This window comes from Macrosteles quadrilineatus, unplaced genomic scaffold (assembly GCF_028750875.1).
Source record: "Macrosteles quadrilineatus isolate MER2022 unplaced genomic scaffold, UCM_ALF_1.0 Scaffold_4__1_contigs__length_99947679, whole genome shotgun sequence".
Lineage (NCBI taxonomy): Eukaryota > Metazoa > Arthropoda > Insecta > Hemiptera > Cicadellidae > Macrosteles > Macrosteles quadrilineatus.
In genome coordinates this window covers 53,407,692-53,681,711 of record NW_026542597.1, presented here as the reverse complement: position 1 = coordinate 53,681,711, position 274,020 = coordinate 53,407,692, and the positions used below count along the sequence as shown (strand labels likewise).

At 34.3% G+C, this 274,020-nt stretch overlaps 3 protein-coding genes across 4 annotated transcripts; all 3 read left to right on the top strand.

Annotated features, from left to right (window-relative positions):
- The first annotated feature begins 1,451 nt into the window (after window positions 1-1,451).
- On the top strand, window positions 1,452-19,255 carry LOC128992602 (uncharacterized). Of its 2 annotated transcripts, none has more exons than XM_054416260.1 (10): window positions 1,452-1,551; window positions 5,162-5,276; window positions 5,989-6,067; window positions 7,832-7,951; window positions 8,260-8,395; window positions 12,361-12,452; window positions 13,124-13,221; window positions 14,204-14,288; window positions 14,953-15,095; window positions 16,359-19,255. In XM_054416260.1, the coding sequence occupies exons 2-10, from the start codon at window positions 5,272-5,274 to the stop codon at window positions 18,616-18,618; spliced, it is 3,018 nt and encodes a 1,005-aa protein (XP_054272235.1). In that variant the 5' UTR covers window positions 1,452-1,551; window positions 5,162-5,271; the 3' UTR covers window positions 18,619-19,255. The 2 variants fall into 2 exon arrangements, with proteins under 2 accessions (XP_054272235.1, XP_054272236.1); XM_054416261.1 differs by lacking the exon at window positions 1,452-1,551 and adding an exon at window positions 3,543-3,609.
- Window positions 19,256-22,170: 2,915 nt separating this feature from the next.
- On the top strand, window positions 22,171-50,830 carry LOC128992411 (ran-specific GTPase-activating protein-like). Its single transcript, XM_054415977.1, has 6 exons — window positions 22,171-22,345; window positions 38,512-38,648; window positions 39,252-39,409; window positions 39,871-39,999; window positions 47,027-47,125; window positions 48,243-50,830. The coding sequence occupies exons 1-6, from the start codon at window positions 22,319-22,321 to the stop codon at window positions 48,365-48,367; spliced, it is 675 nt and encodes a 224-aa protein (XP_054271952.1). The 5' UTR covers window positions 22,171-22,318; the 3' UTR covers window positions 48,368-50,830.
- A 47,408-nt stretch (window positions 50,831-98,238) lies between these two features.
- On the top strand, window positions 98,239-262,263 carry LOC128991743 (division abnormally delayed protein). Its single transcript, XM_054414900.1, has 7 exons — window positions 98,239-98,474; window positions 169,760-169,918; window positions 207,017-207,786; window positions 251,874-252,163; window positions 257,481-257,607; window positions 258,443-258,614; window positions 259,212-262,263. Exons 1-7 carry the CDS (start codon window positions 98,312-98,314, stop codon window positions 259,349-259,351), a joined length of 1,821 nt encoding a protein of 606 aa, XP_054270875.1. The 5' UTR covers window positions 98,239-98,311; the 3' UTR covers window positions 259,352-262,263.
- The last annotated feature ends 11,757 nt before the right edge of the window (window positions 262,264-274,020 follow it).

Here is a 274,020-nt window from a genome sequence, read left to right as displayed (position 1 = left end):
AATCTCCAAGAAGTGGTAATAAAGGCAGAAACCAATACATACAATGGATATAAGTTACCTCCATAAGAAATAATTTCAAGAGTTACTTTTATATTAGGATTTTCCACTGATTTGGTAATAGAACATTATATTTCAAAACATGACACGATGCAGAAGAAAATCAATTTTAAAATCAGAAAAACCCATTGCAAATACTGTACTTCATTTTGACAAATTCAATAAATCACAATTTAAATACACAAACAGCTTTAATTTAATTTAATTTAATTTTAAGCTTTAATTTATTTAAACAGCTGTTTCATTAAAAAGTAGTGTAGAACTATGCATATGGTCGTAATGTACGGTAAACACATCTGAAGAGGCAACTTTAAAGGCTTCTGGGGCAGAACCCCAAGGCAATTTACCTCGTTCCTCTTTTGATGGCTCATCTACAGACCAAGACCTTTCTTTAGAGACCCCTACCAAGTTTTTACGCCCAGTCGTTCTCTCAAATTAGTTGTGACAAAACCCCCGTTTTCCTCCATAAGAATAACATGGGTCGGGAATTTAAAGGCCACTGGGGCAGAGCCCCAAGGGAATTCACCATGTTTCTCTTTTGATGGCTCATCTACAGACCAAGACCTTTCTTTAGACACCTCTACCGAGTGTCTACGCCCAGCCGTTCTCTCAAATTAGCTGTGACAAAGAAAAACAGTTTCAAATTAATATATAGATGCATCATAACAATTGATTTTTAAACCTGTTGGTTTGGCTATAATATGTAGGTAATAAACGTTTTTTGCCAAATTTTGAAGTTTATTTTCATGTTTTTAGTTAAATTTCCATTGTTATGCTAACTTTTTGTTTATCCTAAAATTACCCTAAATCCACCATTACCCTAAGACTAGTAAATTACCCTCAAAAAGGGTAACTACCCCAAAAGTGGCAACACTGGGAGACAGTGCTTTTACGCAAAAATAAAGAAAGCTTAAAAAAAAAGAAAATTGGAAATGACTACCAACTGTCCAAAAGCTTTAAATGGAAACTAATTTCAAGCTATGGCCACCATTACTAAAATGTTTAAAAGAAACGTGAATCCAACTTTGAGATATTATGAAACTTGAACTTTAAATAATTAAACAAGACATTTAAATTGAAAAACATTTAATACCAACTTAAAGCTATATTGGAATTGGAAAAACAAAAATCATTTCCTAACTAACATCATGGTATTATTTCGAAAAAGCCCGGGAAAATTGTATTGATGAAATAGTGTGGCTACATGGTAGCTAAACCAAGTCAGCTTTATTAAAGCAAACTGTAGAAGAAGAAGTTATTCAACTCCAAAATCTGCTGTCAGTGCTGTCAGTCAAATCAAATTGTTTAATCTGTCCTGTCTGCGTCAGCTGATTTGATTTGAATTGAAATTGAATTAATATTATTTGTTTGATAGCTTTGTTAAAGAAAGGATAGTGATAATGTCTAACATAGCCATTTAGTCTGGTAATAGGCCTATATCTTTTGGAACCGACGTGACATCATTAGCCTATGTTAGCAATGCTTTTCGTACCGGTAAGTAGCCTATTTTTTGAACAAACTTTTCTAGCATTAACTCATAGCCACATTAGCCTTCATGATTTTGCTGCTCATAGGTATGACTTGGTGTTTATATAGGCTAAGTACTTAGTTGTTTTTATCGTCATGTTAGTATGAATCAATTTTGAAAGAGAGTAGGCCTAATGCTAACTTATAAACAAATGCATTTGTGGATATGTTGGGAACTAAGTGAACCTGTAAGCCTAAACTTACTTCTTGCACTATAACTTAGGCCTAGTCTGAATTTGGTAACACACCTATTTCCATTAGAACCCCCAGGAGTTTCTATGGGTAGACTTCCGTATCTGTTGTCAAAAACCAACCTAATGAAAATAGCGATAGATAACTTATATCAATTATTTCATTCGATATATCGTTTGGTTAGTTAGGTTAACGATATATCGAATTAAATAATTGATAGGCTGTATCGAATAATTTTTCATTCGGTTGTTTTTGACAACAGATACGGAAGTGTAAGTTACCTACCCGTTTCTATTGGAGTTGTACAAAAAAAGTATATAAAACTTAGGACCGCAAGGCTTTATACCTTATAGCCTACGCCTTGGAACTACTGTACTGTCAGTGGAGTAGGCATGTGGCCTATATTTTATGCCACAATGACTCGTGAGTAGGCTATGGTAAGCCTAGGCCCATTAACTTATGCTTGGTACATAGGCCTACCATATCAAGCGGCCAAATCCATATCCATGGCGGGTCAATCCATATAAAGTGGTCCAGAAATAAATTAATTGGTTGCTTCAAGATTTTTAATTTTTTTCATATTTTTATAAGTAACATTTCATTAGAAGTACAAAAATACAATTATTTTATTTTCTACTTAATGGCGGCCATTTGTTTGTTAGTCGAATGCCCGTTTTCAGGGATTTCAGTGCTCTTAAGTTAAATTAAATATCTAATTCTACTAATCCTAGAACATTAAAATAAAAACCAATCTTTTCAAAAAGGTCTAAACCTTAATATGGTAGCTATTCACTTAAAACTAAATATATAGGTCTCACATTTGTACCTGTGGCAGACAACAAAGTAGAGTGTTTTAAAACATCAAAATGCTTAAAATCTATTATTAAAACATAACATTATTATAAAATACATTGGTAGTGTATTAGGCTATATAATAAAATATTATGCTTCCTAAGCTATTATACGTATAATGCTTAAATTTGAGTACTTTTCAATGTTTCATAAACTTTAAAACCAGTTGAGTCTACAAAATAAAATTATTACAGTTGATAATACTCTTTTTTTTTGTCCTAGAGAGGACGCTAGGCACGATCCCGGTCGGATTGTTTTTCACATTACTTCAGAATAGACCTAGGGGTTGCGGCATTATCACTTAGATAAATCCATTGGTGATTTGGCAGGATTTGAACCCGGGACCTCAGGCACCGAAGTCCCGCGCTCTAACCACTACACCAGCTTGCTCCCCCGCCCAACAGAGATATTAAGCATAAAACTTTTAAAATTTTGAAAATTTGTATTTAAAACCCTATGCAAGTCCACAACTTAAAACTTTGAGAATTTGGAGTACATAACTATAACTACCGTATCAGATAAAAAATAACAAACACATAGTCAATTGCCTTGTAAAAAGAAATTGTTAAAATCAGTTTTCGTAACATCGTTGCGTTAAATTTTAAACAGGTAATTATACCTATATATTTAGTTTAAGTGTATAACTGTATTACCATATTAATAAAGTTTAGATCTTTCTGAAGGGATCTAGGTTTTTATTTTAATGTTCGAGAACTTTAATTTAACGCAGAGCTCTGAAATCGCTGAAAACGAGCATTCGACTAACAAAAAAATAACTTACATAAGAAAAACTTTCAGTTGGTCATAACTTATCAAATTGTTTATTTGGCAATTATTCTGTATAAAATAGCTAATTTACAATGGTTGTAATTTTGATATGTCTACTTAACTTACAGTTTTTTGCACGCTGAATCCGAAAATACCAATAAGTTTTTGTCGGAAAGACTCAGAGACTAAGTGGATGTAAAACGAAGATAAAAAGTTCGTATCTAAAGTTCATTGAGTGGTACGAATGGTAATATGGTAACTTAGTCTGAAAGGGACCGTATGTGAACTGTGGATAGGTAAAACTAACAGCTGTTTAAGTTAATACTTGACTTCATCCGCAATGGAATCGATTCGTTTTCAGACCAAGGTAATCAGCTCTTAAGTTATTTGGGCATGTCGGGAAGGTAGGTCGGGTTTTATGCAGATTTTAACTGTATACAGTGTTGAATTTCGGTTAGATTAGGAAGGTAGGTAAAGTTTTTATTTTAGGATATTGAACTTACTTATTAATCATTACGTTACCTCCAGACTGTTTTTGCACAATTGAAATAGTGGGTGAAACACAATAAATAATAATTTCAAAAATGCTTGCTGAAAACAATCGATGTTGGCAAGTGTAAAGTTATGCCCAAGACTTTACTTTTCAGTAAGTTAGGCTACCTACTTAACTTAGAATGGAATGATCTTCATTTGTATAACCTAAAACTAACTTAGGCATAACTTAACTAGGTCGCCGGTTCGATCCTGAGAAAAGTCAGTAGCTTTTTGATGGGTCGAAACTGGACCCAGCTGTTCCTGATCATTGGGCTTTAAATAAATGATCCTGGCTAATGAAACAGCTGATCTTAGTCAGTAACAAAGCTACACAGATCATCTCTCACCATTCTACACTCATCCTTCACTCATATTTGGGTTAAAATACGCACATTAGTGGCGTCCCCATCTTAATCCTACTAATATTATAAATGAGAAAGTTTGGATGTATGGATGTATGGATATATGGATGTATGTTTGTGACAAGTGAACGCGAAAAATACTGGTCGGATTGGGCTGAAATTTGGCATGATGATAGCTCACATTCCCGATTAACATATAGGCATATTCTTATTTCAAAAATCCTTTCGGGCTCCGTCCCAGTGGCTCTGGAGTTTCCTATGTTAACCTTATGAGAAATGGAATTATTGAATCTTAACAGCTGTTTCAATTAAACAAGTTGGTTCTGTTCTATGATGTTCAATAGCATTAAAGTTACAAGGATTACCAACAGGGTGCAGCACTATTATTTCTTTTACATTTATGACAACAGCTAATTTGCAACCAAAAGGTGAGTGAGCGTAGCGAACGAACTTCAACCTGGAGGCGAGTTAGCGTAGCGAACGAGCTAACCTGAAGGCAAGTGAGCGCAGCGAACGAGCTCCAACCTAAAGGTGAGTGAACGTAGCGAACGAGCTCCAACCTAAAGGCGAGTGAGCGTAGCGAACAAACTTCAACCAGGACGTGATTGAGCCATGCGAACGAGATAATCTTGAAAATTAAGAATTTAAACGGGGCAAAGCCCGCGGGTTACAGCTAGTGATTGATAATTGATTGATTGATTGATAAAACTTAACCAATCCTAACCCCATACCTTTCAGATTCCATCAAAATATACAAACTTGTAAAATCAAAACCTTATAGCCTATCTAATTATTATTAAACTATTATAACTTAGCCCTAAGAAAAAAAAATACTATCAGCTTAAGTTATGCTAAAAAATGTATTTCAGGTAACTTACTGGATCCATATGAAGCCCTAAGTCCATATGTACGTCTAACTGTGGTTTTATGACAAGATATATATTATTGCAGATGGATATTAATACATAAACATCAGAATATGGGGTAAGTGTTTAACATAGGCCTAACTTACCGTATATGATTTTTAATATTTTGCTGCACTACACAGTTTTTAAGTCTAAGCAGCAAGATTCTGGTCCATTTGTAGACAAGAAAGTCGTTGTTTACAAAAAGGGCTCAGTAAAATCAGCTGGAACTACTCAGTAAATTGACCTCACAGTGGAGTTTCATAACTTTGGAGTTTCTTACGATTATCAACAATGCTACCATGAAGCCCTTGGGTAAACATAACTTAACCCCATATCTGGCGGTCATTTTATTCACCAGTGGCGGGTATATTTTATGGCCCTTTTGTAGTTGTACCATATATTTAGCCACAGAACATTTATTTGTGAATATACACAAACACAGTACTGTAGGGTGAAGTGGGGCAAGTGTGACCTAAACATCATAAAGTTCATCTTTACAAATTTTTTTCTCGGTTATTTCTAAAGCTAGAAACTTGAAAATTTTAACACTTAAACTTTGGAAATATCTTTATTGGTAAAAAAAAAAACAATGTGATAAACTTATGCTTTCACTATTTTTTTTTACTTACAAAAAATGCCTGCCAGCTGTCACACTTGCCCCATAGGGTCGGGGCAAGTGTGATAGCGGCCTCTATAAAATCCTTAATTACCACTAGAAACCACTTTAGGAATTATAATATTTATTTAGGTATAGATATTTTTCATAACAATTTAATATATTTTGACAGGAACCTTAAAGATAGTAACGGACACATTATAAGTGGGACATCAATTTGTGTTGACTACTGGGTGTCGTCACCAGAAAAGGTAAGCCTAAGTTGGTTTTCAATTTAGTGAAAGTAAGTAAAAGAAACATAAGATGTTAAAATAAGTGTCTTAAAACACTTTTAAGTGGTATAAGACGTTTCTTTGGGGTATCGGATTTTTATCCCCCTGGAATTTTACCCCCTGGGCAAACGTGACGAACTTTTGAGTTTTGCGACATCAGCTCGATGGATTAAACGCGGAATTAAACATATATTTTCACGGTTGTGAATTTAATCAGAACACATCAAATTATAAAAACCTAGAGTGTACGGCCCGGATTCTTACCCTCGGAATTTTACCCCTAGGATTTTTACCCCCGGATTTTTACCACCGGAATTTTACCCCCTAGCCAGAGATATAAATTAGTGAGAATGATTACCCTATCTTCATTCTGTTTTAATTTAATAGTAAACATTTTATTATTAAGTAGCCTATATTAATTTATTTGTAACATTAACTAATCGAACAGGTTTTTAATTTTGAGATTCTAGATAAAGATAGGCTACTAAATAATAAAATGTTTACAATTAATTAAAAACAGAAATAAGAAAATCAATCATTCAATTTCTAAAATCAGCCGGGGGTAAAAATCCGTGGGTAAAAATCCGGCCCGTACATCTTCAGTTGATCACGCTCTGGCTATTTTCATTAGACTTCCAAATCCGCGGGGGTAAAATTCCGGCCGCGAACAAACTTTTGGCCACTCAGGTTACTACGTCATAGTGACGACAGCTTTGCCCAGGGGGTAAAATTCCAGGGGGATAAAATTCCGGCGACCCGTTTCTTTTATTTACTTTCCGTAAATTTAATAACACGTGTACAATGCTGATCAGGAAGTTATTAATTGTAGTGTGGGGTTTCAGGCATGGATCTAATGACATGCAATAGAATAACGATAATGAATGTACTGTAGTATTGTGGAAGGAACCTAACCTCAAAATTGTGCTCGACTGCTTTTTGCGTTTTTTTTTTGTGTATCCGGTTACTTTACCCCTGCTTTTTGTCTCTATTTGGCGATACTGAGGGCCAGTTGGCAGTATTGTTTAGTGTTGCTATCTGTTGGGTTCTTGTAAAATTATGTCCACAACGACTGGGATAAAGTATATGCCAATATGCCTCTCATTTGAATTAAACTAAATTTAAACATTTTCGCACACTCATCTACGCAGCGCATTAGCTGTTCGCACCACTGGGCGTAGCTGGACTTCGCGCAAATGCATGGAACGTGTTAATTAACGGTAGGCTTTCTTTTGATGTTATCACTCCTGTAATTTATTAATCTTATAACTGTGCATAAGCTATGCATGTTTAGCTTTTTAATTTTTAATGGTTTAAGAGCCATTTTTTATTTAAAGCTTTGCAATCAAACTTTGTTTGATGAAGTTTTTATGATTCCATTGAAAAATTCCATGCGTTGTTACAATAATTTTCTCAGTGTTTCTGTTAGTTTGAATAAACTGACACACTTAGGCCTAGGGTAGGTAAGTAGTTTTAGCTCAACTTTTTCATACAGTATTTTAAATCTGTTTACTAATTTCAAAATTCCAGTCTTTGTAGAGTAAACGATGTTTACATTTTGATTATGAAAATGATATAATCATAGATCTGAGTTTAGATAAAAAAATAAGATCTCTGAAATAAAAATAGCTCCTAGCTCATCAATGTTGAAGGATTTAATGTTTCTATATTGTAGAAAATAACTTCAAAATTATTCTAAAACTACTGTTGTTAGGCTATTTATATACCAAATGCTATTATTTCTAGAAATTTGACCACTTCTTGACTCATCTACACGCTGATCACACGGTCGGATTGAATTCATCATTTGAAGGAACCATCTACACCTCCCCCTTTAATTGTTGGCTTCTGCAAAGATGGTTTAAAGTAAGTATTGAATATCCCACATTAAATCAATTCTTATATTAAATAAATTTCTTAACTGTCTTTCTTCATTCTAACAGGCATTGTTTTAGAATACAGTTGACTCTCCATAATAATCCAATACTTATGAGACAAAGAAGGTCTTGTCAGAAACTCCGTTATCATCACTAATCACATTTTAGTATTGTACATACTACATTTACTGCGTCTCATTCATGAAAGGGTCAGATTGCACAAAATGCACTTAAATAGCTTTATTCGCCGAACATGTTAACTGAATAGAGTGTGTATTTAGTATTGGATGTTTCCAGATCAAGCCAGAACAGATCGTGGTACTGACTGTCGGAGACACACACATTGTGAGTGATAGAGAAAGCAACACTTTCTACAGTGTCACTCCGTTTGATGCCAACCACTGCCCAGGCTCCGTCATGTTCCTGTTCCAAGGTAAAAGTGTAGGTTTAGTTTAGGAATGAGTCGCTTCTCAATACCACTGATTTTTGTGTCTACACACCTGTCTATTAGGGAAAATCAGTGTTGGGTAAGCTACTTTTAAAATGTAGCTTGCTACTGCTACAACTACAACTATTTAAATGTAGCTTGCTTTTGTTACTTCTACAATTTTACAAAATGTAGCTTGCTACAACTCTACAACTACAATTAAAATGTAGCAAACTATTTTTTTGCTACATTTCTTTTTTTATAATAAATATTACTATTAAGAATAAGAGAATATACAGTATGATAGTAGGCCTACTTAAATAATAATTTAAATTATTTATTTAAATTTGTAATTCTAATGGGTTATGAAATGAAATGGATTTGATTTGCTCTAACCATCTATTTCTAATCAGTTGAGTTAGCTGTGATCCTTAACATCCTATAAACAACATAAACAAATCTTACACTCTCTAATTCTAATTAAAAAAAAAAAAAAATATATATATAAATATTTAATATTGATCACACTATAACTATCAATCTCAACTCAACTCTCCTGTAAAATGGCGTTTGCCGTGTATGTAATAAATAAAATAAAAATAAATAAATAAATAAATTACTATGGGAGGTTTACTTATATTGACAAAAGTGTCAAGTGTCACTTAAATGTTGTATAACTTAAAATATAAAAACCTAACTTTACATGCAAATATATTCAGTAAGCTTGTCCATTGAGAGACAAGAGCTGGTTGTTAAAAACACAAAAAAACTAGACAACTATGACAACCCCCATCTTGTGACCCCTCATTTTAAAGGTGTTTTGAAGACAAATTTAACGATGTGTCTGAAAATTTTTTAATATGTTTCAGACTTAATTCACCCGTTCAACCCTAAGTACATTTTAAGCCGCCATATTAGACAGGATGCAAAAAAAACATTTCCAGACACGTCGTTAAATTTGTCTTCCAAATACCTTTAAAATGAGGGGTCACAAGATGGGGGTTGTCATTTGAAAATCTTTAGTTACCCCCCACCCCCACCTTACCCTTAAGGGGAATTTTTTTTCAAAATTATGAAAAAATTCCAAACATTTGTTCTTACTCAGTCCCGCAAATTAATTCCTTCTATCTACAAAGACTAACAAAGATAAGAAATGTGTGCCATACCTAATTTACCGGTTTAACCCTAAGTACATTTTAAACCGCCATCTTGGATAGGGTGCAAAAATTTTTTTTTCAGGCACATCTTTGGATTTGTCTTCCAATGACCTTTAAAATGAGGGGTCACAAGATGGGGGTTGTCATTTGAAAATCTTTAGTTACCCCCCACCCCCCCTTGCCCTTAAGGGAATTTTTATTTTCAAAATTTGTAAAAAGTGCCTAACATTTGTTATTAATCAGTCCCGCAAATTGATTTCTTCTATCTACTATAGAAAAAAAGATAAAAAATGTGTGCCAGACTTAATTTACACACTGTATACAAATTTATAAATGCACCTTGTAGTTCATGCGGTCATGTGGCTGAAACAAATCAAGGGCAGCACTACTGCACTAGGCTTATTGCAGCAATCTGAAGATCATAATGAATCTATCTAGACAAATAAAAGGAAACAATATAGTTAAGTCACAACGGCTTCCTATCAAGTAATAAGACAATAGCTACCTTTTATGAATTTTTTTAACTACACAGAAATACCTGTGAAAACAAAGGATTATCAATGGCATATGTTTATGGTGCATAGATATATTTTAATTACCTTGGGTGAAGACATGCTGCCACAACAAGATCTTTGGCCCAAAGATCATTCCCAAATCTTCTTTCGATTCCGACTTTGACCGCCATTGCCAGGGATTTGCAGTGTTTCAAGGGACTTTCTAATTTCATTTCAACAAAATGCAGCAGTCGGTGAAGTGTTGGCAGTAAGTAGCCAATCGACACATTTTTATCACCTTGCAAGAAATCAAGGGCTTTTGGCAACGGGTCCATGACATCAGTGTACTTAAGATTGATTTTCTCACCTTCTGCCGTTAAGGCATAATGCCAGAGAGAGGGTAAAAACGTCAATATTTGTGATAGATTGAAAACAAAACTAACTCACCCACAAGAATTTAATCTCAGGGCCTTCGAGACTGGGAAGTCCAAGTTTGTCACAGACTTGATGGATCCTATCATGGTTCTCCCCAAGGAACTTGCAAAGCCCAGAAACTGAAGAATGAGTAGAATTCCACCTCGTTGCATTTGGAGTCACCAAGCCACATCCAAGGTGCTTGCGGATTATATCTGCCGCCTTCGAGCTTTGCCTAGACTTGTTCCATAGACTTTGGCATTTCATGAAGACTGATCGTGACATCTTTTTTGTATATCGGATCCGTTTTTAGAGCTTCCTCTGTGTCTTTCGTCGCTACTAAGTTCAAAGTGTGACAAGCACATCTTCTGTGTGGAGGCAAAGAAGAAGTGTCACCTACAAAATCACAATGTTCGTGGGATTCGAGAATGTCTTCAAGGGACACGATTTCAAGATCATCGTCAACTTCTTCTTCAGCTTCTCTCTCATTTCCAAACACTCTGAATACCTTCAAGAAATTAGATCTGCTGTCAGTGATTGTTAAAACTACTTTGTTTTGAAATCTATATTTAATTAAAACATCTGAGACTCCTTTTGCCAGAACATCGTATGTATGTTTGCCTTTAATCCTCATGCAGGCCTAAGTGACATTTTCCTTTCAAGGTTTCCATCAATTCAATTGCAAGTTATGCCTAAATACGATCTGTTATGACTGAAATATATCATTTTTCCCATGATACAAACATGATTTATGGATTCAAATTGGCTCGCCATTCACCTGTCATTTGATGGAAACTGTCATCAATTCTTTTCATAAGGGTAGTGCGACACATTAGTTTTTGACGTGTTAGAGATGACCAAAGTTTAATAAATTATGGCCTCTCTATTTCCGAGAAAGGCTGCATTCCATTGACAATCCATTTTACAAGGCAATCTTCTACAACACTTTTTGATGTTAATGTATTGCTATTAACAATTATGGCTGAAATGTGTCATAAACTGTTGTTTCGTTGGAGGGAAATCCCTTTATTTTTAGATGGATGCTTGCGCTGAAAATAAACCGTTGCCTTAGTATATTATTATTAAAATAGAAAGAAACTGCACAAAACATTTGTTTTATTGAAATCTATTTCTCATATTATATTAACCCATTCATTGTGATAAACACATTGAAACGTGTAAATAACATTTGTTTCATGTTGCGGTATAGCACAATCTATGAGCCATGCATTCCCTCCTCAGATAAAAATATAAAATTCACAATCTTATTAAAACGGTCAGAGACTGTTCAATGATAGCAGGAGAAAACAATGAATATTTGAAGGAGAATAAGATTTTATTTAAAATACTGTATCAATACCCTAGCTTAACCAAACCTTAAATAATATTCGCTAAAAAACAAACAAAAATAAAACTTATTTTATGTCATTTTCAACTGAGCAATGTATAAACAAAATATAACTGTTGATTTGTTTAGATTCTGATAAAATAATGTACAAATATGAATATTAACATTCATGCTTTAATGGTAAATAAGTTTTTACTGGGACACAAACACACATAGGCCTACAACATTAAGGATGAGTTAAAGGTAGTAGAATGATTGACTAGAGATGCTACTTGCAAGAACAATCTGTCTAGTCAACTTTTGTCCAAGTTGTCCACCCCTTAATTTAAATCCACTTAAGTAATTTTTTGTATGTATCGCCATAAGCCTAGTTAAAATTTCCCGGTCCCCTACAATTTGTAAATACAGTTCTCAGACTTTTCACCGTGATCAAAATTCAAATAGGCTACACTTCGAGCTTTTCCCGGTTGGCTGGATTCCAGGGTTTTAGATGTATTTGTTGGAATTAGACCTTAAAATAATGTTTAATAAACACCTAACTTGGAGAACTGTTTCTAGGTGTCTTTGGAAACATTTTATACACCGGAGACTTTCGTTACAGTCCTACAATGCTTGATCATCCGATGCTGAAATCGCTAATTGAAAATGAAGTGAGTAATCTGTTAGTTTTCTAGTTTAAGTTTTAAATTTGAACTCTAAGAATTTTACTTTTTATGAGGCATACATTTAACTAATCAGTGTTATTTGTTGTTCTTACTGGCAACAGTGGCAACAAATCTTTATGATGCAAATTTGTTTAGGTGATTTTAAAAGGTTAAAAAGAGAACCTAAATTTCAGTCTCCAATTTGTCTGTCTTATAATATCTGAAAAATAAATTTATTTCCTTAGCTTCACTCATAATTTGCCTTCCTTTCATATTTAAGTTACCAAAAACTAAACGTTTAAAATATATTTAACAAGTTCAATAACTTAACTGCTAACTTAGCTGGGTGTTTAGTGCCCCTTCAACAATTAGAACCTTTTTGAACTTGACAAAAGTCTATAGTTTGAAACTGTACCCACCTGTCGTTGGTTATTTAGCCTAAATGGTCCTGACAAAAAAAAACCCGCTGATCCTGGTCAGTAAAAAAACTATATAAGGCATCCCACTCGTCCCACTATCATCTTATATCTTATATTCAAGTTTTGGTTAAAATAAGCCAATTGGCATCCTCCATAATAGTCAAATACTATTTGAATATCTAAGAGACAGTAAAATCGTTACCTTATTTTTCCGTGTGAAAGCTTAATAATATGTTTTCCATTTACTCTTTTTAACAGGCAGTGGACACACTTTACTTAGACAACACGTTTGCAGCTGAAAACTGTGAGTTTCCACCACGCCAAGAAGCATTGAAGGATTTAATCAAGCTCGTAAAGTAAATTTTTATTTATGTTAGCTGTTACCCACGGGCTTCACCCCGTTTGACTTCATAAGTATTAATAAAACTATTGATTGGTTAAGTTAAGCTGAAATAAACAAAACAGAATACAGTAATAAAACAAATAATCACACTTAATTTTAAAAAGGTATTAAATTGTAAGAATAACAAACAAATAAGTACAGCTGAGGTATTTTTTACATTAGGTATATGGAATGTTCCCTTTAGAAAGGAATTACGACCTTAAAGTGCAATTTATGAAATAATGGATTGTTATAAATGGATAGCAAGGTTTCTCTTCATGACGAACATTTTAAGTACATATATGGTTTATGGGGGGGTGACTTTTAGTTTTCTCTAAAGTTCATGGGTACTCTGGGATTTATATATTATGGATCACCAATTATAGTGCTCTCTTAGTAATCAGTAAATTAGACTATAATTTATGACAACTACCTAAATGTGATGATTGTACATAAATAAATACAATATGGGGCTGGTTTAGGCATGAGAAAATTTGGAGGCTTTTTTTTGTCAGTAAGAAACAGAACCTGTTCTAGATCTTTGGAATTTTTTAAAAATAATGGTCATGAGTAAAGGCAAAACTATACAATGTATTGCAATCCATTATACACACGTACTTCAACGATTTAGGCTATTCATTAAGTGGAGTTAGTGTAATAAAATCTTAAATACTATCTCCGTATCTAAATAGTATAAACAATTAAATATAAGAAGAAGAAAATGAAGAAATGGCAATTGTGTTCATTAAACAACTAAAACCAGGTACTGCAGAAATCCAACTATAGAAATCGCAGTAATGTGTATCGTTATTAAATAAATAAATAATCATCACCTACGCTAGGCTAAGTGAGTCTGGTTTGAAAGTTGACTTAGGACTGTTTTGGTAGCATCCATGTTATTTGTTGATTTTTTAAGATAACAGCTTATCTCTTCTTTTATAACTCCTACTTTCCAGGGAACATCCGGATCACAGTATTCTGCTGGGTTTAAGAAAACTAGGAAAGGAAGAGGTGCTTCGAGCTTTAGCATTGGAGTTTAAGGTATCTATAAATATTTTTCTAACAGGGAACTGTTTGTCCTATTATGATTTTCAAAGGAACAGGCTTTTTGTAAAACAAAAAAAAATGTGTATATTCAAAAAGAGAATTTTAGTAATCATAATATATTATTTACTTGTCTCCAAATAGTGTCCTATATTTCCCCCACCTACTGTATTCAGGTTGTCTTCTAGTTTAAAACCCTGACATGACAATGTTGGTTGGGTGGCAGACCATTAGTTCTGGATTGTGGTTAAAGGCCATGCAGCCAAAGGTATTTTTCTCTCCAGCAACAGACAACCCCAAAGATTGAGGTGACCAAACCCATAAGGAGTTCCTGTTTGGGACAGAAGTTGGCAGGAGAGGACCACGTAAAAGAATTTAGGTTTAGAAACAGGGTTTTGTTTCTATTTAGTTATCCTTACTATGTGTGGGTGTGTGTGTGTGTGTGTGTGTCTACCTAACACTTGAATTATAATTATTAGATTTTTTGGATTTTTAAGGTAAAGAAATAATAGTTACAAATAATTAAATTCGAGAAAAATCTATCAAGCTCAAATGGTTATGTAACATAGTATACAGTTTTTAAATAGTCACATAATATATTAGTTTATCTGTGAATATCATACAATTGTTTAATTTTAATCTATAAATCCTCTCTTTTCAGGAAAAAATCTGTGTTACATCAGATAAACTTGCTATTCTCAAATATCTTGGCTACGAGGATCGTTTGTTCACTACTCAGCATTCTGAAGCCCGTATACTGGTAGCTCAGATCAATGATGTAAATGAACGATTCATTAACAAAATGTGAGTTTTTACACAGTGTTGTTCAATTTCCTGTGACATGTTTATTGTGTGTTTTTTGATGTTTCATTTGTAGACCCCATGTAAATTGTATATTGATGTTATCTGTATGCTTTTGTGAAACAATCAGTTTTCTATCTACTTATAGTTTTTTATGGACTTTCCCTACTTTAAACCAGCCAAACCCTTGATATAGTAAATTAGGAAATAGCATGTTTAGTCTCTACTACCATCAAAGGTATGCAAATTGTGAGATTTTAGATTGCTTTGGATTCTGATAATACAGGGTGTCCACAAAAGAATGCCGGGATTGTAAATGGTAATTGCTTGGGTACTATTCAAGGTAACTAAACATTTTAGAAGGTTATTTTAGAAGTTATAACAACTAAGTTTTGTTTCCCGTGTAACAAGGGATGAAATGTTAACCATGGCATGCACAAAAGAGTGCCCGGTGGTAGTGGCACAGTTAGTGTTTTGAAAGGGCATTCACTTGGCCGACAAAAAACTGAATGTTATGACAAAGTCAAAGAAATCCGACAATCCTGCATTAGGACCCCGAAAAAATTGATTGCCCAACAAAATCTTCAGTTAAAACATAACCTAAATCGATACTACATGATGTTATCCGTGAAAGATTGAGACTTTGTGCCTAAAATATTCAGTTAATACATTAAATTAAAACTGCCATTAACTGGATTTTGCAAAATTATTGTGAGAAAAAAATCATTATGGTCAAATAACAAGAATCAAGTACAAGACATACATAAATAAACGGTATCAGCAAACTGACTGATACTTTTTTCCATTAGCTTTACAGTAAAATTTATCATCCTATTATTATCATTATGAGATACTACTTTTATGAGAAAAACATTTAAAACAATTATATTGGGTAACCGGGTGGAGTAACTGAGGGTTTTTATGAGGAAACTTACAAAAATTGCAATAACTTTCAAACCGTAATCTTAACGTTTGGGGTTGTAAAATAAAATTCAAAAAATGTGTAAAAACCCTGGATTGGATAACAGGAGTAGCAAGCAGCTCTCTACTCATCCACGCACACACACTTACAAACACAACCAGCCATCACTTGGAAAACCAAAATAAAAACCGCTACCCAAAATGGATATTTCCATCCAAAAATCTAACTTGAAAATGTTGACAAAACAATACTTTCTCTATATACTTTGTAGGGGCCTATATAGAAAGATAGTAAAAACAACCATTGTGTTTAGTGTAAAAAACTCTTTTTATTATCTGTTTCAGACGAGCCAGCAAAGGTCCTGTGATATCCATTCTATTAACTGCTTTCTATACTACAAGACCTCCATGCACCAAACTCCAAGATACAGATACTGACATGGATAACGGCATTTACAAAATCCCCTACAGTGACCATAGTTGCCACTCGGAGATTGTAAAATTTGTTTCTGAAATTAAACCTAAACAATTGTTTCCCGTAGTAAAAATCAATAAAAAATCAAAACTGTACCATTGTAATGTTATACCGGAAAGCATTTTAAAATTTTGCATAAATTCTGAGACTGTTGAAGAAATCGGCCAAACATCATTCAAACCCGGTATTAGTGTTGGGGCTGCAAGTGGTCTAAAGAACAATGTCATTAGTTATACAACAAAAGGTCATTCAGTGGCTAGTTTGAAAACTGTGGAAATTAAGGCTAAAACTGCTCCAGCTTTAAAAGGAAAGGAATGTATGAGTCAAAACTCAAGTGTTGATAAAAAAGATGAATCTGAAATAGCAAACGAAGATCCAGATTTGATCGTGAGGAGTTATTGTTCTCCTAGAGTGTCTTTGGAAGAACTTAATCAAGATGTCCAAGTTTCTCAAAAGGTAATACAATCACCCTTTGAGACAGCTTTGTCTAATCAGCTTTCAAGTCAAGAGTACTTTACTTTGTCTGATGAAGAATTGTCACAGAAACATGTTCTTGAACAACAGGTTGTCCCAAACAAATCAAGTGAACAAGCTTCAAGTACCAGTGATGTAGATGTGAATACAGTTCAAAAAGGTTTGATCAATAAATGCTTAAAGAGTAATGTAATTAATACGTTAGGTGATTGTGATTCCTCTCCAAACAACCAGACTGTCATTCCAAATAAGGTTCCGATTGCATCATGTGTATCGCTGTTAACTGATACAAGCCAGTTTATTTCAAAACATTCTTTAAAACCAATTTTGAAACCCAATGCTACTACATCCATGGAGGAAGTAGATCAAGAATATGACAAATGTGTTAGTTCAGAACCAAGTGTTATGCCGGTGATGAGGAAAGAGATGTTGATAGAAAAGACTGTCCATGGGGTTAACAAGAACTTAACAGACCAAAGGATGTTTCAGACTAATGAAAAGGTGTCTAAGAAAGAGAGAGATAATAGAACTAATGACCAACAAAATGTTCTTGGTAACATAGTCTTTGCAAGTCGTGTAATATCACCAGAAAAATATCCTGTAATGAGTTTCAGTGAAGCATTAACATATTCCAGAAGACGTGGTTTTCAGAGTTCCTCATCCTTCCCAAAAATGGTGGAACATGCTGATAACAAGAAAATGTTAAAACAAGCTAAAAACCGGATAGTGGTAGAACAAACAGAAAGCCAGGAAATAGTAGAACAAACTGAAAACCGGAAAATTGTTGAACCTGAAAACCAGGAAATAGTAGAACAAGCTGAAAACCAGAAAATGGTTGAACGAGCAGAGAATCGTTGCCATGACTATGAGAAAATTAGAAATTTAGTTTTGAGAAGCAAGTTTCATTCAAAAATGTATAAAGCACGTGAGGATTTACCTTTTCAAAAAATACATTTAAATCATGACCAGAAGAAAATGAAGGACCTAATTTTAAACAAAATTTTTCATTCTAAACAGACGACTTGTACCCCTGCTCAAGTTACTAAACAAAACGAAGAAAAAGAAGAGGATGAAAGTGACAAAACAGTATCTGACCTTGAAGAAAATTGTGTGACTCTAGAAATGTTCGAGAAAATGGACAAGAAAAATGACCAAATTCAAAAAGTTAGTAGAGCTTGTGGTTCAACATCAGTTTCAAAGAAATTTCATCATCTTTTGGTTAACGGGACTCGAAAAGAGTCTTTTGGTTCAGGCTTTTTCCCACCAGCCATTAAGAAAAACTCCAAAAAAACCAAAAGTAAAATGTCTGTACAAACTAAAAATGAAAAGATGGTGCTAACAAACGACAAAACTTGTTATAACAAGAGAAACAGAAGTGAAACAAAAGCAAAATATCCGAAGGATCAACATTGCAACCCTCCCGAAAAGAGTTCCCAAAGCTATGAGTCAAATTATATCAAGCAGAATATTCATAGTAGTTCAAAATCAAATGTAGAAGTAGGCAATAAGTTAGTGAAACTTAATTGTAGCACAAGTAAAAAACATGATGGTCAAAATTACACATCTAGAGAGGAAAAAGATTTGGTATTCTATAAGAATTTAGTTCCCATCTATAAAAGATGGAAGCAGCAAACAATGAAAAACCAAAGGAAGTAGAAAATGTTCTAATGAAGTATGAAAAAAAAACAGTTGACAAACTGGATTACAAGGGTTACAAAGGTTAGAAAATCAGACCGAGATTTAAAGCTGAGGAAGTAAAACATAATGTAATTGAGAATGAAAAAACCTTGACCCTGGCATTATTAATACCATTGCACTTGTAAATAAATGTAGTTAAGCTTTTCAAGCATGAATTATTGTTTTGTGCTATAGTAAAATGCACTGGTTAAACATTTGTGTACAGTACTACATATTGTGACATATGGGAGACGAGTATGGTTCTAAAGCAGTCAGCTACCTACTAATAGCTTTTTTGCATCGTACAATAATTATTTTCTAATAAAATATAATTTGCCAATAGCCTCTGGACGGTTGATTCTTTTCAACTAGTTAAAAAGTAACTTGTAATGTCTAATGAATACATAATACATGGGTTTTACTTTTCAACAAATACAAGTCCAATTGGTGATATGTTTGAAAGCATAATTAGGTTATTTTACCAACATTGTAACTTTTAAGTATCCCCCCACAATAGTTTGGGTACAGTAAGTATTGTTATTATACTGTTGATCTAATATAAATATCTAAGGATTTTCTAAATTGTAAGTTTTTGTTATGTATTTGATAAAATAAAGCAGCCAAAGACTTGATCATTGCTTGACAATCCTTGTAAAAACCGGTCTTATAAATTTTTTATGTTTATGAAAAAGTGTCAACTCTCTTATTAGATTTTACTAATATCCTGTGACAACCAACCTGATTATTCACAGAGCATGGTCAAATTTTCAATATAATGTAATGTCAAACAAGATATTTTTTTACTTTATTTTATTTTACAATCTCTTTAGAGTTATGAACAATTGGTAAAAGGCATAATATAAATAAATGGCATGAGCAATAATCTCTCCAGTAATAGATCTTGCAAAAATAATCATGTCAGGTAACAAAAACTAAACAAATCTGTATGCCAGTTCAAGCACTTTCACAGTTTTCAGTCTATTGATAAATTCACAGTTGTCCAGCAAGTTAACAATAGTGGCATGTAATAGGGACACAATTCCCTAAAGAGCTTAAATGAAAAACTAATTATTGTTATATTTAAACAAACTAAGAATCAAATGATCTTTCACACAGCGGCTTCGAAAATTGTAAGTGAATAATTTTTAGATCACGTTAGTAAAAGACAAATTCATCGAAATTGTTTGCTGATTAGAAAACAAACTACACGCACTCTATCATTAGAATTAAAAGTAGATAATAAAAATTGATACTTGTAATCACAACAAGACCTTCTCTAGAGGACCAAAACCCCCCACCACCTATCTTTTAGCGAATTTCCCATATATTGAATAAGCTATTACCGTAGGTCTCATGGTAAGACATAGACCCGGGACCGATTTACTTTTTCGTTTTAAAGTCCCCAGAGGCCAAAAACACCATCCGTTCAAATTCTTATATATATGTGTGTGTTAGCGCTATAACTCGAACAAAAATGATCCGATTTTGATGAAATTTGGTACAAACGTGTAAACCTACGTTTATTCAAACGAGTTTGCGAACCAGCATGATCGGACTATAAGAACGGGGTTTTATGACAAAATAAAAAATTTCTGAATTTCTCTCCAAACCATTTTGTAGAGCTTAAAAAAAATAATTTTGTATATTGAAATGTTGTATGCCAGTATGCCCAACGGTTACTGAGATTATTTAAAAAATTGTAAATTTAAAATTCCCATTTTATTCTTATGGAGAATAATAAACTGTTGTAGTTTGCTTGTTAATGGATACATTTTAATCGAATTTGGAAATACGGTTTATTTAATACCAAGCTAATACCAAGCTAACATCAGTTTATGACAAAAAAAATATTAATTTTTAAAATTAATCATTATTAATTTTGTGGTGAGCCTTATCGCATCGACAGCCGGGAGTCATAGCTCCAGGTTATACCTAGTCTCGAGCAGAATGTGTTAGTCAAAGCCGTATCAGCTTAACTTATATCAAAACATTGCAATAAAAAAACATACCTCAATATCTTCCCTGTAGCAGCAAACCTAAGCACTTCCTCAAATTAATTTGATTTAAATAGGAAATAAATCTGACAATTTTTGGGGAATATTTTAGTAGAAATCGAGCCAAGTAAATGGAAATTCGCTTAGTCCGCAGGTTTGCTGCGGGCTGCGGTATTTTATATTACTGTATCAGCAAGTTTGGTTCGGCGAGGTGGTGGGGGAGTTTTGTTCCTCCAGAGAAAGGCTGTGTGTAATCACATGTTAAATGTAAACAAAGTAGATTTTTTTCAATTCCTCATTTTCCATGGAAAATATTTTTGGCTATTTCTCATTTTCTGGTAGATTTGGACATAATGTGCTATTTTCTATAACGGACACGAGTTCTGGATGGATCACTCTCAAGCAATTGGGTGGCAAGGTGGGAGGCCACTTTGACTAACACTCCCATACCAGTGAAGGAGGAACTATGGCTCCTGGTGTAGACCTACATTACACGGTGTGGAAGACCCTAAATCGAAAATCAGGGTCGAGGTACCAAAATACAAGACACACATGCAGAAATGGGGTCTCTTACTTGACGGATAAAACATCTTGTGTGCGTGTGGTGCTGTTTAGGATCCTGGCCATCTGCTGATCTGTCCACGCCTAGACCAGTCTTGCACATTAGATATACCATGGATTAGTATCCACATACCAAATTTAATCAAAATCAAACCTCTGGTGAGGGTAAATAACAAGCGTCTACAGCCTTTAACTGGCTTTAACTTTTAACTGGCCAGTTTTTTTCTTTTTTTTCTTTGCAATAAGTGATCAGTCAGGTTAAACCAAAGCAAGTAGACCTATTAGGTCTGCTCCATTTTACAACAAAAAATCGGAATATTTCAGCTATTAAAAATGTTAAATAAAAGTGTTCTTGACATTTTTTCATAAAATCAGCCAGCTTTGAGTAGTTTACAAATTTAAATGGACGCCATTTTGAAATTTAAAGGCGAATCAAGATGATTTTTTTCTAACATTGATCTGTTGAAAATTCAAAGATAAAAATGTTAATGTAAAAAATACTAAATGGTGGATACCTGGAAAAGATTTTGTGTTTGAAAAAAATGTTTTTCTTGATTTTCTCTATATTTTGACCCAAGGAATCACTACGTAAATTATGTCCCCACCACCCCACCTTTTTTGAACACCTCTGTATATCCACGGCCACCTTTAACTCCATACTACCCACATAAAACATACTCCATTATTTATCTATGATACTATACTACTCTATTTACGGAAATAAAGTAAAAAGCAGGTTTCAGTAAATGAGGAATGAGGAATACAAAATTTTAAAATTCAGAGAACGATAGAACTACATGGTTTTATCTGTGGTTATAACTATGATGAAACACATACCTAAGCCGCTAAATGGAAACGGGAAAAAAACTTATTATGGCAACACTGGCTTTAGTTTTGCCGCCTGTTCTCTTCTCGGACCAAGATTGAAGAGAAGAAGAAGCAGAAGGGAAGAGGAAGAGAAGAGCAAGAGTGTTGTCGTCGTTTCGTTGTGTTGTGTGTGTTGTTTGTCTGTTGAGGTTGCTGGTTGTTTCAGTGGAAAACAATAATTATTTAAGTCTTTTCTTTTGCTTACGGCTTACGGACACGTATTTAAACGAGAACTGGTAGTAAGCCTACTGCTAACCATGGCGACAGAATCCGAATCCAATTTGGTAAGCAACTTATTAGTTATGGATTTTGCATTTTTAAACTTAATTTTGTGGTGAGCCTTATCGCATCGACAGCCGGGAGTCATAGCTCCAGGTTATACCTAGTCTCGAGCAGAATGTGTTAGTCAAAGCCGTATCAGCTTAACTTATATCAAACTGTTTTATTTCTAAGCTTTCTGTAGCCCTAGGATTAGGCCTACATTCAAATAAATTGGCCTAACTTAGGCTATGTCAGTTTTGGTCTAGCATAACACTTGACACCCACATTAACTGTCAACGGGCAGCTAACTTAACCTTTTCCGGACGGGTGACGGATATATCCGCCTAAGTCTTTGGCAATAAAGGACGGGTGGTGGATATATCCGCTTATGGTTTTTGATGTTCTGGACGGGAAGCGGATAACCGCCTTCTCTTCAGACAGACTGGCAGGTGATTGAGCAGAAACCAGATGTCTCGCGGTACCAAGGCGCCACTTTCCTGCTCACTTCATGGCTACACTCTCTCCCGCGCCTACCCCTCCTAGCCATCCCCTCTCCTGCGCACCCCTTACCTCTCCTACGCTCCCCTCTCGACGTTTTGCGCTCAACACTACGTTGTCATTATTCATTGTTTACACATTGTTCTTTATTTATAGCTTAACGTTGTCATGGTCTATATATTCAAAGACGGGTGGCGGATATATACGCATAGTTAAAAAAGAGTAAAAAATTATTTTCACAAGTGTGAAGTGTTCCATTGTGTTTATTTTATGGTTACTTTCCTGTTAAGGGGAACATTCATTATTATCGATGATTTCTTTTCGATATATCGATATTTTTGTTTTCCTTTACGATCCATATTCCATCTGTTGTAATAACTTCAAACGCATTTAGGCCTAAATTACAGACAGACAAACATTCATAGCATATATGTTTAAGTTATACTTGGTTCAATAACCTAGTTATTGAGTTATAGCCATCGATGTAGCCTATAATAACTCGAATGTATAATGAATTATAAATACCCCCGCCGCAGCAAACCTGCCGACTAAGCGAATTTCCATTTGTCTGAATTGATTTTCAGTTAAATATATTTTAATAACATTAGGTTTAACGAGTACCTAGGTTTGCTGCTACAAGGAAACTAATAAAGTGTGTTTTTGAGTAAAATATTGATAGCTTAGTAGAAAATAAATAAATTTGCCAAGTTTGATCAAAATATATTCATAAACAAGCAAACTACAACATTTGACAATATTCTCCATAAAAATAACATGGGAATTTTAAATTTACAATTTTTTTAATTTTCTCCGTTACTAATAATCGAACAAAAATACTTTCATATACTAAATTATTTGTTTTTTTAAGCTCTTTAAAAAGGTCTAAAGAGAAATTGGGAAATTTTGTGTTTTGAGGGTCAAAAGTGAGAAAAACCAATTTTTACCCCATAAAACCCCCCGTAAAGCCCCGTTCCCATGGTCCGATCATGCTGGTTCGCGAACTCATTCAAGTTTATCCCGCTTTACACCTTTAAACCAAATTTCATCAAAATCGGACAAAAATTACTCAAGTTATCGCGTTCACGGACGTATATATATATATAAGAAACATTTCTTGTCACAAAACTGACATATGAACTGAGGATCTTTGCCGCATACCTGCTTCTGGTGCCTGATCAGGTCGCATTTGTGAGTGTAAGAGCGTTTGCACATGGCACAGCTGAATGCTTATTAAAAAATTATATGTAAAAATTAAGGGTTCCTCTACTAACTTTGCCTTATTTTTACACAAAAAACGTTATATTTCAGTTATCTTTTGTCCGATCTTTTTGATCTTGGTATCGTTTGATAGGAAATTAAAAATGCTAAAAAAAAGTATTCTTGACATTTCTTCATAGAATTAGCCGTTTTTGAGTTATTTAAGTTAGAAAAATTCAAACGGCCGCCATTTTGAAATTTACAATCGGAACAACTTTATTATTTTTTCTATTATAGGTCTTGTGTATATTAACATGTATACTAAATTTCATAATCGTCGAATAAAAAACTTCACAGATAAAAAAATTTTTGTATAAAAAACAAAATGGCGGATATCTGGGTTAATATGCATTTTCGGACATACCTTCCCATAAACTTTTTTCTTCCTTTTAGTATGGGGATTCATTTCCCAAAGTCCTGAAACGTTTTTTATGGACACCCTGTATATATATATATATGTCTATATATATATATATATACATATATAAAAATTTGAACGAATAGTGTTTTTGGCCTCTGGGGACATCAAAATGAAAAATTAAATCGGTCCCAGGTCTAGGTCTTACCGTGCCACCTACGGTAATAGCTACTTCCCTATAGGGAAATTCGCTAAAAATATGTTAAGGTAAAAACTAACTACATAGTAATAAGCACTGGTTTTCTAGAAAAATAAAACGGTATAGGCCTATCAATTTGAAATTTTTATGTTAACAAATAAATATAGCAGAGCAGGTTGAGTGAATGTATGTTTGTGTAAAACAGAGAGGTTCATTCAGCCCGTCCGCCTCGGTATCCCGCCAATTCGATTGGCGGGCACAGACCGTTTTTCCACCACATAGCGGGCTATCCAGTAGAGTTATTATACATCGATGGTTATAGCTCACAGAGTATTAGAGAATAGGATTGATAATTAATCTTGTTTAGGCAAAAATATTAGCCTATTAGATTAAGAAATGAAACTATTCTAAACTAACCTAACGTAACTAACCAAACTTGCTGTAGGCTAAGTTACCATTTCAAAATTCCGTTTGATAATAGAAAAGGCATGGGGAATAGGCTATCAAACTGTGGGTATTTTGAAATGTTACAGCAAGTTTGGTTAGTTAAGAACAGTTTCATTTCAAACATTTTTTGTTTGTTTGTTGATACTGAACAATATTTATTTATCGTAGTTGTCAGCTGATAAGTTTCAATTTGTTGATATCAATAAGTAGGCCTATATCAAATAAAAAAATATCGATATATTGAAAAGAAATCATCGATAATAAAGAATGTTCCCTTTAACAGGAAAGTACCTATTATTTTATGTATACTTGTCTTGTATAACAAAACACAAACAAGGAAAATTAATTTTTATTTTTTCTTATAATTTTTTCCCGTTCTATGTCACGATTTCGCCCGTCCGGGAAAGGTTAAGTTTACACCCTGATATCCTACTATGAAAAACTATATAGGCCTAATAGGTTAAGTTGAAGATTGGGGTATTAATTACAATGCCCAACTCACGTAAAACGTTATACAAGACGTTTTTAAACTGAAGAGTAAGTTAATTCTGTTTTTAAAAAGTGGCCACTAGGCCTAGCCTAACTTATAATATTCTTCTTTCACATCAAATTCAAGATATTAACATCTTCTTGCCTATCGCACACTTCAGATAGGAGTGTGTTAACCCTAGCAGTGGGGAATGGCCAACCCATTTTGGCGATTTTGCAGACCTTTTTTTGAAAATTCGTAAAAATTCAACCGTAGGCCTACAGGTAAACCTAGCCAACCATAGCCTATATTCATTTTGTTCGGAAAGAACAGGAGAATCTAGAAATATAGTAAAATAGGTAATAATGATTTAGACATTGAATTTTTTCGGTAAAGTGAAAAAAATAAAAAAATAAGTACATATTTTTTCTTTTGAAATTTCAAAAGCAGCCTCGGTAAAATTTTTCTACAGATTTTTTATGGAAAAGTTTTTGGGGCGAAATATAATAACAAACGGAGAACCGAAAAAAATTGAAAACTGTAGGCTAAATACAGTGTTAGTTTGTGTTGTAAAAAGTTATATTTTATATGTGTAGGTATAGGCTACTATACAGTATACATGTTTGTAAAGCTAATAAAGTAAGGAATCCAAAAAAAGTCATAATGTTTTTGTGTTCTAGCGATTTTGTGAAAAAAAAATTCACAGTATTTAGTATAAAACTTTTGTACCAAATGTTTTTACTTCAAACCAACATAATCATCTTGTAGTGTATTCAATTGCCTACATAAAATTTTATAACACGTTGGGTAGGTAACAATTTTTTTTACGTGTAAGGGGCATTATAATCTAAATGACTGTAATATAGTAATGTTTTAACTGTTTCTCATTGCTAATTTGAGTACCGTAGTAAGTAGCCTAACAATAGACACTATTCATGTATGAAAATTTGTACTGTGTAAATAAAGACAACTTGAAAAAACGGAAAACCGCAAAATACAACCACAAGAAAAATACAAACTTTTATAAATACAATTTCACACTATTCAATAAATATTCATGCATAATAAAATGCATGAAGATTACTGTTATATATACACACACATTTCTCTAACAATACGAAATAATAACAAATTTAGTAATAAATCGCAGATAAAACGAGAGCGAAAACTCACCGGCAACTACACGCAATGGCGAATACAAGGCACTTTGTGTATGAGACCTTGAAAGTAGTGACGCATTTTCGTCATCTTAGTGAGAGAAAACGGAAATAACCCTGAAGGCTGCCACTATCACAAGCTACATTTCTTCCTCTTCAAAATGACACATTACATGACTAGTAATAATAACTTGTAACACTGTATGTAATTCGCATTTTCCGTACTTGGGTCATTCTCAAATATCGGGCACATTTCAACAAAATAAAAAAAAATAAAATTTTTTCTTAAAAATATATGTTTTATATATTTTTGTACTGTTAAGTTAAAGAACATAACTGTCATAGGTATGGTCAACAAAGATCATAAACAGTTTTTAGCGAAATTAAAAAAAATTGATCGGCCTTTTCACGGAGGTGAGGTTATAGTAACGGAGGTGAGATTTTATTGTTTGGGTCGTTCTACAAAAATGGTACACTTTGATTAATTTTTTTTTAAGAAAGAAATTTTGTCAAAACTTACCTGAATATCTTCGTTATATCACTAGAAAACAAAATATCATAGTAGCTGAGCTTAGAAAAAATTATTTAGCGCAAGAAAGTAATTTTTTTCTAAACCTTGTCCACGGAAGTGATGGTCATGACCACAGAAGTGATGAAACGCTATATTATGAGTTTTAAGCACAATAAACATTGATAAAACTTACTTTCAATTTTGTTTATAATATTATATAACTAAACAAGATATTTGCCCAAGGTTTGTAACAATTATATAGGTTAAACCTTAGAAAAAGGTTGTCCACAGAAGTGACGCTAATGGAAATTAATATGACAATTTAATAACAACTGCAAAAGATTAACAAACTTTATTTTTTCTTGACAATGAATTAAAGATTACAAATGATATTATTCATTGTACCTTATGTGTTAAAAACAATAAACAACAATTTGTAATTTTCTCAAATCTTAAAAAACAAGTATTGCGAGTACACGTGTAACATTTTTTTTCATTTTTATCTTTCTGTTTCTAGTATATTTTAATTGAACTATATTTGCCAATATTTTCAAATGAATATCTTTCCCTGTTGTCCACACGAGGCTGTCCCAGAACACCGACAACATCTTCAATATTAATGAAAGAACAATCTTCAACAGGTGGGAAAACAAAAATGTTGAATCCATTGTTTTTCATGAATTTCACTTCTAACTCATCACTTAACTTTGCTGTTACTACAGCAACATAATGCTTAACACTTTTCTTGCCACTCAGCTTCACTAGTACATAGTCATTACGTCCGACATTGAAATCAGCATCGTCCTCACTGTCGGAGTAAACATCTTTGTATTTGATTCGTTTACGTTGAGTAGTACCACCTAGTAAATAGTCAAGGAATATACTCAAAATATTGCAAATTCATTAATGTGTAGATTTAAGATACAATGATAATTGGCACAATGATAATTGGTAGGTACCTAAAATCAAGGATAGACAATCAATAAATATGACTGGAAAAAAAACTTGTTTAGAAGGATACTTTTTGGTAAGTCCCAGGCGTCACTTGAATCCTCAAGTTGTGCATCCAAGCTGTCAACTGTCTGAAGTTCTTTGTTGTTATCTGCTGAAAATTGGTTAAGGAAAATAGGGTTTGAAACAGATTATAGAAAAAAGTAGCAAAGTTACACATTTAACAAATACCATAGAGGAAAATGGCAAGAAATGGAACAAATACCATACTTATTGATTAAATTTCACATTTTGTGTCAGTTTCATAAAATTACATAATTATGTGTAACAAGTACTTGAAATTTTAAATACATAAATTAAATTATGTTTATAATCAATAATTATTATTAATACATATTATCATCCTCATCTTCACTGTCTGTGTAAACAGTTTTGTACACCTGTTTTCTTGAAGTTGTTCCACATGCTGAAAAGAGCTAGTTAAGAAAAACAAAATTTTAAAGAAGATCTGTAACACAATAAAAAAAATAGGTAATTTATGAAAATAATTATTGTTATGGGTTTGTAACAGTTTGTGTTTATGTTGCGTACAGTATGTGTTATATGTACATTGTTTGCCTAATCAATGTAAAAATAGAATCTTCCAGAAAATTAATTTTAATAAATAACCTTAAACTAAAGAGTGAAAGGATACATTCTGTTGAAGGTAGATAGATCTTGCCAAGATCGTAATGTGTACAGGTAATGTCTGGTCTGCATTTCAAACATGTCAAAGACCTTGCCTGTAAGTATTCATGAGGCTCAGACCATATTATATGGTGAACTTTCAATGTTCCTTTAAAAGCATCTAGTGTTGGAATCTTTTCATAAAGGGTGATGGAATCAATCAATTGGAATGATCTGGATTCCAGGACAAACTTCCTTAACCTCAAGGACAAAACTATCAAAATTTGATATGTCCTTCCCCTGAGCGACAAGTGAGTCGGCAGATCGTTTGATGCAGCCTCCAATTCCATCAGGGGCTCCTTTACCGTGACCTGCCTCTGAGTAATGCCAATGTATAGTGTTGGCTCCAAACATTTGAGAAAGTTTGGTTTTTATCAAAAAGAACATTTTTTTATTTCGATATTGATTTGTTACACTATCACTTAAAAAATTTACTTCTTTCAGATCAGGCACAGTTTCTTTTGTAATTTGTGAAATCGGTTTCAAATGAGCGCAAATAGCAGAGGAGTCATGTCTAAGACAGGCAGAAACTGTACAAAAGCACTTGGACTTTACAAGATTTGTTTCTTTGCACCTGTAATATAGAACCAGGGTGTGAAGAGAAATTTGAGGTTTTGACCCCCCAAAATGGGCGGATTGAATCTCTTTACCGTATTTGCACCCGTAGTTCTCGGAAAAATCCATGTGTATTAGGACTTGGTTGAACGTAAGTTGTTCTTTCAAATTTGTTATCATAACATGCTGGTGTTTAATGTTGTTAACATGTACCATGTACTTAAAAATTGATTTTTCCAGTCTTGAAAATGCTTCTTCTTTGGTTGATTTTATGACTTCTTTAACAGTTTTTCTGCATAATTTGTCCTTTCCTTTCACTATGATTTTAGTTTTTTTTTGAAAACCATTGTTCAAAATGAATTTCTTGTTTTAAATCACAATCTAACATTTCAATTTTGTTTGTTTTGCATTGCTTACATGTTCTCGTCAAACATTCCTCTTTTAAGTGTTCATTTTTGCAGCATAGAGTCTTACAAACTTCTTTAGCAGAATTCTCTTTTATTATTTTGTTGTGAAACAATTTACTCACTAACAAGTTCATGTTTTCATGGACAGTGCATCCCGATCAGGGTTCATGGGGTATCCCGATCAGTAACTTTTGGCATAACAATCCAAAAGGGCCGCAGTTTACAAAATGAAGCATAACTTAGTTTAAGATGTGAATGTTCAGTTGAAAATATTTTATACAGATTCAACATTGTATCATTGAGATACCTCTTTTGCCGCTTATCTTTCTTTCGTGTGATGGTGTCTTTAGCCCCAGGGCACATTCTACTATGCTCATCTTTTTCCAAAAAAGTCTTAACACAGTTTGAAATGACTTGAGAACGCTTTATTTTGTTTAAGCTTTCATTTCTGGTAGACGGTACCATTGCATGTCTTACCATTTTAAATGATAATGTTTTACTCAGTTCAGTCATGAATCGGTATCTTTTTACCACTTTACCAGCTACACTTGTGACAACCTTTCTGTATTTATCCTTGTCTTTAAAATTTTCTCTGATTTGCTTTGTTAATACCTCTCCAAACAATAACTTTTTTTTAATTCCTGGTGAAACAGTTAGACCCTTGGTAAGCTCTTCCACGTTCTTTATTGGAGTATCTTTTTTAATTTTTTGAAGCCGATGTGCCCTTTTCTTGTACTTTTCAGCAGTTTGTTTGGCCTTTTTTAAACTTTCTTCCAGTTCCTTAATTTTGGTTTTCAATTTTCTTGTATTCCTTCTCCTCCTGTGTCTGTTCATTCTTTCCCTATCATTATTTACTTCAGGAAGGTTTTCCAATGGAGAAGGAGGAGGAGAGTTTTCGTCTAAAAGTTTTGTTAATTCTGAATTTTTTTTCTTCTGGTCATAGGTCTTTTTACTGCTTGTTCTCCACATTTTTCTTTTCTTCCTCTGGTCACGGTTATTCATTTCCTTAATGGATTTTATCTGTCCAGCTTTTTTTCTAGCATGGTAGCGTTCCCTTTCCTTCCTTTTAGCTTCTTCATACAAAACGGGGTCATTTTTTATACATTGTCGTAGTCTTTGCATGCTTTCCCTCTTCTTTTTGTTCGTGTCATCTTTCCTAGGCCGCTTGGCATTTCCATTATTGTTATTTTTTGCCATTACAATAGGCCTACCTGGAAAACATGTAATGACTTAGTGCTTAATTAAAATACCCCTGTCGCAACAGAACTCATTATCATCGAATTTTCAATGGAATTCAAGGTGATTCTATATTTTTCCTATAAATACCATATATGGGGCTGGGTATGTAGGTTTGCTGCTATGGGGGTGTTGTAAGTAAATATAAAAGTAAACCCATACCTAGTGAATGTGCATACCAAATCTTATCAAATTATGTTAGTAAATAAGCGAGATATAAAGTTTCTTTGATTCCCCTATAATGATAACATGGGACACATCTTTTTGGATTCTCTCTGTAGCCAGTAATTCAGAAAGTAAATTAGGCCTACTTGCTTAAAAAACTACTGTCAAACAATATGCCTATAAAATATTCCAATAATTTGTAAGTGAAATTCATTCAGTTTTTAACTAACAAGACCTACACCTAAATCATTATAAATACTACTATTAAGTTTTACTAAAACAACTTACAGCATGGATAATTTAGAATTCACAATAATCAATAAAGATTAAAATTTTGAAAGAAAACTTTTATCAATATTGGTTTATTTACTGTGCTTCCATTTAACATTCTCAACTCCGTTACAATTTCTCAACTCCGTTACCCGGGTGAGTAACGGAGTTGAGGGTAACGGAGTTGAGGGATTTGTCTTGAATGATGCAGAAAATGGAGGATTCTTAGGTTAGCTGACTATTCCACACCAGAGAAGGTTTGAGTTCAAACTATTATTCACTTGTAAAACTAATTTATAAATTATTATAGTTACTTACCTCATAAATTAGGTAACGGAGTTGATGTGTCAATATTGCCATCCAAACTTTGATTACCAAATTCAACTAAACAACACTGTAAAATTATCAGTACAACATGTTCTTCTCACACAACAACCAAAATGGCTGCCTACACACTGGTGAGTGAAGAAGAAGAACAGTGCTGCTGCCTGTAGGAGATTTTTAGTACTTTTATCAATGGTAACGGAGTTGAGATCATGCTTCGGGACAATCTTAAAAAGCTTTTAACTGCTTTTTTTATTTTTTTTTCCTAGCTTGATATATACTAAGTAATAAAGCTAATATGTTATATTATTTGTTGATTTAATTGATATTATAAATCATGTATTAGTTAATTTTAAATTAATGGCAGATGTTTGAAATACTGAGGATGGGACATGTCACGGAGTTGAGGTTTTCATGTTACAGACGGTTACCATGGCATTAAGAAATTTTTAAATGACAAATTATGATTGTAATTAGTTTTTAGTATACTTTAAGAAACTATTAAAAAAATTTAAAAAATAATTGGATGAGCCAAATTAATAAAAATTGCTAGGGACTGAAATCTGCCCTTTCACGGAGAATCACCCACTTAGCGTATTACGCTGGTTGGCCATTTGTTATAAATTTCGAAAACAGGAGTTTTCATAAAATCAGACCTGTTGTGCAATCAATATTTCGTTCTAAATTTCAATACCATAATGAAGATAAAATCAATGGCAGTGGTACCACCCGCAATATTCCAAGACGAAAAATACCCGAGCAGGATAATGCCAAACAAGTTGTGTTTTGACAGTTCCCAAGTGTCAGCTGGTAAAGTCGTGCCACGCCAAAAATTCATTTGATTTCTAATCGTCGTGACATTGTTATATAGGCTGCTACAGGGTTTGTTTATATATAATAAAATTATAGTTCAGAATGTGATCTTTCGAATGGTATACATATTGTTAATATCAGAGTTGATTATAAGCGGTTTTTTCACCGTTAACAAAATTTTGGCCCATATTAGCGTATTACGCTGGTGGCCATTCTAGGCGTCACGGCGAACGAGCGTATTATTTTGGGTCTACACTGCTAGGGTTAAGAGCTTGTTGCAGGGCCGGATTTAGCATTTTTGCGCCCCTAGGCCCAAAACAATATTCCGCCCCCTAGTCTGGTCACAGTTACTTTCTTTCAAACCTTTATTAAAAACTATATCACGACCATAGGCTTAAGTTAATTGCTTCAGTATAACTCTTCGTCGGAATCGTTGCATAGCAAGTTTTTTTTTAAGAATTTACTTGTTTAGCATTAACAAAATGCCGTCTTAAACACTTTTAGCAAATTTATGCCTTTACTAAAATGCTCACGTTTGTGGCCGTGGCCGCCGTGGGACTGAACTGAAACAAAACAACTCAACTCACCGAGCATTCATGCAAAAAAAAAAACATTGCCATTGATTCCAATTCAGGGTCAAAAACATGAACTCCATACAGTACGTGATACCATGGATTAAACATACTCCTTTAGTAGATTTGTCATCGTTTTGGATTAGCCTAGCTGAAAACAATTCTTTTTATTTAAGGAGTATGTTTTATCTATATTTAAACCTAGTTTATAAAAAAAACAACAATCTAATCATTAAAAATTGGTCGTCTCCTGTTTATATTTAAAAAAATTAAAACCCACATCATAGAACTAAACCAAAAATAATAGAAACAAAATTACGTGATAACTAACATCAAGTGTCACCAACATAAACTAGACATTGACAAATTTTGAATTAACAATGTCATAAGAAGTCGACTTGAGTGAGTTACATTTAACCTATGGTTGTACCATAGATAAAACATACTCCCTTAGTTGTACTGCATCTAGGCTTTGACTATTCAATGATCCCTGTGTAAAAAACAGTTTGTTGTTTGTCTTTGTGCCTTTGTTAATGTTATTTTCAATATATCATTCGAATCATTACATAGGGTTAACTCTGCTAAAGGCAGCAAACAACTGTTTGTGAATAAATACTGGTTTACTAGGGTAGCTTTGGTCTTGTGGTTAATGGTGATAAAAAAGGCTTCCCTTTTTAATGGGTTACACCAAGAAAACAAAACTCTGTACACGTCTCTATGGCACGCAAGTGAACTTTTTGTTGTATTCAAATCTTGTTCTTAAACCCAAAATGGGTTATTTTGGTGGCCCCATCGAGTGACACCTTATATTAATAGGCCATTAGTCGAAGAAATATATATCGAAGAAAGAATATCGACAAAAGCTAGAGGTCTCTATCTAAACTCAACCCACTACAGTGACTGCAGATTGGTACGCGTTAAAATCGTTTCAGTTACTGTTACTCGTTGTTATATATAATCTGTGAAGCATTTTGCTCGACATCCTCCCCGATTTTTTCTCTAGTAAAACCACTTATTAGTTATTAACACCACACTTTGCATAACAAAACGGTAGCCGTCTACTAACAACGCCGCGCCCCTTCTCTTCGTTTCACATATCTTATCCTCCATCGAAAGACTATCAACTAAGTATAACTAACACACCAACACCCTTACTACTAACTCTCTGAAGGATGGCACAAAATTGTTGAGAAATACCGAATTTGAAAAATATTACATGAGTCAAGCTAATAGGAGGGCATTCCACTGAGATTCCACGTGAACGCCCCTCTGCAGACCATGGAGGTTGGGTACAGTATTTGTAGTTCTGCAACCTAGCGTCTTGGGCGAATAAAACTATTTTTGAATATTACAGTTTTACAGTATTATATTAGTATTTGATCACTAATATTAAAAATCTAGTGTAATTAAAAGCGTCGAACAGATCATATAAAATGCAGTGTTATATAAGCGGTAAATGAACATAAAACTTGTTTCTTAGTGGTAAATAATTATTCCCTCCAAAGGTCCATAGTTTAGGCCTTAATGTCCACCTATTTTTGGCGCATTTGCAAGGTTTTATTAAAACGGATCTGAGAAGCTTAAAACAATGTTAATTCTAATGTTCTATATACCATTTTGTTTGGAAAATCATGGGCTTCAATATTATATATAAAACATAAGGAACATTTTTCAAAAAAAAAATTTTTAGGTAAAAAAAATATAATTTCGAAAATTTTCAAAAAAAAAAATAAGTTCGCGCTCAATGAAATTGTATAAATTATAGGCCTATAAATATTTGAAAATAGCCACTTTGTTCTAAATTTAATGAGGATTACAAATATATAATCATATAGCGAGGTAAGTTATCAAATAAATAAGTTATGAGCGAAAAACGGATTTCAGTACATAGCGTTTAGCTAAGAATGCATAGCCTAACCATAGCTAGGAATCTGGCTGATAATTTACATCAATATCACTACCTACTTCTTCAGGATCATCAACCAGCACTTCAAAACCACTTAAATCTTCTTATAATGCACCACGTATATCACTACTTTTGATTTTTAACACTAAAACAATGATAAACATAATAAAACACATCAGTCATCGGTCCGAGTTTACCTGTTTACTGTTTACTAATATGCACGTCAGCTGTCTGCTACAATTACGATCGGCTCAGAGAACAAACAGCGCTTAGAGACAGACCTAAAAGGTTAAGACAGAAATGGGAATTTTAGTCTCCCGTTTCTCCCCGTCTATCTGGGGAATCTGCCGTGGCAGTTTCAGTGTTTCTAGCCCTCTCAAAAACACCCTTATAATCCTCACTAATTGCCGTGGCAGTTTCAGTATGGAGCATGATCGTAAAACGTCGTGGCAGTTTCGGTGTCCCCAGTGCAGTTCGTTGTCAGCCGTGGCAATACGATGCGTACCGCTAGGGCGCTCGTCAACGTCAACATCCCTACAGCCTACTCCCGTATAACCGGTGTTCGCTACCAATTTTGTAACGAAATTGATGCGTAGTTCCGAAAAATAGTTTAAGTTTCCTAACAATTATTTCTTCTTATGAACCTCAGAATCATAACGCTTAACACGTTCGCTGCTGACCGCTAGATGCCGGGACGGCGCCAGGAGCTGAACTAACGCTTGTCGCTGCATAAACATTGCTGCCGACACACTGAATTACAGTAAAAACAACAGTAGTTATACTGGATGGCAATGTTCTGCAATATAACTGGATTTGGACATAGTACCAAGCGATTCTGATAGATAGTAGCATTACCCAGGTTGCAGTCGGTAAAGTAGTGTCGCTATCTAGCAGAAAAGAGGTGGGGACAAAGCCCTGTTCTAAACGACCCTGGTGGGGATTTTGGGAAACTATATTTTTTATTGTCACAAAAGTACGTCCCCACAAACTGCAAAGAAATATAGGACGCTCGTGACGAGCTGGCTGATCCATGGAAACGTTAAACAACAATGACACAGCGTTGTATATGTACAACGCTAGCTCCTGGCGCCGGGTAGGCACGTTGTAAAAATACAACGCCAGCAGCGAACGTGCAGTTTTTTTTATCAACTAAGACTATTTATTTTCATTTTTAGATATAAAAAAAATCCTCTCGGTCGTGCGCCCTCTGGGACCTTGCGCCCATAGGCCCGGGCCTACCGGGCCTATTGGGAAATCCGGCCCTGGCTTGTTGGTATAGTAAGGGTAGCCCTTTTCAGTCCAGGGAAGACATAAGACGGTATCTAGGCAGGTCAAGGAGATGAGCAGTCGTTTTTGGGTATGATTTGATATGCTTGGTCCTCACGTCGAGCAAGTTTCCCTGAGTTTTCCTTGAGTAATTTTACCGTGCTATTGAGGATGTACTGACTGTAGATGGTCAGAATCTTTAGATCCCTAAAGATAGGCCTACAGTGGTCAAAGTTCCCGGCGGACGTAATCATCCTCAAAGCCATCTTCTGAAGGAGCAAGATGTCATGTGCTGCAGCTGTATGGCCCCAAAGTGCAATGCCATAGCTTGGAAACATGACTTTGAAAAGAGCATGGTATACAGTCACTAAATATGGTTTAGAGATTACCAATACCAGTTTCCTCAGGAGATAGACTACTCTAGCAAGCTTGACACATTCCTGGCTAATGTGTTGTTTCCAACTTAACCTGAAGTCAATCCAGAAGCCCAGGAGTTTGACTGCTTCTTCACCCAAGTGGTTTGTCTTAAGTGTGCACAGCCGTGTTTGTGTCTTGTCGTAGTTTATTTTGAGTAGATTCTGATTGAACCACTCCTTTGCATAGACCGTAAGGCATTCTGCATTGGTGCGTATCTGGTTTAGATCCCTGCCTCTGGTGACCATTGTGGTGTCGTCTGCGAACAGCAATGTTTAATGTTTAAAGCCAGATCATTTATGACAATAGTAAAGAGGAGGGGACCAAGAACCGAGCCTTGGGGAACTCCATGTCTCAAAAGTTTTACTCCAGAAGTCGCACCGCCGAGAGAGACAACTTGCTTTCTACCTTCTAGATAGTAGATAATAGTTTGCAGGACCACGCCAGTTACCCCGTACCTCCTGAGCTTGGATAGCCTATACAATAATTTTATGTGATACCACGTCAAACGCTTTTCTTAGGTCATAAATGTTCAGCTGGACTAAGTCCTCGTCTTCAAAAGCGTCTGCAATTTGGTTAACCAGGCATTATGTCCCTGCAAGCCACTATTAAGTATAAAATGCTTATCGCTGTTATACTTGTGCTTTGTGTTTGCAATGAGAGAACACGGTTTGAAAAAAAATGGTTCTTTAAATTTACGGTACTATTCGTATGTATGCTGTAGGTAGGCCTATAATGTTCTACCACTGCTATACCTAAACCTATACCTATTACCTAAACAATAGAAAAAGTAAATAGGGCCTAAACAATCCTACTTTGACAGAGGTCTCATTGTGTATCACAGCGTTGCTGCTTAGTTAAAATTAGCTGTTGTCATAATTACAAAAAAATTATTAGTGACACACCATGTCGGTAAACCTTATAACTATTTAATGCTGTTGAATATCATAGAATCAAACAGCTGACAACATTCTTTAATTTCTTTAAAATATGAATACTCATAAGTTTATCATAACTAAACTACAGGGAGATTTTTGAGATAAAAATAAGAATAAGAATAAGAATATGTTTATTGTCTTTCAGGCTACATAAGCATTAACAAAGTCAAGTTTACAGCAGAAATGCCAAGTCTCTATACTAATATAGGGCCTAAGGGTACTACTACTAGGCCTACTAGGCCTTACTAGGCCTAAGGGTAATATCACATATCATAGAAATATACAATTCATAGGAACTATACAAGAATCAAAAATTATACATAACAGATTTCAAACATTAAAATTCTATCTGTTTTAATAAGAAAAATTCACTGAGTGAATAGAAAGGATTTTTAGATAACCACTCATAAAATTTGTTCTTAAAAACTTTAACAGTATATTTCTTACTAAGATTAATTACTTTATTATATACCTTAAGGGATAGTACTACAGTACATGACTAGACAGTGATTTGCTGAGTCTATTGTACTCAATTACTGCTTTATCCCTATTACGAGTGTTGTAACTGTGCATATCCCCAGTGAATGTAACAAGATCCTGATTTTTTAGTATATAAGATACAAGTTCAAAAATATAAAGGTTGATAATGGTTTGTATTTCCAACTGAATAAAGGCCTATATGTTAGGTAATTGGTAATGTGAGCTATTATTATGCCTGTTTATTAACATTGTTAAATTGTTTGTTTTTAGAAAGTAAACATTGAAACGAATGCGGAAGAAGATGGAGAACCCGACACAGATCATGACCCTCATTACGAACCTATTATCTCTCTTCCTGAAGTACAAGTCTCAACTAATGAAGAAGACGAGATAGAATTGATCAAGATGTAAGTCAGAATCCAAACTAACAGATCATGTTTCGTTTAATTCATTCTTGGGGACTTGCTACAAACTCTCACATCCTCTCAAATATAATTTTAGGAACGGATAAGCTATTTCTCTCTTTTATTTCATTACTCACCAACTCCTATACTTACTAGGCTACTTTTGTCTCTTTACACCGATTCTCTTGGAGAAAAGGACTTTTTGGGGATTGAAATAACTGCTTTACAGCCAGTGAACTTCAAACCAACAATTTGATCATTTGAAAAAGGAAAGTTAGGTTTTGGATTATGTCACTGAGGCTGCATAAATATCATCATTTTTATATACAAATATTTTCAATTCTTCTCTTAGTTAAGCAAACCATTTTTTTTAATGAGACTATATTTCAACTATGTGGGCAAAGACAAGCATATAAAGAGTAAGCTACCATCTACTCAGTATAAGAATGACCAATTCTGCTGTAATGTGGGCCTAGTTGATTGGACCACTGGAAGTTGATCCCATAACATCAAAAGAAACTACCTACTCACACTGAATGTTTTTTTTATTTTCTATTAAATTGAAAAATTAATTAATTAAGAATAATTTTAGCTTTTTTATTTCAGACGAGCCAAACTTTACCGTTATGACACCTCCACTGACCCCCCAGAATGGAAGGAGAGGGGAACTGGAGACGTTAAACTTCTACAACACCAGACAAAGAACACAGTACGAGTCGTGATGAGGAGAGACAAGACACTCAAGATCTGTGCTAACCACTTTGGTAAAATATTGTCTCAACCTTTACAAAACCTTATTAAATATAAATAAGATATACTTTTTCAAGTTATAAGTGAGATGTTGTGTTATCAATTTAACTGTATGAAAAAAACTGGGAGGTTTTCACAGATATTTAGCATGCCTCTTTGAGATTTTGTTCCAGTGGATGATAGAATGTTGATTGAACTGATATGTCTGATCAATATTTATAACACAATAATTTAGATCTATTCTTTTTGTAGTATTTGGCAAGTGAAAACCTAATTGCATGCGGTTCTGTACCGTTGTGACGTTACAGTCACTAATGGAGTCACTTTCGACTCCATGTGACACAGTACATCTCTCTATAGCTCTAGGCCATAACTATTACCACAAAGTTATTATTCCTATTGAATCTGGACCCATTACAATGGAATGGTCCAGTAAGTGTCTTTAGTATTGTATATTTTGTTTTTTTGTTTGTAGTGACACCATACATGGAGCTGAAGCCTAACTGTGGATCAGACAAGGCCTGGGTCTGGTCTACACTGGCAGACTTTGTTGACGAGGTTGCTCAGAGTGAGATGCTGGCCATACGGTTCGCCAACGCTGAAAGTAAGCTTAAATCCTTTTACTTAAATCTCTTGCCAATTTACCTCTTAAAGCTATTTTTCCTTAGTCGTTGTTCTTCGTTCTCGCAAGAACAGCACATCTGTGACCGTTCAAACTCAAGCCATTCATGTCAGAAACTGTAAACTCATGACACATCAAAGGCCTCTGGATTGCCAGACTGCCAGATTTGTTTGGCTCAACACACTGTTCTAAGGCCTGTTCAGTCCTTGAGGGTGTTTGGTATGTTTTGTTGTTGAGTGTGGGGGTGTTAAAGTGTACGGGCTTAAAAATGGGGTGCAATAATGAAGCTACTGTGTTGTTGGAGTTTTTTTACTTATTTGAACAGACACAATAAACAGTCTCACAAGTATACTCGTAGAAAGTTCATTACCTAAGGCCACTAATTCATCATCTTCATCTTCATCGCACAAGTTAAACTAGAAAGCTTAAACTCAAAGCGCCAGCTTTGTTGCTGTCGAGCACCAGGCCCTCATTGGCTTGGTCTTTTTCTACTAGCCCGTCGGTAGACTTTCAAATCCAAAAATCCAGTGGTTGTTTGACTGGCTGTCAAACACCATGAAAACAGTTAGGCTTGAAATCCTCAGTCGACTCAACATTCGTTGACAGGTCAAGGTCATCAGTGCATCGTCAAGCCACGGGGGGTGAGAACGTCGCTTTATAGGCCTACTGTGTTGTCAGACTTTTATCAGTTCTTTATTCCAATATCTGCAAATACAATCATTCATGGGGTAATTAGTTATCTTCATTATAGCCAGTGATTATATACCTACAGTTTTCTCCTTTTAACACGTTCAATGCTGAATATGTAAATTATTGCGTACCCAAATGGCTGAAATATAATAATTGATTACTCACCAAGTAAATGAGGCAAATGCATCCAAAATGTCATTGGGAGATCACCAGAATATACATCTGTTCATGTGAAAAAGCATGCATTTTCTAAATTTAATCCGGCGATAGTCAGGGATGCCCTTGGGACTCCACTACGCAAAATATGCTGTCTTAGCTGCTAGCATGCCTGCAGTCCATTTCACCCTTTTCACCACATGGATCCCAGATAAAAGCTTCTTTGTTAAGTTGTTTGTATGATCTGTACAGGAGAGATCAGCATTAATAGTAACACCCAGGAGTTTGAACTTTTTTTAACTGAAATATGAAGCGTTTCAGATATGTGCTCCAGTATTCTGGTAAAATTAATCTGTATCGGCTTAGAGGGGTTAGGCAATATTGTAGAGCTTTGTCTGTTGATAATGTTTTTGCTGTGTCATTTCTAAACAATTTAGTGTTTTAAATTGTCATCTGCGTGCATAATGGTTTTGATGTTGTTTATTTATAAAACCAGCAATGTCAATTGTGAAAAGGATAAAAAGAAAAGGGCCCAGGACAGAGCCCTGTGGCACTCCTCTAATCACTGTCAATTGTCTGGATCTGCGCACTTTTTGAACTCCATGTACTATTTGTTGAATTTCAACAATTTTTCCAAGTCCTTTTAAATAGCTAGCCACCCATTCTTTTGTCATACCATCAATTCCCAGGGCTGATATTTTTCAGCAGTATATGCCAAATGCTTTACTATAGTCAAGCATGATGCCGATACATGTGTGCGGTCCTCCAGGTACTGGATAATGTTTTTGATCAAGTCTGTTAGAGCTGTAGTCGTGGATTTCCCTTTGAGGAAGCTATGCTGATTTTTTATATTAGGTCATGTCTTTCTAAATGACTTAGCATTCTTGACAGGGCTACCTTTTCTAATATTTTGAAGATATCAGTGAAATCGGGTGATAGTTCTCCGGTTTTGTGGATGACCCTTTGTTGTGCTTTGGGTAAATCTTAGCTATTTTTAAAGAAGATGGAAATTGGTCTAAGCTAAAAGATTTATTGATTATGCTTGCTTGTGGAGTTGCCAGCTGTTTTGCACAATGTTCTACCACTTTTGAAGGGACTTCATCTACTCCGCATGGTAGCTGAGATTTCAGGCAGGCTGTTACTTTTTTAGGACTTCTTATCAGTTGTTGGTGTTAGAGTCAGTGGCTGTAAACCTTTTTGTGGGAGAGGTACATGATGGTTAATAGCTGTGTTTTGGAATTAATCTCTGTTTTTTTTAGGTCTGCTACTTCTGAGAAATATTGGTCAAGATAATTAGCAATTTGAACAGGATTATCGATTATTTCCCCTTTGATGTCTAATAGTAAATTAGGGTATTTTTTCTGTTTTGATTGTTTTCCATGTTGATTATGTGCCATAGTGCTTTAGATTTATTTTCTGCCATTATATTATATTCATTGGTTATACCAGGGGCGGACTGGGTACTCTATTAGGGCGTAAACCTTGACCAGCCCGAAGGCGCCAACCGGGGGGTTCGGGGGGGGGGGGGGGGTATGGACCCATTTTTTAAAATTATACCTGTAATCTCGCATTTTTAGGCAATCTAGAGGCATTAACAGTGGAAAATCAGAAATCTGATAACTGACACTATTGGTTAATGTTTGGTTTACAAAATTTAGACTATTTACCCACACGACTTGGTGCTATTCTGACAGTAAATATCCTAACAAAAATAAAAATACAAATGATTTTCTTAGGTTCTTTCGTATTATATTTGTGTATTTTCTTTGTTTTCCCTTGCATGGCTTGGCTGCATGCATACAATATAAATCATTTGCTTCCTGTTTACAGCATGAACTTGCAACTGTTGCATTTTTTGGCACTGTAAATAACAGAAGTTATATATTTTAGATTTCTATGAAATTATTTTAACACAAACAATATGCTTTCACTGTGAACAAAACCAATTTATTGACTTAAACTTTTTAGCATTACATTAAGTCAAAACTGTAACCCTAAAGTTACCTAACCTACCTAACCTAAGCTACCTAACCTATTTCTACAAACGAAATAGCCAAGAGAAAACTAAGAAGGTATTTTAGGCTGGCTATCTGTAAGTAAAATAGGAAAGTTGACAGAATTAGTGCCATAGTGCATATTGAAATAGTTAATTAATAGGCTGTAGCCACATATTAAAATACTGTTTACTGTTTAACCTTTAATGGTTAAGTTAACAAATAAATACACTGTCACTAAATCTATTTAAATTTTGTAAAAGTAGTGATTCAACAATACTGCTTTCGTTCATGTTTCCTGTGTAGGTAAAGAATATAAAAATAAATTGAAGCTTTCGACACAGAGACACAAATCAAACACTCACTAAAGAGAGTCACATTTTAATTGGCACTGGCAACTCACACTCTTTATTTATTTATTACATGCACGGCAAACGCCATTTTACAAGAGAGTTGAGTTGATATTGATAAAATTAAATGTGACTTAAAGTGAAATAGTTATAGTGTGAGCAATAATTAAATATTATAACAAACTAGCTGACCCGGCGAACTTCGTATCGCCTAAGTTATAGGTTTCCCCTAAGACAGACCGATGGAAAGAAAGTACCGTTACGTTTAATTTTCAAGATGATCTCGTTCGCATCGCTCAATCACGTCCTGGTTGAAGTTCGTTCGCTACGCTCACTCACCTTTGGGTTGGAGCTCGTTCGCTGCGCTCACTTGCCTTCAGGTTAGCTCGTTCGCTACGCTAACTCACCTCCAGGTTGAAGTTCGTTCGCTACGCTCACTCACCTTTGGGTTGGAGCTCGTTCGCTACGCTCACTCACCTTTAGGTTGGAGCTCGTTCGCTGCGCTCACTTGCCTTCAGGTTAGCTCGTTCGCTACGCTAACTCGCCTCCAGGTTGAAGTTCGTTCGCTACGCTCACTCACCTTTTGGTTGGAAATTAGCTGTTGTCATAAATGTAAAAGAAATAATAGTGCTGCACCCTGTTGGTAATCCTTGTAACTTTAATGCTATTGAACATCATAGAACAGAACCAACTTGTTTAATTGAAACAGCTGTTAAGATTCATTAATTCCATTTCTCATAAGGTTAACATTGGAAACTCAAGAGCCACTGGGGCGGAGCCCTTTTAAGAATTTCGAAACGGGAAATAGTTTACGTCCGATTCGCATACCTACAGAATTTACACACCAAATTTCATAACGATCGGTGAAGTCGTTCCGGAGGAGTTTGCAGACAAACACTGTGACACGAGAATTTTATATATTAGATATGAATAATATTAAATTATCTTCACTAGTTGTTTACCACAGACGACATCGTGACACCGACCGATGTCGGATGTAGGCGCAGTCACGAATACTAGAAAAATACCGGTATGGATCACAAACATAAACAAATGACGTTGTTGGCCCGAATCCTATACTGAGCATTGAACATATCATTTGGCAGTTCCATTTAAGCAATGTTAAACAATGGTTATTTTCGGGCCAAAAACGTAATTTGTTTATGTTTATGATCCATACCGGCATTTTTCTAGTACTCGTGGTCGCAGTGAAGTTTTTTTCGGGATCGGCGTAAAATGACGCGGGAAGAGGACAGCTGTTTTTAAGTAGCTCAGACCACAGAGTAAAGTAAGTGCCTTCCACTCGGAGTAGGCCTACACGTACGAGAGAGAAGAGCTGCTTTGCTCTCGCTTGTCGACAGTGTCTATTCAGGTCTCACACCCGACTTTATGTTTTGCTATTCACTGCTGAAACTTTTACTCTAAGTTTTTCCTCTTGATTTCTAAAAAATACATCTCGTCTCATTTTTTAAAGAATTTTATGAATTTTTCCTTTAACGAGGGCGCAAATATTGGAATGTTGAGAAGGCGCATCGACCCTCCGGCCGGTGGGCCGGCGGGCCAGTCCGCCCCTGGGTTATACTATATTTCTTTTAAGATATCTAAGCTTAATGTCATATGTATTCTTTTTAGTCACCATTAATTTACTGTCATTTTTATTTCCTGTTCGTTCAAATCTGCACATTGCAGCTAGAAATTCTTCTTTTAAGAGTTGTACCTTATAATTATACTGAGCTTTTAGTTTACCTTTTTGCGTCATTAATACTATTTTTGTAGGGCAAACATAATCCAGTAGTTGCCGAACAGTTGTTAGAAATTATTTGATCGCTTTCTCTGCACCTAGAGCATTTTTCACTCTTTCCCAGTTTTCTTTAGCAAACTCATCTCTCAGGCTGTCAAGATTTTTCTTAAAAGAAATTCTTTTTTGGGTAATTGTCGAGGGTGATCGATTATTTCCCCTTTGATGTCTAATAGTAAATTAGGGTATTTTTTCTGTTTTGATTGTTTTCCATGTTGATTATGTGCCATAGTGCTTTAGATTTATTTTCTGCCATTATATTATATTCATTGGTTATACTATATTTCTTTTAAGATATCTAAGCTTAATGTCACATGTATTCTTTTTAGTCACCATTAATTTACTGTCATTTTTACTTCCTGTTCGTTCAAATCTGCACATTGCAGCTAGAAATTCTTCTTTTAAGAGTTGTACCTTATAATTATACTGAGCTTTTAGTTTACCTTTTTGCGTCATTAATACTATTTTTGTAGGGCAAACATAATCCAGTAGTTGCCGAACAGTTGTTAGAAATTATTTGATCGCTTTCTCTGCACCTAGAGCATTTTTCACTCTTTCCCAGTTTTCTTTAGCAAACTCATCTCTCAGGCTGTCAAGATTTTTCTTAAAAGAAATTCTTTTTTGGGTAATTGTCGAGGGTGAGCAGTACCTCCCAAGCGGAGAAAATTTAAAACAAAATTACAATGCTAAATATTATGAAGAGAAACAGGGGGCCAATATGGTATGCACAGCCGAACTAAACAGGAGTCGCGTAGAGGGCCACTACGCGTGGCTGGCCTGAGCTGCGAGGCTACCTTGAGCACCGACATCGACAATGATACGTCACTAAACAAAATGAGAGGGCCACCAAGTGTGGCCTATGAAAAAGGGAACAATAAATACGAGCGCATAGGGTTAATGGTTTTGTGAAATTTGGCCTCAATAAATTTAAATAGCCGCCATTTTGAAACGGTTTAGAGGCTTTATTCTAATTTTACTTTAAGGTAGCGATCAATAACATTTTTGCAGAATCTCAATGATGTATCTCAAACCCTTAAGGAGCTATGAATGATTTTGTGAAAAACTCATAAAGACAGGCTAAAATAAGTGAGATAGGACATTGCAAACCTTTTTGCTTATTTTGACTTGCGGAATCACTACACAATTTACTTCCCCACTTTTTTTAACACTGTATTACAGAGAAAAACAAAATAAAAACACAATGAAACCAAAACCTAACACAATTATACTTGTCTGTCCAAAGCCTCCTAGCTGGTCTGAAATAAAAAACAACAAACTCACGTACACTACCACTCGAGGTTGCCTGGTGGTGGTGATCCATGAGGCGGGGGGCCTTCTCTAGATTAGGGGTTCATGTCGGCTGCTGGTTCCACGTCCATGGTGACTGACCGGAATAAGGCTACGTCTTGAATTTACATGTAACCTCCTAGTACAAACATGTTACGATGTCTATGGGGTACCTGACAATGTAAATCTTTGCTGTAATTCCTCCAAGGAGCAACAAAACCACAACACACTTGGTAACACCACCACTTGAACTCGCTGCACGAACAAAACTAATTAATAACAGAGGTTGCTGGGTGGCAGCTAGTCAGAAGGGGGGACCATTGAAAATTTTTTAAGTCCATAGAAAGTGTTGATTAGATAGTTTGTTTTAATTTAGTGCTTTTGATTAGATAGTTTGTTTTAATTTAGTGCTTTTTATTATTGAATAGGCCTAATAGAATAATCAATTAGATGTCTTTTTAATATCACAAAACAGGAAATGATTAGCCTAATTTATAAGAAAAAAGACTAAAGAACATTTCTTTAAATTAGATTATTGTTTGTTATTAAATGTGGCCTGAAATCCTAGTTTGGTCAAACAACTGTAAACAGGGATAGGGTTATTTGGTTGTGATTTTAAAAAAGTATCGCACTAGAGCTTAAAATAAATCTTTCGGGAACTAAATTATGAATTTAATACTGTTAAGTTAATATTTTCCGCCAACTTTGTGTATAATTCTGGTTTTAAATTTCAGATGCAAAAAAATGGAAGGATATGTTTGAAGAAGCGAAGAATATAGTTGCCACAAAATGTGACCTATACAAAGATTCACCACACAACTCCAGCGCAGATGGTGAGTTTTTAACTTTCATCAGATAAAACTACAGCTTTTATGTTTTGGATAAGACATAATTTATCAGGGGTCTGCAAGCAGTACATTTTTTTAACCAAGTCGAGTTTTTTTTAGTCTAGTATTTTTATATTGAAGTGAATTGCATGATAGCTTTAAAATATCACAATAAAACTTTTAACAGTAAAAAATATTTATTTGAAGGTTATTTACAAAATAAATTTAATTTAAAGCTTAAAGTTTTTAGATTGTTTTAATTACAATCTTTACATTGTGCTCTTCAGTGCAAGAACCGTTCTTTAAACCACTGGCATCAAATAAGTACCTCAACTGACTGATGTGGTTTTTATTCACAGTCATATGCAACACTCCCAACAGAACATTAATAAGTAGTATAGGGGGAGTGTTGCACGACGTCCAAAGATATAAAGTCAGTGTCATGACGTCCAATATTAAATATTTGACTGTTGGTAGCGCAGATAATAATGGTTAAAGTTTTGAAATTTCTGCAAGAGAAAGAGTTTCGATAAAAGCCTAAGCAAGCATGCCAGCTGTTTTATTCGAAAACCATTCAAAATTTCACAATTTAAACCATTATTATCTTTGAAACGGTTAGGTTCATGAAAAAAATCACAAGAATAAAATCGTCTTAAAATTAAATTTTCTATCAGAATACATCATAAAATACAGGGTGTTCCATAAGAAAAATCAAAGTTGGCGGCCATATTGGAAAAATGGCGGCTAAAATAATTTTTTTGACTTGACTACAATTTTTTAAATAAAAAGTCCAAGGCACTTACCATTTAACTTTTTTTGATATCTCTTATAGTTTTCGAATAAAACGGCTGGCACACTTATATCAATCACCCTGTATATTATAGTTTCATAATTTGTTTACAGCTTTTAAACTAGGCCTAATTAAAAAAAAAGTAAAGGTTAAAACTTAACCGTTCTACTTCAGTTGCGGTTCTATCTGATTTTAGGTATATTCATTGAAAAACGTGTACCGCCAGTATATAAACAGTAGTATAAACAAACAGCCTAGCATATATTTAGCAGCTAGCCAAATAACCACTTTTACTACAGTAATGCTAGTTTCTTAATTATATTTTGACTTCAGATTCGCAAGAGGAAAAAGCTGACTCCAGTGATGAAAAGGAATTAGGCAAAGAGTTAGAAAAGCTCAAATTGGGTGAAAAGGCTCAAAAAGAAAACACATCGCATGAAGAGACGCCAGAGAAATGAGCTGTGATAAGTTTAAAAATTTCAAAATTTGCCTTAAGTTAGATGTTTTAACTTTGTACGTAGAAAAAGGCAAACATTCCTATTTTAAGACCAAAGTCTTTTTTTAATTAAACTTTGACATACTCTATGTTATGCAATATGGACAAGTTCTAAATTTCTTATTCTTAGCCACATATAAAAATAATATTTTATAAGATCATTAAAAAGTAAAGCTTGTGTTTGTTTTGATTAGTATATGAAAATTAACATAAAGCCTAGTTTTGTACATGACACAATAGAAAAAATGTCTTAATACCACGTTGATTTTCTTATAAAATCCCCACAAAGAAAGGCAGCTGGAAAATTGTAGTTGCATCGTTATAGAATATTTAAAGAATGATTGATCATATGGTAGACAATAGTAAAATCAGTAAAACAAAATTAGTAAATTTCATCACTAGATCCCAAAGTGACTCTTATCGACCTGAACTAAAGTTTTACAACGATTCCATATACTATATTTAACACGGTTATGTTTGAAATGTGCCATAATATTTTTTGGAATAGCATAAAGGGTTTAATGAAATCAAAATAGATTGAAATCAATCTCTTTTCAATGCCCTTCTATAGTTCGGCCGCTTAGAAAACGACCTGCGCGCTAATGCTAAACCAATGCTGGAGGAGGTCGTTTTCTAAGCGGCCGACCTTTAGTTGGATTTGTTATAACTTACTTTCAAAAACCAATTTGCTCCAATAAGTTTCACAATTAATAAGAGCTCAAAGCATAGGTATATACGGGTACCAAAAATGTATCTAGACTCAGCAAATGCAATATCTTATATTGGGACCTAAAGAAATTATCTATTAAATCTATGCCTATTAATGTTATAATAATGCTGTACATCTAAAATAATAGTTCTTTGAGTTTACTCATACTAACTCATACTAAAGTCTCAAAACATATCTTTATGTTTAAATTATATATGGTTGACATTATACTCTGTAGGTCCTTAGATACAAAAAGTCTATTTTATTATGTAGTTTGATTAGATATTTTGTTAAAATAAACACAAAGGACTTTGAGGTACTGGATTGTTAAGATATCTGAACTAGTAGATAATTCATCACTTATCTTAACGGCCTAATATGTTGGAAGAATAACAAATCAGAAGTCATTACAATACTTAAATGTTCAATTTGCTAATATTACATCATTCATTGATAATATTAAAATGTTTCAATATTTCTATATATTTCATATTTGTAGCAAATCTGGACCAATAGTGTTAATTATTTTTACATTTGTACTTAGTTATTTTTATTTATGAAAAATCAATTTAATTACAGTCTGTTCCATTGTTTTTATACTTCTATACTTTTCATTTTGTTGCTGAGTGCTATCTAATAATCAATATACATGTAGACTGTTTAGTTTCGAGCACAATTGTCTTATAAATCGAACATCAAATAAATTAAATAATGTAAAAATATTTTACATACAAGTCTCTGAACTGTAATGAAATGTCATATTTTGATTTTTTTCTTGTTCAAACCTAACTCCTTGAATATAGTCATAGAGGAAATTGCTTTAAAGGAATCAAGCCTGTTCTTAGTTTAAAAAATGTGTTGTCAAGTGAGTTATTTTTTAATTACAAATTAGACTTGTAACAAGGATGAAAATGTGTGTTAGTTTAAACGTAAAAGTTAATTTTCATAAATAAATTTATGATGATAAAAATGATTAATCACAACAATTTTAAAACGTGATCTTTTGACAATTTGAAGTATTATATCACACAGTTTATTGTTTTGATAGAAATATTTTGTAATTAAGCTCAATTTGTGTCAAAGTCAGCATCCAATGGATTATTCACTGATATACAGCATAACTTGCCTAATATGATGAGTAACAAATGGAAAAAACCTCTTTTATCCTTTTTACAAGTCTAAATGTGTCCCATAATTATTTATTCGCATAATTAACAATGTCTGGAATGTCTTTACGCCCTTAAGTTCAACCACTGTTTGTATTTTATCCAAAGTATTGCCTGACTATTTGTAATGGAATTGTACAAACTCTGATAAGGAATCATCCTCTATCCCAAAATATATTTTATGCACTTATATCACATGGCTTTCAGCTTTTAACATCCTTTGGTTCATATCTACCCCACTGTACTGTTGAATTTTCAGCTTCCGCTCTCTGACTAAAACAATGACTTAAGATAAATTGTCATCGTGGATTCAGCATTTATACTTTTTTGAACATATTTTTCATAATTGCTGCAGGCCAATTTTATTTTTTTAAAGATCTTAAAAAAAGCAATATTTTATACAATATAATTTTGGTACTTGTGGTTAGAATGTTATTCTCAGTGTTCTTTTGTATGTTTGATGTTGAAAAATGAACATATTTTTATAAAATATGTAAAATAAGTAAGGGTGGATCATAAATAAAGTGTTGAGCGTTTATAGGATTTTATGCATTTTGTGTTTTTATTTTATCCTAAGAAATTATCTCCACTCTGATTATACCTTTATATTTGCACAATTCAACACTCGTAAGACAAAGGGATGTAAGTACATGATAAGGTATGTGTACTGAGTATGTCTCTTTGTATGGACAGCTTCAAGTCTGTTTATTTAACATGATTTTACATATTTTTTCCTACAGTAACCCGACAAAGTGGGCTTCCTTGCACTGATAACAGCACGCCAAGTAGCTGATTGCGGCATTTATCCTCTTTTGCCGCACTCCAGTATTTCAACAAAACAAAACAGTATGATTTTAATAGGCACATAATACGAGAACGCTTGAAAATAAGTTGGCAACACTTAAAGATACTACGACTACGGTGCACTGTTTCCCACATTTCGTTCAACACTTGGATTTAACATAACCTAAAAACGTGTTGTTTAGTGTTTGTCTTTGAAAGACTAATTATTTATATGCTTTGTAGTAACTGTAGGAAAAATATAATGTGTACCTAACACGAGTGCAAAGTGCCTTTGCTGCACTCAAAAACTTTCCACACTCAACTCACCTGCGGCTTGTGCGTAAACATTTCTCTCACGTGCAGCAAAGTGCCACTTCGAACACTAGTTACACAAATAACTTTTCCTACAGTTACCTAACAATGTACATGTTCTCTCACTGATTTGAGAAAGCAAAGTGACCAATTCGCTCATCAGTGAGACAATGTTAACATTGTCTCACTCTAATTACTTTGTCTCACTCCAGATTTGCAACGTGAAGGCACGAAATAGTGGGCGCGTAACATGCAGGCAACGTCGTATGCGCGCGAAATACGTTGGCAGCACTGGTTGTAAATCAGCTGGTCAACTGTTGTACTGTTGTATTTGTCACTTCACATTAAATGTTATATTAAAAGTTCACTTCTGTGTAAAAATAGGTTATGTTTCTTCACCAATTTATTTGTTTCATGGTAACTGTACTAACTGTAGGAAAAGTATAATGTGCAACTCGAGCTCAAAGTACAATTGCCTCACTCAAGAAACCATTCCTCACTCGCCTACGGCTCGTGAGTAAGGATTTCTCTCGAGTGAGTCAATTGCTCACTTTTCTCACTAGTTGCACAAATAACTAATTTCGCCAAACTACACTGTTCCACACACAAAATTAGTCTGGAAAACAGCTGTTTGCCACCTGCTCAATCAAATGGGATTTCATTACTTACTACTGAAGGGTGATGCATTTTACAGGACAGCTGACTATAATTACCATATTTTAGATAAGAAACACATCAGGTATTTCATGAACACAACTACGGTAATTATCAGAAGAGCAAATTTTACTGGCTAAATTCAATTAACTTTATTTGTGCACATAATAATAATAATAATAAAATCACTTTATTGTCATAAAGTCTGTGTAATAGAGTAAACATTCTTATCAAGAAACAGCAAAGCTTATTATGTAAATAAACATTATGTAAGTTTTACTTTCTTCTCCTATACCATAGTATATGGAGAAAGTATTTTGTTGTCAAAATTACGAGTTTGAGTTTAAAGTGAATCCGTTTTAGGTCCTCCAGAACCCAAAAAAGTGGTTTTCGAAGTGATGTCTGTCCATGTATGTGTCTATCCGTATGTGTGGATGTGTACAGAGCTATAGACCACACCTGCTGTCAGATTTTGATGAAATTTTGTATGTACTAATCCATGGTATCTCCAGGCATTTTTTTATTTTGAATGTTAATAGTGATTTTCCCATAAAAGTCTTTAAAATAAGGGAAAAATCGGGTTTTCTCAAAAATGACCTGGACGATTTTGATGAAAATTTAGTTTGTTAAATAAATGGTGCAAATTTCCCATTTCCATAAAAATTATAGTTCAAAAGTTATTGCAACTTATGTTTCGGTATTTTTCCATTTAAAACGCCATAAAATAGACAAAATTCAGATTTTAGAAAAAGCCGGTTTTGATTAAAATTAAACGTGTTGTATGTTCCTTATAATTTTAAACAAAATAGTGCAATCCCCCACCCCCATTGCTGAAACAAATATGGTTCAAAAGTTATTGCAATTTTGTGATTTTCCCTATAAAATAAGTCACTCCCAACGCTTACCCATGATAAAGGTTGTTGCAAGCTAATGTGAAAAAGTATGTGTCAGATTGCTGATTCCATTTATTTACATGAATGTTAAACTGTAGGTCCCTTAGTTGTCATTGTTGTAGCTGTATGGGCTATTAATTAACAGCTGTGTCTAAGGAATATGTTGGCCTCAGTCACTAACAAGACTAAGACTTCAAGATTGCGCCACTCATTCTACATTCATCTCCATTCATACTTGGCTTAAAATACCTACTTTGTATGGTCGCCATTTCAATGAAAAGTATTAAATATAAGTAAAGTATAGTGATTGTTAAGTCGGTGAGAAAGGAATATAACTACAATTATTTATTTATCGTTAGGTTAGTTTAAGGTAGTAATGGCATAGAAATGGTGACAAATACTGTACTTCACTCGTCCAAAGAGTTTTTACTGCACTTGTATGGGAACAACCACTCATCCGGTAAACACCTATTTCCGAACAAGTGACGTAATACTCGTATACTATAACATAACATTTCACATGATTAGTGTGAAGATTTAAGTCATCTGGATGGAAAACATGAACATATAAGTTAAGTATTATATTTATTTTGAAAATATATTTTGCTTTATGTCTCCATAAGACATCATTATTATAATTTGATATTTAAATATCTTTGCCTTTGGTCTGGCTCTAACACATGTTTTGGGATTTGAGAATATTAAAATGTACCTTTTGATTATTGTTTTTGTTTATGTATGGTTGAACTCAATTAATTTGCTCTTATTTTTTGTGGTGTTTTCTCTCAAAGTTTTCCTCTCTTTTCACTCTAACTGTTCTTAATAACCCTAAATTTCAAACCTCAAGATTTATACAAAGAAGAAAATATTTAAAGGTAAAATCTTTTCCTATACACATCATTTTGTACTACTCAAGCCTGATGCTAAATTCTTTTCTCACGGCTCCTATTCTCTCCTCTTTAATCATTTCAATATACAGTTTGTGAAAACTAGACATTACTAAATGCACAAAGACATTAAACTTAACTTAACACAGGCCCTTTTTTAATTGTAATTGGTAGGAGAACACATATATAAATAAATTGAAGTGTTTAGTAGCTCAGCTTAATGAAGTTGGAGCTTATGTATTAAACAGAAGCCTCTATTTCATTTCTCATACAAAACAACATCTAACAATCTGTTGGTGTAAAAAACAGCATGTATAAACATTAAACATTGAAGTAATGTGGCTGCTCCATAAGCACCGATGATGAGATTGAATGCTAGCAAAGTATGGTGGAAGTGGAACAGATAATGATTTCTTTAAAAAAGGGTACTGTATTCACTTTTATAAATGTCTATAATTTTTGTTTTTTGTAGTTGTAAACAATGAAAGAGATTGTTAAAACTAAGCCATTGTCTCATTCATTGGTATTGTAGTGATTGGTCCTAGCTAAAGAAACATATGCTCTTTGTGTTTTGATCTGTTCCAAACCCATTATTCATATTCAGGATAAAACATCATACAGTCACGCAATAGATCATGTCAATAATTTGTATAGCAAGTTAAGAAATCAAAAAGTGTATGTGTATGAATATGGCTTGTGTGTATGTGTTGTGTTTGCATGAAATGGCAGATGATATATATAATATGTAATTCGGACACCGTTTGACTCCTTAGATATCTAGCTGAGATAGACCAAGCTTGTGTTACTAAGACAGGTCTTTTACTGTTTCCATGTAGTTGTGAAAACACTAGAGCTCTGTGTTTGTCATACAAGAGTAGAGTACGGTAGCGGCTCTTGTGCTAATAACCCTATACAATCCACCTGTTGACATGCTGCCTACTGTTTACATAGTTATGTAGCTTAAAAATCAGACACTAATCATTACCTACTCCACAAAATGTATGTTATTGAAATTTACCACACTAAGAATCAAATATAGCAGAGCAGCAAATTGAATTACAACCTTTAAAACTACAAACAAACCTTTAAAAGAAATAAATATTACTCATATATGATGTTTGTTTTTCCATTTTTCCCCGCTTTGGTTTTACAGGATTAAAAAATGAAATAACAGGATATATCCTTGTTAATATACAAAGCTGGCATAGCAACAGCAGGTTTGAGTCAAAATTATTTGTACCATTTGTGAGAAATCATTTTTGTTAGCAATCGCTCTAGCTTATTTAGCATTACCACACAATATTCATGGCATGAATTCAAATTCAAGAAATGATTAAAAAACAAAAGTCTCCTACACTCAGGTAAACAGTAAGCTCAGTTCATTTTTAATCTCACTTAAAAAAATAATTGACAAAGTTGTCAAACATATTCAAATTCATTTTTGTTTCAGAACAAAAATTCTCAATATAATGAAGAATTCATTTTGAATTCAAACTGTGTCATCCTATTTAAACTGTTGTTTTGTAACTACCATCTAGGCCTACTTCTGAAGAAGCCTCTGAAAGAGGCGAAATATTAAGTATATTATGTGTGTGTGATTTTATGTGTTCTTTGACTCATCTGCAACCTTTCATCAGGTGAGTTAGCTGTGTCCTCTCCATCCTATATTTATTTATTCAATCCAAGCTAAATGCTTTTTCCTAAAAACATATCAATATAATGAAGGTAACTGTTAGTGTTATTTGATGTGTGTGTTGTGTTATTTTTTAAGGAAACAGTCCAAACACTCTTGTGCTATCTAACAGCTGTGTTTGCATGCTATATATATATGTGTGTGTAAATATATATAATTCATCTTCTGTTAGACGGTGTCATTAGTTTATATATACTAAAGCCAAATGGCATCTAGGTACAGAAGCTACTTCAACCATACCTGGGGGTATGATTGAAAACTGATCTGTTCATCTGATAAATCAAATACTAAAAAATAAACAGCCCTTATCACAAACACAACAACTTCGATTAGGTTAACATTTTTAGTTGGTGAAACTTGCACAAGTAATCCGAAACTTAAGTTTGTAATCTAGTTTGGACCAGATTTGTAATTAATCTAAGTTACAAAACCACTATCTGTAAACGATCGACCACAGCGATCTATTCCCGAACAGCCACCCGGGGAATGAGTTGAGTTTACATTGTGTGACCACTCCATAGAACTTTGGTTAACTACTATATCCCACAGAAGTACTACTTGGTCACTTTAAAAACTACCCGGTAGATTTGTATATTTTTGTTATTTATCAAAATTACAATGAAATAAACTTTATAAAAAAAACCATTAATTTCCAGTACGCATGTATATCCCTTCTCTACAGTTCTAAGAGTTTTAGTTTCCAAACTTATGTGAGTATTTTGCAGGTTTGGATTACAATTTTTCATTGATATAAAGAATCTTTTTTAATTGACTTTTGAGACAAAGTTACTTGAACTTTAAATTTCTTACAAAAACTTACAAGGGACAATTTGTTTACAGAACAACATTTATTAAATCCTAATAATAAAACAAAGATCGTAGACACATTTCTAAATCATATCTCAGTTTAAATATTATGGAGATCATGTGAACATGTCCAAGAGCCCAAAATGCTAAGTTTTTATAACAAGACATCTTATATAGCCTATTAAAATGTGACATGGTTTTTTTATTTCACGATTCTGAATCAACCACTTGACGGATTTTCATGAATTTTGTGTTGAAAGGAACATTATTTTGAGAACTAGGGAATGTCGAAGCCATAATTTTAGTATAGGGTTTCAGTTTTTTAGAAAATAAGTTTTAAATTTTAAAAAATCTAGCAGCCGACGCTAACATTCTACTCTAGCTTTTGGTTGATACAATTCGCTTAATAATAACTTTACAGCTGTAAACATTCAGTGTATTCGACACAAATTCAGCATTTGGATGAAAATGAAATGACATACGTAGGGTCTACTTATTTATACTATGTGTAGAGGTCCGTGAAGTTGGCGTACCCATATTAGCGTATCCACTTTTGATCATTCCAATCGTTAGTTCATCGTTAGTTCTCGATAGTTCCCAAATTTTGTCGTTAGTTCTCAAAAAATAAAAAAGTTATAGCCGATAATAAGTGGGTACGCTAACTTCACACTTCCGGGTTCTAGCGCACGCCGTTTCCTGATGAGAAATGTTTACATCTATATATCAATCGTTAGTTCTTCGTTAGTTCTCGATAGTTCTCCAATATTAACGTTAGTTCTCAAAAAATAAAAAAGTTACGAGGCATACAAAGTGGGTACGCCAACTTCACAATTATAGAATTTCCAGCGGGCACACTTTTTTGAATAAAAATGCTTACATCTATATACCAATCGTTAGTTCTTCGTTAGTTCTCGATAGTTCTCCAATATTAACGTTAGTTCTCAAAAAATAAAAAAGTTACGAGGCATACAAAGTGGATACGCGAACTTCACAATTATAGAATTTCCAGCGGGCACACTTTTTTGAATAAAAATGCTTACATCTATATACCAATCGTTAGTTCTTCGTTAGTTCTCGATAGTTCTCCATTATTAACGTTAATTCTCAAAAAATATAAAAGTTACGAGGCATACAAAGTGGGTACGCCAACTTCACAATTATAGAATTTCCAGCGGGCACACTTTTTTTAATAAAAATGCTTATATCTATATACCAATCGTTAGTTCTTCGTTAGTTCTCGATAGTTCTCCAATATTAACGTTCGTTCTAAAAAAATAAAAAAGTTACGAGGCATACAAAGTGGGTACGCAAACTTTACAGTTATACAATTTCCAGCGGGCACAGTTTTCTGACTATAAATGCTTATATCTATATCTACATGTGTCTACACACATGTGTTGTTTTCCCACCAACTGTTCGTTTCGAGAATGGCAAAAATATTCCTTCACTTTGATGTGTGCAAAAATACCGTCAATGAACGGAAAACACGAGCACGAGCATTTGCTGTCATACTACTCGCGATTCGGTGAGTTGCTGTTCTGTACTTGGCGTGTGTACAGTCTGGAGCCGGCTAAAGGCATGGAACTTGAATAAAATCCCCTTTTTTCAAATCATTAAACAAAATTTCAATTAATATTTTATTACTGTATAACTAATTTATCATAAGATAACAATATTTATTCTCGGTATATATTAATAACCTAACACTTTTAATTTTGAACGTAGTTTGAAACTGTTTAAGAACGATGCTGTGAATGTTTGAAAGAATAGTTGAGGGTACGTTTTTGAGAAAAATCGAGAACTAACGAAGAACTAGGTATATAGATATAAGCATTTATAGTCAGAAAACTGTGCCCGCTAGAAATTGTATGATTGTGAAGTTTGCGTACCCACTTTGTATGACTCGTAACTTTTTTTTATTTTTGAGAATTAACGTAAATATTGAAAAACTATCGAGAACTAACAAAGAACTAACGATTGGTATATAGATATAAGCATTTTTATTCAAAAAAAACTGTGCCCGCTGGAAATTGTATAACTGTAAAGTTGGCGTACCCACTTTGTATGCCTCGTAACTTTTTTATTTTTTGAGAACTAACGATAATATTGGAGAACTATCGAGAACTAACGAAGAACTAACGATTGGTATATAGATGTAAGCATTTTTATTCAAAAAAGTGTGCCCGCTGGAAATTCTATAATTGTGAAATTGGCGTACCCACTTTGTGTGCCTCGTAACTTTTTTATTTTTTTAGAACTAACGTTAATATTGGAGAACTATCGAGAACTAACGAAGAACTAACGATTGGTATATAGATGTAAGCATTTTTATTCAAAAAAGTGTGCCCGCTGGAAATTCTATAATTGTGAAGTTGGCGTACCCACTTTGTATGCCTCGTAACTTATTTATTTTTTGAGAACCAACGTTAATATTGGAGAACTATCGAGAACTAACGAAGAACTAACGACTGGTATATAGATGTAAGCATTTTTATTCAAAAAAGTGTGCCCGCTGGAAATTCTATAATTGTGAAGTTGGCGTACCCACTTTGTGTGCCTCGTAACTTTTTTATTTTTTGAGAACTAACGTTATTATTGGAGAACTATCGAGAACTAACGAAGAACTAACGATTGGTATATAGATGTAAGCATTTTTATTCAAAAAAGTGTGCCCGCTGGAAATTCTATAATTGTGAAGTTGGCGTACCCACTTTGTATGCCTCGTAACTTTTTTATTTTTTGAGAACTAACGTTAATATTGGAGAACTATTGAGAACTAACGAAGAACTATCGATTGATATATAGATGTAAACATTTCTCATCAGGAAACGGCGTGTGCTAGAACCCGGAAGTGTGAAGTTAGCGTACCCACTTATTATCGGCTATAACTTTTTAATTTTTTGAGAACTAACGACAAAATTTGGGAACTATCAAGAACTAACGATGAACTAACGATTGGTATGATCAATAGTGGATACGCTAATATGGGTACGCCAACTTCACGGACCTTATGTGTAGTGCTATAATCATTGATACGTTAATTTTTTTCGGCAAGACGACAAGAGATTGTTAAAATATAGGCCTACATAGTAAAATCCTAGATGTTCTAAGTTTTTTAGCAGTCTTTAAAATCTTTAGTTTGTTTTAGTGCAATATAAATTGATATATCTAACAGCTGGTTGAATATAAAAATATTCTATAGAACTATGAGGTTAGTTTCTTTACTCTGTGATTTGTCATTGATTATAGGAAATAAGTAATTTGATTATATAACCATTGTTGTATACGAATCGAAGCTCAAGAGTCTTCAAAGAAAAGCTATCAAAATTATTTTACTACCAGACTTTTTAAGGAAAGGTTGGGAAACAACAATGATCACATGTTTTAATTCATCTTGGTAACTTTTTCTTTGCAATAAATTTTGAACTGCTTAAACTATGCTTGAAGGAATAGACATATTGACATAACTACGCACTGTAATACATTTTTAAAGGACTATACCCAATTCTCGTACGTAGGACGGGCCAACAGCTTGTTATAATAAAGGGGGTTTCTGGCTGTAAATGTTATATCAATTTACCATTTAATGCAAGAAAATAATTTTGTTGACTCAGAGGTTTGGAAGGTCTAAGTGAAGATTGCTAAATTCAACTAGCAACACAAATAAAACAGGGGAACTACTCAACTAACTCGCTTCTAATTCTGTTGGGTTAGGAGCGCTAAAGTAAAGGCTTACTTAGGTACTTTTAGCCTTGGTTAGGCTTCAATAAATTAGGTAGAATAAATAGCAAGCAGTAGACTATTCAAGTTATAAAATCATTTATTTCATTCAACCATTTTATTAACAGTGAGTGACCTTGTGTACTGTGTAGACATAGGTATTTCAGATGAGTGTTGAATAAATTGAGATGCATTGTGAAGCTTTGTTGCAGACTAAGATCAGCTGTTTCTACAGTGGTAGACTATCCAGGACTATTTTCTGTTTCTGAAGTGTCAATGACAGTAGGTAGTATAATTTTGTTGGATTATTATTGGTAGAGAATGTAGACCTGGTGGATTATTTATCAAATTACCCTATTAGAAAGTAGATTACAGTTGTCTTTGTGAACCTTGATTCTGAAACACCTTACTTTGTAACTAAAAAACAATTTCTGTGGAAACAAGCTCCCATTTACAAAAAGCCAACTGTATTCAAATCGACAGTATATCTGAGAAAGCTTTAAAAAGCATGGTGACTGGTGTAACACAAAGTCGGTAATCCAATTATTTAATGATGACTCCGTGTTAAACAAAGGAGTTGGACAACAAGGACGGGAACAAGTTTTAATGTCTATAGATGGTTTGTTGTAGTTTGTTGTAAGGGTATTGTGTCCAGCCCGGTACAAGTTACTTGGCACTCGCTATATAGGAGTAGGAGTGATTTGGGTACACAATACTCCCGGGAGCAACCTCTCCTTGCTTGATAATTGGAACAAATCCTTGGAGTAATCAAAAAGTTCATTTTGCTGTAAGTTTGACCATTTATTTACATTTGTGTCATTTGTTTGCCGGTCTCAAAGCCATTTCTGGGCTTTGTAAATTCAATTAGCAAAAATGTAGTGTAGGCTAAACATCATAACTCATTTCTGTGAATTTTATAATATCTACGGAAATATCTATTAAGTACCTATAGGTAATTAATAAGCTAAATTCGTCTAATCAGTGGAGTACAAATAATTTTTGACAGTGTAGCTGAATTGTTTGCAAGATATTTGCCATTTAGTTTTTTGTGTTTTAAATAGATCTCTTAAAAACTATGTAAGATATCATTATGACATTTTGTAAGCAATTTGACAACATTATGAGCTACCAATTTAGGAGACAAAATTAATTAGCTATTTGTATCAAAATGGTGGTGCGGCTTGGTTGTTTTAATTTATTAATCATAACTAAAATTTATTATAAAAATTCTTGATTAAAGGTTTGTTTTATAATATAAATTCTTCTATAAAATAAACCCAAGTTTAAAAATATCAATTAATGAATAGCTGAGAAACTACGATTTTTAAGCTCATAATGCGATGCATCCTGACAGTTTGGCCTTATTTTACCTGGCCTGTACAACAACTAACAATCTTTAAGACTAGAATCGTGCATCTAATTGTTCAATGCTGTATAAAATCAATTACCTTTCCTAGTAGAAAACACTGATATCAGTGGGTGCTTTAGAGACAATTTTCTCTGTTTAAAACATTGATTTTTCTAATAAATAATAGAGTTTGTTTTACAGTCGTTACACTAATTGTTTTATCCCAAAAAAAGAAAAAAAAGTTAGACTTTAGGCCAGGTTTATTATATAAATCGAATAATGGACATGTGTGTTTGCTTAAATACAGCACAACGTTGTTTGACAGTTAACTTGTATGGTTAAGACAATTTAACTTTGGAATCCATTGTGGTCAATTTGGACAAACCAAAGCTTAACTTAGGTTGGTCAGAGGTTGCATGTGCATGACCAGCACAAATAAATATTCTGTATTGTTTCAGTGAAAACTAATGGAGATAATTAAAACATCTTTGAAATGATTTAACTTATTATTTTGTATTAATAATTCCACCCGAAACCGGTATTATATTCCTGACAAGAATTTAATGAAGGTTATTCAGACAACATAACTAAGGTAACTAACTTATCCTGCTTAACTTACTTACCGTACTTTATCGCTTCCGTAAGATCCCGTCAAAATAATACCGCATTAATGATTAAAGTTAAAGCTTAAAGCCTACTTAAATATCATGACACTTAAAATAACCAACTTAACAAACAACTACATAAACAATGTTAAACAAAAATACTGTACATCTATTTTCTACATTAAAAATTGAATAAAAATGTCTATCACACAGAAAGTAGGAATACCGTACAGAAAATGTTTGAGTGACACAGTTTAAAATTACAGCCAATAATAATTCACTGTTTCGTTATTTTCCCGCCAATTAGCATGCCACCGGTGTTTTGGAGGGAGAACAGTAAGCTGTTACGTTTCAACCCTAACTCCCAAACGGCCGATATAACCGGCTCAGGTTAACTTGGGTAATTGCCGCCTAGATTGGCTAACTCACCCTTGTACAATATGGCAACAATGGGAACAACTTAACTCTTGTCAAGTGCAGGTGGAGCAGGTTGAACAGTTTGTTGTGGCCGAATACTTTGAACGAATTATATACCTGCTACCAAATATTTTCGTGAAATATTTTTTGAAGTTAATCTGTGCATAATTGGCAAATCATGTAAGTTGATGATTTATAAATACCGTAGCCTACACATGAATCGTTTACCATTTACGTTTACTAATTGTTTCTCTCTTTTTTTAGGATATAATCTACAGTTGTACTTTACTTAAATTGAAATACCAAAGGACTAATATTGCCAACATATTATTACTTGCTGAGGGTTTATTATTGAAAATTTCCATCGTGGTAAGTACAAACCTTAGACATGAAAGTTCAGATAAAATTACTCTATTAAGTTGTAAAACTTAGTGAGATCAGTTCACAACCTATACAACTAGTCTATATACAATATAGTTAGTTAGAAGTTGAGTAATTTTCTTTCAGAATGTTTTTTTTAATCTTTTGGAGACATTTTGTTGCCTGGCTATAGAATAAGATTCAAGATACCGAAAGTCACGAACATGATTTACTAATCGAGATCGGAAATTACAGTAATCTCTCGAATAACATAAACTTATTATTTATGCTGCAGTACATCTAATAGTAAAATCTGAAATAAAAATTATTACCCAGTTTTGAAGTTTGTTAAATAAGTATTAAGTTGCCCTCTACATCAACCTGGCATACACTACATTCAAATCGTCATCGACTGTATCACTGTATCCACAAGAACGACACATCTGTGGTAGGCTATGTTAAGTACCTTGGGTAAATATTCGCCAGTTGTCATGTTGCCAACCTCGTCAGAAATACCCGCGTGTTGTGCTAATGGCGGCGGATGTCCGGCCCGACACGTCTGATTGTGTTTTCATGTTCCTCACGTACCGAGTTATGTTGGTAGCCCTGCGTACAGCTGATTGAATTTCCATGTTTGTCACGTATCTAGACTTTATGTATATGCTGGTAGCAGAGTCCTTTGGCTGTTTGATTTCTAGCGATTTTTAAAGTCTTCAAACGATTCCCAAATGTTTTAAAAAGTTTTAAGAAAACTTTTAATTGTTTTAAGGGTGTCGAGCGGTTTTAGTATTAGCCTGAGTGAGTCCTTTGTTCTGTGTAATAGTTACCAGCATTTACTATTTATTTGATAGAAATTTACTTGTAATTTTTCTCTAATATTACCCTTTTTAAACTACTATAATTCAATTTCGTCAACAGTTTACATAAAAGTATGGTTTAATTCTAAATGTAAATTCGGTATTTTGTATATAAATTTGTATATTGTAAATTCAGTTGATTTTTTATGATTTTACTTTGTTTGAAAAATATTATTTTTTAATTTTATTCTATTTAAGTGCTCGTCCAAACCGTATTTGTAGAAATATTACTTGAGGCCTGTAGCATTATTTTTAGGATTTCATATTAGATACGAAACTTATTATGATTTATAAAAAAATAATAACGCCATTTGAGTTTTTGTTTTGTTTTACGCAAAATAAAAACATTTCAACACTCATGCAACATAAATCTTAATGTGAAAAGTAACATTGAAAAACGTGTTATGAGTTCAAGTGGGTTTTAAAGTTAAATAAGGTTCAAATTTACGTAGCCAACTCATTTTGTCAATAATTGTCTTTTTTGTTTGAATAAAAAATCAAGAAAATCATTTGCTGAATTTTCTCAAATAGATTTGCATTATTACCAAACTGTTACAACTATATTGCAGTATTACAATTGTAACAAAAATCAGACACTAAAGGCCAAAAGATATGACAATCACTCAGCTTCGTTTTATAATCCTCTGCCGTTAGTAAAGCACATGCATTTCCAACATCTGAATTGATTAGTGATAAGGTTATATCAGAATTGACATCCAAAATAATCTCCTTTCGTTCCAACAAATGAACATTACAGTTGCAACCCGTGCTGTGTTACACAAATGTGAGACTGAGATAACTGCATTTGCCGCAACAAAAGCGTTTCCTAAAATTAGTTTTTATCTTCATTGCGCATCTGATGAAATTAATACACAGTGTGATTAAATAAATAAATAATTTTTTAGCGACATACAAGCTTTAAAGATGAAGTGTAGGTTGATTGAATGAAGTTATTACCTAAAACGAATAACGCCTACCAAAGTGATTCGGAGCTATAGGAAGGATTCAGTGTTATTGAGTTTCAATATATTTTAGGAACAATAATTCGTATTTTAGGAGTAATTCGTAGGATTATATACTACGAGCCCGGGTAATTTGATCACGGAAATTAAAAAAAAAATTGTTCAACTTCGCATATAATTGAACAAATATTTTAATTTTTTTTAAATTTGAAGTCTTTTATCCTTTACGCATGGATATAAGAATCACTGTTTACGTTGAAAGGTAGGTTTGTTACACCTAATAAGGCTATAAACACGGCCAATTCTGGTGGCCCTCTTTTACGTTACGCTATGCCGTTATACTGCATCACTCTCATTGTAACATTCAAATTGTAATTTAACTAATATAAATGTAGATATCCATTGATACTGTAGTGAATTGACTGTTCATATCAGTGTTTGGAGTATATTCCAAGCAAGTCCTTGTAGTTAGATACATGAAGTCACTTCATAATAATTTTCTTCAAGTGCTAAACATGTTTATGTTCAAAACGTGATCCAAAAATGTGATTGTTGTTTGTAAAATCTGAAATACTTAATTTACCAAAACTATGTGGCTGTCATGTTTCATCGACTTTGGTCTGTGGTTTAACTGTGTTGTTTATTATATAATGGTATATTATGGTCCATCAGGGTAGCCGAGTAAATAATAGTGGTTACCTAAAACCAGTAGGCTAGGTCGCCGGTTCAAGCCTGAGATTGGTTAGACGTTTCTAGGGTTTGAAACTGGAAATGGTTGTCCTTGATTGGCTTTTAGTAAATAACTCTGACTAAATAGTCTATTTGAGAAATAAAATTTAGATAGAACCTCAATCTATAACTGTCGAATTTTAACTATGTTCTATTTATTGAATGAAAAAATGGCAGCATCTGGTCCACTTCAATACCCAAAAGTAAATAGAAAAAGCTTGTGAAACGACCATATTCGTTGACACCAGCTGTAATTGAATTCTATAGGAAGTGGTACGAATGTTAGTTTTGTACTCGACCTTTTATCAGCTGATAAAAATGTGAGTTTTTAAATGTACGGCTGCTGAATAAACCAGTGGGTTGAGAGGCGGCGCTCGTCACAGGATCAAGGTTTATTGCAAGTTTACGAGCGAGTCCGAGCTGTCGTCTTAACGTCTTCGCAGTTATCATTTGACGACGATGAAACGGGGTTGTTACTTATAGTATTGAAACGAAGCATAGCAAATACAGTCAAACCTTTGAAGGATTTTGTTAGAATATTCTGCAGTTAATTTTTATCAAACATTCTTTCTCGGCTTCTTTAAAAAGAAATTCCTAACAATATCTTCACTAAGTATTTGTTACGAGATAATGAATAGTTATTTATTATAAATTAATTTCACACAATTTAGTAGGTCACTAAAAGCGACTGAGATTACGCCCAAACCTTTTGTCCATGTAGACTTATTTCCTGATAGTCATAAGTGTAGATTGGTTCAACATTATGTGCTTTAAAACATCTAATTACATACTTTTCACTCATTAATGTTTCTTTTGTTCAATGTCCACAGTTAAGATGGTTCTTGTTTGACTGAACCATCAATCTTAAGTTTATTTATATTATCTTTGTAAGCTATACAGAAATGTTATTTTGATTACAATTTGATATTTTGTTATTTCTCTTTACCAGTATATTTAAATCCACATTTGAAATATTGTTATATTGTGTATTTAGTTGATAAATAATATCAACTACTGATTACTGATTTTATAACACACTAAAACAAAAATAATTAGCTCATTTTTATTTTAAAGCCACACAGTACAACGTACGTTTGCGGGTCAGCTGTTTAAACTATGACGGCGTTGGGTAGGCAATCGCGATACAGGGAGTTGTGCACAGATTGCCTATCTGCGCCTTGCAATGCAACATACACCATACAATACTTCTGCCTACGGTAGTGTCTATGTTATGTCATCATTAGTTGACTTATTAGACACGATAAACGTGTAAAAAATAAAAGCAGTATTTAGTAAGATCAAAAACTGCGCAGTGACTGTAGCTACTAAATTATAGACAACTTAATTATGCAAAACCAATTTGTAAAATTTAGTATTAACAAATTGAAAATCATATTCGTTAAAGTTTTTTGTTAACTGCTTGGATTAACTTTTAATCTCACAACTTGATAGTGATAACAGCTTGCATACATCACATGAACTAACTGCTGTCGTCACTGTTTACCTATTATAAAAGGATTTCCGGTTGTACAGGTACCTATTTAAGAAAACCAAAAATAATTTTTTTCATAATCTTTGATTATACATTCTCAGTGGAAAAGCTGAGACTGTCACTATGAGGATGTCTTATCATAGACTGGACGAAACGTTTGGTTTTGTAAAATAGAGTAAATCAGTATTTACTTGACACACGCTTCTCACCGGAAGACCGAGAGTTCAGTGATAACACAGGCCGCCGAATGAAGATTGTTCAAGCATTTTTTTTTTCTCAAAAAGGTTAAGAAATATAGTATTTTCCTCACGACTAATTTATAAAAATTACAAATATTGCTTTTTATATTCGAACACATCACTTGCTGTAATATACTCGAGAAAGTTTGCTCTTTAAGTATTTATAAGTTTACCATTGACGGATATTAGAGTAGGAAAGTTTTCGCTACATGAGGGGAAGTAAACTTTTAACAGCTTCTCAAACTACTTTCGTGAAAAAGGAATTCTTAGACATTTAATTAATTTATCAATTTTATACCACTTAGCTACTCTGGTATAAAAAGATTGGTTTTTCACATGGCCGTATAAAACTGACTATTCAAACGTAGTGTACGTCTACATTTTATAAAATATCTGATTAATATTACAAGGTTGAGTTGAATTGTAAATAATATATATATTTATGGAGTAATTAGAATAATACTTAAATATACCGTACATAAGATATGCACTAACTTGCTTTGATTTTATAAAAATTATATCAATTGCCTTCGGTGTTGAAGAAAACATAGAATGAAATACAATATTTTTAAATGGATAAATGTATTGTAAGACATAGAAAGCAAAGAGAATGAATGCATTTAGCTAATTATTGAGGAGATTAGGATATGAAGGGACAGGAAGGGTAAGGTGAAATGAACTCTAGGGTAATAATACACTATTTTTCGCTCTCTGTCGCGGAATATATACTGCCTGACCCGCCTTTGGCTTGCCCCTTGGGTGGCTTATTAGCAGAAGGATTGGAAGGTATAAGTCTCGGGGGAGAGTTGTTTCTGGATAATTTTTATTTGCGCAACACATTAATTACTGGTATGTATTTTTAATAGGCCAAGTGGTTGCTGAACACCATTACTTAAAAATAATTAATTAAGTAATTTCTTTATCTGAAATTAAGCGCTTTCATTTTCATTGGAGTGAGGTCAATGATTGTTGGTTGACAATTACTAAATGCTAAATAATTAAAATAATGCAACAATGGTTTGCAATACAACCACACAATTTCCTATTTGCATTAATTTAAGTACAATATTCACAAGACGTATAAGAGAAGATTAATTTTTGTTTCATTTATTAAATCTAATTAATTATTACGGTAAATGTACATAATACATAATGACATTTCGAATGTTTTCTGCAGTTATTCAAACCAATTTAGCCAATTACAGTCTTATTTTTTCTTTATTTTGAGGATTATAGTATATTTTTTTAATTCAACCTCCACAACGATGTTATCACTTAAATTAATATCCGTATCTTGATATCAGCAATTTTGAATCAACTCAATTAAAGTCAAAAATCTGAAATATATACATGACTAGTTAATACTCATAATAAACATCTATTGACACTTGATAAGTAGTGATTGAAATTTCCAGGAGATATAAAATGCAAATAGTGTTTAAGAGTCCCTTTTTATAGATTAATAAATATCGAAACGGAATATCTCGGAATGTAAAATGATGAACCTTAAAATTTGCCATGTAAACTTAAAATATTATCGCACAGAGTGTCCTAAATTTCACTATTCTAATAGTCAATGGTCCTACACATGGTTTAGCTGCTCCATCTGAACTGGAGTAAGATACTCTCTAATTAGTTTCAGTATGTCATGTTGCCATCAAGCTGTTGACATTAGGCTATCTCACATTAATTTTGGAACAGAAAATTTGGAAAATGTGAGAGATTTGAAATAACTGGGCTAACTGTAATTGCTAACAAATAAGGTTTATTTCAAACAACATCAACGAACTAGTGAATATAACAGGAAATAAAAACACGAGAGTTTCAACAGAAGAGGGAAATACAAAGTGTAAACACTCCAACGTTTAACACCAGACAAGCGATGAGGGAATTCGAGCGGTATTAGAGATCCACAGATATTGAGTTGAGAAGCAATGTTGAGCTACGAACAATCCTGAGCCCTTGAGATGTTTGAGTAAGCGGGGTGGAGAGAGGGTAAGTATACAGATTACACCGAGGCAACATCCGGAGGACTTGTGAACCGTGGTAGCGTGATTGGGAGGGACCGATCAACAGTATTGGCGGGAGTAATTTATACTCAGATTGTGAATTGAGGACACCTTATTACCTGGAGATTTATTTATACTTGTCAATATTCAAGTAAAATACAGAGTGTCCAAAAAAACTTAACAACTTTGAAGTTTAATGCAATCTATTAAGGCATCCATAGATCACTTTAGAAACTACCATATGATAGAGGAACTCATAAAGCTTTTTGTCAAGATTTGCATGTATCAGCTGATCCATTGTTGTAGCTCAAAGCTTTAAACTTCAAAACATAACCTACAGTCTAGGGTTTTGTCAAAGACTAACAAGTCGAAAGTCTCCAATGTTGGAGAATAGAAATATAAAATCAATGCAGCCTTCAGGAACATCACTGATGAAATGCGACCACGGAGTGTGGTCAGAGTTAAATAATCGGGTTGGCTGTCTTTTAGCCAACAATGGAAGCCATGCATTAAAAAAAAATTGTATGAGCCTGTTATTAATTATTTACACTGCAACAATCATGTTAAATTTAAATATAACTTTCAACTTTTAGGTTTTTTGATGATTGGGTTGTTCGATGTAAAATATTACAATCTACTACTTATTGTAGATAGTTTCGCTACGGAGAAGTGAAATGCTTTTAAGCGCACAGGTGGTCAGACTGTAGTGTAACACTCTTGCTAAGCAGACTACTCTCAAAAAGTCCTCTAATCTCTTAACACTCAGACCTAGAATTGTTTGTCACAGTCCTATTCATGTCGGTATTTGAGCTGTTTAACATTGCTTTCAATTTTAGTTATGTCCGTATTGTTTTTTACAATACATTGCTAAATTAAACACCCTGTTGATTTTTAATAATACTGTATAAAAAATTCAAATTTATTTTCCTACTGTCACCTGACAAAGTGGCCTTCCTTGCACAGCAAGTTTCTAACGGCTGCATTAGTTACTTTTACCGCACTCTTTTTACTTTTGCCGCACTCTTTTATGCCATATAATATAATAACTAGGCTACTCTAAATTAAATATCTTATCATCACTTGATTTGAAATTGAGACAAGGAAGTTCCAAACAGTGACATCAGGCACGCGAGAGGAAGGTATTATCAATGTACTGTAATCTTAAACTTGGCAAGTTTACGTTTGTCAAACGGCTATATATTTGAAACTCTCTTTACCTACTTAAACTGATGGTGAATCTATCGAAGGAACACGTTGTAAGTGAATTTTATACCCTTAAAATAGATTTTATCTTCTTAATATGAAAAACAGATATCACACTATTAAATATATATGAAAATAAACCTAAATTTGTTACATTAGTATTCCTGCTTAGTAGTTAGTGAGATTTTTTTGTGATAAGCGCAGTACTTTGGCTCCATGGTGTCGTAGTGGAGAAAAGGCTAATTTATATACTGTAGACAGTTTTATATCTATTCATACATGATGTCATTTTTCTTAAGTTCATCGTAGACTTTTATAATTAAACAAATCATATATGTTTGTGTCTTCTTCAAAGCAGTAACCATAATTACTCATAACTAGGACATCGTAGTGTTACATTTCCTTTGATATGAACCTATTTAAAACCACTAAATCAAGCGGCTGGCATTTCGCATAGTATTCAACGGAGGCATTTATTTTCGCTCTATATGTAAAATTTAGGTTTTGCAGGTCGAAAAGCGAATCCTCGAAGACAATAAAGAATTCGGAAAACGAGGAGATGTTTCCAATCAGCATTTAGATGAGAATGATTTGTCAGTAGCAGCAGAGGGGGATGCAACATTGATGCTAGTCTCCGATTGCCTACCTTAATTTGAACATTCCGCACAGTTCCTTCCCTACTCTGCAGTACAATGAAATTAGAATGTCAATTTATAGTCTTTAGTAGATTTATTTGTATAGCTCATCTTCTGTTTATTTAGTTTATTATTTGTAGAAAGTATAGTTGTAGTAGTTAGTATTGGTTCAAATACGATGTATGTAAGCAAACAACGATTTTCTGTATAATTTCATTGCAGGGTTTATTTTTTAAGAATCTTTATTAAACTATTCTCTGAAATGGCAGAACACTAATATTGGTTCAAGAGACATTGTATAGCAAATGTTTTAGGTGATGACAGTTTTAACAATTGCAAATTAAAACTGAGTATAGTAAAAGTGATTCTATACTAATCATTGAAAGTGTCTAACGTCAAACTCTTGTTACTGTGCCGCAGAGCAAAAATACATAAAACTGAGACAATGTCGAGGTGTTACTTCTTTCAGTGAATTACCCTTTAGAAAGAATCTCGTTTCTCTAGACTCTATGATACACTTTTTGTTTTAAGATGTCAAGATGAATAAACAAACTTTAAACTTAGGTCAACTACCTTTTACTCATACAAATCTTATGTTATTGATGACATATTTTACCTCATCAGATAAATGTTTGACCTTTCTGCTGATATTCTTTATACTATTCTTCATAAATTATTTCTAGGTTGATAACTAAAAACTAGGTTAAATAATAACTAGGTTCTAGGTTGGTAATGGCAGAACTACTTTGTAATACTTTATAGTTTACTAAGTGTGGTCGAAAACAAATTACGTACGTTATGTCAGGTGGAAAACGGAAGGTAGTTTAGAAGTGCGATATTACGGTTGAAAATGAAGTAATTAGATTTGATTGACAGTATTTCCAGATTCAATCCATTTTGGTTTCTGTCCAAGTAAAGTGGCTAGAACTATAAAAAATAAGATCTATTACTCTGTTAAACAGTATTATGTAAATAGGTGGTGGGAATCTGTGCATTGATTTGAATATGATTGGGCTACTTGCCAATGGCCACCTGTTAGAGTATTAGTACAGTAGTAGTTCTGCTACTCACTGGCCACTGGTCAGTAAAAGTAGATTGGCCTTAGGTACTGTACATTTACACAAACTACGTAGAAATTACCTTTTAAAGAAAACCACTAACAAACATGCTTGCATCCAGAACAAAAGAGGAAACGTGAGTAGGGTGTTTTTGCCGCTCCTGCGGGATTGAGCGTGATTGAGCGTGTGAGCGTGTGACGTCACACGACGCCGCCCCCGCCCCCGACGCCGCCCCACCCCCACCCCGACGCCGCCCCGCCCCCGACGCCGCCCCGCCCCCACCCCGACGCCGCCCCACCCCTGACAGGTTCAAGGTCATCCTTTGTTGTCTGGAACCACCCTACGCATCGTGGGAGGTCTCCAAGCCAACCCTCCCTACACCATCACTCACTGTCAGCCGCTCCCCAACACCTGCGCTCCAAGAGTCCCCCCCCGCTCCTCCCTTGTATTCTTTATTCTCCGCATAGCGCACACTTATTTACCACCAATAGGATGTTAGCTTATTTTGACCAATCAGAGAGCAGTATTTCACATATTTTAACCGTTTTACCCACCAAACTGTTTGAAAGATCAACCCAAACTGAAAAAGTGGTGGGAATAGTGATGTAATAGACGTACACTATGAAAATAGCGTACATATGACACAAAATGTAAGAAAAGTGTATTGTTTTCAAGTCCAATAGTTTACTTTAAAAATACAATACTTACTAATACTTACTTACTAATATTACTTACTTAATAGTTTACTTAACAATAGTTTAGTTTATTTTACTTTGCGGACTATGAAGAGAGAAGATGCTACTCACATTTAGATAGTATTCGTTTTAAACTAAGAATAGAACGGACTGAAACATTATTATGTAAACATATTCAGCTAAGGTTACAACATATAATAGAGTGTTAAAATGTAAACCACGAGTTATGTGGGAGGTCTCCAAGCCAACCCTTGCTCCTCCCGCTCACTCACGATCCTCCCGCTTACTCACGCTACCCCCACCCGCCCCAACACACCCCCCCCCCACTCACATCCCGACACCCCCACCCCCCCCCCCCAACGCCTCACCACTATGCCCCCACTTCATTCTCCCGCCTTCGCGAAGGTTCAGGGTCATCCTTTGTTATCTGGAACCTGCCTACGCATCGAGGGAGGTCTTCAAGCCAACCCTCACTACACACCATCACTCACTGCCTTAGCTCACTGTCAGCTACAGCCGCTTCCCAACAACAGTGCTCCAAGCGAAAGTGTTTCGCTAATTAAATGCTGTTTAATATTCAAACCATGACACGTAAAATTAATTTTTAGCTTAATTTAAATAAAAAGTATTAAACAAATTATTTTATAGTTTTTTTTCGATCCATGCAACTAATGAGAAAGCAATAACAGGATTAATCATTACGATTTGGCAGGTCACCAAAAATCGATTTTACTGCCCAGCAAATTTACTAATTCCACGATTGAATTGTAGATTCCTTGAGAGAGTAATTAAGGTGTGTAATACAAACATTATCGTTATATATCACTTTTTCTTCAAAAAAAAAAAAATAATAATTATCATTTAATGCCTACATGACCCGTAATGAGTTTAAATTTATATTTTTTCCACTAATTAAACTGTCACTCTTGTTCAAGAAATTTAAGAATTTGGATTTGTGCCTGTACTTAAAGTTAGTAAATAAGATAAGTTACGTTAAAAACTTCAAGTTTTTATGGTTTAATTAAAATTGTTGTCTTACTTAAGTTGTTTTCAAAGATAAGTAGGTTTGATAATACACATATATTTTGTATAGGTAAGAGTACAAAAATATATTGATTCTAGTTTTGGCTTAGACTATACCCAAAAATTTCACTAAAATTAAAAGCCGTATAATTTAGATGATAACAGTACATAATACTACAAAACTAATATTTTTACAGAACTTTTATCTGACGTTTTCTCACTTGAGGAACGTCAATTGTCTAGGCAACGCACATTCAGAATAATATACGGGCTTTGTTGGTTGATAGTTCATCAGTTAAAAAGTAGGTTACGTAACTGAATAATTTCACCACGGAGATAATATTTGTTAAAACAAAACTATTGTCCCTGTTGAGTTTTGCTTGTCTTCAAAAAGGTGTCATTGAATGATTAACTTTGTTAGATTTCTTGAAAAAATAGTTAGCTGTTCTGACAAAACATTTAAATGAATTAATTTCAGACAAAGATATCACCAATATTTTAGTTATGTTCCACATAACTGGGGGGTAGTTATACGTCATAACGAAAACGTTACAAAATTAAATCTCACTTATGGACAATGTAATATAAAATATAATTTTGTTAGGTAATTTTAGGTAACATTATAAAATTATCTCTAGTTATGATACATGGATTTATTAATGTCATACCTATAGTTTTATCAACGTAGAAACAATAGAAAATTCTAAAAACAAATAAATACGGGTAAATTGTTTGGGAGTGCAATTTTAACGTTTGTTAATCAAACCAGTATTGCAAAGTTGGTCACACATGTGTTATTTATTTTTCTCCTAAACTTAGTTCTAAAAAAATATATAAAAAATAAACAAATGTAAATGTATACCAACTTCTTTGCACTAACTAAAAAGTGAGAAATAGTGACAAGTAAACACGCAATATCTTTCGTCAAAGTTTGGCAATTTTTGGTGCAAGTTTCGCTTTTTTTTAGCTGTCATTGGTTGGAGGAATAAAAATTACTTTAGATGAACGGGATTTTATTTCTTCCACGGTCAACGTTAAATTAAATATGCATTCTCATATAGACCTACAGTAGTTTTAAATATAATTTCAAAATATAATTGCTTTATTTTTCTTGAAAAACAATCTCCCTTTTATTTTCATTATATTTTTTCTATATTAAAAAATATATGGGGTTTTGTAGAACTATTTTGTTTTAATTATTGAAAAGTCAAGTAACATTACTGTGCACAAAACGTAAACCTATACAAGCAATTGATTGCAAAGAAGATGCTTTGTTCTCAACCACATATTATTTATCTTTCATATTGTCCCACTTAGGTGCGTATTTTAACTAAATATGAATGTGGAATGAAGTATCACTTTTCCAAGTCGATGTCAGTACTGGTCACGGTACCATTACAATCGACACGTAACTTGTCTAAACCTTGTTAATAATTTAAAAATAAACTAACTACAATTCCTTCCATAAAAAAATAATAATAATTAAAATATATTTAAAAAAACTTGTATTCGGTTTAAAAAATATTCTTTCCAAGCTAGAGATGTCTGATATGTTTAAAATAGGTCAAATTGTTATAAGGTTATGTGCAGTTTTATTTTATTGAATGCTACAGAGAGTAAACTGATGATTTAGTTCAGAACGTGTTTTATACTCTGATTTATAAGTTCCGCTCGAGCTTTAATAGTTTATGAAGCAACATAGCATTTAATAAGTTTATACTATAGCATATCGTTAATTTAAAGAACCAAATTCTATCAAACTGTGTCCTCTCCCATTGAAAACGCAAAGCTTGAGTATAACTGCAATACGTATTTTACACCTATACCAACCGCGTACAAAGGACGGGTACTCTGCTATTAAATAAATAAATAAAGCAAATAACTCAAAACAACATTCGATAGCTTCCATTCACATAATAGTGCAGGTAACTCTTGATTATCCGCATACTTGTAATTCCTTAGCATCCAGAACCTAGACATTTTCAAATATATTTCTATTCCTGTTTTATTTATCAGTTAACTAATCACATTATATCTCTTTGTTACTAAAAAATTATCGTTTTTGACATAACTATAAAGGGGGAAAAATTATTTTTAACGCGGTAAAGGTATAATTCTTACCTCAGTAAAACACCCTTTTTCGAAATTTGTTACAAAATATACTACAGTATTGTGGAAAACTGTAACGAATGAGTTCAATGGTTTAGACTGTCAAAAAATTAATGCTGGATCTAATTAATGCATATAACCTTAGTTAAATTCATGTTTCTGTTAAATAAGCTTCACAGATAACTTAATAGGTTTTGGATTAAATTACGAAAATTAAAAAGAGCTATTTCGAAACTAATATGATTTATGTATTCTAAAATCTTTCATCTACTGTCATCGGTAAGTTTAACAAAAATTTAACAATAGGTTTAAAAATTAGCAACGAGGAATTCATATCTTAGAGGTGAGAAAAATGCTGTACGCTTTACAGTTTAATCTAAGTAAGATGATTTATGCTTATTACAATTTCGTTTTATCGTATATTTTACATTCCACATTGCTCAAGGTAAAGAAAATGAAATTATTTTCGTAAATAATTTTATATATGTCAATTGATAATACTGTTGTAAATATCGAAAAAATCACTATTTACCAATGTTCACTTATCAGCACTAAAAGACAGTAAAAACATGGGAAATAAGGGTTCTCTCACATAATCAGTCGCCAAGGACATTGGTGTTGAGTTAAAGAATAATCATTTATCTCATGCGGCAACACCCTGTCGTAAATATCCATTACACTTTCAAAAGACATAAAGATGACTTTGACAATACATTACAATTATAATTTTCTAAACATCTAATTGCCATTACAATTCACATTTTAACTAACATTTTGAACAGTGACATATATTATGCAAAATGATTAAGTAATTTACAAAATACAACTATCAGTTTGTTTAAACCATTTCATAGTATGGACACTGAGGTTTTAAATCTTAATGGCGAGTTCGTTCCACACAATATCATTCACATCATAGGAGGTGGTGCGTGTTTATTTACTTCACTCTCATTCATAATTCACCTTACACAAATAAACACACGAAGCAAATTGTATGCGAAACATGTGCCGAACATGTTGTAAGGAACTGGGACTACTTCTCAATCTTATCCCACGACAGTGACGGGAATAATTACTTTAATTCCAGGGAATGAAATGTCTATAACTTTATATTACAGCATATTTATTATGATGGAGACGTTTAATTAACACACGTGAGTTTGATATCCATTTTCAATTTGGTCAGGATGATGAATCACAAATACATGTGTCTACAATTCTTGTTTTAAAAGTTACTAAATTATTTTTGAATTGCAAATTAAATTCAAGTTAGCAATACTCTAGATAACATGTATATTTTATAGCGTGGTAAAAAGTTACCTTCTTACCGGTACCTCAGAAAAACACCATTCTTCGACGTTATGGGTACAAAATATACTACAGTATTGTGGAAAACAGTAACCACTGAATTCAATGAATTTGGCTGACAATAGATCAATACTCAACATTATTAATGCATATAATCATAGTCAAATTCGCGTTTCTTTTAAATAAGCTTCGCAAATTAACTTGTTAGGTATGTGAAAATAATCAGAAAATAAAGATCATACAACTTCTGGAAGCTCATACTTTTCTTTCGTGGACAACTGATGGTCACTATTACACTTAGACCACAGAACAACGACTTTTTGTTTGTTGAACTTTTACCAACGTCTACAAAATGACCAACACTTCCGTTTTCTTCCTGTTTATTTTTTTTGTCAATCACATTAAAAAAATACACATCGGCTTCAAAGGCGCGAACAGCGGTATGATCACATTTCATTCTATTGACTATAAGTTGAGAAACTAAAATAAACGATGCGAATCGCTAATAAATTAAGTTTACTAAAAATAGAAACCACAAAGAACAATCATCCATTCGTCAACAATTTCCTTTTTAAGTTATAACATTTGTCACATGATGTTCATAACGTATGCCGTGGTTGCCCTAAAACTAACGCTCAGTTTATGTACAATGTTTTGAACACTGAATAGTTGAACGTTAGTGACTATATTCTGAACACTATATTCAATTTCCATATACTTATATAAGTATGAATTGAGATTACTAAAGGAGTTTAATGTGAATCGTTGAATGAACAATGTCGTTCAAAGTTGTCAATACAAATTTATGCGAATCACCAACATCATCAATCACAGATTCATAGTACCTATACTATTCTGAAACTCGATGAGATTTTTTAAAACAATTTTAATGATAATAGCTTACATTGTGGGTGTGTGCCTATTTCATGTTTTACTTTGCTTTTCAACAAAGGTGCATACGGATTTTCAGTTTGCGGACGTAGCTCGACCACGATTGGACTTACATTTTTAATAAACGGATTATGTTATGACTTTTAATTAATGAATACATATGATTAGTACGATCATACTCCTTGCAGACCTTAGGATTTTAAAGCATGTCTCTCTCTCTCTATTAGTAATATGTGTAGAGTGAATTTTGATATTTACTCTTTTTATTTCTTATCGTCATACTTTCATTACAATATTTTGTAATGAATAATAAATATTGTAATGAAAGTATGACGATAAGAAATAAAAAGAGTAAATATCAAAATTCACTCTACACATATTACTAATAGAGAGAGAGAGACATGCTTTAAAATCCTAAGGTCTGCAAGGAGTATGATCGTACTAATCATATGTATTCATTAATTAAAAGTCATAACATAATCCGTTTATTAAAAATGTAAGTCCAATCGTGGTCGAGCTACGTCCGCAAACTGAAAATCCGTATGCACCTTTGTTGAAAAGCAAAGTAAAACATGAAATAGGCACACACCCACAATGTAAGCTATTATCATTAAAATTGTTTTAAAAAATCTCATCGAGTTTCAGAATAGTATAGGTACTATGAATCTGTGATTGATGATGTTGGTGATTCGCATAAATTTGTATTGACAACTTTGAACGACATTGTTCATTCAACGATTCACATTAAACTCCTTTAGTAATCTCAATTCATACTTATATAAGTATATGGAAATTGAATATAGTGTTCAGAATATAGTCACTAACGTTCAACTATTCAGTGTTCAAAACATTGTACATAAACTGAGCGTTAGTTTTAGGGCAACCACGGCATACGTTATGAACATCATGTGACAAATGTTATAACTTAAAAAGGAAATTGTTGACGAATGGATGATTGTTCTTTGTGGTTTCTATTTTTAGTAAACTTAATTTATTAGCGATTCGCATCGTTTATTTTAGTTTCTCAACTTATAGTCAATAGAATGAAATGTGATCATACCGCTGTTCGCGCCTTTGAAGCCGATGTGTATTTTTTTAATGTGATTGACAAAAAAAATAAACAGGAAGAAAACGGAAGTGTTGGTCATTTTGTAGACGTTGGTAAAAGTTCAACAAACAAAAAGTCGTTGTTCTGTGGTCTAAGTGTAATAGTGACCATCAGTTGTCCACGAAAGAAAAGTATGAGCTTCCAGAAGTTGTATGATCTTTATTTTCTGATTATTTTCACATACCTAACAAGTTAATTTGCGAAGCTTATTTAAAAGAAACGCGAATTTGACTATGATTATATGCATTAATAATGTTGAGTATTGATCTATTGTCAGCCAAATTCATTGAATTCAGTGGTTACTGTTTTCCACAATACTGTAGTATATTTTGTACCCATAACGTCGAAGAATGGTGTTTTTCTGAGGTACCGGTAAGAAGGTAACTTTTTACCACGCTATAAAATATACATGTTATCTAGAGTATTGCTAACTTGAATTTAATTTGCAATTCAAAAATAATTTAGTAACTTTTAAAACAAGAATTGTAGACACATGTATTTGTGATTCATCATCCTGACCAAATTGAAAATGGATATCAAACTCACGTGTGTTAATTAAACGTCTCCATCATAATAAATATGCTGTAATATAAAGTTATAGACATTTCATTCCCTGGAATTAAAGTAATTATTCCCGTCACTGTCGTGGGATAAGATTGAGAAGTAGTCCCAGTTCCTTACAACATGTTCGGCACATGTTTCGCATACAATTTGCTTCGTGTGTTTATTTGTGTAAGGTGAATTATGAATGAGAGTGAAGTAAATAAACACGCACCACCTCCTATGATGTGAATGATATTGTGTGGAACGAACTCGCCATTAAGATTTAAAACCTCAGTGTCCATACTATGAAATGGTTTAAACAAACTGATAGTTGTATTTTGTAAATTACTTAATCATTTTGCATAATATATGTCACTGTTCAAAATGTTAGTTAAAATGTGAATTGTAATGGCAATTAGATGTTTAGAAAATTATAATTGTAATGTATTGTCAAAGTCATCTTTATGTCTTTTGAAAGTGTAATGGATATTTACGACAGGGTGTTGCCGCATGAGATAAATGATTATTCTTTAACTCAACACCAATGTCCTTGGCGACTGATTATGTGAGAGAACCCTTATTTCCCATGTTTTTACTGTCTTTTAGTGCTGATAAGTGAACATTGGTAAATAGTGATTTTTTCGATATTTACAACAGTATTATCAATTGACATATATAAAATTATTTACGAAAATAATTTCATTTTCTTTACCTTGAGCAATGTGGAATGTAAAATATACGATAAAACGAAATTGTAATAAGCATAAATCATCTTACTTAGATTAAACTGTAAAGCGTACAGCATTTTTCTCACCTCTAAGATATGAATTCCTCGTTGCTAATTTTTAAACCTATTGTTAAATTTTTGTTAAACTTACCGATGACAGTAGATGAAAGATTTTAGAATACATAAATCATATTAGTTTCGAAATAGCTCTTTTTAATTTTCGTAATTTAATCCAAAACCTATTAAGTTATCTGTGAAGCTTATTTAACAGAAACATGAATTTAACTAAGGTTATATGCATTAATTAGATCCAGCATTAATTTTTTGACAGTCTAAACCATTGAACTCATTCGTTACAGTTTTCCACAAGGGATCATCTCATAACTCCAAGGTTTCATAACTCCAAGTGATCATAACTCCAAAGTTTCATAAGTCCAAGAGATCATAACTCCAAATTATATTTAATCCAAAGTTTCAAAACTACAAGTACCCGAAAAGGGATAATTTCATTACTCCAAGAAAAATATAAGTGCAAGTGATCATAACTCCAAAGTTTCATAAGTCCAAGATATCATAACTCCAAAGTTTCATAAGTCCAAGTAAAAATTAAACCAGAGTGTCATAACTCCAAAAGTTGAGTGGAGTCTCATATCTCCAAGTGGAATGTGTAGTACAGTCAGCGCCACAAGTTCCTGCGCTGTCCGCTCCGCTGTAATACTGTCAGCAGCCTTTGCCGCATCATTGTATCCATATACCTACCGTCGCATGTCAAACGATACTTTGTTATATACTTACATATTAATTAATTGCTATACTTCTTACTTCTATGCTAAAGGTACTTTAACCTTTAACTACTCGCGCGGGTTTTACTAACGTATGTACTCGCGTGGGGTGTTTTTGACACCCCGTTATTACATATTTGTTATAATTGTATTAACACTAATAATTGGTAAATACAATTTTTTGTTGTTATTTAAGTTTATTAAAACGTTTTTATTAGCTCGCTTTCTTGTCCGGTACAAATTTTGCAATCAATTTTATACTAACTTCCCGATGAGCTAGAGACTTGAAACTTGAAACATAGCCCACAAATGGAAGACAATGCAATATAATATCATTTAATTTTCATATTTCCCTTGGGCTACGCCCCATGGGCTTGTTTTTATTTTACTGTATACTGTTTCCAATATGAAAGAGTTATTTATTTTAAGTTATACAATGTAAATAATATATTTCTTTTACCAACTGCAGTTTGTGTGTGTATTTGGTCAAGATTTGCATATAAACCATTTGTTGTATTAAAAAATATGTATTTTGTCATTGAACTGTTTGATATTGAATAACTAGCATATGTACTACCCGGAAAATATATAATTTTTAAAAGATTATATTATGTCTGTGAATGGTAAAGGTATTATTTTTCCCTAAAATGTACTACTAAAAACAGTTTTTAGGGGGGGGGATCGTAATACACACAAGTTTTGTGCAAACAAATTTATTTATATGTCAAAAACACTTGTTTGTTATCGAAATAAATGTAAATAAAAAATGTCCTTTCATTACTTTTAGAGTCTTTTGCAAAAAGAACAACATTACCTTATACAGGAACTTGTACTTTTTACGAAACGGTAACACTCACGTGGGGAGTTGAAAACACCCTATACTTTGTAATACACATGTATTACCAAGTGAACACTAGAGATCGCACGGGGACTTTGGATGAGAAACGTTCCTGTGTTTCACAGTTTTAACTTTACATTTCAGGTAATTTACACTAAGTGTACAATGCAGTTGTCTGCTTGCAACATTGAGCAGATAGCAGACATAATAATCAAATAATTTCTAAAGTCATTGTTACATATGTTTCTCGTAAATGAAATGTATACTTGCAGTATCCAATCTCATTAGTATATATTTTGTTTCAAATGAATGCAATGTCTAATTTCGTTATTCAAAGTCAATTACAAGTCTGGTTCAATTAAATGTATTGTCTACCTCAAAGTATATATGTGTCATCTGGTTCTCATATATTACATGTCTATTTGCAGTAGCAGTATCCTAAATCAATAGTACGCCAGCTTCACAAAAATGAGAAATTTACTTGCAGTATCCAATGTCAATGGTCCATTTGGTTCACATAAATAAGATGCCTATTTGCAGCATTCAAAGTCAATGATACGTCGGGTTCACTTAAACGAATTGTTTACTTGAAGTATACAAACTCAATGGTACATATCGTTCACATAAATAAATTGTCTACTAGCAGGATCCAAAGAAATGGTTACTTTGATTCCCATCAACGGAGTGCCGATTCGCAGTATATTAAGTCAATGTTACGTCTGGTTCACGTCAATGGAATGTCTACTTGCAGCATCTAAACTCATATTCATATTAATGGAAGTCCTAATTATTGCAGTACCTATTCAAAGTCTGCATTATTTAATTGTAAGTCTAGTTCACTGAAATGGAAAGCCTACTTGGAATTGCAAGTTAAATGGAAATATAACTCAATGGTAGGCTTATATTTGGTTAAAATGTAATGGATATTTAGATTATTTAAAGTCAAAGGTGTTTCAGCCTTATTCCGGCGACCATAATTATTGGTTGTTTTCATTTTGTAGTAAATTATGCTCAATGATATTAATCTTATTGTTCTTCCCTTTTTCTGTGTCCTATACGGTAATGTACTTTTTAAACGATTCTTTGGCTAACATATGTGGCAACTCTTGTTTATCTTTTTAGTGTTATCTCGCAAATAAAGTCATAGCAACCAATGAACCCATAAGGTCCATGTTAAATTTCAAAAAAAAAATAATAAATTCACGTAGGGAAAAGCCCTGTGGTCCAATTTGTACCATTTAAGATTTATACATTCCCATGGTTGGTTACTATGATCGTGCTAAATTTCGTGTAGATCGCTTCAGCCGTTCAGGAGGTATTTGTAAAACAAAAAGAGGAGAGTAGTATAAGAGCTTCGCTTTGCGCCGTTCTAATTACTAATGGTTGTTAATCCTCTATATACCGAAAACGGCTAATACGATTTCCTTCTAATTTGATAAATAATTTATATCTGGCCTAAAAACGTGTTTAATGCAGTTAAAACTGCTAGCAAAAAACTAACTACACAACAAAATTGAATTGAAAGTCTATAATTTTTAACATTGGCCTCATTGGTTTCCAAGTAACCATGACCATAGACTAATAGAACTATTTTAAGTTGTAGTGTGTTGTTATGTTCACCAAGGTTTTACGAGCAAATTAACGAATGCAGTACAAAGGGGAAAACACCAGTTGTTACTATTGAGCAAAGATTACACTGAAGATTACTCAATGTAGGGGTTCAATGGAAATAAACTAATACCACTACCCTGTCATGGCTTGGTTCCCAGGTACTACTACATAAAACCAGGGATACCGTCACCTCTAATTGAGACTTTTAACGAAATTCCCATAATAGGGAATAATTTATTACCGTAGATCTCATGGTAAGACCTAAACCCGGAACCGATTTTTATCTTCATTTTAAGAGCCCCAGAGGACAATACACACTTCGTTCAAACTCATATGCTGTACTGTATATAATATATGTGTGTGTAAATTTGGAATAAAGGTTAAATTTGAAATATGTAGATCTTGATGAGTTTAAGTTATAATTGGGCCTATTAGGCTATGCTGATTCAAAATGTCCAATGACGATTTGTCCTTAGTTAGTGATTTAAACGAGATGGATGATGGTTACCAATTTGGAGTCTCTGTCTTCACCTTTGTACCACATGCAATAAATAAAATAGGGGTTGGTTAAAATCTGGTACTTTTCAAGGCACTTGTCCCTAATACTTTTGATTTAAAACAATTTAAAATTTAGATTACACTTTGGGATGAATTTAATTTAAGTCAAGCACAATGTCCTATAAAGTGATGTTAACACTGCAAAGAGTTGGCAGGATCTGTGGAGAGGCAAGGGTTGAAGTTCTGGAAGTCCATGTCCATTGTTGAAATAATGTACAGCTGGTTAAATTCACATAAATGACACTTGCCACAGTAATTTTGATTTTCTTTGGATTAATTTTGAAAAGTAATACTATATTTAAGATGTTATTATTATATTGCAATTTTCTTACAATTATAATAGTTAGATTATCACTTTAGAGAGCCACTGGTTTTCTTCCAACATTGACAAGAAAAACTGGTAGCCTACAACGTTGTGTTCACCACTGTGTAGGGTGGCAAAAAGAAAATGTCGCATATATACATATAAATATTAAATAGATATGTATATTCTTTTTCCAGTTGTATCCTTGTTATTGGTTTTGTGTCATATATATGGATATTCGAATACTCTTTATAAATTGCCAAGAACGTTTTTAAATGTAGTGAAACATTGGACAATAATTAATTAATAATAATTACACATCTGTGGCTGGGTGAAAGTTACAGGGGCAAAGTTACAATGGAATGCCTCAAACAAAATGATAACGGCTACCAAAAAAAATGTGTGTAGATGGGATATTAGATAGACTACATATGATACAAGTTTTGTATTGTAATTTGTGTTTATTTACAAGAAATAAAGAATAATGTAAATCTATATTATATTATATCATATTATAATTATTATATGATATTATATCATTATATTATATCACATTATGCATTTTATATTATATTTGATCTATATCATATCATCAAATGTAAATGTATATACATAAAATTACAGTTTTCCTTTTAGGTAGATATGTTTTTTTCTTCCCATTGGTGTAGCTAAATTATAACAATCCTAATCCAAACCAACCTATACTAGTATTAAAGCAGTAACAGTATGAATCATTGTTCATACATATCTTACTAATATTATAAATATGAAAGTTTGTGTGTTTGTTTGTTTGTTTGTTTGAAGTTCAATCACGCTTTAACTACTGGACGGATTGGGCTGAAATTTGGCATGATGATAGCTGATAGCTCACATTAACCGATTAACATATAGGCATATTCTTATCTCAAAAATCCCTTAGGGCTCCACCCCAGTGGCTCTGTAGCTTACCATGATAACCTTATGAGTATTCATATATAATGGGAATTTAGTCAGCTGTTTCAACTAAAAAAGCTGGTTCTATGATATGCAAAAGCATTAACAAGTTATAAGATTTACCAACAGGGTGCTGCAATATTATTTTTTTTTTTTGCATTTATGAAAACAGCTAATTTGAACTAAGCAGAAACCAAATACTGCGATACGCAATGAGGACTGTCAAAGTAGGATTCTTTACAGGCATGTTTATGTTTTTCATTTCATGAATAATATGTGATATTTTGCGAATTGTTGATAATTTATTTTTCTCTATTGTTTAGGTGCAGTGGTAGAACATTATGGCTATGGTAGATGTGTAATACTATAGTACACGGTAAATTTAAAGAAGCAAATTTTATCAAAATGTGTCCTTCCCATTGCACACATAAAACTTGAGTATATCTGCAATAGACATTTTATACTTGATGCCAACCCCGTACGAAGGACGGGTTCTCTGCTAGTATCTATATAATTAATACGCGAACACGAACTTTGTCGGTTGAACTCATCTGTCATTTCTTAACAGATATTATCCAATGACGTCTCATTGGAAAGAGCGTGTCGCGTAGATTTGCAATCTGGCCTTACAATTTTGACAACAAAACATAACGTTATGGTGATTGGAAAAAAACCCTCTTAAGGCCGAATTAAACTGGAAAGGCAAAGGCATTATATGTTATCAAAAAAGTCAAGTGATTTTAAAGTGATTAAAGTGATTTTAAGTGATTTTAAAATAATATTACTACATCCAATAAAACTTTCATTTAAGGGTTCGCATTATTCACATTATTATTCACATTCAAGGTAAATATAAAACCATTTGAACAACATTAGGCCTTTCAATTCTGCATTTTTAGGTAAATATAACTTACGTTATTACAGTAACTAGCCAAATTAATGCCAATTAAAGCAAATAAATTTGTGACAGAGAGGTTATACAGAAAATCAGGCAGTTCTTAAGTAATGTAAACAACATTTTATCGCTATGAAAAATAACTGAAATTTGTAAACGTACTGGTGACACTGGGTAGTACCATGCTGACTACATTTTGACGAAGATCAACATGAACAACATAATGTGGCTACAAGTGGAATACAATTGTACAATACACTAAAAACCATTTAATATGTTGAAAAATGATCAAATATTTACAAGAAATGTTTATTATATGGAACTGTTAGGTACGTAGTGTATGAGTTGAGTCTTAAACTCGTCGGAAATTATGACTTTCATTCTTTTTCAAAAAAGTTATTTGTTTTTGAATAACTACTTGACTTCTTTGCAGTTGCTCGATTTCGAGCAACATGCACACTATACATTAAAACGTCACAGAGTGATTTATTTCACGATGGTAATCAATAACCATTTGACATCTTTTCATGATTTTGTGTTGCAAGAAACATCGTTACACCTAGGACTGCCAATAACCGATACCGTATGTTTCAGTTCGAAACTCTATGACAACATACCTTAGTGTAGCAATAACACAAATAAGGTCCTCGATATCAATGCTTCTGTTTCATTCAATAAGATGTTTTATGACATTTCTTCAATTTGAATCATGCCTATTTATATTTCATTACTATATACATTACAAATAAAACTGTGAGCAATACTCTTACAAAACTTGTACAACCTTTTTTTGTCCGAACATAATCCCCCAGATGAACATATTTCCTAGCATCAAAAACATATTTTTTCAAGTAAATAAAACAAACGCCAATTAATTGCATTGCCCAGCTCTTTCATTAAATAAACAGAATTAAATTATTCAAACTGTGAAAGCATAACAGACGTAGCCCGTTGAATTCGGCCTATGGGGACCTGAGAAATTAGTCCATATCTATAATATTCAGCAAATATTCACATTCTAAGCTCAAGTTTGATGTGCTGTATGCCTATACTGTATTTTTATTTGGTAAACTGCCATAACCGTTTACATTTAATTTGATTGTATTTATTTGCAATATTTCTATTTTAATTTATATTTATATTTATATTAATATTTTTTTATTATATTTATATTTATAGGCCTTTCTTACTTAAATTTACATTTTTTAAACGGGCAGTTCAGAAGACGGGGCACGGAAGCCACGTCATGTTGGTAACATTGACAATTCGAAGTAAGCGGCAGGCAGGTTGCCAGTATGGATACTAAAAAAGTCCCACACGCCCCTGCTCGCCCCTCTACGCAACTCTCCATCAATTCCAGAACATGAAAGGATCCATAATGTCATATGGGTTCAAGTTATGACCAAATGTTACAGGACCACTTTTGTTAGCTGTATTGTTCTACACCTTTTAATTTTCTAACTCTTCTCTAGAGTCATTATTAAAAGAATTAATAAATACTAGTGTACATGTTGCTCGAATTCGAGCAATTGCAAATATTACAGAAGATATTTCAAAACGAATAACAGTCATATTTACAACGAATTTAAAAGAGTCAACTCAAAGATTACCGGTGTGTAACTCAGACTATGTTTATCTTCGTTATTGATAAACCTAAAGCATTCGGGCCGGTTTTCTCCTTCTCAAAATGCCTCGCTGTACAGGCAACACAGGTCATTTATAGAGGGCCAATTGAGAACGAAAAGTCGTTTTGGGGTAGTGTTAGGGGGCATTTGTAACCTAATAGTTGAGATTGTCCAGGGTCAGGTGCTGACTGTGATGAGTTAAGCCTAATACTCGCCACTGTTCTGTGAGCTGCGGTCGTTATCACGATTACGCCTCCTGTCTATATGTGTTGTTGTCGTCACGTCGGAGGCATATAAAAGAAAAAAAAACAACAAATAAACAAATGATAGCTACACAAAACAACGATAAATGTTACAATCGTGCTAAAACGATCCGTCATAGCTACACATAACAACGATAAATAAATACACAAATTTAAGATACTGTACAACCATACTAACAAAATCCGTCTTGGAGGTTATGTTTACACAAACTCAAATAGTAAATAAATGTACTCGATGGGTTTCATTGAATTGAAAAATAAATAACAGCAATTAAATTAAACAGCCATAAGGATAACATGGGAACTTTCAAAGCCACTGGGGCAGAGCCCAAGGGACTTTTTCAAAAATGTAAGGCCAGTTTGCAAATCTACGCGACACGCTCTTTCCAATGAGACGTCAATGGATAAAATTGGTTAAGAAATGGCGGAGGAGTTCAACCGACAAAGTTTCATGTAGCGTATTAATTATATAGATTTTCGTAATGAGCGACATTTCCTACCTGTAGGCTAAACGAAACGTGATACGTATATCTATATAACTAATACGCGAACACGAAGTTTGTCGGTTGAACTCCTCCGTCATTTCTTAACCGATTTTATCCATTGACGTATCATTGGAAAGAGCGTGTCACGTAGTTTTTCAAACTGGCCTTGAACTGGATTTGAAAAAGTCCCTTGGGCTCTACCCCAGTGGCTTTGAAGGTTCCCATGTTATCCTTATGAAGATCATAATTGTTTAAATTTTGATCAGCTGTATAATTTAATTGCTGTCAATATTTAAACTGCATTTCAAAGAAAAGCGTCCTACAAAAATTAAATCTTTGAAAAATAAATCATTGAAAGAACCCATTTGCAAATTATTGAAACATTAAAAGTCATAGAACGCCCCCTAGTAGAAGAAATAGAGATAATATTTTTTTTAATGAATTAACTATCGTCATTAGCCTGTATAATGAAGAACACCTACAAGATTCAGATTCCTACAAACTATGAACGAGGATGTTAGCCGAAGTGCTACAAATTTTATTAGGAAACATGGACTTAACTTTGTGATCATTGCAGAGGAAAGCCCTCTAAAGCCAAATAAATCTGGTACGTCAATGACATTAATCTATGTTTTCATAAAAGTCAAGCAATTTTAATAATAGCCTATGAAAATATCCAAGAGCCCCTTACCTGAAGGCTTTTAATTATTATTCATATAATGCTAAGGGAAACAAAAATCATCTGAACAACAGAAGGTCTTTAACTTTGCATTTTCTCAGGTAAATATAATTAACGTTATTGCAACTAAACAAAAAATACACCAATTGAACAAATAAAATTGTTACAGACAATTTGATGAAAAATAAGTACGAAAACGAATTTAACACAAACAAAAAACTAACATTTGGATTATGAGTTAAAATTCTGGTGACGCAATAACAACGATAAATATACAGAAAAAAAAAAAAATTGAAGACTGGTACACAATCATCACATGTTTGATTTTCAGCGTGGGATGAATATAGATAAGTTCATATTTTATTTGGACTGTGGTCGAGTTTTGACCACTGGACGACATCAGTTCTTATATTAAAGTACTTAACTCATTAGGGTACTTCAATAATACCTAAATGATAAATACCTTCTATTTAACTCAAATAAAACAATCTGGTACTGTATTAGGTATAGATGTATTTACTCAAAAACCTATTTCTATGATAATTTAGTCTCGAAATCCAAATGTTTAGACCTATCTAAAGATTATATCCGCTTGTTTGGATCATACAAATCTAGATAGTATTTTTAAAATTTTAAATATGGTATTTTTTTATTAAACCCATTATGCACTACAGACATTTTGCGTACAATTTACTTTGCTAACATACACTCTCATATTTGTTACGGAATAAAGATTTATGAGGGAACAAGTAATTGTAACTATAATCAAATTTTATATTTACAAATGAATGCTACAAGATGAAACCTTAACCTGGATTAATACTGTTTAAATTTTTTCCGAAAATAGGAGATGAAAAATAGTGGAAAAAAGGCACTACGACTTATTTGCGTTGTGCACCACGAATATTATGTAGAAAAAATTTCGAAATTTCGTACAAACAGCTGAAGAAGTTGAGACTAAATATTTTTTCATAGTTTAGAAATTTTAAAACGTGAACTAATACTGTATTTCCTTAATATTGTTGTTGGAAGACGGCAATTGCTAAAATACTGTGCGCGTAAACTAATTCATTCATACCTCGTGGTGGTCATCTAAGTCGATTATTGGACAAACTAAAAGTCTTACGAAAAAATGTTTGGAACAAAAATTGAAGAACATCTTATTATCTATACTTTTCTCGCTGAAAGTTTTCATCTGACCAAAAAATAAAAAAAATCCTCGCTCACTTACTTTTTCATGTTTACATTGAACAACCTTTTCATATTTTCCATTATTAAACATTAATCATCTGCACGAACTAAATTGTATTTATATAGTATTAAACATCAGTTTACGCAGAATTTAAATATGTAAATTTCATCCTCTCACTATTTGTATTACAATTTAGACGAACGTGCAAAGCGACAGGGAACGCACCACTTCGAATAATCTCGCCAACATCGGAAACTCTCTTCCAGCATGTGTGTGTGTAATGGGTGCGTGTGTGTGCGTACGTTATCGCTTCCTGCACGGACTGTACCCATTGTCACTTGGAGTTATGAAACTTGGTGTTATGAACCCTTGGAGTTTTGAAACTTGGACTTGTGGTCCTTGCAAATCTGTACGTTTGGAGTTATGAAATTTTGTATTTTAATTTACTTGGTTTTATTTTAACTTGGACTTATGAATCTTGGAGTTATGAACGCTTGGAGTTATGAAACTTGGTCTTATGATATTTTGGTTTTAATTTACTTGGACATAATTTTACTTGGAGTTATGAAATGTTGTATTTAAAAGTACTTGGAGTTATGAAAACTTGGAGTTATGAACCTCACCCTTCCACAATACTGTAGTATATTTTGTAACAAATTTCGAAAAAGGGTGTTTTACTGAGGTAAGAATTATACCTTTACCGCGTTAAAAATAATTTTTCCCCCTTTATAGTTATGTCAAAAACGATAATTTTTTAGTAACAAAGAGATATAATGTGATTAGTTAACTGATAAATAAAACAGGAATAGAAATATATTTGAAAATGTCTAGGTTCTGGATGCTAAGGAATTACAAGTATGCGGATAATCAAGAGTTACCTGCACTATTATGTGAATGGAAGCTATCGAATGTTGTTTTGAGTTATTTGCTTTATTTATTTATTTAATAGCAGAGTACCCGTCCTTTGTACGCGGTTGGTATAGGTGTAAAATACGTATTGCAGTTATACTCAAGCTTTGCGTTTTCAATGGGAGAGGACACAGTTTGATAGAATTTGGTTCTTTAAATTAACGATATGCTATAGTATAAACTTATTAAATGCTATGTTGCTTCATAAACTATTAAAGCTCGAGCGGAACTTATAAATCAGAGTATAAAACACGTTCTGAACTAAATCATCAGTTTACTCTCTGTAGCATTCAATAAAATAAAACTGCACATAACCTTATAACAATTTGACCTATTTTAAACATATCAGACATCTCTAGCTTGGAAAGAATATTTTTTAAACCGAATACAAGTTTTTTTAAATATATTTTAATTATTATTATTTTTTTATGGAAGGAATTGTAGTTAGTTTATTTTTAAATTATTAACAAGGTTTAGACAAGTTACGTGTCGATTGTAATGGTACCGTGACCAGTACTGACATCGACTTGGAAAAGTGATACTTCATTCCACATTCATATTTAGTTAAAATACGCACCTAAGTGGGACAATATGAAAGATAAATAATATGTGGTTGAGAACAAAGCATCTTCTTTGCAATCAATTGCTTGTATAGGTTTACGTTTTGTGCACAGTAATGTTACTTGACTTTTCAATAATTAAAACAAAATAGTTCTACAAAACCCCATATATTTTTTAATATAGAAAAAATATAATGAAAATAAAAGGGAGATTGTTTTTCAAGAAAAATAAAGCAATTATATTTTGAAATTATATTTAAAACTACTGTAGGTCTATATGAGAATGCATATTTAATTTAACGTTGACCGTGGAAGAAATAAAATCCCGTTCATCTAAAGTAATTTTTATTCCTCCAACCAATGACAGCTAAAAAAAAGCGAAACTTGCACCAAAAATTGCCAAACTTTGACGAAAGATATTGCGTGTTTACTTGTCACTATTTCTCACTTTTTAGTTAGTGCAAAGAAGTTGGTATACATTTACATTTGTTTATTTTTTATATATTTTTTTAGAACTAAGTTTAGGAGAAAAATAAATAACACATGTGTGACCAACTTTGCAATACTGGTTTGATTAACAAACGTTAAAATTGCACTCCCAAACAATTTACCCGTATTTATTTGTTTTTAGAATTTTCTATTGTTTCTACGTTGATAAAACTATAGGTATGACATTAATAAATCCATGTATCATAACTAGAGATAATTTTATAATGTTACCTAAAATTACCTAACAAAATTATATTTTATATTACATTGTCCATAAGTGAGATTTAATTTTGTAACGTTTTCGTTATGACGTATAACTACCCCCCAGTTATGTGGAACATAACTAAAATATTGGTGATATCTTTGTCTGAAATTAATTCATTTAAATGTTTTGTCAGAACAGCTAACTATTTTTTCAAGAAATCTAACAAAGTTAATCATTCAATGACACCTTTTTGAAGACAAGCAAAACTCAACAGGGACAATAGTTTTGTTTTAACAAATATTATCTCCGTGGTGAAATTATTCAGTTACGTAACCTACTTTTTAACTGATGAACTATCAACCAACAAAGCCCGTATATTATTCTGAATGTGCGTTGCCTAGACAATTGACGTTCCTCAAGTGAGAAAACGTCAGATAAAAGTTCTGTAAAAATATTAGTTTTGTAGTATTATGTACTGTTATCATCTAAATTATACGGCTTTTAATTTTAGTGAAATTTTTGGGTATAGTCTAAGCCAAAACTAGAATCAATATATTTTTGTACTCTTACCTATACAAAATATATGTGTATTATCAAACCTACTTATCTTTGAAAACAACTTAAGTAAGACAACAATTTTAATTAAACCATAAAAACTTGAAGTTTTTAACGTAACTTATCTTATTTACTAACTTTAAGTACAGGCACAAATCCAAATTCTTAAATTTCTTGAACAAGAGTGACAGTTTAATTAGTGGAAAAAATATAAATTTAAACTCATTACGGGTCATGTAGGCATTAAATGATAATTATTATTTTTTTTTTTTTTGAAGAAAAAGTGATATATAACGATAATGTTTGTATTACACACCTTAATTACTCTCTCAAGGAATCTACAATTCAATCGTGGAATTAGTAAATTTGCTGGGCAGTAAAATCGATTTTTGGTGACCTGCCAAATCGTAATGATTAATCCTGTTATTGCTTTCTCATTAGTTGCATGGATCGAAAAAAAACTATAAAATAATTTGTTTAATACTTTTTATTTAAATTAAGCTAAAAATTAATTTTACGTGTCATGGTTTGAATATTAAACAGCATTTAATTAGCGAAACACTTTCGCTTGGAGCACTGTTGTTGGGAAGCGGCTGTAGCTGACAGTGAGCTAAGGCAGTGAGTGATGGTGTGTAGTGAGGGTTGGCTTGAAGACCTCCCTCGATGCGTAGGCAGGTTCCAGATAACAAAGGATGACCCTGAACCTTCGCGAAGGCGGGAGAATGAAGTGGGGGCATAGTGGTGAGGCGTTGGGGGGGGGGGTGGGGGTGTCGGGATGTGAGTGGGGGGGGGGTGTGTTGGGGCGGGTGGGGGTAGCGTGAGTAAGCGGGAGGATCGTGAGTGAGCGGGAGGAGCAAGGGTTGGCTTGGAGACCTCCCACATAACTCGTGGTTTACATTTTAACACTCTATTATATGTTGTAACCTTAGCTGAATATGTTTACATAATAATGTTTCAGTCCGTTCTATTCTTAGTTTAAAACGAATACTATCTAAATGTGAGTAGCATCTTCTCTCTTCATAGTCCGCAAAGTAAAATAAACTAAACTATTGTTAAGTAAACTATTAAGTAAGTAATATTAGTAAGTAAGTATTAGTAAGTATTGTATTTTTAAAGTAAACTATTGGACTTGAAAACAATACACTTTTCTTACATTTTGTGTCATATGTACGCTATTTTCATAGTGTACGTCTATTACATCACTATTCCCACCACTTTTTCAGTTTGGGTTGATCTTTCAAACAGTTTGGTGGGTAAAACGGTTAAAATATGTGAAATACTGCTCTCTGATTGGTCAAAATAAGCTAACATCCTATTGGTGGTAAATAAGTGTGCGCTATGCGGAGAATAAAGAATACAAGGGAGGAGCGGGGGGGGACTCTTGGAGCGCAGGTGTTGGGGAGCGGCTGACAGTGAGTGATGGTGTAGGGAGGGTTGGCTTGGAGACCTCCCACGATGCGTAGGGTGGTTCCAGACAACAAAGGATGACCTTGAACCTGTCAGGGGTGGGGCGGCGTCGGGGTGGGGGCGGGGCGGCGTCGGGGGCGGGGCGGCGTCGGGGTGGGGGTGGGGCGGCGTCGGGGGCGGGGGCGGCGTCGTGTGACGTCACACGCTCACACGCTCAATCACGCTCAATCCCGCAGGAGCGGCAAAAACACCCTACTAACGTGACATGATAATGAAATTTATACTGTATAACGAATGAGTTATGGAAATTCTAAACCTTTGTATAAAATTAAACAAAATAAATACATTTTAGTCAACTCTGGAAGCGATTGCGATCTTTGATGTTTAACAATTCATTGTAAGATAGTATTTTACAGAAAGTTCAGCTCTATACCAAGTTAACGGGTTGTATTAAAAACTCACATTTAATCTAAAGTGCAGACATAGTCAATGGGAGTCCAGAACGTAACCTGGTAAAAATGGTTCAAAACTATGACGGCGCAGATAGGCAACCGAGATACAGGGAGTTGTACACAGATTCCCTATCTGCGCCTTACTGGCCCACACAGACGACGCAACGAAATTAAAAATACAACATCCTTATTTCCAAGCAATGGTAAAGGATGGAATAAGAATGAGATTGACAGGATAAAAATATTAATTTTATTCCAAGCTTAAGAGTGGTAAAGTCCAACAAAAATAGTACAATTGTTCTGAATTTTTCTAATAAATGTGTAATAAAAGTGTACAAAATTCTATAGATTTGGTAAACAATTTTCATGTCTCCAAATGTTCTTAGTTGTATCATACACATAGTAAAAATACGTATCTTACCCTATATTTTCAAGGGGTTAAACATTATAAGCCTCGATTTTTAGTTTTTAGTTTAAAGTGTCCAATCAAATGTTTTATTCCTGAATTTCGTTGTTATACATTTCTGGTGACGGTGATTAAAAAAATGCAGGAAAAATGCTATAAAAATGTTGTTGAAGAGCTTGTGTCAAAATAAATTGTTGGAATCTCATTAGGCTCACACAAACATAATATTATCGAAAAATAATTTTATTTTTGTATTTTTATGTAACAAATTAAATCTAGGCAAGGTACTGTGTTAAATACGTATTGAGAATCATGAAAAGATACGTAACTTAAACCTTCTATTTTACATACAAATATTCACAATCAGAACCTGAAGAGCTAAATCCAGCCAAACAAATAATGTACACCGAATGTTTACCGCCTTCATTAAATTGCAACGAGGCGTATGGCTGTCGGGGCGTGATTGCGACCGTAATTACTTCTTAAATCACAATTCGCATTTACATCACATGGTTGGCAACACTGGCAGATCTGATAGCTGGCAGCATGCGATAAACAAACAGCTGACAGGTCGGCAATCAGCTGATCAGCGATCAGGTGTGGCTAGACGATGACCTTCGCCGCCAACAAATTGTAGGTTATGTCACTGGCGGAGAATGCCTGAGCTATTGTGCTATGACGCGGTCGGTGAACTCGTTACAGTGGGAAACATGTAACACAGTGTGTTGTTTACGTCATAGTGATTTTGGGAATTGATTTATTCAGATGTCATTTAGTTTTCAAAACCTAGAATTATATTAAGAGTTAGATGGAACTAATAGTGATTCGAATGCTAAGTATAGACATTGATAGTATGATTATTGTAAAACATTTTTCTCATAAATTCAAACCGAACCAGTAACGAAGGTTTTAACACTCTTAGTAGTTGAAAGTGTTGCAGTCAAGCTTAAATTCAATCTCTAATACCCAACTAAAATTCCCTGTTGCAGCCCAAACGTTCCTTTCATTCTGATCGATCATATTCCTCGAAGAGAAATCAAAGAACAATCATAAGTCGCGTCTGACAAAGAGGCGTTCTCGAAATTACTGGCATCATTGAGATTGTTACTGCACAATGCAAACAAGATTTTATAAATCCCAGTAGGCACCATATATGACTAAACCATCGTGATTGTTCAAATGTACCAAAATGTAGCACCTAACAAATTTTGATGGTTCAATTTAATTTATTTAAAAAACGATTAGGCTCAAATTGATGTAGTTACTTCAATTTTATCCCAACTGATATCCATTATTGTAATGATTGTAACAGGTCACCGTTTTGATCCTGAAGGTTTTAACACTTTTAACAGCAGAACGAAGGTTTTAACACTTTTACAATTTAAAAGGGGAACCAAGATGTCATGCTTCATTGTAGTTTTGACGTAACGGGAGGTGACCGTTGTCTGTACATACATATACACATATACATACATATACATGTACACTGCAATATCTACCCACCCTGCATTAAATGTCAGCATACTTACGGTATCCAAGTGTATTTAGCGTTTGTTTGGATACTTTATTTATGCAATATCTTCAAGAATTAAGTATCTGATTAACTTTCACTTGATTTTTTATTGTTTATCCTATAATTATTGTTTTTCACGTCCACGACTTAGTAAAGTGTCAAGTTAAATATAATCCTAATATTTATTCGTTAAATGTTTCGGTACATCACTGAAAAATTCCCCGCACGATAATTTATTCCCGGACGCCCGGTATCACACCGGTCGGCGATGACCTTCGTCAAATTCACCGTTTCATCCTGCGTGTCCTGGTAGTTGCGACGGTGGCCGGTAGGAGCGCGCGCGGCGGCGAGGAGGCTCTAGTGATGGGAGAATCGAATACTTTAAAGAATCGAATACCGTGAATTCGTAGCCTCCCCTGTATTCGAATACTTTTACGAATACTTGTATTCAAACACCTTTGAGTATGCAAAGCATGGAAAATGAGTGTGTAATTCTTTTTTCCCGTTCTTTTAGCCACTGTTATTTCGTTTTACAGTAATTAATTCATTAATATAATTTATTCTATGTAATTTTAAATTATATGATTTTTAAAAGGTACATTTATTTTGACTTATAATTATTTCATGGTCAGTTACAGTCTTATTAATATATTATTTTCTATTATATTAACTAATTAATATCTTAAATAATATGTCTTATTCATTTGTATGGATAATTTACATCAGATATGCATGTTATTTTGCCATGTAACTATATAAATCCAAAATCGGTTGTAGTTATAATAAATTCTATTCAATTGCCCTCTACCAGTAGTAACCTAATATCATAGATAAACATGTTGGTTAGTCTATGCTAACATTTTAAATATCCAATATATTCTAAATGTTAACGATTAAAATAATCTTATGTAAATTATAGGGCTAATTGTAAAACTATAACGAATAGATGAAAACAAATGCTGCAGTAAAAACATTAAATACTCTTACGAATGCTACGGATTCGTAAGATACCTATTCAAAAGGGAATTCAGTAGTTGAAAAAGTGTTGAATACATTTTTGAATCCCCCGAATTCGCTTTCTAGATGCAAGAAATCCTGCAAAATCTGAGGTCAAGAGTATTCACAAAAAAGTATTCGTACGAATCTGAAGTATTCGAATCTACGAATACTCGGGCTGTATTCGAATACTATTCGATTCTGTATTCGATTCTCCCATCACTAGGAGGCTCAGTCGTCGCTCGGACAGTGTCGGTGTCGGTCGTGTGCGGAATGCTCTAGTCGCCTGTCGCCTCAGTGCTTAGTGATGGCCAAGTTCATGTATCTCGTGTACCTGTTACAGCTGTTATGTGCTGCCGGAGCGGCCAGTGTTGATCTGGTGGACATGGAGGTCTCCAACTGCTCCAAAGTCAAACATATTTTTGTGTCGAAAAATATCACAAACCACGTCCCCGACAATCCCGTTGAAGGTGAGTTTGGTAGTTTTGTCACCTGTGCGTTGTTATGTTATCATACGTGAATTAGTTTACGTTCCAAGGACGTAAATGATACGCGTTAAAACAAAATGTATATATTTTCAGAAAACTATTATAAATTTATGTCTGATTTCAAATCTGGTTGTAACAAATTACCTTTTCGGAACAATAATAATCGTACACTCTAAATCCAACAACCTATCACAACTATTAAACTACAAAGAAGTTATTGTCGTAACATTCATAATTTTGTTAGTCAGTCATTTCGAATTCAGGTTCATCACTTTAATGCTACGTGCTACGTACTATAAACATGCTGGTACATTAGAAGGATGACCACTCTATCTTTGTTGAACTAATCACGGAGAACTAATGAATGAAGGGATGTTTGTGATCGGATTATACAGAGGTTGAATGCCAAATATCCCCACGGATGAAGGAGTTTAAATATCGTATAACGTATAAATTTATTACGGCATGACTGATACTATGTCCTAAATAAAAAATTAGGCTATACCTAGAGTTAGGAAACTTATTGATAAAATGCTTTCTTCTACAAGGTCTTTGAATTTACATGTTTACCACTGGTTTACAGCTTCGATATGACGTGGACAAAAGATGTTTTTGACATTTCCGTGGTCTCAAATCAAGACTAAGATTTTAATCGACTGATTTCACTTTTGTGTTAAGTATGGAAATGTTACAGTTAGACAACCTGCGTCATAGGAGAGATATTAAAATACGTGAAATAGGTTTAAAATAAATAGCCAAATAATTAATATATTACAATGACAAAAGAGGGTTTAAATTTATTAAACTTCATTTAACGATTTGTAAAATAAGTAGGGTAAGTGGTCGACTTATAAAGTTCTAATTAATAATAAAAACTAATACGAAATAGCTTTTAACTCTTTTGACGCCTTTGTATGATTTCAATTATCTGGAACGTTCCTAGTAAATTTACAACACAGAATTGTCATTACAAAGAAATTGTTCTCAGAATAATAATACGACTCAGTTATTTTCAGTAAAATTAAACAATTTTACATGCGTAGAAAAACTGGATGCAAACCAGTGTCGTATACGTGGTCTACTCCTTTAATCTATGATAAGAAATCAAATATTTATTAATTGTTTGGCAAGTACGCAAATACAAAAAGTAGTTGTATGTCTTGTCAAGGCATACAGCTCACATGCGGGCTGAAAATAAATTTCGCGAGTCGAAGTGAGAGAAGTACAGTTTGCAAAGTAGGATCTCTAATTAAAAATTACAATAGATAATAGTCGATTTCCATCCAATTCTATTCATACTTCTACAAAGGAAAATACAAAATGATTGCTTGCTAATACACTTAACCTTAATTTCAACAATTACCTCACGTTTCGTCAAACTGTAAACGGATTGCCATTTTATTTGAAGAAATCTTATCATCACATTATTAATCTGATCCTTAAAAACAATTATTACATAATTTTGCAATAAAACCGAAACAGAAGCGAGAAATTCGGAAGATCCAGTGGGCAGTGGCGGTGGTTTTGTACTGTCACCGATAACAGACAGCTACATGGGTTTGCTCTTACAAATTATAAGCGGCATCAACGCCCCACGCGGTAGACTGGACAACTAATTAAATACTATCAGCAAAGTAAAAGGATAAACGGCAAATCAGCTGTTGACTGGTCAGCTGGTCAGGTGTCCGTGGAGATATGATAACAGAGGGACGCGGTAGCTGAATTCTTGGATTACGAGTAAAATCGCAGCATCGCTATAGTGGTTTTGTTGAGTGGATTTTATGGACATAATTTGTTGGACTCTCAATGATAACTATTCGTATAACAGAATGGGATTTTTTTAGAAACGTGTCGTCAAAACAATATGGGGGATGAAAGTTTATTTTATTGAAGAATTGTGTTCAGTAATAAACTGGTACATAAGTGAAAATAAAGCAATAATTTGAATACTAATTCAGAAAATTAACTTAAGCTCAAAGATTTTCTTATAGTATTTACAACGCTTATGCAGTAACTCAGGAAAATTATAGTTGTATCGAGACATAAAATATAAAATTTTTTAAATCCATAAGTTTATGTTTTTCTTTTTGGTCTTGTCGAAAAAGCGTAATGTTGCAGTTTTACAGTGTCACTTTTAATTTAGAACAGTCAGAGTTTTTACGGAGGGATACAGTGACCAGAGCCTATTTATACCTCGGCGCATGAAGCCTATGTTTAGACTGCGTGTAAAGTAGAGCTCCCTGCATTGGTCACATATTCAAAACTTGTTGAGGTAGTCCAATCTAAAGTGATCAGGCTAAAAGTATAAAGTTTGTAGCAAGTAATAGTTTTCACCAGAACAGTTTTCCTTAGGTTACATCTAAAAGTTATGTTTACTAGACCTATCTGACCATGATCATTGGACTTACTGTAAATTGAGCTGGCTAATGAAATATCTGATAGTTAGTAACAATGCTGCTTGACATCTTACACAATTCTTCACTAATATTTGGCCTATTCATTTTCTTATACTGAACTGAGACCCACAGATACTATAAGCCAAACCCTAAAAGCCACGTGTTAGAAATACGTGTGAAGGGGACCGATCTCCGAACTATTGTGAGAGAATCTTGAGGCTTTATTGACTGCTCGTCTGTAATTGGGGAATGATCAGGTCGTTGACTTGCTGTCTTTGTGACACTTCAGAGTGTTGACTGTCCAACAACAATGAGTCCAGTGCCATTGTCAACAACAACACGGCTGCAGCAGCCACAGCTGTCAGTTCACGCGTTGTTGCTTCTGCAACATTTCCTAACTGAACTGATCATTTATTGGACGCTGATTAGTTGCATTGTAATAAAAACTTTACGAAATTGAACATGTTAAAATAAACAAATCTGTACTGTAATACTGTAATATGTTTGAAAGTCCAGCTTATTCTTGTACAGTATCGGCTCATTCCTATCTTTGCTTGGTACGTTCCTCGCCCAGGCCTTTAAGACCAAGTTTGAAACATGCAGCCAAACTATTAAATAACGAGTTAAAAATACGTTGACAAGTATTTTCACAACACCATTGTTACTTAGAATTAGTTACTTATTCTGAACACCTAAACACCTAATTTAAACCAGATTAGCTCTGTCCCTATTTTAAGTTTGTTTTAACACCTTTTGTTAGATTCTTTGAGGGATACTTTGAGAAGTAGCTAAAAAATAATTGATTTAACTAATTTTACAATTAATTGTCATAAAAGTTAATCTAATCCCGAGCGAGCACCGTTGTCCAAAACTAGTTCTACAGGACGAGAAGATTAAGCCCATAATTGCATTACTGAACGCTGTTCCACACAGATTTGTACAAAGGCTTGTAATTTACGTAAAAGGGATTGAATAAAGAGAGCGAGAGATTAAATCTGAAAGCAGATTTATATCGCGAGCATTCTAGGAATTAAATATTTTCATTGCGGTTGCTTTTAGCAGGTGTAAAAGGTAAAAGCTGAATACTTTTTAAGATGTAAATTGTTGCCAAGAAAGAGTTATCATAAATCTTTACATTACAAATATTTGCGAGATGTAACACGTGAATTCCACGAATAAATTTGCGCATTAATATGTTTTATGGAACAGATTACATATTTTGACTTAATATATGTGTTGGTTTGCATGCCATTGTTATCTGCACCAATAACTCTCTTCTAATCAATAATTGCACATTTTCAATATTGTTTGTGAAATTTATTGACCCTTCTTTAGTTAACAATTTGTTGAATCTTAAAGACACTTATTTGAGGTATAGTCTTACAGAAATGTTTTACATATTGGTTCTATTTTGAACACGTATAATATATATATTTTTCATTGAAAACAAATTCAGCTTTGTAGCTTTGGTTTAGTTGGTAAACTTTAGTATTGGTTTGAATTCACTAACCATACTACAAAAGAAAAAGACTATTACTATGATTAAAAACATGGCCTTATAGATTAATCATCCCTTTGGATCGACAGAAGACAATTATATAAGTATATTTTTACCTGATGAAGATATATAGGTCTGGTTACTATGTTTTCCTTTTTATTTGATTAATTTTGAAGCTTATTTAACAATTATGTAAACTTTTGTTTGTCCTATTGAAAGAGCAAAACGCTTTGTAAAATCGACCCTAACATTTATCCACACTCAAATGTTACCAACATTGAACGGGCTTTAATATAACCCCTGCTCATGTTCTGTATACAGTAGTAAGAGAAGTCTACATACTTACACTTTTCAAATTCAATAGTTCAAAAATATATTTGGCCCCATTTTAGACCGATTACAGGTGCACATATTTTCAAATTATTTATATATTTATAAATGTCTACAAAATATTATAAAATATTTATATGTTTTCAAAGGCTTAAATTTTTTTGAAGTAATGCCTTGTTTTAAGGGAAAATGCCTTAGTTTACTAAGGGAAGGTTAATCTGGTTAGTTTACCTTACATTTTAGGTTCAGCGTTACATAAAAACGAAAATTTAAACAAAACACTCAAGCATCACTCGATACACTTGCCTAGCAAAATGCAATCTCAATCTTTGCACATAGTATCGCAATATGGTAATTATGTCAAAAGTCAAAGTTGGTAGCACTGCAGCAGTAGATAAGCGCGGGAACGTCTTGCAGTTGCAGAGGTCACATTGTTGGCTGTGATAAGATTGTAGTCAGGTGTGGCAACCTCTGACTCGACATTGACTCCGATACTGTAACTAGAGTGGACTTTGGTTACACTTATTTGCAACTGTAATTGCATTTCCTCGATTAAACTCGTGTATGAACGCTGTTTACTTACAGAATCATTTTTGCGGATAGTCATACTTGTTTCGTTCAGATGACATAAGATACAGTATACCGATTGAGGTTAAACAATTCTTAAAGGGTTTTGTGATGGTTTAACTGTATTGCACAATGCAAATTTTACTTTGCAGGTAAATTCCGCTACCTGCCATCAACTCGTTGGAATGTAAATTGGGTCGGATTTGTGTAGTTATTTCATTTGACATGTGCACTTTAAATCGAAAATACAATATTTTTTCGAAATGTTGAAAACTGCGAGATGGGGTAAAAGGCTCAATGGGACAAAATAAAGTTATAGTTCAAATAATTATTAAGAACAGCTAATGTTCACAAGATAACAATTAATGAATTATGAAACACAAATATTCATCTCCTATTCCTTTATTGTGTGCAAAAACACACAAACCGTATTCATAGGTTAAACTATGGCTAAGCCATTGATTATACATACATTCTCTTATACATTATATAAAACACTCTCAATTTGTTCGTGGTTACACTCACAATTTCAATCTACACCACCATTTGAAAGTATTTTCAGTTCACATAGCATTGCCCTCTCTTTAAAAAGTGGGATAAACATTTACAAAAAATGTGATCTGAAAAAGATGCCTGTACTTTTGGCTTTTGTGAAACCTATTAGCGTTTCCCCGCTCCTCAGTGCCGCTGCTTAAACCAAACGGTCGTGTAAAGCACCCAGCCGATGTCTTATTCAAAAACACGACTGCCTTTTATGACCCGCCTCCTGACATCATAATCCCAGATCATTCAGCGCAAGAAGCAAAGGGGAGCCTCAATGGGGCTTTCTCACAACCCTTTGACGGCCTGTGAAGGTAACCCATTTACACTGAAACACTTGCCCCCCTCCCCCTCCCCTTCCCCCACCAAACTCCCAACCTAGCCTACCTTCTCTGCGAGAGCTTGTCTTTGTAAGGGTGGTTTTGTCTCTGCGTCCTTTACCAGTGAAACTCATTAAAGTTATTCGTCCTCGACACAATTAAACAATCCTTTGTTAACCAGCGTGTGAATGTGTTTGAAAGATGAAATGTATTAAAATAAATATGATATTTAAGGTTTCCGAGAGAGGGAGGTGGTTTAGTTATAATTCGTTGTTTCACGTGGAGTAAGATTTACAATTTACGGACATTTCGATTTCAGGAAAATTATCCATTTTTATTTTTAAAAAGCCCAATAATTTAATTATGTACGATTGAAATGATTACTCTCACCTTTATAAACATAAGTATATTTATAATTATCGTGGGAAATAAAAATAAAAATATTTAAGCAATTTGTCACTGAAACGAGTGTTAAAATATGAATACGAATATGAACTTAGAATTTGAAAGGTTAGCCTTATTTCCCCAACGCTTTAGATATATTTTCACATAGTCGTGGGATGTAACACAGAACGACCGTGTAGGAAGTGACATTTCATGGACATAATACATGTTCTAATATTGTGTGGACTGCAGACTTCTATTACTGTTAGTAAAACAAAAATAATGTATTATGCGATAGTGTTGTGCTCTTTTCAGATTCGTATTGTGAAAAACGTGTTGGAAACGTCACACTTAAAAATACAAACAAAATGAAAGCCTTGTCGATTTCTAAATATTCTAGGAAGGTAAACATTACACATTGTTCCTCGCCACGGTGACTGCGGCTCGAGTTTCAACCGCAGCAAGTGGCTCAGATCTGGTACCAGCAAGGCTACATACAGACACACAGGCAGGGTTGTAGTGAGCCACAAGGCTACATAAAGACATGCAAAGAGGATTTTAGCTAGTAGCAACTACATACAGATACACAGAGGGGTTAGAGCGAGCCACAAGTCTTTGGGGAAGATCTGGTGTGTAGACGAGCAAGCCAGATTATATGCTCAGAAACTCACAGACGCAGAATAATACAGGTTTTTAAACGGACCCAATGTACCATTCTTTGTCATTCGGTGGTCCAAGGGCTTTGACCTTAATAGTGACACCACTGACTTAGCTTTAAGCTGTGTATAGTTGTTAACTATTTAGAAACTCTGTTTGGAAGGCTATCGTGATGTGCTTGTTAAGAGTTGTCAAAAATCTTAGTCCTTTATAAGACCTATAAACAATTGCGCTATAGCTTGTTCAGTCTTCTCATATTTCGTAATTGCTTAAATCTGATCAAAAATGCTAAGTTTTCAAATTCATAAATATTTTTTGTTTGCCTTATAATAGATGTAGAACTTAAGCTAATGCCGCACATGGTTGCTCTGGAATGGAGGAAAGGCCATAATCTTGAAACCCAAAGTATGTCTTCTGGGCATTACGCCATTGCTTTAAACTTTGAGAGCCATCAATGGTTTTCGTAAACATAACAGTTGATCTAGAGTTGACATGTGTGACCCAATTGTGTCAGCCGTTGTTACAGCTCCACAAGAGGTTTAAGTCTAACTCACTTTAACGTTATCTAAAACGTCGAGTGTTACGTGAAAAGTGCGCTGAGTGATAGTGTTGAGATAGTTAAGCTGTGATAACGTGAAATAGGTACCAACAAGGTATTATATTTTGCCTTACTTATATTTTCTAAATGTTTCTCATTCAATGTGTTGACATATTTGAATTTCCTTATCATATTTTTACTAGGGGTCAGAAAATCATACATAACTATAAACAGTTCATAAACAGTTGTTTATAAACAGTTCAAATCGGTTTCCTAACTGTTAGGTACATAAAGAAGGGTTTCGATTGTAATCATATATTATAACTTTGTTTATTGTTCCATTGTTGCTGTTAATATGTACGATATTAAAGGCAAAATTTCATAAAAAAATTAGTAGACATAATAACAGGTTTTGTTTTTTAATTTTATTACTTTCCTTGCACACAATCTGTAATTTCAATATCTACCAAAAGACGATATTTATTGATACGTGATTTGGTTAACAAAACTTTATAATTTGAACCGTATACCTCACAACAATACGGTTCATCCTAGAGAGATCTATTGGCGACTCCGATAAAGTACTTGTCTTTTAATTGGGCCAATTTCGTCAAGGACTGTTCATTGGTGGAATCAAACAATTCCAGGTCATCGTGATAGCTGTACATTGACTAGCTTTGTTTTTAGAATGGAAAATATAAACTTTGCCATAGATTTACCATCCTAATGGACTGACAAAAGATAATATAACGCATGTTTTTCTCCGGTTTATATATAGATGGGGGTTTTAGTATACTTTTAAGTCCTTGCCATTTAGTCGACTTTAAAACTATTTTAACTAAATATATCTCTCTATTCGTAAAAATTGCTTTGTCTCTCTGATATTTTAACCAAAGAGTAGAGCATACTTCTTAAAAGGCATACTGTACCCTACAATAAGAAACAAATATGCAGCCGACATCGACGCATTTAAACGTAACCAATACGAACCAAAAGAAAAAAATTCTGATTTTCTAATTCGTTAAGATATCTACTTGCATTATTTATATTCAATGGCTTTAGGCTTTGTACTCTTTTTCACACTGTCCATGTTTCGAGGAATAATTAAGGTGACAAATACGTTGTGAAATACGTCTACCCATTGTTAGGTATAACCACTGACTTTTGGATGCTGAAGTAGACATTCCATCTAGATAGACCAGCTGTCGCTGATTAATTGTTCAAAACGACAATAAATGAGCCACTTGCATAGTGTGTTGCAGTCGAAACTATATAATTGATCTCTTTGTTCTTGAGATTATGATAGTTCATGGGACGTAACAGATGCCAAAGTTTGCAAGCTACCCTTTTAAATTGGATTTGTTAAAAATAAGCATGTACGACAATACTTAAATTCACACCATCGCACTCACTCTGTCGGTTGACCAATAAAACTAAAATAATTTTTAATAACTAAATCTTAACATGGATATGATATTCAAACTGCCATCAATAGACAAAGGTACACGATAATGCCATTTTTATCTATATTTTCTGTTTAAGGCAGTTTAACCTTACAACACCCCCTGCCTATATGTCGAAGGCTACTATAACTTTACACTCAATTAATTTCCATACAGATGTGGAGCGGAGATCAGCCTGTGCACGTCCCTTGCCTTGATTGCTCTGGTAATTATCAGGTTGGATCCATTAACATGTAAAACTGAAAGGTTACCTCAGATTTACGAGGTTCGCGAGCTCTGTCGATCTTATCGACACCAGTGTGGTCAGAGCAGAAACGAAATTATAGGGAGAACTAAGGAAAATTATGGTAAACGTGTTGAAATAATGGTAACAATTCTTTTACATATTCATCACTATTTTTCCTACTCACATTCGGGTAAATCATTCTCATTTTAATTTTTTATTCGTTTAATGTTTAGTTTTTTTAAAATTGAAGAATTGTATTATGTATCAGTTGCGTTTAATTATAATTTGTTTTTTTACCTACGCCATTGGGGATTTTATGAGGTGGTAAAGGTACAGACCCGATTTTTTAAAAAAATATTGTATATCTGTCTTATGTTAGGTACCATAATTTATTGATATCACAAATGAGAAATGGCGTCAGGGTACAGGACATACAATTGATCTTGCTTGGAATAAAATCGGCCTCTTAAATCTCTATAACCACTTGGTTATTATATTACGGGGTTAATTTTAATCAGCCAAAACGTAGCAATTTTATAATACCTCGACGCCCACTTTAGATGAGTATCTTTATCCACTTAAATGAGTGGAGGAGTGTCAAATAAATGTGATTTGTGTATTTTTTATTGACTAAGACCAGTGGTTCCTTAAGTTAAGACCGTTTTAGAATATCCCAATGTTGATCAACAACAACTGAGCCCAATTTCCAACCATAAAGAAGATACTCTCAATTGAACCGGTGACCTTTAAAAAAAATAATTTTGCTGAAAAGTGGATTTTAGTGTTTTCGTGCCTTCTTGGAAGTTCTTGCATAAACCATTGACTTGTAAATGTATACACGTAAGGAAAATTTTTGTTGTTTGTATAAAAAGTTTCAAAATGTCAGTAATGTAAAATTGCTCAGCAGTTTCCAGTCTACAGTTGTTTAAGCCGGTTATCATATTTCGTATCCAAGTATCTATCACAACCACTGACTCATTTGCGCGCATTATGTATTTGAGGCATAAACAGTTGTCTGTTGGTGACAGCTCTAATATAAATTGCTCGTTGTTTTCAGCCATAAACTTTCCATACTTGTGGTGCAGCTAAACTACCTGACATTATTGACTATGATAGAGTAGGGGAAAAGAAGAAATTGGACTTTCGTAAGAGACTGAAGGTATTGTTTTAGATGATTTTCGTGTGGTCTGATTAACATAGAGAAGTAGATGAATTAGTGAGTCACAAACATAGTTTACTTGTCTAGTGGTTAGAGCGCAGCGCAGAGCTTCTGCCCTAGAGTCCCAGGTTCGATTCGTACCAATCGCCAATGGTTTTAATTACTTTACAATGCTGTGCCTGGTGATTCGGAGTGTACCTTACGTTGTAGGTTAGTTTTTTTCACCTTCGGGGCAGAAAATACACTGAGCTGCGTTCGATTTAAAGCAACGTTTATTCATTAGTTAAACGAAACGGTGAAGCGTTCCTGGCTCAGATTAGTGCAAGTAGGCTTATAAATAACGCTTTGAGCCTAAACTCTCTTTGGCTTCGAGTCTCAAAGCCGTGTTTAGACAGGCTCTGGGAGCCAGAAAGTAACACCAGAGAGTAGGAGGCTTATCGCTCCGATACACTTTTGTTTAAGTATTTTGATAGAAATTAGTTTAATAATTGAAATGAATTCCTTGTTTACCTCCAAAGTAGATGGATTTTTTTTTTTTTTTGGGGGGGGGGTCTGAATGCCAGTGAAAAAAACTATTACCAGTACAATCGATTAAGTTAGTTTTGCTTGACCACAAAATAAAAGTTGTACGAATTACCAATAACTGTAACGAAACTTGTAACAAATACAGTAGCTGTAATATTTTAACAGTTAAAAATATTAGAACGAATTTTAATTCACAGCCACCAATCACACATCATAGGATTAAACGAGAATAAATAAATAAACAAAAAACACACAATAGAGTAATTTATTGTTGATGACTGTAATAGAATTTTCAAGCTATAATCTAAAACAGCTTCTGGCGTAAAAAAAGGATTTCAATGTATGATCTTGTATACAGTAGCATTGACTAAGTCGTCAATGACAGTAGTTAAAAAAATTACAAAGTATTCCAATGTACCGAAATAAATAAAACCACAAATCCATTATAATGGGGAGATGATATTACTGATAGTATTTACTTGATTGACCATTGTAATTAAAATTATAAAATGTGATAACACTCCATAACAATGACTTCTGACATTCAAACTCGAAATAAAAGTAGTAGTGTTTGCTGTGTATATAACTTGCACAACCTGAAGTCCTTGTGCTCAGTCTAACATAACTTTTAAAACACACATTGTTCTCTGGAACACTTAGCCTTTGTAATACGGAGGTGGAAAGAAAGTTGTCCAGGGAGTATGAAGGGGCGGCACGTTTGTGGGGAGAGAGAGAGAGAGGGAGATGTTGGTAATTAAAGAACATCTTCAGTCTTGCCAATTATACAACTGCATTGTCTGATGAAACGAATATTCTCTGTTTCCCAACCGGAAAACATGCATTGCGGTTATAAATAGAGCAGGTCCCCAGTGAGAAAACTTCAATGACAAGTGTGTTGGAAAATTTGGTGGTGATGCATTTTAATAAGTTAATGAATGGTAACATACTGCTTCTCAAAGACAATTGTCTTAGAATTCTCATTTCAAATGTACAGGTATAAAATTTAAGTTTTATTAATTGAAATTGTAAATAATTTCTTTGCGCGTTAAAATATTATCATAAAAATACATAAACCTTATTAACCTTATTTTGGCCCAATGAAACACAAGTTTTCAATACGAACTATTAATTACAATTTCAAAGCAATATCTGGCTTTTAGTTTCTAGATTTATACAACTAAATCAGAAAGTAAAAAAATGCCAATTCCTCAAGATAGGATTGGAATGGATTGTAGGCCAACAAAAAGGTGCATCAGCACACTTGTAGGGCTATTGCCTGGCCATTGACCACTAAGCAAGCATCTTTGAGTCATATAGCTTAGCTATCGTAGCATTGCAAATTTTATGCAACGGAGGTGGAATCTGCTAAGAACGTGTGACTGGTTTGCCCAGCCCTAGCCCTGGGGAGGTTGAGCATTTTAGGAAAGCCGACTAAGAAATAAGGGCGAACTTAAGGGAAATATGTGCCCAACAACTGTTTCGCCAAAACCCGAAAGCTGATGGACCGACAATAATTGGGGTGTTACAAAAGACCAAAATAGGGAGGTAGCAATAGGTAGGCCCCTACCTTAACACACCACAGACAAATTTGCATAAAACTATACCGGCCATAAAAAATCTGTATGCAGAAAAAACACACATTGAAAACCAACTTTTAACCCAAAGTTTCTCGCAAAATATTATTCGTTAACGCCGGCGAATACATTATTTGATTTTTTAACAAAAATATCAAGTAGGCCTATGAATAAAAAACAGAATGAAGAGTTTTGATGTAAAAGTTCAAATTCCACGCTTTTATTACTTGTTTCCTCGTTTTAATACAAAGCTCCAAGCGCCAGAACGATTAAGAATATTTGTTCTCGAGGAATTCCAAAGTTTATAAAGACCAGTTAACGAATCTTCGTCTCAGAACTGCCGGTTTGCTTTGTTAATGGACATTTCTTTCTTATTTCTAATTAGTCTCATTCGAAATTAATTCCGTTCCTACGATTCAAGATCGTTTTAAGAGAGGTTCGTGATGCTTTATAAAACCTAATTTTCTAGTTGAGACAAATGTATATTTTCATTTGATTGAAGTTGATTCACTTTTATGTCACTGCTACGAGGTTTGATGAGGATAATTATTATTTATAGTTTGCAGAAAATGTTTTATTAGTGTATGAACATTTATTCTCAATTTAAACCTGAGAGCTATCACGTTTTAATAATGGTGGAATGTAATTAATGGGCAACAATCACCTATATTCTTTCCCACTAAAGCAAAACAATTTCATAGAAATATGTTTATTTAGGGGTTTCCTTATCACAGTGTTTGATGAACTAAACAATACCGAGAACTATTATTTCTCTCCTTTATCCCAGCTGTTCCTTAGTATATTCTCTGTAATCATGGTAAATTTCGTGCTTCGTACAAAAAATCGACAGAAAGTAGCATTAGCATTTTCTTAGAAACGTCTTCTTAAAATTCGCGATTGTAACATCAAGACATATTTTTTTAGAGAGAGGTCTTAGAACACCGTTTTGCAACGTTCTAGATATCGAGTACTGAGTATGCATATTTTTATTCACATAACGTTTGTCGACAAATTAGGTTATAATTCAGTAAATTTTTAAGGTTTATTTGCAATATAGGACAAGCCAATGTCCGACAGACACTTTCGGGACACGGTTAGAAAAAGTAGTGACATGTTTTTTTTCGGGAAATGTAAACTCCCTAGGTGGGCTATAAGAAAATCCTGCTTGCGTCAGCTTTTAAACGTTCTTGGAAAACTTGTGTCTCCCATTGTTGGGAGTAAATTGTCAAAGTTGCCGACATTCACTGAACTCATTGTTGACTCTGCAGTGGGTTAATGAGACATCCACCTCTGACAGTGACTTCTGCCAACAAAGATGAGAATAAAGGAAACAATTCAAGAGAGAAATTGTGGTCTTAAATTGATTTAAGAACAATCATTGTAATGGAGTGTGTATGATGTTTGTAACCTGGACAAAATGATCATGGCAAATAAAATAGCTTCTATGAATGAAAAATGAACAAAAAACCATTTTATGGTCTAAAACGCGAAAAATCGTTACACAATTTTCTTAAAGGCTAATTAAACAATTTGTGGACTGTTAAAGGTTCAAATTCAATTTTCTGTATGCATTTTCGATCAACAATATATTATAGATTTTTTTTTTGTTGTTGCAATTTATTGTCTCTATAACTTTTATTTGTGTATTTTATAGTCTAATATTAGTTTAATTTTTATTTTATAAAGTGATGTTTTTGATTGGGGTTCCACGTGTGTTACAATTATCTATGGTCATACCGAATTCCTAAACCGCGTCACAGTCGTTTTAATTTTTAACGTTTACGGCCTGAATAAATGACAAACAGCATTATCGACGTTAATTGCAAAATCTTTGTTATTTAGTTGTGTACACTGTGCAATACAATTCATTTAACGAATGATACATATATTTTAAATTCCTACACCGCAGAAGACCTTCGAGAAAAGATTAAATTGAAAGATAGTGAAAAAAGGTGTTTCTGTAAATCAATTACGTGCGAGCCAGCTGGCGGCCATGATAAGCCAGCGTCTCTTATATCTCTACCTTCCTTATTGAAAAGATAAAATGCAGCTTGCACTGTCAGTACTTGTGAAACCACTATAAGCGATTCCTTTGTCTTTGAGAATGCAAAATTAGTGGGAATAGTTTAACTAATATGTATGCCATCAGAGCAACCTCGGTTGAATAGCTCGAGGTTACTTATAAAGTTACTACTACACAAACATTTATCTAGAAGTATTTGGGGTTGCAATTTGGTTACTAATAATAATTATATTAGTTTCACCATCTCATCGTAGATGACCCAAGTCAACTTATAAATAACCTGACAATGAGTGAAGAATGGATTGAGATGTTGTAGGGTACAATACAACACAAGTAAAAGATTCTTTGTGCAGAGGTATTGACTGGTTGTGTTTAGCCTACTCCATCACTGCATACACTGTCGGTGTTACACAATCCATCATATCAGTCATAAATAGTTTTTCACATGTACAATTTCTTTTTCGTGACACACTTTAAAAAAAGAACTATATAGCAAATTTTTTGTTGAATGCATAGACTTCTCCATCGCAGTATTTTCGCTCATTAAACCGGTTGCCCACCTTTGGGAAACATCATTAAATATTTCACAAACCAAAACAGCTGGAACGGACGCAGACTTGTCAGGCTACATGAGTAATGAGGACAGCTCGGTAATAAGACTAGGAACAGACGACTTGGTATTTGCATGGCAATAGGAACAGCGGGCGTGGGGCCATTCTATGCAGATGACAACGCAACGTCACTGTCAAAACTGGGCAATCATCAGGGAGTCGCCGCCGCCGTGCGGATAAACAACAGATGTGACCAACAACATGGTCGCACACACTAGAATGAGACTAGACACCACAGGTAAATACACTAAAATGTGACTAAAGATAACAAAACACAGATATACTACACAAAAGTGTAATGAAACACAGAAGCACACGCTAAATTGTGACAAACAATATAGGTGCACAATATACAGATTTAACAAACAAAACATATCCTAAGATGTGACAAATATCATGTGTGTCTACACTTAAATGTGACAAATAATATGGTCATGTACTCAAGACACATGCATTAATATACGACAAGACTAGACAACAATGTTTCTTACAACATTTACACATTAGTGGGGGTTTATACATGACAGAGACCAAATTGGACTTAAAATCACTTCACTATGATATGTTTCAAAAGGTTGACGTTAGGTAATAATTATAAGGTTTGGATTCTTTAAAACAAACGTAAAAAAATACTGGGGTTTAAACAAACAAAATAAAAATATCATTGAAATTCGGTTAGAATTAAGTTAACCATCTTAATTCTAAGTCAAACAGCTGTTTTGGCGCAGTACGAAGGGAAAATAGTTGTAAGTGGCGAGGGGGGATTGTGGCGACGGTCGGTCTATGTTTGTGTCTTGTATTATTGATCAGCTGATTTTATCTTGACTCCACTCTCTCTAGTCTGCGGAGGTTTTTTGAATAGAGGAACAAATCACTTAGCTTCTTCAATTAGCTGCCATGGCTTGTAAAATCAATAGTTTATTATATAAAAAGGTTAAAAATAAATCGAATTATTACCTTCACAAAGTTACACAAAGTTATCTTTGCACTTATATCATTATGAAATCTGGGTGATCTACAGAGAAAAACCATCAAAGTGTATACATTAACTTTTTAGTCCACAATCGGTAACCCCACACGACTTCTACTTGACGTGACGTGTGTCGTTCTCGAAGCCAACCTCAAATAACCAAGTCAGTGCGAAATGTTCTGAAGGATTACTGCTTTTTGGAAAGCTTATTCCACCTCCGCCTCTACATTGGTCTGATATAGTGAAGATTTTTAATGTGTAGAGTTAAAGGCTTACGAAAGCTGTTGAGGCATAAGTTTTATAGGATTGCCACTAACGAATGCATTGGGCACAGCAGTTTGATCAAATTTCATAAACATTTAAGTTTGTAGTGAATAAGAGATCAAAAGAAAGCATGACACATTAGGTAGCATACATTCCCCAATTTCTACAATATCGTTTCAATAAAACAATTTGGGGATTATTATGTGCTCAAAATGAATACGAAGGAATTAACTCTTAGATCCTCTATGGATTTTCAAGGGACGTAAACCGGGTAAAGAGATTGCTAGAGCGTCTTTCTAAATTAATAGATACACGTAATTTTCCTTTAATATAAATACTCATTCTAGTTCTGTTGATGTAATTTTGTCTTCGATTAAATATTTTTTAAACAAGTTTAAGGATAAATTAGGTTAACATACCAAGCAATATTACTTCATTTAAGATAAAGTGTGCCGCAAAACACGACGAATTTCTCTTAATTAACGTTTCAAAGTTCATTTGCGCGTATAAATAAATATCAATAGTAAAGACGTCTCTTTAGAAGAAGTCTTGTAAAAACATAGCGGTTAAATCTCCATCAATTTGCTTTCATGTTGGAAAAACTCAAGTGGTATAAGAAGTGAAAGCCACAGCCCGCCCAACTGTTGGTCCTACTGTCCGCTACTGGTTTTGTTCGTCGACTTTATGACTTTTATTGCTCCCCGTTCCACCATTACCCGATAGAAGGCTTTGGTTAGGGTTGACAAATATTTATTACCCTCTTATACGCTTCTAGGTTTGGTATACAATATATACGCCATTTAAATTTTCAAAAATTGATGTGTTTTCAACGTGTGCAATCAATTATTTTATAGGTCTCAGTTATTTACTAAGTTTTTGTTCATGGTGGTTGTAAAATTATATGCAAGAGCAATTAGGGTTAATTTAGTAACAATGTTAAAGTATCTTTAATTAAAGTTTTGCGATGTTTGACATACATGTCAACGATGATCATTGAAATATTTTCAACTATACAAGCTTAAAATAATTAATTTTTAAGTAACTTGCCCTAAATACTGTAGAAAAGAAATCAAATTGCCGCATTGTAAGTGAATGCAAGAGGGTTAGAGCATGTATTTGAATCAGTATGATATGTAATTAGCTAATTTAAAATCAAATAAACACACCATATTCAATCTAAACTCATCTTTAAAACAAAATTCTAAACTTATTAATGTTTACTTAATAAACTCGAACAAATTCAGTAGAAAATAGATGAAGATACAAATACATTTTTAGGCCAACGATACAATTCTCAAACCACACACCTCAAATTTAATTTAAATTTCATATTGACAACAATTAATAATTTGATCTAATGAGTGTAGTAGCGCATGACTAATGCGTATGTGTGTGTACGTCGCCGCGCTGTCTAGTGTCTGGACGGTCAAGGTCACATGGCGGCAGGTCCGGGCCACCCACGAGCTGATAACTGATGACCTTGACCTTTGACCTTGCCGCTCTACCTTGTTGTTTACGAAATTCTACCCGCCCCGCCGCCGGAGAGGCCCGGACTTTGCTCTGGGATACGCCAATACGCTCGGCAGATGAACTTTTCCGATATTTTCAATACCCTAGGCTGAATTGGCGAAAAAGGCTTACCAACCTTCGGCTATAGTCAACATTTTCGTCTGCAGAATCGTAGAGGGTAGTTTGCAGTGAAATATTTCCAAATTTGGCACGCCTTACATCGAAATAAACTTTTAAGTTGAACACAACACAAAAAAAGGACGAAACAAAAAATGAAAATGAGACGGTAGTTGACAGGAATTCGTATCAAAATCTGAAGTAAAATCTGTAAAGGCAACCAATTTTGTCATGAATGAGTCTTGGGGATATAAGGATTCATAAATCGGTGTTCAAGCATAGAAAATGTGAAAAATGGTCCTTTGTAGTGATGTGCATTTTTACCATATACGATGGTTTCCATGTGGTTCTATGGTTTTAATTTTCTACAATGTGTATCATTCCCCGAGAGTGTTTGTGGTAAGTCTGGGAAATGTTTAATTGGAGGGACTGAAAGAGGGTCTAATAATCTTCATCCTTCTGTCTCTATTCCTCTTTGTTCATTTATTCAATTTAAAGTATAAACTATAATTACTTGTATGTGTTTTACACACCTTATCATGCATTTACATTATATTTTACTCTGTTATGTTTTTATCTTATTTAGTTTTCTGAACATAAAAAATGTTCTCACTAATATTTTTACTCAAATCACAATCTATATATATATATATATATATATATATATATATATATATATATAATCTAACACAACACACAACTTGAACATCAAAAGGTATTCACACATTTCACAGTCTCAAACCATGTCATAAAGCTACAACATTCCCGAGTGGAAATATTCGCAACTGAATCGGTTAGTCATCTGAAACAGGGAGATAACCGTAGAGAATTATTTATCCGTGTCCTAGTTTGAGTGCGCTAATCTGAAATATGACCCGGCGCATCTAATGTTACTCCGTCCCGGCGCCAGTCTGGTGGCGTCGCTGTAGTCTACATATCGCTATAGTTTTGTACCATGTACTATGTGGTCCACAGCTATTGTTACTACTTGTATCGTACCGTTGACTTTTGGTTGAGGTAGACATCTCATATAGAACCTTTTTTGATAGTGTCATTTTGTAATTAAGAATAGACGCTTAGGGAAAGTTGTCCAAGCCTCTTTTTCTTTTATGTACCAGGAATTGAATCCGTCCCTCTCACACCGAAGTCCGAGACGCTGAACACTATTTTAGACACCCAAAATACTTCATACACATATTATAAAAACAAATTTAAAAATAAACGGATCGAGCCACGCACAGGCTGTGCTACATAAAATACAAATTTCCCCTCAAATGATGTTGTGATCATTGATATGACAAAAAAGATGCTGTTACAATAAGTTATCCCTTTAGTTTGGCTTGGTTGCGTGGCTGGCATATCAGACAATGTGTTTACAGCAGCACACGGTCGGTGCCAATCCAAGTGCAGTTTCATTCTAAAAATAACTGCAAATTTTATGTGGCATGGAATGTTTAGTTTTGTCCATTTTCAATGGTAGAACTTTGATATTCGACTCCATCGATAGAATCCGTTGTTATAAACGATTCCTCAATACTACTCGATCTTAGCGATATTTACGAACTGAAATTAATCAATACGGTTTCATATGCATAACAAACTATGATATACACAATTTAATCGCTATCATTTTTTAGTTAGGTAAGGGTTTTTAATGTTTGTAAACATTAGTTACTCCTGAATGAATAAATAGGACATGCTTAAGGAAGGTGCAGTAGTTATAGATTAATGTGCATTTATTTATTTATTTACATGTCGGGAATTACTAATAATATTATATTAATTATTGTAATTAAAATTGCCAATAGCGTTTTGTTCGATACTTGTTGTTTTATGATAGAGTGGGTGTTGAAGTTAAGCCGAGAGTGGTAGAGGAGAGATGTTTTATACAGGCTAATGATTATTTTCTTCGTATAGAAATACGGCTGTTTTCAGTGTGGGTAAAATTATTCTGAAAATACTTTTAATTAGCCGTGCAATTGATTGCGCATTACAATCATGCAATTATTATCCTTGTATAAAAAGTTCCGAAAGTTGCTGCTTACATGAAGCAAAAAACACTGAAAATAAAATAAAATAAATAAAACACATTCTAATAGCTAAAATAATTAATTTGCAAATCAATTTAGTACAAATCAACTAAAGGATGTAAGCAATTGGAAAAAATGTTGCACAAACTTACTAAATAGTGTTTAGCGTCGATAAAATCCGAATTTTGAACGAATAATGAGGGCAATTTAGTACATGAATGATGCATCCAATCCAAACGGTGCATTAGTGGTGTATGGGTATTTAATTAATACCTCCCAATACGGCGTAATGCAGGGCTGATCGCTAAACCAGCTGTTAAATAATCAATAGAGGATCATATGATCAAATACTTACTATCACGTCTGTGAATGTGTGACAGTTTGGAGATTCTATTATAAACACTCAAAAGTAAAAATTAGTAAAACATATAAATTAAATGTAGTATTAACAAAAAAACCCGTTGGATAAATATATCTATAGTCTGTGTATCCTTGATTGCATGACTGAAATGCTCTGCAACAAAACATACTTTTTTATACTAGTAGTACGCTTATTCTGCGCGTAACGGGATGAGTGAACATGAGCGCAGTAATGAAAGAGTCCACCCACACCTAGCCTACTTACCGGTGTCACTGGTGACACAATGTTATTTGTATGGGCAAATCAACCAAATCTTAGTAAACAACAATCCTAACTTCTACCCATTAATTAACCAGTCATTGGTAATATACGTAATGGATTTCCAACACTTATCGACAGGAGGTAAATCCATCGTTCCTGTACAAAATGTCTTTTGATTAAATAAAGCCTATTTCCATATTAGTTATGAGGCCTATCATAAACAAAACTAAGCCAAACTGAACTAATCTAACTTAACCTAATTGCCAAGGCATGGTGTAAGGAATCTCCTAAAAATATCGTATGGCTTACAATGATGATTTAAAACAACAACATCGTAATTATTTAATCTAAAAATGATTAAAAATCCAATATACTGTATGTTTATATAACTAATGAAGGGTTTCTACACTCCTGAATGTTCACCTCAACTACTTCCTTCACCACTTCCTACGTCGTGGACCTGTTTCCCTCCATTCCTTTAGCATTTTATTATTTCAGATCCATAAATCTATCTGTCACAAAGGGTTCCCACCCTCCGGACTAATGGCCTTGACTACTTCCTTCACCACTTCCTACGTCGTGGACATGTTTCCCTCCCTTCCCTTAGCATTTTATTATTGCAGGTACATTAACCTAACTGTCACAAAGGGTTCCCACACTCCGAACTGCTCGCCTTGACTACTTCCTTCACCACTTCCTACGTCGTGGACCGGTTTCCCTCCCTTCCTTTAGCATTTTACTATTGCAGATCCATTAATCTATCTGTCACAAAGGGTTCCCACACTCCGGACTGCTCGCCTCAACTACGCCCATCACCACTTCCTACGTCGTGGACATGTTTCCCTCCCTTCCTATAGCATTTTAGTATTGCAGGTACATTAACCTAACTGTCACAAATGGTCCCCACACTCTGGACTGCTCGCCTTGACTACTTCCTTCACCACTTCCTACGTCGTGGACCTGTTTCCCTCCCTTCCTTTAGAATTTTATTATTGCAGATCCATTAATCTATCTGTCACAAAGGGTTCCCACACTCCGGACGGCTCGCCTCAACTACGCCCATCACCACTTCCTACGTCGTGGACATGTTTCCCTCCCTTCCTATAGCATTTTAGTATTGCAGGTACATTAACCTAACTGTCACAAATGGTCCCCACACTCTGGACTGCTCGCCTTGACTACTTCCTTCACCACTTCCTACGTCGTGGACCTGTTTCCCTCCCTTCCTTTAGAATTTTATTATTGCAGATCCATTAATCTATCTGTCACAAAGGGTTCCCACACTCCGGACTGCTCGCCTTGACTACTTCCTTCACCACTTCCTACGTCGTGGACCTGTTTCCCTCCCTTCCTTTAGCATTTTATTATTTCAGATACACTAATCTAACTGTCACAAAGGGTTCCCACACTCCGGACTACTCGCCTTGACTACTTCCTTCACCACTTCCTACGTCGTGGACATGTTTCCCTCCCTTCCTATAGCATTTTAGTATTGCAGGTACATTAACCTAACTGTCACAAATGGTCCCCACACTCTGGACTGCTCGCCTTGACTACTTCCTTCACCACTTCCTACGTCGTGGACCTGTTTCCCTCCCTTCCTTTAGCATTTTATTATTGCAGATACATTAATCTAACTGTCACAAAGGGTTCCCACACTCCGGACTACTCGCCTTGACTACTTCCTTCACCACTTCCTACTTCGTGGACCTGTTTCTCTCCCTTCCCATTGCGTTTTTAGAATTGTAGATACATTATTCTAACTGTCACATAGGCTTTCCACACTCCGGAGCGCTCGCCATGACTACTCCCTACATCGTAGACCTGTTTCCCTCTCTTTCCATAGCATTTAAGTACCTATTACAGATATATTAATTTAACAGTCACAAAGGATTTCCACACTCCGCACTGCTCACTTTTCCGCTTCCTTTACCACTATCTACGTCGTGGACCTGTTTCCCCCCCCCTTCGCATAGCATTTTAGTATTACTAACATCTTTGAATATTTAATATTCAATGCCAACATTAAATTGAATAATGTAAAAAGCTGCTTTGTTCTAAATATATACATACAGGGTGGCTGAAAAGTAACTACCACCCCCCCTTAACTTTTCAACCATTTGAGATATTTGAAATCCGTTTGCGGCAAACTTCTAAGATGTGAGGGGCTACAATAGTTATGGTAAATTTTGAAAATTTTACCCTTAGGGGTAGCGGGGGTAGGGGGTAGCTCAAAATTTTCAAATGGCAAGTATAGTCGAGTTTGGTATCATTTTATAGGTCTTGACGAAACAATACAATCGACGTAAAGAAAACTAAAATCGGCCCACTAATAACAAAATGGCGCTCTAAAACAATTTAAATCTACAGAACCATGAGGAGGGCTGAAAAGTAACTTGCACCCCCCCCTTAACTTTTCAACCATTTGAGATATTTGAAATCTATTTGCGGCAAACTTCTAAGATGTGAGGGGCTACAATAGTTATGGTAAATTTTGAAAATTTTACCCTTAGGGGTAGCGGGGGTAGGGGGTAGCTCAAAATTTTCAAATAGCAAGTATAGTCGAGTTTGGTATCGTTTTATAGGTCTTGACATAACAAAACAATCGACGTAAAGAAAACTAAAATCGGCCAAATAATAACGAAATGGCAGCTAAAAAATACTTTTAATAAATTACATCCTTATCAGAAAATTGCAATTTGGTGGTAAAAAAGGCTAATTTTAATTTACTTTCAATTTGTATCCAGCCAAAGTTTTTTTCTATTTCGGATCATTGCTAATAAGATGCGTGGTCAGTAAACAGTGTCTGGAAAATCCCAAACTCCATAATTGCTGTTATCAGTTATTCCTGTCCATTTTCCTTTTTTGTTTGTTTGTCGAATTCTTTCTCTAGGTGAAAGTTCAGTAGTACAGTACTGAAAACTGCCCATATCGTACATAACCAAACTGCAGGCCTACACTATTGCTACTTTTTGATTGTTGTATGTTGGTTTGTTATTTGTCATGGTTTTTTCGTTAGAAGAAAGAGTGCAAATTGTTTTACTGTTTGGGCAAACTGGCACTTACAGTGGAGCAACTGACGCCTTTAACGAAAGGCATCCTGAACATCAAATCACTAGAAAAGCTGTGTCTATTCTAGTACAAAAGTTTCATCGTACAGGGAGTGTTGTGGATGAGCCCAGATCCGGTCGGCCCAGCACAGGTGAATTAACAGAAGCAGGAGTTTTAGCAGAGTTTTCTGTTAATCCTCACAAATCTGCAAGAAGAGTTGCGCAACAACATAATATAAGTAGGTGGGCAGTGAACAAAGTTTTAAAAAACCACAAATTCCATCCATATAAGATCACGTTAGTCCAGGAACTGTCTGAAGATGACTTTGATAGAAGAATTGAATTTTGTGAATTAATGACACAGAAGTTGGAGTCTAGAGAAATCTCTACTTTCGAAATAGTTTTTAGTGACGAGGCTTCATTCCAACTTAACGGACACGTTAACCGGCATAACTGTAGGTATTGGGCGCAAGAGAACCCCCACTGGTACCGAGAAAGTCACACTCAACACCCGCAGAGGCTAAACGTTTGGGCTGGAATCATTGGTAACTTCATCATAGGTCCTTTTATCATAAATGGTAATTTAAATGGCACAGCATACAATAACATGCTAATCACACAAATAATTCCAGCTATTAACAACTTAATAGAAACAACTGCAACACCAGATGGAAACCCAATTTTCAATAGAGATAACGTGTATTTTCAACAAGATGGAGCTCCTCCACATTATGCTAGGGATGCAAGGGATACACTGAACATTGAATTTCCTAATCATTGGATTGGTCGAAGAGGTAGTATTGAATGGCCAGCCCGATCACCGGACCTAAATCCATTAGATTTTTTTCTATGGGGCCATTTAAAGTCAACGGTTTATACCTCACAGCCAAGGTCCCTCGAAGAATTAAGACTACGGATAGAAACAGAATGCAGAAAAATAAACAATCAAACTTTCCAAAATGTAAGGAACATGTTTCAACAGAGATTGTACTACTGCATGGAGGTACAGGGAAAGCAATTCGAGCATCTCATCAAATAAAATGTAATTTTTTCTACCATTTCTTAAAAGACTTTTTAACGAAAATTTTCATTATCATGGATGATTGGATTTGAATTGTTTTAGGGCGCCATTTTGTTATTAGTGGGCCGATTTTAGTTTTCTTTACGTCGTTTGTTTTGTTTTGTCAAGACCTATAAAACGATACCAAACTCGACTATACTTGCTATTTGAAAATTTTGAGCTACCCCCTACCTCCGCTACCCCTAAGGGTAAAATTTTCAAAATTTACCATAACTATTGTAGCCCCTCACATCTTAGAAGTTTGCCGCAAACAGATTTCAAATATCTCAAATGGTTGAAAAGTTAAGGGGGAGGGGGGTGCAAGTTACTTTTAAGCCCTCCTCATGGTTCTGTAGATTTAAATTGTTTTAGAGCGCCATTTTGTTATTAGTGGGCCGATTTTAGTTTTCTTTACGTCGATTGTTTTGTTTCGTCAAGACCTATAAAATGATACCAAACTCGACTACACTTGCCATTTGAAAATTTTGAGCTACCACCTACCCCCGCTACCACTAAGGGTAAAATTTTCAAAATTTACCATAACTATTGTAGCCCCTCACATCTTAGAAGTTTGCCGCAAACGGATTTCAAATATCTCAAATGGTTGAAAAGTTAAGGGGGGGTGGTAGTTACTTTTCAGCCACCCTGTATATATTTTTAATTTAAATGTGAATTTTAATACTGATTATAAACGGTATATAACTGCCGATTAATATTGTAAAGTTCAATTTATTATTCAGAAAGTTGTGAAATTTAATTAACTTAAATAACATTATTCTGAAAGCTGTGAAATTATAATGATATATATTCATAGACGCCAAACTGTTTACTCCATGAATGAAATAGCTTAGAGTAAAAGTCGTTCTCTCTGTCTTAAGTAGTCAACAAAATTTTTGGTCGCAAAACGTAAACAAATAAAAAGAAGAAGAAGGTAGCTCCTAATGTTATTCTTATGGGACGAATTTAAAAATGTTTTTTTAGGGTTTTATAATTACTACTGAACGGAATCGTCTAGAATTTTAATGGGTTCTTCCCACTGGTGTCATAGTTATGTGTGCAAAATTTGAACGCTATAAGTGCAACGGTTCTTGAGATTTGACGCGAAAGCTATGGTTCCACAGGATGCGGAATCTCCGCCATACGGTGCGTAATTTTTCGCAGCGGAAAATTACGCAGCGAAAAATCTAGAGGGGTGGTTCTACAGACTGCGAAAATAACGTTGCGGAGATTCAGTTCTGTCCAAACTAGCGACGAGTATGGATAGAAAGACGAAAGCCCTTTTGGCTTTGATGCTATATGATGACATTGATGATGATGTTGTCGATCTTTTATCTTTGTTAGCGTCAAGTCACAGTGATCGAAGTGACATATTTAAGAATCGAGACAGTGAAGGGGCCTATTTTTGCTATTTATTTAACAAAACTTAAAGCGTTTCAATCACGAGATTCCGTTTAACACTTGATACCCAAACATCTCAGGATAATTGTTCGTCAGGTCTACCATTTTTGACAGTTTATGTTAAATGTATTATAATAATTTATTTTAACAGTAAGTTTGTTGAAAATCGGTGTTGCGATTATAGGCGTTACTTTATAATCGTTCATCTACTCCTATAACTCTTTTTACAGCACAAGACATAATGAAACTGCACGGTCACAATATTTGATGGCTCTTCTCCGCTGGCGGAATCCGCACTGCTACTGCTCTCAGACCAGTATGATTTCTCCGCCATGCGGAACGGAAATTTCGGGATGCGGAATCGCAAGTCAGTGGAACCGCATACATGGGAACTCCATTAAGACCAGTGTCGTTTTAATTCCGCAGCGGAAAAAATCGCACCGCACGGCGGAGATTCCGCATCCTGTGGAACCAGGCCTCAACACACTCACGGACTCACGGACTCACAGACAAGCGGACAACTTTTCTCTGACTCCGCTATACACGATACATAGATTCGTTCACTTCGTTCACTCATCTATTAGTTATTCTTTTTAAGGACTTCCCCACCAACAAAAGGCGGAGGAGGTTTTCAATTTGTTTGTGTCAATGTTTTTTTTTTCAATGTATTTTCACCAAATTCTCTGTGATTATTGAGTAAATTGTGCTCAAGGTATTATAATCAGATTGTTTGCCCTTTTGTTCTGTATTTGTAATGCTACCTAGTTTAGATGATTTGTTAAAAAACATATGTTACGGATATTTTAATTGTTTGCCTTTTTATTGCTGGCCTATATTGAAAATAATGCCATGATGACCAAACACCTTGAGATTCTTATTAAATTTCTAAAAGTTTAAATTCACATTTAGAAAAGCCCTTTATTCCAATTTGTACTATTTTGGATTAATGCCTTACCCGCAAATAGTCTTTAGTTTTTGTCGCGTGTAGCCTTTTGGCTAGTTACTACGACTGTGTTAAATTTCCTGTTTGCTTTAGCCTCCGCAAGGATTATGTACAAAATAAAAAAAAAAAGTATAATATATACAAGATTCAATGGCTTCGCTCAATAATTCTTTATTTTAAATAACAGTACGTGGAGGCAAAGCTTTTCTCAAAAACTCATTGCCTTCAGTTGTCTAATAGAATCCTGTTTATAGTCAAATGCTAATAGAATTAAAATATAATAGTAGTTTTAGGTGGCTAGTAAACGTGTGTGTACAACCAGCTGGTAATTCTTTTATGGAACACTAGCGCAACGATACAGCCGATCAGTGACCTGTGGTCGTGGTGTAGTGGTTACAGTACTCGGCTGTGAAACTGGAGGTATGGGTTCGAAACCCACTCGCAGCGCTAATTTTTTGACAGAATTTTAGCTTAGAATGTGATTTATTCTTTACTGTAGGCTATTTTTTTTAATTTGTGGCATTTATAATTTTATTTTATGGACAGAATTATTTGTAATTAACTTTGTTTTTTAATCATTTCCCAAACAGACTGATGAAAGTAAGTTAAAATAGGTTTTCTTTATAAGCTACCTAAGTTACTTAAGTTAATCGATTCGTCAAATTATATAGACTAATTTAACTTAAACCAGTGAAACCTAACAACTTACTTGTAGACTATACTAAGTTAAGGTTTAATGTTATTGCAATAGTGTGTAGTGTTACAGATTAGTAAGTACAGTATAGGCCTAAATAAATTGGTGGTAGGCTAGGCCTTGTATTTTTGTTAAACGACATCCCTACATCTAATACTTATTAATTAAATCACGAAGCATATAGGCCTAAGTTAATTTTAATTGGTTATTCATTTTGATCTAAGTGGACACAGATATGCTAAGTCCTTTCTTATTTTATGGTCTTTAATTGCTTAAAAACTTACCTCTAACTTAAACCAAAGCCACAAAGATGTAAGTTGCTGTTGTAAAATCAACATTGTACTTTCAGATCTAAAAAGGCCTAGGCCTAGTAAGTTACTTATTTAACAATAATTATTGTTTTCAACGTGCAGCAAAGATTAGCCTAATCCATCGGCAGGAATTTCACTAAGTAATGTAGTATGCCACAAAGGACAGATTGTTATTAATTTTGTAGTAACCTGTATTATTAAACAAACAGCTATAAAGAGTATTACTGTTATATTTATTATAAGATTATTAACTTACCTCTTGTATGAAGAATTTTTCTGTATTCTAGATAATAGAACTGTATTATGGATAATGGTTGAATTGTATTAAGTACTCTACAATTCAACATTCAAACAGCATCATTCAAACAAAAACCGATGTATGCACAACAGCTGTACCAGTAATTGTTGAAGCGGGTTAGCCACTGGGATCGTGGAAAGTTCTTCAACTGTTTGCCAGCATTGTTGCCGGGCTAGTTACTGGGATCTAGGAACAACACAACCGTATCGTCATCATTGATTTTAAAATTGTTCGTGGTGTAGTGGATAGCGTACTCGGTTGATAAACGTGAGGTGGCCACTTCGTATCCTGTATGCATCGTCAACTTTTTATCAATGATTTTGCTTAAATACTTAATGCGATTTATTCATAACTATACATCTTTTGTTAAAATTGGGAACATTTATAATTTTATAGGTGTATACAGCATGTTTTAGTATAGAATAGACACAGATTAAATTGGACAATGTAAACAGCTGCTTAATAGTAAATGTATTCATATTTGTGATGTCAAGCTGAGTTTTAATACTGCACATAAACTGTATACAAATGAATGCCAACTAATATATTAAAGTTCAATAATTTATTATTGAAAGCTGTGAAATTATAATGATATATAGACATAGACGCCAAACTGTTTACTCCATGAATAAAAGAGCTTAGAGTAAAGATCGTTCTCTCTGTCTTAAGTAGACAACAAAATTGTTGGTTGCAAAACGTAAACAAATAAAAAGAAGAAGAAGGTAGCTCCTAATGTTATTCTTATGGGACAAATTTAAAAATGTTTTTAAGGGTTTTATAATTACTACTGATCGGAATCGTCTAGAATTTTAATGAGGTCTTCCCACTGGTGTCATAATTATTTGTGCAAAATTTGAACGCTATAAGTGCAACGGTTCTTGAGTTTTAGGTGCGAACACACACACACACATACTCCAGCGGACAACTTTTCTCCGACTCCGCTATACACGATACATAGATTCGTTCACTTCGTTCACTCATCTATTAGAAATATTTTAAACAATTTTAAATGTAAAAATATTTGCTTTTAGTGTTTTTTTTCTTTTGCTTGGTTATTTAATTCATTTGTAATGTACACTGATTGGAACTGAATTTAATGACTTAAATAGCCTTAAAATGTGCCATTTTACATAACTAGATTAAAACGTATTTGTATGTACTTTGAAAGATACAAGATTTTTATAGGCCTACATACAACTATATTGATAGGCAAACATCCAATTTATAATATGTTATCTTTGAAAACCCCCAAAACTCATGTAATACACTAACACTAAACATTATAGTATTTCATTACAAACTATTATTGGTTAGTTATATTTAACGCCTACTATTTTACTTGGTTTATAAAGTCGATAATTTAATGAATCAAAGTATATGGAATATTCAAAAGATTTTAATTAGTACACTTTCAAATTAAAATTATTCTAAAAGTAAGCTACTTTAAGGGAAAGAAACTAATTAAGTTAGAGACTTTTAGGAAAACAGATTTTAAGATGTTTCCAAGAAATTATTTGACGGAAAAGTTCAACTTAACAGCCAATTAAAACGTATAATGCTTCCAATTAGTCCAAGGTTCCCGCGCCAACTTGACTGAACAACTTGGTAGTGTAACAAGAACTTTGAATTTTTGGCGAAAGGATTTTAGCAAATATAAAAATTGTTGAGCTTTTCCATATTTGGGGAGTTTGATAGATAAAATTATTCTTCTATCTCCATTGCACCAAGTAGAGATACATACAAGTTTGATCGCTTTTGCACCAGCTTTAGCTAATTTTCCATTAAAAAAGAAAATAGCCCAAGAATTTAAACAGAGTGTGCTCTATATACCCTATCTACAGCTTTTAGATAGTTAGTACTTTACTTGCAAGGTTTTCGTGTTTGATCAACAACACATGGAAATAACAGTTTGATCAACTTAAACACTTTAAGTGAACAATTTGATCAACTGTAACACGTGGAAGTGAGTAGTTTGAGTGACCGAAGCTCGGATCTGTATCCCAATCTGTCCGGAGAGTCTGTAAATAGCAGAGTATAAACAGACTGAGGTGCAACAGCGGGATCAAAGTTCAAGGCCTTGGTCTTATCATACTGCTCACGATCCTCATAAAAATCATTTTGGAAATCCCCCTTGCAAAAGACGCGTTTATTTTCACGAGTTTATTGAGTTTATTTTAAGGAACGACGGAAAAAGTATAATTACATCACTAGAGCCCATAATTACTAATATTTTACTCGAGCTCAATTGGAGAAAAACGTGGGTATAAAGGTAGGGACTGGGGTTGTTTTTTACCACTGTGATGTACTGTATGTTTCGTGATATTGCTCCATTAATGCAAACAAATTTAAATCGTTTAAATTTATATCTTTATGAGTTAGCTTCCTAAATCTCTATCATATTGTATTTCTATTAAACACAGCATGTAGCGAGATATTTACTGTTACGTATACTTTGGCCGTAAGCAAATTAGATTGTACAGTAATTACAATTCATTCGAGTGCTAATTGGGACCAGAAACTCTTGGATCTTCGATTTTCATCGTTTAGTGGTGCTATCAAATAGATGCGGTAAATTTGTGCTGGACGGGTTCGTTGTTAGCACCTACAGCATGATGCTGTGGGGAAGTTGTTTTGCTTTAGTGATGACTGAAAAGGCTGTGTTGATTTTGAATTTATGGCTTATTCAAGTAAAATCTTAACAATAAGCATATTATGAAAATTTGTAAATGTGGTTTGTTTCTTTACTTTATTACGTTAAGTTTCGTGGAAATGGTTTAACATTGCATACAAATTATTTTTTTGTTGTCATCGTAGACCTAAAGTCACCAAATCGTACGTGGATTGTGCAGGTCTTTGACTTAACGTTTTGCGAGAGCTCTAACGTCCTATCGCACGGTAAAAGTAAGCTCCATAAAACAAGCAACAAAGGCGTAACGGTTGTAGTAATGGCGCGGCAACAGATGGACTTTACACTCGTTTTTAACACGTTTTATCAACTTTTTCCATTTTCACAGCCTGGAATGGACAGGGATAAATCACTAATTACAGCAATATATCAACAGCGACTCTTCTATTCTACAATGTGAATATCCCTGCTGGGAGACATTAGAACGTGAAATATAGGCTACTGATGACGTTTTGGATTTTTTCTACTTAATGGATGGAGTGTTTATGCGCTCTATCATGGACTTTACATACCATTCTCTAATTAGATAGAGTGATTATTGTTATGGGTCGGCTAAAGACAATTTAAAAATACGTTCTTCACAATAATGTGGGATTAATATATACTGCAAACCTATACCAAATTCATCAATTATACACACCATTTTACTATTAGAAATTATTTCACCGCTGTTTTAACTGTAGGTAATTCGTTCAAAGTATTCGGCCCCAACAAACTGTTCAACATGCTCCACCTGCACTTGACAAGAGTTAAGTTGTTCCCATTGTTGCCATATTGTACAAGGGTGAGTTAGCCAATCTAGGCGGCAATTACCCAAGTTAACCTGAGCCGGTTATATCGGCCGTTTGGGAGTTAGGGTTGAAACGGTAACAGCTTACTGTTCTCCCTCCAAGACACCGGTGGCATGCTAATTGGCGGGAAAATTATGAAACAGTGAATTATTGATTGAAAATATTTAATTTTTTGTAACCAAGGTTTTAATTAAAAAATAAGGTATGTCAGCTTAACATGATGTATACATAACTGTATTTTTTAATTTAGGTTTGTAAGAAAATAATTTTTCAATTGATGTTAGTAAATTTAGTTTTTAATCGTTTTTAGTAAAAAATCATCTTGGTTAAATTTGTTTAAATCTCAACTGAATATCTTTACTAGCTAATTTGTTTACAACATTCAAAACTTAAGAGACATTGAACAAAAAAATATAAAATAGGGAACAAAACAGTGCGTGCAGTAATTGTAATAAATGCAGTATCGATGCTTATTTCAAAGGTAGTCACTACATTATAATAACAAAATTATGAATTAGCAAAGTTTTTTATCATTGACTTTGAATAATGAAAATAGATTTCTCATCATATTCACTATCAAATACCTACCGATTTGTCAGGTAAGGAGGCTATGTTCTGTTGGTAACGTATTCTGTTTCGACATAACGTTTATATTCCATTTTACAGTAGATTTTACGAATTGTGTTCTAATCTTTTGTTGCTATACCAGAGGACAAGGTTAGGTTCATAAACACATATTATTTGGTTTAAATAATTGTAAAATAATGTAAATAAAAATTCAACTGTAAACCAGACAGAACTAACCTTAGCATTCCTTAGCTCCATGGGTGATAAATCTATACATAGTATCTTTAATCTATGGTTTATCCTTCAATTGTTTACCACTATTGGGCCATGTGTTGTTTAATGTGATGGGGAAGGAGTGGTGGAGGGGAAACTCCAAACTGACTACCATATCCTACCAGCTGATCGATAAACTGCTACGTCACTTAGAACAGCTGTTCCTCTGTGTATGTGGCAGCTTTTGTGCTGAATAGAGGAGAAACTTGAGCGCGAACCACAATCGATAATAGCACTACAATGGATCACCATCTTTGAGGGCTCACTTATTTGTTATACAAGGGATGTTTATGAATATTCCAAAATGTGTTATGGTGAATGGTGATAAGCAAATATTCAAACCTTTAACGCGACTCTACGGAAATAACCTTTGCTCAGAGTTTTATGAATACATTATGAATAATATTGTGGTGATTAGCTAATGTTGAGACCGTTCCCAACTCACTGCAGCAACCCTGCTGTGTCTGATCTGCATATAATAGTCCCTCCGCCCGTCGCCGTCTGTCTATTGCTATGCAAATAGTCAGTCCTGGTCCCTTCTCGTACTATCTTGTTGACCTCATTAGACAATTTGTATTGTTGATGTTTAGTTTTGTCAATGACTATTTTGTTTCTAATACTGTATAGTAAACATACGATCTTATTATATATTGTAGTCATGTTTATATTGTATATTTTCATATTTTACTGTAAATTATTATAATCGGGTAGCTGATGAGTTAAATGCTCACTGGGTAATGATAAATTTGTCAGTTCAAGAGGGTCGTGTGCAACGTCGTAGCTTTTTCATAATTCGATTCTGGAACCAGCAGTCCTTTAACAATGTGCTTTCAATAAACGGTCCTGACCAATGAAAGAACGTATCTAAGCCAGTAAAAAAGTTAAACACGACATCTTACCTTTACAGTAGTATTTCTTCATATTTGGGTTTAAATACGCCTATCTTCGATAATAAGATGAACAAAATAATTTCGAATTGGATTTATTTAGAATTCCGTCTATCAATAATATACTACGATTTCAAACAGATTTTCCATTAAACGCAATAGTTTTAAAATATTCTATTTTTTAAAGATTTGTACAGGGAGTATGCTTACAATCTAATAATGCCACTGGTTTTCGTATATTAATGACACTGCCTCACAAAGAATATAAGAGATCTTATCAAGAAAAAGATTTCGCAGATAAATCTAGTGGAAGTAAAAGTGTCAATTTCTGGAGCCGTCAGTTTCGCCGGAGGTTCCCGCGAAATAATTGATTTTCCGGACCTCAACCTTTCAACTTGCAGACTCGCCTTCCTGTGTTGAAACTCTCTATACCTGCGTAGTGAGTTATATGAAAAATAATTGAAAACGTAGCTTTTAGTTATTTAATTACAAATCCGACAATGTTAAAACTAGTGTACCACAAATATTTTTTTATTTTGCAAGTATAATTTATGTTTGTAATGTTGAAAAAATTTAATATTAAGAAGAATCAAATTATTAACTTTTCGTTTTTGTTACAGGTGAGAAAAATATCAATAAGAAAATCCTCTGTACTGTAAGTACCTATGGTGTTGTATTCCAATTTAATTTTTAATATATATTAATTCGCATGCAATATTTATATGTTCTCGTAACTACTAGATATTGCATAAAATAGCAAAATAAAAGTAGATTTATCTTTTAAAACTTAATAACAGTAAGATTAATGTTAGTTCCTTCATTCTTTTACGTGAACACTCGTGCCTCGTTTCAAAAAATTACCATTAATATGTATAAGTAAATAAGAAATAAAGAAATAAAGAATTCCATTACATGATATTTTCATGCTATTTCTAAGGCTAAATAATATCATATCTAATACTCTTCTGGCTCGGTATTATATCATTTATAAATTTATTGCGAAATAATCAATATTTTTTAATTTGATTTATTTTTTTCTAGTAGACGTAAGTTTAGCAACTTATTTAGTTTCACACCACGCTTACAATGATTGTTACATGGAACTCGTCCTTGTAAGTAAATTAATACATTTCTCATGAGACGCAGAGATTAAACCACGTTAAGCAATCAAGGTTACGGTTCGCTGGATTGAGTTTCTTATTGTGGTTGCAGCAGAGAAAAGGTTAAACTGAGAAAATAGTTTGTATCTTTACGAGTACAAAATGTAACGTTATAAAAATGTCTAGTTGTATCTGCGAAGGTTTTAATGATGAACTTGCCCGTTCGATCGAAAATCGTAAAACTAATAGAAAATATGTTCTGATAATTGTTTTTAAAGTGAAAAATGACAAAAAGTAGGACATTAGCTTATTAAACAAATGGAAGATAAAAATACTCATATAGATAAAGAAATTATAAGGATTAACATCGTAATCGACTTGAAACGAAAATATTAAATGTATTTGTAAATGCATAGAGGTCTAAATTATTAGAGATTTTTTTAAAAAAATAGTGTATATTCAGTTAATTACTTAGTAACAATAACCATTATCGATTTTAGAAAAGGTGTAAATACCTGCTATTAAGCAATCCAAAATTGTTGTTATCACAACTAGTTTCGGTGTCAGTGTGACACCATCATCAGGCTAGGCTGTACAAGGACAGTTTTCTTTCTTCATACGAAGAGCGTCATATAATTTACTCGAAAAAAAAAAAAAACATTTAAACACGACACAAATACGAATACAAGACATTTATGGTAACTGATCAGTCAAGAAAACAGATGACGCTAACCCAGCGGAGTTTAAGTCCAGATTTCCAGATGTCCATTGATAAATGTTAGTAATATTCCAACATATCCAAATATATGTGTTTGAGTCCTGATTATGGTGTCACACAGACACCGAAACTAGTTGTGCCAACAACAATATTGGATTGCTTAATAGCAGGTATTTAAACCTTTTCTAATTTTATCTAGCAATCCGGAGGCTATCAAAAAAAATTATCGAAATTATCGATTTGTATAGTGTATAACTGTGTTTGTAAAATGATCATCTGATCTGTATAGCGTCAGCTATTTTGTGGTTGTTTTCTTCTACTGTATTTATATTATCGCACTCGTGTCATCGACGTGTCTAATATAAACGACGATTCCTGAAAGGAGGTGTAAAAAGTGCTGCAATCTAATTTATTATATAAACTCTGTTTGAAAAGTAAATAATGGAAAGAAGACAACATTAAAAGTTGACAGGCAGTGACAGTGACAGTACTGATTATTCTTGATGTCTGTTTACTGTGCAGTTTTACAAATGACAGCAAAAGAGAGAGATAGAGTGAGAGAGTGGCATCATCTCGTTATGGCTCGTTTACTATCAATTCTATAACTGAATGCGTAATTAGCATTAATATTTTAATTGATGCAACCTTTGTAGATGAGGATCCTCGTTTGATTAATAACTGTGATTATGATCGCGTTTCATGTTGAAGAGAACGAGATCGTGTAAGCATTAAGCAATTACATTGTTGTTTATTCAAGTTAGATTCTACTTTGATTAACATGTAAGTGTTGTGGGAGTGAGATTTGTGTGTTAATTAGCTTTACATTGTATGGTTCTGTGTGTGTAACAGTTAATGTTGTTTAGTATTTGCAATTCACCATTTTCGTGGTTTGTTGTCACAATGGAATAATGTATTTATTTATTTCTCATTATCAAAAAATTCATATCGTATCATAACGATGTCGGTGATTAGCTCAGATATTCATCTCACACAATGTTACCACCCTATCAATATAAATGACGCAGTGAGAAAATGAAAGTACAACACTCTTATTCAATTTATTAAACAAAATTATAGTCCTTATTATTACTTATTGTAACATATTTATTGCATTGTATGTATAAACAATAGAACCTCATACACAACACCAAGAAAGTCCCACCACATCATAACTTGTTTTAAATTCTAGAAGTAAATACCGGATAACTGCCTTGTAAAAACACCATTTAACTAAGTTAGGAGACACCGCAATTCTGGCCGAATGGGGAAGTTGGTTCAGCAATAAAAGGTTAATTTATACCGCGCATGCAATAATTGTTTTCCGCGTATGGGGAATGTGCATTGTATATTCATGGGGTTTTATCACGTAGCGGATCTACGTGGTGGGGAGATACACACACACACAACACAATATGTCTGAGACCACGTAGCACGTAGGAACATTGGTGAAGCCCTGATTAGGATTATCATCGACGTGACCTGCTCAAGAATTCCGTATCAACCGTGGAACTCACTCGCTATACCGATTTGGTCATGAATTGAAGTAATTTATTTCAAAATTATTCGGGTACAAATTGGAATACCGGTATGGATATGTTAAGGTGTTAGCTTTTAATGCTAGTCCATCCTAGAAAATTGTTTTGGAAATGGTTACAGTTTTAGGCGTGCTTAAAATAAATGAGACTAGTTCCAAAAAGTGTTGTGAGGTGGTCAATAATTCATAAATATTTCCAACAAAGTTGACATCAACAATTTAATACGAATGATCAACAATGCCAATAAACAGTTCAATATTTATATTGTACTTAGTCAACAGTAAGAATGACAGTAGTTTAATTATGTTGGTTTTCGACAATATTTCAAAACATAAGTTTAACAGTATAGGCTTGGGGGTTTAACGTACAGTCCAATGCAACACGGTTCAATAAATGATTTCCGTTCAGCTACCATACATCAACAACAGATTAACCAATGTCCAGCTTATTCAACAATTACTATTAGTTAATTATTAAATTCCAGCTTGGTAAAAATCTATACAATTTGTTAGTTCCAATTAGTAGTTCGACAATAAAAGTAACGGATCAACAATACAATACAACAATTTGACAATACAAAACAACAATTCAACAATACAACATGAGCCCACCAACAGCATTTCACCAATGTCAAGTTGTAGCAGCCAATGCAACACCATGTTCGTCTATGTAGAGACAGAGACAGTCGACAAGACAACAATTCAGCAGTGCATGTTTGTGCCTGTCAACAATACAAGAAAGCAGACGCCATCTCAGGCTAGACGGTCGATGCTATCTTAATAGTGCAGCTGCATTTGCATTCCATTTACATTGCACTTCTACCACGCTTAGTAAGACATGGACATTATGTTGCGACTTATGTAAACGACAATGTGCTTGTTGATTCCATCGTTAACGACGCTTGGTAACGAGACGCTGGTGTAAATAACAGCTGTTATTCAATGTTATTTCACCCTTAAGAGCTTAGGAGCTAGTCGGTGTATTGGAACATTAGCTGGAAGTTTTTATTGCAATTTGCTATGTAATTTATTGTGATTTTGGAGGCTGTAAGATAATATCTAAATAAAGTTGTAGAAAAATAATCTGTTTTTCACGAAAATGAATGTGATTGCAGTCAAACTTTTTTTAATCTTTTCCCACTGTTGGTGTTTTTTAAGGAACGGTCCAATGATGATGTCGTGATGTTACTATAGTCTATTTTCATGAACTTTTGTTGATGATATTGTTGCGGGCTTAACGGGTTCTCTACAATAAAAACTTGGCGATTTTATAGTAACTATTTATTTACACTAATTATTCTATATTTACAGATATTAGAATTACCTAACACCTAACTAACCCTACCTAAACCTAGCTAAAGCCTATTCTAATTTACAATGGTTCTACTTACAGCTAGCCTCTACAGGATTTATCACTTCTGTTACAACACTGTCACTACACTGTCACTAGAGTCACTACACTGTTACTCTCACTGTCACTACACTGTCACTGCCACTAGCACTAGCACTGGTCACTAACACCGACGGGCACTTGCTGCGACGATTCTCGGAAGGCTCAACTCAACTCAACTCCGTGTGCCGGAAGACGGTCCCTTATATAAGTTTGCCGTGGAACATTCTGGAGACCCCTGGTAGCCTAGACAAAGGTGTTTACGCCGTAGAAGTGTAGAAGGTTCTAGGGCCCCTATTGAGATATTCCGTTGACATGGGTCTATTGTCTATCAGTGGTGCGCTAGGAGAAACCCGTGTAAACAAACAACCCTTTTGAGACGGCGCCTGGCTATTGTTGCGCGGGGCTCCTGACTTGTAACACTACCCCCTCCTTAAGACTGTTCTGTCCCAGAACAGATTTCCCCTGAAGCTTGCGGTCTTCTGGTCCACCGGAGGTTCCCCATGGGTTGTACACGCAGACCACAATTTCGATGCCAGTGTCCTTAAAAAGTTCCTGCACCATATTTCTCACAATCCTCCATTCCAGTCCGTCATAACCACATCCCAGCCTGGGAATAGCAAGCTTTTCGATTCCAATCCGAAGAAGTTTGTCTCGCAGGTCTTGCAGGCTTTTCTTCAACGATTCATAGGAGGGCTTCTGGCTTGACGCTTCCTTCGTAACGAGGTAGAACAAATGCTGTCCATTGCGCTTCAGGTGAAGGGTGGTGCCAATGGCGGGTCTCTGACGCTCAAGATCTTCAGTCCCTCCAAACTTTTTCCTGAAGACTGTGGCTATACCTCGCGACGCTCTCAGGTCTTCTGCTACGCAGTGGGCCAAGGCATATTCCACTGGCAAAGTGAAGAGGTCCTTGTATAACAGCCTCGGTCCTTCATTTCCACGTCTTTCAGGCACGATGTCTCTTGGCTCGGTTAAGAGGTTCCGAACTTGTTGCTCCTCTTGTTTGCCGTGATCTCCGTTGTAGGGTGCAAGCCTGTTGAAATGGATTAATATGGGTTTGCCGTCTGGTTGCCTCTTAATCCGGTAGATGACGTCATTTAGACGGGAAATAACTTCATAAGGTCCTTCCCACGAGTTCTGGAGATTTGGCGAATATCCACGACGCCTTCGGGGATTGTGTAGCCACACGAGGTCTCCAGGTGTGAATCCTCCTTTCTCGGCCTTCACGTCGTACCTCTCCCTCATCCTGTCACTTGCTCCAGATATGTTGCGACGGACTTCCTCGTCCATCATCTTCCCGTTCTTTGACAAGGGAGCCACATCCTGCCACGATGATCTTCCTTTATTGTCCATCTTCCACTGCATAATGTGCCTTAGGTCTGGGTCCCCCTTCCGGTCCTCTGAAAGCTTCTTCTCGTCCTTTTCGTCGTTAATGACGATCACACGACGAACCGATGCACTGTAGTCTTCCTTGCGCGCACAATGATTGCCACTGTCTCCACATTGTCTTCTGAAGAGTGCATCCGCCTTCTTATGGCCCGGCCCAGAGCGATGATTTGACTCGAAGTCATAATCCTGCTTCGATCCTGGAGGGATTGAATGAGGTTTACTCCGGGGACGCCCCATCTCTCCGCAGTTCCAACAGCGTGCCTGCCGGTGACGATTTTTGAGTGCCTCCAGAACTCTCTCTACCAGGTCCTCGATGTCCAGTGGAGTTGTAGGTTCTGCGTCTGCCACACGGACTCGAGCCTGACCTCTCACCGACTGCCGTACAGCCTCGAACTCCAGCGCCTGTGTCAGTGCGTCACTCCGTGTCTTTGGTCTGGCGAGCTTTACTGCCTGTTGAGTCTCGGGTTCACGTAGTCCGTCTAGGAAATTATCCACTGCCAAGCTCTCGTAGACATCATCCGTGACCGATGGATAGGCGTTTCTCACCAGGCGAGCAATGTCGGCTTCGAACTCCTGGAGTGACTCGCTGGGCTTCTGGATCCGGTTCCGCAGCTGTGATCGGTAGAGCTGGTCCATATGTCGATGTCCAAAGCGCATGTCCAATCTTCTTACTAATTCTGTGAAATTCTTCCGCTCTGCCATTGGCATAGCATGCAGAACAGCTAGTGCATCACCCCGTAGTGCAAGGCACAGTGCTGAAGCCTTTGTCTCCTCGGTCCACCCATGAACCATAGCCGCTGTCTCGAAGAGAAGCATGTAGTCCTCCCAGGGAGTTTTGCCATCGAAGTGAGGAACGATGTTCTGAGGGGCAACGGCAGCAATGGTGGGCGCTGGTTTGGAGATCGTATCTAGGGTGTTATCCTGCTGAAGTTCGCTAGTGCTAGCCGATGACGCAGGTGTGAAGCTCCCCGATGCAGCCATCTCCTGCCTAAGCTTATCAACTAACCTATCCTCTAGATTTTTCTCTATACAGTTTACTTTCTCATCAATTTCATTCATCCTACTTTCTAAACTATCAACTTTGCTAGAGTATTCACCTAATTTGTTTAGCATTTTTAATTCAACATTTGACATTTTTGACTCAATATTAGCCTCTAGGTTTTCTAACGCTTTACTAGTTTCTGACATTTTTGACTCAATATTTGCTTCTAGATTTGACATTTTTGACTCTAATGATTTGCTATTTTCTGACATTGACTCTAATGTTTTGCTATTTTCTGACATTTTTGACTCTAAGTTTTTAAGCATTTTATTGAAATCAGATGTTTCAAATAAAACGTTATCTGGGTCTTCACCTGCATCAATTAAAGCTTGTTTAAGGCGTGCCTGAAGGGCTGATTTAGTTCCACTAGTATCTAGATCTCGTTCTTCTAATTCTCTCCTAAGATCAGCTACTTTTAACTCATCTAGTTTTACACCTTTGAAAGCCATTTTTGTGCTAAACAATTAAAAAAATAATTTTACAATAAATGATTTTTTTCTTTGTAAACAAATTTACGACACAAATTACTAATATGTAGCAAAGACCCTGAATCTTACTAATATCTAATACAACTAAAATAAAACTTACTATTTTACAATTAAAATCGCCAAAATAATCCCACTTCTGACACCAATTGTTGCGGGCTTAGCAGGTTCTTTACAAATAAAACTTGGCGATTTTATAATAACTATTTATTTACACTAATTATTCTATATTTACAGATATTAGAATTACCTAACACCTAACTAACCCTACCTAAACCTAGCTAAAGCCTATTCTAATTTACAATGGTTCTACTTACAGCTAGCCTCTACAGGATTTATCACTTCTGTTACAACACTGTCACTACACTGTCACTAGAGTCACTACACTGTTACTCTCACTGTCACTACACTGTCACTGCCACTAGCACTAGCACTGGTCACTAACACCGACGGGCACTTGCTGCGACGATTCTCGGAAGGCTCAACTCAACTCAACTCCGTGTGCCGGAAGACGGTCCCTTATATAAGTTTGCCGTGGAACATTCTGGAGACCCCTGGTAGCCTAGACAAAGGTGTTTACGCCGTAGAAGTGTAGAAGGTTCTAGGGCCCCTATTGAGATATTCCGTTGACATGGGTCTATTGTCTATCAGTGGTGCGCTAGGAGAAACCCGTGTAAACAAACAACCCTTTTGAGACGGCGCCTGGCTATTGTTGCGCGGGGCTCCTGACTTGTAACAATATAGTCACTTAGTTATTGGGTCACTTAATTGGTTAACGATTCAATATATCTTGATATAGCAAGATTTTTGCAAACTATATCTACTGAACACGAAATATAATTTTGATTTCATCAGATATAAAAATACTTTTTGTGATATCAATTGATTTTTTAGATTTACTTTCCACTAAAGTCCTCTAGGATGATCATGCACGTAGCGACGAAGGTCGACAAGCGCTGGCAGTTGATCAACCCATGTTTTCACCTCGGATAGTACACGTCGGCAGACATATTAATAACTGCGTTAAGGTCACCAAAGTCAATGCACTTCTCTATTACTCAACTTGCAAAAATACTGCTAATTTCCCGCACTGTCACCTCCGAACGTCCCGTCACGAGTGGCGCAAAAAACTGCGCAAGAAACTTTGTCGTTGAAGAAGTGGAAGAGCTCAGTTGCATCAGAGTCGGGTTTAAACTTATTTTTCTACACCACTGGTGCAGATTTGATTTAGATTAAAGTTCATCAATGTACCGTGTAAAAAAGCGTATTAGCCTTGTGTTATACAAATTATCCCGGTTCATCATAACTTTATAATTCGTTTTTGTCGATTTGGATTACATTTAACTTAAATCTCGTCCATAATATGTGTAATTTGAGGTAAGGATGAGTGGAGGATGAGTCTTGAATGAATGAGATTATAGTTGTGTTACTGACTAAGATCAATGGTTTCATCAATGGTCTCTTTAGCTAGAACCCTGTAAAGCCCAATGATTTTAACGACAGCTGGGCCCAGTTTTGGAGCATTAGGAAGCAACTGATTTTCACAGGATCGAACCACCCCAATAATCTCATGATTTCCATGTGAGAACTATAACCACTAAGTTCCCGGATTTATTATTAATATTCCCACGCTATAAGACGTACATTCTTATACCTTTTCATATTGTATACATATTGTTAAGCTCAAAAAAAATCCAACTAGGACTTCTTTGGAAGAAATACCTCACAGGACAAATCTGTCATAAATATCATTAGGTGCTGTTAGATTTTATTACCACACCATTGTACAGCGAGTATCTTAATACAAACTCTAAATTAATTAAGTATTTCTGTTTTATAAAAGTTCCAAGTTACGAATCTTTTGTGATCAAGTTATATACCACTGTCTCTATATAGCAGCTCTTGGACTGTCATCGTCGTTCAGGTCGATACAGTCGCGTCTACCAAAGCTGTACGACTCGCCAATTTCCTGCTAAAGAATTATTAGACGCCATTTCGTGCTTTACCGCGCTTGCATGTCTAAGGCCTAGCTTGTTAGTTGGGAAAATTACAATGGCGGGAGAGTTGGAGGGTAATAAGGTAAAGTGTAAGTTAAAACTGAGCAAATGTTAATTGGCTGACAACTTCCCTTCAAATCTCCGGTAGGATTTCGTATACCTGATTTTGAGGGTGGATCGGAACGCAACGGACTGTGGAACGAAGGTTTCGACGTCTTGGGTTCAATCAAAATTGATCCTCCTACATTCTTAGAGATTTACAATATACCTTGATATGTTCAGGAAAACCTCTGAGGCCAATATTGTCCACCAAATTCAAGATTTAAAGAATCCGCCAACCTCTTAAACAGGGTGTAAAAAAATAGGTAAAGAACTGTTTCGATTTCAAGGGGACAGCTAGCTCAATAATCGTTATTTTAATATGTTCGTATTTAAAGTTAAAGTAAAGTAACTGCATAAGAAGCACGTTTACTTGTAAAAATCATGCATTTAAAATACTTCCTGCTCTCTCAAAGAAAACAAAACAGAAATATGAGGATTGTTCTATTTCGAAAGCATATTGACTAACTGATTATATACTGTTCTATCAATATTCAATACATCGACATGGAGTTTGAATAGTTTAACCGCTTTCAACATACTGCTCGTCATTTGACCTAACTGGGGGTCATTTGATACATAGGAAATCGAACATACAGTTTTTTAACTACTGGCACCTAAATGTAAATAAAATGAACGACACTTTTTATCAAACGAACAAATTTTAATACATTTAATCGCAAAGAAGAGCTAATTTATTTCAATCACCCGTTTAGTGATTTGAGACGATGAAATCACGGCAGGTTTTCTGTGGGTTGAATATAATTAACCACAGACACACACGTCCATTGTTAGTACCTACACCCACTCGTGATACTGTATGTGGTGCGGATGGCGCTTCTTCGAGCGTGGAGCTATGTCTAATGGTTGTACACCATGAAATGTTTGAATTAAATTGACGACTGTGGTTATAAAAACATGGGTTTATAACGTACATTTTGTATGTTGACCAAGATATTTTTTCTTGTTTACAACAATTGAATCAGCGATCCCAACGATGGTGCACACCCCCAACGATCTCCTAGATAACTGGGTAGCTAAAGTCGCTGATCAGTTGGTGACAGAATTCTGATAAATACTCATAGCTTATTGATGATTCAAAGCCCTTGATTATTGGGTCTTTTATTGGGATATCGATCTTTTAACTAATATTCGCAACTAAAGATTTTCGCAATCAGTAACAATGCTGTACAAACCTTAACGCTATTCAACACACATTCGTAATTCATATTCAAAATACGCAACGCTGTGTTCGGACGACAAAAATAGTTAAATAAATCATTTTTTAAATTTAACCTTTGCCAAAAAATTTATGTGCATTTGTATTTTTTTTGTGGTGATACTTTGAAAACTTGTGGATTTTAACTGACACTGAAGTAACCTTATGAACCTTACTGAAGTTAAAATGTTCTACATGTTATTTAATTTAGTGACCTACTTTAGCAAGTATAATTGGATACAGTTTTCTAAGGATAATTATTTTTTTCTTTAAAATGTAGGCCAGGATACATACAACAAATGTATAATTTTTTACTAATTTTACTTGGAGGTCGAGCTATGCTCGGAGAAAAATCATTAGTTTACACTAAGAACTTTTTTTGCCCAATAGTATTCATTTTAACGTTATCCATTACCAATATATCACCCGAATGTGCGTTGCTGTCTTAAATAATTGACAACTGCATTATTTAAAACGCCTAATAACTCCTAACGTTTAGAGTTCTTCAGAAACACCGCGAAAGTAGACAACACGTTAGACAAACAAGATATATAAATGTAAATGTTTACGCAATAAACTGCAAGACGGCGCCTGTGACAGTGTCCTGACCCGGGAGATATATTATTCATGAGTTTTCCGAGTGTTTTAACATGCAAGAACTCAAGTGGCTCTCGTTAAAGCTCTCAGTCATTAGTACCAGCTCAATTATCCGGTACAAGATTTGCTTATACTTTACCAACTCACAATAATTCGTTTAGTGAATCTATTCATCAAAGTTCAACTATTTGTGACGACTTGAGACATTCAAAGATATACTAGTACGTGTAAGTGACACAACTTAACAATTCTATCCTAACCTAAATTTTTTCAAATGTATGTTATGTGACGTTATTTGACATAAATATTCCTTTAGATTAAAACTCTATGTAGAACTGGTATTAAGGTAACCCTGCTAAAGTTGGCTTATATATGAATTGGAGGCAGCTCGTGGATTACTACTGATTTATCATAATTTGAAAGAACAATTCGTTTAGGATTGCACGAAATGTTGAATAATCTAATTTATTTAGCAATATAATATTCTGAATTATAATTATTATATTTCTTTATAGATAGTAGACTATAATTTTCGCTTAAGCAACCATGTAAATCCATCTTAAACTGTAAATCCAAGTTAAATTTAACTGTAAACCTAAGTAATGACACTGTAAATGTCTGTAAATGTGCTCTTTTGTGAAATAAATTTTAATTTTAAATTGAATTGAATTTTTGAGACAAGCTCACAGTGTAAATAATTAAATATTATGTATATTTTATTACAATTTTCCTTTTAAGAGGCGATGGTCGAACCCTCTTTAATGCTACCCTCAGTTACCTGTATAAACAAATTATTTTACCAAGGCCCGTAAAGTAAGTCTGACGAAGACGTTGCTTGGGATTACCAAGCTGTGAGACGCATTCGTTCTAATTGAGCCGTTGAAGGATTAATTTACGATGTCAAGAGTCAATGAAGATGTGTGTGATAAATAAACTGATCGCCCTAAACGGAGAGGTCGATGGCTCGCTGGAGCTGGCTGAGGCATTTCGTAGTGTTGAGGTTGAGCACAAGGAGGTAACGAAACCTTTGACGCTCTTAGGACTGACGTATTACAATGTTAATTTTACAAATATTTAAATACTTGTCATTTATTAGAAATAAACAGTATCGAGATGGTTTTTGGTTAAATTGTTTCAACGATAACTTGGGAAAATCTTACACTTGCTATGTTAGGTAAACATGGAGAGGTATACGGTAACTTTGATTAAGTATGGTTCTAGACGAAATAGTTCCTATTCTTAGGTCACAAAAAGAACTAAATAACTAATTATTCGATGGTACTTTTTTTAATTATTGAAGGTGTCCCTAATTTTTCATGGAAATGTGAAAGACTAGACGAATATTTTGGACAAATAGTGAACAAAATTGAATAGTTTCTTATTCAGACAGAATCCTTCAACATCGTTAAAATTAGTTAAATTACTACACTACATGAGATTGAAAATCTTATGGAGGTACTCGTAATGAAAAATAATGGTATAAAAAGTGTGAGCTTCTTTATCACTGACGAGCAAATCTTTAGTTTCAAAGTACAAAACAGAATACACAACATATAATGAGTTTAATATCTGTTTGGAATAATTTTTAAAGTAAATTTATTATGTTCGTCTTGACTTAGTTGACTATAAATAGTGAATCTTTTTATCTTGATGCAAGTACTCCTAAATTATAATATAAGTAAACTATTGCGTTAACACACAAATTAGAAGGATTTAAAGCATCTTAATTTTATACACATCTTCACGTTTAAAATATATTAGTTATTAGTAACTATTTTCACGGAATATATATAAACGAAACTATATTTTTCCATCGTTCTACAATATGTATTTTCAACAGAAAGACTTTGCTGTTTTTATAGATATGAGAGTATGAAATTCATGACAAAAGAAATGGAGACGTTTAAATCTCAAAGCGTTATCTACTCGCTCCCAGACCTCCAATACCAAATCTGTCTGTGAATGAAGAAACACGGTCTATGTTGAACCATGTGACATTTCACGTTGTTGAATCGGTTTTTATACACATTAATATAAGTTTAAAGAAGATTATTAAATGTTGAATCAATATTTCGAAATATTATTTTACGAGCTCAAGAATAATACATTTTAACATACATTTAACTGTTACATTTGACTTTTCTTGTTCCAAAACGATGGTTTAATGTAGGTTTTATTTTACACCTACAAGAAATTTAATTTTTCGACGATTGTTAAAATCTGTTTTTAAACGAGTTTAATCAGAAGTTAATTATTTACATCCATTTTAAATGTATTTGCACGAATTTAGCAAACCCCCTTATACAATGCTCGTCCGTATGAGTTGGCTGTGCTCAAAAACTTGCTAGAAAAATTATATCAGCAAAAACTTTTAAATTTTGCACTTACCCTTACCTTTCCAAAAAAAATCCTGATTTAAATAAACATTTAATTTTTTCTCATGCATGAAGGTTAAAACAATGTTTCATACTTTTTAAATAAATTATAATTTTAATTTGTATACAAGAATTTACCTTTACGAATACACATAGCTTCACATAACACTTCCCTAATAGCGATTGGTTTTTGTAACAAGTACACGTCATGATCCCTTACGATATGAACGGATTTTGTGAAAAGCACATTTTAAAGGAAGAACTCTAAAATCGAACTGGGTATAACTGAAGGGTGGGGGTGATATATACCTAATGGCCGGCTGTGGTCGAGGTAGGTAAGTGACAGTGTCCATTGTGGTGGGGTGCCATGTCCCCTGGGAACTGTGACATGTATCCCCACTGGTGGGGGGGGGGGGGGGGGTAGTTAGAGGGTAGTTAAGGTTTGATATGCAATGGACGATGTTTAATTGCATTCAAACCTGCCTATATAAGATGGAGGTAGAGTAATTCAATGTTTTGTTTGTTAAAAAGATAATATTTTTTTATGGAGTCCATTAGAAGTCAATTATTTAAATGTATTTGAAATACTAGCATGAATTTAACAATATCCACTATAGGTTATCTCATATATGATACAGCTGAGGAATATTTTAAGGTTGGTTCTGTCCGACTTTTGTAGAGCTTTAATTGTTTACTCTGTATTTCTGGTCCAACGTATTTGGAATCCAATTAAATCGAATATAACAATCTATTTGTATAATATTGCTCGACCCCCTTGTATACAAAAATTAATGCACAATGTTTAATCTGGCCAGAAATAAAAACCTTTAAAAAACCAATCGAAACCCGATTTAAATCATCCAATTTGAGGAGAATGAACTAATCTAAGCTAATAATATTAATAATTGTCCCAAATATAGTCTGGCTTTTTTGTTTTCAACATAAAAATGGGTTTTGGGTAATCGAGTTTTATTTATTCTGTTAAAGCATATTTCCACATAAAATCCAAATAGGCCTGTGATGGAACTTGTTTTTTTTTACTTGAGTAGTAATTGATAAACAAACTAACATTCACAATGATATATTCTTACTAAATTGAATATTGATTCCAATTATCGTTTGGATCGTGTCAAGATTGTACCAAGAAAATGTAAGTTATTAAAAACATAATAATTGAAGTTTTCCATTATCCTTCCCACGCTGCCTTTTAACAAATTGTGGCATTGGCTGTCGCAACAAAGGACGTCCTAGTTATTTCCGTTTTTCCAAGATTTTCCTTCGCCGCGAAGGAGCATAATGAATCAATTGTGGTTCCACTCAATCCATTTCCAATTGGAAGCAAAAACTCGACACATGTGTAAAAGAAATTTTCAGGTGGTTTGGACGACTTGTCTGATCAATTGTACTGTTTATTGAAAGAGGATGCGGGTATTGTAAACTTTAATATGTTTGGGTGAAGATACTATATAAATGATCAGTTGTGGCGTGAAAATTTAATTTGTTGGCAATTTGTTCTGTCATTTAACTGTCATTGGTTGATAAATGAGGGTTCTATAAGTCATTTAACGAAAAACATATTATTTTACTTCTTCCTGTTGGTTACGATGCAAACCATACGCGAAAACTGGAAGAAACAAATACTTAACACCTCGAAATCAATCACATGATTGAAAGGTGTTGGTGTGGAATGTGATGTGAAATATTGGAACGTCGAGGAACCAATCCTTCAAGAAAACTTCACGTGAAAGTTTGTAGGAACATATTGCGATCTAATACTTTCCCCCATAAAATGCAAAGTAATAGTTAATTTTTTTAAACAATTTGATAATACTTAAGTATTTATTAAAGTTATTCCATTATTTGTAATTTAGACTTGTTACGTCATGTAAAAAGTGCTTACTTTGTTAAAGAATTGATCATTGAAGATAATAAAATCGTTTAGTTTTTTTTTTGTAGATTTTACTGCAGCTTTCGATACAATAGATAGAAATGCTTTGTTTTATAAGTTATCATGTCTTGGTATTTCTACGCATATGTTACGCGTTTTAATGGATTTATATAATGGTACTTCGTCAGCTGTCTGGTGTAAAGATGGAATAACAGACTACTTTGAAACAGGCCTCGGTCTAAAACAAGGAGATGTTTTGAGTTCTTTATGTTTTAACTTATTTGTAAATGACATTATAGATTCATTAAGTGGAGGCTGCATTTTTGGAGATGTTCAAATTAAGGCTTTGTTATATGCTGACGACATTGTGTTGATGGCTCCGACGGGAACCAGTCTGCAGTTAATGATAAATGACCTTGAGAGATATTGTCAACAATGGAACTTGACTGTGAATTTAAGTAAGTCAAAGATTATGGTTTTTAGGAAAGGAGGGAAACTGAGGAAAAATGACAAATGGTATTTTCGAGGTGAAAGAATCGATGTGGTTAATGATTATAAATATTTGGGAATAAACTTAAATTCTAAACTATCCTGGGGTTTGCATTTAAAACACAAGTGCAGCTCTTCAAAATTAGCAATTAACAGTATTTGGAATACATTTCTAAATAACAAAAATGTACCTTTAAGTAAAAAATTCACTATTTATTTTTCAATTGTCAGATCAACTCTTTGTTATGGGTGTCAAATATGGGGTTTATGGGAAAGTGATTATGTAGCTGGGACTCTTTGTTATTTTGTAAAGAAAATTTTAGGTTTGGCAAAAAATACTCCCAACTATGCATTGTATCTCGAAACTGGTCTAGAAAAAGAGTACATTTATACACTCAGCATGCATGCTCGTTACATCATACATGCTCTGTCACTGCCGACGAACCGTCTACCAAATAAATTAGCAAAGAAAATAATCAGCGAAAATATTTATTGGAGCAGAGATTGGAAGGGTCTTGGAAGTAAACATGGAATTGAATTATCCTTTGATGTGAATTCCATTGAGGATACCCAGCGACACCTGTTATCAGTAGTAGAGGCAGTAAGGGGGGAGAGCAGGCGGGGGTTAGTCCAGGCGGCATTGGCCTCACGATACCACACAACTTATGCTTCACTGAATCTTGACCTTGGAGATAATGGATATCTATCAGATAACGTTCCTGATATTGTTAGACGATGGGTATTCAAAGTAAGGACAGAGACTATTTCCTTAAATTTTAAACCTTGGATGACAGACGCTAATTTTATATGTTCTTTGTGTAATCTAAATGAGAATGAGGACACTTATCATTTTGTTGCTCGTTGTCCAGTTTTAACACAAATTAGAAATAAATGGCTATTGAAACCTGTTTTAACTCGCTCAGAGTTTATAAATTTTCTTAATGGTAAGGATTGGCGTTCGCTGGCAAATTTTCTTAAAGAGGCTTGGAAGTATAGGTGGGATTTGGTTTTAGAATTCAATGTCTAGCAGCAAAACAATATACATATTACAGCTTATTACAAATATTTCACATTTTTAGTTGTATAAAATAAAATGTTGTCAACCCGGCAGACGGTCTTATGACCATTGCTGTAATGTGCTGTTTTTAGTAATTTTGTTGTTGTTATGCAGAAGATTATGTTTAGTTATAAGTTCATATGTATTTATGCAGTTTATTTTTTTGTTAATAAAGCACTTTTTCATTTCATTTCATTTCATTTCAAAATCGTTTAGTTTCAAAATACATTATTACCTAACATAAAAATAGTAGTTTTTTTGGGAAACAGTTCTTCACTACTTTTTAAAATTTACTACAACAACTTTTGAAACATCCATATAAAAGTGGTAATGTCATTAATTAACAAAACATGGCTTAATTTGTTTATTAATTTAGTACGTATAACTTTGTAACTTGATCAATAAAGGAACTAATTCAAAACAATTATAAAAGTTAAAAATAATAGGACCATTGAAAAAACCATAATTGTTTTTATGTTCAATGAATACTTTACAAGTCAAAAGTTAGTGCTGATCGGTACTTCTTTAGACACGAAGAAATAAAATGCTTAATCTATAATTGTTAGTAAAAATCTATTAAAAATTTAATGTATACTGCAAATACACATACAACTATAGATATACAAAACACAACTAACATGGAAAAAGTAAGGTACATTCAAGAATGCAACATAGTCAATTGATTAAAATCTTGTGTTAAAATCCCCGTAGTTTAAACAACAATGTATTTGAATGTCTCTTTATTCAGCAATAGTAAATGTTCCCATTTTCCCCAAATTTATTTTCAAAAGTAAAGATTTTTGTTTTACAAAAACGTCAACCCATACGTTTTGTTTACCAAACAAAAGATTTTATTTACATGCAATGTAACATTTTACGTTTCCCTAGAGTAGGCCTTTCAGATAATGTTCAGGCTATAAAAGAGCTGTTTTTGAACACATAAAGCAGCCTGATGAATGTTTGAGTGTCACAGTTGCCAACCTGACAAATGTGCGTTTTCCATTGTTGCTTACTTGACCTGGGATTGATCGCAGCCGAAAATTGTGTCGACGAAATATTTTGTATGACGTTTAATAATCAACATTGAATAAATGAAACGACATTTTTAAGAGTTTGTTCAAGAAGATGACCGCCACTATTAAGGGTTGCCCAAAGCAAATGAAGATGTAAATTAGCCAAACCTAAACTAACCAACTAAACTATCCTAACTTCGCTTATCTTGCATAGGCCACATTTTAATACTGGTGTCATATTGAACAGGAGACAATTTTATAACACAAAAGTCTTATTGGAGGGTAAATTTAAATTGAAACAGATATTAAATCCAGGCCAGTTCTCCGAAAGTGATAATGATGAGTTCTCTGGAGAAAAGGAGCGGAAATGAAAATTTGCTAGAACGAAACAAGAAACCCGCAAAGGTAAAACGTAGCCTTTGTGTAAAAATACCTTAAGTTATTGATATTTCTGCCGCATTTTCACCTCTTCCCTCTTTTAACTAAGAAGTAGCCTTTGTTACTTTAAATTTATCTCGGTTTCTTAAAAGACACTTGTTCATAATACTTGTTAATTATTTTGTCTCAATTCTAAACATTGCATTTGCTTAGAAAAACTTCAATTAAATAGGTGCCTGCAGTCTAAGTAAAATAGGTATTTGCAATATTGGATTACAGGTATTTAACTAAAAAATGAATATAATATCATTACTGTATTTTTTATTTGGGCTAAGATAACAATAAATTATGTCCTTTTATGAATTAAAAACAATAGATAAACAGTTGTATTGTCAATATATTCGTTGTTATTAACCTTTTTTAAAGAATAAGTTTAAGAAAATACCATACTGTGTATAGATTTGTTATATTGTTCCATAAATATGCTTTGCTAGGTTTGCAATAACTCTGAAAAACACGTATGTGGTGACGTAAGTCTTCATAGTCTACAAATTTAACCAACAGTATCAACATTCGGAGTTTAGTTATTTCACATATTCTAAATATGTTTGTTACATATGTAATATAATGTAATATATACACCTTCCGACACAATATATCCTTGAACATAATGAAGACCTGTGCGACTTGTGAAAATCGATTTCCGTTGTAAAACCTTATACATATTTCCATCTTGCAAACCATTTAGTCATCAAATAATGTTTGAATGGGTGTATTATTGATATTCGTATAGTATCACCAATAATGCGTAATTCTTGATGCTGATCAAAAGATTTTCCTTTAAGATAAATTCGTTGCTCTTACTTATTCAATCGCGTGTAAAAGTCAAGGGAAACTCAGCATTTGTCACAACACAAAGAAAGAGCGATTCTCAGAGTGACAAACAGTTAGGATCAATCCACGTGACACTCGCAGATAAAACATTAGTCACTCGTTCGTGTAACCGACGTCTGCTCAACCGTGCTCGAATTCGAGCTTAATTAAGTATACAGTGTTTAGATGTCTGTTGAAGGTGTCAGTGAAAGATAATCTGAACATTATGAGTGTCGTGCAATTATTGATCAGCTGTTAATATTGTTGCATTGTTGTAATAGTTCACAAAGCGTTGTGCTTGTGTTGTAGAATAGTCTTTACCTACGACTGGTTTTTAAAGTAAATGGTTCAGTTTAGTTCTTAGATTTGAAAGGTTTCACATAACAGCATTGTTTACTTTCATAACAACATAGATTTACTTAACAACACGGATAACGGACAAATGAGGGAGAGAGAAGAAGTAAAATTGTAATGAATCGATCTTAATCAACTCAATTAATTAGCTGTTCAGGCCAATTTAATTGTTGAAAGGTGCAATAGGTGTTTAGTACTATGTTTCGTTGCATCACCGTCAGTGGCAATTAGAAGTTATGAATGGTGATGCATTTTAGTAATTTAAACACTGTCGTAGGTAGTGTACGCAACTCGCGTAAATGGTGTTAACTACACTCGCCAAGGCCTTACCTTAAAATGTCTACTCGTGTCGTTAACACAATCTTTACGCACCTTTTAAGTACCTTTTAGTTTACCTTTTAGTAAACTTATAATACAGTATAGTTAAGCCGGTGGATTTAACTGACAAATGCGTTAATATATTCTTAGTCTTTTTTAAGTTTAGATAATTAAATTGTTACTAACTGTAATATTTACCAGAAGCCTTATATCCTTACACGTTACAAAATATGACTCTCCATCTAAATGTCTCTATTTCATGGGTATAATTCTATAAGATGCGATTCCACTGATGATCTCCCCGATAATTGACTCAGACAACAGCACAAAAGACGTAGAGTCTTGTCTTGATGAGAAACAAACTTACATACTAAGGTAAGTATAGCGTGTGTCACGGAACTTGGATAGTGATAGCAAACAATGATAATAGATAAAGGTGATAAACATGAGGTCAAAGGACGAAGGGTCACAGCATAGAGGTCTATAGAAAAGTATAGCAGTCGTCATGATTTTGGAAATAAATAAAAATATGCTTTCATCTTTTTCAGTAAAGAGGATTTGATCAATTATATTAGTTCATCCTTGTTTTTCCTAATTTGTTCCATTCAATAATCTTAGTGAATAAATATCCAAAATTAAGCAAAACAAGCCCTTAGGATTAATTTTTCCCATTCTGACAGAATTAGGTCGATTAATTCTGTTCTCTAAAATGCAGACTTGCAACGTCGATTGGACCGAAATGTTTGTTCTCTAGTATGTGGATTTACGAAATATTTATGATTATTTTGTTAATATTTGAACCATTTTAATTGCATAGAATGTAACCATTGGGCTTCATAGTGTTAACTATTCAAAAGTACACAAATACTTTTCATCCAATTAAGTTGGATAATAAATTGAGAGTGGAATTTATTCCGATTTAATAGATTCATGCAATTTTTATTTTCTTGCAGTGACTGACCGTGTCCATTCAACTAAACGTGTTAATTTATTGTCCAATTATCAATTATCCAAATAATTTAACATTTCCTTGACTAAAACTAACTAATTACAAAGAATCATGCAAAATAAAGTTTTTATAACTTTGATTTAATAAATAACAAAATTGAAGAATAATTCAAAATCTTGTACACATGACGCAACGTTGAAATGTTGAGTTTTTGAAAACAGAGTAAATAAGAACGCTCGTCAGGAGTTGACTTTGCAGGTTTGTAAATATTTAAACGAATATCAATGGATCTGTGATGTGCTGCTTAAACATAAACATGAAAGTAAAGTTTCTTAAAAAAACTACAGAGTTCATGTTGGAAACCTTTTTCGTCAATCTTAAATATTTAAGTCATTCTTGAATTAATTGAGGAAGTCTTGATGTTTTTACTTTTTAATGCAAATACCAGCCTTGTAAAAGTCGCTGTATGTATTTATTTTTGGCACGTAATGGATTACTAATCAATATTAAACTGAATATAAATATCATTATATTTATATTCAATTTAATATTAATATGTTTATGTTTAATATCTTTATACATTGTATAAAGCATATTGAAGCTTATAAAAATTAGTGCCGAAATTATAGTCTAAAGTTCAAAAGATGTTTGTGTGTTTTTGTTTTTATAAAAGGGATTTACATTAGACTTTAACTTACACTATATTGAACTGTCAGTGTGTGAAACGTTCGTGGATTTCTCTCGTGGGTACGTCCACAAATTTAAATTATTATATTATATAACTTCTCTGTGGTACGACATATTTTTTACAATTCGTAAGTGCTTTCACAATTGTTAACATCACAACAAAATGAGTTTCGTTAGAAACATACCTAGTGAGCTATGTATGTTAGTTGTAAATAAACATGCGTTTGTATGAAGGCGAGTTTTTGGCGCAGCTAAGTTTACATCTATGAAAAATGACGTTTCTTACCAAGCCACAGAAATAGACTGTGGTGACTCATCTCTGTAGTGATGACAACCGAATGAGGTTGGAGGACTCTAAATAATAGTCTCCCCCTTGTCTTGTTGGTTTGTTGGATTTTTGCTTTACAAGTAAACTTATGTACAAAGCAAAAAATATGGTTTATTTTTTGTGGTAGAAAATTCTTGTAAAGTCGCTCTTACTATGTTTTGCATTTATTTGAGATCTAACGCGTTCATATTGAGTTAAGAAATACTAAAACATACTTGGGGCGTTGGAACTTATAATGGATCCGATAAGATATTTTTGAAATTCAATGCCTTGGTTAATTATTTCGTTTTAATTTGTGTAGGGTTATATAACTGATGCAGTTTTATTGTTGTTGATGTAAATAAATTACATTTGGTAATTTCAAATGGATACCACCACCGTTTTGAAATACGAATTTTCCACTTAGATTATAAATTCTAAATGACAGCTTTTTTCACCATTATTTATAGCTACCCCATACACCAGTGGTAAATGTCAATAGCTGCAATACGAATCGAAACGACAAATCAATGTCATCCTAAATCATGACTGACGTTCGCATTTAGTGTATTACACTAAGCTAGTATAACACAAATATTTATCCACAAGGTGCGTGGCTTATCTTTTGTTTAGAGCTTGGGACATGGGTTCAAATCCTATCAAATTACCAATGGCTTTTAGTAAGAAAATATAGGTTTCTCAGGTAAAAAGAACTTTATTTTCATTGGAGAACTCTCTCTACAAGAAGCCATACTAAATGATTGCATACTACCCGTACAAAGTACTGATTAAAAGTCGAGTTTTGAATCAAGATTTTAAAAACAACGTTTACAAATTACAGTTGCATTGTTTTAGTTCAACACAATAGTATATTTCGTACCTAGGGCCGAAAATGAGGTTTTACCGGCTGGAGAACTTGAAACGACCGAAAGCTGCAAAACCCTTTCGGCCTGTAGTACGAACGCTATTTTTCACCACACTATACAATATCTATATAATTAATACGCTACACGAAAGTTTGTCGGTTGAACTCCTCCGCCATTTCCTAACCGATTTTATCCATTGACGTCTCATTGGAAAGAGCGTGTCGCGTAGATTTGCAAACTGGCCTTACATTTTTGAAAAAGCCCCTTGGGCTCTGCCCCAGTGGCTTTGAAAGTTCCCATATTATCCTTATGAAGAACATAATTGTTTACATTTTGATCAGCTGTATAATTGTATTGCTGTTATTTACTTTTCAATTCAATGAAACACATTGAGTACATTTATTTACTATTTGAGTTTGTGTAAACATAACCCCCAAGACGGATCGTGTTAGTATGGTTGTATCTTAAATTTGTGTATTTATCGTTGTTTTGTGTCGCTATGATGGATCGTGTTAGCATGATTGTAACTTACGTTTGTGCATTTATCGTTGTTTTGTGTAGCTATAATTTGATTATTATTTGTTGTTTATTTCTTTTAAATGTCTCCGACGCAACGACAACGAAACATATATAGACAGGAGGCGCAATCGTGATAACGACCGCAGCTACAGAACAGTGGCGCGTAATAGGCTTAACTCATCACAGTCTGAACCTGAACCTGGACAACTTCAACTATTTGGTTACAAATGCACCCTAACACTACCCCAAAACGACTTTTCGTTCTCAATTGGCCCTCTATTAATGACCTGTGTTGCCTGTACAGCGAGGCATTTTGAGAAGGAGAGAACCGTCCGGAATGCTTTAGGTTTATCAATAACGAAGATAAACAGGGTCTGAGTTACACAACGGTAATATTTGAGTTGACTCATTTAAACTCATTGTAAATATGACTGTTATTCAATCTGAAATAACTCCTGTAATACTTTGTAATTGCTCGAATTCGAGCAACATGTACACTAGTTGAGATAATATTATACAATATACACACTAACAGTCAACAAAACTGCAACTTTAAGTTTATGTGAAGAAATATTTAGAGGAATCAGTAAAAATAATAATAAATATTTGTTGCTAAGCAATGGCGACGGTAAAACAAGTCTATTGAAATGCTATGGATACTGATTGTGTTTTAAGACAATAAGCAAACAGCTGATTTTTGGCCCTAGGGATGTAAAAACCTGCTTGGTCCCCAAATGATGATGACAACTGGCATGGACAGCAATGTCAATACTTAGCTTTCTGCCTCCAATAAACGTTTGTAAAACGGTTAAAAAATCTTAGTGTGGTGAAAAATACATTTGAGATCATTTAATCGACTGGCCATCCCTCATAGAGTTTATGAATAAAATTAAATAGGTTTCAATAGACAACTTAATAATTTTAATGATATATTTTTGGGTATTTATACACATTTTACTTACTGCATCACTCTTGGTATAGTGTTCAACATTGTGTTTCCACCACAGCGCCACAAACCTAGTTTAGAAGTAGAGTCGAGGTGCGGCACAGAGTAGGAAACTATTCTGCAGTATTGTGACTGCAGATTCATTACTCTTTGGATGCAGAATCGTGTGTCACTCCCGCCCACGTAACTTGGTCGTTTAGTAGTCTTTGAAACCTCCTGCACCTTTAATGATACCCTTGGCGAAGTTGAATGCAAAATACTGTAGGCGATCTAACTCCAAATTTATGAACTCCTTATTACTTTCGAGTTGTTTGTTTCTTTTTCGTCTTACTGCAGCAAAAAGGTCGGGTTTCCAATATTTAAGCTACGGGACAATGATTTTTTTTATTCGTCGTGTAAAAAAAGAATAGGCTGTAGTCGAGGACAGTTGTACTGTACATTTCTGACTTGTAAATCATTTCGCTGGGTTTTCTTTAAAATAGTTTTGTTTAGTAACTATAGTATAGTTTAGTTATTACAATTTAACTGTTTAATTGTTTTTCATGGTATACATTTGTATAGTTTAGTCTTAGTAGTCTTAAGACTAGTAGTCTTAGTCTCTAGTACGTATGGATGTTATATTACATATAGTATAAGAATAGGAACATAATCTGAGAATATTCATTCTAATTTTATTATTATGATATTGGTGGAGAAGTAGGTTGTCCCGTTCTTCAAACGGTATCAGTTTTTATTATTTTAGCAATTTTATCCATTTTGGAAGCTCCATGTTTGAAAATAATGCACTTCTTACGTATGCAGTATGATGTTTATCACATGGGTCAAAAGTGTATGTTTGTTCCTCGTCCATTTTCCGACCACAGCTTCGCATTGATTGTTAAACTAGACTAGAGCCTTTTCAACAGAACGATAAAATATATCTTCGTTTAATTACAACCTTTGACCTTACCTAACAAATTTCCTGCAGAGGTTTTTAAATGTTAGCTTAAGCAACAAGTTTGAGGTTAAAGAGAAACGTTTGTTGTGCGAATTTTAATTAGTAGAAGCTGTTAAACAAAGTCTATTTGTAAGTCGACGCGTTTAAACATTCTTACTGGCCGACCTGGTTCTCTGGGAATGTTTGTAGATTTAACTTTGCATTTCGTACAGGATGGAATTATGTTGTTCCTAATAAATTAACAATTGTATGGACTTTTTAATTATTAAAAAATCGACGTGTGTATGGACGTAATTATTAAACAGAATTGTGTTTACTGTTGAAATACATCCTTCTTACTGCTCGACAATTTTTTTCTCTATTTACCCTACAGTTTGTTCACTAATTGATCATAGACTTAGATGTTCACTTAAAAAAATAAAATTCTTTGGGTTTTTGATGAGGTTTAAAACAAAATCGAATACTGTATTTTTTAACGTTTTTACATTTACCAACAAACTATTCTCGTCATTTTTTACACAAATAGTAAATATTAAAATATAATTAGTGTCGCCATTAAAGTTGCAATATTGTCCCAAGACAAGTTAAGAGGTTCGGTATGACGTTGACACAAAGAGAGTTTGTCTCACACAAAGAACGGTAATTAGCTGTTGAGTCTCTCTCTCTCTCCCTCCCCCTTCACCCCTCTCTCAGCTCAGACACCCCATCCACTATCAAACCAAGGGCATAGCTTAAAATCTTCAGTGAGATCGAATCAACAGCATTGGTTAACATCTTAGAGCAAGAAAATTATCAGCATTTGTTTTCGTCGCTATTCTCTTCTTTGCAGTAGTTGCTTCTTCTTAGTCTTCTAGAGTACATTTTGTTCGAATTCCAAAAGCATTTTGTACGTTATTTGTAGCCTAATCACCAATGCCACCTGGGTCCCAGGATCGATCCCGACTCTGACTGAACCAGTCTGTACGCTTCAGATTGTAAGGCGAGCAATAGCACCACTACGCCCTGATAATTAATCAAGAGCATTGATTTTGTTGCGTTGTAAAGACAATTAAATTTCAATTAAATTACCAACAGTTTCCGGGCATTTATCGTGTTCAAATAACATTTGTGTGGACAAATATCCACAATACTCACTTAACCATGTTTAAAGCCAGAGTCTCTTTTACACTAGTGGATACCCACGCCATCCAGCCGTTATATTGGTATAATCACTACACTATAATCACTACTCCTAGGTTATACCGCAACCTAAGCTATTGTGGTCAGGAATAAATCTTTCAGGCTGACCACCCTTGTAATTTCGCCAAAGTTAAGAGCCTTATACTTAGACCTTTGATCACCGGTGTTGGATGGACGGTTTATTGCTCAATGTAAGACCTTTGTGTCGGTTTATTTTAAGCTGCGGAGTGTCGCAATAGAGGTTTAGTTTTGTAGTTTTGCATCGGAGTGGAGTTGCAGGAGTTTTGATTGTGTTAGATGAAGTAAAAAAGAAATAATTGGTAATTTCTTACAAATTAAAGGCAAAACCATACAAAATTAATTTTCAAAATTATACTAACAATCTTGTGTCATCGTCACGTTTGTTCGTTTTATTTAATCGTACATACACGTAACTGTATAATATTATAAAAAATATAAAATATTGCTAACAATATTCAATGTTTGAGAGCAGTGTCGAAGACAGCCAATCTACTCAGAAGCCACGACATCGGTTTTGCGGGTTTCAACCCTTGGTGGGGTAATTTTCTGACATTGTGATTGGTTGTAGATATATTTTTTAAGGAAACATTAATTGAAATAGTAACATACTTTGTGCTCGTATTTTAAGCTGAATATGTTAAGTGAGTGTAACAATGTAAGCATGGGGTGAGTTGACCTGTGTAGTAGATTTGTTACTGACTAAGATAAACTGCGCCAGGATTATAATTAAATGTCTAATAATTTATTACAATGTGGCAAAGATAAAATTAATTTTGTCAACTCTAACTAGTATTTTTAACCGAACTTTAGAAGCGTTAGACCCAACTCAGCTGTTGATGTTTTTCCTCGGCCTGAGGCTGATGTCTCACTTTAATCTGTACAATACTCACCCCTTCCTTGTACAATTCATCCCCCCTCCCTCTCCCTTCTAGAGCAAACGCTGCTGACAATTCTATTGTCTCACTATTTTTGTTGAGTACGACTGCACCTCTTAGTTCTTCAAGTCTCTATTATACTTCTGGAAAACGTTAAAACACTCTTGGTATTGGCATATTTTGTAGGGAAAAACACGTTGGATAACCTCTAACTTTTTTCACCTAGGAATACCTACGTGTATTTCATTTTTTTAATATGAACCTACAAAAATATCTATTACCGTATAACACGTAGGCCTAGAGTAAAACCTCATTGCAACAGGAATAAAACGAATCCATTAATTGTAACAAAATTATTTACTTTTCAAGAAAAGATTGCGTGAATATCGCATAATGGAGTTTCACATTTGGTCCTTTATTTCTTATGAGTAAAGTTTCTATTGAATTAAAGTAGTGAAAATTGAGTTTTATTTAATTCTGTTCTTAATACTAGAACAATAAGCTGAGTTTGACTAACTTAAAAAGGTTGTAGCACTGGACCACGAAGACTATTCGAGCTGTGGACTATAGTTAGTTTTTTCGTATGCCACTAACATAATTTTCAAGTTTTTTTTATAATGTTTAATGTATAGATTAAAAAAGTATTTGTTCTATATTGTTATAGTCTTGTTGTGTTGAATAGAAAGAGAGCTGCAATTCAGGTTTTGCACTACCTCAACCATAACAAGATACCTACCGTAGACTACGTAGGACCGGATCTAATGATTAATAACTTTCTCCCCCGGCAGCAAAATGTTGTCTATGATCTGTTGTACCTTGAACACAAACACTCGCACCATCGACTTTCGATATTGCGAGTACACCCTCATAATATAGAGAGTTTAATAATACCGGTACCACAAAATAATTTTAAATTTAGGATCCAACAATACGGGTATTACGTAAAAGTATAGATTGTATAAAAAAAAACCGTATAAATTGTAAAGTTTCTCAGTGTTGTAAAAATGTGATCGTTATTCCAAAACAATTTACACATCAAACAGCTGAGGCGAGGTGTAGCTTACAGATTTACAGCCTTGTTAGCATTGTGTGAAACAACGCAGAACGCCGCTGTGCAGGCTTTAATATCAATTTTACGACAAAATCCTAGCCTTCTTCAACGAGCTTCTTGTAACCGTAAAACACTGACAATAGTGCTGCAAGTGTGCACGACTTTGAGGGGGATTTAAATAGTTTATAGGATTTTTTATTTATATGTCATTTTTTGTAATTGAATTAAACCTTACAAATATGAATGTATTGAAAGTTTCATTCACATTTATAATGATTCAAGAATACTCAGTTAAGATACAGCAGCATTTAATTGGGCACCAATAAATCTTGTTCAATATGCGAAACCACAGCTTAACTTGGCAACAATCTTGGTGGGTGAAAAACTTTTCTTCTGGCTAAAAAAAACCAATTGTTTTTAAAACGCCATACCTCGTCACAAAAAAGTGCTGTTGAATGGGACAAAGAATATCGATGGTGATCCAAAAAAGACGTAACAACAAGTTCAACTAGTTGGAAAGTAACAATGAAAAAATGAGATTTTAATATGTGGACCTAGAACTGTTTAACTGTTAGAAAAAAAAAACCACTATTGATGATAACATTCGCCACAAAGATTTATGTACCGAAGAGCAATGCAAACCACAGACGTTGCTTAATTGGTCAAGATTGGTGTATTATTTTACTATGGTTAACTTTTCCTTCCTGACCGCCTTTAACATGAGAGTTAACCTCTTCTAACTTTCATTCAGACACTTTCCTTAAATCATTCTCATACATATTCTTCACGGTTTTTTAGCAGGATGGTGATTAATTTTAATTTGTCTTTCAACATAATAAACATTTGACTGTCTTGTGATAGAGGGACAGCCTCTTCCATATTTGTACTCTACGCTTTTGTCCTACAGCCCTTGGCCACACGTAGGTTCACATCCCATATTTAGTTAGAGATGATAAAGAAAGCCGAGTGAACGTCCAGACAGAGTCGTGGCGTTTTGCCAATGTAAATAAATAGTTGTTGAGTTAGCCACCTTCTAGCGTCGCGCCACTGTCGTTGGCCTCGGTATTAATAGTGACACAAATCTTGGATATTTCAAGCAAAATGGCGCCGACACCGTGCAGAATCTTATAATTGATAGGATCCCCCACCTTCTCCAGTCTGATGAACTCTTACTCAGGTCCTCACCTTCCATGAACTGTAGGGTTTCTATGTGTAAGTAAGGGGTAAGCTGGTAGAGTGCAAGAATCATCTTAACTGATCAGTTTTAGTGGTGAAACCAGGGCGCGAACCCACGATATCTGTTATGGATTCGTAGTCCATCGCGATAGTTTTCAGATTACAGGCTAAAAATCGATTGAGGCAACCTACTTCCTTGGGAAAACTCTGAAAAAAAACCACTTCTATGAAAATTACAAAAAATAACATTGGGCATAGGGGTTTCCTATCTTTGTTACGTAAAAGCAACAAAAATGTGTGAATAAAATGTGTGCAAAACAAACTTTACATTACAACTACTGTAGTACTAAAAGAACAAAAAAATCAGATGAACGCTAATCAGCAAAGACTGTTCATAAGAAATTTTCTAACGATTTCCCCCAGAACATAAAAATTTATAGCGTACATAATGAAATGTACAGTACTGTATGCATTATCCCATGTACTTTGCAGCAAGAAAGTAATTATACTCTCGAGCAACTTTTGTGGAACCAATTATAGTTGCTTAAGTAGGTCACGGAATTAAATAACTTGTCGAACATTTTAACTTCAAGTACCAATGGGACAACGATCTTGACTGTTATGAGGTTTCTTCAGTGTCAGTTAAGCTTCCTAAGTTTTTAAAGTGTATACAATACGGGTTGCATTAAATATTTTATCTTAATAGTAAAAGAAATAAGTTGAAAACGGGAACAATGGTGAATGTTCGTGAAGAGTAAGTGTAGATAGATGTGTGTAGTTTGATCAGATCAAGACCAGCTGCTTTCTTTAGCACGATGATTTTTATTGAAAGACTAATAACGAGGAACGGCTTGGTCCAATTTCACTAAGGGCTACGGATTTTCTTAGGATTAAACCGGCGACCAACTGATTACCGGACAAGCAATGCGATTGCTGCGAGACGCAGTAGAATGTAGTTTCAAAGATGGTTAGTTTTGTTTGGAAGAGTGAAAATATCTTAATTCGGAAACGTATGGAAATAAAAATTAAAATTGCAATTCCATGCTGCAATATGTTTTCCTTCATGTACTGTCAAAGCAATAGCAAATTAATTAAGACAGTTTTATAAATTTCTAGATGTTGAAAATAATGAAACAGGAAACTAGTTAACTATATAAATTATGTATTATCTAAATTTCCATATATTCAACACATAAGGCGCCGGCGCTAGCCCCAAAATTGAGAGATTATAAGACAATGACGAGAGTTGTCACTATGAGCACCACAGCTGTTATTGTTATTGTTGTTGTTGTTGTTGTTGTTGTGACGTCACCCACGGTGGAGAGACGTATGCAAATTAATTGCCCAGACGTTTAATTTCACTTTTGTTTTCAACACCGTGGGAATTCCCACGACCTCATTGTGTTTATGGTATTGTTTTAATTTCTGCCTTTGTATTGTTCTGACCCCTGTATTGCTTTGTGTGATGTAATTTACAACAATAACAAACAATAAGATATTTTGTGTTGGGAATTATGTTGAAATAAAGTCTAAGGGTGTCTATTTTGGAATAATTGAACTAGTTATACGTCAGGTTTAAGAATTTGTCTAGGATTTAGATATGAAAGTGAATAGTCGATTAAATACATTAACTACAAGACACAGACCTCAAAATCGAACCAGTGAAGTTCTGATCGCTAGTTGAAAACTATAACAATAGTGTTATAATTAATCATATAGGCATATTTTTTTTTAATCATATAAGTGCCTTTTGCTGTACTAGTGCTGATTAGTGGAGAAAAATAGCGTCGACTTGAAACTGAAAATCCACCGTTTTGGTTGCGATTAGAACTAATCATAGTGATTTGGCCGAAATAGCAGGATATCCGTTAATACCCTGCTCGGGTTACCTCACATATAGTGAAGTGTTGTGTGAAAATTGCACTCTTTGACTCAGCGCTGTACAATGATAAACGGTGTTTGTTGCTAAATCATCTGTTTTTAAACACATATACTTTTATATGTTATCCATTGATGTGGAAGACATAATCATTAGCTCCGTGTTTTATGGAGACACTAGCTGTAACCCGCGGGCTTTGCCCCGTTTAACTTCTTAATTTTCAAGATGATCTCGTTCGCATGGCTCAATCACGTGCTGGTTGAAGTTCGTTCGCTACGCTCACTCACCTTTAGGTTGGAGCTCGTTCGCTGCGCTCACTTGCCTTCAGGTTAGCTCGTTCGCTACGCTAACTCGCCTCCAGGTTGAAGTTCGTTCGCTACGCTCACTCACCTTTTGGTGGCAAATTAGCTGTTGTCATAAATTTAAAAAAATATTAGTGCTGCACCCTGTTGGTAATCCTTGTAACTTTAATGCTATTGAACATCATAAAACATAACCAACTTGTTTAATTGAAACAGCTGTTAAGATTCATTAATCCCTTTTAAATATGGAAAATCGTAAGGTTAACATAGGAAACTCGAGAGCCACTGGGGCGGAGCCCGAAAGCCCAATCAGAATAAAAACTACTTAGTTTTCCTATTTAATGCCCAAAGAATCGGTGTACCGAATTTCAGCTTCCTATGTACATGGGAAGTGGGAGAATTAGTGATGAGTGAGTGAGTGAGTGAGTGAGTCAGTCAGTGAGGGCTTTGCCTTTTATTTTATGGAGACATAAACATAAATTGTACATCAATACTTTATTGTAAAACTTCATATAAAATCGCAGACTAGGGAATACAATTTATGCATTATTTTAAAATGAAACTTGTTAGTACTTTTTAGTATATTTTTTTCCTTTGTCATTTTATGTTGGTAGTTTAATATTGAGAAAATGCAGTAGCATTTAGATTTTTCAAAACTGGATCTTGATGTGTGATCGTTGGGTAAAAAAATTACTTATGACTACAGAAAAGTCTGATCTTAGTTACTCAGGTCATTTCTACGTTTAACCTATTTTGAATAATACTTCACTAGAAATTCGCACGTAGGTGTGCATTGCATCAGCTAAGGTTGAGCTTATTAAATTTGATTGCATTATGAGATTGTTATAAACTGATTGATTGACTCAATTGTTGTTCAGAGATATTTTAAACGATTTATAAAGCTTCGTACTATTGGTTTAATCGTTTATTGGAATATTTAAACCCTATACATTTATTACAGTAGTATAGTACTGAAATGGTTCTTTCACGTGGTTAATTTTAAATGCTTTAAATTGTGTTGGTAAAATTATCATACTGATGTATGATAATATTATCGTAAAATTCGCTACCATCGAATAAAAAATGCGCATAGTGACACTTTTCAATGCAAATGATAAGTTGATAAGTACTTTTGTTCATAACATTTGTTTCATTGAACGTAATGAACCTGTATTATATTTTTACTTAACTCTATCAAAATATAATTGATTCAAATTAATTGCACTGCAAACCCACTCATGCTGAAAGAACAACCTCAAATATTTATCTGGAACAGAAACCACATATTTGATTCGTAACCATAGGGTATTTAAGCTTTATAATTTTACACTTCACAGGATAATCTCTCTTTGTAAAAACTAGCGAGTTAACTGCAAATGTGAAGCTTTTTCAATAACAGGTGAGCCAGCCGCATGTTTGCTGACAGTTTATTTGTTTTTCACAACGAACCTTGCTACTCTGTGTAGTGTCGTATATCTCTGTGCCGCTTCTGTTTACTCTGTGGAGGATCTGTTGTTCCCAGATAAGCGCCATCTTGAATTCCCACTGTTTTGGTGTAAAATAAACAGCTGCTAAGGATTCTTTGCCTACTAGCATAGACTAATATGTTCAATCCAATATACTAGTTGGTTTTAGTTGTTGTATTAATAGTCAAAGGTTTTAGTCAAATTCTTTACAGACAAGGTTAAACTGTTGTTTTTTCGATAATGTGAATATAGATAATAAATCTGGTTAAACTTATAATACGCAATAGGATATAAAGATTCAATTAAATTTGTAATTTTAAAACATCAGAAAAGTTTAAATAAAATTGAATCAGTTTTACCGGCTGCAGTATACAGAGAGGATGAGTTACACAAACTCTTGGTCTCAGTAGTTAGAAAATCTAGATAAAAACTCATATTTTGTTCCTGAACCATCATCTCTAGACAGAGAAAATATTCCCTATTATTTTTCTTTGTGTATCCTTATGAGTATTGTTGTTAAAAGAAAAGGCTTTTCTCTCAGAGTTTGGGGAAAGCAATAAAACTTTAGATCATTCAAAGCTTTTGGACCTTTGTTAACGAACCTGTGAAATTATCATTAACGTATTGTACTACATCCAGTTTCTCAAGTGTAATATTGAGTATAGAAATTCATTATTGATCTTTAAAATACATCTTAAAAATTTGTATGATCACAAAAATTTATGTTCAAATACAACTTATTTGGTTTCTAAAAAAATTGGATTGTATGATGTAATGTGCTTGTAACTGCCACGCTCCTAAAGAGAAAAAGTAAACAGTAAAAAATAATTACCTCTACAAAGTTCACAATTAGCGTGTTAATAGTTCTTTCTCGTCACAGAAATACTCTGGAAGTACATTGTACTTTCGTGGAAGTTGGTAGCGTGTTGCCCTGAGAGTGTATTTGGCATATGTCAGTATATCATTGCGTGTGTGCTGCCTGCAAATTGATTCAGCGTCCTTCAAATGTTCGGAACGCATTAACAATTACTATTCTTGCACATATATTATTTTTATTACAATACATATAAAAATGTTGTACAATTACAATATATTGGATTCGTGATATTAAAATACGTTGAACTGAACCAATTACAAACCTAAAGGTTGTTGGGTCCAATTCTGAGTGAGATCGACTTTAGATCCAAAACTCATTATTGGAATATAAATTAATTATGCTCATCAAAGATCGATTTTAGATAGGAACAAAGCCAGGGTTTGGAACATTTCCTTAAAAACGTAAAAAATGCCAATAGAGTAGAAAAATATATTAAAATCTCCCACTTTTGCATGCAGAAACTTAAGTACCATAAACAAACATGGTTGACAATTTCATTAATCATAATCCACTCTATCAGGCTTACTCGATTCTAATCTAATAAACTTTAATTTCCTCTATGCTCAAGCAGAACCCAGTATAAATTGGTGCAAATTATGAATGACTTATTCAGATAGATTACTGCTGACTTCCTCCCGTTAATGCACGCTGACAAGTTGACAAGCTGACACGAGGTTGTCGTAAGATTATCCTGGTCCCAGTACCTCTGTACTTTACAAAGGATATCAATGTTAATGGTACAGTCATCGCCGCCCTCGCATCCTGCGACCCTGATGAAGTGACTCACCTTGTGTGAGACTCATCTCCTGTCTAGACTGTACACATTACTGTTAGGTATACATTACTGATGCCACATAGGCTAAATACTGTATTCCAGACATTACTGTTGAGTATACATAACTGTTTTGTTGATAACACAGTTGTCTAGACATTACTGAGTAGGAAATACTGTTGAGTAGACCTTACTAAAGACATTACTTTTGCGTAGTTAGATTAGTATCTGTTTTCTATTAACTACTGTTGTATAGTAAAAATAGTGTTGGGAAATCATTACTGTGTATCAGGCATTATTATTGTATACACGCTACTAAGTTTAAATTAATTAGGTTTAGCTACAATTGATTCTGGATATTACAATTGAGTAGTCATTCTCAATTATTATTAATAGCCTATATCCATCTATCAATTTTATATTAATACAGTTTATATAGCAAATACATAACAAGAAACATCACTTGCACAGCAATATAGATCACTTATATTTCAATATGAGTACATTGCAATACAATAACATTCACTTACATACGATAATTAATAGCAATAATGACGAGGCGGACTAGGCACAGTAGATTGTTATTGTCAATACACACACATACAGTATACACAACATTGTATGTCTACAGTAAATATTGTTACATCGCAACGTTGTTTTGTCGAACAACATATAAACCCCTTATAAATGTCATTATACCAATTGCGTATTCGTCTTTTAAACAGATCCAGTTCCAATTAAAGCTGTGCAAAAAATGGGAAGATTTCATTAAATCATCATTTTGTTATCTATGTTAAATCAGCTACTCATAGGGTTGAAACATTCACATTCCAATAAACATAAATGAGAACCGCATTTCACATAATCGTACTCGTAGGATGAAAGTGACAGCTGGACTAGAATGTTTAACATTTGATGCAGTAGTGCCATTACCTACGAGTGTTTTAATCCTCAGATCAAGTATCGGACCGCACGCTGGTTACATAAAGCTATAACAATAAATATCTCCAGCTGTTAGACTCCAGACGACGCACTGCGGAGTGAAGAAACCGCACAAACTCTAATACATATAATAATGCCACTAGTTGTTTGTTTGCTAGTCACGTTATGTTTACACTAAACCGCGCAAACAACACGCAACAGCCACCTGGAGTTGATTGTTGAATCAGCTGTTCAACATCAGCTGATTGTTTCGCACCCTTTAACTTTTAAATGTCCCAATGTAATGGTAACAATCAATGGTAACATCTAGTTTTCTATTTTGATGTGTGAATCTTAATCAACGAAGTAAAAACTATTTATTATAGTTAACGTTCTTAAAATTTAAATTACAAGACTTATAATTGTGCGTGTTTTAAAAAATTGTAAAACCTACGCTTAAATAAGAGAGTGCGCTATACCTCATGAGTGTCAATATAAACTACAAGTGTATTCATATCAAATGAGTGATTATATTATCAATCAACCTCGGACAGTATCAATATTTTAATGTGTCAACAGAGGTGTGATCACTGTGTTGTCAATACCTCGCTACGATGTTGAAACAACAGATTACATCGAATGGTTGAACGCTGACTGGTGGCCAATTGTTTGGTTGGATGTAGGAAGTTAGCTTTCCGATGTTATTTTCGTTGCACTAAAAAGACTGTTTAAATTTTGATTTTATTCTTAACTATTTGAGGAATTGTGCACCCTGTGTTTAATTTTTGGAAACGATAGATTTTTGTCGAGTTGCAAACCTAATCATATTAAAGAAATAAAATACCAATTCATACTTGCGCGATAATATTTCCATAGTTTATACCTTAAATGAAATATATTTGAGATCTTAGAAACATATATTACGATATTTTGTTTTAATCATAGATATTATAGGGAAACTCAACATACGCGACTCTCAAAACTCCACTCGCTTTCAAATCTGAAGTGAGATTTCAATTCTGCAGATGTCATTTGTCTATCGATTAACGCTACCAACAAAAAACTAACTGGTTAAAAAAAACTTTAAAAAATCCAAGCGTTCAAATAAACAAATAAAAGTATAAAATGATGGATAGTGGAACGACAATTTGTTTTTATTAAATTCTCGTTTGAAATTTTACCTTCATATTTACAATAACTACGGTGAACCGTGTACAAATCCTGAACTATGTTATAAAAATACACGGAAGTTTTGCAGCCTAGTGAGGTTGGCTTTGTAATGAAACACTCTTAGAGAGCTGCTGATTCTATTATCACCGAATCACCGCCGTATCACTTGTCGATCAACCGCTTATGTTTCATTGGTCAAGCTAGGGGTTGTTTAAACCACTTCAGCGTTACTTCAACCCACAGATTGTTTGTTGTATCCGGATATATCAAAACATTTAAACAAGAATGGTTTTTGAATTCACTATCATATTTCTCAAATAGATTCGTGTTACAGTGGCGTTGCAAAAATATATTTTTAAGTGTTCTTTTCCCAGTATATCTATTTCTAAGGGTTTCAAATTCCAAAAATATAGAAAGAAGACAATATTTAAGGTAACATTATCATTTAGGTTAGTTAAGTATTTTTCAGTGTTTCTTAAAAACAGTGGATTATTGTTTTTCGTAATGTAAAGACGCGGGATTCAGGCGTCAGAGTTTTTAGTCCTCCGTGGACGTTGGTACATACACCATTACTTCGTCACCTTTCAGGGTTATTCTGTCTCAAGTCATACACAATAGTTTTGTCTATTGTCAAAGTTAATCTAATGGTAGAACGGGCGTGTCCCTATTAAGAATTTAAGGATATTTGTGTGTGATTGTTTTTCGTATTGTGTTTGGACTCTAGGCACTGTGATGTCTTGATTCTTGACTGATGTACCTTATTGTTTGCAGGGTCGCGACTGTCGGTGTGCCGGTCCAGACACAGTTGTTGTACCCCGGAGCTAGAGGAAGGCCTACACCGGAGAGTACGGAGGGACTTCCAAAGTCTACTGCACCACAGCTCCCAGACCGTACAGGGGCTGCTGTACACCACGGCCACCACGCTCAAGAGTGAGTCATACTTGATTTAAAATTACTTTAATTACAATTAATAATTTACAGAACCTATTAAGCTAATAAGATTACATGTTTGAGTTTGCAAACTGAAATAATTAATAGGATTTGCTCTCTACCGATGATTATTGTAGGGCTTCTACAAAAAACCTACCATTTCAGTCACTATTCTTCCCTTGATTTTTGTTTCCATAAAGGCATTATTTCTACTAAAAAAAGTACTGAAAAAAATACTGCAAACAATGCATGGATATTCATAAGTAAATAATTTATTTTTCAAAACTGCATACGTCATTCTATGTTAACATAGAACCTATGCCTATGCATAACAACCTGTTTTCATATAAATCAACTATAAGAAAAGCCCGATCATTTCTTGCCCTTTATTATTCTGAATACATTGATTAATAGTAATTCAAAAGCTAAATGCATAGCAAACATTATTAAATTCAGACGTACTGAATACAATGATATTTTTTTATATTTAAATCGTGGTGTTTAGTAGAACGTTTTGTAGAAATTACGATTATGTGTTTCCAATTTGCATTCGAACACTCCAATTACCCGATGATAACAAACTCTGGGATAATCCGCTGGCTCAGATACAACCTTTGACTCTGCAGCTCGAGGCGATAATGATACAGTTGTATCAGTTCTGCAACGATTTCTGTAGTAGTCAACTGTGTTGTTAACATTAAACTAGTTTGAGTATAGGGCCTATGTGTTTTTGACTAGGCTTTGTGTCTAGGCTTTAATATCTGTTTTTAGTCTTCTTTGACATGTTTTATTTAAACTTAAAATTTTATTTGTTCAAATAAATTGACAAATGTCCTTTAAATTGTTTTTCTAGTCTCCTTAAAGGTACTAATATCAACTTACTAAGGTGAAATAAGCTGTTATTTTATAAAATCGTATAAAACAAAGAGACAATGTAAAATTATTTGGTTGATTCCTACTTAAGGTAAAACTTGCTAAGTAACATAGGGTTAAACTATTATAGCTCATTGTTTCCTCTATAAAACTAACCTTAATTTATCTCCCGAAATTCAAATTTTTAATCTATATTAACAATCAAGTCTCACCCCTTCATTGAAAAATATGTATTTGAAAGATTAGAAGTATATACTGACAATTAAAATCTGAACAAACCATAGGACATCAGAAACTGATACTGTTGCTGTATATGAAAAGGAATACGATTAGTTGCAATTTGCAATAATATTCGACACAAGAACTGTGAAGAAAAGGTATCTTACTCGAAGTAGATTTATTCAATAAAATCGAAAGAGGAAAGTGAATTAAGTGTGACACAAAGAAGATTGGGCGGGAAAAATAGAAAATTACGGGATTCTGGGAAAAAATATTCAACAGCTTTTCTTATTTCAAAATACGATGATAAACCACTCTCTTGTATATAGATGAAAAATGGAACTCAGAGATAAATGATGCCGACAACACGAGAGGATGGGGATCAGTTTTTTGGCTTCCCATCAACCCCCCCCCCCCCCAAACACACGTTTACCTCACCCCTAAGCCGGGACAGAGCCTTGATTGATTCTTCCGCAACCCCCTTGCTAAAGGGATGTGTTTATTAGGCTCCTTTTTGTTAGAAGTATTCAAAACATCCCTTCATTCTAATCGGGTATAATAAGGTTGATTTTTTAGTAGGAAATAAATTTGTTTTATCCTTATTTGAGAACTGGTGTTGTGTTAAAAAATAAAAGGGTGAAAAGGGTTTGATTCAAAATTTATCTAAGGCTATGTCACAAAGATGGTGGAATATATTTTATTATTATTTTCCGATGTTTATTACTAACTATAATGGTAATTAAAATTGAAGATTACGTATTAAGATATAATTCCTGGATTTAAACCAGTATTCACATAATTGCAGTGTCTATCTCGTTGTCTTTTCACTTTACTTATCTTGCAAAAGTCAATGTAGAAAATGTTTTTATAATTTGTTACAGTTGGTCGTTGTTAAAGAAAATTTCAAGAAATTATCTTTTACGCCTCAATATTACAAATTTTAAAGAATACAAAGATTGTTATATTTTAATCATACTTAAATATTTAATCACCAATACGTTTTCATTTTAATTAAATAGCAAAATAACTATGGATCTATATAAGCATAATAAAAATAATATTTTGTTTAAGGGTTCAACACAAGAAAACCGAATGGGTTTAGTAATATTAAAATTCTTTGAGCAATACTGATACTGCTTTCGGCGCAAAAGAATATTCAATATTTTATACTGCTGACGCTATGGAATCCGTGTTTTTCGATAAATTTAATTAATCGCTTTTACAAAACGGAGAATGAAATCTTACTAATATTATAAATGTGAAAGTTTGTGTGTTTGTTTGAAGTTCAATCACGCATAAACCACTGGACGGATTGGGCTGAAATTTGGCATAATGATAGCTTACATTCCCGATTAACATATAGGCATATTCTTATCTCAAAAATCCTTTCGGGCTCCGCCCCAGTGGCTCTGTAATTCCCCATGTTAACCTTATGAGTATTCATATTTATAGGGAATTAAAGAATTTAGTCAGCTGTTTCAACTAAAAAAGTTGGTTCTATGATATGGAAAAGCATTAAAAAGTTATAAGATTTACCAACAGGGTGCAGCACTTTTTTTCATTTATGAAAACAGCTAATTTGAACTAAGCAGCAACAAAAAACTGTGATTCGCAATGAGAACTGTCAAAGTAGGATTGTTTACAGTTATGTATATGTTTTTCATTTCATGAATAATTTGTGATATTTTGCGAATTGATCATTTATTTTTCTCTATTGTTTAGGTAAAATGGTAGAACATTATGGCTATGGTAGATGTGTAATACTATAGAATACTGTAAATTTAAAAAAGCAAATTTTATCAAACTGTGTCCTCCACCCATTGCAATCGCAAAGCTTGAGTATAACTGCAATAAGCATTTTATACTTATATTCCAACCCCGTACGAAGGACGGGTACTCTGCTAGTATAAAATAAATTAATGTTATTATTGAAAGATACGTGCCACGAGTTAGTTAATGCATCGAACTTCATAATTAAATTATTATTATTATTGAAAGATATGTACCTCGAGTCAGTTAATGCATCAAAATTCATAATAAAATTATTATTATTATTATTATTATTATTATTATTGAAAGATACGTGCTACGAGTTAGTTAATGCATCGAACTTCATAATTAAATTATTATTATTATTGAAAGATATGTACATCGAGTCAGTTAATGCATCAAAATTCATAATAACATTATTATTATTATTATTATTGAACGATACGTGCCTCGAGTCAGTTAATGCATCAAACTTCATAATTAATTTATTATTATTATTTTTATTATTATTGAAAGATAGTGCATCGAGTCAGTTAATGCATCGAACTTCATAATTTAAACTCACGTTCAGGCTTCAAAAGCAATGTTATAAGTTCAGATCCACTTTACTGCAGATTTTCCATAAGAGCCAAACTTTGTCCGGAATTGATTTTTTGTTATCTATAAAATCCTCACCGCTCTTAGCATTTAGCTAGGAAATAACAGACTTCTGACTGTGCTACTGAACTTTATTTTTGCATACTTTTTGGCATAGATTATCCATTTGCAAAATGTTCTCAGTCATCCACTTCTACAGTTTCTTCCGTCTTGTGAACATAAATAAACAGCCCGTTCCATTCTTAAATCGTAGAAATCATTTACGAAATCCGTATACAAATTATTTCCAAGAGGATAAGTTTTTAGGTTAAGTTATTGACGTTAGTTACGCTATTTCTTACGTAATTATTTTTTTTTTTAGTTGACCTAATTTGATTTGTCAGTTAGCTTAAACTATGTTTTTGAATGTGGAACGATCAAAAATAATATTTATTTGATCAAATAGGATGTAGAAATACTTTTAGTTGATTTATTAGTTTATTTGATTTTTACGTAATCTTTTTAGTGTTGTCATCGTAGTAACTCTTGTTACCCCCCCCATTTCCTTTACCTTAATTATTCAAAATGCCATATAATTTAAAACATATATTTCCCGTACTTGTAAACATTCTCCCAAGAAGGAATCACCTTTCAAATATGCGAGCTATCTAATAGTTTTTGACTTTTTTTAAACAATTTTCTTAATTTAATTTACTTATCCCTACTTTTTTGTCTACAATTTTACTAAAAAACTATTGACACACATATCAGATGCACAGTATCGCACAGGTGCAGTTGCAGTACGGTCTCGCATGACCAGGAATTCCCTTGCAGTCTCCGCGGCGCACGGCGCTGCATACTACAATAAAACAATGCAAGTGAAGTTCTCACGCCTGTTGGGTCCACAAAAAACAAAACCTGCCAGAGAATGCGGCTATCCCGGTGGGCCACTGGGGGGGGGGGGGCGACCACCAAGGTCACCGCCTAGGTGCGATTTTGATATCGTTTATTTACCTTTTTGTCAATAATAATATGTCACGGAAAAAGGTGCAAGTTGTTTAGTTAGTGTTCGTTAAAGATCTCGTTTTAGAGAACAATTTAGTTTATGGTAAAATATGTTGTGGCATAACGAATGATTTTATCCTTCTTAGTTTAATTATCCATTTTCAAACACATGGGTTAATTTATCTCTTTGAGAGTATATGTAATTCGTTTATCGTCCAATTTCTTGATCAATTATGTTCGGTGAGATCATTTTTAGCGATGAAATATAAAGAAGTTAAAAAATTGCTTCTAAATAAATGAACGTCCAGCTCGGAGAGTTAAGGCACGAAGCAGATATAAACATTAACATGTGTAGTGAGAAGTATGGGACCGTTGGGACGTTGGAGTAGGACTGTTGTAGTACATTACATGGAGGAGACCGGCCTGCATACTAACTGGGGTAACTAACTACAGGCTGATGAATGAGGCCTACTTCACTGGTGTTAGAATTGTTGACGTTGAAGTCTCGTGGTTAAATCACTAATCATATACTCTATACAAGCAAAGTCTGTCTGTAATATATATCTCAAAATTCAACGGAAGGATTTCGACTACATTTTGGAATTAGGGACTTAGTTTTGAAAAAAGTGATTGGTGACAGCCACTACCTCAGGAAAATTCGCATTTCGCTACACTCTCGCACTAACTCTTTTGAAAATTTAAAAATTTTACTTAAGCCTTATGGGTTGCCAAGTATATTGGGTTGTTATGTACGTACATTGTTGGTTGAACAAAATAACAAGTAAAAAGTAAACAAAAACATGTAACATGTGTTTATAAAAAGCCATCCACAGTATACCAGGAAATTATAAACTACAGTACAAAGTGATTGACATCTTTTGTAACTATTGAACAAAGATTACACTGATGATAACTCGGTATATGGGAAAATGGAGTATGTCAGTATTGATGAGTGTTTCGTGTTGGTGCCGTTTGAGTGCACTGGCTTCAACTCAATGTTTTACTCTTATTTAAGGGTAGATTTTACAATTTGTATGCACTCTGTTTTAGTTTAGGCCTACATAATTTGGACAGCTGTATTCTCATAATAATTTGAGATTCCACTGGAACTCAAATAATAAAAGCCAAAATTAGTAAAAAATGTAGGTTTCCTTTATCTTGCTTTTACAAACGAAATAAACTATAACGGGCTATGTTTCGGCTCCCCGGTACTTATACGTGTAATGAAATAAGTAACATTGTTATGTAATCAGCTGTATATTGTCGTGTAACAATGTAATGAACGTGTATAGTTCATTGGTCATTTTCAATACACTTGTAAATTCTTATTAACTTTAGTAGAAAATAAAATGTATACATTTCACGAAAATTAAATTCCATTCAAATAAGTTTTCGTGTGCCTAAAAATCAATGTTTAAGCTGCAAAGCTACTTTTCTTCACCGCATAAAACACATATTATCTACGTCAGATGGCTTTTATTTATCAGCGGAAGTGACATTTTCGCGTTCCAGGTGCGACAACGTAACCCATTTGGCAGGATTGCCAATCGTCGTGTAGGTGGCAGAGTTTTCCGCTTGAAGGATTTGGCTGACTGCTACAGCGCTGCCAACCTACCCGGAATAAATTTTCATATTTAAAGCCTCCTGCAGGTAACGTAAACCTTAGCTTCAGATCGGATCGTATAAATAACGTATATAAAAGATAGCATTTATGTTATTACAAAAAATATATGTTATTTGTTGAATATTATTTACGTAATCTGTAGGTAAAGGCAATGTTTGATTAATGTTAATGTAAACAAAGTTTACCTTATTGCTCAACAATGAATACAAGCTACTTTACTCCATGAAAGGTGGAAAGTTTGTAACAGGTTGGATGCGTTAAGGCTGTCCAACTTGATTAGACTTTGGAAGAGTTTAATTCACTTAAAACTCTAGATTCCTCCAGTCACTCTAATACAGTTTGATAACGATACGCAAAATAACTCGAAACTTGTTCAGCATCATAAAAACAACAAAATTTCACCTAGTTATATTTTAATTGTTTGAGTGTCTAGCCAACGTCGGACAGAATAGTCAAGTAAAATGACAATGTAGAGGAAAATAAAGGAATTGCAATATTTTTTAAAGACATTTTTGGATTTTAGACGACCCAAAAATCTATTTTAAAGTGGTTTACTTAAAAATAATTTGGTTGGGACGGCCGTTTACCCATCCCTGAACCAAAGATAGTAACCTAATCCCCTCCTCACCCAAAAAAAAAAAAAAATCCTGCGGGTGCCGTTGAATTACGTAGGCCTATCTAATTGCAAGTTGTACTGGTGAAAAGTCTGAACAAGTGTTTTACAGTCTGTACTAAAAAACCCCTTAAAAAGTAAAACACAATTTATTTATTTAATTTACATGCTTAACCAAAATAATATACAATGATTATGATAAATTAACCTCCTATCTGTATATAACTTAGCATATCAATTCCGTTTTATTGTTCACGAGCTATTTTAGTGTAAAGTGATATGTCAGTCAGAGTTATCTAATGTTGAAGTAACACACTTCCTCAGCGGCTGTGGTCCCCAGGTGATGCACATTCGGAACTAATCTATCTTTGTATGTTATCACCGCCGCCGCCACCGTCTCTCGGCATAGGCTACTACAGAATTAACACAGTGGTAAAATAGCTATCAACAGGCAATTGCAACAATATGTTTATCAAACCGCAAACATGAGAAAATCGCTATAACATTGAACATCTATGTTATGGTATTGTTTGATTGATATGCTGAAGTAGATATCCTCCCTAAAGCAAATGTTTAAACTCAATAGACCATAGTTAATGGACTGCTCAAATCGTGCCCGAATGTTAAAATCGTATTTTATATTTTCTCCAGATGATATTGTTTGGTGTTTAGATATGATCTAATTACAATGAGTCGCCCTTTCAGTTTTGACCGTTTGAAGGTTGATGTAATTTAAAATAAAATTGTAATTTACAGCAGAAAACGTTGTCAGTGAATTGGTTGATCTAAGAAATTTTGAGTTTATAACAAATTATGAATATAAAAGAATGTATACTACTATCTTAAGAAGTTTGTACGTGATAAAATGAAACATACGCAACAAGAGTTGGTGCTGGTGAAATCTTTGTTGGCATTCAGGAAGAGTGTTCAACTCTAACGATAGTGTGTCAGCAATAACAGACGTTGGCGCATTTCTGCAAAATTTCGGCTGTAAGCAAAACGTTACGTCTTCACTCAGAGGATATTTTTTATCGCCAAACGCAGCCCTTTCTGACATCCCTTTCCGTGTAACACTCCTCCATATCTTTCTTTGACTTTTGTATCATACAATTTATGTTTGTATGAAATATAGTGACTTTGACAAACCGTGAAAGTGATACAGATATCCATAAGTTACGAAGATTAATATTTGTCGTATTTATTTCATTAGTTTACACTCTCCCTCTTCATTTGTATTGTTAGTTTATGCATTTCGATGGCTTCTTTTCCAGCATCTATCAAAGGGTTGTTTAGCTAAAAGAATCTTAAGATGTAATACCCTGCAGTGGTGTTACGCTAGAAGCCGTCTGATATTATTACGGATTCTCCTCCATCTTTCTACCTTCTGTGTACTAGATATTAAAAAAAACCCTTTAAAATAATGTATTTTTATAAACAACGTGTTCAATACGTATATCAGGATATTGTTTCGTAGCAAGAGATAAATCCAAACAAATATTTTTACGTTAAATTCTTTAAACAAATATTTTTGGGCTGGATTTTTAGCATGGCAATTGTAAAAGTTTCACTATTCCCTTCACTTTTAGAGGATGGGTTTAATCGGTTTATTTATTAATTTAGATGTACATTTTCAGTGTAGCTTCAAACTTGGCAAACCAAACAGGAATACTGTTAAGAGAATTTACTGTACCTACATTACTTTTAAATTAATCTAAAGCTTTCTGTGCCTTACTAATTGCAATTTGATCTAGTTGTGGTTGTTATCCCATTGATAATATTAGATTCTCATGAGAAGTGACACGTTTCATTGTGTAAAAATGTAATGAACCATAAACACTGAGATAGCTTTGGTTCATCGGTCTCTTGGTCAAATTAACATGTCGCTGTCAGTATAAGATGAATCCACTGTAGCCAGCATATTGCAATGGAAGGTCGCCCAAGGTTTGAACACTTCCAATAATGAAGTGCTTGTTTCCCCAGAGTAGACCGAGCAGATAGCCTAGATTACATTACCACGCATTATATATTGCCAAATGGCCATTCCATATGTATAATCAACTGTGCTAAATTAAAATTCTTAAGGTTAAAATTGCGCTTTTAATGGAAGAAGTTCTTTGACTCCATTAAAGTTCATAAAATATTTCTAATAAATAATATTTATTCACATACAACAGATAGATTAAGTGCAAGATTTTTAATTTCACCTGTGACAATATCAGTGGAGGCAGTTTCCTTCTATATGCAAAAGGAGAAAGTTCCTTTTCTTTTAAAATTGACCTGAATCTACTTCCACAAAAGTAAATTCAAAATAGCTGTGGTTCAAGTAGTGTTCAATGCATTGAGGTAATTTTTTTCCCACTTCTGATTTAAATGGACACATTTTTTCTTAAAATAATAATTCAACGCCAGCGTAAAACACATACTGTAGTTAATAATAACCAATACATTCTGACTTTGAATTATTTTGATTTATATAATTTAAATGAATAAAGAATAAAGAATAAAGAATACGAATTTATTTTAAACCAATAAACAAAAGTGAGAAATAAGTTTAACGGAATATTTATTTTCTGGCGGCGTTTGTTGGAAAGAGCGAACACACGAAGGTATGAATGCAAAACATTCACCTTTGCACATTGAATGTCAATACATGAGTTACGCGATTGTTTGTGTTACATATTGTTTCTTTATTCAAGTACATTTACACAACGTAGAGAGTGATTTTATCTGTTGTTTGGATACATATTGACAGTAAATAATACATGTTTTGTTTACCATACGGGTTTAATTCATACCTTTCTTTAGGTTGATATGTTAGTTATTGTTTGGTTATTGTCGTCTCCAAAGATGTTTAATATAAAAAGGTAACGATGAAATAATAATTTTTCTGTTTTAAAGTGTATATAGGTAAACAACAGTTTCGGTAGCCTCAACATCCATCACTATGTGTGACGGCAACAACTGTGTTTTAATAGTAAAACAAAATTGAAGACATTTAAAGGGCGAATAATGAAGGAGGACCCTGTACAAAACTACCCGGATTTGTTTCCATAAAAAATAATTTTTCAGTTTGGTGACCTATTTAATTCACCACCGATTCTAGCACCTTTTCGAACCTAACATCGCTTCGATCGGTAAAGAACCTGGTCGGTAAAAGAGTCACTTTAGGTCCCATGGATGAAATATTCTATCACAACATGTATTGCAATGTTAGGGTTAACAAAACAAACGTTAACTAGCTTCAATCTCGACCAACGGTTATTTGACACGTAAATGTAACCGGGTTTTAATTAAATTCCTCAGCGACATCAATACCATGTAATCTACAGCGAAATGTTCAGTTTACAATGACATATGTAACATTATACATCTGTACGTGTATTGGCACTTCCTCTGTGCCATTGGGACGTGTTATCTAGTGAATAATATAATGACATTACATTCCCAATAGGATTGTGTTACAATAGGTGGGTTCATTGTTGTAGTTTAAAACTAGTATTGTGCATATTTCGTGAAATAGCCATCAACTTTTGAGTTACATTTTTGATAAAAGACTGGTTCAGTAGATCAATCCAGTAGAAAATCACCAAATGCTTTTATTTTTAGAATAATGCCTTTACTGGGGGTTCACTAGTCTAAAAAAGTGTATGACTCTCTTGTAAAAACTGTCTCTTTATTAGTGAATTCTCTTACTGAAATCTATACGAAATGTAGATTAAAAGACCAAATAAAACCACAGATATAAAGTTTAGATTAAAGTAGGCCCAGTAAAGTTTTAATTCATGAGGTAGGAAAGTATTTCTATCTTGCAGTTGAAAAGTTACTAAGTCATTCCAGTAATTACATGAGGCAAAGAGCCGTACATCAAAGATATTTCGGTCGCCATCTTGGTTGTTGTAAAACATGTCATGGCTAAGAAATCTTTTTTATTGGGTTGGGAGTTTTATATTTTATGCATTATGTTATATTCTATGTTATAATGTATAACTGTTATATGTTAATGCGGTGGTTTGCAATGTATAAATTTGTGTTCTGGGTGAGAGTAATTATACTGTATGTACTTGTCTGAATGTTTACAAAAATGTACATCATGAACACACTTCACACCCTGTGGACCTCATTAAAAGTTTTAATTGGTTCGTCTCCATAGAAACAAAAAGAAAACTCTCGTACTTCGCTTATATCCATTATATTTACGCTTAAAAATTAAGGGATTTGATTGTGTCACACATTTGATATAAACCTATGAAAAAACTGCACTAATATAATCAATTGTATCCATTTAAAAATATTGGACACTGACACATAGATACCTAATCAATTGCGACAGTGTTATGTGCACTGTAACTGTCTTTAGGCAAATGCTATGTCTACGTGAAAAGTTGTTTCACTTGGATGAAATAAAGTAGCAAAGGGAAACTTTACTGAAAGGGTAATGATTAAATTTACTGCACTCGAGCCAAGCAGCAACAAACCGTTTGGAGCATAAAACACAGAAATGCTGTGAAAACTGTTTCACTCAAGCTCTTGGCATTCAAATGTGAAGCGAACAGTAGTAAACATGGACGGTAAATGCAAAACATTCACCTTTGCACTCAGCTGACTAATGTTAATGTGTCCATGTTACACAGATTTTTTAACGTTGTGCAAAATCCACTTCACTTTTTGTCGTATTTTTTTATGTAAAAGTTTAAGTACAGTATCTAATAATGCACTTTAAACTCAGCCTTAATACCTGATAGGATGTGTGCAATACATTGAAGATTTTCTCTCACGTTTCAGGTTTGAATTCATTTCAAATATATATTTCATCATCAAATAATGATTAAATATCGTCCAAAGTTCTGTACTGCAAAATGGCAATTGAATACAATCGAACTATGATACAAATTGCAGTTCATCCGAAACACACACAAACATACGTAGGCCTACAGAAACTACCTAATATTAAAAAAAAAAAAAAAAAAAATACTTGTAATTAACTAATTATTTAAATCTTTTATGTCAAAGAAAACAATAAAACTTGATAGTTATTATTGTACAAAACACTCATCCATGTTGATGTTATTCTTCATCTCCGCGACTTGCCGCCATATGTTGAGGATCCGCTACATTGTTTGGAGAAAATAGGTCATTCCACTAACACAATCCCACTACTTTGCAACTTTATAACTAACCCACTACAGAATACACCAACCAGCTAACTCGCTCAGCTAACTGTTAAATTGCAACTTGGCTTTAACTGCACCAGTTCTTTCTCTTGAATTTTAGTTTAGTTAATAAACTACATTCTCACTCTTTTAGCAGAAACAATATATATTTTGGATTTTGAATTATTCCGGTTGGATCATTTGTCAGTTTGTCCTGGTGTTTGTTTACTGCCTATAAATATTTTATTATGTTTATGAATGCCAATTACAATTAGGATCCCTTAGAAGGAAATAATCAGCATTTCTAAAGACAACAATAAAATAAACTATGATAAATGTATTGCTTTTTCAGAATTTCACATTATTTTACAGTTTGGTTAGATTTTTACAGATTTTTATAGTATAAAAATGTGATCCAGAAGGAAAATTTAGTATTCTACGTTACTTCAGAGACTATCTGTATAATATTTCAACTACTCACAATATTGACATTTCTTTTAGGTGCTTCAAATTTCAAACATGATCGATTAATTTAAATGCCAAAAAAATACATACTCACTACTGTAAAAACTAAGTATTAAATTTGTTTAAACCTTATATAAACTATACACTTTGATCAAATGTACATTCAGTTTGCGACAGCGGATGTGGATTGGTTGATAATCGACTCATTGGTTAATGAGTTTAAGCGACAATGCGCATCGCCATGCATATGTAATAATGAGTTGGGTCTATTGTATGATTCATTTGTTGATTGATTTACTTTGGAGCAATACAATGTAACAATAATGCACACAGATTAACCACGATCTCAATAAAAGTATTCAAATACGAACACGATATTACATTTTCACAACTAATAGTCATAATAGTATATTATTTTGACAATAAATTACATCAGTACAATACGTTATGTCAACATCAAACTATACAAACGTATACTGTCATAGGAAATGAATGGTATTGTAATGAAAGCATTGAACTCATTTAGCTCGTTGTAGTGTATATTAACACTTGTTATGAATATACCCCATAATGGTATCAGGGGCATCATTCCACTGGCTTATGAATTAATTTATTAATTTTAACTAGATGTAAATACAGGCATAACGTTAATATTTGCATAGTGCATAAATAACGATTTGCAGGATAACTTCATGTTATATTCAAAGGAAAAGCAGATGCTTCACCGTAAAAACTACTTATAAGCTTCATATAAGTTTAAACTTATGATGAAGTTGTCTCGAGGCTTTCGAGTTTATCATCAAACTTGGAAAAACCTTACTTTGTTTCTTCAGACAATTTTCAGATTTAACAAGTATTTCTGAATACTTGTTTTTTTACATTATGTGACCTAACTGTAATTTCCACTGTTTTAGGGGTGAACTATTGAAATGTATGGAATTTGTGTTTAATTTAAACTAAATCTGTTCTTGATTAAAGTTTACTATCTTCTCTCATTTGTTTCTGTTGAATTAAGGCTTGCTAAGTAATGGCATCGGTCAGGGTAATAGAACAAATTGATCTTGACTGAAATCAAATGAACTTCCTGGCTTACTGCGTTTATCACGGAGTCGCTTTATTTAACCGCTACTCGGGCCACGTGATTAAGTAACGAATAGTAGAAATATTTATTTATACCATTCGTCTAAGTGTTGTGAGACGAACGAATTTGCAATATAAAGTTTCTAATAATAACTCTATGTCATAATTCTGTTAAAAATATTATTTTCACAAAATTACAATATATTTCAAAATATCCCACCTTGATAATACAACTAAATTGAAAATGTTTAATATTAAAACATATGTCAAATATGTTAAACCTTTGAATTAAATAAGAAAAAATATAGTAGAGAAAATTTCAAATTAAGTATTGGTAGGTCTACGGTGCAAAACAGTTCGATTTGACTCCCAAACATACCCTAAAACGTTGTTGGGTTTGAATCAAACCTCTTACAAGTATTTCATGATTATAATCATAAAATACCACTGGCGTTGAAAACTACGGAATGTATCCTTACCGAAACTATTCCATTTTTATCTGCAAACATAAAAATTAACTATTCTGATATTTACCAACACATGATGGAAACATTTCTAAACGCACTTCGCCGCCAACTAATTTCTCCCCGCACAGTAGTCCCCTGATCCTGCAGTATCGAATGACAATCGATACATTATGTAACCGGTGATCGAAGAACTGTGATTAATAGTGAACCTCCTTTAGTCCTTTATTCGCCCAACACTATTTACCGCTAAAGGTTTCCGCCCTGCCTCGCTCACGGTTGAAAGGGAAGAAAATCCGTTAATACAAGGGCGTGAAGGTTATTTATTGACGCGCAGCACGAAGCATCGCATTGTGCTCGGTTTAAGGGTTTAATCAAACTTGTATCGACTGTCATATGTCTTCAATCGATGGATTGGTGCTTCCTGGTCAATGTTTGGATATAACACTTTCTTGTAGATTTTATCATTACATATTTATGTAAATCGTTCTTTCAGTGTTTGTTCTACTAAATTTATTAATCTCGACAACTAATTTTTGTTGTGTTTATGAATAATATAGTAGTCTCAGTAATTGTTAAAACCCCTTAATTTATAGTCATAATCAATCATTATTTATCTTTTGGTTAAGGTTAGATGGGATTTTGCCAATACAAAAGTTTGACACTAATGTCCTTACAGTGAGTTTTGTGATTAAATCGATGATCGAAAGAACCATCTTAACAAAAAAGCACGAAGAGAGCGTGCTTATTGTTGAATTTTGTATTCTACTTTTTTTTATTCTACTACTGATTACTGTCCGTTGAAACGTAGCAATTTACTATCACTGTATGCGGTAAAACCCCGCCATAGCGTTTGAAATTCTCTTAAGGAGACTCTTGAAAGCTAATAACGATAAGTGCTAGTTTTATGTTTATACTCAATGGCACTACTATACGAATTCCAAGAGGTTTTATTCAACTAAACCTAATTTACTAAATAAACCAAACATTTACTTTCCAAAACGTCAACGGTTTATAGAAAATGCAATTAATTATGGATAATAACCGCCAGTAACACGAGTTACAGTGTTAATTTTTTACTGTTATAGAAGAGCTTAAACTCTTTAATGTGGACCTAACTGCGTGGTAAAGCAAGAGAAAGTTGGTAGAACATAAGCCGTTGTAGTAATTCTTGCGGTTTTCAGCACTTTGCAATTAAAATGACGCTGTTAAGTCGCCTTATACTAAGCCTTATGCTAACCGTTGTGTTTGTACTTAATTCTTTCCCCTTAAAGTTTTAAGGAACACCATTTAGCCTGAGCTGCTAGACTTTTGCTTCGTTTCCCAAAGTAAGTTCATTTATACAATTTGTAACTACGATTTAGCTGGTTTTGAAAGATGTCTTACGATTTGCATAAAATAAATGTACTTTGTTCATGGTAAAACTTCAAAATATCAAAACATTTTTAAAGATGTTAAGACAAACTTTGTTGAGCCTACGGAATCTAAATTTACTTGAAATTTATAATGGAAACATACAAATAACTAATGTCTGCCCTCAAAATGATTTTTAGTAGCAAGAAACCATTATTTATACATGAAATATATATTTCTTTACAAGTTGGAAAGAACTACCTTCTTAGTGGACACGTACTCCATATTTTACTGAATAAAATAGGTCTTCCAACACAGTTTGTTGCAGTGTCGTTTTTAACCGACTTCCCCACCACCAACAAAAGGAGGAGGTTCTCAATTTGTCTGTGGCGATGTTTTTTTTTTTCTATGTATGTTCGCCAATTTCTCTGTGATTCTTTTACTGATCAGTGTGGTTCCACCACCAAAATAACCAGGAGAGTTTCTATTTGGTACCTTATATATTATGTTTAAGTATAATATTTGTTTCGGTGTACAATTCTGAAAACCTTAAATATTCAACATTTATTTTGTTTACATTTGTGCAGATTGTTTACATTTGTGCAGAGAAGGCAATAAATAATCATAACATTCCTACAGCTGTTAGTTGAAACCATTTAAATGAAGCTACAGACAATTCTTCGTGAAACAGTTGCTTCATATTGATCAATAAACTATTTCTTGCCATGGAGCCTAAATGAATTACATTGAGAAAAATGCATTTTGTTACTATAAAAAATGTATTTCAACGTTTGACCTGATTTGTGTATACAGTAATTCTGTTTATAGTATTGAATATTCTGACTTACAAAAACATATATGTTTCAGTGAATAGCTGTATGATATTGGCAAATAAAGGTGTATTGTGAAAACTAAAGCATTCGTAAAACAGGTATAAATATAAATTGAATGCAATTATTCCTTACACGACCTAAGAAGTGTGACAGTGCATAATCGTCAATTGTCTTAAAAGTGTTAAATATTTTAGTTACTAAACATGCATTTGCAGATGTGGAATGTTTATTGATATTCTCTACCCAGTTACTATATCATATCAATACTATTATGCCTGCTTCGGAAAGTCCTAGAGGAAGATGATTTGCAATTTCGACTAGGCTTTATCTTGATCAAACAAAACCCCCTACATGACTTTCACCACTTTTAGCTGAACCAATCTTTCATATAATATTTTCCAAAGGTATTATACGTGTTAATGACCAATTTTCCACTTTTGAGAGATTTTTTAGTGCTGGTAGCTGAGGAATAACTTTCATATTGTTCCAAAAGGCTTGAGAATTTACTGTATTTCTTTTTATAATGTAGAAGTACACCAATTGCAGGAAACGATGATGTATGACATTTCAATGTATCTAGAAAAGACAATTAGTTTTTCATTAGGCCTAATGTAATGGACAACTCTTTCTTTCTTAAGGAATATCTAAAGATGTTTATTTTCATACCCATTGATTATGTAACCTGAACAGGTGACTCAAGCAGTTTTAAAATAATGATTGTTCTGTGGAACTTTTGATTGTTTCGATTGTTTGAAACAGTTTTGCTTATCAAAAATCCTCAAGTAATTAAAATATAAAACGACAGTCACTAAAAATCATGAAATAATTTATTTTTGTAAAAAATACAACCGACTTCAAACGCTCTAAAAAGAATGAAATAATTTCAATAAAGTAAACTTTTGTATTAGGCAAGCTCACGTATTTCAAGTCGGCGCGGCTCAAACTGCAAATATGATTGAAATTAAATATTGTATGTGTATTTTGAAAATCAATAAATTGTAGCTGGATAACGTAAGTATATAAAATACATAGGTACTGAACTGTTTTGTTTATATATTAAAGGAAATATTTTCTTGTATTTTATGTTAACTTCAGAATAAATGCATCATGAAAATAACACCTTACTAATGCTTTTTATATTGCGAATTTTTTGTATAGGAATATACCATCAGAGATTAGAAATCTACAGGTATCTCTTCCAGTTTATAAACGTTCGGTAAGCAGTTGGCTGTCGGATATTGGGCTCGATCAGTCTGAGACACTTATCGGTTCAGCATACATGACCTAAAATAATTATACAACACACACATTACCAAACACCAAACACAAACAATATTTACACCAAACAATATATTTAGCATTAACTGTTCCTGTAGCTGTCTCATAGCTTAGTTGTAAATAGTCTTTTGATTAATTTAGTTTTAATTTTTAAGAATATTTCTAATTTGTAATAGAGCTCGTCCCGCGCACAGGTCTTTTACGGCCTATGCGGGACTATTGTTCGTATTTTGTATATGTATATATTGTAAACATTTTTGGAAATAAAGCAGATTTGATTTGATTTGATTTGATTTGAACACACACAAATGTTCTATATGAATAGGAAAATAATTTAGTTTGATATTATGGTAGGGAAAAGAAGCTAGTTTAGTATTAAAACGTTACTTTTCCAAGTTAGAAACATTTAAATGCGTTATAATCTTTTTAAAGATACTCGTTAATACCACTATAATGCCGATCTCTGATTACGGTAATAAAATAACACTTAACGCATAACTATGAAAAAGACATGCAGATTAACACCTTTACTTATAGATAGTCACCTGCAATATGGACACCCTCTTTCAATGTTGTATCAAAAATCATCATAGAGCCGCGCCGACTTAAAATACCTGAGCTTGCCTAATACAAAAGTTTACTTTATTGAAATTATTTCATTCTTTTTAGAGCGTTTGAAGTCGGTTGTATTTTTTACAAAAATAAATTATTACGACTTCAATTTCCATTAATTCTTCGTCAATCAAATACATTTAAATTATATTGAATTGTTCGTAATACGTATTGCATTGTAAGAAGTTATTTGACATATTTGACGGTGTGATTATATAGCTAATCAACATATAGAAAAATATAGTTACACATAGTGCAACATATAGTAGCATGGCTACTTGGAATAACCTCATGGCACTTTACGAAATTAATTCTTAACGATTGTATCACTAATATTTTAAGATAAAACTGTATTCTTAAGAATACTCACTGGACAATCTACGTACGGTTTCATTACCGTATAAAATCTGTATATATACCTAATATTAAACGGTATTAAAATGTTAACCTGCCACTTTGTGTACTCGGATGTGATAGATTTCATGTAAGCACTGCAAAAATTGATGATAATTACAACAATTTGGTTCGACCTCGCTCAGCCCAGCAATGACAGCCATTACTGTAACGACAGCTCCAGTATGGAGATAGTCCTTCGCCACCTTCCTGACGAGTCATGTGATAGCGATGATAAAATATCAAACAAAATAATTGATACGACCTATTTGCTCAAATTAGTGGGTTAATTATGGTTGATTATGTGTAATAGTACACAGGATGAATAACTAATTTCCTAGGACCCAAAGTAAACATTGTGCTAACAGTTGTGAAATTGTATCATGTTTAGTTTTGTTGTGGTTTTGAGCTAGTAGTAGTACAAACAAATGTGACATTCATAAAAACGATACAATTTTGACTGTACCGAACTGACCAATTTTGTAAATTTTGTCTTCCAGAAGTCTATTGGTTGAACACTTTCACTCCTGTTAAGTGTACTCCTTTTTTCGTAAGTAAATGTTTTATTGAGATAAATCGAAGATCGAATTGAGATAGATATAAAAACTGTCAGAGTTAACTTTGAGTTGTTAAGCAATATACTTTCGTTGGCATTGTCGTCGATGATATTAACAAAACAAATCAATATTTTACATTCATACTTGTAAACCGAACGAATTAACTTCAAACATTATTTCGGCGTGACTAAACAAAGGATTTTTAATGCATTAACTGTGTCAAAGCTATTACACAAATACACACATAAACCTCCTCCAAGTAGCACAAAAACGAGTGTATTGTTAATGAATGTTTAACCCGTTTCGATTCACACGGTTAATTTTTGGGCCAGCCCGCGCTGCACGTGCATGTAACTACAAGACAATGGTCGAGTTTATGATGTATGTTTCCCACAGTTACAAAGGCCCTATCGTACCGCATTCTTCATTCACGTCTCGTAACACTTAATTCCTATATTGGAGTGTTTGCGCCGGTCTGGTGTGCCTGTCACAATGCGCATGCGTGGTCACCGCGCACCACGGCTGTTAGCGTCTGCGCACTTCCCTGGAACGCGGGCTCGACAGATGTTATGTTAGCCATGGATGATTCATTAGCGTGTTGGTGCTTGTAGGCAGATTATAGTTATTAATCCCTTGTATGCGGAATTATAAGAGATTCCTGAATGTGAAAAGCAACTACTTTGCTGTATATTTTATACACTTAAATATGTGCTTTTCTTAATTCTCTGTACTCTATTTCGTCGGTCATTTTTTTTTCAACCACTCTAATAAAACTGTAAAATTTCTCAACATTACATAGTTAGGCAACTGATTGGTTTTAGTGCTCAGCGGACAATCAAAATTTCACCGATTTGATCCTGTAGCTTTTTACGGTCCGGAACTGAACCCAGCTGTTCTTCATCATTGGGATGTTATGGTCTTAGCTAAAGACATTGCTGAACCAAGTCTACAATAAAGATGCAAAGATCATCTCACTCCAGTCCACACTCGCCTTGTATTCATATTCGGCTCAACATGCTCACCCGGTGAGCGTCACTGCTTATATAGGTCTTAGTCAGCTATGTAAGTTTTAAACAAATTTACCCATTTTGAAGTCGGATATACAACCAACCAATGTATGTACCCTACTAAAATAACTATGCTATATCACTATATATGTGCAAAGGCTTATTACTTTGACATGTAAATCGCTTTATTAAAAATTCCGTGCATAGCTGTCGAGACAATAAGGAGGAAGAATTTGTGTTATCGTACATGTTTTCATCATTATTACGTTTCTACTACGATTAAAATCATTCTCCTTAAAAAAATATTGATTTACTAAGTTCCACGAGATAATACCCAGTTTTGTTTGATGAGAAGTACAATGGGAGTGTACAGATGGGCTCGATGGAGAGTTGAGCTCGAGTGGCAGGTTGCTGGTTTGTGCCAGTTTAAACTTGCTCTGACAACTTGTGTTTCCTCCGTAATGCTTCCCACAACTCAATTAACCAGTTACGCTTACAGTTGTCCATCAGCTAAACACCCAAGTTGAACATTGAACGGTTGAATTGGTTCCCGAACTGAACTAGAATCCTGTCAGTGTCGACGTTTAGTTGGGGACCACTGAAATGCGACTTACTTTAAAATAAATTATCAAGCATCCCAGAGAAAAAGCAAAGAATAATATTTAATAGAGCGACTCAGAAAACAGAACTCCTGCGAGTTAAGCCTCGCTCCAAGTAATTTGAAAGATCACCTGGCGCAGGTGTGCAATGTCCTAATGACTTTTATAATCTGGCAATTTAGTGGTGGTAGATTAAAGAATCTAACCGCTGGCTGTGTTTTATTGTTACATTTCAACCAAATTGTTTTCACGTGGTTCTATTAACTATTGTAATAGTAAAATCCTAAATTTATTCAAAACAAAATAAAGTTATGAAAACTTTAAAAAGTTGCTTTCTTGTATGAATATTTCGTTTATTAACAATCTTGGTATATTAACTGTCTATTTCTCTTGACATTAATACATATACTTGGCTTTACGAGGTGATATGATATCTAGTTAGCATTGCTAATAACGTAGTACATAATCATAACGTATAAGGTGTGCCTCATTAGAACTTTGGTAAACTAATTCACAACCAGTTGGCTGTCTCTAACGATCCGTTAACGGTTCTGACCTTTTGCAAGTTAATTTTACCGGCTCATTACCTTTTTCCTTCAACCGTATGCAGTTATGTTAAATTAAACTTATTAAAAGTAGGTAGTAGTATAAGTGTGACAAAAATGCATATATACAACAGTGGTACAACGATAACTTTATCGGATGTATTTTAATTGGTTGTAATTGGCCACCGAGCCTAAGGTTTTGGGCTCATCAAGCCATAATCATATTCGTCTTCAGGACGATGTATATAATCAATAGTTATAGGACTCGTATTATATCATGTCGTGTCACCGTGTTTTTGTTTATGTTTTGTGAGCATATCGTATCTGTGACCTAAAATTTAATATGTAGTTGTACTGATTACACTGTATATATTTTAGGTTGAGTAAGAGACGTTACAACTGTCAAATTGTGCTCCATTATTGGGTGGTTATTGGTCCGTTGCTGGGGGTTGAGTAATTTTGAAATGTTTACATCTCGAGTGCCGTGCCTTCAACGTTCACAACCGGGGCCGAATTCGTTCACAATGAACACTTCTAGAGTGCTTTGGGAAGCATTTTTGGCTAAAACCCTTGAAATGTTGAGAAGAATAGCAGTAAACATCCGGATTTTCGCACGGGCGGATTTCTGAGCGCCTGGCTATTGGACGATGTTTGTATTCCACTGTTGCCCTCCTAATCTGCCGCTTTGTCCAGGCGTCTTTCTCATGGAAATGTCACTCCTTGAGAATATTCCATTGTCATCATTCCCTAATAGGATCCTTCTTCCAGCGCCAGGAATGCTTTTAAAAACTTCCTCTCAGCTGCTGCTTAGGAATTCCAAAATTGTGTTTTGGGTTTTGATTTGTTTATCGGTTATCCAGATGCGGCCATTGGAAAATAGAAGGAGAAAATGATATATTGTGTTTAAATATAGTGGAGGTTTAATTATGTTGATTATCATGACAGCCACTGTCATCTAATGGTAGAGCGTGGGACTTCGGTCCTCGAGGTTCTGCCCTTACTGAAGTATGAGCAAAGTGGTTTCGGACTAGAGCCTATCGTCCAGGCTGTGATGGTGGGACAGAAACAATATTGCTACAGGTTATCTTGCAAACTCTCAGAAGTACATCAGTCTGCGGATCACAAACATAGCTTGCCCAATATCAAAACACTTCAAACGAACATCAGCATTCGTCAACCGATCCCGATACAGGCACTGAACCGAAGTCAGAAATTCGAGTGCAGCATAAAAAGCGCCATCAAATGTCGGAATTGGCAATGGTTGGCAAAAAGAGGTTAATTGTTGTTGGCAGCGGTGTGTGGCCGGGCACTGACCCGAGCCCGCCGTCGACCGCCAGATCGCATTCAAATCGCGTCGCTCACGTACACGATCACGTACACGTACACGGACACGTACACGGACCAGCTGATCATTGCTGGACCATTGTGGTATCGACAATATCCACAGTGTTGGTCCATATAAGGTGTGACCCTTTACAGTTGTTTTGTTGGACGATGTCTATTTCATATTTCCAGTGTAATCTAAAAGTTAATGTATAAATTCGAATGTTTTGGTTACTATTTGAACTAACTGTTTTCAATATTTTTTGTGTTAGTAGATTAAGAAATTTTTGCGTAAGCCGTTTTCGTTCTTTTCTAGTTAGTTAACTTTTTCTTGAAAACTTATGATTAAGAAAAATAAGCTAAATTTTAATTTACAATGGGGTGGATGACCTGTCAAGCTTTATTAATGTGATCAGCTGTTTCTGTAGTCAGGGACAGCTGGGCCCAGTTTCGAACCATCAGAAAGATAATGACTATACTTATGATCGACCCGAAGATTTTCTGATCAGGCGACCGCTTTGTCTGCTCAGCTAAACATTTGTTTATTGTTAACCAAATTTGTCTACTCATATTTAATTTACAATATTGAAATTCATTGCTTATAAACATCACAGAGTACATCTTGTTTCAATATAACTTGGTTACGAATCTAATAACCCAGAACTAACATGCAAACCAATACCAGACCTCGATATCTTATTGAGCCCTGAAGCAACACCGAGGTCCCACATTGTATATTGATGTAACGTGATTGGACCAAGATGCAAAACTAGTATAAACAAACAGACAGATAGTACAGCTGTTCTCGGTTGATTAGAGTACTGGCAGCACCATCAAAGGAGCCATCGAGGTCAATGGATCAGCTGATCGCAAAGAAATAGGTTACATGTTAATATAAACCAGCTGCATGCAGATACTTTGAACCGATTGGGACCTCTTTGAAGTTGAAGGTTGTTATTTTATCGTATGTTGTCGAGTGATTGGTTTATTATGTTTAGCTAAGCTTAAAAATTTATTTCACTGTTTTTCTATAGTAAACATTAACTTTTGTTATGGCTTTGGAGTAAAATGCGACGATAATACATTATAAGTTTTAATTTAAATTTTTCGGAGAATATTTTAAATATATTTTGTTTCACATCAAGTACTAAACAGCACTTTGCATCAAAAAGATAAGCCTACCTCTCCGAGGACTGATGTAACTTATGTAACTTATGTAAACTTTAACTCTCTTCCTTTGTAACAGTACATAAACACTGACGAATATTTCAGTAGCACTTGAATTGTTTATAACTTTATGTTATGCTGTGTAGAAGAGGAAATTGACTTCTTTATAAACAGAAGATGAGATTTGCCCTTACTTTTACTATTCCTTATGGTTGCCATATAATGTTCTCATTTTCCAGAAACGGTCGCCGATCTAGCTAAAAATGTCTCCGTATCCCAAAAAGGGCTCTCAGCACATATGTATATATAGATATCAAAAATTTCTGAAAATATAAATATTTCAAAAGAATTCTCTCGTGCGGTGTTATTTATTAGTATGCCTAATAAATAGTTCAACATTATACAATATCGCTTTATTTAAAATAAATCACAACGCGCAGTGTAAACAAATTTTTGGTAAAATATTTGGTTTTCTGTATATGCACTTAAGTTATAATCAAAGTTTCCTTACAGACATCTGATCGCACTCCTCCCTTTTTGGCAGTTTTGTGTCTCATTTATTTACTAGTTTTATTTACGTTGTTTTGATGATTCCAAAACTTTAAATTATGGTACTTCTTCACATTCAACACTTTTTCCCTGTATCATCAAATAAATATGTATAGCAAATTTAAAAATTTTGTTTAGTTTACCAGTAGAACGCATCTCAATTATTTTAAATCTGCAAATAAACGCCAGTAATGGGACCTGGGGTTAGAGATTACCATGCTTTAAATGCTTTAAACGTTTTAAAAGCGACGGACAGATGTCTCAATTACACGTTGGTATTGTAAGCTCTGGTAAACGTGCATTAAAGCGCAGTTTGCTGCACAAAGCTGGTTTAATTACGGTACTTTACCGAGAGCTGCGCACTGTGCAGATATGACCTTGAGGTGTACAAGGTCAAGGTGACTGCACCAGACTGGAGGGACGGTCCTTACAGACAAAACTTGTGGAGCAATAGGAGTAAATTTTACATTATTTTTCAATCATTGAAATTAGTAAAAAAAAATTCTTGGTAAAACATGCAGAATCCCTAGCTGCCCCAAACTCCTTAAACCAAACTTCTCTAACTTGCTTCTTGACCAAACTTTCTGAACTCAAGTTCAGATTAGGTCAGGTTATATGATAATCCAGCTATGCCTTAGATTAAGAAATACATTTTGCCTATAAATATATTCCTTGTCTTTTACTGTAAATGATAAAAATATAGACATTTATTATGTATCATCAAACAATACGTATGTACACTTTGGATTTCTGTATTTCAATCGACAGTGCGGAATTGTAACGGTTTAACATTTTTCTCATGTGAAGAGGTTTATTGGTTATATAAAATCAAATTTCCATATCAAACATCACTCTAGCTATGTGTATAAACGGTTGTATACTATATGAATGCCTCACAGTAGTATATCTCCAAGGCAGGCGTGTATACAGTGTCTCCAGTCTCCTGAGTCACCGTGTTGTGTTGAGCCTCGGAGACCTCTCAATCTATTATCGTGACAGTAATACCCGTGGGAACCGATGTTTCATCTTTATATCATGCAGCCATCGTCATCTTCGATACAAGCCGCTTTTCATACTGAAAAACATGTAATACATCAGACAATTACCAAGAAAAACAATATTGACCAAATTCTAAATTATATGTGGTTACACTGTAGAATCAGATCATGTCATAATCAGATAGCTGTACAAACCCATCTAAGTATAACTTTGGCCATGACAAGCCTAATAAAAACACAAATAAATTCCTAGTGGTTAGACCTAGCTATAAAAGTATTGATTTGCTTTAGGGATTCCGTAATTCATTTATATTACTCTCAGTACACTTTTTGAGGAGTCGTAGAAAATATATTGTTATTTATTCAGTGTTTTTTTTTTTTGTGCCAGTGGTAATGACAAGACATGGTCTTCTCACTGTCTAATCGTCGATCTTTTCGACCTTTGGTTAGGTAGCATCATTAACTGATAGCAATGGGATATGGTTTCAAAATTAATCCCCCTTGGAGTTGAACCACCAATAGCTTATTTACCACAATGCTGTATGTTTTTTCTTTTACGAAATCGTATATACATGTAGTTTCCGCGTTTCCCTGTTGAATTGCGGGGAAAGATACGAAATAAGAGATTTAACAGTAATTTATGGCCGTGATAATTGAGACACACAGTTGCTTGTTACGTCCCACTATCATCTGGCCAGTCATTACGTAGCCTTCAATTTGCAGCATGTAGCCACGAAGCCGAGCTAGGGCGCGTGTGGGACCACGGGGCATGTCAGTTTTATAAGGAAATGTTTCAAAGTGTCTTCTTTTACTGTCGAGAAAAATAGTATTGAATTCACTTCAGTTGAGACTTAGATATAGTGAAAGGGATGCCATAACGTTACGGTCGCTGAGTTTTGCCATGAATATTCCTGTGCCCCGAAAACGCTCTCGGGAGCAAAAGTTTTTACTGTATTACGTTACAGCAAGTCATTTGGCAAAACATAATTTTATCAATAACTAAAGGTAAAAATTGAATCGGTAGCAAAGAATTGTATGAGGATAATTTAACCATGCTCTTTAAGAAAATCTGCTCCTTGTTCATTTATGGGATACTTCGTTTAATGCAAAAAGAGATTATATATGTACACGATTTCAAAGAAATAATTCGTTGCCTGTTGAACGCTTCTATAATCATTCCCTCTCTTTGGTCACTAAGTTGTTTCCCAGGTTTCTCGGTTTAAATATTTCAACTTACTTACTATTGTAGTGATCCGTAATACGTAATGCGCCCAGTAAATTTTACAAGATTCTACTTGTTTTGCTAGTTTCACTCGAGATGTTTCCAGAGAAGCCAAAAGTCTGACACCTATCAACACAAAGTTCTTGATGCGAAAATCTGAGAGAAAATAACCTTATGAAATTTGAGTCGAATTTGCTCACAAGTTTACACTCTAAATGTCGTCTCGAAAGGGTGTTTCTCATGTAAAAGTGAATTAGTAATGTAAAAAAAACTTAGATTTATTTAACGATAATATAGTTAAATGGATTAAAGTCAGCCTATGAAAAAATCATTCGTTGTCTTTTATAAAGTTTTTGCAAATGTTTTTTCTTGGATTCTGAGTTTGTAAGATTTTTCTTGAAATAATACATTTCCGATATGTAATGAGCAGCAATAATAAGAATTTCCCTATAAGTATCGTCTTGAAGTGGCTTTATTGACCCTACGATTACCTAGAATGATAATAAAGAGGATAGCACTATAAATGTACCCCGTATACTAATAGTTATAGTAGTACTAGTAGTAATTGTGATATCATATTCATTCTTATTTATTGCACATATTTTAGTACCTAATTATGCTTTGTTTATGTATGTCATACTTAAAGTGATTCGACCCATTTAATGTATATTTGAATGTAAAAATTGTGTTACCGTTGGAAGAATAAATAAATAAACATAGCAACTAAATGTCCACCTTTAATACCTTCCATTTTTAATTCACGTCAAGAGGATACGCATTTCTTTCAAAGTTCAGTTACTAAAGTAGTCTCTGCATAAGCAATTTACTGTACCACTAATACTTTTAACCTGTATTGCAGTAGATACTTATTGGGACACGGTCAATCAGTCCGTGCTGAAGGCCCTGGACTGAATTCTGGCAACTACCAATGGTTTTGTAGGTGATTAATTCCCTAACCAGCTGTTTCGGAATGTCTCCTACTATGAAGTAAATAAATTAAAGGCCACTTAAGTAATAAAGATAAAGCCAGTAAATCAGATTACTCCTATTAAAACATTATTTAGTTTTAACTATATAAGTTTATATTATTGATTTTGTCTCAGAGTCCTCAGAAGAGGTCCTTCGTCGCCGGATTCTCTTCCGCGTCACCAACCCACGACAGTTTCCAACCCCAATCCCTTCTGATCGCTGGCCATCTCGCATTTAACCACTTTTTTATCTGCCATCAATATTTCATCGGAATTCGGTCGGTCCTTGGTTGTTTTGTTTGATACTTGATATCTGTCTGTGGCTGCCGACGCTGGGACGATTGGAATTCTTTACCTACTTATAACTTCCACATTCAGGAGTGGATTAACGCCGTGGATTCCAACTGGTTGTTACGGGTTTTTGATTTGTTAATTGGCTAATTATGATTGAAATGCTGAATTATATTACTAAATGTAATTAAAAATGATTGACATGAAAACTTCGGTACGTAAGCTAACGAACAAGAATTGAAACTTGTTTAAACTCACGTACGTATCATACCACTAAGACATAATGAGATTATAGTTAAATTAATATATGTAGTTAGATTAATTAAAATTAAATAGTGAACTAAACTAACAGACCATCGTACCTTCAATATTATGTCGGATTTAAGAAGATTGAAATCGTGTGTGTAACTGTGATGATTAGACTTAATTAATTCAATGAACCAAGTATGTTTAAATGTGTTGGATAAATATTTAAAATATGACGTCTGTTCTTTTTATTTCTTCCTCCTAGTAGACATGATGAGTTTAGCAAATCAGAACCAGCCAAATCATTACCTGAGCAGGTGTCCAGCTCGAAAGTGTTTGTAAAAGATATGGTGGTTGATTACTGTAAACATCTATATATAAAGCCAAAAGGACCCATGAACTTTTGAGAAAACTACAAGTCACACCCCATAAACCATATACTTAAAATGTTCGTCATGACGAGAAACCTTGCTCAAAACTATCCATTATGTCATCAATTGCCCTTTAAGGTCGTAATTCCTTTCTAAAGGGAACTTTTCATATACCTAATGTTAAAAAGACCTCAGCTGTACTTATTTGTTTGTTATTTATTAGGCTACCTTATTAAAACCAGGTGTGATTATTTGTTTCTTTTACTGTATTTTGTTTATTTAAGGTTAACTTAACCAATCAAAAGTTTTATTAAACTTATAATGTCAAACGGGGTGAAGCCCGTGGGTAACAACTAGTGTTATCTAAAAACATAATACACTACAAAAGAAAATTTTTTCTAGAGTTACAAATCACTAAAATCTCAGATAAATTTATCTAGAGTTACGTATCACTAAAATCCCGCTACTAGTCACTGTCGAGAACAAAATGTCTGACAAATTTATGTTTGTTACTCCATCAATTTGCACTATAAAAATACTGTACTACAAATTAAATCTCTGTACCAGTCACTTTGACCAAGTTATGAATGTTCGTCACGTAACGTGTGAATGCATGCAGGTTTGTCCAACTCAAAGTGTAAAGTTGCGCTGTGGCTCAACGGCCAAACTTCCGGCTTTACACTTATTCCTTTCCGTCTTTGCGCCTCCAACTTTGCGTGCGTTTTCTTGTTCATCCGCAAAACTTCTTTGAAAATTTCCAAGTTTCTAAACTTCTCTTCTGAATGTTTCCTTTGAATTAGACTGTGGGACGTTTCGGTGATTGTTACAATGAGTAGTGTCAAAATTGTGTACTTTGTAACTGTGTAAGTTACTTGGATATGGATGGGGATTGGTGGAAAAATTTAATAGAACTACTCATTCCCATCTAATAAACTACTATGTCTTTAACAGTACTTCGATATCTTACTATGACAAATGAATTTGTTTATTATTTTGTGTTGAGATTGTACATTCTAGATTTTTGGGGGGTATCAATGAAAAAACTATTAATACCCCTCGTATTTATCATAATCGACTACTCGAATACTCGACCAAAAATGTAATGTAGGTACAGACTTATCTGTTTTCACCCTATGCTCTAAATAAAACATGTGATTGGAATTTTTTAATTTGTTTTGATTTTCTGGTTATATTTCGTTGCTATTGCGTCACCAGTATGGCAACCCACAAGGCCCATGTTATTTCTTCAAATTCCAAACTTATTTTTTGTTCCTATTATAATTTATAAAGGGATTCTGCACATCTACAGTAATATATATTTCTAACAGTATGCGTAGATTTTCCCTGCGGTGCACACGAGCTTGGAAAAAGGTCATGCTTGCATATTAATATATAAATAAAAAAAAAAATACAACAAACGATCATGCTATATTGATAAGTGTAATTTCATATCCTTTCAAAACATTTGGACACTACATATTGTTTCGTTTTCGTTCCCAAACAACTCCAATTTACCGATTTATATTTCTGTTTACTTTTATATAACTATCAGTCCAATTTAAATTTATTTTCCTATAGCTAGTGATTAATAGCCTATATAGTTTTTTGTTAGAACGAGTGAATTCCTACTTTTACAGAAAGGTGGTTCCTCTTCCACCTGACAAAAATGTCAATCATAAAATTGAGTTACAACACCAACTTCGAACTATTACAATAACAGTAGTGATTAAATAACAGTCAGAAGTATTAAATATCCTGACTTTTAACTTGCGAAGTGAAATGTCTGAGGGAATGTAGTGCCAGTATAGTTTCCAATACAGCTGATCTGACAGAAATTCCAGTGTTATTGAATGGACTTGTGAGCGCTTCACTGCACACTGCTTCCGCTTTGTAAGAAACCTTTTCAACTTTATCGTTTTTCCTGCCTCATTTAGCTTTTCTTTTTAATTCTGTATTCAAGCCGGGTTTTTGTTGATAGATTTTAATTTGGTTAATTATACAACTAATATGGAGAGTTTAGTTAATGAAAATGGTTTATAATTTCCAGTGAAAGTATTTTAAATGTGTATCAATTGGTACAACATTCGCCCACCTTTCTTCAGGGCTATAGAATATACAGTAGTCCTAAGAAGCTATAGATTGTATTCTATAGCCCCGTATTTCTTAGTAATTTCCATGGGCATATTACATTACCCATGGGTCTATTACATATTTAGTCAATGCTAAACATACTCCCAGTTCGTCTATGGTAGAACTTACACATTGTTTATGTGCCATTAAGTCTCATATATACACACTGTACACACATGTACACACCTATCTACTGTATTGTTATTGTACAATTTTTGTCTTTTGCATCTTCAACAACAAAATTAAGGCACTTAAACACACATGTATATGTGGCTGAAGTAACTACAAACTTGCGAATTTGAGGTTCATTTTACCTTACTTTATTGCTTCAGACAACAATCCTGTACAGTTGCAATTACTACAGTATTTTTTACAATATTAATGAGTACATCATGATAATTCCAACCTTGAGCTATAATACAACTTGACGTTTTTGGATCTGATGATGTACTTTAAAAAGACTACAGTACATTGTAATAATTACTTTCAAACTGAAGGTCGCTGGTTCGAACCCAAATGAGACATTCTGGACCCAGGCACTATTTCTAATTGGGATATCAATTAATGAGTGTACGAGTAGCATCTGACAACACATTTAACGTTATATGGCAACAAGGCCAGGATTAGCACCGTTTATTAAAAGAACCAAACAAATGCCGATGGTGAAAATTAGCATGACAAAATATACTTTTTACTTCAACTAAACAGTGTCGTTTTACTGTAGCCACAGGTAATATACATCTACATATGTTTATTTTGTCCATCCAGAGTCTATATTACAATTGTACGCAATCACTTATAAAACGTTGAAGATTTATCGCAATTTAGACCTTAAAAACCAATACGATTTCCTGTTGTACATTTTTAAACTTCAACCTCTGGGTGTAATCTAACAAAACAAAAGCATTAGAAGCTCGGGAGGACGAGGCTGACGTTAACGTTTTTCTAGGTAATTCTCGCCTCAGCGTGGTTTGAGGGTGGGAGGGGAGGATTGGTGGCGGCCTAGGGATTACAGAGTATTCCCAATACGGATTTTCACCTGTCGCAGCGCCTAATACCTCCTGATGTAATTGTGAATTCGATCACCTCAAGGGTTGGCCTTGTTTCAAATAACCCTTCTTTTTGGCAGAGCAGTGTATTAGGTAGTATCTATATATTTCAAATGATATTGTTTGACTTGAAAAGCTTATATATTTAATCATAGGATTTTATCTCCTTGGATATCTTACAGTTGATGGCTTTCATAGTGTTGAAATGGTATTTGAAATTTATTGATAGCTCAAATGTAACTACATCACATTGTATATGAGTAATTAAAGGGCTCTCGTAGTAATTAGACTTATGCCGATTCGATACTGACAAAATACGAAGATTTTTAACTGTTCAAAACTGGATCCAGCTGTTCTTGATCGTCGGGCTTTAATAAATGGTCCTAGTTAAAGAACCCGCTGATATAAGTCCGTAACAAATCTATACGAGACAGCTCACTCTATTATAAACACATCCTTTACTCATATCTATAAAAATACGTAGAAATGAGTAACTGACTCAATTGGTAACATGATTTTAATTTCCTATTAAAAACACAGTAACCTTTTTAATTTTTGTTTACACAATGATATAGTTTAAACCTATTTGTGTCCAATCTGTAAAAGATATTGTTTTAAGCTTTAAAATGCCTCATTGTTAAGAAATAAATTTTGGAAATAACAAACAAAGGGTGTTCAAAAATACATTTGCTCATTTACTTAAAAGTTGTTAGTATCATGTAAGGAAGGAAGGGTTAAAATTTAAAGCTTTCCTATTACAGGAATATCTTTTATAAACATAAGAATGCATGGTAGAGCTAATGCATAAAATTTGGTGCATAGAAAATTTAGTGCATAGTAGGTTATAAATATCTTGTATTGAGACAAAAAATGCGTTAATCTACCTTCAAATCTAATGTATTACATATTATTACGAGTAAGTTTCCACGGCTTTACAGAATTATCGGCTCAGACTTAAACCCTCTAAACAATAAACATTTTATACAATATTTTTTGAAACATGAAAATTTTAAAGCTAACTTAGTTAGTAACCTTAAATCGGGCCTTATTAAATTTATTAAAGCACCCAAACATGTATCAATTTAATATAATAATGAAGGACGAGTAAAATTGCAGAAGCAGGGTGGTCGTTTAGCCGCTCATCCCGTTTATCCCGGATGATTGCGAATCAATCCTCCCCGAGTCCTGTTCTTCCCTCGGGATTATTAATGAGAAGGGATTATATTAGTAATTAAATCAGGAGATGCTACTTGCTTTCATCAGCTCTTCTCCCATTTCACCAATCAGCGTAAAAGGCTTTCCATCTTCCTTTCTTTCCAAAGTGTTAATTTTGTTAAGCTCTCTTGCAAATGATTAAATGCAATACTTTACTTAAATATGAGTACTAGATTTATGGCTAATTGTTTAATCGAAATCTCAATGCAAAATACCATTTGGCTAATAAAGTTATATAAAATATATATAATATACAACATACTTCTACTGTCAAATGTGTGCTTCGTCTTCGCTATCATTTGTTTTGATATAGGTATATATTGTAATAAAATGTACAAAAATATATAAAAATTATTATCATTTAATACAGTTAGTTCATAATATAAAATACATTATTTTACGTAGCATTTGCTATATCATAAATAATCGATTTGGTTGTGGGGATTTAAAAATCAAATTCCAATAAGTTGATATACTGGTGTAATTAAACATTTTCACTTAATCCCTATCTTATATTTTCTTTATTAATGTACAAAATATTTTCCCAGCATGTCTTCTTGTCGTTATATAATTTAATGATCTTAAAGTTTTCTGTAAAACGAATAGTCATTTCAAAAATATATGTTTCACAAATTTATCTCTTTATTTGTGTTGTGAGCCCTGATAAATCTAATAAATATGCGAAAAATATGATTCAATTTTACTAGTGATCGTTCCATATTATATTCATCATATCATAATGTATTAATACTAAGGTCTGTACATTTTTTTCTAAAAATTCCCCTGATGCAATTTTTCTAAGTTGTCCTGCATATCCGCAAAGTTTGGTAATCCAAACGGAATTCGGCCCCAAATTAGCTGGTAAATTAATCTTTTTTATTTTGTTTGGCACTGTACACTGTATTGAAATAAAGAGTTTAGCATTCACAATGAATATCGTTTCCCAAGTAACAGTGAGACAATGAAAGACAGCGATACTACGGTCAGCGAGGTCAGTGTGTGTATTCTGCAGCGGCTGCAGCGCGTGTCATGAGATGCTGATACAACCACTATCTCACGTCTCAGTATCACAGCTGAGCCAGACGCTGACGTCACGTCTCTGGTTGCTCCATCAGCACGGACTCTGCTGAACAATTAACTGTTGTACACTGACTCAATAATTGGTACCGCTATTGTGTTATGCACGCTTTGTTGGTTTAGGCCTGTATATCAATTTTCTCAAATATTTGAAGTGTTTAAACGCCACGCCGTTACAATAAAATGTTATTGTAAAAATTTTTTGTTGGGGAAAGGTACAGACCCTGGCCACGTTGCTTCATAGCGTTGACCACATGATTCATTTAATTAATAACCCGTATTATGATGGATGAGGATTGTTTTACAGTAAAAAAAGGGTTAGGATTTAATATTGACTCATTTGAAATATTGAAATCTCTTGGTTTCTACCCAATACATAACACTTGGAAGTTTATTACAAAATATCACGTTAAATTTAAAAATCTTTCTGGTATATTTTACTTGAATATTTTTTGTGATGGTAGATTTATAATATTTTATGAATATAGTAATCAAGATTTTTTCAATTTTTTTTATGAAATCGCTATAATTTCCTTATCTGCAATTAATTAAAAACATAAATTCATCGAATTCACAGACGTATTTCATCTACAATGTGATCTCACTTTAAATATACTGTGCAAGTCATGATTTTGGATACTCGTGTGCATTTTAACCAATTTATTTCACCCAATTCCACACATCACAACAGCAAGGAAGCTGTCTTTGGACAACTTGATAAAAGAACCCCTTCGAACTATCAAAGTTCCTTTACCGTGATAACTTAATAAAACTCACCCTCTAAAGGAATAACTTTTGATTGGCTGTGTCCAGAATAATCAAGTCAGTTGCCAAGTTACCCCCTGCGTCCCACCCTCACCCCCATTTACAATCTACCTAAGTTGGTACAACACGGAATTAAGCGAGAAAATGGCTTACATTATTAACTCGGCTGGGTTTAAGATTGCGAAAGTTTTGCAAATGTTTAAATCATTCGTAGATTTATTACATCTGCGTTCTGACCCTTCGTGAAAGTGTTTCGCCGCATTTACCTTCGAAGTTTTCATTGTGTTTGTATTGTTTTTAGTGTCAAAATATCAGCAGTATATATATTTGGGTTGGAGTAAATATGTTATGGTTCAAGCCGGTATTGTGGTATTGCAGTTATTAATTGCTTTTGTCTAGCCCAAGGGAATGTTTTTTTCTTCAATGTGTCAGAAAACTCTCTTGTCTCTCTATGTGGATTTGTTCCTTGCATCTGATCATACCTAAATTGTAATCTGAACATAGGCCGAAACCGTGTATATGTCTGTTGGTATGTTATTTACCCTAAAATATTAATAACTTAAAATCTATTTAAGTTGCAAGCTTCAAATTCAGTACGATCACCATCACTACAGTAAATTTCACTCGTTTAAAAATTGTGGGGTTTTGGAAAATTAAAAGTAATTTATTATATTTTCATGTAAAATAAAAGAATACAGGTCGTAAAAGATTATCTGACAGAGTCTTAAGTTTTTGGGGAATCGGTTCTATTACCGTACAGTACTTTATTCCAAGCATATTTTTTCATATTTACTAAAATCTGAACACTACATGCCTATTGAAACAATAAATTTCACACATTATTTGGAACAATAAATTATGACACTTCGTGAACAAATAATAAGCTGTCTTCCCTTATTTGATATACCAATGAACCCGATTAAATTGAATGATTAAATTTATCACAATTTATTCTTAACACGGTTTTCGTGTATCGAAATAAGTGTCCTCTTAAAATAAAACATATATTTATATAAGTTAATAAAATACCGTCTCTTTTAAGTCCTAAAGTTCCTAGAGCACGCTCGGGCGGAGTCGTTACCTAAAACGTTCCGAGTTGTTTAAAAATCGGAACACGTGAAGGCTAAAGCTCGCATCCGCAGTTTGTACAGCTCAACCCTGGCTCTGCTGTCTGTGTACGTGTGAGTGTGTATGTCTGTACATGTGTGCGTAGGTGGTAGGGCGGGTAAACCAACCTTTACTTTCCTCTACGTGCTTTTTGGTTTATCTCAGTCTTCACAACTGTTGTACCGAAGTACACAAAACAATGATATATTTTATTTGTGTTTTCTTGCTGTGTGTTCTGACGTGATAGAACGTTTTTGTTTTGAATTGTATACGTTTTTCATGCATAGTTTAGATCGTAAATAAATAACTTATTCATTAAAATTGTACTTGTTAGAGCTATAATGTGATATAATAGTCTTAACACTATTCTATATAGTGTACATGTTTACAAGATGTTAAAAATATAATAAATATTTTACATTGGCTACGTTAATAATCTTGTATGATCTGAGTGTCCGATTGGCTCTGATGATGACTTGAGGTTCAGGTAGATATCCAATAGCCAATGTAACACATATTTTTGCCGTTTTGTAAAAATATAAAATGTGTACGTAAATACATCGAGTATTGTCGGGCCAATTTTTATATATCTATTAGAATGTTAATACAACGTCAAATGACACGATGAAAATATTTTACACTTACCCTGCACACATACACATTTCCATTGATACACGAAAATATGGTTAGCGTTAAGTGATTCATATTAATCTCTTTGATCTTTCCGAGAGATCGGCCGAGAGATTGAAAAGAGATTCTATGTTGCAATTGAATGCCACCTACTGTGGCTATAATCTATCTGTGGTCGCGACCTGTTTAACCTAACCAGGACCGAATGAGTCACCCCGACAATGTACTTGCTGTTGCGACATATGTATAGAGAATGCAACATCTGTTGATATGTTGAACCTTGGAACTCATACACCTAGAGATGACAGATTGTGGGCCCAATAAGACGGTTGTAGGAGATGAATTATTTTTATTGTGGGATCAAAATCTTAGGATGGCATGAAGTTTCGAATGATTTGCCTGTAACGATATGCTACCTTATTAGAATTATGTTTGACTATATAGAGAAGTAGACATTTTATTTACATTTTTTTGTCGAAAAATTCCGAATTAAAATAGTAGTTGAATCAAGCTTCTACTGTCAATTACTAATGTTTTGTATACACTTACTTTATTAAAAGCAAATCAAACTTATATGGCTAGCTACTCTTAACTATATGTGGCATCTTAAATTGTCACATCATTCATCAAAGTATCTAAATTAAAAGTATTATAATAATATAAAAGAAAATGGATCTGATCGCAGAAAAATTGGCTATAGCTGGTCCCCATAAAGGTAGGATGTCTAACTGTTTACTGTATACAAAGTCGTTGTTAGTATGTTACCTTATGTACTATGCCAGTAGTATTACTAAAGTAGAATCTATCTAAGACCTACGTAACATGTAAGTTCAGATTTCTAAGTTGTTACAATACGTTTTACAAACTAAATTGATTGAAGGACAAGTTTTCCATCTGGTGTTTTGTATGAATTTCCCACCGAGTTCAATATGATTTGTAATGAAATACTGACAAAAGTGTTCTCCTTGTTTCAGGTCATGTGACATTGTTGGCGAGGACGTCAGAGAACAAGACGCTGACCCTCTTCAGCGAGGCGTATTCTCGGATGTTCACACTCGCACATCCTCCCATCTCCGCGCTCTACGGCAGCCTCCTGTCGTACCTGAACCGCAGCGACCCCGGTTTGGGCCCCGGGCTACCATCCAGCATCCCCTCAGGGGACTCCACCGCGCTGCAGGAGCTGGTGCTCGACTTCTTCGCCCAGCTGTTCCCACTGGTGTACCACCAAGCGGTGAACCTGCACGCCACCGACTTCACGGAAGAGTACAAAGTTTGTCTGCGGAAAGCTTTTCCGGATATACTCCCCTTCAGCGACTACCCGCGGGAAATAGCCGTGGACATCGCGAAAACCTTCGAGGAAACCAAAGTGCTCCTTGAAGCGTTACTTTTGGGAGCGGACATCCTGAACACCACTGATCAGCTGATGTCCTCGTCCAACTCCTCCGGGCTGGATAACTGCTATGAAGCCCTGATGAGGTTGTACTACTGTCCGCGATGTCAGGGTCTACCGTCGACCATCAAACCTTGCAACGGCTACTGCCTGAATGTGATGCGAGGCTGTTTGACCCAGCAGCGAGCCCATGAGCTGGACCTTCCTTGGAACAACTTCCTGAGCGAGACGGAACGTCTGGTGAGACAGACCAGGGAACACAACGGGGTGGAGGCCGTGCTGAGGACGCTGACCACGAGGATATCTGACGCCATCATGTACGCCTCCATCAAGGGGCCTTACATCGAGAAAAAGGTAAGATTATAAACATTACTATGTTTAAATAAACTTAAGATAATCATTTATTGTATATTTGGTAACGATTACACTTACATGTATTTTAATTTGTCTGTTGCGTAAAAAAACGTGGCGTCTTGACTTGTTGCACATCGTCAGTGGTGTAGTAGTGCGGAAACGGCATTCCCACTCTGCTTTTCCAAAACTCCTATTGGTGTATTAAATAATTGGCGACCCGTGTTTTTCTCTTCTGTTAACGGCAAGGGAATGAAATGGAGGCATCGTATTATTACTTGTAGTAATGCAAGTGTAACGGCAAATTTGAATGTCTCGTTTGCACTCAAATTACTGGAATGTTTTACTGGGTTAGGATTAGTCAACTTAATGTAGGTTCAAATCCAAAATAATGCTTTGCAATAATATCAAAGAAGAATGCGGTATCTTCTCATTGTAGTTACCAAAATAAAGTGTCCATAAACACATTTTGATTTGTATTATAAATATTCTAAGATTAACTAATTTAAATTTAAATTTTTAAATTGAGTTGTATCGTCCTTAATGTAATTAAAGGGGTTTTAAATCCTTTTTTGCAAATTAAAATCTTCCAAGAGTAATTGGTATAGTGCCAACTCTATTTTTCTTGAAATGCAATTCTCACTCAAACTTCGCAATAGTATGCATAAATTTCAAACTTCAATACTTATGCAGCTTTATTCATGCATCAAATAACAATTTTCAATTTTAAAAACATCACATTGAGTTGCTAGAGGGTATAAAATGCACGATGAAAATAGTTTTGAAGTGTTGGCTTAAACTGTTTGCTTGGAGTTGGAACTCGCAACTCGTCTGCAACTCCGTTAGTTCGTTTATGTTTAACGAGTTAATTCTCTGTAAAGTGGGATGTTATTTTATCTCAGTATTTAGTTTCATGGCATATTAAAAGCGAGTTTTTTAAATACTGTTTCTTGAATGTTGTTTCAATGAATCACTTCAAGTGGAATTTAACTCAGACTGAAAGTACCTTCTGTGTAAAGTACTGTCATTTAATCTCATCAGTGTTAAATTTTATGGAATATTCTAAACGTTCATTTCTTAACTATTGGTTGGATTATCCACTTAGGGTGATGTTTTTATCAGATCCAACCAGTAAGGTGTCTTAAGATACCAGTAAGTGGCAAGTTATGTCGTAGTTCAACCGCGAATGTGATTCTCTCCTCCAACAGTTCCCATTGTAAGTAAAGTTACCAATGCACATTGCACATACCACTCTAGTGGCTTTACACTCAGGTAAAGCAGTTTAGGATCTTTCCTGCAAATCTGTACCCAGCTCGAGTACACTACCCGACATTGGCACGGTGGACTGCCCGCGTCGCAAATCATCCAGCCGCTTAATTAAGCTGAAAACACTTACGGAGCTTATTTCCAACAATAAAACAAGTGTTCGGTGTATTTATTGGCGGAATGAATCTGTTTTAATTACCGCGTGTTGTGGGCGGACGCGGTTATAGGCTGGATGCTCGCCCACCGCCGTCCACTGCGTGCTGAGAGTTCGGTTGGCGATGGACTATTCGACTATCCACTGTTAGTTGTGGGTTTGATTGGCAGTTTTATTTGTACTGTATTTTGTTTGTTTCAAAGCTTTTACTAAATTTTTACTATTACTAAGTTTTTGTATTACCGCCAGATATCGTTGTAATTTTTATTCCTATAAATTGTGTGATTATCTTAAACCTTCGAGTACAATTTGGGTTTGGTCAGTAAATTCCCACAATCGCCTGGACTTTTGTTAGTAAACAGAACAGGTAGTTCGAATCAGTTACCCAGTTTCGTCAACATAATTTGATCCAGACCCCTTCGGATTCGATTACTAGCTCAATAATTGGATTTAAACATCAACCGAAATCACAGTAATTTGATTGGCCCGGTTTGACCTAATTGGGCGTTACATCTTGCAATTATGGGGTCTGGACGGATTTATATTGGATGTTGAAATATTAGCGACCAAAAGTCGCTATTTCTAACCGAGCCTCGCGGCTGTGCCAAGGCGTCAGCTGCGGGCAGTCGATGGCTTCGTGTTAAAATTAGCAGATATGATTAGTTTCCGTGAATAATGCGACGACTTAGTCTCTACCAAACTTTGTGTCATCGACACTTATAGTGGTTTAGTTTAACTATTTGCAAGAAGAGCATTCCACTAAAAGATAGCGCTCCAACAACTCTTTTTTGTCTTGTAGCTATAATATTAAAAATTTTCAATCTAACCTAAACGATAATGTATCGTATGATAACCATGTACTTACATTGAATAGAAATCATTCGAGTATTAAAGCATGGAGTTAGTAATATCCTCATTTGTAATACTATTTAATGTTGGTGTAAAAAAAAAAAAAAAAAAAAAAAAAAAAACAGAATGTCATCGTAGCTTTTCAGATTGAAGTTGAATACAAAAACCCCGTTTAAAAATCTTTAATATTAAGCTTAAATTGTTAATGTATGTGCCACATTGTTAGGGCAGTAAGTGAGCTATAGTCTGTACCTCAAAGATACAGGGAACACTGCAATAGAAGCTCGTAATGTTCGATCAGGTGAACTAAGTTCTTGGTTTTAACGAAATCCCGCGTGTATAAATGATTTATTTCGAATGTCTAAAACGTGATCTCAGTTTAGTAGATGTAGGTCAATCTCGTCAAATTCATGCCTGCCTGCATTACATAGGACATCACAACAGTGCTGATGGGAAGTTAGGTAGATAAATCAGTTACGTCGGTTAATTCACATATCGCGTCAACACCAATGAATACATAATACAGTTACGAGTAAATATTTTTAGCTAAAATATTCGATTATACAGTATTTTTGCTCGATAGTGCCTCCTCGATTAATTTACTAACCTCAAAACAACCTGTTACAAGGTTTTAATAAATTTAAATTGCTGACCAAAATCGCTAATTTATATGATAAATTTGTAGTTATGAAGTGATCTGATGACAATTCATACTGAGATAATCACAAATATGATTAGGCAATATTGAAATAGTTCTGTAGCCGGGGGCTGTTCAAGTTAGTTATTCATCATAGTCATCCTCGGCTTACAAAGTTATCCGTGCCAAAGTTACAGATGCTAATTACCCTTTTCGCTTGCTATTGAGTGTGTAAACAGGGAAAACTGGCACTTTAGTGAGGTTTACATCTATATAATTAATACGCTACACGAAAGTTTGTCGGTTGAACTCCTCCGCCATTTTTTAACCGATTTTATCCATTGACGTCTCATTGGAAAGAGCGTGTCGCGTAGATTTGCAAACTGACCTTACATTTTTGAAAATGTCCCTTGGGCCCTGCCCCAGTGGCTTTGAAAGTGCCCATGTTATCCTTATGGAGAACATAATTGTTTACATTTTGATCAGCTGTATAATTTTATTGCTGTTATTTACTTTTCAATTCAATGAAACACATTGAGTACATTTATTTACTATTTGAGTTTGTGTAAACATAACCCCCAAGACGGATCGTGTTAGTATGGTTGTATCTTAAATGTGTGTATTTATCGTTGTTTTGTATCGCTATGATGGATTGTGTTAGCATGATTGTAACTTAAATTTGTGCATTTATCGTTGTTTTGTGTAGCTATAATTTGTTTATTAATTGTTGTTTATTTCTTTTAAATGTCTCCGACGCAACGACAACGAAACATAGACAGGAGGCGTAATCGTGATAACGACCGCAGCTACAGAACAGTGGCGCGTAATAGGCTTAACTCATCACAGTCTGAACCTGAACCTGGACAACTTTAACTATTTGGTAACAAATGCGCCCTTACACTACCCCAAAACGACTTTTCGTTCTCAATTGGCCCTCTATTAATGACCTGTGTTGCCTGTACAGCGAGGCATTTAGAGAAGGAGAGAACCGTCCGGAATGCTTTAGGTTTATCAATAACGAAGATAACCAGGGTCTGAGTTACACAACGGTAATATTTGAGTTGACTCTTTTAAACTCATTGTAAATATGACTGTTATTAATTCTGAAATAACTCCTTTAATACTTTGTAATTGCTCGAATTCGAGCAACATGTACACTAGTGTAATTTTAAACAGTGAGTGAAGACTGGATTTCCACACTAACTTACATAAGGTTACTAGTAAATTCTTGATAAGTAAATAAAGTAGTGTCTTCTGGATTTTCCACACCTTTATTTTATCAATCTAATGAAAAATCATATCCAAATAGTTCCACAATTATCTTCAAAACTCAAAACCTCTGCAAAAACCTTAGAAAGTAGAGTTGTTTATGTTGGCAAGCTTCTCTCTGTATAAAATAGCCTAAAAGCACCAGTATCTTCGCACTTTATCAAATCTCAGTATACACCTTGGAAAGCGTTGGCTGTGGAAGGGATGCATGACAACAAGTTATTGAATAAAATGGCAAAACAGCTGCATACATACAACTCAAGCCTTATAAGTTATGTCGATGAGCTATTGAACAAAATACCCAGTTGTTGCACAAATATCTTCTAACCTCTTCAAACCTCCACATAAACCCAAGTAAGCGATGTTTATGTTGGCAAGCTTCTGAATAAAATACCCAAATAGTTGGACAAGTGTCAACACAATCTATCCACACCGTAAACACTGCTGTTGCTGAGATGTGACAGTGCATACATTGTACCTCCTCCCTCCTCATCTCCTACCAACCCCCTTCATCACCCCCCAGCATCCCTCGGTCCTGGACCCGGATACAATTAGTGGCACGGGTCACACCACCTGCCCTCAACAGCTGATCCTTGGTTTTTGCTCCTTCTTCCTGGCTTTGCTTCTTGTAGCCAAATGTTTCTACAGTTGGCTATAGAAATTAATAAAAACTTAATTTTTGGTCAAATGTTTGTTTTGGCAAAACGATACCGGTACGAAATTTCTTAAGATACAATTCTCTGTCCTTCAAGCGTAGATGGTAGTTTATTTGCTCGTGTTCTTCCTGCTTTTACCTCATGTAGCCAAATGTACATGTAAACACAACGATTCTTCCCCCCATAAATTAGTGCTTGGTCATTTTGTCTCGTGACTAGTTAAAAATTTAATAAATAAAATTGAAAAACTGCAACCTGGTACTTCATTGATAAATTACTCGAAGATCGATCACCTGCTGACAACCTTGTATTGTAGCTCTCGGTTGATTCATCACTGTTTTTGCAACTTCCCAGTTTGTCAGAAGAAATTGAGGTTATGAAATATGGCCAAGAATGTCCTGTAGCTGAAATATATTAAAGTAACATAAAGTTAAATAGATGCGAATTTATAGGAAAAATAATCAGTTAAACAAAACGTAATAAATATTTGAGCTAAAAACGACAGTACGGGTTTCAGAATCGTAAATACTGATTGAAAGTTTTAATGTCTGTCCCATATGACCAATAGAACAGATCCCTATTGGCTAGGGCCGCCATTAATTACGCCAACTGACCCTAGCCATTTAGTTGGGTATTCCTGAATTGCGCCAACTACTCCAGGGAGTCCCCGATACGTTCCTTAAAAAGCCAAGAAGCGGCCTTTATGTCAGTATAATTGAGTACGTTAGGATAGGTTAGATTAGGTTAGTATATGTTAGGTTATATTAGAAAGACATGTAAACAAGAACATTACTTCTGCCGGCAACTCACAACAAAATGGTGCTTGGTGCAACTAAGGAACATTTCTTGGGGACCCTTTTAGGGCTTGGTGCAATTAAGGAACTCTTTGGCGCAATTATTGCACGACCATTGGCTAGATCCCGAGTGGACAAGTATTATTAACTCAGTAACATATTGTCACCTGTATCATCGTGCAGAGTAGACTTGATGGATTGTGCGCGTACAGCTTCTCCCCAATGCCTACGTTGACATTTAGATGGATCTGCAACTCTGGCAATCTCTGCTGTCAAAACTTTGCACCCAAACTTTGTAATCGCATCCCCAAGTGATACACGCAGTATATTATCTCCACACATGAATAAGCAACTATTCATAACTAATTTGCAACACTTGCTCAGTGAGCAGGACTTGGATTCGACTTAACAACTAGTTTATCATTCAATTCTCATTATGATTTCAACTTGATCTAATTATAAATTTTTCATGTAAGTTTTAAAGTGAATATAAAGAATGCTATAAGGTAATGTACACTCTTGAACATTCTATCTTATCTATGTTTTCATATTTTAGGCAAATATTAGTCACCTTGTAATAAGTAGGGCTTGTTTACGCTACCTACTTTTTTGTTTGGTTAAATTTCATCAGTGTGTTAGTATCAGGTGCTCTTCAGTGCTTTTCAGCACTAAGAGTTAATTAAGTTTCTTACGTCAAGTTTTGTATAAGTTTGAGTTAATTAAACCCTGTAATAGTTTGGAAGTATTAAAGGTCTACGATAATTTCAGAAAAACTTAGTTTGAGCGAGAAAAGTACTAGTTAATACTAGTACTAGCTGCTCGTAGAATTGTGCACATATAAAATTACGAAAAATATAGAAAGTTACATTAATTAGTTTTATACTTATGTAAAACTACAATAATAACTGTTTTACCATGATTCATACAAAATAATATTTTCTTCTTTCTGCAATTAATAAATTTATAACTTTGTATGTTTTGGTAGATAAAAATAAATTCTGGATGATATATAATATATCCCACATTGGAGGAAACATACCAGAAAGTAATTCAATGTTACAACCCGATACGCCGGCCACTGGTTTGATATACTGCACAAGTTTAAAGGTGGGACAATACCATTGGACGGGAGTTGGAAATAGATTTGGTAACCATTACATTTTAGTTCTTGGTAGTTGTGAGCGCTACGTGTTTTTACTGTGGATAATTAATAAAAATTTTAAGCTTTTAATAATTATTAAAACCTCTGTATTTCTCCAAAATTACCTTAAATTTATCAAGATTCTGTAATGTGTTAAATGATTGTACCATATCACTATAATATCACTGTCTCTTTTATATTTTGTGGGACAAAATATCTGTCGTGGTATTTTAAATCAATCACCGCTTTTGCTGTAGGCTTATACTGAATAAGTTAGCATCTATTCTATGAAGACTTGATTTGCTTAAATAAAAAGAACTGTACATGTATCTTTGAACTTCAGTGGCTGTTCTTTGTACGAAATAAAAACAGGACTATTATTAACTAATTACTACCAGATAGAAAATTTGGACGCTATTATTTATGGATTTTATAAGATGGGAATAAACTTATTTTAAAATGAAATTTTAAACCAAACTAATGCTCTTAATCCTGGATTGTATTCACATTCTATAATTCATATTGCATTGAACCTTGAAAGTGTTTTACAATAAATGTTTTATGTTTCCTATCAATTTAGATAATTTTTTCCTTCTTTAAATAGCAAAACGAGAACATGAATATCGAACTTGCAATATTAATAATTTAACTCGTATAGCAACAATCAAACATGAAGACTTCCACTTATTCAATTCACAATAAGCTTTAATCATATTGAACTAATTGTATTTTAGTTGTGCACAAATCTGATTTTATTAATAGAACCATTGAACTGAAGAGGACAGAGGCGATATTAAATGCAGCATTTGACGTATCGAGTTTACGAGTATCAAATAAACGTAGTTTCTCTCTGAAAGCCTCGTTTAGTTAATTACTCTAAACCACACACGTTACAGTATCGCGTCGAATACTCTCTAAATTACATAAGCTGCTTCCTAAACGCGTTTTATACTATTTGAAATTATTAACAAACTGTATCTAACAAATCATTTTGCATATTGTTTCATTTACTATGTTATTTCAAATTAAATAATCATGAGATGTTTACGAAACAATTATCCTTATACAATCATTTTGAATTATTATTGTAATACTTGATTCAAATAGTTTTCCATTTGCAATATTTTAAATGATTTTATCGAAATCTAACTTTAGTTGTATGACACAGATTTTAATTAAGTTGACAAATATATAACAGTTCAATTTGCAAAGTGTTGTCTGTTTGTTTTATTTAACTAAATTTTTTCACGTTTATGTTATAGAATATAGGTGTTTGAGACAAACATGTGAACAATGTTTTGTGGTACATTTTGGTTTGCCTAGAAACCTTATTTAGTTTAACCCTAATTTAACCGCAAACATATTTCTTCCTTCAAACTCACGTAGAATTTCTCTCCAACCGTCACCATTCTTTGAAAATGTTATTTTTCATTCATCATGTTTTATTTACCTTAAGTTGTTGGGCGTAAAAAAACATTGAATAAAGGAATCTCCTTTTATTGTTTACACTACAGTACTAATTTTTAAGCAGCATTGACTCTTGTATGCACTCTAATACCAGACATATCTATATTTACTTTTTCAAATACACCCACAATTCCCCCACAATTGACCACCATCGAATTAACGTCAATTCAACCTGACTAGCCCGGTACTCGGGTTTCGCCCTCATCTGTGTTGGTTGGTTGTAAGATTTATGTGCACAGGACTTGGCTTCTCCTGCAGGACATCACCCGCATTTCCTAATTACACTCAGGATCATAAACCAGGCCACAGGACACAGGATGCGGGCTCACCTGTTCCCTCTTTTGCGATACAGGATCCTGTGGGAAACGTGTTCCTAAAACTGCTCACGTTATGAGTGTTTACCACAGGTTTTTTCCACAACGGGAGTCCCGGGAACGGTTACTTGGAATCGTAGACGTTACAAAACGAAATATAAAGAAGTATAGTAATTTTACGGTATTTTTATATAGGTGATAGGTCTAATATTTCGACCTAAAATCGATTCAAGCTCATTATACTATAATGATTAATGATATAAACAGAATGAAATTTTTCGTGTTTTACCAATTATATATACAAGGAAGTCAATCAATACTGGCCTATAAACAATGTTATTTTCTACACGAGAATCTATATTTTCCATATTTTTATCTATATTTTATTCACGATTCTCCCGGTAAAAGTCGCGGTAATTAGTCCCTAGACCGTCTATAGATGGTTTACACCATCTTAATTCATATATTGCATGGTTTCTACGTACAATAATGCTACTCGTAAAATTGTAACCAATCATCGATATAATTGGTATAGTTTATTTACTCAACCGTATATTTTAGTATAATGTAGCTTTACTAGTAAAGAGATTCGTGAACGTAATGAATGACATTTAATGTATATAAATTGAACCGCAAGTAGCCAACGAATGGTTCTATAGTCCTGCTATATTACTTAAAATATAGCCTAATATTTTAGGATAGTGTATTTGTTAAGAGTTTATTCAGTAGTTTATAAGTATTGTGCGTATGAATTATGTGTATGCCAGAAATAAACCTAATTTAACTTTACAATTTTAGAATACAAATAGGTTTGTGTTTACAAACCAAAAGTAGGTCATGTGTCAGTAGTTTACAAAAGCAGGATTATAAAAGTTTTCAAATAAAAGTTGAGCAAGATATTGGATTTATACTACAGTATATTATAAGTTGAAAGTCATATCTTGGGAAGCTCAGAATGAAATTGTGGAGCGAGTGCAGTAACTCAATTCTGGGAAACAGAAGACAAATCCAGTGAAATATGATCAGCTTGTGGTATTCTTGACGGAAACATTAATATTATACAAATTCAAATGTTTTAAATATTACGTATATTTAATCTTAAATACTTATAAGTTTATTCGAGGAAAGTATTTTTTTAACACTGTAACTAAAAATAGTAACAAAATCGGTATCAATACCGCAATATTGTTAAAAAGTTAAACTTCCTCATTGGAATATTTGCAGAGTAATTTAATCAATTACTAATTAACAATAATTATTGAGTAACATTCATTCCATCCAGGGATCAAGGAATGTTGGTACTAGTTTTAGTTATCATCGCTGAAAGTTAAGTGTTTGAGTTAGGGTGGTTTCGTGTAAAAACTTCCCCCACAATGTTAATAAATTTCTCACCGATGAGATCAGAAAGTAAAACAAAAATTAGTCTGGGATTTTCTGGGAAACACAAATTACTATTTCTACCTTTTGAAATCCCCGGGAAGGTAAAGCTAAGTGGAGATTTAAAGTGTAATGTAAGGGAAAAGTCCCGCTAAGGGAGCTTGTGTCAGATATTACTCAAAGGGTTAGACCCAGGTGCGGCTTAAGGTAGCTTAGCCCGGTTGCAACCCCAAAATTATCATGCAGCCCGGCTTGACCTGATGTTTCAACTAAGATAACTTCCCACGGAGTGGTGAAATGAACACTAATTCTAGTTAAACTTTGTACATGAAAATCGTTTATTCTTTTGCTGAGAGATTTGTTGTTGATTACCTATTATAGGACTGTGATGAGCTGTACTACTGAGACTATTTTGTAATTTAGTAGGCTACTAGGTATATTTTAATTTATTACAGCAATATATTTTTTGATAATTTAATGTTGTGTCACGAAATATTTTCAATCAACGTCTCTGTTGCGCAAAGCTATCCACTTGTATAAATCACTTGTGATTAGTTGGCTAATTGAAACTGAATTGTAGTAAAGGCGTAAAGACAATAGAGCCATTGCCGCAGACGGTCCCAATATGGGCACACCGCCTACACAGTGCATAGGCACCTGCCTACATACGGTCATACAGGCATTGGACATCGCTGTACTGCAAAGCTGGTTGCTCTTACCAAATTGTATTTCAATTTAACCATATTGTAAAAATCATAAGAAAATATTTTTCTATATTAAAACTACTTTTTCAAAAAAAAAACGACAGTTTTGAAAGTGTTGTCAGAGATAAACCCACGTGGTATTCTTTGGTTAAAAGTGGTGTATTTATAAATACACTTAATATATATTTAATGGATAAATAAATTATCGTTGTTAAGTTATTTCGAGATATTTTTTTGTACTATATGTGATAGTCTTAAAACAGTATATTAGTGTTTTAAGAGGTGTTATTAAAGATTTTACTGGGTAAAGAATCGAAAACACGTTCACTGTAATGAAAGTCAAAAAAACCATCCTGGAAGGAGTTAGAGTAAATTAATGTATTGTTCAAAATTATGTTATTTTCAAAGAATCTCCATATTATGAAGGGGCCGACATTATTCTAGGCCACTACAGTGCAGTAATAGAGTGCATAACAAATAATTAAACTGCTTTACGAAAACCATTTAATTTCCCATAAGCCTACGTACTAATTTTCAAAACAGTATATTAGTGTTTTAATTGGTGTGATTACGAATTTTTCTAAGTAAGGAACCGAAAACACGTTCACTCTAATGAGAGTAAGAAAATACCATCCTGGATGGAATTACAGTAAATTAATGTATTGTTCAAAATTTTGTTATTTTGAAGAAAATTTCCTTCTTATGAAGGGGCCAAGGTCATTATTTTCTGTATAATATAGGCCAGTACAGCGCAGTCACAGAGTACATAACCATTGATTGTACTACTGTCCGAAAAAGAATTTCCCACAAGCGTACCAACTAACAATATTTACTTGAAAAGTCTAATAAATATATTTTTAAAAGGCTATAAAGCTAAAAACTGTTGATTGCCCGCATTTTATACACGAGAGCTATAAATGCAGCACATTTATATGCGCTCACTGCTGCACTGCTCATCTCAATGACAAACTGTCAGGTCCAGGTTTATAAAGGATTGCTAACTGTCCGGCAGTGGCTGAATATTATATGAGCCAGGAATGTTAATCAAACTGCAATGTGTCCACACTGCAGGTGGCATTTGCATATTTTAACATTACAGATTAATTTAACATATAGATTTAAGGATTGATGATTTCTTTAGTTATTTACGTTACCGGCATAGTATATAATTAGGTACTGTATACAGTGTAATGGTAATGTTTCCGTTGCTTAAATGAGTCAGGCAAAGTATGACATAAAGCCTGCTATATACTTTGCCTAATCATTTTACAGAATACCCGTTGGGATTACATGTAAAATATACATTACGCTATTGTTAATCTGTTTAAGACTTATGTTCCCTTGTTTGGCATAAACTATTCTAATACAAACTAACAACAAATACTTTGCTTGTAACATATACAATTTCGGGAATGACCTTTGTAAAATTAATAACATACACTCGACAGTTATGTTTTAAATTAAATTTATTTTGGGTGGATATTGAACGTGTATATATCCACTATTTTTTGTAGACTTTTTTTATTTTCTAAGCCATTTTAATTGTTAACGTTTTTATAAGAGAACGTTTGAACACCCAGGCTTGACCATGTAAGATCGACCTTATGTTAGATGGCATCATTTCATAGCTCAAAGATGTGCGTACAACATGAACAAAATCATGACTTTTATTTATTTCAAACTCGAGATGTGTATCAATAAGACAAACCTGAATGGAATACCCATACAAAATCCGCTTTCAAGCTACATAATTTATAAATAAAAAACTTTTTTAAAACAAAACGTTTTTAAACGCACTAAAAAGTAGAAAAGAATTTATAAATGTGTGGAGAGTATAAATACTTGTAGGATTTAAAACGAAAAACGTGGGGTGCATGCAATATATAATTTACAATTACCTTTACTTATTGAACTAATGTATTACTATCAATTGCATGCACCCCACGTTTTTCGTTTTAAATCATACAAGTATTTATACTCTCCACACATTTATAAATTATTGTCTACTTTTTAATGCGTTTAGAAACGTTTTGTTTTAAAAAAAGTTTTTTATTTATAAATTATTTTCTACTTTTTAGTTTTTTAATGTGTGAGGATGTTAAATATATTTCAAGCATCTATATCAGATTAAGACAGAGGCATGTGGGAAATCTAAGGTTTATTTGAGTTTCTTTTTATATAATTATGTATTAGATTAAATGTATAGCCTACCTACTAACTATAAATATATATATAATTTATTGTTTACAGTACTTTATAGAATAATAAATAAATAACAAATGCCATTATTAACAAACACCTTTATATCTGCAATCAGATTGTTTATCTATATTTTGAAATGTTTGTATAAAGAATCTCTTGGGAAACCAGTACCAACAACTTCTTTGAACTGTCAAATTTAAGTACAGCTGACTAAATTAATTGATATATTTATTTACATTCTTTCAAAAAGTAAACATGGAAAATTTGGAAGCCCATGGGGCGTAGCCCAAGGGAAATATGAAAATTAAATGACATAATATTGCATTGTCATTCATTTGTGAGCTATGTTTCAAATTTCAAGTCTCTAGCTCATCGGGAACTTCGTTTTAAATTGATATCAAAATTTGTAGGAAAGCGAGCTAATAAAAACAAGCCCATGGGGCGTAGCCCAAGGGAAATATGAAAATTAAATGATATAATATTGCATTGTCTTCCATTTGTGAGCTATGTTTCAAATTTCAAGTCTCTAGCTCAACGGGAAGTATCAAAATTTGCAAGAAAGCGAGTTAATGAAAACAAGCCCATGGGGCGTAGCCCAAGGAAAATATGAAAATTAAATTATATAATATTGTATTGTCTTCCATTTGTGGGATATGTCTCAAGTTTAAAGTCTCTAGCTCATCGGGAAGTTTGTATAAAATTGATTGCAAAATTTGTACCGGACAAGAAAGCGAGCTAATAAAAACGTTTTAAAAAAGACAGAGAGTGAAGCGATCTTCACAGTTGAGTTTGTAAGCCTCCTCCCTCACTCCCTTCACCCCCTCATAGCCTCATTGAACGTTGTATGAACCCTTGACAATCGCAAGGATTGACGACCCATGCGTGTACACTGAACAGCAGTGGGTCGCTTGAAGCTTCCTCCAAACCCCAAACCAAACCCCACTCCGCTCACCCCTGTGTGATCGATATTTGTACACACACCTGGCAACTGCCAACCTACCCTAACCCAGAGTCCTCGTAACCCACAACGCGTATACTTAGGTCTTATGACTCATATACACACAAGTGACGCGTATTTAACTATTTTATACATCGCATTCAAACGTAACTGTTAACCCCGGTTGCCTCCTTCACGACTTGCTGGTCCACAATTTATTTGTTATTTTTTTTATTATTTGATAGTTGATACCAAGATAATCATCATGCAATATAGAGTAATATAGAGTGAATACTTTAAATACTGTTAATTCTAAAGTGTGTTTCGCTCAATAAGGTTTAGAGTTTTTCTATGGAATCACAATTATTTTGTTGTTTTATAATATCCTCCACACCTATAATATATAGGTCATTTGTTTATCAGGCTAAATTTAAGTTATCAGGTTACTTGTACTAAACTAGGCTTTTGGTTAAAATCCGTTATTCAAATTTGGCGTAAATATAAACTAAAATCTTTACTTCTGCTTTGAGTATTCTTCATTAAAATACTTTTACCTGAAAGTTCACCAACTACTTTGGATAGCTCGACAAATACTTCAACCAACAAATATTAAAATAAATCGACCTAGTGTGAATTTAAAAATATCAAATATTTATTCGATACGGATTATTAATAAATATTAAAATCTTAATGACCTCCTTAGTATGGTGATTTTTAAACTGAACCAACTACTATTGTCATGGAATCGGTGCCTTCTTCAAGCTGTACATGGATTTGGGTCTATTGTCGTCTTCATTTGATGAAGGCCGTCCCTTAAAAAGACCACCACTTGTCTATTAATAGTTTTATTTTGCGTAACAGTCGCTAAGTCTTCCATCCTCTTACATAAGGTTTAACACTTTAAGATGTTCTGGTAAACAAAATAAAATTTGGCCAACTTCTAACGGTGGTCTATAATAAATACTAAAGCCACATTGCATTGCAACTATCATACAATTTTAGATTGTGTTACCCACTACGTAAAATAAACACTCTATTTCTGCCGGGCATAACATTATAGCTAATCCTATTTATAAAAGCTTGAAGTCAACAAGAGTAAGTTATAATCCTTTTATGCTATTGCCAACAACATTGAGAGAGAGATTGATGTAAACTCTATACAGCAGGAATGAGAGATAAATATATTGGACACCTACATATTTACTCAGCTATTCATCCTTTACTGCTGTTGCCATGGAGACGGCTTGTTCAGAGCTCGGAGAGTTGTATGCGTGTGTATAAACGTTAAACTGTGCGCCAACGGTATGTTTCAGATTTATTTTATTTCCCCCTTTATTTCTGTTTTCACGCGGAGTTCCCAGCATGTTTATATCGTATGTTTTATGTTTAGAGCGTCGAATGTATGCTTTGTGTGATGTATGCTGAACCTTTTAGATTAAGTCTTAAAATTGAATCGGGTTAGTTCCAAGTGTAGTAATCAGGTTAAAGTAATGTTGTTTGTGAGTAGAGTTTGTGTTGTTTTTATCTGTGAAAAATTGCGTGAATTGCTATCTTAAATTAAATCTAAATCACAAACAACAAATATTATTCAAACTTGTTCAGTATACAGTTAATTAATCCGCTGTAAAACAAGCAATACTGCCAAAAGCAGCGCTATACGTGTTTGTTTTGGTATCGTATGAACCTCGTTTATTATGTCACTGCTTCTATTGTTAGAAGTAAACAGTTTCACGTGTGTAACATATATTACAGAATTAGGTTACGAGGGTAATTGGTTCGTAATATACCTTTAGGATAGAATGTATAGCTTGTTTTATAATCAACCGTTGTGTATGAAAACAACATACATAATAACGTGGTTGAGATCGCATTGCATATGCAGATAACCAAATATATGATTTATACCAAATGACAATTAGAAGGCCAAAAAAAAGAGATGGTTGACGGATTGCAATTTTTTACTATCGCGCGAAAATTTGATCAGCACCAAATTACTCCTGATGATTATTATGTTAATAATTAGCAGCGGTCATTGACTCGAGAGGGGAGAACCAATCGCAAGTGGGACGACGACTTGAATGGGAGCCAACGCATTGTCTAGGACATGATTGCCGACTGCCAAGCAGTGTTGTTGTCGTGTGATGGTTGATTATGGTTATCCGAACATCGTTAGATTCTACCACAAGATATAGATCGTCATGTCGAGATGTGTCAGTAGACAAATTGTTTAAACATGTGTCAGTAGACATTGACTTTAATCTTGAGTTGTGGAGGATTGTTGAGATCTATCCTATCATCACTATTTTTCAAAATAAAATGACAAATTTTAGAAAAATAATTTATAACTTTTTCCGAATTTGATCACCTCCTCAGTTGGAAAGGGCTTGAACGTTTTTGAAACCCGATACAAAATCAAAGAGTCACGTCTCAACTAAGGGGTTTTCCGTTTGAATTACTAATCACAGAATAACTTGTCAAACATTTGTCTTCATTTCACAGGAAAACTAATAGGAAACCTTATGGTTGAAACTGTTTTCGCCGTCTTAGAAACAATGATCCACAGGTGTGAGGAGTATGTCAGTTGTCAACCTGATCTGTATGCCGCCACGTCGCCCTCACGGCTTAAACGCGGATTTGAAACTAAACTTCTTGCATAAACAAGGATAGCTGGGGATTATGGGTAATCCTTGGTATAACTGTAGGCCTACTTACGTCGGCTTGTAAATGACAAAACCTTCCAGTAGCTCCCTAAGGTACTTGTTAAGAAGAGAGTTTTCCTTATATATTCCATACTTAAGTTTAAGGTTTCTAAACCTTGTGTCATGTATAACAATCTAATGGCATTTTATGATAATTTTATTCTTAAATTATTCTTTAGCTTCTAAATATTATCACTTGTCCAATAACGGTTTATTTATACAACAATTTATTTCAGAAACTAGCAAAAATATCTTCCTTATACTGATGAAGTTTGATTCGTAGTATGCAATATTTTTTTCATTTTTAATCCATTCTAATGTCCTTGTTCTATCAATAAGGGTCTTTTGAGACGATAGAAATTTTAAAACAATCCAGGATATCAATTGTACAGAGTATAATTGAAATACATTTTAATATACTGGGTGGCCCATAAGTCAGTTGACAAATTTGCATTTAATGAAATGATACACAACAAAATGGAATACATGTCTATTATTAATTCATAACTCAAAAACAACATTTACTGCATTATAAGTTTATTTAATTTATGTCCAATCTTACTTCAAAAGGTGTTAAAAGTGGTGTCCACGCTCTTCTATGCATGCTTTGCATCTCTTCAACACCGTTTTACAAATTAAGCCAGAAATGTTCCTTGATTGTAGGTTTTCGAATTCCAATTCGATTCGCTCCTTTAAATGTTCAACATCACGAATCTTGACTGAGTAAACTTCATTTTTGAGAATTCCCCATACTGAAAAGTCCATTGGTTTCCACCATATGGCCATGTTTCCACCATGTTTGCAAAACAAATACACGCTGTTCTGTTGTTAACTTTCTATTCATTATTTATCGAATAACAATGAACACACTATCATGAATAACTATCAAACATAACCTCAAACTAAACAACAACAATTACTAAACACAACTCCCAACAGCTGTGGTATTACAGCTGTGTATGGTACCAACTGCTAAAATTAAAAAAAAATTCAAGCGTCAACTGACTTATGGGCCACCCAGTATGAAGTTTTATCGACATAAAACCTGAATTAGAATGGACCGACGAAAATCGTTATCATGAGGAAATTGTAACTTTCCAGAACAATAATAGACCTGAACTTTACACAAGAAACTATCCAAGACCAAAAGCAAATAGTTTGCCCACTTAGTTTCTTTCTTCTTTGGTAACTGAAGAAGACTTCAAGCCAGTTGTTTAGTTGTTGATTGTCTTATACTTGGTTGAAGTGTATTATACGTAAATTTCGACACAGTAAAGTCATAATTCACTTAAAATCTGAAGGTGGTTAGATTCTTAGTAGAATCAGTTCTGGATCCAGATAATATTTTAATAGGTTTACCTAAAACAAGATAAAAGTGAGGATTTGAACCTTTCCAGCAAAATTTAGAAAATGTGAATGTCATTGAAAACATAACGTCATGTGTTACGTTACATCAGTAATGGATACTCTCAGACGTTTAAAATTTGTAATATCGTTAATTTTTGGGAAAGTGTAAAACATTCCACTTACGTATTGCACCTACAACACCGTACTCTCTGATATATTTCAAGGAATACTTGCAAAAACACTTTATTCTTGACTGTATGTTTGTAGGTGATACGACTCGTCTGCCTTGGAGTGTGATGTGTCGCTTTGTCACGGAAGTCAAACAACATTCAGCACAAGTTGTGAGTCGTGATGCAACAATGCCAAATGCCGCTTGCATGCGCAATGCATAGCCTTCAACGCAAACGTGATCTTGAGACAAGTTCGGCTCCCTCAGTACTAGGAATGGAAACGATCCGATAAAACTGTGTTTTCGTACATGGTAGTTGGATTTTGGTATTAGGATTGGATAGCAATCCTATGTGCTTTCAACTATGAATATCGTTAACGCTATCTTCACGCGAAACGATGGTAAGCTTTTGAACTTTTCTAACTAAACTTTTATGTAAGCTATATCAATCTATTATATTACGACGAAAAAAACTACTGAATCTACAGGAACTTATGTTTTACACAATTTCCGCCTCACAGTTAATTGAATTTATTAACATTTTAAGTAAATTTAAGAACCGCATTGTTCATTTGACCTTATCCTGTTGCAAAGCACGGTTTAGCAACAAGCCATAAATCTGTCAAGGTAAACGATCAAAGGACGGTTTAACCACTGCATATAATAGCATTTTAGAGGACACTAGTTATCAGGAATATAGTCTGCCTCGGCAGTTTTCCAGCTTAAACACCCTTTTGTTTTCTGGGTTAAGTCGTATTTTCTGAAAAGTATAATGACGACGTTTCGAAGACCTTGCAGACCAATATACAGAATAATATAAAATACAATTCACAGCATTTATTCCTTACTTTTCTCTAAATACTGGGAACTGTGATGTTTCGGAACATTGTATGGTTCAGCTCACAAAACCTATTTCTTTGCAGCTGTTGTTTGAAGGTAGGTTCCAATGTGTCTCTTTCGCGCCCTTCAAAATACTGGTTGCCCTCTGAGCCGATGATCTCATTGTAACCTCGGTCATGTCGGTACACGTTGAGTCAGGTCGAGACACGTTGAGACAGGTAGGAACACGCCACGGACTCCGGAGGTGTGAATGGTGCGAGAAGAATGTGGCCGCACGGCGCCATCCCAGATCCTCCTACCAGACAAGTTAATTCCGACACCGGAATTCGTTTCGGCCGATTTATTAAAGGGCCGTAAACAGCTCACAAACCGGCGGCGATACCGTAGATTTATCACCCAGTTATCCAATTTCGGCGGCGTACCACAGGTGATAGTTTTCGGCCCGATGCTATTCATTAGTTTGTTTTATGTGTCGCGATAGTTGTGGGACCTTTGTTCCGCTGATTATAAGATTTTTTAAGGACATGGTCTATTGAGTTGTATTTTATGCTATAGCTACCTGGGAGACTTCATGAGAAACAACACTGAGCAACCTGATGATAAAAAAATGCCACTCACTTGGTCAACGATGTTCATGGTTTGTTTGCTGAATGCGAGTGTAGCTTGTCTATATATGTACTTAATTTTGGTGTTATATCCTCCGGACTACCAATAAATAATACAACTGTGTATGTAAATGATATATGGCAATCCTAAAAATTACTTACAGCAACTAGTTTCGGCACCGAGTTGACGTTATATACAGGGTGTACAAGAACGTACTATTGTTGTCTTCCTTTTCTGAAACCCGTCAATATAAAAATGCCACAGCATACCTGCAGACCTGCAACCTTTTATCCGTGATGCAAATCTTACATGTTACTTGAGAACAAAAATCGACGTAAAAATACTATCTTCCTAAATTAAAATACATTTACAATTAATATTATCTTCAACGTAAAAAATATCTGAGTTTACTAAGTTTAAATGTTTAACTGAATTAACTGGTTTCAGGATGAATGTGATTATGCCTTCGTAATCGGATGACAAGTTTTTTATGGTTTGGAAGATGTTTGCTTTGCAAAATGTTGTAAGCACTAAAACATTTTAATCTGTTTTGGCGCTAAGATACTTCAGGGTAATTTTGCATCAGTTTTTGAGTTTCACCAACACAGCGAGATCACAGATTGAGCTGTTGGACGCCGCTAATGCTTTATCGAAAAACATTCACGCGGCTTTCCCTGCCAAAACGGTGAATGCATTTAGTGAACCGCTCATGTTCCTTATTTGAATAAAAATAACTACAGCTTTGGAGTCCAACTTAACTAAAGCAGAAATTTAATGTATAATATCCAAGATTTTCAATAATTTGCAAACAATTTTTGAACAGTGTAGTAAACATAGCCTTACCTTATGTTTTGACTCACGTCAAGCATACTATGTAGGGCCCACTACACTCTTAACAAATAAATACTGCCATTTATTCCAAACCAAATTGATTAGATTTGAATATTATCAACTACAAAATTGGTTATAAATATATTTTTTAGCTGTGTGACTGTTACACTAGAACTAGAGCTGATATTTATGGTTAGATGTAGGACAAACAGGAGTTTACAGCTTGGCTTATACGTTATGAGGTTGTAAAGGACTAATTGATTCGTAAAATAACCATTAACTTACCGATCTCGGGAATTGATAGTTTTCTGTTTTGGAAGGTTTTTGGGTTAGTTACAAATCTCCACTATTTACCTCGTTGATTATTTTTAGCCTCATTGACGTTTACGGGTCCAATTCCCTGTACTGTACATCCACAAAACGTTGCTATAAATTCAAATAAAAATGCCACTGGCGTAGAAAACAAAAATAAAATAAATAACTAATTTCTGAAAATTCTGAAAGCAAATATATGTCTTTGACATTTTGCAGAAGCGCCGACAAAGTGGCCTGTAGGTCGTCGGGCGTCGCTTGCACCGTATAAACACGGCCAGGTAATAGGGGCGGTTTTTTATAAAGGTTCCGATGAATTGACGTTGCCGATACAGAAACAGCCTTCGACCCATTAAAACAATAAATCAATATTGGGTAGACAGGGACCAGGGGAGCGATGTGTGATCGTGGGAATGTTAGGTGAAAGTCTGTTGGATCAGGTACTGCCCGCTGCGTTAAACAATAGCGACTAAGTGCTACCTTAGCATCTAATCAGGGATCTGAATAAAGACTTGTTGGTGCTTGGATGTTATTTTACTGAACCATCTAAAAACTAATGAGTGTTCGCAGGATCGAACCCTTGACCTTCCGTTTATTAGGCGAACCTGTACAACTAAGTTACCCAAGTTTTATGATTATATACTAATATGAACTTAAAGTTCCAATTAGCACAGTGGGCTTCCAACTTTGAGACTTTTTACCTACTGTTGTGTTGAGATGCACTCTAGCTATTTTGCATTGTTTTTCGTCTATTTCAACGAAAATACACAAAAAAGTATAGAACCATTGAAGCCGAAGCCTCTGTAAAGAATCAGCATCATTACCATCAATGTAACACATATTAAATTGAAATCTAGTTGGATGCAATCAATGTCAAATCTTAACCATACAGTTACTTGTTCCTAAAAGACAAACGGATAAGTTGGCTCAGATTAGCTTGTAAAATTGTTTTAGCACGCAAGTGAGTTTATTAACTTTATTCACATTTTACTAAACTGCTACGAGATTCTCTTCCTTATTCCTCAAATGTGTCATCTGACCGTCAGAACTATTGTATTGGTATTCTTTCATTGATTACCACAACCTCTTGTACAATGGACACCCGAACACTCGTCCGTGCACACACAGTAGCGCTGATCTCCAGAGATGGCTATACTGTATATCACTTATGATTGAGCCGTGACAAGTGTGAGAGCCACGGCCGTGTGGCTCAGCTGTCGTACACCTATGAGGCACTTCCGGTCCACGGCGACGAGTATAAATCACGTCCGGTGTAGGTTCTGTGACGACATTCTTGTAAGACAACATGTCCACTGAAACAGCTGTGCTTTCAACTTCTCTTTTAAAGGTTATTTTAAGGCAATTTTTCCCATTTTTACATCCTAGGACGCTCCTAGGCTCGGAACAGTTTACATCAAGCTAGGCTGGAGAGTCGCAGTATCACGAAATAGCTAAAAAGAAAAGCTATAGGTGATCGACGGGCTTTGAACCCGGTACGCGCGGGCCGAAGCCCAGCGCTCTGCCACTAGATCAACTCGCTCCCCTTATACTATTCTTCTCAGATCAATTGATAGAACACTTGTAAAAGTAACTTACCAAACTACAAAAGGCATTTTAAGTAGGCTACTTACACAAATATTGCGAAAAACTGTAATTTTCTGATTCATCACATACAAAATAAGGGTAGATATCTTCTATGATGCAACAAAATCAATACATGTAAAGTCCTGTAACCACTATTACCTCGAACGCCTACTCATCTTTTCAAGAGCTGAGTGATAGCAATGATAAGACACCTCACTTCCGGTGGAGGGTTCATTACTTCCGGCGGTAATCGCTTGGACAAATATTGACGCTTCGAGCCAAACACTTATAAATCATGCTTAGACAAGTTTGCACCAAAATATTTCATCACAGCTTTGTAGATCAGATCAACGGTCAGACTGATTGAATATGTGTGAAATTGTCCAACGCTAGTATGTATTATACGATTGTCCACCTCTTTTTAGGAATTAATTAGTTAAATTAACTAATTAATTTTTCAATTAGCAATTCAATGCAAAATTTTGTGGTTGACACCTGTAAAGAGTCGGGATTGATAAGCATTTATTGGACTAATTTTGTAATTATTTAAACCAGATCAATTGTTTTATCTGCATTGTTTACACAAGCTGTTTGCATTCAAATGCATTTTTAATTTCAACTACTATGGGCTTAATGTATTAAGTGCTCAGTAGTATTATATGTGCATAATGAGATATTGTAATTAGCTTATTCAGTAAGTTTGTGTAGTACGATCGTGTTTTCTCGAAGATTTTCTTATCTTACTTATCTTCAAAACATTTTGAAAATATGCAAAACTATTTCAAATATTCCAAAGATTTCTGGCTTGGGAGCTACAAAGTGGGAGCTAGCTGGCTTGGGTAAGTTTTGATATGATAAAGCTAAGAAAAAGTCGTAAGTAGACTCAGCCTTCTCTGATCTAATTGTTGACTCAAAACAATATTTATTTTACTCTAAGAATTATTCTATATGGGTTTAATGTTTAACATCTCTGTACAGATAAAATATTCCTGTTACACTACAGTCACGGTTGCAGGAGTTTTAGCTCCGTTTGTGTCCCTCGTCTGACGAAGCAGCTTCAATAATTAATACAAATGGTCGGCCGCTTCCTTCCTGACCCTAGTCGCATTTCCTTATAATTGCCCTTAGGTTCTGGTTACGGGTATTCAGGTATCCGGGACACCCTTGATTTGTAATACCAAGTTTCCTTTGTGTTACGTCAACATGCAATAGGCATAATTTGTAATTTCCTCAAGAAAAATAGTTATGGTAGTTGTAAGATTAAGATTATTTTAAGTTGCTCCTAAAGTTTATCAAACATGAATTTTCGATCAAAATAAACTTGTAATAGCAAGAGTACCAAATAATTTTCCTTAACAGTAGCTATGATATTAAATATTTATTCAGTATATTTCACACATTTGATGCGCCAAATGTTCATTTCATTTAATAGTGAAACGGATTAGATTAGAACCATTGACTATAAAATAATGTGGTAGATATCCCAATGTTATGGACCAATTTACGCATATTGTTAATTCAACTTAACGTGCGGCACTGTCAAATTTTCGATATTCTCTTTTTGTTTTTGGTACTTTAAAAATTTTTTTCACTAAAAAAATTTTACTATGGTTTTGGTCTCTTGGCTTGTTTAAAAATAAGTATATACAATAGATATTTAACAGCACATTCTTTAGTGCCCCATTCCAACCACATTCATCTTAATTATAAAACTGACAACGACTTTAACGTGGGAAAGGGATATCTACTTCTCTCCATAGATATTCAAAGATAGAGCAAACACCAAATAAACGTTAAAATCATCACTAGATTTCAACCCGGCATATTTTAGAGAGTTCACTATTTTCGTTCGCGGGTATCCATAATTGTCATGGACTGCAAATGTGTAAACGAAGCTCTTTATCCAAGACAATTTGGAGGTTCAAAACAGCTTGTTGGGTCTCACAAGCCTCCTCCTCGTTTGAAAAATAAAACCTTGAATGAGTCAACAAATTTGTCCGAACGCCCGACAACAAATATGGCCCATAAATGTAGCGAAATGAAGAGACCTTTTAGACCCGAGGTAGTATATCAGCTTTACTGCCTGAGTCAGCTTCCCCTTCAGAGGTCGGCGACATAGCTGTGACACGGACACAAAGGGAGGTATGAATGACCGGGGGCTCTTCTCGGGTACAAACGGACCCGCCAAAACACAAGTTTGGTTTCCACTGATGGTTCGTAGAAAGATTAAATCTAGGTGAAACCTTTGAGAAAAAACATACTTGTGTTCGCGCCTCAGGAAGCCCTCATCTGGACATACCAAAAATAAAATTCGTCCGGGATAACGAAAGTACGGAGTAAATGACATGTAGCCCAACACTGTACGAAGAAAGGCAGGATTCTAGAGGTTGTTGAGTATAATAACAACTTTTTTGCATAAAAAGTGCATGAGCTGTATTCTGATAAGCTTCAAAGTGTAATATTATAATGAGGCTGTAACTGGTGGAAAGCGATTGAATCAAAATGTTATTCTCATCTGTAACATATTCTTCGAATACTTTCGAATCAAGTCTTTGGGAGATGGCCGCGATTGGTGAGAATACTTCTTGAAGTTTCAGTTGTTGCAGAAATGCATCTTCAGGGCAACCTACTACTAATCAAATATTGAATTGTAGTCCAACATGAACATTCAACTGTGTAGGGCTACTTTGACCTTGTAAGCTTACCATATGTGTCCTAGCGCAAATGATCGCAGTTTGAGCGTTACACTCTCGATTATTCAAGACACCGGCGAGGGCGAAGGCGAGGTGTTCTGTGTTATCTGGCGGGAGATAACCGGTGTGATTCACCACAAGGCGGTGGGCCAGGGGGGGGGCAAGGGGGGACAGACAAGTCTACCTTGGTGCGCATGCGCCCCTCCCCACACTGTCAACCTGCGCCGTGCGCTGCGCATTGTTGGCATTCCTGACCACAAAAAAGCGTTCGTTTTTTGTGGCCGGCCGCAAAGAGGTTGATTTTATTATTGTTTCCAACACTTTTGGAATCCAATCCATTCGGCGTTGTTTGGGGCGTGGTCGTCATTTCTGTTTGATCGATGTTGATCACTTTTTGTTCAGATTTTTGATCGGAGAAGCTAAAGAATCCAAAGACCCGTCTGCGATCCCATTGTGCGATTGTCTTGTATGTTAACAACTCGTGTTTCTCGGTAGTGTGTGTGCGTCGACTACATGCTGCAGTAATGCGCGGGGAACTTGCAGTTTTGGCGGGTCGTTTGCTTGGAATCATCGTGGTTATCTTAATTTTAATGACAACCATTTCACAAATTAAGGAATTTCACTGCGTTTCTGACACAAATAAGATTAAGAATTCTGTAAGACCAACGAACTTTATCGGCAATTTCTTGTCAATTCCATACATAAGAAGGTGCTAGTGGCTTAATTGTGATACCTAAAATAACTAGAAGAACCAAAACTCATGTGTTTAATATTGTTTTATAACATTAACATTTCCCAAGAGTTGTGGCGCTGCTAAACCTGCAGTGGAGATGCCAACCGGCGATTTATGTTTGCCGAGTTCTCTAGCGACCGTAATGTGAGTAACTCGTCCTCGGTCGCACTCCATTATCATTATTTAGTCTTCACACAAGACATATTGTCCTTTACAAACATCAGCATTATCTGCCAATGTGTTAAGTGTAAAATGAATGCACAAACTTAAATGATAATTTTATTATGTGTCCTTGATTTAATATCCAAATATCATTTATTTGGATACTATGCTAAACTACTTAGCTAGGGAGATTAATCAGATGCTGTGTGATAGTGTTTCGTGTTTTACCTGAATATCGTAAGGCGCATAGCAACTGTTTTACACATTACTTTAGGCTAGGTCTAGAAGGTTTGGGGCATGCATCGATAAAAGCCATTAAATCACAAATTTTGTGATTGGCAGGTCTTAAACCCGGGACCTTGGACACCTCACCTCTCCTTGATATGCTTTAGTAACGTCGGGTTTATCGTGGAGTAGAAAGTAGTTTTAAATCGGTTAATATTTCCAGAACTGAGCTACTTGTTTTGTATTGGAGTTCGTTTTTAAACTTGACAATCTAAAGACGATTGGGTCGTCAATAGTTAGCAGAAATCGTTCCCAACTTTTGACAATGATTGGTACGAGGATTTCGAATACGAGAAGGCTGTAGCTGCAGGTAACCTTGTAGTTTGGGCATTTCCCACACTTATCAAGGTAAATCAGTGGAAGCAAGGTTGTACTTTTAGAGATAAGGAGATGGGTCACTCAACAGCTTTGGATGTTTTTTTTCGGTGATTTTTTTTAGTGTATCCATCTGAGGTGGTCGAACACGGGTAGACCTGGGCTGCAGATGTTTGGTCACTTCCTATCACAGTGTTGTTAGCAAGGTTGTGCCTTTAAAGGTATCGTGTCTTTCAGCAGACCTACGATGATAAGAGTACTGCACTATTTTAAAACATAGGTGTTTTAATCTGACTCCTCTGCCTGTTCTCTTGTTCAGGTTAACAACCCTGTAGGCGCCTGTAGGCAGATGACCGACCACTTCCTTCTACAGATGTTATCTCACTTCCAGCGATCGCCCTTCTCATTACAGACGATTCTGCCGCGTAGGAAATTGGGTCGACTACTAAAGTGACGGCGCTATAGTATAACGGATTCGTCGTCCGCTTATTGATTTTCCCACGGTGTTGATAACGGGGTTTATGTTTTACGTTTATAACAATGTTTACGGACCTTCTGTAAGTTGGGGCTTACTAGAGTTATAATACAACGTAACGAAATGTTTCAACACGGAGGGATGGGTTGTTAATGTTCATCGACACCTGCAATCTTTGGAAAGTTGAAACGAGATCGGAGTTCGGTACGTTTTGCTTGTTTGGGTATTCAAACTCGCTCATTAACACTGCCGCACTTTGAGTTTCACCATAGATTATAGGAGAAAATCCTTATAATCCATTTAGTGAATTCAGTGGAATAGAAATCATTTTTGAATGAAAATACATAAATTAAAGAGTGACGCACATGTAGAGTGTTGTAATATTGTTATAGGGAAACCTTTGAATCGGAGTTCGGGACTCGTTGAATGTTCCCTTGGTATCCAAACATACTCTTGAAATCGTGGACATCACCGCAGCTTGGGGTTTGGACCTATAAAAATATTTTTAGCTTATTAAGAAAAGCCTCTAAACCACTTATCACAATCCAAGTTGTATGGGAACCGCTTGTGATCAAAAGACCTCATAAAACAAAGAAAAATATATTCATGCATTTGTATGTTTCAACGACGTGTAGGATACCATAACTTCCACTTACAAAACACAACACTGTCAAACCTGCCGACGTTTGTCTATTCAAAGCCAGAACCGTTTCTTTTAACGAGGCATGTCTAAGACTGAGCCACTTAGGGACACCCGAGCTGTTCAGACAAAGCGGAGGTATTTGGGACACTAATTTGTATCCTACAATAGCGAACAGAGCCGGTCAGCAGCGAGGCACCTCAGAGCAAACAACATTAACGATTTCACACCGGCGGATCCATGAATGGCGGCGGGGGTGCCCAGATAAGGCCATTGAGGAATGTTTTTGTCGTGCAGTGTGGCCACCTCTCCGGCACGAAATGTCCCTCAATGGCCCTCTATTGTTTGTGTATCTCGCTGAGATAAGACGGAGGATATCCCCTCCTCCCACTTCCCCCAGAGGTAACTCTACCCCAGGAATGCTGCTGGAAGTGGCCCTCAATAGCGCTTTGTCAGACCCAGGCCGTCTCTCGTTGGACTAATTATTTTCTGACGGTGATTTCAATGGGTTTTGTCGGCTGCAGGAAGTCCAGTAGGTAATGTTTTGGTAGGAATGTCTTGTGTGGTTTGCCTTGAGGTTCAACGGTTTGAAAAGTAGTGTAATACTGTTTTTTAAGACACTATTTTTACTAAACGTTTTACTAGCAATAGATTATAGGTAGTACTCGCCTAGTAATCAAAATCACGTCGGTTCACCCCTCTCTGTGATCCTGAAAAAAGTCGGCACGTTTTTTACGGTTCTATTCTGGGCCTAGCTTTCCTTGAACACTAGTCTTGGGTTGAATCAGCTGGTTAGTTAGTCTGCAACAAAGCTACACATCCCCAGGCATCTCACTCTGTTCATATTGGGTTTTAAATAACACCAATTGCATCCCCTTCTAAAACGGTAATAATAATACTGTAGCAAACGGACCGAATTATCAAATTTGGTCGACTGTTTGTTATTTTTACCCAAGACTTCGTAAAAACTGATTTCTGAATAAATTGAAAATATTGTACTCTACCATAACTCAAGTACAAAGATATCACAACAAAGATTATTTGTGATCCTCGATCCAGCCTAAGTTTCGTAAGACGAGTTACAACTCCAAGTTATTCAGTTATTGTATCACATTTCCCAAAGTTAAAAGTTCAGAGACCAAGAAAAGATCGCAAGTCCTCGCTAAACCAATTCAATACAAAACACTGTTAACCTTTTATCGAAAACCAACGCTGCTTGAAAGAGAAACATTTGCTTACATTACCACACGCAGTTGCCGGGGGCGTTCGAATAAATTATCTAATATTTACCTTTGCTCTCTTCAAAATAATATTGTTCATGAAATGTTTTCTTTCTTAAAATCAATTTTGAAATGTTTGTTCATAAATAAGTAAGAGTTTTTTTTATTTTAAATATCTGTGATATATAGAGTAAAGTTAAACCATTGACTAAATCATGATGGTGGTTTTAGTCAGTGGTTAACTGTGCAGTTTTGTACGTGGGTGAGAAATGAAAATGACTAAACACTTTTATTAGTGTTTGTAGGACAATGATATTCAAGATTGTAGACATGTTTTACATTCCTGTATTTTTTGCAATTGATCAGAAACAAAACAGCAGATTTATTGGACAAAGAAGTTATAAAATGACTTAATTCTAATAAAAAAGGAACATGACAAATTTATTTAAAATCTGTACAAACAAAACTTTTCTATTTCAAAACCATAGTAAACCCTTGGTCTATTTGACGTTATAGGTATTATACGATGACAATGTAGCCGAGTGCAAAGTTGTAATTGCTTTGTAGAGCAATACCTCTTGCCTCGCACCCGCTTTTGATTAATTTACTTCTCTTTGAAGATAAATCGCATGCATTAATTGCAATCACAGGTATAACTTGCTAATAAACCAAGCCTTGTGAAGTTACTAGCTTCGGCTGAAATCAGTGTAGTTGACTTGGGGTTTACCTTATATTAAACATACTGCATTGTGGATTTCTCGTCTATTTGTGCCAACTGGAGTTAGTTTTAAGGTTAGTTGTTTGCGGTTTATGTAGAGAATGATTTTCTGTTTTTTTTTTTTCTTTAAAAAAAAGAGGTTGGTGGCCTCTTTTTTAAAGGTGAACTGTACTGATAAAATGGTGTCGGCAGTGACCAGGATCCGAACCCACGACATCGCTGCCTTGGGCCCGAAGTCCGCGACGCTACCAACTGAGCCGCCGACTCACTGAAGATTGACTTAAGACTTCAAAGCATGAAAAGTCTAATTGCACTTTTTAATGTCAATGGTGTAATATCTAGTCGGAGTTATATAGTTTTAAATTAAGATTTTACGGGTTAATGGAAAATTTAGATCTTAAAACAATATTGAATACCACAAGATATGATCAATTATAGGTTTGTCTAATAGATTTTTACTTTTTGGTGTTAGACTATATAATATCGTAAATTTCCGTATAATCATAGATTAAAGGAGTAGACAGTAGTAATAATGTGTTTTTCTGCATGGTTATTCAATACAAAATGTTGTGAAGTGATGCACTTTACAACACTCACATACATTTTGAGTTTTTCCAAATAATTAATCATCGAAGCGAATTATTTGTTTATAGGACATAATATCCACACAACTTGTGCAGTAACCGAAGATTATCAAGCCTACAACAGCCTCCTCTCTACAATAGCAATATGTTGGCTGGAAAGGAGCGGTTTTCGATTACCGCCGAAAGGCTTTGAGATATGTCTTGTCAAAAGGAGCTTAAACAACATTAGTAAGGGAGATAAAGCCAAGAGTGCGCCAAGCAGAGATCTATATTTGCGCCGCTGCGAAGTGAACGAGTTATCCTCTTTTTGAACCGCCTTTTATTTGATCGTCTTCCAATAGACCTTAATAAGGTTTCTTGAATACGTTTTCGTCCTTTGTGTGATATGCCTTTAAATCTGAGTGTTGTTTTATTGTGTTAAATTGGTTGTTTGTAATTTATAACAATAGTTCAATATTTTTTTCAAAATACTATAAATACAGGGGATTTTTGTGAACATATTTTACAGACTTCTAAATTGATATGGAAGTGTTACTAAATATAAAACTACCACTGACAAAGCCACTGACTAGGGTAGACCCATCCATATGGACCAGACTAAGCAACTTTTTTATTTAAGTAAAATATAGCTGAATTAGCCCTTTACAGATAGTGCTTTTGTAGAAATTGTGTCTTTGTTTTTTTTATGATTAATGTGAAATACGCGTTAAAATAGTTTACAGTAAGTTAGTCTGGGTTTGTTTACAAAGTCAAGTGTATACGACAGAAATCTGTTATTGACAGTAGTATATTTTGTTAGAGGTTTAATTTAACTAGTTTAATTTTAATTGTGAAACTGGTTACGACTCTAACAAAATGTTGGGATGTCTGATTCAAAGCTACAACCTTTATCTATAAAAAAATTATCTGAAAGTACCTGTGTAGCCAACGCCTGTATTCATTATAATACTCAACTTTAACATGGGAATGGTAGGTCTGCTCCATAGTCAAAGCTACATCATATCTGTGCAAAAAACAAATTTCACGCTCTCCCAAATCTTTATGACTCAATCCAATAACCATGTAAATGAGACATTTGAAGAATACCAACAGAATGCCGACAGTACCAGCTGTGGAAGCGCATTCTGCTCTAAGTCCTCGGCCATTTTAATTAAACAACTCTCTTTACGACCTTGGCCAATCCTCTACCTGGCCTGACACTTGAGTCAATGCCAATATTTTATTTAGAACCCAGTTCATTTTATTCCCTCGTTCGTTAAAATAGCTCAACTCTAGCTCCGGTATTTTACCGGCGAAGAGGTCGACCGAGGCAAAACTAAAAGGGGAAACACAGGTTTGGCTACGGTTTGAAAATCTGATTTTATTCTACGTTAAACTGTCTTGAAATATTTACGTTGATTGACTGTTTTCGAGTTATTATTATTACATTCCTTTATGTATAATATAGATTTTACAAAATTATGAGACGTCACCACATACTGGCAGGGACTGAATTCAATGGTTGTACATATAAGCTTCTATCTATACTCTAAAAAATTCAGTTGCAAACTATTAAAGGGATGAAAATGATGCGCCACTCATCATGCACTCACCTCCATTCATACTTGCCTTAAAATATATGTACCTACTTTGTATGGTCGCCTTTTCATTGAAAAGTATTAAAGTATCAAATCAAAATACGCAGTTTGGAACCCCGTCAACGATCACAAACTCACAAGCCACAGGAATGAACAACACGAACTCATAGGTGATGGAAATGCACGTAATTAAAATGCCAATTGCGCCGTACCCAGAATCCTTTGTGTCAGAAGCGTCTGTGATTGATTCCCTATTGTTAATCATTACAGTAAATAAGACGGCGGAGGTTGATCGTAATTTGATGAATCTTCTGTTTGTCATCAATCAAACTGACGAAGATTGCTAATTAATTAATTAATTGAATAAATATAGATGCATTGTTTGTTTGAGTTTACTTATGATTATGATTTTGACGGATTAGAATAAATTATGTTAATTAATATCTATAATCAAACATAAAATGGAAACCCTATTGGTTTAGGGAGTGCGACTCTGTTTTGGATACCCGGTTTGATATTTCGTCAAAAACACAAAAGCGTGGTTGGCCAAGACCTGGTAGTTTTCTTCACCTAATAACTATCCTAAACAAAAATAATCTTTAAGTAAAATGGTATTACATTGTTTGTTTTGCCTTGGAAACTAGTTTTGACCCCAATTGAAATGCGAAATTCGCGAACGGGTAGGCTCGTTCGTAGGTATTTATCTTGAATCCGACTAGACTACAAATACCCTAGAGATAAACTTAATATTGATTTAGTATTTACTTTAACAGACTAAAGTCAATCAAAAGGATTAACTTTTTCACTCTTAATTTATTGGACACAACCCTAATATAAGATAGCACGTTTGTATTACGATATTTTTGTAGTAAGTTGTTTTATAATCTGTTTAGGCATTTTATGCGTAGTAACGTGATGTGTAAAATAATTTCTTAGTTACTGTATACGCAATTTAAACTTCTTTGGTGAGCACTATTATATAAGGTACTCTATTGTGTTAATATCAATTTAGATATGTAGGATGAAGCTACAATGGAGGTAAAAGTTACTTTTAAACTAACTTCCTATGAAATACAAACATGAAATACCTGTGTCCGCTACCCAACTTTGCCCAAATTGCAATTTGACTAATGCATTGCTGATTCCACTGATATATCATTGAACTTACCTTACTTCTGCAAAGCATTTGCAGGTTTTACGAAATAAAAAATCTCCAAAGTTAACACACATAGTATTGTTTGAATGTTTTAATAATAATACCGTGTGTTAGTTAGAAGAAGTATTTGATTACATACGTCTGTGTAGTAATCTAATTAAAGAATTAAAAGATTAAAAGATTAAAGCAATACCCCAAAAATTGAAATGATTTACTTGTATAAATTTTACCAATAGTATAGTTTTTTTTACATTCATGAAAAAATATCTGAAACTGAAGAAAATAAAAGTACATCGGAGTAAGAAGGGTTTTTTTTAATTTCTTATATGCAACAGACTTAACAATTCACTCGTGTAATGTATATCAATTTTGTTCTACATAAAAAACTATATCTGGAAGAAAAACGAAAATTTTATATTTTACAGAAACTAATCTTTCTGGATTTCACCAAAAGAACCACCACCATTATAACCCCATAAACCACACAGTGTAAACACGCTGGCCAGATGAATGCTCGGGCGAGTCTATTGAATGGATTAATCAATGGTTCTGCCCGCCGCAGGCTCCGTAATCAAGTGTTGATTAATAGACGTGTCGTAGTCATTAATAATCAACACTCAGTCTGCGACAGATCTCCACTCTGCGGATACTTTATTTTGGGAGTAAATTTATTTTTTCTGGGTGGTTGAATTTCATAACGTAAATTTAAAATATATAACGAATTTATATTTCAACACTATTAGATATCTTGTACTTTTGGACTTTTACTATATACTTTTACAAAACAGTATATACATGTAAGAAATGTTACATTATAGGTGTGAATATATCTAGTAGGTGTTGAAAGACATGTCATCATATCCGTGTCCCTCTAACACGTTTCTAATCAAGGAGAAATGTCTTTATACTGGGGATGATTATTTGTTGATTAGGTACATCATTTTCCTGACTGTTACAATTTTGCAACGTTAAAGAGTAGTAAAAAAATTTTGAATCAAGAAATTACAGGTATAAGCAATATGTCTTCCAACACTTGCATTGTAAATTTTTACAAGGATATGTATATTTATAACGTTGCAGTATGTGTATATATGGACTTGTATATATGACGTTGCAGTATGAAGTGCACATATAGAATAATTTAGTGTTAAAAGACTATAATAATTCATATGTTTGGTAGCATAAACATGTGTGAAGTATTCACGAATAAGTTATTAATAACGGATGTTTCTGTATGAATCAATAACTATAAAGTTTAGTGAAATCTTTGAGCTTGTACGAACGGAAATTTATATAAGTTAGTTGTGGTGTGCAAATAAATTTATTTATATTAGAGTATTTAAACTGAAAGAATTTTATAGATTGTTTAAACGTGGAATATATTTCTTTGATTGTAACTCATTTTAGAATGTGTACAAAACTGTAAATAGGAAATTCCCGCTAAAGAAATTGGAAAGAGTATTGAATACGAATCCTCAATGTAGTACAACGGTATAAGTGCTATGTAAAAAATGTATAAACCATTTGAACAATTTTTTCTCTTTTTAGGAAGTGTTATTTCCAATTAGGTCACAGTTCAGAAATAAAACGGAGTGTTAATTGTTGTAATTGAACAGCTGACTGCGAGAATGACGTGTGAAGGAAGTAGAATATAAATATGATGTGACGTCATGAAAATTCGCAATGTGCTGCGGGCAGTTAAAATTGGGCTGCCACCATTTATTGTTCCAACTTAATGTAACAGTAAAGCTACAAACTGTGTAGTGAAATATTTTGAAGTACGCTATATTTATCTAGTACTTTTAAGTACTCTAATGTGTGTTGATCTTAAATTATTACTGTGCACCACCATAAGAAGTCAAGGTTTAACCTTGATTTAGAAAAGGTAATTAATGTTTGGACACTGATTTTTCCTCCATTCTTATGTACCAATCATCATACTATATCATTTCATAATATACGCATAGATGAAGTAATATAATCAACTTACTTATGCTATATGCTATATGAACTTATGCTATAAGTTTGTTTGGTCAAAATGAGAATAATTACCCTTTGTTATTTTATGTGACTGAATTGCAACTCAAACAAATTTTTTCTAACTATTCTTCATGAGGTGCGCGTGCAGAAGCCTATCAAACACTCAAAACATCTGTGTCAGTCAAGCATCAACAATAGTGTTTGTTTCTGTGGTTGCTCGATCAACCAATCAGCAAACCTGTGCTGAAGAATGCCACACTGCAGCATCATTGATCAGCGCTGCGGCTGCACAAACTTACATTTCCATACTTAATATACATGAACCGTTGTGATTCTGATTGGGCGCGTGAACTGTGTTTCGTAGGGTTACTCCTGGGCTAATCTGCAATTGGAACACAAAACTGCATACTAAAACAAATTTTGTTTTTGCTTGAGTGGTTTAAATTTTTCTTATACATAAAGTTTTTTTTTATCTTGAGGATCCATTGGTGCAGTTAATCGGGGAAATGAGGAAATTGTTTCTCGAATCTTTTTAGAAAGATAATGACTATATTTTACTACTGAGGTAACTGTGGAATTTTAAAATCTGATGGTCTCACTCCTTATGGTCAAAAGAGATGGATTTTTTTAAGCTCTCAACTTAAAATATCATAAGTACTTAGAACTTGTTAATATGTAGTGTACATTTTAACATTCTAAAACAATTTTTGGTTTACGAAAAGAAATGCACTACAATCACATAGAATATTGAGCAATTTTAACTATATCCTTTAACTTTATGGTTCATTTTTCATTAAATTACATATTAAATAACATTACATTTTTATATGTTTTAGATACAGCTTTCTGTAAGACATATTGTGTTAGTGTTATCGAGTTTGATTATTATACTGTAATGTGATTCACTAACATACATCGACATCTTTCAGAGTCAGATCTCAATCCAGCTCTTGTTCCAGTTACCGTCGGTCTGCTTATGACGTGTTTTCTGATACCTCTTCATCAGCTGTATGCCGACACTAACAGCTTTGTAGCTCCCACCGAGCTATAAGCTGTAGCTCCCACTGAGCCATGTACCACGTGGGTTCTGATGATATCGTTTAGACGCCGCGCGGCGCGCTTTAAATCGCATTATCTAGGTCCCCATTGAGATGTTTAAGAACGCGTTTTCTACTAGACGTTATCGTGATGTTAGTGGGTTTGTGATGAGTGTTAGTGAGAAGTCATCAAATCAATGTACTCGCTTGTGAAAAACGAAACTAAAAGATTCGAAACTTAATAATCGTTCATGGAATGAAACAATTTGTTTGAAAATCCTCAATTTTAATGGCTATCTCAATATCTTACACCGGGAAAGTGTACTATTGCGTTGCTTTGATGTTATGTTTATTCAATATGCAGCTGTATTTACTTCTAGACATAGCTGCTGTATAGAGCCACAATTACTGAAGCAGAGCATTTGTAAATCGTTTTAGCTATGCCAATTTTCAGTTGGAGACCGTATACCTCATGTTGTGCCAAAAACACATCCTTTGGACGAAAAAAACTATAAATTGCCTACAGAGTCGATAAGCTTAGAAGTTTCTTCTCCTCAATAAATAAAGAAGCGCTTTTCTGCTTTAAAAAATGTTCTTGGTTTAGGACTATGGTCCTGAGTTCCTGAGTTTCTAAATTTTTTACCTCAGATATCAGTTATCTGTTTCAAAAAAGTGCAGGCAAACTATTAGGAATGCTAATAGAACCATTTAGTGTTAGAGGTTAGATGAACCGTTAAGCTAATCCCAAAATTGATGTTATCACTCTTCAAAATACTTACACTATAAAACTGTGACAGAATTTGTAAGGCTAGGTGCATCTCAGTGCCTGCATGGGCGGTTGCATGGTGTGCACTATATGTGCATTCCTGGTACAGTCCGTTCCGCAAGTGGCTGGCACACTTACTGTCCGGTACAGTCATGTACTTTCATTGTTGGACAACCAATATACATCTGTCACATCACTCTGGTCTACAAGTTCCAACCCATGCCTCCAGGTGTAGGGGATAGCCTACAAGGGGGCATCAAATTGCAACCGATTAAATCGACAAACCGCGTTAGGTTTGTGCTGAAAATCTTTGGGTGAAATGTGTAATACTTTTACAAACGTTGATGCCACTATCAAAGTGTGGGAGCGAGCTGGCATAGTGGTTAGAGCGCGGGACTTCAGTCCCTGAGGTCCCGGGTTCAATCCAAAAAAGACAAAAAAAAAAAAAAAAAAACTATCAAAGTGTGCGATACTTGATGAACTATGGACAAAACCAACTACAGTAGATAATTAGTCGACTGATCGCAGAGTGTTTCCTTTTGAATCACTTATGAAACATTTTAATCAGTCACTTGCTACTTATCGCCCACAGCTGAGGAAACCCATTATCATAATGGTGAAATCATTCGCTGCCCTGTGCATTTACACTTCCTCCTTATTTTTTCTTTCAATTAAAACGCCATAATTACGTTTTCATATTTTCAAATTCAATACTGAGGTTGACATAAATATTGTTTGACCAAATCACAACATCTCAAAATTTGTCCTTTGCTATCCCTCAACTAACGTGGCACCATTCTGAAGTAAATCATAATATTTTTTTATCTAACGCTCGTTCACTATCTAAGCCTCCATTCAAAATTGCCACTTTCTTTCTCAATCATCACTTTCATCATCACCTTTCACAACCATCTTCTATAACTAACACCATCACAATCATCTTCCACTATCACCAACTTCTTTCCTTATCACAATAATTGTCTTCATGTGTAACCAAAACAGAGATTCCACATCACCGAGATCCTTTACTATCACGACGATCTGTCCACATATCACCAACACTTGTCACTATTACAATCTTCTTTGACTGTCGCCAACATATTTAAGCCACCATCTCACCTTCATTTTTCACCATTACAACATTATTTCACTATCACTTCACTATCCCATTACTATTCATTCACCGTTCTCATCACCCAATCCTCCCACCAAGTGACAGCCATTCCCAGAAGTCTCTGTATGTTCTTCACATTCCTCATCATATCCTACTAATCTTAGTGAACACAGTAACACATCACTGCACACAGCACACGTGGCATTCCACTGATAACCAGATGTTTTATTTGAGTCTCCCAACACCTGCTGGTATTTACAGCTGTTTAACTTGCACTCTGCGGATCATATTTACTGCGTGTGGAAGCATGAAACGATGAAACGAGGTAATATATTTGGTGTTACATTTTTTTTATGTTTGTTTTAATTTACTTCTCTATTCCAAATTCAACGTGCAGTACGAAGTCTTGTATGTCAAATGAACATTGCAGCGACATAGCTGCCCTAAAGTCAGAACAAGCAGAACTATCCAATGTTTTGGTTATTTCCTTGCACCTTTTAAATGCTACACGAATATGGACTATCCTTAAGAGTCTTCCTTAGTGGTAGCCATGTTGGATTTCTTCCCCATAAGAACAATGTTAAACATTACATCATTTGTGGACACGTAACGGCGTTATTTGTTAAGATATAGCTTTGAAATTTATAATTTGTATTTTTAACATAATAGACTCGTGACTGAGGTTTTTGAATTTCAAAAATCCATTTTCATTTCCTTTCAATAATTAGCTTAATTTTAAGCTAATTAATAATCAATTATTCATTATAAAAATTAAAAATTGTGAAATAAAAAACGTCAATCTCTAGAGGACCGCAATTCCTTAAATTTAACTCCTTATCCATAATTATATGACAATTTGCTGATGAGATATTTGGACCCAAAGTTAACATTGTTCTTATGGGGAAGAAATCCAACATGGTTTCCACTAAGGAAGACTCTTAAGTGCAACTGCAAATCATTAAGTAAAATACCAACCTATAATTATCTTAAAGTTGCATTGGGTTGTGAGTACTTCTTTGTACGCAGAAAACTTTCCACATGACATTGTCCAGTAATGCTAATAGAACGGCTCTCTCATAATACCCACGTTGACCTATTATTATTGAGAATAGGTGGATCATGAAATACAAGTAAAAATAATAATATTTAATTGTAGGCATGATTTATCCTACTGACGTATGCTATCGGCCAATGCAGATGAACAATGAAGCTCAAAAACATTTACTTTGGTCAAAACTAGTTTGGCTTGTTACAGAAAGGTCCAGCTTTTGAAAACACGTCGAGAGAAGCCAATGGAGTTGGTTAGTGTGGCAATACAGGCCGGCTCATACGTGCATTATTGAGTAGAATATTGGCCGACCCTTCTCTGTGTTGTTGATCTTTCTCTATACCTCGGCGTAGCGTTTAAGTAGCATCAAGTAGAAGTGGATTGAGCAGTATAGCAGGAGACTGGGGATTTGCTTAAAACGTTTGTATTATAGTGTTTTTCAAAGCCAGTGGCTGTTTTACGTTTTGAGAGGATGTTCTAATGGATTTTCCTCACATTTTGTCGGATAGCATTATTCAATTTGTTGGATAGCCAAATGACAGATTTCAAAATTCATTCAGTTCGTAATCAAAATAGCAAACGAATTAAATTTGGATTAAGAAATTCTAAGCACTCTGTCCCGTCTCCGTCTGAGGCATCCCTATGTTTACAGTTCGAATATGATAAATTTGTGGTCGAACTTTTAATAATACACACACATACTTTTACACTACACATAAAAGTTTATTTTATTATAATTCCTGCATTTACGACATAGTATCGTAGATGGATCACAACTTATTTGCCCCAGATTACGAAGGCATGTTTGGTACGGACACTTGATATGTATTCCGCTCCGACACACACTTGCAATGTGGTTATCACTGGTATCTCAAGGACGCCCGAGTTTAGCGGTACGTAGAGGTAACTTAAAACCAGTATCCTCGGTCCAGGGATCACCACCGCCAACAATGTATCAAACAATAACAATACTATCTCTAAATACTATGTACAGCTGGTGGTAAAGGTGGAAGTGTGTGAGTTAAAACAATCAAACAGCTGGCTCAAAATCTGTTAGATACCCCAATTCCTTTAGTGCAAGATAGGTCAGGTTAGGTTAGGACGGGTATATACGTTAAATTATTCCCAATAATCATATATTTCCAATTCAAACAAACACACACACATTAGGTGTAATAACTATCCTAGCCTAACTATCCCTGAACCATTAACAAAAAGATTTTCACTAAATATAACGGTTGTGTAGGAAGAGATAATAATGTTGTGAGCTACAACAACGAGCAAACAGCTGATTTACATCGTATATTTCGAGAACGAAGGCAAAACCCTCCATTACGCTGTGGACTGACCATACTACGTCATACAGTCTAGCTAGAGTATGACGTATGAAGTAGCGTGTGATGCTACTTTACTACTGAGTTGTATACCGTTGCAAGTATCAGTTGTAGGCAGGTTTGTCGCGCAATGTGTGTCGTGTGCGCATCCTGCATACAGAACACATCCCTGGCATCACATCCAGCCTAGAGCTCCAGGATGTGACTGTATAGCACCTGGTTGTGGTGTTTGTGATGGTTATCTGTACAGCCATTTTGACAATAATTCATAGTATTTTTCCGTTGGGAACATTTAATTCTATTAAGTTATATGACTATCTTTAATTCCGTTTGTAAAATTTTATAGACAACTACGAAAGATATTAGAAGTTTGACAATTCAGTAGCACATAATTTGATTGGCTCATTCAGCGATGTTCTTATCGAATGTAAAATATGCTACATCTGTCCATTTAGAGTGAGTTTCTTCTTTTAGTACTAACATTTCAATGTAAAGGAATGCACTCAAATTAGTTTAAAATACCCCTTCAATCCGCCTTTATTTGGCTAGCAAAACACTTCAAATGTGAATGTTTTGTGTAATAACAGTTGTTTATGTATGTTCGATCAGCTGTTTGGTGTTTGCAATGTTGTATTGTTGACATGTAATGTGATCACCTCAGTTAGTAGATTGGCTCTCTCTATATTGCTACATTGGAAACTACTTGTGAAGCACTCAGCTGTTGGTGCTTTTACTGAAATGGAACTATTCCTGTTCGATTAGAGTAGTATTCAAATTCTATTCAGAGCTCTTAAAGGTAATTTTATATTATGTTTCAAAAATACTTACTAGCAATACTTAATTTTATTAATAAATACTAAAACTAACTATGATTTTGATCTCAGGTACATTATATAAATATCGACACTTTAAAGTTGTAGGTACTCTTTCAGTTGTTTGTGATAATCAATTTTAAATGAAAGTATAAAATAATGTTAAATTTAGGTTTATTCGGCAGACAAGGTATTCATGAAGAGGGCGAGAATTTCCATTTTTCAACAATCAAGTTTCCTCGCCTTCAGAAACAAGGGAAATTAGTTGGGAAATGTTAACTTCCTGAATCATTTCAACCATCTAGAAAAACTTGTTTGCGCTTGGCAGGAAAAAAAACTTGATTCCTCAGAGTCTTGTGTGGTAAAAATTATTAAATTGATTATCCATCTAATTATCAATTGTGTTATACCTCGAAAATGTATAAATCTAAGAGGTTTCTACCATAAAAGAATAATTGAGTTTGATACAGGAATATTGAGGCAAAAATTAAACCATTAGCGTGAACGTCAATACTATTTACTCTAGGAGGCATTAGGAATCAAAAATATCCAAATTATGGAAATCCGGTCAAATTAAAGGCGTATACATTCTTACAAGAATAAAGTAGACGAGAATTAAATTCTCTAAAAAAAAAAAACGTTTGACTCTACTATTTTGCATAGGCCTACATGTATTTGTTTATTTAGATCTAAGTGCATGGCCAAGGAATTCTTTGGAGTGTCAGTGATCCTAATAAACATTTAAATTACAAATCTGTTCCGTTAGCACCCACAAACTCTTTTTAATGAAATTTGGGTCAGGTGAGTTAATTGTTTAATTTTGATGTAGGCTTCGTATTTTTAATAGGAAATAAGTAATGCAAATTAAATAACTATGCTAAAACCTGACGACCCAACTTTCCGTTATACAACCATATAATTTGCATCTAACACACAGTTTTGGGTTTTTTGTCGGTTCTAACATCCCTAATCCAACCTAACCCAAACCATTCTAACCCTAAACACGGTTTAGTTGTAATAATAATTATAACATTTCAACCTGAAAAACATAGCTTTCATGATATGCTACTAACGGATTTAATCGTATTTGAAGACTTATCTTCATTAGGTTGCCTATATTTACGATTTTCCAATCAATTAATTAGCAGATCGTACAAGTTGGTGAGCGGTTGTAGACAATACCACAATACGCTGTAAGCAAGCCGCAGATATTCGCGTACGAGATGTAGACCCTCGCTCGGGCACTGCGCCAAGGCGGCGCAGAAAAACCAAAGTGAAGAGGAATGCAGTCGCCAAAAACAAAACCAAGACGCTGGGAATCGCTATAGGTATGCAAGTGAAATGTATGGAGTACAGTCTGGTGCGGGGACGGCCGCGGTACAGTCTGCTCTCATCCGCGAGACCTCCACCACCATCTGGCGATTGACTGTCAACTATCGACCTATCGATGTCAATTGATTCGATATCAATAAGGTTAGACAATAGGAATAGTTGTGGAGTCGCACTTCGTTCAGTAGGTTTACTGTGTTATTGTTTCACCTTGGCGAAAAGTTCGTTTTCCCGTGGGAAATGAGATTGTGAGATAGTCGAGATTTACTGAAGAGCTCGCGGAATGTATGGGTGGACAATTAGCCCGTAATTTGTACCGCGATGCTTGTGCGATTGTGGGACGGCTGTAGAACTATCTACTACTGCCGATACAAGTGCAGGGTTAACTAACAGAACTATTGTGCTATATAGCTCGCTTAATTGACTGAATCAATTAAGACAGCAATGCATTTTTAGCTTAATTTGTATGTATGCAGTGTGAAAGTAGAATGGAATGCCATGGCCTGGGTAGCTATGTTACTGGCTAAGATCAGCTGTTTCTTCAGCCAAGGACATTTATTAAAAGTTCAATAATCGAGGATAGATGGGTCCAGTTTTTGGAGGAACAAAAAGCTATCGACTTTTCTCAGGATCGAACCTTCAGACAACGTTCTGATTATTATTATAAAAACACTATAATCATTCTACTAAACCGCTACGAATGGACCTCTTAACCTCAAAAAGTATTAATTTTGATTACTGGTACATCTCAAGGTTGGTAAAAGTGTTTTCGGAATTGTTAAAGTATTGAGGAATAGTGATACAAATTTCACAATAACAAGAGCTTAAGTTTTGTCTACCAAAGAAAAGTTTAGTATAAACAACTTCGGTATTGTTAAAAAAAACATTGGCAGTAAACATAAATTATTATATGATCTGAAGCCGTATACTTCAGAATAACTACGCCGCTGGTTTAACATGCCTTCTGTGGAATAATTTAGCCCTGTTTAAATAGAAATTTTCTTACGAGATTAACTGTTTATAATGATCAAAGGAACCCACAGAGAAATAATATATTATATAGGTATATATTTATATTAGGTACTTCTCTGTGCAGCACATTGCATTTATTACATATTCAATAAGTATATTTTAGTACATTTATTTAAAATTTACCTTTTCATGCATTTCGCCGTATACCTTTAAAACTTCTTCATTTTTGAGCAGCATACTGTACGAGTGACGCAGTTGCAGGTTTACCATAGCACGGCGCGTCGGTCGCAATTCAGCTACATCCGTGTGTGGCGGGTATTGCCTAGCCCAGCAGCGAAGGCGCTAAGAGACCACAGTATTTTTACAAATGAGTTGTTTGAATCACTAGTTTTCTTTGAGATGTTACGCCTAAAGTGATTATTGTTACAAAACGCCGTTTTAAAAGGTCAAGCAGAATTTAGTGCTTCAACATTAATATTTCCCTGGTTGTATAATCCTTTTCGGAACTCAAGTATTTTTTCACAGTGGTCACTACAGAAAATGTAGAGCTGTTGTAGTGAGTGGAGTGTCATTGCTTAAATTAACATTTTAAAATATTCTATAGAAAATTTTGTGTTGGCATAGACTGTGGTTTAAGGGGGTTTCAGCGTTAGGATTATACATTACCTTATTTGACGATAACTTTTCTATAACGTTTAACAAAGTTGTTTCATAATTCTGTAGTTGTTGATTATTAATGCATTGCACTGTAATTACTTGCTATGTACTATATACTGTTCTTGTAAAATCCTTTACCCTATCGGAAATAAATCCCTTACTCTATAGATGTTCCTTCGATGGGTTTCAGTGGTCACATGCTGTATGTATTCGTCACTGAAAGTTCACGAGTATAAAGAACCACCATGTTAATGGGATGTATCTGTTGTAGTGCGTGATTATTTTGCAAGAATGTTGCATCTGTATTTACATATGTTTGGTCCCGCAGGTCCGCAAGGCGTGCGGCGCCCCCCGCCTGGTCGCCGGCCCCGCAGTCCCGGACGAGACCCTGGCCGCTCCCGGGGCCAGTGTGGAGCTCCCCGGCGTCACCGTCTCCAGCGTGGCCCGCGGGTATAAGGAGCCGTCCTCCGACAGTCCTCTGCAGCTGTTCCTGGACGCCGTCACCTCCACGCACGCCCGAGACTTCTACGCCAACCTCGCCGACAGCCTGTGCAGCGACGAGAGCTTCGCTGAGACCCGCGACACGGCCGAGTGCTGGAACGGGCTCAGGGTTGGAGAGTGAGTTATGTTTGTACACTTATAGCAAAGCTTCACTTTTGTCATGTCACATATTAAATAGTTGCCTTGTCCCATAGAGTTGGTGTGCAAAACGCTTGGCTTTGCTTAACACTTTTTGAAAGAAGTACCCCTTTCTTCTACGACGCATTCCGATTTTTGAGTAACGCTTTAACATCCTAAAGGACTCCTCTAATATGTTTAAAAGCTACACACAACTGTTAACTTTCCTTGTCACTTTTAAATGTAACGTTAGCGAAGATCTCTTCCTCAAATGACCTTTCGTAATTCCTATAACGTTAAGATCCCCTCTTCTCAACAGTTTAAAATCATACAACTCTTACTTAAGTCGCATGTCATAGCTAATTTCCAGTGTTCACTTTCCATAATGCTTAAAACATCATGTTTAAGAGATTAGTGGAGTAGAAGCGAATAATTTCCACATTCATCGACTAGTCTATTAGTATGTTGTCGTAATTGCCAACAAATTGTATTATGGATTTAATACCTCGGTAGGTAGTTTTGAACAAATTTCAAATTTAACCTTCCTTAGCTTTGATTTTCCCAGAGTTCGATATTCAAACGAAATTTGTTTGTGCAACTATATTTAATTTCTCTTAAAAATTATGTATGGTTGTAAAACACTAAGGTTTACAATTTTCCTACCATCAAAAAAATTGAGTGCACATAAAAATGTAAGAGAATAACAACTAAGATTTATAAGACCTCAGCTATTAACTGAGAGTAAGTGATATAAAGTACGCGTCCCATTTAAAGGGTGAAAAAGTAAACAAAATAGAGCAGAAAAGCAGTAAAGCTTTCTCGTTGCTGTTTATGGGGTAATTATTTAGAAGCTGCCAACACTGAACACGTGAACGGCTTTTTGTCATTTTAACAATTTATACTTGCTGTTGAAAGGCAAAATGCGGTTACGGCTTTAAAACAGTAATTAATTATTCATGTTTGCGTCTGGTTTCGATATCACCAAGTTCTGGGAATATGTTATTGTTCCTCTGTTCGACCGCATCCTTAATTGGTTCGGCATTTAAATGACAATTGGCCTGGTGTAGTATTTGGTTGGATGTTGAATACTTTCAAAAATAATTTCGAAGTCGAAATGGCGATAAAAGGAATTACACTATCTTAATAACATAAAAATATTCATACAAAATAACACAGCAGACATTAATTAACAAGCATAGCTACTGTACGATTTCGAAGTAAAATTTTATAGCATGGATTTATTAATTGTACAGTTATGGCAATTATATTTCTATGATTATAAGTCTTGTATAATTCCATTGGAATGAAAGATTCATTAAATTAATTGTTAGGTTAGGTAAAACAATATTGGAATTTTAATTGATTTCTCGGTTCTGGATAAACTACCGTGAAATAAATGTAAGCGAAAGCGAATTGTTTTGAAACAAAATTTGTTATAAATTTGTATAAGCCTAAGCGGGTTGATTTTCGCCCAGTTTGCTTCTGGGCCCTATTAATAACTAAGTTTGTTTCCACATACAATTATGAAGAATCTTATCATCATTGCGAGACATGCGTGGCTGCATTATAAAAGTGCACACAGATCCGTCCATTGGGTTTATTACAGGTCTAGTCGCTCACACTCACTACTACCGTGTCTGGTTGCGGTCCGATACACAGAAGAAGCAATCTGCTGCATTGGCAGAACATCTAATCTGTACTCATACGGCAGAAAAGTTTAGTCGATTTACCTTTTAATTCCGCTTGATTAAAAGGCGCCGAAAAAACAACCGATCCAAAATGTACCTATAGTTAATACGGGTATTTAGTAGATGAAACGTTCTTATAACAATAATAAAACCACCATATCGCAGCGAAAACGGATTTTTTTCAACTCATACGTTTTTGAGTAGTATTTCTTTCCCTAGTGTAGGAAAACAATCAGATCGGATCGAGGAAAAGCATTTAGCCGTACGGTCAGAAACCGTGTAATGTGAAAGAAACAAACACGGCATAAAACTGTACGGTTTTCAACCGGATGGCGAAACGGGCGAAACCCGTACAGTGCGAAAGGAGCGTTAAAATGTGTGTTTCATATTGGTGGCGTTTGAATGCTTTAAAGTTGACTCTCTCATTTTTAGGTTGGATTTTATAACTGCTATCTTATTCTTTGGAAAGTTCCAAATGCGATAAAAGCGAAAGTTTACAATCAACTCGTTTAAAGCGGATTAAACAAAAACAGATAGTAGACAATGATATGCTATTCGCACAAACCATAAATAAGGATGTCTTAAAATTAACAGCTGATCGATAAGGATGAAAAGTATAGAAGGGAGGGACTAGGTCAATGTTTAATCTATGCTTAAATATTCTGACCGATGGTGTACAGTGATGTGATAGCGGTTATCAAGGCAAAGCCAAGGTCAATGTTGTCGTGGCTAGACGCAACGTTCCGCTATTTGTGGCTTCCGTTAAATCACCACTAATCGCCGATTACCTCCCAACTCCAGTTAATTGCTTTTAGATTTCTGGTCCTTATCGACTTTACCAAGTCCGCAACTGATAAACTTTTCCAATTCGTTTAACAAGAAACTAACTGTTCCTGCGTAACCTTTACAAAATGCTTCTTAATCTGTAAGTTTAATGGCTTTTACTTTTTACTCATTTATCTGTAAACACTTATTCATATTGCTTTTTTTAATGTAACAGTGTTTTTGTGTATTTTCCATCATTGTTGTACAAAATCACAAAATGTAGGCTATGGACTATAAACAAGTGCAAAAATCTATCTTTATACGCCTATATATTTTTTTAAGGAGGGATGATTCCTATGATAAATTCTTAGAGGAGGGAGCTGACCTATTGGTTAAGCGCGGAACTTCGGTATCCGTGATCCCGGGTTTAAATACCGCCAATCATAATAAATTATAATGACTTTGGCTGTGTGATAATGCCGCGATCCTCTATACTTAGCCTGAAGTCATGGTTTAAATTGTTCCGAGCTAGAGCATTGCGTCCTAGGATGTTAGGGAAGAACATAAGAAAATTCCCGATAACTAATAAACATTTACCTGTAGGTATACATTGTAAGAGTTGCTATGTACATAAATTGTAGTTTCATGTCCACCAAGATCCCCAGTTTTTGTCTAATTATAAACGAATGGTCAGTCCTGAATGAGTAGTACTTGAGAACTGTTCTACAATAGTTTATTATACCGAACCCCAGGTCGTTTGGCAATTTAAACCAAGGCCACACTGTGTTCCCTGTGACGTAGTTCACATTCGTGCATGATGACTCGTCCTTTAATCATTCCTCCGTTAAAAAAAAAAATGGTTAGGTTTTTTTTAATCGTATATCAGGGATCGGTCACCAGGTGTGTGTCCAATGACTCATAGGTGAGTCACAGTGACGTCATCATCTGTTCTGAGGCGTGCCTCAGGGCTCCGTTCTGTTCTGGATGCAATGCTTTTTATCACGATCGGTTTTTTTATCCCCCCCACCACCACTGCTGAAGATGTGTGTACTGAATCATCATTTGAGTATGATGTTCTACTACAGTAGCTATTTACTAAACCAGTTCAATATGTAAGCCTATATTATGACGTTTTCATGATCTTCGAAGTTCTGTGTGTTGCCTCGAGTTGCATTTTAGACTTATAATGTCGGAATTACTAAAAACTATTTAAAAGGTTTGGACAGATTTTCCGTTATGGTTTTTTTCATTCTTTCATCCAAAATGCCCACGAAACTAAAAAAGTTAACAGTTGAAGTTTACAAACTAATTAGATTACTTTAAATAAAGAAATACTGGAAACACGGTTAATCCATTGTCATTAAAATTGACATTTTTAATTTTATTTTTTGAAGTAAACAAATTCCAATTTAAAAAAAAATACAAAAAGATTTTGTGCTGCAACGGCTTTTATTTTAACAAATTGAATGTTAATAACAAAATGTAAGTAACACACAAATAACTTAAATCCGACAACTAATCATTCAATTCCGGTAACACTGTTAAGTCAGGTTTAATCTTTTAACTGCAAACATTAAAAGAATATTTTACAATTTGTAAAGAATATTTTGCACAGCGACATCTGTTATATTGACAGGATGTCAGGGAAGATTACAAGTATTGTGGTGTTAAATCGATGTTCTCACAAATCATATAATCTGACATTCGGTGGCCTCCATTCTGAGTCAATCTTGCGACAGAATCTCCTGTCAAGCTGCCTCAAAACTCTCAATGCACAATTATTCATTGTTTGCGCCTCTTGATGCTTTCTAGATATTGTATTTATGATTGTACAATCAGTTTTTTGCAGAATATGTTGTACGTCAATTTTTTTACATTTCATTACAATTTAATTGAAGGAAAATATTAAATGAAATATTTTTTTGTGATTTGTGTTTTAGAGGAATTTTGAAGTATTATTTTAGAGTGTGTATGAGTGTCTGTATGTATTGTATAACATTGCATGGTTATAAAACGATTTAGAACTATAATTTAGTTTCTCAATCATAATTTTAAACTATATTGAATTTCTTTCAATGAGGAGGAGGAAACCAACTAATGAAGTAATATGCTCTTTGTGGTGTATTCAGCTGTCAACTTAGGTGCATATGTTTTTTCAAACATTTTTTGTGATCGCAATTTAATTAGGTACTAACCACTGGCACAATATATCACATTGTCTGTAGTTTAATATTAAGTTTTCATTCAAGCCTAAATTAACTTTTCCAACTTAGATTTTGACCATATGTTCAACTGTGGTTGTAATTACAGAATAACAAACTGTCTTGTTTCAATGTGATTAATTATTCTCCTAAAGTTTCTTCTATAGTTCGGCCGCTTAGAAAACGACCTGCGCGCTAATGCTAAACCAATGCTGGAGGAGGTCGATTTCTAAGCGGCCGAACTATAGCAATATAACCATCTATTAAACACAAAACTAGTTGGAGATTAGTTTATAATATAATCTTATCTCTAACTAGTTTTTAATTTAATTTAATGTAATATTATTTCATTTCAAAATCTGATATTATTAAAAGTGTACACACTTATCTTAAACTATGCTTCCTTAAGCCCTTAAGATGTGCTTCCTTGATCTAAGTAGACTGTCCAATCTTGACGAACAGTTGAACTGGTAAAAATACTGGAGATGCGTTGTAGCAAACCATCTTTGGGGCTAACTATAGTTCAACAACTACTGTCAGATGTGCCTCGAAACCTTGAAGATGATATGTTCCAACGGATGCGAAACTTAAGCCATAGAATGTTTGCCACTCAATATGCAATATGAATGAATATTGAGTTGTTAATGGATGTGACTTTTGCAGGTACACCAAGACCCTGGTGAGGCCTGGCGTAGATGCGCAGAAGTACAACCCAGAGTTGACCTGGACAGAGTCGGAACCTGACCCTAAGATTGGCCAACTTAGTGACAGGCTGAGGCATATGAGACAGGTACATTTATGTCAAAACATTCTCTTAGTATCAGCATTCGTTTAGCATACTAAATCACTACTACTTACTAAATTGTATATTCAACCAAATGCCACTTTGCATCAAACTGTTTACAGAATAACAAACTAATCAATCCTCCACTGTAATTGCTTGTAGCTTTTAGTGGATTATCCCATTTCAATGAGACAATTCTGTTGAATATTTTAACGGACACAATTTTAACATTTACCCTCAGTATTCAAAAGGATAAGTTTTTGTTTTGAATTATATATAAGACTCGATTTACATAGTTAATCGATAGTAAAATAGACCAAAAATCCTCAATGCAGTATACTTTCGTTTAGACATCTTGAGGCCAAACCCTTTCCTGAGCCGAAAAAGATTTCAGCTGTCAGAATTAAGTACAAAAAGGAATAGACACGTAAGAAACCCACGCATAATGTGTGCAAAATTTGTAAACTACTCAGCTATACTAAACCAAAAATGATTACAGCAATAACATTTGTGCTGCACAAACAAGTTCTTGTTTATCTATGTAGATATTAATTAACTGGCAAGGCTCTTTCTTGTGAGGGAATCTGCGAGTCATACACAAGAGGCCGTATGAACTTCAAAGCTTAAAAAACTGATCTGAATGAGAGGGAGTCTACTGTAATTACATGAGGATTAACTAGCTGTATATTTGGCTAAATATTTGGCACTATAAGTTTGATAGGGTACAGTAATTACAATTCCACCAAATGCTTGGACCTCAGAAAAAAATTACCTCAGTTGAAACAAATTTAAAAATTGATTTTTATAAAATGTTGGTATTTTGACATTTGTACTCTTCTAGGTGGTACTGAGTCAGCTGAGTCAGACAAATCAGCTGATGAGTGACTCGTTTGTCCGAGGAGAGGAAGGCAGCGGCAGTGGTCACTCGCCTCACTGGGACGCAGAGGATGATGACCCAGCAAGAGAACCTTGGAATGAGGAGGGCTCAGGCTCTGGGGATAGACCCATCGAAGGTAAATACAGCATGGTAACATAGTGTCTAGCTAAAAACCTAGTTATTAAAATCAAAACTGTACATGGTTTGAGCTAAGCCAAAAGTAGTGTTTTACTGCATCATGGACTGGTTGGTGGCAATAGTCTCTGTTTAGCTATTTGATCCTTAGCCTCAAAGAGATTCTATGGCATTTCAATCCTACACCTTCAACCCATTTCGGTGTTTTGTTGGAAGACAATTGGCCAAACACATTCTGAAAAAGATTATTGTGAAAAGTCCTTAGTGAGTCAATCCAATGGGGGGTTTGGGTCTCAAGGCATGATGAAACATTTTAAAACAACTTCTTTTGCACCTCTAACTGTACTTTTCCTTTATTTTGTGTGCTGCACACCACCATACATTTTAAATAGAAGCTATAAACGTCCATCAGATGTCTGTAAGCTAGAAGTCTGTCAGATGATGGAGGCTGTACTGAAATAAGTGTATTGCCTTGCATATCACCTGATCACCCCCAGTAATTCTAGATTGGTGTGTCTTCCAAATTATATGCATTCTGCCTGTATTGATTTCATTCCCTGTGTTAAACTGATGTTAAACTGTTTCTGGTGTGTTTCAGTTGATTCAGACTCACCAGTCAACACCAGTCCCAAGATACCTCATGACAAGACGAGTGGAGCTGCGTCATCTGCTAGCGCTGTCTACCTGCTGACTCTCTCACTAGCTGTGCTTCTACTCCCCTTCACCAGGTGGCACTGAGCGATCGGCAATAACTAATTAGTTAAAGCAACGGAAAGCAAAGAATTTACTGAAAAGTTTTTCATATATGAAAAGCTTTGAAAAGGCTATCAATGTGTCAAAGCAAAGAGTTTGTAGAAAAATTTTATTTATTGTTCCTGATATAAACTTAAAGTTTTTTTTTTTATTACTCGTGTTGACAAGTCAATGTGCTGGATAAAATATATAAAGCTTCATGTAATTACATTAAAATTGGAAGCAATATAAAGACTGAATATGCAATAACATAACTGTTAGTTGAGATTAAGTAGGGAGTATTTCTAAACAATATACTTCAAACGTAATATTTGATTAATTAATTGTACGAACTATCAAGTATTTCTGTTGATTTGCATAATTGATTATAGGGTTAGGCTTTCACGTATGCACCTTGTAATCTTGAACAGCCGAGTTAAGAAAGCAAATGTTTATCTATACTAAGCAATACAGTATGCATTAATATAATGGTTATGCTTGGCATGAAATCTAAATAAAAAAAACCTATGAAATTTAATTAAAAAATGTACATTACCAGCTTCATCCAAGCTTAATTCTGTGTGAAAATTCTTTGCTTTCTCTTGTATTTTGGCATTTAATTTAAATTATCTTGCCTTTAATGATTTATGTATACTTTCATAAACGAACAAATACTTTTCACAGCTGTCTGTGATAGTTTTTAATTTATTTAAAATTAAGTTACACAAATTGTTAATGTAAAAAAACGGTAACACTGTTTAATTTTGTTACAACATAGCGACATCAATTTGTAAATAGTTTTTAACGCTTAACTGTGGGGTGACTCGAATGTTCCTACCTACCCGTCTGATGCTCAAAGCACGACCCGACCTTCTGATTCTCTTTTGTTTAGTTTACCAATAAGTTTATTACAATTTGGCGATCCTTTCTTCACTGTTTTCAAGTCATGTTTGTGAATAAGATTTTTCCATTTTTATACTCCGACGTAGTCTCCACTTTGTACATATAGCCGTGTAGTGTCGCCCCACGCCACGTTGGTGCCATGCAGCCTGACTGACTTTGCCGGCATCTGCTGTGGCCGTGTGTTTGTTTGGTTTGCGAGTGTTTAGTTGTAATGTACAAAGTATTTGTATTGTCGCACCAAGTGCAGTTTCACCTGATGGTTTTGCTTTGAAAGCAGTTTTTATCATTCACGATCCTTTGAGAGAACGCTCTATTTACAAATTGTGAATTGCATGATTTTAAATGACTGACTAGTAGGAGAAGGGCCTAATGCTTTGTGAAATTGATAAATATTTCTTCAAATGAAACTAATCAGCTTTGAATGCAGATTTTTTATCATTTGCATATGCTTAAGAGAATTTTATATTTGGTCTCAAATTAATCATTCCTATACAAAACATATGTCTAAAAACCAATAACTCCTTTTATATATTAATCTTTTAGCCTAATAAACAAAATTTAAAACCCAATAAAAGTTTAAATTTTTTTATTCACTTTTGGAACAAGCTTATCACAGTAAGCTTATTTACATTAACTTATTCACAAAGAGGTAGAGCGCTCCCTCAATCAGTTGAAAGGTTCACATTTTTCCAGATTTAAATATGTTAATTTGGTTTTTTTACAAGGGACCAAACCTGATTTAATTCCGAACTCTCTAAAAGGAAGAATGCATTTTTATTTTTTGCACAATAATTGTATCGCTTCTCTCAGTCAATAATTCTATGACACTTTTTACACAAATAATTTTGTTATTGTCTGTGATTGCAAGTTTGAAAGTTGTGAATGTGTGTTTGTAAATGTAAATAGTTTTGTCATTTTATTTAGATTTTTGTTCTTTTAGTTAGATAATACATTTTTGTGAAAAATTAGCTCTGTGAATAACAGCTTATGGAAAATTTGTAAATACCTACATTATTTTTTGTAAATTATCAAAGGGTGCTTTGAAATTTTTCCTCAATTTAAATTCTTTTTAAATTTGTTTGTTGGCTATAACAAAACTGATATTTTGTTTTTAGAAAATAAAGTTCAAGCACAAGAGAGAATACTGAACTTAGAGAATTGCATAATAAATTTTGTTTCTGGTAAAATTAGTGTCTAGAAAATCTATTTTTTTGTAAAAGAGAATATGTCTATAGTCCATAGAGAAACAAAGGTCATTTTAAGCATGGACTGTCAACGTTTCAAAGTTGCTGTTGTTGAATAGTAATATTTTATTGATACTAACATAGCACTCTTTGTTTAGTATTTATTTCAGAGTAAAATGTTAGCTGTCATTGTGGCAGAGCTGTGATATGTTGATTTGCTCTCAATAGAAGAGTAATTTATTTAGAAAATAATATTTTGGCCAGAGGATCTTGTTGGTGGAATCATTGAGAATATTTAAGATTGACGTTAACTTAGTCATATTAGTTTATTCAGAGTTTAAAATAGTTTGAAATTGTAAATTGTACAGATACCCTGCAATCTAGCTATAGACAACATTTATTGATTATTTATAAATAGGATATTGAAAACAATCAGTTAAATACAAGATGAGATTAGTTAACCATTTAGATGCTAGTTTCAAAATATTTTATTTGTTCAAACGAGCCTTAAATATTGTTAAATTACTTTAAGTCATAATTATTTTGACCTCATATTTCGAGAGTGTATTTTTAAATATAATTTTATATACTACATAACTAGTCTTTAGTAATAATTATTATAAAAATTAGGAATTATTTGATTCTACTTAGTTTTAGAAGCTGTTTTAAGCAGTTATTTGTTAACTCGATTTATGTTTTAGCCACTGCCTACAAAATAACATGTATAAAGAAATAGTATAAAAGCTTGCTGATTTAACCTCACTAAGTACATCAATTGCATCTGTCTTAATAATTAGAGAAATAGAGAAAATAAACAAGTTTTTAAAAATATACTGTTGCTTCCTATACCTTGTTTTTCTATAGGTATTGAATGTGGAATGAAAATAATCAAATAATCAGGTGCACACCTGATTAAACTAGTCGTCAGATCTTGCTTTGTAGGTTTTAATAATTAATTGTTCACTCTAATTCATGAAACCAAAAGGTACACACATACGAATGATACCAAAACTAAAATAATAACTAGAATAAGTGTAAATATTTCCATTTCAACAAACCCGTTGACTTGCTATGAATTGCTATGGCTCTAGCTCAACAGGGCCGTCCCTAGGGTTAGCGGCGCCCGGAGCAAATGTGGTTGTGGCGCCCCCTCCCCCCCAGCAGTAATAGTCACATTCGCATATTTTAATACTATGTTAATACAAATAGCTGCTGCGCGGCGCCCCCTCAGCCACGGCGCCCCCTCAGCCACGGCGCCCCCTTAGCCACGGCGCCCCCCCCCCCTTCGGACGGCCCTGTAGCTCAAATAGACAGTGGTGTAGTTGTACATTTTTCAGTGCCACTGTCAGTATTTTGGAAAAACCCAGGTCACCATAGGTAACATAGGAATTTTGAAAAAAGCAGAGTGGGAACCCGCTCCTGCCGAACTATACCACTGCTTACAGACTGCTTGGGTCTGGGATACAAAAAAAAAAATAGTAGAAAAGAAAAACTTGTTAGAATTCTTACGATTTTTAAATAGAGATTTACAGTATGTTTACAATAAATAGAGATTACAGATTAACAAAAACTAAGACAGAGGAAAAAGATGTTTCATTGGTTTTTCTAGATATTAACAAAGCTTATGATTGTGTTGGGCACGAACACCTAGTTAAAACGCTAGAATCACATGACATTCCTAGGAAGTTAAAAACTTTGATAGCAAATCTTCAGTTAGACAACCAAACTATTATTGAAACTGGTGGAAGTAAAACAAAAGTGATTCCCTTCAAACGAGGGTTACTACAAGGAGCACCTTTATCCCCTACGCTGTATAATTTGTGCACAGATTTCATTTTAAATGAACTAAGTGAAAAAGAAGTTCAAATGGCTTACGGATACGAACTTCTGCCGGATTCAGATAGACTAACCATAATGGGATTTGCTGATGATTTAGTTATTATTGGAAAAGACAAACAAAGTGTTGCAACCCTTACTTCAATGGCCATTAATTTACTTAATTCGATCGGACTAGAAATAAACCCCAACAAATGTCAGTCTATCGTGATTGAAAAAGGGCTTCTAGTTGAAAGTAATATCTGGTTAGATGAAAACTTATTCATAAAAAGTATTTCAGATAGTGAAAACATAAAGTATTTAGGTGTTAACTTTTCCCAAGGGATCGTTTTTAATAAAGAAAGAATAATCAAACAATTCAAATCCCAATTAGAAAGACTAACATCGACTACATTACTTTTGTCAAGCCAAAAGTTTAATATAATTAATCAATGTATATGGCCAACGTTAATATATCCATTTCAAAATGCTCCACTCCATAAATTACCAGTAACATTTTTAACTGACTTGGACAAACTGGTTAAAAGTAGTGTTAAAGAAATATTAAGCTTACCAACTGACACTCCAGATTTTATGTTATATAGCCCAAAAAAATTAAAGGACTTGGATTAATCAAGGCTCAATGGGAAGCATATATTCAACAACTTAATTCTATACAAATACTCAGACGGGTTAAAAATTGTTATACAGTAAATGAAGACAAATTTAAACGGATAGAAACAATTTGTTTAAAAAAATTACACCTAGAAGAAATTGATCGTAATCAAACAATAAATACCCAAAAATTAAGAAATGACTTAAGAGAAAAAGAGTTTGAAAATTGGAAAAGCTTGAAACAAAAGGGTAAAGGTGTTGAACTTTTCAAGGACTATACTCCGGGAAATAAAAGTATTATTAATAAAGAAGGCTTGTCAGAATCTGAGTGGAAAGACAGTATAAAAATGATTGCAAATGTGGTGCCAGTGCGTGTTCTCCACGGCAGAAGTCAGGGCAATAACCGCTGCAGGCATGCCTGTGGTGAGATTGAAACCCTTGCACATGCCCTTGGCTTCTGTCCGTTTGGTGAACTTCTAAGAAACACAAGGCACCACAAAATAAGAAGTATCATAGCAAATGCCTTCCGAAAAAGGTATAATACATGGGAAGTGCAAGAAGAAGTACACTGTCTTTCTTCTAACGGAAGCACCAGAAGAGTTGATATTTTATTGATCGAAAGAGAAACTAACAAAGGCATAATTCTCGATCCTACAATTAGATTTGAAATAAACATAAATCAAGCTAACGAAGTAAATGAAGAAAAGAAAAAAATTTATGATTCTACCTTTGAATATTTCAAGCAAAATTTTAAAATTTCGAAAATTGAGGTGATTGGATTGTTTATTGGTTCTAGAGGAACATTATCAAAATTGTTTGTGAACTTTTGGAAACAATATGATTTGGACAGATCCTTTTTGAAAATTATTATTCATGAAACATTAAGAGGTTCATTGACCATAATGAGAAATCATCTATATGGCAAACATCAAAATTAATCAGTCTTATAGCTGTATAATCCTTTAATATTTTATGTGTACTATTTTTCTGTGTCTTTGGCAACCTTATTTTTTAAGGCAGAGGTATTTATTTTTATAAATAAATTCTTTTCTCTCTTGTGACCACCAACATCCAAATAAGAGATCTTTCTAGATTTTAGAATTAATTCAAAATTTCATTTAGATGTGGAAAGTGTGTTTATTGTGTCAGATCATTGTGTGACAAAAACAAGACATAAAATTGTGTTGTTTGAAACCTCTTATTGAAGAGGTTTTTTTTACTAACATATCTACTTAATATTGGAAGAACAATACATGCTATAGGCCTTTTCACACCGGCGTACTGGACGTACTGTACGTTTGGTACGTTTTTTTTTCAACAAATCGCTGTCCATGTTATCATATGGGCTCGTTCACACCGCTCGTACAGAACGTACTGTACGTACAGTACGTACGCGATGGTTTTGTGAGAATCGCTCAGAGAGCGATTTTTCTAAATCGTACGAGGCGTACGCGAGCTCGCGCATGCGCAGTGGTCACACCAAAACCACGTGCTCAGCCAGTGTTACTTGTCTGACTGCAAACGAACAAGTGTACGTTTTGGAAGTTTCTGTGCGGTGTGAAAGGACCGCGTACTGTACGAACTGGCCGTACCAAACGTACAGTACGTCCAGTACGCCGGTGTGAAAAGGCCTTATGGAAATACATACATGCTATGATAGTGGGCGGATTGGCCTAGAAAATTCCCAGTGCCAGATTTAAAATAACCAAAAGGAACCCTTAGGCTGTAGCCTTTAGTAAAAAAAAAAACAATTCTTTTAGAACAATTTTTTGATGAGTCACATGATTGCGAGTGAATATAATGGTGGATAATGTCAACGTATTGCCGGAAGTGTTCAAAACTTTCGCTCGGTCGCAGGTGACGATAATGATGCCCCGTGATCTCGGGGAATTTGCACCCTGTGAAAAATATGTCGTATATGGGAAATATGCTGTAAAATGGAAATTGGAACCATACTTAAACAGTTGGGTGGAAATACATGTTTGATTGAAGAAGCGTAAACTTGGTAGGAAGAAGTTCTATATGTTTAAACTTGTTTAAATTGTAGCTGACTTTATCCTGATTATTATTGTTTTTGTTTTATAGTTTTGTTACCTATTATGAGTTTTATTATATTAAAATAATTTTACCTTACTAATCTTAATAGTTCATGTATTTTATTCAACCCTGAAAGTCTACAAAATGGTTTATAAGAAAATGTTAAACGTAATGGTTTGAGGGTCGAAAATCAGAATAATCCATTATCAACCCACAAACCACCCCATCAAATACTGTTCCTAAAGTCTGGTCACGCAAACTTGTTAGAATAATAAAAGTTTACACATTTTTACTCCATCAAAACTGAATGATTTTTTTTCTTGAGTTATCGTGTTAATTAACACATAAGTATGAACAGATATTATTTTTATTCAACAGATAGGCTAATGTTTTTGGACTCTTAGGACATAAAAAAATCAATTGGTCACGGGGCTAGGTCTTACCATAAAACCTAAGGTAATAGCTTGTTCCATAAATGGGAATTCTGCTAAAAAACACACCGTTTATGACAATTGAGTCCTCGAGTTCCTTAGTGATGTAATAGCTATTTTACCTTACAATTGTAGTAAGAGCATTTTTTAAATGTGCTGCCCAACATACCTCCCGTCAAACATGTGTTCTACAACAACATTGTTGATACACCACCTGCCACAGATGAGGTATCAGGCTCAGAAGATGATGAGGAAGACGAAGATGAATAAGCTTATAAAGCCTACAGTTGGTGTAACTTAATTATATTTAAATTGAAGTCAATAAAGGTTAAATTTTTTATCAATTTATAAAAATATTTTACTCATTTAACTAGCAGTTGCATGAAAATGTCGCCAAGACAGGGTAGAAGTAATTTCAGACCTACAGAACCACCCCATACAAATATTTCCTCTAATCTGAAATAAAAAGTTGTATACACTAAATAACCCGGTTATTAGTTACCGGTACTAACAAACTTTAAAATAATTTTATGGATTTATGGTAAGATATCTACTAAACATTTCAACCCCTACAGAACCACCCCGTATAAAATATGTCCTCTAATCTGAAATAAATGTTGTATACAATATTAAATAATACAGATGAATACAAACAAACTTTTAATGCATTTTGTGATTTATGGTAAGATATCTACAAAACACTTCTGTTTTTCAAAATTAGGTTAGTAACTTGTACAACTTGTAACTTGTAAACTTGTACCACTACTATGGGTCTCAGGGACTCAATTATGAAGGTTCAGTAGAGATGATGGGAGGTTTAACAATAATGTATAAGCCTTGAAACAACAAATTAGGTATAAGAATAGACAACAGTAAAATGTTAACAATATAAGTTATTTATTCTTATAAACTTTCAATAGAGGAGTTAAGTAAATATGTAAAAGATTTCAAAAATATAGATTTAAAAACGTTTAAGGAAAACCAGTTTGCCGTATGCTTGTACAATTTCCAAACCTCTATAAACTGTTTGGAGGCTATTGTTGTAACTAAGTCTTTTGTTGCCACAGAAATTGCTTTCAGAAAATGTAACAGTGTTAATGCAGCTTTGTTAAATAGAATCCCATAAGGCCCATTAGCGAAATAGCTCCATTAGCAGGTTAAAGTAACATTTGCAGGATTACCCGTTTGTCAATAAACGCAACCAATGGTAATCTTTTACCTTTTTGTCTCGAGAAATAATGCTTATTTGTGCAAACACTGGTTAATTTAATTTAGTTGTTTTTATCGACGGTTTTTGATTTAAAACTATTCAGTCATTCTTTACATAATTTCATGAATTTATTGTGAAAATACCTATTTAATAGCATCTATATATTAATTTGAAACTGTTTTTCTTTGTCACAGCTATTTTGAGAGAACGGCTGGGCGTAGAAACTCGCAATTGCTCAAATTTGAGCAACAGGTACACTAGTGCAAGGTTAAAAGAGGCCGCCAACCTCTTTAAAAAAAAAATCATTCTTTAACCCAGGTTCTCCTGAACTGGTTTGTTTCCTGGGGTTATCTAAATTTGTAGCCTATTTAAGACCTTTCATAAACTTTATCTTGATTGCAAACACTCAAATGTTTTTCTAGCTTTTTATACACATTTCCATCACACCTTGTGTCGTATTACTAAAACCTTTACTGTGGTCCTTACTACTTAGGCTTATTAATATATAGATAATTCAAAATATCCAATAGAAAACAATGTTTATTGGACAATTTTTCATAGTTGATACTCCAGGATCTCCAAAGTCAGGTGTTTCTTGATACCTACGTCTTACAATTCCATTTGAAAACTTCGTAAGGTTCCTTTGCTTTGGCTCGTGATAGGTTGTGTTCGGTCAAGGTTGGGTATTTGTTGTCAAGGTTGGGCATTTGTTGTCAAGGTTGGGCATTTGTTGTCAAGGTTGGGTATTTGTTGTCAAGGTTGGGTATTTGTTGTCAAGGTTGGGAATTTGTTGTCAAGGTTGGGTATTTGTTGTCAAGGTTGGGTAGGGCTGGGTCATTTGACTGTTTTTTTCAGGTAGATAAAAGTAAGAAGAGTCGAAGTTCTTGCGTGATTTCTCTATTCCGCTGTTGTTTCATGATGTTCTTCAGTACTTTGTTCTGATTGCTGAATGTGTTCTCTGTAAGCTGTTGGTCGCCTCTAAGCACTAAGCAGTAAGTTCAGTCAAGATCTATCCATGGTGCTCTCTTGGTTTTTTGCTGCATTATTCTGATTTCTGCTCCGTTTTTCCTTCCCCTGCAGCTCCTTCACCCCCAGATGTTGTTGGGGGTGGGAGGAAGGTCGTGCCATCTATTGGAGCAGGTATCCGAGGAAAGGAGCTGGTGGAGGTGGACGCCCGAATACCTGCTCCAAAATCCAACCAATGGTGAAACCCACAGCCACACCTGCAAAACCCACCATAATACGAATCATGGACATTGCTTGATTACTGCTCAAAAATATTCAACAAAGAGTAAATTTATATTGATGCCACTTGTAAGATATCTCTCCATAAAATGAGTTGTCTCTATGGATACATATAGTTCTTTGTTGTATTTTAATTTTGCCTATAGCAACTACAATCTATGAGATGTGAGATGTGATGTGAGTGGATTTTAAAATGTTTACCTAAAGATTTGTTGGTTATGGAATACAAATCACTTACTTTAATTTAAATCTGACAAGCCAATTATAAATATACCCCCGCCATAGGAAACCTGTAGACTAAGCAAATTTCCATGTCCCTGAATTTATTTTAAATTAAATCTATTTAAATAACATTAGGTTTAACGAGTACCAAGGTATGCTGCTACAGAGGGAGGCTAATGAAGTTTGGTTTTAGTAAAATATTAGTTCCTTAGTATAAAATAAATAAATTTGGCGAGTTTGATAAAAATATTTCTATTAAACGAGCAATAGTTTGCTTGTTTTGTTGTTGTAACCGTTATTGGTTAAAGAGAAAGTGTAAAAGTTAGAATTTAAAATTCCCATGTTATTCTTCTGGAGAATATTGTAAAATGTTGTAGTCAACACAACAAATTGTAACTTTTACACTTTCTCTTTAACCAATAACGGTACAAAAAACACTTTGCTTTACTTAATTATTTGTTTTTTAAACTCTTTAAAATGGTCTAGAGAGAAATTGGGAAATTTTGTGATTTGAGGGTCAAAAATTAGAAAAATCAATTTTTATCCCATAAAACCCTCCCTAAAACCCCGTTCCCATGGTTCGATCATGCTGGTTTGCGAACTCATTCATGCTTACACATTCAAACCAAATTTCATCAAAATCTGACAAAAATTCAAGTTATCGCATTCACGGACATATCGGTATAGGCCTACATATATATAACAATTTTAACGAATGGTGTTTTTGGCCTCTAGGGACATCAAAAGTAATAAAAAGTAAACCGGTTCCAACTCCAGGTCTTACCATGCCACCTACAATAGCTACTTCCCAATAGGGGAATTCATTAAAAATTTCAAAATTGTATGATCACAATCTCCAAACAAGCACATATTATTATACTAGCTGTAACCCGCGGGCTTTGCCCCGTTTAACTTCTTAATTTTCAAGATTATCTCGTTCGCATGGCTCAATCACGTCCTGGTTGAAGCTTGTTCGCTACGCTCACTCACCTTTAGGTTGGAGCTCGTTCGCTACGCTAACTCGCATCCAGGTTGAAGTTCGTTCGCTACACTCACTCACCTTTTGGTTGCAAATTAGCTGTTGTCATAAATGTAAAAGAAATAATAGTGCTGCACCCTGTTGGTAATTTTTGTAACTTTAATGCTATTGAACATCACAGAACAGAACCAACTTGTTTAATTGAAACAGCTGTTAAGATTCAATAATTTCATTTCTCATAAGGTTAACATGGGAAACTCCAGAGCCACTGGGGCGGAGCCCGAAAGGATTTTTGAAATAAGAATATGCCTATATGTTAATCGGGAATGTGAGCTATCATCATGCCAAATTTCAGCCCAATCCGACCAGTATTTTTCGCGTTCACTTGTCACAAACATACATCCATACATCCATACATCCATCCATACATCCATACATCCAAACTTTCTCATTTATAATATTAGTAGGATAAAAGGATAGACACTTTTCCCATTTGGTACTTTGAATAAATTAGTACAGTAAGCAATAAGTGTAAAACGATAATGTTTTAAAGAGTAATATACCGTATAATGTTTGTTGCTTCAAAATATTCTGTCAAAACATATTATTTCCGAAGTAGGCGAGTAACAAAAAATATAGTTTTTACAAGTCAGCCAAAATTTGTAGTCTTAGAGCCTATACAAAACTGAAGCCATAAATGTATAGAACTCAATGGTGTAGGGGAATCCCCCATTTGTGAAAATACAGTGCCTCAAACATAAGCTATGAAATAATGAATGTTTGAATCCTTATTATTGGGTATTTTAAAATTCACGGAATTAGAATGTAACTATGAATGGTTGTAGCACCTGCAACTAGAAGTATACAATATCCATGACAGTAATGTACGGTAAGTCGCTTCGATATTATTGCAGGCGTTGGTAAAGCATCAGATCTATTTAATAGCATTTATGATTAATGCAAAAACAAATTCTAAACAACTGAAAGACGAATTGAACCAATATTCTAAGGGTAGAATAATTATTCTTAAGGATTCCCTTATTTGCAAAATCCTATTGTTACATATCCTGAATGATAAATTTCTACATTAAGTATTAAGTCATTCTAACTTGTTACCAAAAACTTGGATTAAATCAATCTTATTTTACAATAGTTTTGGGAAGTAAAATTTACCCTGTTTATATTTTTATCCAGAGACTGTTGTGAGTTTTAAGTTAGTTTTTGTTTTCAACGTCTCAATCTTGGTATGGTTAACATATTAAGACTGTGATCTGAAACATTACCAATTGTGATTCTAAATTATTTTTTACTAGCTGTAACCCGCGGGCTTTGCCCCGTTTAACTTCTTAATTTTCAAGATGATCTCGTTCGCATGGCTCAATCACGTCCTGGTTGAAGTTCGTTCGCTACGCTCACTCACCTTTAGGTTGAAGTTCGTTCGCTACGCTCACTCACCTTTAGGTTGAAGTTCGTTCGCTACGCTCACTCACCTTTAGATTGGAGCTCGTTCACTACGCTAACTCGCCTCCAGGTTTTTGGTTGCAAATTAGCTGTTGTCATAAATGTAAAAGAAATAATAGTGCTGCACCCTGTTGGTAATCCTTGTAACTTTAATGCTATTGAACATCATAGAACCATAGACAAAAAGAATTCAGAACCAACTTGTTTAATTGAAACAGCTGTTAAGATTCGTTAATTCCATTTCTCATAAGGTTAACATGGGAAACTCCAGAGCCACTGGGGCGGAGCCGATTGGACGGATCACGAAATTGATGGTGTATAAACCTATTCCATGACATTCTACACGTATGTACCAAGTTTCGTGGCAATCGGTTCAGCGGTGTCTGAGTTTATCACTGCCAAACAAACAAACAAATATATATACAAACATCCTCTTTTATTATTTTTTATGTGTTAAAAATGCATGTACTAGTTTGTTTAACTAAGATTTAAGATGAATGCTGCTGACTGATGGATTTTTGGACTTGGAAGGAATATGATTTGTTATCTTTAGTTAGCTGCAGACAATTTTTGTGATGCTTCTGCAGCTTGTTGGAAAGTTATTTGTAAAACTTAATTTTTGTACTTGAATAAATAAATAAAATAAGGGAATCTTTTCAGGCCCACACCCAGCACAAACAAAATAAACCAGAAAGGATTGGTGAGTACCTATGTAGTTCGATATGTCGAACTATTTACATAATACCCCTGCCGCAGCAAACCTGCCGACTAAGCCAATTTCCATTTGTCTGAATTGATTTTCAGTTAAATATATTTTAGTAACATTAGGTTTGACGAGTACCTAGGTTTTCTGCTTCAGTACAAGGAAACTAATAAAGTGTGTTTTTGAGTAAAATATTGATAGCTTAGTACAAAATAAATAAATTTGCCAAGTTTGATCAAAATATATCCATAAACAAGCAAACTACAACATTTGACAATATTCTCCATAAGAATAACATGGGAATTTTAAATTTACAATTTTTTAAATTTTCTCCGTTACTAATAAACGAACAAAAATACTTTTATATACTAAATTATTTGTTTTTTTTTAAGCTCTTTAAAAAGGTCTAAAGAGAAATCGGGAAATTTTGTGTTTTGAGGGTCAAAAGTGAGAAAAACCAATTTTTACCCCATAAAACCCCCCGTAAAGCCCCGTTCCCATGGTCCGATCGTGCTGGTTCGCGAACTCATTCAAGTTTATCCCGCTTTACACCTTTAAACCAAATTTCATCAAAATCGGACAAAAATTACTCAAGTTATCGCGTTCACGGACGTATATATATATACATATATAAAAATTTTAACGAATAGTGTTTTTGGCCTTTAGGGACACCAAAATGAAAAAGTATATTGGTCCCGGGTCTAGGTCTTACCATGCCACCTACGGTAATAGCTACTTCCCTATAGGGAAATTCGCTAAAAGGCAAAAATAAGCTAAAATCGACCAAACAATCGATAACTTTCAATATATGTGATTGATAACAGTCAAAATTTACAACTGAGTAGACGACAACAGCTGATTTTTACTCCCTAGGGGCTAAAAACACTTTTTACTCCCTAGAGAGTAAAAATGCTACTTTCCCGCAGTGCATGCATTAAAAACGGCTGTTTTTGCTGCAGTATAACGAAAAATAAGATTTTACCCCTCATATAGTAAGGTGGATCCTACTACTGAAAACCCATTCAAATACATGTTAATTTACTTTTTTTAATTTCATGCAAACTGAATAAGAATAAGAAAACCACTATATATATCAAAAAATACATTTGAATGCGCTCAAATGTATTAAAACAAACGTGGTTTGTGGTTTCTGAGGACCAAGAAACATTATCATATAGCAATCTATGGGACCTAGATTTTAACATGAAGTCTAAAAATAATACTTTAACCATACAAAAAATGCTAAAACAACGTACAGAGTAAAGCTTCCTATGTTGATTGGTGTGAATATTTCTGGTTTATTCCCACCGAGAGTGGTTCTCCATTAAGGTTAATTGCTTTATGTTTTAAAAGCACAGAATAAACTTTGTAAGCGCATTCACACATCACCTAACTTGTTCAGAGAAGCGGACTCGCAATTTGATGCACTAACATATTTTTAGGTATCAGAGAGACATTATGAGATAGGAAAACATAAGATAACTAAGAAATTCTTATATCGTTTGAGAAAAAAGTAGAATATTACGATTATTCAATCTTTAATGTGAGTGATACAAATTAAACCTGACCTGTATAAAATTAAAAGATTTCCCATTTTTACCTTTATAGTGTTAACTAAAAATTACATGAATAATAATAGCATACCAACTAACTATTTATGGTTGTTAAAAATTAAGTATCACTTGAGTTCAACCCTATACAATAGTTATTTGTGTAACCTCAGAGTAATAAAACAAAATTTTTGTTTTATTACTCTGAGGTGTAACTAAGAGGGCGAAGTGGCACTTACTTCACACGAGAGCAGCAAGGTGTAATGTTTACGCACGAGCCATAGGCGAGTATGGAAAGTTTCTCGAATGCAGCAAAGGCA

What these genes read in the sequence shown, in the direction of transcription:
- LOC128992602 (XM_054416260.1), top strand. An exon ending in AATCGCTAATTGAAAATGAA is followed by an intron (nt 12,453 to 13,123) that starts GTGAGTAATCTG and finishes TCTTTTTAACAG; the next exon opens with GCAGTGGACACACTTTACTT. An exon ending in CTTTAGCATTGGAGTTTAAG is followed by an intron (nt 14,289 to 14,952) that starts GTATCTATAAAT and finishes CTCTCTTTTCAG; the next exon opens with GAAAAAATCTGTGTTACATC.
- LOC128992411 (XM_054415977.1), top strand. Translation starts at nt 22,319, where the DNA reads ATGGCGACAGAATCCGAATCCAATTTG. An exon ending in CAGAATCCGAATCCAATTTG is followed by an intron (nt 22,346 to 38,511) that starts GTAAGCAACTTA and finishes GTTTGTTTTTAG; the next exon opens with AAAGTAAACATTGAAACGAA. An exon ending in ACACAACTCCAGCGCAGATG is followed by an intron (nt 47,126 to 48,242) that starts GTGAGTTTTTAA and finishes TTTTGACTTCAG; the next exon opens with ATTCGCAAGAGGAAAAAGCT.
- LOC128991743 (XM_054414900.1), top strand. Translation starts at nt 98,312, where the DNA reads ATGGCCAAGTTCATGTATCTCGTGTACCTGTTACAGCTGTTATGTGCT. An exon ending in AACGGGCTCAGGGTTGGAGA is followed by an intron (nt 252,164 to 257,480) that starts GTGAGTTATGTT and finishes TGACTTTTGCAG; the next exon opens with GTACACCAAGACCCTGGTGA. An exon ending in GGCTGAGGCATATGAGACAG is followed by an intron (nt 257,608 to 258,442) that starts GTACATTTATGT and finishes GTACTCTTCTAG; the next exon opens with GTGGTACTGAGTCAGCTGAG.